Source organism: Aquarana catesbeiana, linkage group LG02 (genome assembly GCF_042186555.1).
Source record: "Aquarana catesbeiana isolate 2022-GZ linkage group LG02, ASM4218655v1, whole genome shotgun sequence".
NCBI classification, from domain to species: Eukaryota; Metazoa; Chordata; class Amphibia; order Anura; family Ranidae; genus Aquarana; species Aquarana catesbeiana.
Window position 1 is genome coordinate 247,271,236 of NC_133325.1, and position 288,358 is coordinate 247,559,593.

Here is a 288,358-nt window from a genome sequence, read left to right on the forward strand (position 1 = left end):
AAAAAATAATGCTGAAGAAAAAGAGGACAGTTAGTCAATCTGAGACTGCACACAAGCAATCACAGTCCTTAAACAGCAACCTCTGGTTTATCTTCTCAGCTGAGCTTCTACAAGCAAGTTTCAGTGAACAGTTCTGTACTTGGAGCTTTAGATGAAAGGCACCCACCTCTCGAGTCAAGCTTCCACAGGCAGGTTTCCTCTAGCAAGTTTCCTTAAGTCCGGCTTTCTTCAGGTGCTCTGTCATAATACCTGCTGAGGCCTAGGAGTAGTAACATCTCTGGAACATACACACGCATGTTCCCTCTCACAGGGAAAGGGCCCAGAGGGAAGAGAGAGACTCATCAGATCCTCCCAATATTTATTTTCTACACAGCCACACCTTCTGGGACAGCCTCCCAGGGATTGGCTAAAGTCAGATAATTATTTAATATTGCTCTTTTCAGAAGAATCAGCACTAACTATCCCTAAGCCAGAGACATGTTATGTTGTTCACTGTGCGTGGAGATGTGAATGTATGTATTAAAGGACACAGTGGGTAGTGGAGGGTGTTCTTTGCTCATCATCTGAGACACTGTAGCTTCATCCCTTTCTCTCAATAAATTTTGGATAAAAAGAAAAAAAAAGATCCACAGGGTCCACCTTTTTACATTTTTAACCATAGCAGACTGCAATACCACACCTTCACCACCTTGCTCTGATGGCGCTTCATTAAACGCATGAACGCTTTGATACCTGTCATTGCCAGACCGCATGAACCCATTTCCACCATGAGTGATTTCAAACATTTCAGTTTTAACATTTAACATCCTGTTATCACCATGTTCAGGTACCCTCTTATCCCTCAGAGCGACACCATAGCTGCCCCAGGCAACCTCCGGCTCCAAAACGTAGAGCTCCCTGGGGGTTTCTAGGGATACCTTTGTGGCCTTCGTCACAGCTGCTAGGGGAGATAGCACATCTTTAACCACATTGTCACATTCAAGTTTACCACTTGCCTCCCCACTGGACAGGGCACTGCAGCGAGGCAAGTCCTTTTCCACACAGACAGTGGATCTCCCATTTGGGGTCACTTCCACACCAGTGTGCACAGTCACATACTCAATCTCTTCTATGCATTTACCAGCACCAGTCTTACCCATCACTGTAACAGGGGTTGCCGTGTTCACTTGAGTACGTGGTCTGTCCACTTTCACTGGCCATCTCTCCCTGGTGGCCATGGGATGAAACTGCAGCGGCCACTTCTGACTCCTTAGCACCCCCTGCAGGTACAACAGGTACTTCCTCACTGTTGCCAGAGGTGACTGAAAACATGGTTGCACAAAAATCTGGGCTTGCAGACAAAGACTTCTGCCCAGTAGCCATATCTCTAGGCATGTTCCATAAACTGGAATTACTAATGCTAATGCTGCGTACACACGATCGGAAATCAGCAAAAGTCCGATGTAAGCTTTTGGTCAGAAATTCCGACCGTGTGTATGCTCCATGGGACTTTTGCTGGCGGAATTTCCGCCAGCAAAAGATTAAGAGCAAGTTCTCTATTTTTCCATCTGAAAAAGTTCCTATCGGAAATTCTGTTCATCTGTATGCAATTCCGACTTGCAAAAAAACACGCATGCTCAGAATCAAGTACGAGACGGAAGCGCTCGGTTTGGGAAAACTAGCGTTTGTAATGGAGATAGCACATTCGTCACGCTGTAAATTTTTGGATCTTTTAATGCAGCGCATTCTTTTGTTCTTTATAATGCTAGAAGAATGAAGTTGTTTTGCTGCTGATAGTCACACAGAGTTCTGACAAACTTATTTTTTATTATTTCTTGTGATCTTCTTAATAATATTTTTAGTTTTTAAAGCCAGATCTCCATAATGCTTAGAATTATTTTTATAGTGATTCTTTTTCCTTTTTATCTATTTAAATCAAGATCTTCTTTTTTTGATTATTTTAAAATTATTTTCTAGTGATCTCCATAATTTTTTTTTTGTGTGTGTCAAGTTACCACAACAACATTATTATCTTGTATTTTTTAACCTCAAGGAGGTTGGTGTCCCTTGTTAATTTGACATTGTATTTTTGAAATGTACCTGCCTACTCACAAACAAACTGTCCTTTTTTAATAAAAACACATAGGCAAGTATTTGCTGAAAACAAAATTACCATTTATTCTGGGTCATAACAAAAGAAAGAGGGAAGGCAACACTGGAGAAACTGCAGAAATTTGCGAAGATTTTGGACCCCAGGGCAGACATCAACTATTTGAAAAAGAAAATTGGTAGCCTGAGGAGTCCATACAATAGGGAGCACAATCTGGTCCTGGACTCTGAGAGATCAGGAACAGCAGCAGATCACATATATGTCCCTAGGCTGTGGTACTACCACAGCCTGTGTCTTCTGTCAGACCAGACTGAACCCAGGTCATCACTCTCTTGTCTTACTTGCATGCTTCTTTACATGCTGTGGCTTTGTTCGTCGAGTTGTGGCAGGAGGTGGAGGAGGAGGAGGAGGATTGACGAACTCAGAAAGGTGTGTATTTTCTGTCAGTTGGCCACTCAACCCCTTATTTAGGGCATGTAAAATGATGTTCTCACAGATGAGGCATTGGCCCTCCTCCATTTCCTGCATTTTCACTGCTACTATGCAGGCATAGCCCTCTTGAATGCTGGGGGGGTCTCTCAGGGTCGCATGAGCATCCCGAGTGAGGGCAAGTGCTGCCTCATCCACGTTCCTCCCCTTCCTGGGCCTTTTGGGTGGAAGGTGGAGGGGAGGGACCTGGGATTGGATCAGTCCACTGGGCCCATCCACCTCCTGGCTGCCACTTCCCCCTGCCACCTCCTGGCTGCCACATTCCAGACCCTCATCCTGGCTGAGGCTTTCCTGTGTATAAAAAAGGGACATAGTTTTAGTTTTTGCTTCATCAATCACACACAATTTTCAGCTCATAAATGTTGCAAATTGAATGTTAATAAATAGAAAAGACTATCATTCTGACCCCAGCATTTTTCATTCTTGTCCCAATCATTTTTGGCCACTACTGTCTATTGATATGTAAAACACTTTTTGTTCAATCATTAATTTCTTATCAATAACAATGTCTAGTTAACATCATTAATTTTAGGACAAGAAATATGTAGAAAAATACTAGACCTGCCTCAAGCTGGGCTCCTCCACTTCTTCCTGGATGGAAGGCCCAGGTTGGTCCTCGGAAGCCTCAGCTGGGGGGGAAGGAAGTGTGAAAAATGATGACCTCACTTCAGTCTGGTCTTCCAGAAAACGCATTTTGTTGTAGTATCACAGACTGGGTACATACACATCCTCTGCTGCTGCTCCTGACCTCTGGGATGCCAGGACCTTATTACGCTCCTTCTTGTATGTGCTCCTCAAGCTACCAATTTTCCTGTCCAAAAAATTGCTGTCTGCGTTGGGGACCTCCGTCTTCACAAATTCCAACAGTTTCTCTAGCGCTGCCTTCCTAGCTGGTCTGTTATGATATAAATTATGTTTGACTTGCCACAAACTGGGCAGCTCCCTGTACCTATCGATAAACTGGCTCATAAACTCAGGCTTTTTGAACGGATTCATTATTTCTGCAAGACAAAAAAAAAGAGAAAAATACTAATGTCCGGCTAAACTCTCATAATCTTATCACAATATAGGCCTCAATCTAGAAGCAGTATAGGCCACTGATGCCCCAAGTAAAAATGTTACCTTCGTTCTCATGATCGGCACTTCCTCCACTCACAGATCTTATGCCTGACGCACGCGCGTTACACTTTATATACACTGCGCATGCGTGAAACTTCACCCAAGTCACCCGCCCCTGACGTTCTTTCTAGAATATTCCCCACCCCTTCTTTTTCAGCTCAGTGGGAGAGGGCATGGCGGAGACACAGCAGGTGCGTAATTTCAGTAATGACGAGGAAAGGTCCCAAAACGGCCCGATCCCGGAGGAGATATAAGACCTCAAATGTGTCCTTTGTAGAGATGGCGGAGATGGTGGACATCTTAAAGAGGGCCGACTATGATGGGAAGTATGGACCGTACACCAACCCTAATGTGAGAAAGGCCAAGATCATGTCTATAGTTGTGAGAAGTCTGCACAGGAATTTTCGGGTATGATGATCCAAGGAGCAATTGAGGAAACGCTGGTCAGACCTGAAATTGAGGGAACATGAACAGTACAGAAGGATCAAGAAACTGCTTCTAAAAAGTAAGTAGTTGTCTTGTGTCTTGTGCTATCTGCTATCATGGGATATCAATGTACGCGTTTTGTGGGTGCAACCCCTTCCTCGCAACTCAAGTAGGTGAGAGGAAGGGGTTTCACCCCCAAAACACATCCTTTGATCCCCCATGATGGGAGCTAGCACATGTTGACATTAGACATGGGATCAGGAGGGAAATCTCCATTTTGAATCGTAATTTTTGTGCATCTTCAAAATTTGGCTTTTACAGGGGTGACATCACCCCATCTGATGAAGGCAAGATCAGCACAGTTTTGACATACTCATGTCTGATATTGCCTTCACTTTTTGTACGTTGAACTTTGTAAGTTCCAGAGTTGTGTATGTTATGGTTTGAAACATGCCTGTTAAAGCAAAATATAAAACTAAAAATGTCAAACTTAATTAAACAAAGAAGTATTTTTGGTGGAAAAATGTTTGACAACACACATGTGAATATGCACGGAGTAAAGGTTTTTATACTCAACAATGTGTGGCTTCTTCTTTCAATGCTCAATACCAGTTTTTGTATTAAGTTGGTGTTTACAGTGACAATGGGGGTTATTTAATAAAGCAAAATCCACTTGCGACTACAAGTGCACTAGGAGAACCTAGGAGACAGCTAAAAGAAACACAAGCAGTGAATCAAATTCAATATAATTTCAGATCAAAATAATTTTTAATTTTAGAAAAGAATCAAAAATTTGCTGGCATAGCAATGGCCCCCCTACCCGTAAAATAGTACAGATACTTTTGCCGCACATAACGGGCGCTTTGGGGGGGCAAGCCAGGATGGCCAGCTTCCAGGCCACACTGAGGCCACATAATTTGGAGCATTTCTCCTTAAATAATTGTGTAGAATACAGCATGCTAGCACTATGTGATGCAGTTTATACTCTGCCATGCTGATTACCATAAGGAATACGTGGAACTGGCTGGCCATTATACCAAATGCATTCTCCACCACTCTTCTGGCTCTGGCCAGCCGGTAATTAAAAACCCTCTTCTCCTGGGTGAGGGTCCTCTTGGGAATTGGCCTCATCAGATGTTCACCCAGATCAAATGCTTCATCTGCGACAAACACAAATAGAAGTCCTTCCACGTTCTCTTCAGCAGGTAGCAATCCCAAGCCACCACTCTGGAGACGTCAGTAGAACTCGGTCTGGGCAAAGACTCCACCATCCGACATCCGGCCATTCTTCCCCACGTCTACATATAAAAACTCATATGTTGCCGACACCACCGCCATCAACATGATACTATGAAACCCCTTATAGTTAAAATAGTATGACCCCGCGTGGGGTGGTGGGGCAATGTGGACATGTTTCCCATCAATTGCCCCTCCGCAGTTGGGAAAGTCCCACCGCTCGGCAAACTGGGAGGCCACAGTCTGCCATTCCTGTGGCATTGAAGGAGTCAAACCAGAAAAACTAAAATTAGCACTTCTGCACATAACATTTAAAGACAAAAAGATAAGGTACACTTATCAGATTCCACACCCCCTCTGATGGCCCATTGTAAACATTTTAGGGGGGGATGAGTTTGTGACCCCCCAAAAAAAGATTATGGCACTCTGCCTGAATTTAAGGACAACAATAACATTTGTACACATTTTAGGGGGTGTTTAGGGTAAAACACTACTATGGAGCTGACAAAATACATTGTTAAGTGACTAGGCTAGGTGTGTATGGGCCCTGGATAGCATGCTGGGGAGGTTAGTGAAGGCAAATATGCATGAAGGACAAAAAAGGATCATTAAAAGCTTACAACATGCATGAGGACAAAGGGAACATTCACAGCATATTACAATCATGGTAATTAGGAAATGATGAAAAAAATACAATACATTAGCAAACATTAAATACAATAGAATGCGATGTTAAAGGAGAAAACTTACCCTAATAAAGTCTTTCGGCAGGACCTGTATGATGGCAGAACAGGTCTCTGGGATAATGATCCCCAGAGCCTGGAGGGAGATTGTTGAGGACTTGAGGTTCTGCAGACTTCTCCCTGTCGCCAAATGTTGCAATGAGCCTCTGCTCGGGAGTGATGGCTTGCCGCATGCAGGTGTCCTGCTTCATAATATAAGGGGACAGCAAAGCCAACAGATGGTGAAAAACGGGGTCCGTAATCAGGAGAAAATTCTTGAAATCATCAGGATTATTATCCTGGATCTCCCGCAACAAAGGCATATAACAGAATTGGTCACACTGGAGCAACCAATTCTTCATCCATGAACTCCTTCCCACCCTGTTCATGGACTGGGCTTGGGTCAAAGCAAGAACCCCAACACCAAGCCCCCACACAGCACAAACTCTACGACGAGTACGTAACCGCAACATGTCTTCAAAACGGTCGGCTGGTCAGAATGAACTAACAGAAAGCACTGAAAAACAGAAAGGCCTGAGAAGAGCAAGCTGAAAATAAGAAATGAGCGGACAAGAACACACTGAAAAACAAATATGTACTATAATAATACGCACTGAAATCCAGATGCAAACTGACTACACGCACTTAAGAACAGATACAAACATATATATAAATCAAAAAATGAATAAATGTGTACTCAACAATGAATAAAACAAAAAAAAGATGGCACGGGTGACAGGGGACACCATGATATCAAAATAATAAACAGTAGGCACATATAACAGTATACCAAGTGTATGTGCTATAACATCAAATGAACTTAAACAGATAATAACACAATGTATAGTCCATCAGTAATAAATGTCATGGTGTATCTTCTGGAAGTATAAACAGTAAGTGGTTCTTGTGAACATAAATGGTAATTTTTCAGTGTTCAAATGTTCAAACACCGTGCTTCCATCACCCAGGGAGGGGGATAGGTACTCTCACCATGAGATGTGGACACATTTGGCAGCGGCGGTGAGTCATAAAGGCATGGATTTAAACCCAGATCACAGGCCATGATCTCCTGAAGTTGGGAAGATGGGGACACACACCAGCAATTATGTAGTGAACCAGCGATACCAGAAACAGGAATCACATTCCCCAGTTTTATACAATATCGATAAAAGTCTCATCCATCGAATGTGAATGTTCACTAAAGAAAAAGGAAGGCTTCCACATGGCATAGATCAAACAATGTATGGATTTAATGAAAAAAAGTACAAACATCACTCAAGATGTGTGCAATAAATGTGATCCCAAAGTTTAAAATAAAATAGGTGCAGTGTGTGGAGCTTAACAGGCAAATACCCGACATGTTTCGTCCTACAGGACTTCAGCTGGGGTGTAAGCCTGCTCTCTCACACTGTGCTATATATTTAAACGAACATACAAATTAATGTAACCATAATTGGACAGGGCTTGATTGAAATCCATCATGGTCAATGACGTGCACTTCACCCCTCAAATCACTCACCAATCATGAGTGTATTGCATTGGGGTCACGTGGTCGACATCATAGGATCACGTGATGAGCGTTGTTACCTTGGCGATGTTGTGGCAAACATACAAGCCTGGCCATCGTTATGGTCACAGGATCTCTAACAAGCCAAACCCACATGAACCTACTGTTCACTGCATCACACAATGACAAAGTCCCGCCCATCAACGTCCGGAACATAGGACATTGGGAGGAACATATCAATATTGCGATCCCCAGTGCCCACCTCACTAGTGCAGCAAGTATATGGCATCTGAAAAGCTACCTGTTCCGCAACTGGTCTTTCACCACAAGATCCAGAACATGTAGCCCTGCATCTCATCCAGTATTAAACAGTTACACAGTAGGGATGAGCCGAACACCCCCTTGTTCGGTTCGCACCAGAACATGCGAACAGGAAAAAAGTTTGTTCGAACACGTGAAAACCATTAAAGTCTATGGGACAGGAACATGAATAATCAAAAGTGCTAATTTTAAAGGCTTATATGCAAGTTATTGTCATAAAAAGTGTTTGGGGACCTGGGTCCTGCCCCAGGGGTCATGGAATAATGCAAAAAAAAGTTTTAAAAACGGCCGTTTTTTCGGGAGCAGTGATTTTAATAATGCTTAAAGTGAAACAATAAAAGTGAAATATTCCTTTAAATTTCATACCTGGGGGGTGTCTATAGTATGCCTGTAAAGGGGCGCATGTTTTCCGTGTTTAGAACAGTCTGACAGCAAAATGACATTTCAAAGGAAAAAAAGTCATTTAAAACTACTCGCAGCTATTAATGCATTGCCGGTCCGACAATACACATAGAAGTTCATTGATAAAAACGGCATGGGAATTCCCCACAGGGGAACCCGATCCAAAATTTAAAAAAAAAAATGACGTGGGGGTCCCCCTAAATTCCATACCAGGCCCTTCAGGTCTGGTATGGATTTTAAGGGGAACCCCGCGCCAAAATACAAAAAAAAAACGGCGTGGGGTCCCCCCAAAAATCCATACCAGATCCTTATCTGAGCACGCAACCTGGCAGGCCGCAGGAAAAGAGGGGGGGACGAGAGAGCGCCCCCCTCCTGAACCGTACCAGGCCACATGCCCTCAACATGGGAGGGTGCTTTGGGGTAGCCCCCCAAAACACCTTGTCCCCATGTTGATGAGGACAAGGGCCTCATTCCCACAACCCTGGCCGGTGGTTGTGGGGGTCTGCGGGCGGGGGGCTTATCGGAATCTGGAAGCCCCCTTTAACAATGGGACCCCCAGATCCCGGCCCTCCCCCCTGTGTGAAATGGTAAGGGTTTTGTACCCCTACCATTTCACTAAAAAACTGTCAAAAATGTTAAAAATGACAAGAGACAGTTTTTGACAATTCCTTTATTTAAATGCTTCTTCTTTCTTCTATCTTCCTTGATGAAGAAGAGAAGAAGATGAAGAAGAGAAGAAGACGAAGAGAAGAGCGGAAGTATGGTCCTGGGTGTTTGAACATTTGAACACTGCAACATTACCATTTATGTTCACAAGATCCACATAGTGTTTATACTTCCAAAGTTCTCTTCCAGCAGATACACCCTGACATATACCATAGTTTGTAGATGATATAACATGATATAACATGATATAAGATGATATAACATTTGCAGAAACCAATCAATATTCGCTTATTGGGATTTTTGTTACCAAAACACGTAGCATAATACATATTGGCCTAAATTTATGAAGAAATGCAATATTTTTAATTTTTTTATTGGATATGTTTTAGAGCAGAAAGTAAAAAATATATATTTTTTTTAATTGTCTGTCCTTTTTTGATTATAGCACAAAAAATAAAAAAAACACAGTGGTGATCAAATACCACCAAAAGAAAGCTCTATTTGTGTGGAAAAAAATTAATTATTATTATTAATATTATTATTACTATTATACAGGATTTATATAGTACCAACATTTACGCAGTGCTTTACAATATAAAAGGAGACAATACAGTTACAATACAATAAAATACAAGAGGATTAAGAGGGCCCTGCTCAAAAGAGCTTACAATCTAATAGGGTGGGACAGGTGGTACAAAAGGTTGTAACTGTGGAGAATGAGCTGATGGAAGTGGTAGGAGATTAGTTGGAGACGTGAAAGGCTTACCTGAAGAGATGAGTTTTCAGGGATCGCTTGAAGGTAGCAAGAGTAGGGGATAGCCGGACCAGTGGAGGTAGTGAGTTCCAGAGGATGGGAGAGGCTCCGGAGAAATCCTGGAGACGAGCATGGGAGGAGGAGACGAGAGAGCTTCAGAGTAGGGGGTCTTGAGAAGAGCGGAGAGGACGATTTGGGTGATATTTGGAGACAAGATTGGTGATGTAGCTCAGGGCAGAGTTGTGAATGGCTTTGTATGTTGTGGTTAGTATTTTGAATTTAATTCGCTGGGTGATTGGGAGCCAGTGTAGGGATTGGAGGAGAGGGTTGGCAGACACTGAGCGGTTGGTAAGGTGGATAAGTTTGGCAGCAGCATTCATGATAGACTGAAGAGGGAATAACCTATGGAGAGGCAGGCCAATGAGAAGGGAGTTGCAATAGTCAAGGCGAGAGATAACAAGGGAATGAATGAGGAGCTTGGTGGTTTCATTTGTTAAAAAGGGGTGAATTTTAGAGATGTTATGGAGGTGAATTCTACAAACTTTTGACAAAGATTGGACTCGGGGCTGAAATGACAAGTGAGAGTCTAGGATTATACCTAGTACCCTGGCGTGAGGGGAGGGACTGATAGTTGCACTGTTGATTTTGATGGAAAAGTTATGGAGGGGGGCATGGGCAGGGGGAATATTAATAGCTCAGTTTTAGAGAGATTTAGTTTAACCACTTACCAACCGGCCCATAGCCGAATGACGGCTGTAGGGCGGTTGGATAACTCTGGGAGGACGTACTATGACGTCCTCCCAGAATTCCCCTCTCGCGCGCCCCCTGGGGCGCGCACCCGAACACATCCATGACCGCCGGGTCCAGAGGACCCGGCGCATCACGGATCCCAGTAAATGGCCGCTGATCGCGGCCGTTTACCATGTGATCGCGCCGTCAAATGACGGCGCGATCACATGTAAACAGACCGGCGTCATCTGATGATGCCGGTTCCTCTCCTCCCCTCCTGTGTACCGATCGGTACACTGTGAGCGGAGGGGGGGATGGATGGATGTCTGCAGCGCTGTGGGCTGGATGTGTAGTGCCCACAGCGCTGCACAGAGACATCCATCCATCCATGCTCAGCCATCCCTCACTACTATGCAATGCTGTGCAGTACTCTGCAATACCCCCACAATACTCTGCAATGCTGTGCAATACTCTGCAATACCCCCACATTACTCTGCAATGCTGTGCAATACTCTGCAATGCTGTGCAATACTCTGCAATGCTGTGCAATACTCTGCAATACCCCCACAATACTCTGCAATGCTGTGCAATACTCTGCAATGCCCCCACAATACTCTGCAATGCTGTGCAATACTCTGCAATGCCCCCACAATACTCTGCAATGCTGTGCAATACTCTGCAATACCCCCACAATACTCTGCAATGCTGTGCAATACTCTGCAATGCTGTGCAATACTCTGCAATGCCCCCACAATACTCTGCAATGCTGTGCAATACTCTGCAATGCCCCCACAATACTCTGCAATGCTGTGCAATACTCTGCAATGCCCCCACAATACTCTGCAATGCTGTGCAATACTCTGCAATGTCCCCACAATACTCTGCAATGCTATGCAATACTCTGCAATGCCCCCACAATACTCTGCACTGCCCCCACAATACTCTGCAATGCTGTGCAATACTCTGCAATGCCCCCACAATACTCTGCAATGCCCCCGCCATACTCTGCCATGCCCCTGCCATACTCTGCCATACTCCGCAATACCCCGCCATACTCCGCCATACCCCACCATACTCCGCCATACCCCGCTATACCCCGCCATACTCTGCAATGCCCTGCCATACCCCGCCATACTCCGCAATACCCCGCCATACTCCGCAATACCCCGCCATACCCTGCCATGCTGAGCCATGCTCAGCTGTACTCGCCCTCTGTATGTGACCAGGCTGTGGAAGTCTCACACATGTGGTATCGCCGTACTCAGGAGCAGGAGAATCTATTTTGGGGTGTCATTTTTGGTATGTACATGTTATGTGGTAGAAATATTGTATAAATGGACAACTTTGTGTTAAAAAAAAAAAAAAAAGCGTTTTAACCACTTCCCGCCCGCCAGCCGTCATACAACGTCCTTGACTTTGTGCGGAGATATCTGAATGATGGTTGCAGCTACAGACATCATTCAGATATCAGCTTTTTCAGCCGGCGATTCCCTACACCATGAGAATGATCATAACAGCTGTTTCACTGTTTGATCGTTCTTACGGGAGGCGAGAGGGGATGTCCCCCCCCTCCCGCGCTTCTACCGCTACGATCGAAGCCAGGATCGTTTTTTTTTTTTTTTAATTTCAGGCTTCCCAGCCTAGAGGTGAGATGTGGGGTCTTATTGACCCCATATCTCACTGTAAAGAGGACCTGTCATGCCATATTCCTATTACAAGGATGTTTATATTCCTTGTAATAGGAATAAAAGTGGTCAAAATTTTTTTTTTTTTGGAAAAAAGAATCAAACTAAAATAAATAAAGTAAAATGAACAATAAAAAAAAAAAAAAATTTTTTAAAGCACCCCTGTCCCTGTGTGCTCGCATGCAGAAGCGAACGCATACGTAAGTCCCGCCCACATATGAAAACGGTGTTCAAACCACACATGTGAGGTATCGCTGTGATCGGTAGAGCAAGAGCAATAATTTTGGCCCTAGACCTCCTCTGTAACTCAAAACATGTAACCAGTGAAAAATTTTAAAGCGTCGCCTATGGGGATTTTTGAGTAGCAAAGTTTGGCGCCATTCCACAAGCGCGTGCAATTTTGAAAGGTGACATGTTGGGTATCTATTTACTCGGCATAACTTCATCTTTCACATTATTCAAAAACATTAGGCTAACTTTACTGTTTTGGTTTTTGTAAAGCACAAAACAGTTTTTTTTCCAAAAAAAAGCGTTAAAAATTTGCTGCGCAAATACCGTGCGAGATAAAAAGTTGCAACGACCGCCATTGTATTCTCTAGGGTCTTTGCTAAAAAAACATATATAATGTTTTGGGGTTCTATGTAATTTTCTAGCTAATAAATGATGATTTTTACATGTAGGAGAGAAATGTCAGAATTGGCCTGGGTGCTCCAGAATGCCTGAAGGTGCTCCCCTGCATGTTGGGCCTCTGTATGTGGCCACGCTGTGTAAAAGTCTCACACATGTGGTATCGCCGTACTCGGGAGTAATAGCAGAATGTGTTTTGGGGTGTAATTTGTGGTATGCATATGCGGTGTGTGAGAAATAACCTGCTAATATGACAATTTTGTGGGAAAAAAAAAAAGTAAAAAAAAAAACCTTGATTTTGCAAAGAATTGTGGGAAAAAATGACAACTTCAAAAAACTCACTATGCATCTTTCTAAATACCTTGGAATGTCTTCTTTCCAAAAAGGGGTCATTTGGGGGGTATTTGTACTTTTCTGGAATGTTAGGGTCTCAAGAAATTAGATAGGCCGTCAGTACTTCAGGTGTGATCAATTTTCAGATATTCGCACCATAGCTTTTGGACTCTATAACTTTCACAAAGACCAAATAATATCCACCGATTTGGGTTAATTTTACCAAAGATATGTAGCGGTATAAATTTTGGCCAAAATATATGAAGAAAAATTACTAATTTGCAAAATATTATAACAGAAATGAAGAAAAATTTATTTTTTTACAGATTTTTCGGTCTTTTTTCTTTTACGGCGCAGAAAATAAAGAACCCAGCGGTGATTAAATACCACCAAAAGAAAGCTCCATTTGTGTGAAAAAAAGGACAAAAATTTCATATAGATACAGTGTTCCATGACTGAGTAATTGTCATTCAAAATGTGAGAGCACCAAAAGCTGAAAATTGGTCTGGTTAGGAAGGGGGTTTAAGTGCCCAGTTGTCAAGTGGTTAAGGAAGTGGTGCGACATCCAGGCTGATATGTCAGTTAGTAAGTTAATAATGAGAGAGGAGACTGAAGGAGTGAGGTGAGGAGTAGACAAATAGATGTGGGTGTCATCGGCGTATAAGTGGTATTGTAAGCCGTGGGTTATCAAGTGACCAAGGGAGGAGGTGTAGATAGAGAAGAGAAGGGGTCCAAGAACAGAGCCTTGGGGGACCCCCACAGAAAGGGACAATGGAGAGGAGGAGACAGAGCTGTAGGTGACACTGAAGGAGCGCTGTGATAGATAGGCAGAGAACCAGGATACAGCAGAATCTCGGAGGCCAAGGGAATGTACTTTATTGAGAAGGAGCCGGTGGTCAACAGTATCAAAGGCCGCAGAGAGGTCAAGTAGTAGGAGTATGGAGTATTGGCTGTTGGTTTTAGCAGTTAGAAAATCGATATTGAGACTTGGTAAGGCAATTTCCCGTGGAGTGCTGAGAGCGAAAGCTATACTTTAATGGGTTAAGAAGGTTATTTTCACTGAGGTAGGAGCTAAGACGGTTGTACACTAAGCGTTCTAGAATTGTAGAGGTAAATGGGAGCAATGAGATGGGTCTTAAGTTGTTCAGGTTGGTGGGATGCAGTGAGGGCCAATGGCTCCTGCTGCTAACAATCTGCCCTGTGAGGTGGGCGAGAGCAGAGAGAGTCGCTGCTCTTATACACAGCACTGGATAGGGAATGTGCTCAGGTATGTATAAGGGGAGGCTGGGGGGAGATTCTGTAACATTGCATGACATTGTATGGTAATGTCCTATTCATTGCTTTGGTTTCTTGCAAATTACCTCTATAGTTGCTAAGCATCTAATTTTTTTTAACTTTCTGCAAAATGGAAGGGAGACCCATTCTTGGATTAGACTAATATATTACCAGGACATTCATGAATAATCCTGTCTTATGGGTATGTTCTCCAATGTTAATACAATGGATGGTAAGATTCTGGTGTATTGCACTTTCCAGATATTCCATTGCCAAGATGTACAAATTTGAGGACAGTGGGCAACCCTGCATCGTTTCATTTTTGATAACAAATGGATTCAACAAGTGTCTATTCACTCTAGCCATAGGGATTGTAAATAATGCCTTTATTTTATCCACATATGTTGTAGGGAAGCCTACATGCAATAATACAGCATGTAAAAAGCACCAATTTACTCTGTAGTTTTTTCTATGTCTACCAATATTAAACACAAAGGAGTTGAATGTATTTTAGCACAATGAATTAAAGATATAGTCCTCTTGGTGTTATCCTTAGCACCTCTACCAGAGGAACTAATCCTACTTCCAAATTCTTATCTCTGTTATTTTTCATTCAGTGCACGCATTTTCGTATCCTGTCAATCAATATGCGGTCAATTAAACATTGAGGAAATTCTGTTTAATAGGCAGACTGAGTCATTTTCAGATACAAGTGACAACTAGAGCAACCAATAATATATGCAGCATAGGGCAGATGTCTTCTTTATACTTTTTAAAAGTATTACATTTCTGTACAGAAGTGTTTCACAACTGTTTTTATTTTCTGTACTTTGGCCTTACTATATTGTATTTAAATACTGAAGCGGTAAAATATTTATATAACTGTTGGCAAAGTTCTCAATTCGGTTTCTGCCTCAGGCTTCTGAATATTTATGCTTCCCCTGCAAGTACTTTTTACCAATTTTTGCCATTCAAGCATAAGTGCAAGAAGTTTAACTTGAATATATTTTAGCTTTTTATTATTTATTTCTTTAGTTAGTTGAAATATTATTCTTCCCAAAGTTACATAAAATGATAAAGCAAATGCAAAATTAGAAACCCAACAAGAATAGAAAGCTGTAATTATAGTATGTTTTGCTTTATTGCACATCCTTGGCCTAAGTGCCAAAGTAGCACTTGCATGAAAAGAGAGAGACAATTTTGGAGAACTGTTAAAAGAGAACTGATCATGAAGTGTAAAGTTTCTTAATATATTAATGTAAGCTGTTTTCATAAAGGAAATGGCCCTGGTTTTCTAAAGAAATGCTCTTTATATTGCAAATCTATGTTAATTTTAAGCAACAAAGTGGGTGGTACTTTTAACAGAAATGTCCCCTAAGTCAGACTGGGATGTGATATTTGCACAGGTTAACTGGCCTTTGAAATAACTACACCACTTTACAAAATAAATTTATTGGGAATACTATTCTTTTTTAGCAATATCATGTGGTAGGTTACTCCTCAGTTTAATCATACTTAGCATAAAGAACAATTATATGCAATTAAATGCCTCTCACAAATCTGGTGTCACTTTAAGAGATTCAAAAGTGACTCAAATAAGCTGGTAGGTTGGTTATAAGCAATTCAACAGAAATAAAAAAGCAACTCAAAAGTCAAAGCAGCACACATCATTTGTTTTGACATGTGCATGAATCCTTTTATGGCAGAATATTATACTTTCATTATATGTTTTATCTATCTACACCTCAAAAAGTTATTTTCTTGCTTCCACCTTTCACTTGCCCTCCAATGTTGCAGCTTAGCTAAACTATTCCTAAACCCTTCCTAGGTATTGTTTTCTCTGACCTTAATCCATTTATTACAAATGCTCTAACCATAGCCTAATGCAAAACCTTAAATATATTAACATAAAATCTCATCTATGCTTTAACTGTTAATATTTCTATTTGATTCAAATCCTTGGGTATTGTGCTTCTAGCCTGATGAATTTTAAGAAGTCTGGTGGTGACCTCACCACCACCACTTAACTGGGGGTGACCTAACCAGACTAACAAACTTAAGACCCATCTCTTTGCTCCCATTTATGTTAAAAGCTGCTATCTCACTGATAAAAAAACATTATTGAACCCTTGCAGTCTGGCTTTCACTCACAGTACAGAAACTGCCCTTCTAAAACTCACAAACAACTTATTAACTACTGAAATCAATACTCTTACTATGACATCTCTCAGCTACCTTTGACAGAGTTAACCACCGGCTTCTCCTCAAAAAACTTCACTCCTTTAACCTCTAAGACTCTGCTCTTTCCTGATTCTCCTGATACCCATCTAAGTACTCTTTCACCATCACCTATAGCTCTACTATCTTCTCTTCTTTTGTTCTTTCCACAAGGTTTCTCCAAGGCTCTGTCCTCAAACTCTTCTATTCTTTTTCTACAACTCTTCTATTGGTCGTTGGTAACCTTGCAGGGCTTCCAATACTATCTCTATGTTGATGACACCCCAATTAATCCCTATTAATCCCTCTACTCCTCAGCTCACCGCTTCAGTCTCCCTGTTCAACACTAATCTACTAACTGACATATCAATACGGATGTCAAATCACTTCCTAAAACTCAGTCTTTCAAAAACTGAGCTCATTCCCAGACTTTTTGTCAGGAACTATGAATCAGAGAGGGACAGAAAATGCAGTAAAAATCACACCATTTAATATAGTGATAAAAACGGTACAAATAGTAATCGTAGTCAAAACATGTAACAATAAAAACAGTGCAGCACTAAATAAATAAATAAAATGTCCATAAGCGGGAACATGAGCATCAATATAGATATATAGTGCTCAGTGCCCTGTTTGTAAGTGTTATTCTCTATGTATCTCTTTCAGTTTATGTTACACTTATGAAATCGGACATCTTGTGCCAACTGTTTGGAGTCCATTGGAGTACAGTGAGAGGGATCTGTCTATCTGTCTCTTTTAATAAGGAGAAATGGAATACATTAGAGATACGCATATTAGAAGGAAGGTCTAAAGCGTAAGCCACTGGGTTAATCCTGCGGAGAATACGGAAAGGCCCAATAAACCGAGGTGCCAATTTCAGTGAGGGAACACGGAGTCAGAGTTTTGCGAGATGACAGCCAAACCCTCTCCCCAACTTGGTAGGAAGGCACAGGTAGGTGTCTGCAGTCAGCATGGAGACTACCTATCATTGACATGTTGCAAGGACTCTTGGACCTGTATGCAAGTGGAACAAAGACCAGGAAGATGCTCCTCTAATGCAGGAATGCTCTGAGGAACAAATGAGTCAGGCAACATGGATGGAAGGAAACCATAATTTGCCATAAACAGGGACAATTGGGAAGCGAGATTAACGGCACTATTGTGAGCAAACTGAGTCAGAAATATAGCAATGTAGAAACTGCTCAAAGGACTGGTTGGTTCGTTCTGCATCCCTATTAGAATGCGGATGATAAGCAGAAGAGAAGGAAAGCTGAATTCCCAACTGTGCACAAAAGGCTCACCAAAACCTGGATACAAACTGGCTACCTCTGTCCGAGATGATAACCTTGGGTAGCCCATGTAATTGAAAGATCTCCAGAGCAAAAATGGATGCCATTTTCAAGAACCGGTCAACCACAAGGATAACTGTGGTTGCCCTTGGAGTTGGGTAACTCCACAATAAAATCCATAGACAGGTGGGTCCAAGGCCTCTCTCTATATTGGGTATGGGTTGTATGAGGCCCACTGAAAGGTGTTGTGATGTTTTACACAAAGCACACATGGAACAGGCAGCTACAAGGGAGGCTAAATCAGCACAGAGACTAGGTCACCAGAATTGTTGGGAAATAGCCCAAATGAGTTGTTTCTTACCAGGGTGGCCAGCAGCCTTGGGAGAATGGTAAGTCTGGAGCACAGTCGGTCACAAGGTTTCTCAGGAGGAGAAAAAATCTGAGCAGCAAGAATTATGTCACCCAAAGGTGACGTGAGACTGGTACTAACCATAGCCAGAATATGATCGGGAGGTATCACAGGAACAGGAACCGACTCAATCTTGGAAGCGGAGGAAAACTTTTGTGAAAAAGCCTCAGCCCTTACATTCTTAGTACTGGGTAAGAATGACACTATATAATTGAAGCTTGACAAGAAAAGAGCCCATCGCACACTTCTGGGAGAAAGAGGCGTTTAGCCTCAGACAAGAATGTGAGATTCTTATGGTCAGTCAGAATGAGAACTGGCACAGTGGTACCTTTGAGGAGATGCCCCCTCTGTCCCCAATCTCGGAATTGTACTCCGCAGGTTACAATTTCTTGTAAAAGTAGCCATAAGGATGCCTAGTGCTCTCAGAGGTAGGACGTTGAGACAGAAGGGTGCCAACTCCAGTCTCAGATGCATGAACCTCAAGGATAAAGGGTAATGTAGGATCAGGATGTGCCAACACAGGAGCAGAAACAAAGGCAGCCTTGAGACTCTCAAAGGCATTAATGGAATCCAGGGACCAATTCTGAGAGTTACAGTCCTTTCTGGTCATATCAATCAAGGGTTTGACCAGAGACGAGAAGTTACAAATAAACTTCCGATAATAATTGGCAAAGCCAAGAAAACGTTGCAGTGGTCGTAAACCCATGGGTCAGGGCCACTGTAGGACTACAGAAAGTTTCTCTGGGTCCATTGAAAAACCAGCAGTAGAAATTACATAACCCAGGAATGTAACCTGTTCACGATGGAACTCTCACTTCTCCAATTTACAATACAGGTTATATTCTCTCAGCCTCTGAAGCACACGACAGACATCTGTGTGGTGGCTCTCTAGGGCAGTGGTCATCAACCCTATCCTCGGGACCAACTAACAGGCCAGGTTTTATGTATTAAACAGAATAAGTGCAGCGCTAAAAAGTTAGTGAATCAAATGTACGATTGGTGAATGAAACCAAATTTAATAAGATATTGATCTACATAGAAATAGAAACTGGTGAAGTGTAAGTAAAGGTCCAAAAACCACTATGGAATGCAAAATGTCCAATAACACTATATTAAGCTCCACGGACTGCAATCAAGAACTGGAGTCAGTACATAAAAGGAGTCTTCTCAGACATGATGTTAGCTAGAGACTGGAAAGCACATCAATCATGGATAGCACGACAAAACATCTAGAGTAAGATACTCTTACCAGAGTAAGTGGGACGTATCAGCCATATAGCTGTGCGTCTATCGGAGCTTGTGGAGGTAACCTCCCGTGCACTCTATCCAAGGGTTCTCCCTTCAATCGCGATCTCCAATCTGCCAAGTTGTCATTTGAATCACAGTCACCAATAGCCAAACGGACGGCGGTGGAAGTGGACAGCCCTCTTGCACGCTCTCAGGTTCCAGGCAGGTTCAAAGGGACCAGTCAAGAATAAAAACATGGAGGAAAAAGAAAAGAAAAGGGGCTCCACATGGCGCAGGTCAAAAAATAAAGGGATTTATTGGATAAAAAACCTTACAGAGTAAAAGTGATCACAAGATAAAAATTGGAGGCAATGTGGAAAGCTGAACTCCCTACGCGTTTCGACTAAAAAGCCTTCAACTGGGGCATGAAACAGCCTCTCCACATTGCCTATATATATAGACTGTAGACACCATTGCAAATTCATTGGATCCACCCCCATCATGGCGGGACCGGAAGTGCAAGATTGAATAATAAAAACAACATAAACTGGCTACTTATGAAGTTGGTATGGTCTCAATCCCATATAAGTAAACATACTGCATTAGGTTATAAGTATATAATGATTTTAGGGTAAAACCAGAGTGTGGACATTGATAAAAGATCCCAAAAATCAAAGTACCAGGTTGGCTTGCGTTCCAAGCCTCATAATGACTGGAGGAACCTGCGTTCCAAAAGCCTCAAGCATGTGACCGGAAAGGGGAACAACAGCCAGCGCACACTGCTGTGACAGATAGACCACTCCCCCTCCTGTCAGTGGGATGTTGATCTGTAGATCATAGCACGCATTGTAATGGCACCGGCGTGGCGCGCATTGTCATGGTAATGCTAAACAACAGGGCGCGGACCGCTATGGCAGCAATGAAAAACCAAATGCCACAGCAGTGCCGCCATATTGAAACTGTAATTTCTTGCCTCTGAAACATAACCCCGAACGGAAAAATCCAGTGGGTGGTATTTCACAGGATGGGCATAGCATAATGGTCAGATGTAAGGGAGGGGGGAGAAGGTTAACCCTTCCACTATATCATCGAGTAAATATAAACTCAATCAGCAGTGCATCTGAACCAATCTCATCCCTGCAGTTCTGACATAATACTGCAAATTCAGGCCCCAAGAGGTGATGACCGGAAAATGCCCCATTATCGAACTGACCAAGGGGGGGAGCCCTAAGATCTTAGAATAAGTAAATGAGGTATCAAATATGTCTGGTATCAATAAACCAGGGAGGAAATATAGAACTCAACCCCAAGCAGAGTCTACTACACAAAGGGACGAGCTTGTAAAAAAAAAAAAATAATAATAAATGGGGGGCACTATACTCCCCACATACAGAAAAGAAGCATAAATAACGATGAACAAAAAATGGTAATAAAAACCCCAATAACACTCATAGCTAAAGACTAAAAAATAGCCGTAACCCAAGAACCGGAGCATAATAAACAGGGACAGAAAAGGTAAGGGATGTGTCATGGCTCCGGAACTCAAGTGTCTCTCACGCACGGTTGATAAAACTATTAATGTCCCATTCAACATTCATACCGTGCGGAATGTGACACCTGAGCTCATAGATCCAGTACGTTTCGAGCCGCGACACACCCCTAACACGAGACTCACCCCTCCAGTGGGGGACAAATTTATCAATGATAATAAAGGAGATGCCTGTAGGGTCCCTATTATGGCTTTCCAAATAATGGCGGGGAACACTGTGCTTAATACAGCCTTTCTTAATTTTAGCGATGTGTTCATTGACCCTAATCGAGAAAGTCCTAGTGGTGCATCCGACGTACTATTTACCACATGGACATGTGATAAGGTAAACAATATGTCGAGTGGCGCATGTAGTAAAATGTTTCATGTTATACTCTCTAGATGTTACCGTAGAATGGAAACTCATAGTTTTGCGTCTCCAACTTATATTGTGTAGACACACATTACACTTTCTACACGGGAAAAATCCCTTACAGTCTTAAAAAAAGGAAATGGACCGGGGGGGATCAATAAGATTGGGGGCAATCTCCCCCTGAACTGAACGCACACCCCGGAAGATAATACCAGCCCGATCGGGTAGAACGGGGCCTAGAATACGGTCATTTTTCAAAACCTTCCAGTGCCTATCAATAATCCTTTTGACTTCTCTATGTTGGGTAGAGAATGCAGTGAAAAATGACCATTTATGGGGGTTATCACCCTGTGCTTTGGGACGGTCAATCAAAATTGAATTCCTATCAACATCCCCGACTTCCTTAATGGTATTATCAAGGTCAGATGGTCTGTATCCCTTATCCAGAAATCTTTTTCTAAGGGTTTGGCACTGTGACTGAAAATCCTCAGTATTGCTACAATTTTGTCGCAAACTGAGGAACTGTCCCTTAGGGACAGATTTCAGCCACTGCTGATGGTGACAGCTGTCCACCGGGATGTACCCGTTGCGATCTGTGGGCTTAAAAAACGTTTTAAGTACCAGTTGTCTATTAACTATAGACACTTTAAGGTCAAGGAAATGTATGGTCTCAGGGCTGGCCTCAAAACATAAAGAGATGTTTCTATCGTTAGTGTTTAGATGATCCATATACTTTTCAAGTGACCCAAGGTCACCCTTCCATAGGAGGAGGATGTTGTCTATATACCTAGCCCACAGAACCAACTGTGGTGGTTTGTAGGCATAGACGACATCCTCCTCCCATAGGGCCATGAAAAGGTTGGCCAAACTCGGGGCATATTTGGCCCCCATGGCCACACCCCTAGTCTGGGAGTAATAGGTTCCCTGAAACCAGAAATAGTTATGTTCCGTAGCAAACCTAAGGAGTTCCATAACATAATTTCTGTGAATAGGAGGAAGACCAGAGTCCCTAGAAAGGAACAGATTGACAGCCGCCAGACCCTGGTCCAGTGGAATGGACGTATATAATGCGGAAACATCCACAGTAGCTAGAAGTAGGCCGTCCTGGTATTCAACTTGTTCTAAAAGGTTAATCGCAGCCCTAGTGTCCTTTAGATAGGAAGGCATTTGCTTGACCAGGGGATGGAGATAGAAATCGATATACCTTCCAATTCGTGAAGTAACTGAATCTATCCCACTTACGATGGGACAACCAGGGGGATTGGTGGGATTCTTATGCACTTTCAGAAGGTAATAGATGACCGGTATTTGGGGTGCTGCTGGTACCAGGAAATCTCTCTCGTTTTGAATGAGTATGTTAAGTGAGAAACCCTCATCTATAAGGGCCGTGAGTGCTCGTTTATAATCCTTCGTGGGATCTTTAGGGAGGATGTTATAGGTAGTATGGTCATCTAATAGACGTTTCATTTCGGCAATATAGTCGGCCTTATCCAAGACCACTATACCGCCTCCCTTATCGGCCGGGCTGATGACTAAATTGTTCCTATCACAGAGAGAGTTAATGCCTGCCCTAATGGCTGGATCTTGGTGTATGTGTTTGTCAGGGATTTTTCCAAATCGTGTAACACCAACTCTTTAAAGGCATTGACAGAATGGGACGTGTTATTTGGGGGGTTAAAAAGTGATGGGTTACAGAGACCCGAGTGTCTGATATCGCTCGGTCCCCTAATCCTAGAATTAGTTACAGGTTGGGACAGAAAATGTCTTTGTATATTTAACTTGCGGATGTATTTGTGTACATCCACAAATGTGGAGAATTTATTTAGCTTTTTGGGGGGGACAAATTTAAGTTCCTTATCTAGGACATATTTTTCATGATTGGAAAGACTGACCTTACTTAAATATTATATACCGGCACCTAGTGTGACCTTTTTCTCTTTCCTCTATTGTAATCGCCACCCTCCTCTACATCCTCTCTTGGTCTTGGGCTTCGAGGGGGGTGGTTGTACCCTGGTTTGTGAAAACCCGGAGTTTGGGAAGGGCCAGAGTGGTTGGGCTGGTAGGCCACTCTGTTATATATTATTCGCCATTCCCACTGTCATTATAATAGGTGTAATCATAATGTGTATCTCGAGATTGTCCATCTCGGAGGGTGGCAAAATGGTTACTCACATGGACAGGGGTACCATAACCGTAACCATCAATAGGATGGTCAGTTCTGGTATTATATTTTGGGTCGTACTGACCTTGATGGGAGCCTCTGCCTCTATGCCCTCCGTTAACCCCACCTCTACCATTGAATTGTTTACCCCTCTGACCGGAGGGGTGCCTACCGCGGTAGGACACTGAGGTATAACCCCCGGGACCAGAGGGGTGTCGCCCATGACTCAAGTCTCTGGGAGGCTGATATATCTGTGGTACAGGTCTGAGGGCAAGGGGATTGGGCCCTGGTTCAGTTGGTCTATTGAACCTATGGGGGGATCATAGGTTAACCTTCTATCGGGATAGCGAGCGGTTGGTTCGACATTATCAGCGGGAATGCTAGTAGACCCAGAGTCAACTCCCTGCGCTATCTTTTTCTGCCATCCAAAAACCAGACCGTTTTTGTAGTCAGAAACATCCCGGTTGTACTTTTTTTGTTTTTTGTTCAGTTGGTCCTTCTCCTCTTTCTCCAGGAAAATTCTATGGTTAGTGGAGTGGGAGGTATATTCGGGCAATCCATTGGATGGGAGGAGCTTATCCTTGAGGTCTCTAATTTCCAAATCTAGTGCAGCAAGTCTACTGCGCTTCCTCTCTACCAAAAAGCCAATCAACTTGATACCAGCTTCGTTAAAATAGTGAAACCATGGTTCTAAATCTGAATCTCCCTGTTGGGGAAACACATCCCACCGTAAACCTCTCGGAAACATTTTTTCTTTAGTGTACTGCTCTAGGAAGGCGATGTCCCACTGCAAATGGAGTTCAGTGGTCATTAAATTTTTAAGCCTTAAGAACAGTCCACTCATTTCTGTGTCAGTGTTATTGAGTACAAAGACACCCTCCGTATTAATAGACCTATTGGTCCTATATTCAAACACATCCATATTGGACTAATGTGGAAAATATGGATCGCTGCAACCGCTAAGTGGTCAAAAATTAAATGTGATGTAAAAAACAAGTTGCGCTTACCCCAAAAATAAATGTGAACAGGTAGTAAATAGCTGCTAGCACACAAACAACCAAGTCTCGTTAAGTATAAACAGAATAAGTGCAGCGCTAAAAAGTGAGTGAATCAAATGTACGATTGGTGAATGAAACCAAATATAATAAGATATTGATCTACATAGAAATAGAAACTGGTGAAATGTAAGTAAAGGTCCAAAAACCACTATGGAATGCAAAATGTCCAATAACACTATATTAAGCTCCACGGACTGCAATCAAGAACTGGAGTCAGTACATAAAAGGAGTCTTCTCAGACAGCTGGGGTACATGAACCCATGATGTTAGCTGGAGACTGGAAAGCACATCAATCATGGACAGCACGACAAAACATCTAGAGTAAGATACTCTTACCAGAGTAAGTGGGACGTATCAGCCATATAGCTGTGCGTCTATCGGAGCTTGTGGAGGTAACCTCCCGTGCACTCTCTCCAAGGGTTCTCCCTTCAATCGCGATCTCCAATTGGCCAAGTTGTCATTTGAGTCGCAGTCACCGATAGCCAAACGGTCGGTGGTGGAAGTGGACAGCCCTCTCGCATGCTCTCAGGTTCCAGGCAGGTTCAAAGGGACCAGTCAAGAATAAAAACATGGAGGAAAAAGAAAAGAAAAGGGGCTCCACATGGCGCAGGTCAAAAAATAAAGGGATTTATTGGATAAAAAACCTTACAGAGTAAAAGTGATCACAAGATAAAAATTGGAGGCAATGTGGAAAGCTGAACGCCCTTCAACTAAAAAGCCCTCAACTGGGGCATGAAACAGCCTCTCCACATTGCCCATATATATAGACTGTAGACACCATTGCAAATTCATTGGATCCACCCCCATCATGGCGGGACCAGAAGTGCAAGATTGAATAATAAAAACAACATAAACTGGCTACTTATGAAGTTGGTATGGTCTCAATCCCATATAAGTAAACATACTGCATTAGATTATAAGTATATAACGATTTTAGGGTAAAACCAGAGTGTGGACATTGATAAAAGATCCCAAAAATCAAAGTACCGGGTCGGCTTGCGTTCCAAGCCTCATAATGACTGGAGGAACCTGCGTTCCAAAAGCCTCAAGCATGTGACCGGAAAGGGGAACAACAGCCGGCGCACACTGCGCCGCTGATGTTTCCCACGGTCATCGATGGGGGCGTGTGATCCTGGTCACAGAGGGGAGTGGGGAGGAGATACACGCCGACAGCCAATGTGCCGCCGGCAACTCCTCCACTCCCTCCTATGGGGCGTGCACTTCAAGTCTCAGAGAGAAAGGAGGCAGACAGCCGCTCCAAAGCCAGCCTCGTCAGCGGTCCCGGACAAACAGGCCAATCGCTGGCAGGCTCGACAGATAGACCACTCCCCCTCCTGTCAGTGGGATGTTGATCTGTAGATCGCAGCACGCATTGTAATGGCACCGGCGCGGTGCGCATTGTCATGGTAAGGCTAAACAACACGGCGCGGACCGCTATGGCAGCAATGAAAAACCAAATGCCACAGCAGTGCCGCCGTATTGAAACTGTAATTTCTTGCCTCTGAAACATAACCCCGAACGGAAAAATCCAGTGGGTGGTATTTCACAGGATGGGCATAGCATAATGGTCAGATGTAAGGGAGGGGGGAGAAGGTTAACCCTTCCACTATTTCATCGAGTAAATATAAACTCAATCAGCAGTGCATCTGAACCAATCTCATCCCTGCAGTTCTGACATAATACTGCAAATTCAGGCCCCAAGAGGTGATGACCGGAAAATGCCCCATTATCGAACTGACCAAGGGGGGGAGCCCTAAGATCTTAGAATAAGTAAATGAGGTATCAAATATGTCTGGTATCAATAAACCAGGGAGGAAATATAGAACTCAACCCCAAGCAGAGTCTACTACACAAAGGGACAAGCTCGTAAAAAAAAAAAAATAATAATAATAAATGGGGGCACTATACTCCCCACATACAGAAAAGAAGCATAAATAACGATGAACACAAAAATGGAAATAAAAACCCCAATAACACTCATAGCTAAAGACTAAAAAATAGCCGTAACCCAAGAACCGGAGCATAATAAACAGGGACAGAAAAGGTAAGGGATGTGTCACGGCTCCGGAACTCAAGTGTCTCTCACGCACGGTTGATAAAACTATTAATGTCCCATTCGACATTCATACCGTGCAGAATGTGACACCTGAGCTCATAGATCCAGTACGTTTCGAGCCGCGACACACCCCTAACACGAGACTCACCCCTCCAGTGGGGGACAAATTTATCAATGATAATAAAGGAGGTGCCTGTAGGGTCCCTATTATGGCTTTAATTTAATTTTAGCGATGTGTTCATTGACCCTAATCGAGAAAGTCCTAGTGGTGCGTCCGATGTACTGTTTACCACATGGACATGTGATAAGGTAAACAATATGTCGGGTGGCGCATGTAGTAAAATGTTTCATGTTATACTCTCTAGATGTTACCGTAGAATGGAAAGTCATTGTTTTGCGTCTCCCACTTATATTGTGTAGACACACATTACACTTTCTACATGGGAAAAATCCCTTACAGTCTTGAAAAAAGGAAATGGACCGGGGGGATCAATAACATTGGGGGCAATCTCCCCCTGAACTGAACGCACACCCCGGAAGATAATACCAGCCCGATCGGGTAGAATGGGGCCTAGAATACGGTCATTTTTCAAAACCTTCCAGTGCCTATCAATAATCCTTTGGACTTCTCTATGTTGGGTAGAGAATGCAGTGAAAAATGACCATTTATGGGGGTTATCACCCTGTGCTTTGGGACGGTCAATCAAAAGTGAATTCCTATCAACATCCCCGACTTCCTTAATGGTATTATCAAGGTCAGATGGTCTGTATCCCTTATCCAGAAATCTTTTTCTAAGGGTTTGGCACTGTGACTGAAAATCCTCAGTATTGCTACAATTTCGTCGCAACCTGAGGAACTTTCCCTTGGGGACAGATTTCAGCCACTGCTGATGGTGACAGCTGTCCACCGGGATGTACCCGTTGCGGTCTGTGGGCTTAAAAAACGTTTTAAGTACCAGTTGTCTATTAACTATAGACACTTTAAGGTCAAGGAAATGTATGGTCTCAGGGCTGGCCTCAAAATATAAAGAGATGTTTCTATCGTTAGTGTTTAGATGATCCATATACTTTTCAAATGACCCAAGGTCACCCTTCCATAGGAGGAGGACAGTTCCTCAGGTTGCGACGAAATTGTAGCAATACTGAGGATTTTCAGTCACAGTGCCAAACCCTTAGAAAAAAAATTTCTGGATAAGGGATACAGACCATCTGACCTTGATAATACCATTAAGGAAGTCGGGGATGTTGAGTTCTATATTTCCTCCCTGGTTTATTGATACCAGACATATTAGGATCTTAGGGCTCCCCCCCTTGGTCAGTTCGATAATGGGGCATTTTCCGGTCATCACCTCTTGGGGCCTGAATTTGCAGTATTATGTCAGAACTGCAGGGATGAGATTGGTTCAGATGCACTGCTGATTGAGTTTATATTTACTCGATGATATAGTGGAAGGGTTAACCTTCTCCCCCCTCCCTTACATCTGACTATTATGCTATGCCCATCCTGTGAAATACCACCCACTGGATTTTTCCGTTCGGGGTTATGTTTCAGAGGCAAGAAATGACAGTTTCAATACGGCGGCACTGCTGTGGCTTTTGGTTTTTCATTGCTGCCATAGCGGTCCGCGCCGTGTTGTTTAGCGTTACCATGACAATGCGCACCGCGCCGGTGCCATTACAATGCGTGCTGCGATCTACAGATCAACATCCCATTGACAGGAGGGGGAGTGGTCTATCTGTCGAGCCTGCCAGTGATTGGCCTGTTTGTCTGGGACCGCTGACGAGGCTGGCTTTGGAGCGGCTGTCTGCCTCCTTTCTCTCTGAGACTTGAAGGGCACGCCCTGTAGGAGGGAGTGGAGGAGTTGCCGGGGCGCATTGGCTGTTGGCGTGTATCTCCTCCTCACTCCCCTCTGTGACCAGGATCACACGCCCCCATCGATGACCGTGGGAAACATCAGCGGCGCAGTGTGCGCCGGCTGTTGTTCCCCTTTCCGGTCACATGCTTGAGGCTTTTGGAACGTAGGTTCCTCCAGTCATTATGAGGCTTGGAACGCAAGCCGACCCGGAACTTTGATTTTTGGGATCTTTTATCAATGTCCACACTCTGGTTTTACCCTATAATCGTTATATACTTATAACCTAATGCAGTATGTTTACTTATATGGGATTGAGACCATACCAAATTCATAAGTAGCCAGTTTATGTTGTTTTTATTATTCAATTTTGCACTTCCGGTCCCGCCATGATGGGGGTGGATCCAATGAATTTGCAATGGTGTCTACAGTCTATATATATAGGCAATGTGGAGAGGCTGTTTCATGCCCCAGTTGAAGGCTTTTTAGTCGAAACGCGTAGGGAGTTCAGCTTTCCACATTGCCTCCAATTTTTATCTTGTGATCACTTTTACTCTGTAAGGTTTTTTATCCAATAAATCCCTTTATTTTTTGACCTGCGCCATGTGGAGCCCCTTTTCTTTTCTTTTTCCTCCATGTTTTTATTCTTGACTGGTCCCTTTGAACCTGCCTGGAACCTGAGAGCGTGCGAGAGGGCTGTCCACTTCCAACGCCGACCGTTTGGCTATCGGTGACTGCGACTCAAATGACAACTTGGCCGATTGGAGATCGCGATTGAAGGGAGAACCCTTGGAGAGAGTGCACGGGAGGTTACCTCCACAAGCTCCGATAGACGCACAGCTATATGGCTGATACGTCCCACTTACTCTGGTAAGAGTATCTTACTCTAGATGTTTTGTCGTGCTGTCCATGATTGATGTGCTTTCCAGTCTCCAGCTAACATCATGGGTTCATGTACCCCAGCTGTCTGAGAAGACTCCTTTTATGTACTGACTCCAGTTCTTGATTGCAGTCCGTGGAGCTTAATATAGTGTTATTGGACATTTTGCATTCCATAGTGGTTTTTGGACCTTTACTTACACTTCACCAGTTTCTATTTCTATGTAGATCAATATCTTATTATATTTGGTTTCATTCACCAATCGTACATTTGATTCACTCACTTTTTAGTGCTGCACTTATTCTGTTTATACTTAACGAGACTTGGTTTGTTTGAGTGCTAGCAGCTATTTACTACCTGTTAACATTTATTTTTGGGGTCAGCGCAACTTGTTTTTTACATGACAGGTTTTATGTATTACCTTGGGGAGATGCAGACTAGAATACTGCAATCATTGAGCAGAAAATAATATCACCTGTGATGTATTTCAGTTATCTTGCAAACCTGGCCTGTTAGTGGGCCCTGAGGACAGGGTTGATGACCACTGTTCTAGGAAATTGGAAAATATGAGGATATCATTGAGATATACCACCACACATAGCTGCAACAAATCTCTGAGGACATCGTTGATAAATTCCTGAAAAACTGCCGGAAGCGCTGCAAAAGCCAAACAAGATTGTATGTCCCTCTCAAATCAAGCTTCGTGAAAACTGTTGCTCCCTTGAGGTGGTCAAATAACTCCGTAATCAATGGAACTGGATAAGTATTCTTAATTGTGAAATGACTGAGACCCCTATAATCAATACAAGATCTCAGTTCACCACTCCTCTTCTTCACAAAGAAGAAACCAACACCAGCAGGAGACGAGGATTTATTAATAAATTCTCAAGAAAGTGTGTCTGCAACATACTCCTCCATGGCTTTGTCCTCCAAGACAGACAAAGGGTAAACCCGACTACGAGGGGATATGGCACCAGGTTGAAGGCCAATTGTGCAATCATATACGACTGGTGTGGAGGAAAACTACCGGCTTGACCTTTGTCAAAGACTAAAATCACGGTACTCCATCGGCAGGGAGGAGAGTGAAGAGGTGCACAAGACTTTAGCCACTTTCTGAAAACATGTCTTACTGCATTGAGGTGACCAGGAAAGAACCTCAGCACAAAGCCAGTCAAAAGAGGGGTTGTGCCTCTGTAACCAAGGATAACCGATAACTGCCGGAAAAAGAGGAGAGAAAATGACTTGCAATTGGATTGTCTCATGGTGAAGAGCCCTTACGGCCATGATCAACACGGAGCAGTCTCATGAGTAGGTCATAGAGGTATCCCCTCAATAGCCTCAATAGTAAGTGGAGTGGTACGAAGCTGCAGCGGAATTGAGTGCTTAGACACAAAGGCACCATCTATGAACATGCTTGCAGCTCCGGAGTCGTTTAGAGCCTGTATTTCCATGGACGACTCAGACCAAGAAAGGGTACCCAAAACCAGGGGCTTATCCTTCTGGATAACTGGGGATGTAACAACGCCACCTAAGGTCTGTCCCCTACTTGACCTTAGGTGCAAGCGTCTCCCTGGATGGGTAAGACAAGACTTCAGAAAGTAACCTGCCTGGTCACAATAAAGGCACAATCTCTCCCTCCTCCTAAAGGCCCTCTTATCCGCAGAGAGACATGTGAAGCCCAACTGCATGGGTTCTACCTCACTGGCAGACTCGGCACCAGGAGGTATGGGAGGTGAGGGAGGCAAGGGTGGGACTACAAAGCTCGGAGCCAAACATACAGGAGGCTTCCGCAAGAGCTCCTTAAAGGAAGGTCTCTCTCGGAGTCTGGAGTCAATGAGAATGGCAAACGTGATCTTCTCCAGCTCAGTGGGTATGTCTCAGGCTGCCATCTCATCTTTGATATTATCCGAGAGACCATGAGAAAAAAGCAGCCATGAGGGCCTCATTTTTCTAAGCAACCTCTGCTGTCAGAGTACGGAATTCAATGGCGTAATCAGCACCAGTTCTCATACTTTGTTTTATAGACATGAGGCTCTTGGCAGCAGAAGTGGAGCATGTGGGCATGTCAAATACCCTTTAAAGAAAGCCACAAACTCTGGGTAACTCAGGACAACAGTTTTTTGCATCTACCATAGAGGTTTTGTCCAGGCCAAGGCTCTCTCAGAAAGTAAAGATAGCACAAAGCCTACTTTGCTTCTGTCCATGGGAAATGCCTGGGGCAGCATCTCAAAGTATATCTCAATCTGGTTGAGAAACCCTCTGCATTGAACTGGATTGCCCCGAATCACTGGGGAAGTGGAGCGGAACCAGACATACCTCTTATAGAGGTAATACTTGAGGTGGGTACCTGTACAGAGACCGGAGCAGCAGCAGGGACAGCCTGCAACACAGGTTGTACCAGAGCAGCCACAGAGGGAGGGTCCAGGTGAGCAGTGCAAATAAGAAGCGTTCGTAATGCTATGGCAAACTGATCCATGCTCATCCAACCTGGAAAAAAATATTACCAGCAAGTGGATTGCCTGCATCTTCTGAATTCATGGCCTTCGTATACTGTCAGGAACCATGAATCAGACGGAGACAGAAAATGCAGTTAAAATCACACCATTTAATATAGTGGTGAAAATGGCACACATTGTAAACATAGTCAAAACATAGCCAGGGTTCGGTAACCAAACTGGGTAGTCAGAACAAGCCATGAAATCAGGGAGCCAGAGATCAGCATAGTCAGAGCAGCAGACTGGATCAGGAACCAGAAGGGATGTCAGCCAGGCAAGAGACAGCAGAGAGTCTCTAGATATGTTGACCAAGGCAAAGGCACAGGAGATCTAGTGCAGGTAGCCTAAATAGTCAGCAGGTCTTCTTCTTAACAAGCAGGATATGATCGCCAGGTGAGTCACTGTGGAATGATGAGTACTGGCAATTAACAGACAGCTGAGCAGCCTGAGCTCTGAAAAGGTAGAGCTGAGCCAAGCCCTGACACTTTTCTATTGAAATTAATAGCACAAATATCCTTACCTCCCCTCATACCAGTGTGCTAGGTGTACTCCTGGATTCCAATCTCTCCTTTTAGCCCTTATCTAATGACTGTTCAAATATTGCTGCCTATACCTCTGTATTTCCAAAATATGTCCCTTCTTGATAAATAACAGCACCAAGCTACTAAATTATTCACCTGTTTTTTTTTTTTTTTGCCTTCACTACTGCAACTCCTCATTGGCCTACTTCTACACAGGCTTAACCCTCCCCCTTAGTCTTTCAGAAATGTCTTTGCTAGACTTATCCACTTTATCAACCACTCAGTGTCCCCACCCCCCATTTTTCCTGCACTGGCTTCAGATCACCCAACAACAGAATATAGCAACTTTACAAGAAGACCTAGTTAGAATAAAGGGGTGAGCAACTATATGGCAGATGAGATGTAATATTGAAAAATGTAAAGTAATGCCCTCGGTAGGGATGAGCTTCGTGTTCGAGTCGAACCCATGTTCGACTCGAACATCGGCTGTTCGATCGTTCGCCGAATTGCGAACGTTATGGGCCGTTCGCGCTAAATTCGTGTGGCGCGTCACGGCCCATAATTCACTGCGGCATCGCAGTGCATTGCTGGCTGATGATTGGCCAAGCATGCACTATGACCCGCATGCTTGGCCAATCACAGCGCTGTCAGTAGAGAGAGCTGTAATTGGCCAAAGCCAGGGTGGCTTTGGCCAATTACGGCTCAGGGCATTTAGTACACACCCCACACTATATAAGGCCGCCTGCACGGCGGCCCTGTGTAGTGTGTGTTCCGGTGTGCTGAGAGATAGAGAGAGAGAGAGACAGTGTCATTTGATTTGAGTTAGATAGATTAGGCAGAACAGTCAGTCAGTTAGCTGCACTTACAGTGTATTGTGTATATATATGCATCCCAGGTGTTGCATATATATATATACACTGTATTCAGTTTAGCTAGATCCGTTCCTGTTATCTTCTATCTAGACTATTTACATTTAATGCAGTGCGTCCTGCTCACAGTGTTCAGCTAGATCCGTTCCTGTTATCTTCTAGACTATTTACATTTAGTGCAGTGCGTCCTGCTCACAGTGTTCAGCTAGATCCGTTCCTGCTATTTACATTTAGTGCAGTGCGTCCTGCTCACAGTGTTCAGCTAGATCCGTTCCTGTTAAATTCCTACTGACCGGCAGGCTTGTCTGGTTACAGTATATAAAGCTACCTGAAGAAAATTACAGGTGTTCTATTTGATCCTATTAGTACCACGGTCAGGCAGCTAGACTATTTACATTTAGTACAGTGTGTCCTGCTCACAGTGTTCAGCTAGATCCGTTCCTGTTATCTTCCTACTGACAGGCAGGCTTGTCTGGTTACAGTATATAAAGCTACCTGAAGAAAATTACAGGTGTTCTATTTGATCCTATTAGTACCACGGTCAGGCAGCTAGACTATTTACATTTAGTACAGTGCGTCCTGCTCACAGTGTACAGCTAGATCCGTTCCTGTTATCTTCCTACTGACAGGCAGGCTTGTCTGGTTACAGTATATAAAGCTACCTGAAGAAAATTACAGGTGTTCTATTTGATCCTATTAGTACCACGGTCAGGCAGCTAGACTATTTACATTTAGTACAGTGCGTCCTGCTCACAGTGTTCAGCTAGATCCGTTCCTGTTATCTTCCTACTGACAGGCAGGCTTGTCTGGTTACAGTATATAAAGCTACTTGAAGAAAATTACAGGTGTTCTATCCCAGCTTAGTGCAGCTACAGGCCATTAGTATGTCTGGAAGGCCAAGAAGGAGAGGCAGACAGTCACAAGCCAATAAGAGAGGGCAAGCAGGCTCTGTGTCTAGTGCTGGTCGTGGAGACGGTGCATCCTCATCAGCACGTGGCCATGGGACACGCTTGGCCTTTTTTTCGGCAGCTGGCCATGTTGAGCCGCAACATGCGGAAGACTTGGTCGAGTGGATGACCAAGCCGTCCTCATCCTCCTCATCCTCTCTCACCCATGCCCAGGGTGCTTTGTCTGGCAAAGCAGCGGCCTCTTCCCTCAGCTCAATGTCATCAGTGACTCCTTCCCTAGCTCCACCATGTCCTCATGAGGATTCCCTCGAACTGTTTGACCACAGTGTTGGGTACATGCTCCAGGAGGATGCCCAGCGTTTGGAAGGCTCTGATGACGATACTGAGCTCGATGAAGGCAGTAACATGAGCGCGGACAGAGGGGGTGCCCAAGAAGGACAGCAATCTGGCAGTCATGCTCCCCCTGCTGCAGCATACTGCCAGGTTTGCTCCAGTGATGAGGAGGGAGGGGATGATGAGGTCACTGACTCAACGTGGGTGCCTGATAGGAGAGAGGAGGAGGAGGAGGAGGAGGAGGAGGAGGAGGAGGAGGAGGAGGCGGCAGCACATCACCAACGAGGCAGGATGCCCTCCAGGGGCCAGCCTAAGGGCAGCACATTGACTGCATCACACCCCAAAGCTCCACATGTGCAGGGCGCTGCAGTCTCTGCGCGTTATTCAAAAAGTTCTTTGGTGTGGGCCTTTTTTGAGACGAGTGTATCAGATCGCACCGCTGCTATTTGCAACATATGTCTCAAGCGTATCTCGCGTGGCCAAAATATCTCCCGCTTGGGTACCACATGCTTGACCAGACATATGTTGACCTGCCATGCAGTTCGTTGGCAAGCGTATCTAAAAGACCCACACCAAAGAACAAAGAGGATCTCTCCTTGCTCCTCATCAGCTGAGATTTCCAACCCCACTAGACCTTCAGTCCTCTCTGAGACCTGCAGTGAGAGGAATGAAGGTGTAGAATTAGGTGTGTCACAGCCAAGTACTTGTGGGCAATCTGCTTTTGGTACACCGACGTCAGATTGTACCAGGCAAATTTCCCTGCCCCAGCTGCTGCACCGCCGAAAGAAGTTTGCTCCCAGCCATCCACATGCCCAGCGGTTGAATGCTAGCTTGGCAAAATTGCTAGCACTTCAACTGCTGCCTTTTCAGTTGGTAGACTCTGCCCCCTTCCGTGAGTTTGTGGAATGTGCGGTTCCTCAGTGGCAGGTACCCAAACGCCACTTTTTCTCACGGAAGGCGATTCCGGCTCTCTACCGGCATGTGGAAGGCAATGTCCATGCCTCGCTGGACAGGGCGGTCAGCGGTAAGGTGCATATTACCGCTGACTCATGGTCCAGCAGGCATGGACAGGGACGTTACCTAAGTTTCACGGCGCATTGGGTGACTCTGCTGGCAGCTGGGAAGGATGCAGGACAAGGTGCAGTAGTGTTGGAGGTTGTTCCGCCACCACGCCTCCAAAATGCTGATTGTGACACACCTCTCTCCTCCACCCCCTCCTCTTCTTCTTCCTCCATGGCCTCTTCCTCGGAACCAGCGGTGCTCCGTAGGCGTTCAAGGGGCTACGCAAGTACGCAGGCCAAAAGATGCCATGCGGTGCTTGAGCTGGTGTGCTTGGGGGACAGGAGCCACACTGGGGCAGAGGTTCTGTCAGCTCTGCAGGGGCAGGTTCAGAGGTGGTTGACGCCACGCCAACTTAAGGCAGGAATGGTGGTTTGCGACAATGGCACCAACCTCCTCTCTGCCCTCCGACAGGGACAAATGACCCATGTGCCCTGTTTGGCTCACGTCCTTAACTTGGTGGTGCAGCGGTTCTTGGGCAGGTACCCGGGCTTACAGGATGTCCTGAGGCAGGCCAGGAAAGTCTGTGTGCATTTCCGCCGGTCATATAATGCCAGTGCTCGGCTGACGGACCTCCAAAAGGAGTTTAACCTGCCCAAGAACCGCCTAATCTGTGACATGCCCACCAGGTGGAACTCAACGTTGGCCATGCTGCAGCGGCTGCACACGCAGCAGAGGGCCATCAATGAGTACCTGTGCGACTATGGCACCAGGACAGGGTCAGGGGAGCTTGGTTTTTTTTCCCCACGCCAGTGGGCCATGATCAGGGATGCATGCACTGTCCTGTCACCATTCGAGGAGGCCACGAGGATGGTGAGCAGTGACAGTGCATGCATCAGTGACACTGTCCCCCTTGTCCACCTGTTGGAGCACACGCTGCGTGGAATAATGGACAGGGCACTTGAGGCAGAACAGAGGCAGGAAGAGGAGGACTTCCTTAGCTCTCAAGGCCCCCTTTATCCAGACAGTGTTCCTGCGTGCCCGCCGATCACACAGGAAGAGGACGAGGAGGAAGAGGAGGAGGAGGAAGATTGTGTCAGTATGGAGGTGGAGCCTGGCACTCAGCATCAGCAGCAGTCTTTAAGGGATCAGTCCCAAGAAACACATGGACTTGTACGTGGCTGGGAGGAGGTGGCTGCGGACCATGTCGTTCTTAGTGACCCAGAGGACTCCGGACCGAATGCCTCAGCAAACCTACGCTGCATGGCCTCCCTGATCCTGCAAAGCCTGCGTAAGGATCCTCGTATTCGTGGTATCAAGGAGAAGGACCAATACTGGCTGGCAACCCTCCTTGATCCACGTTACAAGGGTAAGGTTGCGGACCTTATCTTGCCATCGCAGAGGGAGCAGAGGATGAAACATCTTCGGGAGGCCTTGCAGAAAGGTCTGTGCAACGCGTTCCCAGAGACTGGGAGGTTACAAACTCCTGTTTCTGGACAACGTGTTGCTGAGGCTTCGGTCAGTCAAAGAAGGAGCGGTGGAGAAGGTGGCCGTCTGACCGATGCGTTCAGACAATTTTTTGGTCCGCAGCCCCAAGGTATGATCGGTTCCAGCAACCATCGCCAGCGTCTGTTTTACATGGTGCAGGAATACCTAGGGGCAAGATCAGACTTGGACACCTTTCCCACCGAAAATCCTCTGGGTTACTGGGTCTTGAGGATGGATCACTGGCCAGAGCTTGCACAGTATGCAATTGAGCTACTGGCCTGTCCTGCATCCAGCGTTCTTTCGGAACGCACATTCAGTGCTGCTGGAGGCGTGGTAACCGATCACAGGGTGCGTCTGTCCACCGACTCGGTCGATCGGCTGACCTTCATAAAAATGAATGAGTCTTGGATCACCACCAGCTACCAAGCACCTGATGCTGATGTAACCGAATAATTTTTTTTGAAATCTCAGATCCCTTCAAAGACTGCCTATGCTGATGCTGAGTGACTATCCCTGAGTAATTATCCTCTTCCTCCTCAATCATCACGCTGATAGCTTGTAAGAACATTTTTGGTTCTGGGCGCCACCACCAGTGCCTAAGGCCCAATTTTTCAGCCCCTGTCTAACAGGGGCGTGTAATTACAATTTTTGATGCAATACTTTGCAGCAGGGCTCGTTCCTGCGTTCCAACTAGAGTGTCTGTGAGGGGTTGCAGTGTTGTGGCACCAGCACCAGTGCCTAAGGCCCAATTTTTCTGCCCCTGTCTAACAGGGGCGTGTAATTACAATTTTTGAAGCAATAATTTGCAGCAGGGCTCGTTCCTGCGTTCCAACTAGAGTGTCTGTGAGGGGTTGCAGTGTTGTGGCACCAGCACCAGTGCCTAAGGCCTAATTTTTCAGCTGCTGTTCAACAGGGGCATGTAATTACAATTCTTGATCTAATATTTCACAGCAGGGCCCTGTGAGGGCTTACAGTGTTGTGGCCACAGCAACACCTAAGGCCCAAATTTCTGCTGAGTATATAGGGCAGGACCCTACTTTCAAACATCTAACTTACAAACGACTCCTACTTGCAAACGGAAGGAGACAACAGGAAGTGAGATGAAATCTACCCCTAGGAAGGGAAATTCTCTCCTGTAAGAGTTAATATGGGAAAACAAGTTCTCCTTTCCACTGATGCTTTCCAATCCTTGTTCCACAAAAAAACCCAAATTTTCAAAAAACATTTTTCATTGGGACAAAAAAGTGAGGTGAAATCTTCTGAAGAGGAGGAAAGACAGCAAAACAAATGTCACAGGGGTGATAACCCTTCCCTATGTTTTCCAAAAAGCTTAGAAAAGATTTTTTGGCTGGAGCTAAACACGTTAAAAATGTTCAAAATTACAAACAGATTCTACTTAACAACAAACCTACAGTCCCTGTCTTGTTTGCACCGCCTGTATACTGCTGTTCAGAGTATATAGGGCCTGGTGGCCCCACACCTTTCCTTATTTTAATTTGGGTGCGGGGTTCCCCTTAATATCCATACAAGACCCAAAGGGACTGGTAATGGACTGGGGGGTACCCATGCCGTTTGTCTCACTGATTTTCATCCATATTGCCATGACCCGACATGACATTAAACCCGCAAGCAGTTTTAAATGAGATTTTTTCCTTTAAAAATGACATTTGGTGCAGGGACTGTTCTAAACATGGGAAACACGCGTCACTTTACAGGCATACTATAGACACCCCCCAGGTACGATATTTAAAGGAATATTTCACTTTTTTTTTTTTACTTTAAGCATCATTAAAATCACTGCTCCCGAAAAAACGGCCGTTTTTAAAAGTTTTTTTTGCATTGATACATGTCCCCTGGGGTAGGACCCGGGTCCCCAAACCCTTTTTAGGACAATACCATGCAAATTAGCCTTTAAAATGAGCACTTTTGATTTCGAACGTTCGAGTCCCATAGACGTCAATGGGGTTCTAACGTTCGTGCGAACTTTCGGTCCGTTCGCGGGTTCTGGTGCGAACCGAACCGGGGGGTGTTCGGCTCATCCCTAGCCCTCGGGGCTAAAAACATGAATGCAAGTTACTTACTAGGGGAGAAGAACATCTGTGGAAATCGAGGAAGGAAATGGTTTTGGGGGTCCTAGTAGATGACAGACTCAGCAATAGCATGTAATGCTGCAGCAAGCAAAGCTAGTGGACTCTTATCATGCATTAAAAAAGACATTTGCTCAAGACATAAAACTTTCATTCTACCACGTTACAAAATTCTGGTTTCTATCACATCTTGAGTATGCTGTCCAGTTTTTATGGCCAATCCTTAGGGAGAAGGTTTTAACAAGGGGGCCCTTTCTCACTGGAGAATAGACACTTAAGAGGGGATATGATTGCAATATGCAAATCTTTGAATGGTGACTCTAGCATTGGGAGGAAACTATTTAACAAAAGGCCTTTAAGAAAGACATGTGACCATACAGTAAGATTTGGACAAGAAGTGCTTAATCCCAAACTGCCTAATGGGTTCTTTACTGTAAGAATGGTGAGGATGTTAAACTCTCTTCCACAGTTGGTGGTGTCAGGGGGGGTGTCGATAAATGTAAAAACTTTTAGATGTGTTTCTTAGCTAGCGTAATGTACAGGGATATGGAAAATAGTAGTCACTCACACACTCTCAGGCTGAACTGGATGGACCGGTGTCTTTATTCATCCTTACCAACCATGTAAATATATAACTATGAATAAAATACAAAATAACGACAAAATACACAGTCATCAACAACTCTGCCCCCAGCTACATCATCTTAAAATATCAACAAAACTGTCCACTTCACTCTTCCTGAGACCTCCTGCTTTTTAACTCCTTCGTCACCTTTTCCCAAGCTTGCATCCAGGACTTCTCCTGAGCCTTTCCCATCTTGTGTAATTGGCTACTCCAAACTGTAAAGCCATCTTCCACTCTGTCTTCCAATAGGTGATCCCTCCAGCTGGATCTTGCTTTCTCGAACAACCCATCCCCTCACAGCTACTAACTTTTGTATCTTCCCCTTTTTGTAACTTCCCTTTTCCTTTCCTAAACAAGCAGGCATCCCTTAACCCCCTTGTCTTAATTTGTTTTTAAAGTATAAGTCTCTATTTTGTATAAATCCTCTATTAAAATAATAATTTTACAGAACTTTGTGCCATCAGCAAAATGGCAGCAATACTAGCACTTCCATTACTGGATCAGTAAAAAAAGATTTAAATGCATTTTGTTTAACACTGATACTTGAATTACACCAATGCTGATTTTATTCATTTGAATATGTTCCATGCACATATTTTCTTCTTCATTCTTGCATCCTTAACCACCTCCCACCCGCCGTATAGTCAAATGATGGAGAGTAGGATCCCCGGTCTCAGTACTCTTGCACGCCCGCGATCCCAATCTTGGTAAAGAGCCGATGATGCGTAAATACGGAAGTGCTGGTAATCGTCTCTCCTCGCTTCACACTGACAGTGTGTGAGAGGAGAGCCGTTCAGTGGCATCTCCTCGCAGGGGACACCTGTACAGGTAATCAAAGCACTAATCATTAGTGCCCTGATTATCAGTGCAGTCCCAACAGTGCCTAGCAGTGATGCCAGTTAGTAACCATCTGTGATGCCAATCTGTGCCCATCAGTGATACAAATTTGTGCCCAACAGTGATGACAATCTGTGCCAAACAGTGATGTCAGTCAGTGCTGCCTTTCAGTGCCCATCAGTCCCCACATTAATTCCCTATTATACCTTCCCTAATGTATACACAACAGAAATAACTCTAATGCCCCGTACACACGGTCGGATTTTCCGATGGATAATGTCCGATCGGAGCGTGTTGTCGGAAATTCCGACCGTGTGTGGGCGCCATCGGACATTTTCCATCGGATTTTCCGACACACAAAGTTGGACAGCAGGAGATAAAATTTTCCGACAACAAAATCCGATCGCGTCAATTCCGACCGTGTGTGGCCTGTTCCGACGCACAAAGTGCCACGCATGCTCAGAAGAAATTCCAACACGGGACAGCTCGTTCTGGTAAACTTAGCGTTCGCAATGGATACAGTACTTTCGTCATGCTGCAATGTTAAAAATGGTTTAATACAGCGCACTCTCTTCTTCTTTATAATGTGACAAGAATTAAGTCGTTTTGCTGCTCGTATTCACACACACTTCTCACAAACTTTTATTTGTGTTGTTTTAGTGGGATTCCCTGAATATATTGTTATTAGTTGTCACATCTGACAGTTTTATATTTTTTATTTTTTTTTTTATTTTGGATTTTAAGCTTTTTTTTTTATTTAATGTTTGGATTTTTTCCAAGGCTGATCTTTGTTAAATGTTATTTTTATTTTTACTCCAGAATATTTTTGGGTGTGTTTTGTGTGTCAAGTTACCCCAACACCATTGATATCTTTTATTATTTAATCTCAAGGAGATTGTTTGTTGTTGGTGTCCCTTGTTCATTTCACATTGTATATTTGAAATGTACCTGAATCCTCACAAACAAACTGTCATTTTTGAAGTAAAACACATAGGAGAGTATAATTCAAAACAAAAATCCTTTATTAAGGGATCAGAACCAAACATAGAGGAAGGCAACACTGGATCAACATGAGAAATTAGCGAAGCCTGGGACCCCCACGGCAGACATCAATTCTTCAACATCAAAATTGGTGGCCTGAGGAGTCCATATGTAAGGGAGGTCAGTCTGGTCCGGGATTCACAGAGACTTGGATAGCAGCAGATGACATCTGTGTCCGCAGGCTGTGGTACCACAAGAGGCTGCATTTTTTGGCCCACCAGACTGGATCCAGGGTCCTCACTGTCTGGTCTTCCTTTCACACTTCCTTCTGGGCTGTGGCTGTGCAGTTGGAGATGTGGCAGGAGGAGGAGTAGGACCTGGAGGAGGAGTAGGACCTGCAGGAGGAGGAGGAGGACCATCCCAAAGCTGTGTGTGAGGTGTAATTTGGCCCCTCATACCTTTCGCCAGAGCCTCAGATATGAGGGCCTCACACATGGCTTTTTGGCCCTCCTCCATCCTCTGCATTTTATATGCAATAAAGGCAGCAATGTTCTCCTGCCTGGTGTGTGGTGCTCCCAGGACCTCTGTAGCCCTCCAAAAGAATCTGATAGCCGCCTCCTCTAGGGCACTCCTCCTACTGCCACTTTCTGTTTCCAGGGGGGGTGGAGGGACCTTGATATCAGCCAGCCGGCTCGGCCCGGCCACCTCCTGGCTGAGACTTCCCTGTGTATGAAAAAGGGACATAGTTGTAATGTTTTGCATCATCAATCACAATCCTTAATTAGTACTCCCAACTAACATATAGTTCACATCATTGATTGGACAAGCAGAAATATTTAGAGGAATGCTATACCTGGCTCAATCTGGGCTCCTCCACATGTGGCCTGGAAGGCCCAGGTTGGGCGTCAGAAGCCTCAGCCGGGGGGGAAGGAAGCGTGGAAGGAAGACTGGAGAGGGATGGCCTGGGTTCAGTCTGGCCTGCCAGAAAATGCAGCCTGTCGTAGTACAACATCCTGGGGACATAGATGTCACCTGCTGCTCCGGATCTCTGCGAATTCAGGACTTTATTGCGCTCCCTCAGATATGTGCTCCTCAGGCCACCAATGAAAATCTTTAAATAAGTGATGTCTGCCGTGGGGATCACCTGCTTCACAATTTCACACAATTGCTCCAGTGCTGCCTTCCTCTTTGCTTGGTTCTTGTAATGGGGGTGGGTAATCTCCCACAGACAGGGCAGCTCCCTTAGCATCTCTATGAAGACTGAAATGAAGTCCTTATCTTTCAGTACCATATCCATGTTCACTGCAAGACACAACACAAGACAAAGCCTAATGTCACACAAAACTCTCCTAATCTTGTTACAATATAGGCCTCAATCTAGAAGCAGTATAGGCACAAGTTTGTCTCTTACCTTCGTTCTTACGATCGCCGCGTCCAATGCTCCTTCCTCCGCTCACAGATCAAACGTAATACGCACGCGTGTTACGCTTTATATACACTGCGCATGCGTGTAACTCCGCCCGCCCCTGACGTTCTTTCTAGTGTATTCCCCGCCCCTTTTCGTTCGGCGCAGTGGGGGAAGAGCATGATGGCGGACATACAGCAGGTGCGGGCTAATTGTAGCAACGAGGAGGAGGAAAGCCCGGATCCAGGCACGTCCCGATCCAGAAGGAGACATTTTAAGGCCACAAATATGTCGTTTGGGGAGATGTTGGAGATGGTCGACATCATGAGGAAGTCCGACTATGACGGAAAATATGGGCCTTACCCCAACCCGAACATCCGAAAGGCCAAGATCATGGCGAAAGTGGTCAGGAGTCTAGAGCGGAATTTCGGGGTACGAAGGTCTAAAGATCAGCTCAGGAAGTGGTGGTCGGACCTCAAGTTGAGAGAGCCAGAGCAGTACCGAAAGATCCGGAGAGTGCTGCAAAAAAGTAAGTAGTTGTGCTGTGTTCCTATTCTTTCTGTCTTTATTACGTTCGTTCTGCTCCACATGCTTTTATTAGTTGTAACGTTTCAAAAGGTCAACTTTAATGTTCATGGGCACATTATTCGTTCGTATCAAACATTTTTGTTTCGGCCTCTAGAACACCATTGTTTAGGCCATATGCATTTTCACACATTTTTGGGGGCCTACTTGGATGCCAAATATTTGTTTGTGTAGATGGGTTTGTTACTAGAATGAAATGCAAACTAGATTGTGTGTAAGGAGAGGACACTGAGCAGCTGTTTTCACATCTGGACACTGGAGCACTAGTGTGGGACACAAGAACACCATTTTTATTAGGGGGGGCCACACAGGTGCTCCAGTGTATACTATAGGGGGGTCTCCATCTGTGAAGCTTGTACCAAACAGGTAAAGTATTGCAGCTTGACAAAGGGCAATAAAAAATATACATCTTGGAACTCTGCTAAAATAGACAATTGTACCCCACTTCCGAGCAATGTTTCCTATTTCTAGTTCTGCCATCAAATATCTGTGTGCTAAGTATACCATTTTTGTTTTACATAGGGGAGAAAAGACTCGGACACCCCTCATCCCAGGAGACCAGAGACCCCCCCCCCTGGAAGAAGGGGAAATACCAACACAAGAAGAAGAGCAGGAGGAAGAAGAAGACGTGGTGGAGATTGGCACCACAACAGGTGAGTGTCTGCGACCACAGGCTCAGGTAAAAGAGATGGATGGTGGCAAATTTTTGAGACCTTTTTTTTGTTCTTTATCTCTTTTTAGGTGATCGTTATCCAGAAGGCTTTACAATTGAAAGTGCCCAGATACTGATCGGGGAGATCATGGGGTGTAATCTCCAATTGCAAAACATCCAGCAACAAATCAGTGATGTTATTAAAAAAAATAATAACATCATTGATGTTTTGGGGCGAATTTAAACCCCACAAAATCACCTGTTTTATCGTACCAAAATTTTTTAAATGTTTAGAAAAGCCAAATTTGGAGGATGCACACAGTGTGCCAACATGTGCTATCTGCCATCACGGGATATCAATGGACGCGTTTTGGGGGTGCAACCCCTTCCTCAATTATAAAGTAGCGTTGAGGAAGGGCTTGCTCCCCCAAAACACGTCCCTTGATCCCCCCTGATGGCAGATAGCACATGTTGACATTCGTAAATTGGTGTGCATCTTCCAAATTTGGCTTTTCCAGGGGTGATTCCCCCCATCTGAACGCTATATCAAACACAGTTCATAAATACTCATGTCTGATATAGCCTTCAGGTTTTACCATATGTGAACTTTGTAAGTTCAAGTTTTTTGGCTTTCTTGTTGGTTTTACACAGGCCTGTTTTATCTGAAATGGATATTTTGATTTTTCATAATGCTACTGCAAACATTGTTATACAACAAACATGTTGGTTTGTTTTAAAAACCTTTGGGAAATGCACATGTGATTGTGCAGGTATAAAAAAGTGCCTTACTCAAGAATGTGTGGATTATTGTCTCAACACTACAACACTTTTGGGGTGATGTAATTGCTGTTTTATGCAAAAATGGGGGTTATTTCCTAAGGGCAAATCCTCTTTGCACTACAAGTGCAGGTTCAGTGCAGTTGCAAGTGCACTTGTAGTGAAATGTGTTTTTGCATTTAGGAAGTACCAGCCAACACTGTTTTTTATAAGGTTACCCAATCACGACATTTTCTGCGCTCAACACATTTCTGTCAGGGTCAGCTAAAACAAACACAAGCAGTAAATGTCCACAAAGAATTTCTTTTGGTTGTTTTTTATTTGAAAAAGGTGTCACAGATTGTCTGGCATATTGATAGCCCCCCTACCCGCAAAGAACTCCAGGTAGCGTAACCGGACATCACGGGCATTCAGGGAGGGCAAGCCAGGACGGCCACTTTCAAGTGCCGTCAGTGTTGATGGATTAGGGATTCCAGCTTCAGGCCCAACTGAGCCAGCATAGTTGGCTGAATGTTTTCTTAAAAAATTATGGAGAACACAGCAGGCAAGTATTATATGGTTCAATTTATACTCCGCCATATGGATGGGTGTCAGAAATAATCGGAACCGGCTGGCTAGGATTCCAAATGTGTTCTCCACCACTCTTCGGGCTCTGGCCAGCCGGTAATTAAAAACCCTATGTTCCGGGGTGAGGGTCCTCATCGGGAATGGCCGCATCAGGTGGTCCCCCAGCGCAAATGCTTCATCAGCAACAAACACAAATGGGAGACCTTCAACATTGTCCTCTGGAGGTGGCAAGTCCAAGCTGCCATTCTGGAGACGCCTGTAGAACTCCGTCTGGGCGATCACTCCACCATCGGACATCCGGCCATTCTTCCCCACGTCCACATACAAGAACTTGTATTTAGCCGACACCACCGCCAACATCACTATACTATTAAACCCCTTGTAATTATAATAATACGACCCCGAGTTGGGTGGTGGGACGATGTGGACGTGTTTCCCATCAATTGCCCCTCCGCAGTTAGGAAAGTCCCACCGCTGGGCAAAGTGGGAGGCCACAGTCTGCCATTCCTGTGGCGTTGAAGGAAACTGTTGAGGAAAAAAAAATAAACATTACTATTTTTTCACAGAAACATGGCAAGCAGATTAGACACAAACATTATGGGGCAACCTGCAGATAGCATTTACTAAGGGGAATTTAACAAGGCCAAAGTATAAGGTACACCTATCATACTCCCCCCCCTCTCATGGGCCATTTCTAACATTATAGGGGGGGGGGAACTCTTGGACAGGTAACCCTCTTCACTTCATTGAGAGATGAATGCCTAAATACAGGGTATTACTTGGAACAGCCCCTCCTTAGTTACACTATTGGCAGACCACTGGACAGGTAAGAAGTGTCATAATACAAAGATATAAATACACACTGTACACATTTGAGGACATTTGAACATTCTGCTATTACCTATCAGGATAATAATAGGATACAAAAACTTTAAACAGTACCATTGGAAAGTATACAGGCAGGCCCTTGCACTACATGCTTTGGGGAATTCATCCATAAATCTGACCAGTAAAGAGATGGGTATAGTGTGTATGGGTTTGGCAAAGTCAGCAGATAGATGATTGAGGATAGAGAATTGGGATCAGCTGACTTAGCAGTTGGGGGGGAGGGTTACCAAAAATTTGGGGACACCACAAAAAAAAGCCTCTGGCACTCTGCCTGAATTTAAATCAAAAATAACATTTCCAAACATTTTAGGGGGTGTTTGGGGTAAAGCACTACTATGGAGCTGATAAAATACATTGTTAAGTGACTACATGAGGTGAATATAGGGCCAGGAAAGACCATGCTGGGGAGGTTAGTGAAGGGCAAATATGTATGAAGGACATAAAATAATAATTACCTAAAAATCCAGCATGCATGAGAACAAAGGGGACATTCACAGCATATTACAATCATGGTAATTAGGGAATGAGGGAAGAAATACAATATATTATCAAACATTCAATACAATAAAATGTGATATAAAAGGATAAAAATCTTACCTTCATATACTCCTTCTGCAGGACCTGTATGATGGCAGAACAGGTCTCTGGGATAATGATCCCCAGAGCCTGGGGGGAGAGGCCTGTTGAGAACTTCAAGTCCTGCAGGCTTCTCCCTGTGGCCAAATACCGCAAGGTAGCGACCAACCTCTGCTCCGGAGTGATGGCTTGCCTCATGCAGGTATCCTGCCTGCTAATATAGGGGGTCAGTGAAGCCAACAAACGGTGAAACACGGGGTCCGTCATCCTGAGAAAGTTCCTGAAATCATCAGGATTATTCTCACGGATCTCACGGAGCAAAGGCATATGACAGAACTGGTCACGCTGAAGCAACCAATTCTTGGTCCATGAACTCCTCCCCACCCTGTTCATGGACTGGACTTGTGTCAAGGTCAGGACCCCAACACCAAGCCCCCGCACAGCACGAACTCTACGAGGAGTACGCATACGAAACATGGCTAGAAAACGGTCGGCTGCTCAGAACGAAGTAACAGAACGCACTGAAGAACAGCAAGGCCTGTGAAGAGCGACCTGAAAAACAGCAACGAGCAGGCAAGATCACACAGAAAACTCCGATACGAACTGACTGCACGCACTGAAGAGCAGATACAAACCCACAAGCACAAACTGAACGGCAGAAAACGATCTGAAAGCCACGAGTCTGAAAAAGCGCGAATCGTCTCTCACCAAACTTTTACTAACACAAGATTAGCAAAAGGAGCACAAAGGGTGCCACGCTTGGTTCTGAACCGGCCTTTTCTAGTCTCGTCGTACGTAGTGTACGTCACCGCGTTCTTGACGATCGGAAATTCCGACAACTTTGTGCGACCGTGTGTAGGCAAAACAAGTTTGAGCCAACATCCGTCGGAAAAAATCCTAGGATTTTGTTGTCGGAATGTCCAAACAAAGTCCGACCGTGTGTACGGGGCATTACTCAAAGTGTCACTAAACCCACATAATAAAAAACTATCAATAAATGCTTTATTACATGCTGTTCATACTCACTCAGTCACTATGAAATTCTTTTTCTGTATTCTGCAAAAAACCTGGTTGATTTTGCTGTTCTCTATTTCCCCTTCTGTTCAAGTCCCCAATTCAGCTAGGGATTTTGCAGAGCAGTGTTGGCAGCTCTGCACATGCTCAGTTTTAAGTAAGTTTCTATGCTGAGCATTTCTTCCCTATCACATCTGAGCAGCCCATATGTGGGTGTATACACAGTGGTATATGACAGCCCACTCCCTCCCTTCTCCTCCATGCTCACTAAAGAGCTAAACACAATGGGGGCAGGATATTACATGTAGATTGATGGAGGCTTCACCTCTCTCTTATTCTATGACACAGGCTAGAGGGGAGTGACACAACCCGGTCCATTATTGGCAGAAATCTGTCCACATCATGTTATTGGCAAAAATAATAAAGATTTTATTTCAAATGTATACAGTGGATATAAAAATTCTACACACCCCTGTTAAAATGTCAGGTTTCTGTGAGGTAAAAAATGAGACAAAGATAAATCATTTCAGAACTTTTTCCATCTTTAATGTGATCTATAAACTACAACTCAGTTGAACAACAAACTGAAATCTTTAATGTGGAGGGAAGTAAAAATAAAAATAAAAATAATATGGTTGCATAAGTGTGCGCACCCTTAAATTAATACTTTGTTGAAGCACCTTTTGATTTTATTACAGCACTCAGTCTTTTTGGGTATGAGTATCAGCATTGCAGATCTTGACTTGGCAATATTTGCCCTCTCTTCTTTGCAAAAACACTCCAAATCTGTCAGATTGCGAAGGCATCTCCTGTGCACAGCCCTCTTAAGACCACCCCACAGATTTTCAATCGGATTCAGGTCTGGGCTCTGGCTGGGCCATTCCGAAACTTTAATATTCTTCTGGTAAAGCCATTTCTTTGTTGATTTGGATGTATGCTTTGGGTCATTGTCATGCTTAAAGATGAAGTACCTTTTTATGTTCACCTTTCTAGTAGAAACCTGAAGGTTTTGTGCCAATATTGACTGGTATTTGGAACTGTTCATAATTCCCCCTACCTTGACTAAGGCCTCTTTCCAGCTGAAGAAAAACAGCCCCAAAGCATGATGCTGCCACCACCATGCTTCACTGTGGGTATGGTGTACTTTTGGTGATGTGCAGTGTTGTTTTGGAACTATGGCCAAAAAGTTCAACCTTGGTTTCATCAGACCATAACACATTTTTTCCACGTGCTTTTGGGAGACTTCAGATGTGTTTTTGCAAAATTTAGCTGGGCTTGGATATTTTCCTTGGTAAGGAAAGGCTTTCGTCTTGCCACTCTACCCCATAGCCCAAACATGAAGAATACGGGATATTGTTGTCACATGTACCACACAGCCAGTACTTGCCAGATCCTGCAGCTGTAGGTCTCTTGGCAGCCTCCCTGACCAGTTTTCTTCTCGTCTTTTCATCAATTTTGGAGAGACGTCCCGTTCTTGTTAATGTCACTGTTGTGCCATATTTTCTCCACTTGATGATGACTGTCTTCCAACTGTGTTCCATGGTATATCTAATGCCTTGGAAATTCTTTTGTACTCTTCTACTGACTGATACCTTTTAACAGTGAGATCCCTCTGATGCTTTGGAAGCTCTCTGTGGACCATGGCTTTTGCTGTAGGATGCAACTAATAAAATGTCAGGAAAGACCTACTAGAACAGTTGAACTTTATTTGGGCTTAATCAGAGGCAATTTAAATGATGGCAGGTGTGTACTGACTCCTATTTAACATGAGTTTGAATTTGTTTGCTTAATTCTGAACACAGCTTCATCCCCAATTAAGAGAGGGGGTGTACACTTATGCAACCACAAAATTTTAGTTTTTTATTTTTACTCCCCCCCCATAAGCATTCAGTTTGTTTTTCAACTGAGTTGTACAGTTTATAGGTCACATAAAAGGTGGAAAAAGTTCTGAAATGATTTATCTTTGTCTCATTTTTTTACATCACAAAAACCTGACATTTTAACAAGGGTGTGTAGACTTTTTATATCCACTGTATTTGTATAACAATTTAAGACAGTTTCTTGATATTCATTTTTATTTTTACTCTGCATTCCAAAGACTGTTTTTTTATTTTGAACATGTGACCAGCAGCAGAGGACTAGAAGTGCCTCCTGCTTATGTTTCCCTGCAGACAAGCTAGGAAAGAGCTGGGTCATGTGACAGCTGTATATCAATTAGCAAAATGTACTTTGATTTTTTTATTATTATTAAAATAATCACAGTGCCATCATCCATATACAGAAATAGAAATGACAATGTAAATTAAACAGTGAGTGTTTTGTATCACTTTAAGGTGTATCTATACCTAAAACTTTGTTTGTTAATTTTGGATACAATATTGAAAGAATAGAACTCCTGATTTTACTTCTATCGGGGGTAACAATGGAGAGACTTTCTCTCATTTTCTGTTCTGGGGACAACATTTTATCAGACAGGAACTGAGGAAAAAAAATACAGCAAATAGCTCACAGTGGTTTTAGCCTTCCCCTACTTAACTTTAAAAAACAAAAAACAAAAAACAAACATTTGCTTATTTAATTGTTGCTGTTAGAAATAGATTTCTCCTCAATTCCTGTCCTAGGGACAATTTTTTTAACCAGTCAGCAAGTGAAGACCTTTCTCCAATGGGGGTAAAACCTGAAAGAAACTCTAATCATCCCTCACTCAATCCAAAACAAAAAAAAATGTTTTGAGTATTTATTCACTTTAACCGCCTCCGGACCGCCCACTACATATATATTGTGGCAAGGTGGCCCAGCTGTGAGAAATCACATACCTGTACATGATTTTGTACACGAGGTCTGGGGTCCAGCAGCCACGATGGGCGCTGGCCACCCGCGATTGTCCAGTGGAAAGACAGAACGACAGTCTGCCTGTGTAAATAAGGCAAACCGCCACTCTGTGAGGGAGGAAAATGGAGGTATTGGGGGTTATTTACAAAAGGCAAATCCACTTTGCACTACAAGTGCACTCCAAGTGCACTTGGAAGTGCACTTGGAAGTGCAGTCGCTCTAAATCTGAGGGGTAGATCTAAAATGAGGGGAAGCGCTGCTGATTTTATCATCCAATCATGTGCAAGCTAAAATGCTGTTTTTTTATTCTCCTTGCATGTCCCCCTCGCATCTACAGCGACTGCACTTCCAAGTGCACTGCAAGTGCACTTTTAAGTGCACTTGCAGTGCACTTGTAGTGCAAAGTGTATTTTGCTTTAGTAAATAACCCCCATTGTGTTTCTACTAAGCAGAAACACAAGTCTCTGTCTTCCTCCAGTCACAGCATTTCCCACACAGTTAGAAAGCACTGCTTAGGAGCACATGTAACCCTTTGATGGTCCCTGATGTTAACCCCTTCCCTGCCAGTGTCAGTTATACAGGGACAGTGCATTTTTTTTACCACTGATCACCGTATTGGTGTCACTGGTCCCCAAAAAGTGTCACTTAATGTCAGATTTGTCTGCAATGTCGCAGTCCCGCTAAAAATCACTGATCGCCACCATTACTAGTAACAACAATAAAAAAAATTAAAGTCCAAAAAAAATCCCATAGTTTGTAGACGCTATAACTTTTGCACACACCAATCAATATACGCTTACTGGGATTTTTTTACCAAAAATATGTAACAGAATACATATTGGCCTAAATTGATAAAGAAATTCAATTTTTTACATTGTTTTATTGGGTATGTTTTATACCAGAAAGTAAAAAATATTGTTTTTTTTGTTTTTTTTAAATTGTCTGTCTTTTTTTGTTTGTAGCGCAAAAAATAAAAACTGCAGAGGTGATAAAATACCACTAAGAGAAAGCCCTATTCATGGGAAAAAAATTATGTAACAGAATACATATTGGCCTAAATTGATAAAGAAATTCAATTTTTTACATTGTTTTATTGGGTATGTTTATACCAGAAAGTAAAAAATATTGTTTTTTTTTTTTTTTTTTTTAATTGTCTGTCTTTTTTTTGTTTATAGCGCAAAAAATAAAAACTGCAGAGGTGATAAAATACCACTAAGAGAAAGCCCTATTCATGGGGAAAAAAAGGACATCAATTTTATTTGGGTACAGCGCTGCATGACTGCGCAATTGTCAGTTGAAACAACGCAGTGCCGTATAGCAAAAAAATGGCCTGCTCAGAAAGGGGCTGAATTGCTTAAGGCTTATTATTTTAGTTTCACAGTTCAATTTTTCAAATAATTTAAATGTAAATAGGATGCAGAGACTTATTAAATACTGAACTTAATTTATTTGCACTGAGATGAATACCATCTGGACCATGTGATTTATCTAGCTTCAGTTTGCTTTGGCATAACTGCCCTTCTTGCCTATTGAGAAGTGACCCTTGCCTAGGAAAAACTTCTGTTACTGCATAAGGAAACTCTCTTTGCTGAAAGCACATTTTAAAACCCCTACAACCCTGCAGCCTCTTTAATTTGTGATTTATAGCTTCTTCCACAGGTCAGAGCATACCTGAGAACTGCTTCCAGCCCCAGTCATTATGGTAAATGCAACACTACCTGAATGCGCCTGGTCTTGATGTTGCCTTTTCCCACAACACGCATACATATTATTTTGCTGTCAGGTTATGAACAGGGGCTGAACAACTCACATAAAAGCTATTCTTGCTAAATAGGGTTTACAATGTTGTGTGATGAATAAACAGCATCTTTATGGTGAGAGATACAATCTCTGTCATAGAGAACACTCGATCTGAAATGCCTGGACTTCTAAAAAAAAACATCAGTTACAGCTCATAACTTTAATTTTCATTAATGCACATTGATGAAAACTAAAATAAGCTCAGCAACACAGGTGCCACGATACAACCAAAGAGAGAATAGCTTTGGATAATATTTTTGCTAATCGTCATAACCATTTTTAATCATCAGTCTTGATTTGGCCAGAGAAACGTTAACTCAGACATCCTAATAGTGTGGTAAGTTAATTCAGAACATGGAAAGGAGTTGAGCCTAACAATGTTGAGGAAAGACTAAATATGCTTTTAGGCTTCACTGCATGCAGGTTGCATTTTGCCCCTGCATCTGCCCTGAGGCACTCACAGGCATTGTGTGTTTGGATTCCTGCACCGGCTCATGTACGCATCTAAAAGTCCGTGCAGTTGCTGCATCTGCATATATTTCTATAGGCTGCCTGCCTGCATCTGGGGCTTGGTGGAGGAGCAATAACAGACATATCCTGCATGCAGAATGGGTGTCCACGCCCATCTGAATGAAGTTTTATAGTGGGAGGGTTTTTAGACCCTGTATGCTCCTCCTCACACTGAACACCAGCCAATGTGTCTACATCTCAAGTTATCACAGAGGTGTAAATATCTCATTTAGCTCAAAACTGGAAATACATACTGTTTCATAACTCTGCTCCTATGCAGGAAACCACTTCAAAACCACATGTAAACGTGCAGTGGCGAAATTACGAGCCTTGTGGTTTTATGATAAGATATGGGGAATATTTAAATATATACCTTTTTTATGGTACCTCTGGTTCTGTTTTGCATAGAGTGCCATAGTGTAAACTCTGCATATAACAGAACAACAGCTAGAACCATTACTCTCTCATTCAGGTCCATAACCCATAGCGAGAAACAGTAATGATGTTTTGATTGTAAGCCCCAGTTCACACAGGGGCGGCACGACTTGCAGGTCGCCTCACAGAGGCGACTTGCACACGACTTCCACGGCGACTTGCAAAACGACTTCACGTGGCCCCCAAAGTTGTACAGGAACCTTTTTCTAAGTCGGAGAGACTTGCGTCGCTCCTATTAGAACGGTTCCGTAGTACAGAACGGGAGGCGACTTGTCAGGCGGCTAGGTCGCCTGACAAGTCGCCCCTGTGTGAACCGGGGCTTACTACAGAAATGATACATGAGCTAATGAGTTAATAGGCAGCAGTCAGTCCTCTGAATGGGTGGTAATTCCCCTTTGGTCTATATGGTAAAAAGAGGTCTGCCATCAACTCTTGGTCACACCTAAGGGGTCCAATGTGGGGATGTACCCCTGTTTTTCATCCAACCCTGGAAGCAGGAGAAGTCATTTTTCTGTAGGCTTATGCCCTTTATTTTTAATTCTGTTTGCTTGTATGTATGTCCCACTTTTTTACATTTATTTGTAACTTTCTGTAACTTTTTCTAAGCACTGCTATCCAAGGGATATGAAATCCAAATAATAGGCTGTTTTTTTATTTCTCTAAAGAATGCACAAATCTGAAGAAACTACTGTGTGAATGTTGTGTGTTTAGCTATATTGTATTGTCAGTGTTGTTTATAAACTATGTTGGTAATTATTGCTAATCTGTGTGAGATTGCATAATATGGCTGTGCTCTCATGTTCCCTGTATTTGCAGCAGTTGGTTGACAGCGGATGGCATGGCCATTCACATTTCATGCAGATTACCTGTGCTGAAAATACTGTATATGTCATAGCTATAGAAAAATCCCATTGCCAGACAGGGAGTTGTGTATGTGATGTGTGTGTGTGTGTGTGTCTGCTGTAGTGTAGTGTGTGTGTGTGTGTGTATGGGCAATGGGATAGGAGACTGCACAGGATTCCTTTTCACAGGTAAGTATGGAGAATTCCAGAAGCATGTGAGTATCACATAACTACCGCACAAGTATTCGAGTGCACTAAATTGTATATAAGTCAGTGTCAGAATAAAATCTGTGGAGGCCCTTAGACAGTTGAAACATTGGGCCCTCCTCACAGGTTTCTGGAGGTTTCCAGTGCATATGCTCTAGTGGCATAAGATTGAACTAAGTAGTGTGCACATCGACCGCTAGATGGAGATGATCATCACTACTGTACATTACATGCATGTAAGTTGCATTAAAACTTTTTACAAACTGACAGCTGAAAAAAGTTGAGCTTTTACGAGACACTCTGTAATGTGAATCTGTTATGTACTTTAAGTTGTTATTGGGTACATTACATTAAAGTGGTAGTAAACTTCACTTTTTATCTTCTACCTACAGGTAAGCATATAATATGGCTTACCCGTAGGTACAGTGAATACCTCCTAAATGTGCACCGTTTAGGAGATATTTAGATGTGTAGCAGCCAGTGATGTCTCCGGCGCATTCGCACTGCACTCTCAATGGACGGCATGCTGTTGAGAGAGCTGTGCATACTAGCACAATATGACATGAGTCTGCAGGGGGACCGGTTTCTCTCTTTTTTTTATCACACTACTGCTTTAAAATGATTGTAAACTGTCCCCCATAAGTTTAGCTCATCACTACAAACTATTAACATCTGTATATGTAAATGTAATCTTACTGGCTCCATTTGCCTGTAATCTGTCTTGATGTTTCTGGTGACATCACTGGCGCATGCACAGATTTAACTCGATTCACGGCACGCTCTCCGTGCTGTCAGTCCATAATGATGTGTGCCGTGTCCTTCATGTCCGCTCACGGCACAGTGCTGAGATCCCGTGATATTGGTCACATTCATCATTTCCTGATACACCCCCATGTGACCTTACACATCACAGGGGGTGTAAACATTGGGATATCATGACGTTCTATCAAAATAACGAAACACTGCAGTGGGACATGCTTGTCATGGTGATCCCGAAACTAGAGTGAGGCTTCGGTAAGAATCCCAATGTGCATATGCGAGATTACAGATCATACTAGCAGGCAGGGCAGAAGTAAATTGCTAGACGGACTCGGAAGACAACAGTTAAAATGGTGCTGCCTTTGCCCAGGAAGGATAATTTTTAAAACAGTTGCAAAACAGTAAGAGACACATGATTGGGGGTTATTATTAACGTGGAATGTGTTAGATTACATTGCCATACTAGCTTATTTAAAAAAAGCTTCATAAGGATAGAGTTTACTTCCTTGCTAGTGGGAAGAGTGTTTGTGATATTTGAAGTCTGTATGCTAGTCTGATAAAGTGCAAAATGTACAGACCCAAGACTTCAGGAGCACAGTTTCATGCAAACCTCTTATACAGTGGGGACGGAAAGTATTCAGACGCCCTTTTTTTTACCTTTCACAGAAATTTTTCACTCTTTTGCCCTGTACACACGATCGGACATTGATCGGACATTCCGACAACAAAATCCTAGGATTTTTTCCGACGGATGTTGGCTCAAACTTGTCTTGCATACACACGGTCACACAAAGTTGTCGGAAAATCGGATCGTTCCGAACGCGGTGACGTAAAACACGTACGTCGGGACTATAAACGAGGCAGTAGCCGATAGCTTTTGTCTTTTAATTTATTCTGAGCATGCGTGGCACTTTGTGCGTCGGATTTGTGTACACACGATCGGAAATTCCGACAACGGATTTTGTTGTCGGAAAATTTTATAGCCTGCTCTCAAACTTTGTGTGTCGGAAATTCCGATGGAAAATGTGTGATGGAGCGTACACATGGTCGGAATTTCCAACAACAAGGTCCTATCACACATTTTCCATCGGAAAATCCGACCGTGTGTACAGGGCATTTGTTATATTGCAGCCATTTGCTAAAATAATTTAAGTTCATTTTTTTTCCTCATTAATGTACAAACAGCACCCCGTATTGACAGAAAAACACAGAATTGTTGACATTTTTGCAGATTCATTAAAAAAAAAACCCTGAAATATCACATGGTCCTAAGTATTCAGACCCTTTGCTGTGATACTCATATTTAACTCAAGTGCTGTCCATTTCTTCTGATCATCCTTGAGATGGTTCTACACCTTCATTTGAGTCCAGCTGTGTTTGATTATACTGATTGGACTTGATTAGGAAAGCCACATACCTGTCTATATAAGACCTTACAGCTCACAGTGCATGTCAGAGCAAATGAGAATCATGAGGTTAAAGGAACTGCCTGAAGAGCTCAGAGACAGAATTGTGGCAAGGCACAGATCTGGCACATGTTACAAAAAAATTTCTGCTGCACTTAAGGTTCCTAAGAGCACAGTGGCCTCCATAATCCTTAAATGGAAGATGTTTGGGATGACCAGAACCCTTCCTAGAGCTGGCTGTCCGGCCAAACTGAGCTATCGGGGGAGAAGATCCTTGGTGAGAGAGGTAAAGAAGAACCCAAAGATCACTGTGGCTGAGCTCCAGAGATGCAGTCGGGAGATGGGAGAAAGTTGTAGAAAGTCAACCATCACTTCAGCCCTCCACCAGCCGGGGCTTTATGGCAGAGTGGCCCGACGGAATCCTCTCCTCAGTACAAAACACATGAAAGCCTGCATGGAGTTTGCTAAAAAACACCTGAAGGACTCCAAGATGGTGAGAAATAAGATTCTTTGGTCTGATGAGACCAAGATAGAACTTTTTGCCTTAATTCTAAGCGCTATGTGTGGAGAAAACCAGGCACTGCTCATAACCTGTCCAATACAGTCCCAACAGTGAAGCATGGTGGTGGCAGCATCATGCTGTGGGGGTGTTTTTCAGCTGCAGGACAGGACGACTGGTTGCAATTGAGAGAAAGATGAATGCGGCCAAGTACAGGGATAACCCAAATGAGCATCTCTGGAGAGACCTAAAATTGGCTGTCCACCAACGTTTACCATCCAAACTGACAGAACTGGAGAGGAATTGCAAGGAGGAATGGCAGAGGATCCCCAAATCCAGGTGTGAAAAACTTGTTGCATCTTTCCCAAAAAGACTCATGGCTGTATTAGATCAAAAGGGTGCTTCTACGAAATACTGAGCTAAGGGTCTGAATACTTAGGACCATGTGATATTTAAGGGTTTTTTTTTAATAAATCTGCAAAAATGTCAACAATTCAGTGTTTTTCTGTCAATATGGGGTGCTGTGTGTACATTAATGAGGAAAAAAAATGAACTTAAACGATTTTAGCAAATGGCTGCAATATAACAAAGAGTGAACAATTTAAGGGGGTCTGAATATTTTCTGCCCCCACTGTATATGGGTGGTGACCAGGGCCGCTGATAGGCCAGTACAACTGGCCCTGTTGTACCGGGCCCGACCAGATAAGTAATTTAATGAAAATAAAAAAAATCCTTCAGCCATGATGATGACCGATCAGAGTCCCTTAATGTCAGGGTGCTTGCTTGGGGGGGGTGAGGGGCTTCAAGATCTACTACTACTGCAGCAGCAGCTATACATTATGGCATTGGTGGCGTGGGTGGCACATTACGGCATTAGCGGCACTGTCTGCAGGTAGCACATGCGTTATGGCCCATAACGCATGTGCTTCCTGCAGAGACAATGCCACCCATGCCGCCAATGCTGTAATGTGCTGCAGACAGTGCCACCCATGACACTAATGCCATAACGCATATGCTGCCTGCATAGACAGTGCCACCCATGCCGCCAATGGCATTATGCCATTGGCGGCATGGGTGGCAGTGTCTGCAGCACATTATGGCATTGGTGGCATGGCATGGGTGGCACTGTCTGCAGTACATTATGGCATTGGTGGCCCGGGTAGCTCTGTCTCTGCAGTACATTATGGCATTGGCATGTCCCGCTGTCAAGTCGCTGATCGCCACCATTACTACTAGTTGCTATAACTTTTGCGCAAACCAATCAATAAACGCTTTTTGGGATTTTTTTTTTACAAAAAATATGTTGCAGAATACATATGGACCTAAACTATTGAAGAAATTTGATTTGTTAAATTTTTTTGGATACGTTTTATTGCAGAAAGTAAAAAATATAGTTTTCTTTTCAAAATTGTTTTTATTTTTTTTTGTTTAGAAACGCAAAAAGTAAAAACCGCAGAGGTGACCAAATACCACCAAAAGAAAGCTCTATTTGTGGGGGAAAAAATACATACATTTTATTTGAGTACAGAGTCGCACAACCAAGCAATTGTCAGTTAAAATAACGTAGTGCCGTATCGCAAAAAATGGCCTGGTCATGAAGGGGGGTAAATCTTCCAGAGGGCAAGTGGCCTTCCTGTGTTGCTATTTGTTATCAAAGTTTATTTCACATGGGGTGGAATCTGCTTGTTCAACAGGGGATCTGTCCGCTGATCCGCCACTGAGCTGAGTGGGCAGATGACAGGTCTGTGTCCACTCAGCTTATGCAGAGCGGACACGAACACAGCCTGCTCTGCTCTAAGGTAAGCTGGTGTAAACAAACCGGCTATCCGTTTACAACCGATTGCTCTCCAATCCACTAGATGGAGGGGAACAGATCCCTTTCCGTTTTTTTTTTGTGGATCAGATTGAGTGTAGGTGGGTGTAAATGAACACAAGTCTGTTTAGATCTATCCCTCTATAGTAGCGAATGAAGGATCAAATCAGGTCTGCCTGAAAAATAGACAGGCGGAGATGATCAGACCAGTCGCATGACCCCACCCCCAACCTTTTCCCTTTAACGGCAGTACATTTACCGCGGCAGGGTGCCACGCACGTGCAGGCTGGATCATATGTACGTCATCCATCCTGTTCTGGGTTAGGGACGCACATGCATGCGCCTGCTGCTAACCCACTCTGTCACTGGCTAGTGTATGAGGCCTGAGTTCCCACCACCACTGTTTTAAAATGGGGTAGGGATAGCACTGGCAGCAATTTATTCCAGAGCCACCCCAGTGCCATTTCAAAATAGCTAGCTTAGCCTTAGCACTTCCTTTGTGTCCCCATTTGGATTTAGTGCTAGAATCACCGGCTTTCTGTGAAATCCAGGATCTAACACTAAGCCCAGAAGCTGAAAAAATATTTTCCTGTGCCTCAAATTGTGCTACACAGCATTCCATGGGAGTGCCTGTAGCAGACCACTGTGTGTCCCAGCTTCTGTAGCCTCCTGGGATTTGTGAAGGTTTTACATGAATAAATAAAAGCTCATTAAAAGCTGATCATTGTAAGCACCCTCTCAGTGGTAAATGGTTTGTCATCTCTGTAAACGAATACGTCTGCATCAGAGCTTGTTCTTTTGAAAAACAAAAGACTTACTAGCTAGATCACCATATGAAAATAAAGGAAAGAGGCTTAAAAGAAAATTAATGCAGATACCACATCTAAGAATTGGTAAGCTGCAATATAATAAAGGTTTGTTTTTGGGTTTAATACTGTTTTAAATATATTTGCTGATTTATAGGAAATTAAATGGTTTACTTTACTTACAAAGAATGCATCATTGCACTATAGCAATATTACACCTTGTTCATACTAGTGGCTTGGGGGAGGCGGTAAAACCACATTGTTAAACCAAAATTTATAATGCCCTCTAACCCCTCCCCCTTTAGATGCAGAAGCAGTGGCCAGCGTCTATATTTGTAACAGCCATGGCAGGAATTATACCTTGTTTTGCGTCTAATGAGCACAATCACTGGCAGAACACTGCCAATTCAATTGAATTTGAATGCTGTTCAACCATCCTGCAGTGCACTCGGTTGCGGCAAGGTATAGTGGTGGGGGGTGAGGGGGCACTATGCGTGCCACATTACTATTCTACCCAAAGGTGTCCTAGGTCTGTTACAATCCTATATAGTGTATATTAATAAAACAATTTTCTGTGCGCCGCTAAAGTGTTTGGGTTTGGCTTGAAGAAAAAGTGGCAACCCTAGTGGTGTGACATTTGAGGATTAAAATTTCAAATTTCTGTGAATTGCCCCAGAAAAGCAATCTGAATAAGGATCTATTTTTGAAGGAACTGCTGCTGGTGTGAACAAGCCCATAGAGTGTTGTCACAAGTTAAAGTGACACTAAACTCTAGTTCTATTCAAGTATGTATTCTTAACTTAGAGTCCCGTCTTCCTCTTACAGCAAAAGTGGATAGGAGAGCTTCGGGAGCTCGCAGAGGACATTACAAGGAGGCAGAAAACCACAGTAAGAAAAAATTTCAGGAAAAATAGATTACAGGTCCATTAAGATAAGTAGTGGATATGTATGCTTTTGATTTTGAATGACCGCAAGTGTTTTTGAGTTGATAGTATCTTAAGACACTGGGCGCCATTCTTGAAACAATATCTACCGTTTTAAGAGCAGTGGTAAAATAGTGAAATATTAGATACACTGAGAGTGTTTTAGCTGAGGAAAGTGTGTCCTCATGCACCCAGTCTGCTGCAAGTATAGAAGATACCTCCTCCATTGCATATCCCTTTGAAATTTTGAGCGATTTAGAAACTTCATGCAGCTCCTCTTTTGCCTCAAGTTCTACAGGTCCTGATCCTATGCATTTGTGTGAAGTAGATTGGAAAGATCCAGCACTGTGGCCAGAAAATCTTCAAGACAAAGAAAGCGAGCATATTGTGCTGAGCAGCCCAAAAAAATGGCATGTCGTATGACTTTGGACAGCGATAGACGTTCATTTACGGAGTATCTTTTATATGCAAAATGGACGTAAGAAGATTTTAAGAGACTGGCTTTGTTGGAGTGATTCCAAACATGTTTTATACTGCATCACGTGCAGAGCATTTTCTTCAAATTATTACCACAGGAAGGATGGAAGTATACTATGTAGGAGAGAAGGCTTTGACCCTTCCAAAAACACATGGCATCGACTTTATACACGATTGCCAGAGCATGAACATTCTGCTCAACTCCGAAAGCACTACTTAAGTTGGCGAACTTTACAGAGGTCCATAGGCGGACAAGATGTGGACTTTGAGATGCAAAGAAATTTGGCAAGAGAAGCAGAAAAGTTGCAATGGAAACCTCATTAGAATGGGATTTTTAAGGCAACAAACAAAGAGAAAAAATTTTTTTTAAAAAGTTGAATAAGTTTTATTTATACAAAGATTGTTAAAAGGTGATTAAACATATGAAAATATACATTTACAAATAATACAAAATGATACACTACAGAAGTGGCAAAGAATTATAATAAAGTGTACAGCAGGGTCTCTGGAAAATGGAATATAGCAAATAAATCAAAGGATGTCATAAATGGCTGGATATGTGAAAAATTATATCACATATCCAGTATTGAAGCAGAGACTTTTTTTAGAGGAGGAATATCCTCAAAAGGAAAACAAAAGCCCCCGACACAGGAAAATCCATTGAATGCCAGAGGATGGCGTCAAGTAGACGTCTCAACTGGCAATGGAAAAAACAGGGGCCCCCAAACATTAAGTTCGGGCCCCCCCTGTGCCGGGTGCACGATATGACCACAGATCCGAGTGGGGGCAATTGGAGGACCATCCGAGAAACAGTCTAATCACGAAAACCGAAGCAAAAAAATATATACATATACATAGATAAGTCGATAAACAAAATATGAAAAGTATATCATGGATGGGACTGGGGGAACAAAACTCCCCCACAGATGATGACCATAATTATATATATATATAATTTCAGATTTCACATTCCCCTTCCCCTAAGCATTTCCCTTTTGCTTGGGACATTTGGCGTCTCTCATTGGATCTCAATATCTGAGGGCTCTTTTGCACGATATAAGATCGTTTTCTGGCTGGATGGGGGTTCTTGGAGTATCATACTGAGATTTCGCTGGGTCAATCATGATTACTGTAAGCCTTTTTACACATATTTTTTGCCGGTTGTTCAAAAATAGATATGTATGTATATTTATGCTACTCTTGTGCCTTTCAGATATTGGCAAAAATTTATCCCTGAAGAAGAAATTTAATCATTTTGAAACGCGTTGGATCATATAATTCTTTGCCACTTCTGTAGTGTATCATTTTGTATTATTTGTAAATGTATATTTTCATATGTTTAATCACCTTTTAACAATCTTTGTATAAATAAAACTTATTCAACTTTTTTAAAAAAATTTTTTCTCTTTGTTTGTTGCCTTAAAAATCCCATTCTAATGAGGTTTCCATTGCATATTGTTTAGGGATGATGGCAACTTTGTCACACTAATTGCGGAGAAGTCTATATCTATTCGAGAAGCAGAAAAGTTTACAGCTCTGTTAGAAAAACTTCTTCATGTTACCTTATTTTTGCCCTCACGGAATCTGGCTTTTAGAGGATGTTCTCAAAGAATTGGAGACATTCAAAATGGTAATTTCCTTGGAACTCTTGAATTTGTCGCCAAATATGATAGTGTACTTAGGGCGCACTTGGAATAAGTGAAACAAAGCCAGGAAAAAGGAAAGCGTCTACCTGCACATTATCTGTCATCAGCCACACAAAACTAATTATTTGGTGTGTGTGGAAGACGTGTTTTGAATGTCATGCTTTCTGAAAGGCAACAATCAATTTATTTCTCAGTGATTTGTGATACAACACCAGATATATCGCATATGGAACAGAATGTTATTATTCTGCGATACGTGCACAGAGTGAAAAGAAAATGAGGCATTCAAGAAAGGTTCCTGGAATTCTTTGATTTCTTTAATAAGACTGGTAAAGAAATTGCTGAAATGATGCTATCAAGATTGTGTGAACATGGCATTGATGTCAAAGACTGTAGAGGTCAAGGATATGATAACAGAGCCAACATGTCAGGAAAAATTAAAGGTGTAAGATCCAGAATCCAACAAAAGTATCCAGCAGCCTTGTTTAGTCCATGTGCAGCACACTCATTAAATCTGGTTGGTATACATGCAGCTTCAAGTTTTCCTGAAATGAAGACCTTCTTTGAGAGTGTAAATAGGCTGTATGTTCTATTCAGCAGCAGTCCTGAGAGATGGAGCTCTTTGTTAGATGACGTTTGTGGTTCTTTACATGGCCTTAGTGACACCAGATGGAGTTCCAGGATTGAAGCAGTAAGGCCAATTGCACAAAAGCTTCCAAGTATTCTGAAAGCTTTGGAAAGACTGCTGGAAAGTAAAAAAAATGACAAGTGCTGCACACTCTGAAGCAGAAGGGCTGCTAGATTATTTCTCCTCTTTCCGTGCAATTGGTCCGGCTACATTCTGGGTCAAGGTCCTGCAAAGTTTTGAGGAACGGAATAAAATCCTTCAGTCAAGGTCTGTATCTATTGACATAGGTACAGCCAACATCAGGGCTTTGTCTGAAGAAATGAAGATTCTACAGAATAAGTGGCCAGCTCTACTCTCGGAGTCTAAAGTTGTTGCTGATTCCATGGAGGTTCCCAAGGAGCTACTGAATGCTCACCAGCTTCGTAAAAAGAAGGCTGATAAAAATGTTAAAGATCTGGATGTCGAAAATTTTTTCAAAGTCAATATGTTCTTCCCTGCAATAGATGTCATAATTTCAGACCTGGATCAAAGATTTAAATCAATGGAAGAAGTCTGCAAGCTCTTTGCTCCCATCTTGAATCTGAGGACTCTTTCAGAAGAAGAACTGTAAACTTGATTTCCACATACTGTGATGACTTTACTGAATCCCTACTAACAGAGCTACAACACCTGCAGAAAATCTATGCAGAAACATTTGCCAATCAGCTGGGTCCCTTGGAATTATTAAATTCAATTTATGAGCTGCAGCTTGAAGGGATTTTTGGAGAGGTTTGTATTTCCCTTAGAATTTTTGCTACCCTTCCACTCTCAGTTGCAGAAGGAGAGAGAGCATTCAGCAAGTTAGCCTTGATAAAAAAACTATCTGCATTCAACAATGAGTGAGCAGCGTCTGAACAGTCTGGCTCTTCTGTCCATTGAGCATGAACTTGCAAGACAGCTGAACTTTCGAGATCTTATAAATGAGTTTGCTGAAGCAAAGGTACAAAGAATGTCTGCTACAAATCTGTAACATCTTTGGCAAAGTGGGAAATGACTAGTGAAACTGGTCATCGTTTCTTTTTGACCCTGCTGCAATCTATTTCAGAGAGGGTTTTTTCTGTGTCTAGACAGTGTTAACATTATGTCATTTGGATACTTCCTTATAACATTCACATTGTTTTTGGGAAAAGCCATAAATATGTGTACATATGCAGGCTGTGAACTTGTACATTTTATGGCCACATGAGAGGCCGACATTACCACCTTTGCATGGAAGTGATTGGTCAAACTTTCTTTCAGTTTTAACATGTGGATGTTCAATTTTTTGCTGATGCAGCTTTTGGCTTCAAGAGTATTGCAGCAGCACTCTGAACTTGGGTCGTTTGACTCCTGTTGTTTTTGGGCCTGTTGGCGCACTTATGTTTACCCAGTTGTTGCCTACTTTGGAAAACACCTGAAAACTATCTACAGTAAACTATCTTTAACGAGACCTGGCTTGTTGTTTTTTTCCACCTTTATCATTTGTTTACTCTCCCTAATTTTTTCAAAATACCAGTTCATTTATTCATTACTGGTTTTTATTACATATAGATATTAAAGAGGTCTGTTCTCATCTGAAAACAGTATTTCTTTTGGATAATCAAACTTATAACTGGCTGGAGAAAAATAAATATCACTTGTAGACAAACCTGCACTTTGTTTCAAGGCAGGGTCTGGGGAGGGGCTAGAGGTGGGGCCAGGGGTGGGGCTGAAGGAGAGACTAGGGGCGGGACCAGGGGTGGAGCTGAAGGAGGCCCCATCAGGTAGGCTGTATGGGGCCCCATGAATTCTATCAGCGGCCCTGGTGGTGACAGCTATGTTATGTTGTTTCTTATGGGTGTTACCTGTGCCTAGATTTGGGGAACTTGGGGTTCTTGCAATATTTTTTCAGTTTGCTGGTTTATTTCCAAGGATACTCAATGGACAGTGATACTTTGCATGTTGATCAGCCTCCCTTGTCTCTGTACCTTTTGTACTTCTGTTCATTAGAAAACGTATCAGGATTTTCCCCGGGGTCACTGTTAGGTTTTCATTGATAATAATACAATCCCTAGATCTTTAGTTATATAGTGGATGACCTCCAAAGTCTAATAGAGGTTTACATTTAGCATTGATCACACTTTCTAAATTTAACCCTGTTTTAATGGCTGTTGGTGTCCCTTTAAATGGGCTTTAATGCCGGGAGGTGGAGCGGCTTCTTAATCACATGATTGGTTCTCACAGTATTCACATGATCAGGAATCCAGTGGCTCCAAACCAGAAGCTGCAAGCAACAGCTCAGTCAGTGTGCTGGGAGCTCACAGTGAATGCACTCTCAGCACACAACTTTAGACCCTCGTGCACTGAACTGGCGTTAAAGCCCATTTTTTCCTGTTGCTGCATATATGCATTAAGCTATTGGTAAGAGATTAACTTTACACTATCTCTACTGTCAAGAGGCCCACTTAAAGGATAACCCCTAATTTATGGAACTTAACATTACATTGGTAGAGTTATTTGTATCTTGCAATTAAGCCGTGAGGGTGGATTCCCCATTTGTGGCAAGAGAGTAATAATCATCTGATACATGTTTAACCCTTCCCCACTCCATCTAAATCCATCAAAAGATGGCTGCAGTTGTAATTTAATAATTCATCATAACAAATAATATGGTGTTAATGTTCTGCTAGTATTATATGCATTTTCCTTGTATGATGATAACTGCTGGAGAGGTAGCATTAGGGATTCTCAACTGTTTATTTATCTTAAAAATCTTCACAGCAGGGAAACCCTGTCCTCTACTATTGCTGAACTTCCTGTGCTGAGGGAGTTAATAGCGTCATGGCTCCTGGCTTAGCTGCACTAAAGATGATCCAATGGGGGTATGCCTGCTCTTTACTCCTAAATTGAAAAAATATACTGCTTGTAACAATCTGTGAATGGGGGAGAGTCTGAACAGTCACAAGATATTCTCCCCCATTCACAGACCGTGTCATAGGCAGTGTAATCAGATTGACATATATTTTAACTAATCACATCAACCATATGAGGTATGTAAAAGATCATATATCCCAGTAATGTACCTTTGGTAACTGTAAAAAATTGAGTAAAAAATTGAGTTAGTTTGCAGTATATGTTTTAGGAGTGGTTAACACATCAAAATAAATAATATATATTTTAATGGAATTACAATACTTTGACATGTAGCTAAATTCAATGGCTGTTTTTTCAGCAAACATAGGTACAAATATCATGGTTTAAAATATTTTACATCTGTTAATCCTAGAAAAATGTAAAAAGTACCTTTAAAAAGCAGAAGTTGACACTCAACTCTTGTGCTGCTTTCCTTTTCATCAATGTAATTTAATTAAATATTTTTTTAGTTTGAAAGCTATGCTATTCTTCATATCACCTATAAAATATATATCAAAAATTGGCTTTTTATTGAAATTCAATAGTCAGTTATTTAGGTGTGCTTGTTAGAAAGTCAAACAATCTTAATCCAATATACAGTGCCTTGCAAAAGTATTCACCCCCCTGGCATTTTTCGTGTTTTGTTGCCTCACAACCTGGAATTAACATGGATTGTTTGAGGCTTTGCATCATTTAATTTACAGAACATGCCCACAACTTTGAAGATTTTTTTTTATTTATTGTGAAGCAAACAACAAATAGGACAAAATAACAGAAAATGTCAATGTGCATAACTATTCACCCCCCTAAAGTCAATACTTTGTAGAGCCATCTTTTAGGCTATCACAGCTCCAAGTTGCTTTGGATAAGTCTCTATGGGCTTGCCACATCTTACAACTGGGATTTTTGCCCATTCCTCCTTGCAAAACTGCTCCAGCTCCTTCAAGTTGGAAGGTTTGCACTTGTGAACAGCAATCTTTAAGTCTGAACACAGATTTTCTATTGGATTGAGATCTGGGCTTTGACTAGGCCATTCCAACACATTTACATGTTTCCCGTTAAACCACTCAAGTGTTGCCTTAGCAGTGTGTTTGGGGTCATTGTCCTGCTGGAAGGTGAACCTCCATCCTATCCTCAAATCACACACAGAGTGGTAGAGGTTTTGCTCAAGAATATCCCTGTATTTAGCACCATCCATCTTTCCCTCAACTCTGACCAGTTTCCCAGTCCTGACTGCTAAAAAACATCCCCACAGCATGATGCTGCCACCACCATGTTTCACTGTGGGGATGGTGTTCTTTGGGTGATGTGATGTGTTGGATTTGCGCCAGACATAGCCTTTTCTTTGATGGGCAAAAAGTTCAATTATAGTCTCATCAGACCAGAGCACTTTCCTCCATACATTTTGAGAGTCTCCCACATGCCTTTTCGCAAACTCAAAATGTGCCATTTTGTTTTTTGCTGAAAGTAATGTCTTTCTTTTGGCCACTCTGCCATAAAGCCCAACTCTATGGAGCGTATGGCTTATTGTCATCCTATGTACAGATACACCAGTCTCTGCTGTGGAACTCTGCAGCTCCTCCAGGGTTACCTTAGGTCTCTGTGCTGCCTCTCTGATTAATGCCCTGCTTGCCCGGTCCATGAGTTTTGGTGTGCGGCCGTCTCTTGGCAGGTTTGCTGTTGTGCCATTTTCTTTCCATTTGATTATGATAGATTTGATCGTGCTCCTAGGGATAATCAAATTATCAGTTTTTTTATTTCTGAAAAATAGTTTTATGTATATATTTTTCTAATTTTACTTCACCGACTTAGACTATTGTGTTCTGATCCATCACATATAAGTCAGATTAAAAAACATTAAACTAAAGACTGTAATGTAACAAAAAAGGTAAAAAGCCAAGGGGGATGAATACTTTTGCAAGGCACTGTAAAAAAGAAAGTCTAGCCTTCATTTTGATTGTACTATCAGGGCATTGATATGAATTTTAGTATCCTTTCATCCTAAACCAGAAGAGTTTTAAGGTGTTTCCCAATCCAAAATCTGTTTTTAAAACAGGAAAGAGTTTTTTATTGCTGATTTTGCCCATATTCACTCTCTTAGTGAACACTTCCACCATTCAGAAAGTGATTAGAAATCCAAAATGTTACAGCCATCTCCCAAAACAGGAGGTGATGGAAAATATTTTCACTGAGGCAAATCGTCTAGTGGCAACTGTTAAGAAGTAGTTACCCTCACTTTGGAGACTTTTCTACTTACTTCTCGATTTGTCTCCACTCTCCAGGACAGGAAAAAAAAGTATCTGGGAAAAACACTCAACAGCGCTAAACATTTGCTACTTTTATGCTCTATACATATTTACATCTAGTTTAAATCAGTTTACTTGTGAACAGTTGGTTTTAAAGGTATCTTGTTGCATCCTTTTAAAAGTAAAACTAAATGAAAATGTATAGGGTCGGTATACTATTTCTAAACATGTATGATTTTGCAGTTTACATTTTTGAATGCAATCATTCATTTCCTATAAAAAGGGACTAGTAATCTATTCAACTCTTTCTTTCAAGCTAAGATTTTATTTGGGATATATTTGGACTACTTTGCACATATTGTTAGAGGGAAAATTGCTTTTGTTGGAAATTAGTACTTGGCAGTATATGATGACTAGTAATTGGCCTGTAATGTTCCCATTGAGTTGTGTGCAGGAACACAAGGTCATTTAAGAACTTGAAAAAATTGGAATTGCTGTGTTTATGGTCCCTTTGCGACACCATATTTCTGTTTTGTAATGATTGTCATTATGTAGAGAGTGTGCATTTCTGAAGGTATTCTAATTTTGGGAGGTGACCACTGTGAATTTGGAGACATCTTGGATGTTAAGATAATAAGACCACTGTTGTCAGAAGGATGGCTAGATGTGTAAAACATAATAAACAGCCTATGATGTCTAAACAACAGAACCTATTATAAAATGCTTCTTTGTATCCTGTTTATGCGCAATAATATTTCTCTTTTTGGGAAGTGATTGGTTCTTGTAAAAAGGCTGTTTCAGACCTATCTATGTGAATTGCAGTGGGGGTGGGAGCAGTCTGCAGTGGGTACTGTCACTTGCCCCTGCGGCCACTGCTATAATTTTGGCACCTTTGCCATGATACCCAGCTGGCACTCCTGATATCATTTCCTGACAACAGCAGAAGCAGCACAACAGCTGGGTGGGAGAGAAAGATCAATGTTTCTCAGCTGGCAGTGCACCTGTAATTGCTGCTTCACATACTGGACACAGGTTAGGAGAACTGCTCACATGTGCTGCCTATTGTCCACCCACCTAAGGATGACTTTCACTACCACAGACATTATTTCCATCCTCACTGCTCATTTAGTATCATCAAAACCTTACAGCATGTGTTCTAAATGGTCATTTTGTTTGTAGTGCTACATTAAAAGTGGTTGAGGCTGAGTTCAGTGTCTTGGATGCAGAAGAACATTCACCTTTGCAATTAAACCTTTAACTTTATTTTTTACCAACATGATTATATAAAACATTTAGACAAATGTAATCTTCTGTGCCTCAAATTTTGTTCTTTCCATTATTAGCAATCATTTAATTAAATAATTACTACTGAATATAATTATTATGTATAGAGGAGCGTGTGTGTGTTAAAAAATAATCTACCTCAAGTGTCAACTATGCTATGCCTGCCACTGATTGATAGTGTCCTTAATGCAATTTGAGCCCAAGATCCACAGCTGCAGCTTAGCTATTATGCTGCTCAGTAATCAGAAGTGGGATATTCAAATGATGTATAGGAGTTGCATAGAGAGGCATATTTGGCATTGAACATATTGGTTCTAGTGGTGATGTGAAGCATACAGTAGGGTTCCTCTGCACCACTGCTGACATGTACAGTAGCAGGTATGTTGTAGGTCTTTCAAGCATATAGATGGCCAGAGGCAAAGGTCATAGAATGAGTTGCCGACATCCCCATATAATCATGGAAACAAAAATACCCCCAGATAGATGAGACTTTGAAGGCAACTTAAAAAGTAAACTGGACTTCCGGTTCCGGCGCCGCATGGAGTAGCTGCACCCTTTATCAGCTCCCGCTCTGAGGACGCCCAAACCAGCCTACAAAACCGGCCCAGAAGCCAGAAACCCCCCTCAACCACCTCGGGCACCTGTACCCGCTCTATGGACCGATTCGTGGAGGTCCGCGGCTCCCGCTCCAACACGGCCCTGACGGCGCCGCCGGCCCTGCCGCAAATCGAGGCCCCGGCTTCGGCCTGCACGGAAGTCTACACAGGCGCGCAGCAGCAGCATCAGCACACGGCGGAGATGGAAGTAAGTGGAAGCACAGCTCCACACATATCCCTACAGGCATCCCCTGCCCAGCCACATTCTCAGGCCTCCTCTCCTCAAGTACCCTCACCACAAGCCTTCTCCATGCCAGCTACATCCCCACAGCTCGCCGGGGACCACAAAACTGAACGCATTGCACAGGCAGTGGCAGCACTTCTGTCCCCCATGATATCTGCCTCGGTAGAAAAGGCTGTTAATGCGGGGATGAAACAGATAAAGGCCCAGCTAGGAGAACACAACACTAGGCTAAACGAGCTAGAACATCGCCAATCAAGCATAGAGGAAGAGTTGTATCAAGCTCAAGCCACGGAACAAGCACAAGACAAAACCAACCAATACATTATCCAAAAACTCGACGATTTGGAGAATAGGTCCAGAAGGAGCAACCTGCGATTCGTGGGGATTCCCGAATCTCTCCAAGCATCTGCCCTAATGGACTTTTGCTCCCAACGCATACCTGAGGCGCTAGGCCTAACAGGCCCTTGCACGGTGGAACGCGCTCACAGGATGGGGTCATATAGTGAAGAACGCAAGAACCCCCGGCCCATCATAGCCAAATATCTGAACTACTCTGACAAGGCTCTAATTCTTCAAAAATTCCGACAATCCCGCTCGCTTCAAATCGACGGGGTGAGGGTCCTGATTTTTGCTGACTACTCCATCGAAGTCTCAAAAAAGCGCAAGGCCTTCCAACAGATATGCTCTGAACTCTTTAAACAACAGATCAAATTTACTCTGGCATTCCCGGCTATCCTACGCCTCAAGACACCCAACGGGGACCAGCTATCTTTCCAGGAACCCTCAGAAGCAGAAGCCTACATGCGGTCTTTGCTCCCCAACGCCCAACAACACACCCCGTCGAAAGGCACTTCAATCAACCGCTCCCTGGATCAACGCAGCCCGCGCAAAGACTCCCCCAAGCGATTCAGACCCTCGGTTCCGGACCAGCATCGCTACACCCACCGCTGAACAGAAACCAGAAACCTACCTTCACCTGGTTTCCACCATCTTCTTTTTTGGACAGTAAATTTTCTGTCCCCCCACAGGTTCCACATATCCTCTGTTCCTCACCAACACGTAATGTATAATGTCTCTTATACATATGTTTGTTCTTCCATTTTAAATGTTTTTCTCCTTTTAGGATTCATCCTAGCAAGTTACAATTTTTAAGTGTTTTTCTCTACATCCTCCTGGCTTCACTGTGTGCGGACAACCACTCCCCTCTCCCCCTCCCCCACGTATGCGACCCCTTGGTGTCCACATAAACATCTGTCTCACGGCCAAGGGCTCTCTGGGGCTTTATCATTACCGTCCCGAAATGGGAGTTGACCCTCACAGTGACTCCATGCGGAAAAAAGCGAAGTTTCCATGTTCATTTGTTTTATTGGTGATACTCTCCCCTATGTTGACTCTCCTACAGATTAACCCCTCTCCCCATCTCCCCTCTCTCCCACACGGCCCTAGCCAACTCAAATCCACCTCCTTTTTTCTATCCCTCCCATACAACAACATCAAGCCCCTGGACACAACTGGCACTCTATCATACCTACCTCACAATAGTAAACCATACTTAACAGCACATACCCCCTTTCGACCCCCCTGATATGAAAATAACTTCATGGAATGTAAAGGGTCTAAGATCCCCCCAAAAGAGAATGAAAATCCTAAGGCATCTCAAACGTCTCAAAACTGATATAGCACTAATACAAGAATCCCACCTACCAGCTTCAGATTTTCATCGCATGCAGAAACTATGGGTAGGCACTGTGCTAGGCTCAGAGGCAGCAGGACGCAAAGCTGGCGTTCTCCTGCTCATACACAAGAACCTCCCGTGCACAGTCCTGTCTGTGAAAAACGACGCTCAGGGGCGTCTGATCACGGTCCACATCAAAATAGGCTCCAAAGAACTACTCATAACTAATGTATATGCACCCAATAACCCAGGCAGACAATTTTACACTGAATTATCCAGTTGGATACTAAATAACCCACATCTCCCTCATCTAATCGGAGGAGACTTCAATGACATCATCCATCAGTTAGACGACAGATCTTCACAAAAACGTCCAAAACAGGGCACTAACCCACCACCCCCTTCCCTCCTGGCCAGCACCATGGAATCCACACATCTCCAAGATCTTTGGCGCCTTTCCCACCCAACAGACAGGGAGTTCACTTTCTACTCCAACCCTCACAAAACATTCACCAGGATAGACTACCTCTTTGGCTCTGACAACATTCTCCCCTACCTCCAGAACTCCACCATCCACGACATAACTATCTCAGACCATGCCCCTATTGAGGTGACACTGGACAATCTAGACCTACCCCCACACCCCAACTTATGGCGGTTCCCATCTTATCTACACAACAACACTGACTTCCAAAACTACATCTCTGACGCATGGGCTGAATATTCCTCCAATAACGCCCCACACATACACAACCCCAACCTATTCTGGGACGCTGGTAAAGCTTTCTTAAGGGGCCGTATCATATCGTATGCAACCTCTTTTAAACGTAACACCCTAACTAAATACAAAGAGGCCAGCTCACGCTTACACCAAGCACAACGAGAAATGTACATTAATGACTCCCCAACAACACGCTCTGAATGGCAGACAGCGAAGAGGGAATTTGACACTTGGGTAAACACCTTAGAAAACACCAAGAAGGCCCATTTAGATGCCACATTCCATAAATTTGGAAACAAAGCAGGAAAACTCCTATCTAGATTATGCAAAGGTCCATATCGCCCCACTCACATCACGTCCCTACGTGACAAATCAGGCGCCCTACACGCCACTCCACTTTCGATTAACAAAGTCATGCAAAAATTCTACTCCACTCTCTATGCCCCAGACCCCATAGACAAACCTACTGCGCACGCTTTTCTAGATAAAATAACCTTACCCAAACTATCCCCAACACAATTAGAAACCTTAAACGCACCTATCACCATCCCTGAAATATCGACAACCATTCGCAACTTAACCCTGTCCAAAGCCCCAGGCCCAGATGGATTCACCAGCGAATTCTTCAAAACCCTACAACCCCTACTAGAACCTACTCTCCTCCAAGTATATCAACATATATGGGCAGGGGGTGCATACCTACATTCGGGGAACCAAGCCATCATAAAACTACTGGCAAAAAAGGGTAAAGACCCCCTAGAACCGGGTTCATACAGACCCATATCACTTCTTAACCTAGATGTGAAAATCCTCTCAAAAATCGTTGCCACTAGACTAGCAGATATTATGCCCTCCCTTATCCACCCCGCCCAGTCAGGTTTTATTAAAGGACGTACGGCCACCCTTAACATCCGCAAAGTCATGCTGGCCCTAGAACATGCAATGCATTACCCGAACACCGATCATGCCATTATCACGCTAGACGCGGAAAAAGCTTTCGATAACGTCAGTTTCGATTGGTTATCCATGACAATGACGGCAATAGGATTCACTGGCCCCTTCAAACATCTAATTACTGCCATGTACACAGCTCCGACAGCAAGGTTAGTGGCAGCAGGCCTGCTATCAGAAGAAATTCACCTCCATAAGGGCACTCGCCAGGGCTGCCCCCTATCGCCACTCCTCTTCAATATAGCACTAGAACCACTCTCCAGATATCTAACGACAGTAGCCCCACTACATGGCTTAAAGATAGGCCCACATAACCTACACACCTCACTTTTTGCAGATGACGTCCTTATATTTTCAGCCAACCCTACATCAGATATGCTAACCATAAAAAACGTATTCGATGAATTTCGCTTATGCTCGGGCCTCCGTATCAATTACAGCAAAAGCGAAATTCTTCCCATCGGCACTCACTCCACACCAAAATGGACCCAGCAATCAATCTTCCCTGTTGCTAAATCTCACATCACCTACTTAGGAATAAAAATAGGAAAACTCCCTTCTTCACTATACCACCTCAATTACCCTCCTTTATTGTCAAAAATAACTCAGGAACTAAATACCTGGATGGATCTGCCCCTTTCGCTTTTGGGAAGATGTCATTTAGTGAAAATGGTCAGTTTTGCAAGATTACTCTACCCAATGCAAACCATCCCATTACTCCTCCACCATAAAGATGTGACCTCCCTAAACAACGCTATATCTAAATTTCTATGGCAGAACAAAAGACCACGCATTGCTCTTAAAAAATTTTATCTTCCCAGACGCGAAGGGGGCATTAGTCTCCCTCATGTTAGAATGTATAACCTTGCATGTTTGCTAAGAACAAGTCTAGACTGGATAACCCAGTCCTCTCGTTACTCAAACTTCTCTCTGGAATCTGCCATGGCCCATCCCTACTCACTAGTAGCCCTCCTACACTGCAGATGGAAGTCGGTCCCCCATCCCCACCAACATAATCTCCTATTAAGAGATACAGCAATAGCCTGGAGAGAAACACGAAAGATCCTCAAGCTATCCCCTTTTGTGTCAATACACCTCCCGATCCAAGGAAATCCAGCATTCCCGCCGAGTTTAGAACATAAATCTTTCAAAACATGGGAACAAAAAGGTTTAACGAAATTCTCCCTCCTCTGCAACACCCAGACGGGTCAACCATTACCCTTTGCGGATATCGCTGAATCCTTCACTCTACCCTCCACACATATCTTCCACTATGGGCAATGTATCAGCTTCCTAAAGGAGGCGTGCAATCACAACGAAAAAAGGTTCCAACCAAACGTCACGGATCCAATGATAACGAGCAATGCTTACAAAATCTCAGACATATACAAACCACTCCTCAACAAGTCCTCTCCACCTCTCTCTTCATCCTCAATCAAAAACTGGAACAAAGACTTCCCCGATCCAAACCTAGTAGAAAAAATCATCCAAGGGCTCAACGCTGTACAAAAGCTAACACCCAATGAAATATGGAGAGAAACACAACTGAAAATAGCCCACAGAGCATACATGCCTTTTTCAACCTCGAAAACTGACAAAAACAAAGCTCTTTGCCCACATTGCAACCATCAGAAACCATCCCTAGCTCATCGTTTCTGGCACTGCTCCTACATTTCCGCCTTCTGGGACCAAGTTCTTGCCTACATATTTGAAGTGACCCTAATCAAACTACCCAAGGATCCTTTGCTTCTTATCTTCGGCCACTGGGACCCAATTTTACTACCCTGGTCCAAAACCGCCACCACCAGGGACGGCTCCCCAAAAAACCCGAAAGAAATCACATCACATAAAGGGTGGTCCTTGACTTGCCTATTAATCGCAAGGAGAACCATTTTGAAAAACTGGATTACACCAATAAGCCCCAATATCTCTCAAGTCAAACGGGACCTCATGCATCTTCTATACAAGGACCGCCTAAACACGGACTTCAAGCACAAAAAATCTTCAGAACATTTCTACTTCAAATGGCTCGCCTTCATGCGATCATCTCTCTCACAAGCGGAAATAGCAAACATCTCCTCGTCCTCCTTTTCCTACTACGATCCCTCCCATCCGCTGCCATCTCAAGACCACAACCGATGCCACACTCCTATCCCTGGCACCAACCGACCCTTTGCCAATGCAAATGTAAATGGGATTACTGGATAATTCTGCATGGCTTTACAACTTACCATAACAACTCTCTTACTCTTTCCAGGGCTCCCCCCCCCCCACACTCAACCAACCAACCCACCCCCCCTCCCCCCCCCCCCCCCCCCCCCAGTTTTCGTATTTTCTTTATTATTTTTCAAGTTCAATTATAATATGTACTCAGGGTTTTCAAACAGATCCATCCAGGTATCCAGGTACCCACTAACTGTTATCATTTATTGAAATGCTATGTACAGGTACACACGCTCCAAGCAGCCACCTTACATGGGTATATATACCGGAAACCCTCCCACGTCTTAAAAAATTTAATTTACAATTAAGTAACCCTTTTATTTTGTTACTTCCGTATATGTCACAATTACATACTGTACACTATACTGTATATTTTTTTTGTATTCTCTGAAAATTCAAATAAAAACTTTTTGAAAAAAAAAAAAAAAAAAAAAAAAAGTAAACTGTGTATATTAAAGTAGCAATATTTTATTTACAACATACAGTGATACCTGGGTTCACAAACTTAATTTGTGAAATGACTCTGGTCACGAACCAAATTGGTTGCATTTGGTGGCAAATTTTCCCATAGGGTTCAATGTAAATCAGGTTAATCCATTCTGAACTTTTTGTTTTTGAACCACAAAAATATGATACAAAGAACAGTACAGTACATTATGAAGAGAGAGAGAACACTAACCTTGCTTTAGACTTTCTTACCATCTTCTTCTTACCACCATGCTTGCTCTGAAGAGTTTTGTCACCTTCATTACTGCTCCACACTTTCTTCTTACCACCATGCTTGCTCTGAATTTTCTTTTGAGCCATACTGGATGTCCAGTACAGTACATGATAAAAAGCACATAAAAAAGCTTTACAGCAAGTGTGCACAGGGTTGCACAGTACAGTACTGTACAGTATGTGCTAAAAAGCACACCAAAAAGCTTATCAGCACTGTAAGTGTCTTCACAGTATACTTTCAGTGTCTCCCTGTGACTGCGATCTCACCTACAGAAAGTCATGACCATGTGTCAGAGCAGGGAAGATGGCCACAAAGCAGAGTTTGCGTACCAAAGCAAATTTTGTAAACTCTTCTGTTCGTGAACTGAGTTGTTCGTGAACAGAAGCGTTTGTGAACTGAGATATCACTGTAGTTAAAAAATACACAAGTAAAAAATGTACAAAATGCTGTATGTGTAAACATGTTCAACATACAGTATTCTATGTTGTATAGCAATATTTGCATCACCGTCCTCCTATCTAGCGGGCATGCGTGCGCCACCGGCGGTGTGTGCGAGTGTCCGCTGCGCGCTGTGGGAGTGTGCCTGCGGGTGCCTGCAGTGGCCTACGATCTTGGCATGGAGAGGCAGAACGGGGAGATGCCTATGTAAACAAGGCATTTCCCTGTTCTGCCTAGCAACATGACAGGGATCTACTGCTCCCAGTGATCTGGAGTAGTGATCTCTGTCATGTTATAGTGAGCCCATTCCCCCTACAGTTAGAACATGCTGAGGGAACACAGTTAACCCCTTGATAGCCCCCTTGTGTTCAACCCCTTCCCTGCCAGTGACATTTACACAGTAATTAGTGCATTTTTATAGCACTGATCGCTGTATAAATGCCAATGGTCCCAAAATACTGTCAAAACTGACTGATCTGTCTGCCGCAATGTTGCAGTCATGATAAAAATGCAGATCGCCGCCATTATTAATAAAAAAAAATAATAAAAATGCCATAAATCTATTCCCTATTTTGTAGACACGATAATTTTGCGCAAACCAATCAATATACACTTATCTCAATTTTTTTAACCAAAAATATGTAGAAGAATACATATTGGCCTAAACTGTGGAAGAATTGTGTATTTTTATATATTTTTTGGCAATATTTATGTTGTAATTATGGTGAAGAAATGACCATCTCTCATAAGTTTAAGATGGGGATGTATAGTTGCAAAGTGGTTAGGCCTTAACACAGTGGTGAATTAAAGATCACCATTACTTCATACATTTCCCAATTTTAAATGGATCAACCATCCCAGTTTACATAGCCAAACGAATTTACGAAGCAGAAACCAAAAGAAATGTACATGTCTTTGGGGGATTGATAAAGAGACACAACCCTGCAATAAAAGATTACTCGTATACCTGAATGAAAGACTAAGCAAACGTCATTGTTTTCCAAGGTGTGACGAGACACTATCAAACAATGTCTTACAAGAAAATTGTAGAGGATTTTTACCCAGCTGGACACTTCTAAGAATTGTAAATGAGACAAGAATTAATAAGTATCGGGCTTGTCTACTTAAAATCCTAAACTATGTAGGAATCCAAATACATCACCTATATCTATGGACATTCTATAATGAATATCATAATGTGCCTAATATGCCTAAAAGGAATCATTACATTTTGGTTATACGTTTAGGGCAAATGTTTATTGAAAATCATACCATCTATGCTATCTAAATATTCATTGAGTCTGTACAAAGTTCATTTCAAACATTTCTGAGAGACAGAATTATGTCTACTCAGTGATATTTTAAAATACATATGATTATAAGTCATTCAAATGATATATTATATTCCAGGTCATAGATACAATTATGAATTTAGTGTCTACTGACCCAATGATTATTCTGTCATAAGGTAAAAATATAATATTTTGATGTACAAATTAGAAGTAAGAATTGTTTTAAGATACCAATCATTGTTATGGAAGACATATAAATCGTGACTACATCTTCATAAAAATACACATATAGCGTGTGTTGTTCCAAGTTAAATAAGTATTCATAGAATATACAGGAATTATACATTTATCCATATAGATAATCATTTTATGTGATATTGATTAATCAAAATTATGCTGAGTGTATTGTATATTGTACCAGTTACCAGGGTCCCTGAATAATATACATATATTCATCAGCACCAATAGACCAACCGATACACATTATTAAAATAGAACATATTATTTAACAGATAGTTCAGAACACATTTTTCTGCCCTCAGACATACCTCGTGGTTGAGGGTGGTATTACTTGAATTCAGAAAAGGTTAATCATTAGATTTCTCCAACCAATGGAAAAGAAGTCATACCTTTTAGGCTGAGCTTATTATAATTTTTATGATCCCATTGTCAGACATGGTATTTGGGAGCCAGATAGATGCCATGGAAGGACACTCAATCACCCACTCCATCAGAAATGCACACACACACTCCACTCATCAAATCATACCTCTCCGTTCATGAAGATTCCTGGACACCTTATGCTTTGAAACTCGGAGGTCACAAGAAATAATTTCTCTTTAAGAGTAGCCATTTTGAAAGCCACAGCAGCCATTCTAAAAACTCTGGTAACCAGCAATTCAGTAGCCATTTTTGGAACAGGTAATTATGTTGTGTTGGTTTTTACCTTATATTCATTTGTGTTCTCTTGTAACATATAACTGTATTATACAGTTGATAATTATTCTCTCCAATCAGTAACCGCTTTGTAGATTTTTCTCTAAAGATTCAATTTTCAATATTTTTCATTTGCATAGTCTCCATTTTATTGACATAACAAATGTCTAATTTTATTTCACGTTGTCAGCCCCTTACTTACCTGCAGTATTATACATCATTATTATTATTATTATACAGGATTTATATAGCGCCGACAGTTTACGCAGCACTTTACAACATTAGGACAGACAGTACAAGTACAATACAATTCAATACAGGAGGAACCAGAAGGCCCTGCTCATAAGAGCTTACAATCTAGGAGGGAGGGCCAAGTTATACAAAAGGGTAATAGCTGTGGGGGATGAGCTAATAGAGAAAATAGTGCAGTTGTTAGATGGAGGCAGGATAGGCTTCTCTGAAGAGGAAAGTTTTCAGGGATCGCCTAAAAGTGGAAAAATTTGGAGACAGTCTGACAGATTGGGGTAGGGAATTCCAGAGGATGGGCAAGGCTTGGGAGAAGTCCTGGAGGCGGATATGGGAGGAGGTGATGAGGGAGCTAGAGAGCAGGAGGTCTTGGGAGGAACGGAGATGGTGATTAGGTTGGTATTTTGAGACTAGACTAGTGATGTAGCTGGGGGCCGAGTTGTGGATGGCTTTGTAACTTATTGTTAGTATTTTGAATTTAATTTGTTGGGTGAGTGGTAGCCAATGTAAGGAATGGCAGAGAGGGGTAGCAGACACTGAGCGGTTTGTAAGGTGGATGAGTCTGGCAGCAGCATTCATGATGGATTGAAGGGGGATAGTCTATTTAAAGGTAAGCCAATGAGGAGGGAGTTGCAGTAAAGGTGAGAGATAACCAGGGAGTGAATCAGAAGCTTTGTGGTTTCATTGGTTAGAAAGGGACGTAGTTTAGAGATGTTGCGGAGGTTGAGGCGGCAAGCTTTGGAAAGTGATTGGATGTGGGGCCGAAAGGAGAGTTCAGAATCCAGTATAACACCTAGCACCCTGACATGTGGGGACGGGTGGATGGTTCTGCCATTGCTCTTGACAGAGAAGTCAGGGGAAGAGGCACGTGGGGGAGGAAATATTATAAGCTCGGTTTTGGACAAGTTGAGTTTGAGGAAGTGGTGTGACATCCATACAGATACGTCGGTTAGTAAGTTAGTGATGCGTGAGGAGACTGATGGAGTGAGTTGAGGGGTGGATAGATATATTTGTGTGTCGTCAGCATAGAAATTATATTGAAAGCCGTGAGAGGCTATCAGCTGACCCAGAGAAGAGGTGTAGATTGAAAATAAAAGAGGTCCAAGAACAGAACCTTGGGGGACCATGACAGAGAAAGGAAGAGGAGAGGAGGAAGTAGAATTGTAAGTGACACTGAAGGTGCGTTGGGATAGGTAGGATGAGAGCACAGTCATGGAGACCGAGGGAGTAAAGTTTTTTGAGGAGGAAGGGGTGGTCAACCTTGTCAAAGGCAGCTGAAAGATCCAGAAGTAGGAGTACAGAATAGTGTCCGTTGGTTTTTGCAGTTAGTAGGTCATTTGTGAGTTTTAAAAGAGCACTTTCTGTGGAGTGTTGAGGGCAAAATCCAGATTGAAGGGGATCAAGAAGGTTGTTTTTAATGAGGTGGTCACTCAGTTAGTTGTAAACCAGGTTTTCAAGGAGTTTAGAGGAAAAGGGGAGCCAGGAGATAAGGGCGTAGGTTGTTAACATTGGTAGGGTCCAAGGACGGCTTTTTAAGTATGGGGGTGACCAGTGCATATTTTAGAGCATTGGGGAAGATGCCAGAGCTGAGGGAGAGATTGAAGATGTTGGTTAGAGAGTGTAGGATGGGGTCAGAGGGCGACCGTAGCATTTGAGAGGGAATAGGGTCCAGGGGACAGGTGGATAGGTGGGCGATAGAAAGGAGTTTAGCAACTTCGTCTGTAGTAGCAGATTTGAATAGGGGGAGTGTCAGTTGTACCTATTGACATGGGGTCTTAGCTGGGGGAGATACCCGTAGAGTGGAGATTTCATCATGGATTGTATCAATCTTGTTTTTGAAGTGATTAGCGATCTCCTGGACAGTGAGTAAGTCAGTGAGTGGAGGCGGTGGAGGACAAAGTAGAGAGTTGAAGGTAGAGAAGAGTTTACAGGGACTGGATGAGAAGGTGTTAATAAGAGTTGTAAAATAGGTTTGCTTGGCAGTGTGGAGGAAAGAATAGTATTTTTGGAGTGCAGATTTGTATTGGTTGAAGTCTTTGAGAGACTTAGTCTTATGCCACAGACGCTCAAGAGCGCGACTACGTTTTTTGAGAATTCTAGTGTCATCTGTTTGCCAGGGTTGTAGGGGTCGAGGCCTGATCTGTGTATAGTGAGGGGAGTGAGCTTGTCCAGGGTGGAGGACAGGGATTTATTGTAGATGGACGTGGCTTGGTTGGGGCAAGACAGGGGAGAGATTTTGTCATAGAGGTGGTCAGTAGCAGAATAGAGGAGAGAGCAGTTGAAGTTGCGAAAGTTTCTACGGGTGATGGTTAGGCGATTGGAGGGAAAGGTGGTGGAAGACTGGGGGAGAGAGAAACTAATAAGGTGATGGTCAGAGAGAGGAAAAGGATTGTTTGAGAAGTTGCATGGAGTGCATAGGTAGGAGAATACAAGGTCAAGGGTGTTGCCATCAGAGTGAGTAGGAGCCTGTACCCATTGCTTCAGGTCAAATGAAGAGGTTAGACTAAGAAGTTTAGAAGTAGCAGGAGTGTTTGTATTAGCAGGGATGTTGAAATCACCGAGAAGGATTGTGGGAATTTCTGAAGAGAGAAACTAGGGCAGCCAGGCAGAAAACTCATCAAGGAAAGTCGATAATGGTCCAGGGGGCCGGTAGATCACAGCAATTCTTAGGGAAGTAGGAGAGAATAGACGTATACAGTGGGCTTCGAATGATGAGAGGGAAAAAGAGTACCATGCAATCCGGTTGGGGCAAATGCTTGTTTTACCGTGCGAGATGACACCAACCCTAATGATGCCACTGTACATAGTGACTGACAGTCACCGCTCTCTGTTCAGAGTGGACTCGAGAACTGAGCAATCAGTAGTCTTTGATCTCTCAGTTATCAAGTGTAGAGGTGTGGTGGACAGCTGAAGCTTGGATTAATGCTGCAGCTATCTAGGTGAGTATGGATGTTTGTCGGGTTTTGTCGGGTTTTTTTTACGCACCTCTCTTTCAATGTACATACATATTAGTTGTTTAGAGCATTAGTTCCACATAATTTAGGAATTGTTTTGTGAAAGAAAAAAGAAAGGAATTGTCAAAGTGACAAGTCCTCAAGGAAGTTTTGTTTTTTTGACAGCTTTCTAATTCTATTGACTATTCCATGAAAAGATGTTGTTTATGCTGCTTAAAAATAATAAAAGCTTCTCTAATATAAAATATTGTGTGTCTTTGTGTGGTGCAACTAGTTCTGAAGGGCAAGTGGTACTGGCAGGCAAACAGATGGTATCAGATGGTTTGGGCCCACATGTTCACAGCCCTCAAGACATTAGAATATCAACCCATATGGTGGTGTGCTGAGCTGGTAATGTTCCCATGGCTGGCCTGTACATCTTCAACATTTCTGCTGTAATTGTTTAATCATGATTAAGATAAAATACAAAAAAAAACAAAAAACATTTAATTGTATATTGTAACTGTACTGTCGGCCTCATATTGTAAAGCACTATGCAAACTGTTGGCGCTATATAAATCCTGTATAATAATAACAATAATAATAATAATAATAATATGGCAGGTTACATACAAGCAGGTTTACTTGTGGGAGAAGGCATATCTCCACAAGACTAGATTCATAGTTACCCATCAATTTTTAATCACTACCACATTTCTGTAGCAAAGTTATTGACATTAAATTATTAGATATAAAAGGCTGCAATATATTAACTGGGAAATCTTACAAAGTAAAGTCCTACTGGAAAATTGTTTACAAATTGTTTTAAATTGTTGTAAAGGCCTATAAACCAATAATGGTAAATTGTTTTTTTAATCCTTTACTGAAGCATGCTCTAGTCAAAACTGACAATAAGGCCCCTTTCACACAGGCGCCTCCATGTAGCTGATTCTACATGCTCAGCGGGTGATTGCTCTGTGATCCGTGCTGAGCAGGTGGATGATAGGTCCGTGTCTGCTCCACTGTGCAGAGCGGACACAGTCCCACTCTCCTCTATGGGAAATCAAATGGAAACGGACTGCATGTCCATTTCCATCCAATTCACGGGATGGATGGATAATAGGACCACCATTTGTCTGTTTTTTTGCAGGCAGGATCGAATCAGAAGGGAGAGGTCAGCGGACATACGCCACTCCATAGGGGAGACTGAAGGGGCCGATCAGATCCGCCTGAAAAACTGATAGGAGGACCTGATCAGACAGCCCGTGTGAAAGGACCCTTAAAGTCTAAACCCAAGAAAAAAAATTAATTTATTATAGCTTACCAGTCCTTAGATGTGGTGGCTGCATTCATTTTCTTTTTTAGGATTTTATCCCTTTATTTTCACCTTGGGATCCTGCCAGGAGCACACTATTAGATTTTCTGAAGATTGTTGTCTTTAGATTTACCAAAACCATGTAGTGCAAGGGCCTGCCTGATTGCATACAAATTGAAACTCTTAAGGTTTGACCTCATATTATATATTTTTGGTAAATCTGAAGACAAAAATCTGCAGAATATCGAACAGTATGTATGGGGTCTATGAGTGGCAATGGCTACACTCAATACTTCACTGTATTTCTGGTGGAGCAGTTTAGCCACGCTAAAGCCTCGTACACACGGTACGATTGTCGGACGACCGAGCTTCTGATTTTTGTCAAAAGGGCGTGTGCCAGGATCTTGTCTTGCATACTAATGTTCCGCAAATTGTCGTCCGACAATACAAGACTATAAAGAGGAAGTTCACTTCTCGAGCGCCACCCTTTGGGCTCCTTCTGCTAATTTTGTGTTAGTAGATGTTGAGTGTTGATTGGCGCCTTTCTTTTCACGCTTTTCAGTTCGTTTCTGAGTGGCCGTTCGTCAACCAGTCATGTTGTGTATTCGGGAGGAGAGAACATGCAATTATTGAACTAGGAGTTATTGCTTTGACCCAAGTCCAGTCCAGGAACAGGAGGAGGAGGAGTTCTTGGACCAAAAGTTGGTTGCTTAATCGTGACCAATTACGTCATATGCCATTGCTGCGGGAGTTCCAGGAGAATAATCCGTATGATTTTAGGAATTATCTTCGTATGACAGACCCCTGCTTTCACCAACTCTTGGCATTGGTGACCCCCTATATTAAGAAGCAGGACACATGTATGAGGCTTTCCATCACTCTAGAGCAAAGGCTCATAGCCACCTTGTGGTACTTGGCGATGGAGAGAAGTCTCCAGGACCTCAAGTTTACTACTGGGATCTCCCCCCAGGCTCTGGGAGTCATTATTCCAGAGACCTGCTCAACCATCATTCAAGTCCTGCAGAAGGACTATATTAGGGCAAGTTTTTACCTTTAAAATCACATTCTATGTATTTATGTTTTCTAATGTATTTTTTAATTTGTTGATTATATAATTATCAATATTGTAATATGCTGTGAATGTCCTCTTTGTCCTCATGTATGCTGTAAGCTTTTCCTGTTCCTTTTTTGACCTAAATATCATATAACCTCCCCAGCATGTTATCCTGGGCCCATACACACCTAGCCTGGTAACTTAAGAATGTTTTTTGTCGGCTACATTTTGGGGCTTACCCTAAACAACCCCTAAAATGTGTACAAATGTTATTGTGTCCTCAAATTCGGGCAGAGTGCAAGAGGCAATTTTTTTTTGGCCCAAACTCATTTGGAACCCACCAAAATGCTAAGTCAACAGATCCAAATACTCTATCTGCTGACTTGGAAAAACCCATACACACTATCCCTCTTTTGTGTTCAAATTTCTGTATAAATTCCCCAAACCATGTAGTGAAAGGGCCTGCCTGATAATCTACAAATTGAAAAGTCTTAAGTTTTGGCCCCTATTATATTGATTGGTTATATCATAATGGCAAAACGTGCTGCAATTTGGACAGTGTGTATCCAGCTTTTTAGATTATGACACTTCTTACCTGTCCACTGGGCTGCCAATAGTGTAAGTAAGGAGGGGCTGGCCAAAGTATCACTTGTTATTTATGCAAACAGCTCTCATGAAAGTGGAGAGGGTTACCTGTCCAAAACATCCACCCATTACCCCCCCCAAAAGTTGTCTAATGGGCCACCAGAGGGGGGAGGAATCAGATAAGTTGACCTTCCACATTTGTCTTTAAATACTCACTTAAGTGTATCCTTATGTTGGATAAGCATGTTTGTGTCGAATCTGATTGCCATGTTATGTGCAGAAGTAGTAATTTCTTTTTTCTTTTTTTAATCCACAGTTTCCTTCCAACCCAGAGCAATGGCAGAACATTGCAGCCCAGTTCCATCAGCAGTGGGATTTTTCCCAGTTCCATCAGCAGTGGGATTTTCCCAGCTGTGGTGGTGCTATTGATGGCAAGCATGTCTGGATTGTACCACAAGCCAGCTCTGGCTCCTATTATTTTAACAAGGGCTTTTGCAGCATAGTCATTGTCACGTACCTGGTAAGTAGAGCCCGGAATGCAGGGAACGGCCTCTCGTATACCTCCGACTCGGGAACCCCTGGTAGTGATGACAGGGGCTCGAGAGTGCGAAGGGGCACAAGTGCCTGACTTGAAGGCTGGAGCAGGGAGCTGAATCAGGTAGTCAGCTGGAAGGTGTCCTATAGTCCGGCAGCAGGATGTAGGCAGCAGGGAGGTGACCTGTAGTCCAGCAGCGGGATGTAGACAACAGGGAGATGTCTTGTAGTCCAGCAGCAGGATGTAGACAGCAGGGAGGTGTCTTGTAGTCCAGCAGCAGGATGAAGACAGCAGGGAGGTATCTTGTAGTCCAGCATCAGGATGTAGACAGCAGGGTACAGGCAAGCCGGGTCAGACACTGGCGGGCAGAGCAGGTACAGAAGGTAAATCCAGGAGAGTAGTCAAGTCCAAAAGCCAAGATCAGGGCGGGCAGAAAACAGAGTAGTCAAAGTCCAAAAGCCTGGATCAGGGCAGGCAGCAAATGGAGTAGTCAGGAACAGTCCAACAGGTATCAGGTAGCAAATGCAAAGTAGCAGGGCAGTAGGGGTCTTCAGGAATGCTGTAGACCGGACAGCAAGGCAGCAGTGGAACAGTCCCCTTTAAATAGCCTCCTTTGGCGCCAAGTGCTGTTACAGGGGGCGCGCGCCGCTATTGGCGCTATTGCGCATGCGCGTACGCCCGTGCGCGCGCGAGCGCCGGATGTCGCTTTTATGCACAGGCATTCTTTTAAACTTTAGTTTGCTGGGGTATTTATTGCCCCCCTCCAATGGGCAGCCTCCAGATGCCCAACTGGGCCATTTTACTAGGATGAGCTCTCTTAAAGGCTAGAATTAATCTTTTGGCATGGATGTTAGCTTCTGGCTCCCAGGAGTTATCCTCAGGACCGTACCCTTTCCATTTGACCAGATATTGAATCTGGTTGCGTCTTCTCCAGCAATTTATGATTGATTCCACTTCAAATTCCTCCTCACCGTCAATGAGTACAGGTTCAGGAGGACCAGTGTTTCGGTGAAGGAAAGGATCCGGAACTGAAGGTTTAAGAAGGGCCACATGAAAGACTGGATGAATATGAAACGACTCCGGTAATTTTAATTCGTAAGCCACATCGTTGATCTTCCTTATCACTGGGAAGGGACCCACAAACTTAGGGCCCAATTTCTTGGAAGGGCATGCCAACTTCAGATTCAGGGTAGACAGCCAGACAAGATCCCCTATCTTCAGATTAAGATCCCCTCTCCTCTTCTTATCAAAAGTCGTCTTGTTCCGTTCCTGAGTGTTCGACATGGTCTCTTGAAGTAGCCTGTTGTTAGTACTGAAAAAACTCAAAGTTTCCTGGACAGCTGGCACCGAACACTCCGGGATATTGTTGGACAAAAACAAAGGATGGAAACCATAGTTTGCAAAAAATGGAGACTGATTAATTGCAGAGTGAAAAGAGTTATTGTAGGCAAATTCAGCCAGAGGTAATAGAGGAACCCAGTCATCTTGGGAAAAACAGGAATAGCACCGTAAGTATTGCTCCAGGGTCTGGTTAGTTCGTTCAGTCTGACCATTAGTCTGAGGATGGTAAGCAGAAGAGAAGGAGAGGTCAATTTCCAGGGATCGACATAGAGCTCTCCAGAACTTGGAAGTAAATTGTACCCCTCGATCGGACACAATGTTTGCTGGTATGCCATGGAGCCTTACAATTTCTTTAATAAAGACTCTCGCAGTCTCTGAAGCAGACGGGGTACCTTTCATGGGTAAGAAGTGGCTCATTTTGGAAAGTCTGTCAACCACTACGAAAATAGTGGGGTAGCCCTCAGATGGTGGTAATTCAACGATAAAATCCATGGAGATCATCCTCCATGGTCTGTCTGGAACAGGAAGAGGTCTTAGCAACCCCCATGTCCCGGCCTTGTTGCCCTTATTTTGGATGCAGGTAGTGCATGATTCCACGTAGAGTTTACAATCCTCCCCTAGCTGAGGCCACCAAAATGTGCGTTGGAGCAGTTCGGAGGTCTTGCGTATTCTGAAGTGGCCAGCTAATTTGTGATCGTGGCAAGATTTGAGAACAGCAACCTGTGTTTGTTGGGGTACAAAGATTTTATCCTTGTACCATAGTAGTTCATCTCTGGACTGTAGAGTGACATCTGCTGGAAGGGGAGTTGCTGAAGATGCCTGTCTAATTTGGGACAGCAAATCTTCTTGAAGCATAAGAAAGTTCTCAGGAGCAAGGATGGTATCTGGGGAAGACGGAGCTTCAGGTTCACTGAACATTCTGGACAGAGCATCAGGTTTGGTATTCTTTGATCCTGGTCTGTAAGTGATGTGGAAAGTGAACCTGGAGAAGAAAAGTGCCCATCTGGCCTGGCGTGGTTTCAACCTTTTGGCGACCTTCAGGTTCTCCAGGTTCTTGTGGTCAGTGTACACCAGAATAGGATGAGCCGCCCCCTCCAGGAGGTAGCGCCATTCCTCAAGTGCGGCTTTTATTGCTAGTAGCTCCCTGTCCCCAACATCGTAATTTCTTTCGGGTTCAGTTAACTTGCGGGAGAAGAATGCCACTGGGTGCAATAAGGCCTTGGGGCCCTGTCTCTGTGAGCGTACTGCTCCCACCGCTATCTCGGAAGCATCTACTTCCAATATGTAGGGTAAGGCTGGATTGGGGTGCTTCAGGACAGAGGCCAACACGAATTGATCTTTCAGGGAAGTGAAAGCAGCTTGAGCCTCAGGAGACCATTGGAACCGGGTGCCTTGACGAGTCTTGTGATGGGAGCGATGATGGAAGAGAATCCCTTGATGAATCTACGGTAAAAATTTGCAAATCCCACAAAGCACTGTACCCCCTTTTTGTCTGTCGGAGCTGGCCATTCCAAGATGGCAGAGACCTTCTGCGGATCCATCTTGATACCATCTATGGAAATAATCAGACCCAGAAACTGAATGCTTTGGCGTTCAAATTCACACTTTTCGGGTTTGGCGTACAGGCCATGTTGGCGGAGCCGAGTTAGAACTTTCTTGACATGCTCTTAGTGAATAGACAGGGAAGAGGAAAAGATCAGGATATCGTCCAGATATACTATGACGAACAGATCAAGATAGTCTCTGAAAATGTCATTCACGAAGTGCTGGAACGTGGAGGGAGCATTGCATAACCCAAAAGGCATTACCAGGTATTCAAAGTGTCCGAAGTGGGTGCGGAAAGCAGTCTTCCATTCATCCCCGCTTCAGATCCGGACTAAGTTGTATGCTCCCCGAAGGTCAAGTTTGGTGAATATGGCTGCACTTCCCAGCCTCTGGAATAGTTCGGCTACCAAGGGTAAGGGGTACCGATTTTTGATTGTAATATTATTAAGGTCCCGGTAGTCTACGCAAGGGCGTAGGGAATGGTCTTTTTTCTCCACGAAGAAGATTCCTGCTCCAGCTGGTGAAGTGGAAGGCCGTATAAACCCCTTCTCTAGATTCTCATCAATGTATTTTTTAAGCGTACCAAGCTCCAGCTCGGTTAAGGGAAAGATTCGCCCAAAGGGGACCTCTGCCCCGGGAAGAAGTTCGATTGGGCAGTCATAGGGTCTGTGTGGGGGAAGTGTTTCTGCCCCTTTGCGACTGAACACATCCAGGAAGTCATGGTACGCTTCTGGAACATTTTGGCAGTTTTCAACATCGGTTTCAAGACAAAGCAGGGGAGATGGAACGGTAGTAAAACCTTGTAGGCAATGTTGATGGCAGTAGGGAGAGAGAAAGCTGATGTTTCCAGTAGACCAGTCAATCTGTGGGTTGTGAGCTTTGAGCCAGGGCATGCCCAGTATGATGGGAAACAGGGTGACTCAATGATGTCAAGGCGGAGTACTTCTCGGTGGTTGTCAGAAATGATGGTGTCTAGAGGAACTGTCTCTTGTGTTACGGGCCCAGATTTAATAGCCGATCCGTCTGCAAATGTACAGACAGTCCCTGTGCTCTGGGTTGTAGAGGAATCTGGAATTTGTGAGCAAAGGATAAGTCCATAAATCCGCTGCAGGCTCCGGAATCAATTATAGCGGTTACCCGGATGTTCCCTCCTGGAAGCTGCAGAGAGATGGGGACAGCCAGGTGAGTGGTACTGTTAAATATAGCAGATAAGGAAGTTGAAGAGAGAGTAGAATGCTTACAGGTCTTTGCCGGACAAGTCTTTACGTAATGTCCAGATTCCCCGCAATACAGGCAGAGGTTGTTGGCCCACCGGCGCTGTCTTTCTTCAGGGGTAAGAGAAGGACGAATCAGGCCGAGTTGCATCGGTTCAGAGGTGTCAGTAGAGGAGTGTGCAGGAGGTTTAGGTACACGTGGTAGCATCCACACTGGGCGAGAGGGACCAGTTGCGCGTTCAGCCCTGCGTTCTCTTAAACGTCTGTCAATTTGAATTGACAGGTTGATAAGGTCTTCAAGTGTGGCAGGAACGCCAACCCGGGCTAATTCATCTTTTAATGGTTCAGAAAGTCCCATGCGAAACTGGTAGCATAGGGCGGCGTCGTTCCAGTTTGTGTTGGAACTCCAACGTCTGAATTCAGATGCATAGTCCTCCGCTGCCCTACGGCCCTGCTGAAGTGAGAACAGTGCTGCTTCGGCGGTGGCTGCCTGTTGTGGATCTTCATATAGGAGTGCCATGGCTTGGAAGAAGGTTCCCAAGTGATAGAGGCAATTGTTCTTCTGCTCCAGAAGACGATGGGCCCATGCCTGGGGTTCGCCTAGTAGGAGGGAGATGACAAACCCTACTTTGGTGGTTTCTAAGAAAAAGTCCTGGGTTGTAATGCAAAAAAGAGTTTGCAGGCATTACGGAATGCACTAAATTTATTGCGGTCCCCGGAAAACCTTTCTGGTGTAGGTACTTTGGGTTCAGGCGGCAGCATGACCACGGAGGGAGCAGCAGATGGACCCGGAGCTGGATTAGAGAGAACTTGGACACGCTGTTCTAGTTGCTTATAACCGCTTTGTAAGTCTTTGACAGCTTGTGTAAGTCCAGCCAGATGACGGCATAGGTCCTCCATGGGTGACGTCCCCTGTGCGGGCTCGGACATGGCTGTCCGGTACTGTCACGTACCTGGTAAGTAGAGCCTGGAATGCAGGGAACGGCCTCTCGTATACCTCCGACTCGGGAACCCCTGGTAGTGATGACAGGGGCTCGTGAGTGCGAAGGGGCACAAGTGCCTGACTGGAAGGCTGGAGCAGGGAGCTGAATCAGGTAGTCAGCTGGAAGGTGTCCTATAGTCCGGCAGCAGGATGTAGGCAGCAGGGAGGTGACCTGTAGTCCAGCAGCGGGATGTAGACAGCAGGGAGGTGTCTTGTAGTACAGCAGCAGGATGAAGACAGCAGGGAGGTGTCTTGTAGTCCAGCAGCAGGATGTAGACAGCAGGGAGGTGTCTTGTAGTCCAGCAGCAGGATGAAGACCGCAGGGAGGTATCTTGTAGTCCAGCAGCAGGATGTAGACAGCAGGGTACAGGCAAGCCGGGTCAGACACTGGCGGGCAGAGCAGGTACAGAAGGTAAATCCAGAACAGTAGTCACGTCCAAAAGCTGAGATCAGGGTGGGCAGAAAACAGAGTAGTCAAAGTCCAAAAGCCGGGATCAGGGCAGGCAGCAAACGGAGTAGTCAGGAACAGTCCAACAGGTATCAGGTAGCAAATGCAAAGTAACAGGGCAGTAGGGGTCTTCAGGAACGCTGTAGACTGGACAGCAAGGCAGCAGTGGAACAGTCCCCTTTAAATAGCCTCCTTTGGCGCCAAGTGCTGTTACAGGGGGCGCGTGTGCGCACTCGCGTGCGCCGCTATTGGCGCTATTGTGCATGCGCGTATGCCCGTGTGCGCTATTGGCGCTATTGCATGCGCGCGAGCGCCAGATGGTGCTTTTATGCACAGGCATTCTTTTAAACTTTAGTTTCCTGGGGTATTTGCAAGAGGGCTTTCCCTGACAGTCAGGCTAGCTGTAGTGTCTGCCAACTGTGAGTTCTTGTATTTAGATGTTTGGAAGAACGGCCGCAATTATGATGGAGGAGTTCTAAAAGCAGCTCCAGAATGGCACCTGAAACTTGCCACGTGCTGAGGATTATGTTGAGGGCCTCAATTTTGTTTTCATGGCAGATAATACCTTTGCTCTGGGGGAACATCTGATGAAGCCGTTTTCTATGAGGAACCTCACTCCAGAGCAGAGAATCTTCAATTACAGGCTCTCTCATGCCAGAAGGGTGATCGAAAACGCCTTTGGCATTTTTTCGAGTAGTTTCGGGCTGTTTTTGACTCCAATCAACCTGGCACTCTACAAGATAAACCATGTGGTCCTGTGCTGCTGTATTCTACATTTTTAAGGAGGAATGCTATCAGCTACCTAGCCTCATTGCCCAGTGATGTGGACCCTGCAGTGGCAGGCCCAGCTGAAGAGGCTGCAGCTTGTCTGTCTGTGGGCATGCTGACGGCTATTGAAAATGCCCGTGCCGGATTGCCCTCCCAAATTGCCCGAGATTTACGTCAGAAATACCTTGAATATTTTGTGGGTAGGGGGCAGTGGCTTGGCAACTAATTGCAGCTGATCATGTCTAATCTTTTTTTGAGATCATAAACTCATCTTTCATTTGAACTATTGTTGTCTATGTTTCTTATATGTCTAATATGTTCCCAAATGGGCTTTATTTTGGACACTTGCTCCAATAGTGCAAATGTACCTTAATTGCTACCTGAGGTGACAATATCTTCTTCAGTTAACTATTATGGTGTGCTGTGAGTCTGCTACACACACACACACACACACACACCGTTTTTGTTCTTAATGGATCTAATGCATGAAGTTCAAAAACATTATGCCTTTGCAACTCCTTTAATTTTTTTTCAGGACTAAAAATTGTCCACATTTAAGAGCACATTGTCACTGTAACTACAACAACTTACGAAATACACTGGTATTGAGAATAAAATAATAAGCCACACATTATTTAGTAAAAAACATTTTACTCAAAGCACATTCACATGTGCGTTTTAAGGTTTTAAAACAAACCAATATCTTGGTGTATAACATGTATGTTTTGCACTTTTTCTTTTTTGTGGCTAAATAAGGATGTTCTAAACCATTAGATACGCATACAAAACTCAGTAACTTACAAAGTTCAAGTTTGGTAAAGTGAAGGGCAACCGAGACATTAGCATCCCAAGACTGTGTGGATATTGCCTTCCTCAGGTGGGGTGATCTCACCCCTCTAAAAGCCAACATTTGAAGCCACGTACATGTAGAGGCCTACCAATTGAATGTCCCCTATGATCCCAAGCCTAAAATGTGTGTAGTTACAAACATCTATTTTTCTAAAGCCCCAAAACACAATGTGTCAACATGTGCTATCTCCCATTATGGGGTATCAATAGACGCATTGCGCAAGTGCAAGCCCTTCCTCAAAGTTACTTTAGTTATGATAAATTCACTTCGCCAGAATTTCTCCCCCATTTCATTGACATGTATCGGGAGCTGCCCTGTCTCTGGAGGGTGAAGAGTAGAGACTACTCAAATAAAATACTAAGGAAGGCAGCTTTGGAGAAACTGTTAGAGTTGTGCAAACCTGTGTATCCCAGGGCAGGCACCAACTACATCAGCCAAAAGATAGCCAACGTTCGTAGTACATTTAAAAGGGAGCTGAACAAGGTCCTGGACTCTATATGTCCCCAGGCTGTGGTATTATGACAGCCTGCTTTTTTTGACAGACCATACTGAACCCAGGCCATCGCTGTCTATGCTCCCTTCTACATCTGCTGAGGCCACAGCTCCTGAGGTCTCCTGAGGTCCGCACAGGTCTTGAGGTCCGCACAGGATGAAGATGTGGAGGAGCCCAGCTTGACCCAGGTATATCATTGTCAAACATATTTATATCCAAAAATACAATGATGATAACTAGACGTTGTTGGGAAAATATTTCTGCCTAGTGGTTTCTATATCAATAGACAGTAGGGACCAAAAATGATTTGAGCAAGAATGAAAAATGCTGGAGTCAGAATGATAGTCTTTTCTATTTCTCCACATTCAAATTGCAACAGTGAGGAGATCAAAATTGTGTGTGATTGATGACAAAACCAATAAAAAGACTCTAATTATGTCCCATTTTCATACACAGGAAAGTGTCGGTCTGGAGGAGCCAGCGGCCAGCAGCCAGACAGAGTCCCAGATCCCTCCCCTATGCCCTTCTGCTAAAAGGACCAGGAAGAGCAGGAATCTGGGAGGAGGCCACAGCTGCCTTCCTCAGCCAGGCCACTACTGCCATCCGGACAGACCCAGATGAGTGCAAGGGATTTGGCGTGGTGATGACCAACAGGTTAAGGGGGATGGCCGGTGACCAGAGGAGAAGGTGCGAGGATCTCATCCTGCAGCTCCTCAACAGGGGGGCGACAGGCGATATCTATGCTACCACCAACCTGTGTGATTTTGTGGGCCCACATGCAACACCTCCACAGCCAACCCACCCACCACAACAGCATGGCGGTCAGTAGCAATACCAGCCACAAGAACCCCAACAACCCCGCTGGTCTAGGGATTATCACCTCTTCTCCCTTACTAATTTCTATTATTTTGTGTTTTTTGGAATAATGTTTTTTTTTGTTATAAATGGAATGCACTTTTTTTTTGTTAAGTTCTTTGTATTTAGATGGCAGATAGCATCTCTAATTTAATTTGTGTTATTTTTTTTCTCCACAATAAAAAAATTGTGTAGAATAATACTTGGCTATGTGTTTTACTTCAAATGACAGTATGGGAATAGGCAGTTACATTAAAAAAAAATACAATGTAAAATTAACAAGGGACACCATCTTAAAAACTACAGGATAATGATGTTGTGGTAACTTGCCCAAAAAAATCAAACAACCAGCATAATAATAATAATAATCTTGGTATAAGTAGAAAACAAATGCCTTTTAAAATACGTTTGGCATAACTCCATCAGTATCACTGGCAAAGCAGCTTCATTATTATCCCATTAAAGAAGAAGAGAATGTGCGCTGCATTTCAACATTTCATAATTTGCCGCGTCACGAATGTTAATTCTCGATTACGAACGCTAATTTACAAGACCGACCCCTTCCAGCTCGTTCCTTGGTTGCGATCATGCGCTTTTGTACTTTCGACCTTTGTGTGACAGATTTGTGTACTGGCCATCCGAAAATCAGATGTGGAGCCGTCCTTCACCAAAAATTTACTAGCATGTCATCCAACATTTGCTGTCCGAAAAATGGAAAACAATTGTCGAAAGGAGCGCACTAACAGTAAGAATTTCGGACAACAGCCTGTCAAACGACAATCCCCTTCCAAATTTCGCATCGTGTGTACGAGGCTTTAGGCAACAGCATTGTCAGCCTGTGGAAAATGTTAGATGAAGTAGTGCATTTACCCATATGAATGGATGCCAATTATTGTACCATTGTCAGGTGAAATAGTTTGTCTCAACTCTAGCTGCCGTTTCTTTTTCTGGATAGCTTGGCCTGCTAAAGGAAGTTTAAAAATAACAGTTCTATGGTCAGGATCATCTTGTAATACTTCTATGATTCCGGGGAAAGATGGGAAGGCACACAGATATACAGAAAGTGTTGTGCTAATACTAGTGGTAGACTGCATTACATACTTTTTTTTATTTTGCCTATAGTTCCACTTAAAGCATTGAAGGGGACTTTGGGCTCCTGTCATTTTTTTCAAGTATAACTGTACTGCAACAGGTTACCACAATGATTTCCTCATTCATGCAAAATTTAAAGTGTCATCAAACCCAGACTATAAAAAATTTGTATTACTTACTGAATAATATAGTGTTCATACTCACAAAGCCACTAAAGCATTTGTTTTGTGTAGAGTGAAATATACCTGGTTGATCCTGCCTTCAGCTTTCCCTCCCTTCTTCTCTATGTCCCCATTGCAGGCTGAGATTGTGTAGACCAGCTGGTATCCTCTACAGATCATGCTTCAATTTTAGTTCCCTTCTAAGCTTTTAATTTCCTCCTTTATCTTATCTGTGCAGCCCACGGGACTATAGAGTAACATACAGTATATGGATGTATTTCTAGTGATCTCCATAATATTTTTTTATTTTTTTGTGTTTTTTTTCTAGTGATCTCCAGAATACTTTTTTTTTTTTCGTTTTGTGTTACCACAACACCATCATTATCTTGTATTTTTTAACCTCAACGATACAACTATGTTGGTGTCCCTTGTTAATTTGACATTGTATTTTTGAAAAGTACCTGCCTACTCACAAACAAACTGTCCTTTTTGAAGTAAAACACATAGCCAAGTATTTGTCAAAACCAAAAAAATTATAATTTACTAGGAGATACAAGGTCCTAACAAAATAAAGAGGAAGGCAACGGTGGAGAAACAGTTGGAATTGGTGAAGCCTTTGTACCACAGGGCAGACATCAATTATTTGACTGTCAAAATTGGTAACCTAAAGAGTCCATTTAATAGGGAGCACGATACGGTCCAGGACTCCGAGAGATTGGGAGCAGCAGCAGATGACAAATATGTCCCAAGGCTGTGGTCTTAAACAGCCTGCATTTTTTGCCAGATCACACCAAACCCAGGCCATCACTCTCAACACTTCCTTCCAGACTTCCTTCCATGCTGCTGTGGTGGGTTGGGTGGCTGTGGTGTTGGTGGAGGTGGTAGAGGAGCATGGTCCAACTCACGGAGGTGTGTTTGATGTGTGAGTTCACCCCTCGTCCCCTTGTTTAGGGCCTGCAGTATTATTTCCTCGCATATAGTGCGTCGGGCCTCCTCCATGTGTTCTAATTTACTGGCAGTGATGCATCCAAACACCCCGTGGCCACCAGGGGTTGTGGTAATTGCCACAGTAGCATGTTTTAGGAAAGCAGCCGCGGACTCCTCCAGGTTCCTTGCCTTCCTGTTCCTTTTGTTTGGAGGGCACAGGGGAGGAACCTGTGATTTGGTCAGGCTGCTTGCCATGGCCTCCTCCTGGCTGAGACTTTCCTGTGTATGAAAATGGTACATATATAAAAGAAAAAGAGAGGGGCAAGTGGGACTTTAAATGAAGCATGTCAATTGAAGGTATAATAATAATGAATACATGTGAATAGGTAAAATGATTGGATTTAATTTATAGTCAAGTCCATGATTTTGATGCATACAGTACCAATAAAGTAGTATAGATACAGACATAGTCGCATGAATTGATATATAAGCATATTTAGCAGTAACAATCATTAAAGACTCAGTAGTGTAAAACAAATCAATGGACATACATATATGCAATTCATAACAGAAATACATGAATTAAAATCGCCAATCAAAATCACAAAATCGCATGAAATGAGAAAACTCGATAAAAAATTGATAAATATCAGGGATATGATTTGGGCTTGATAGGGCATCCTTAGTTTGCGGACCCGACGCGTTTCTTGGCTTCTTGCCAGTCATCAGGGGTGGGATGCATAATTTAACTGAGAAAAACAAAGGAATATCATAAATATTGATACATGTGGAACCTCCAGCTAATAGAGAAAATCGTATCAGAAATGTCCATTGTCTACTTTGAATAGAGAAGCTACTTACAAAATAGCCCAAAAGTCAAGGAGAGTCGCCAGCAATGGGATCTGTTAGGGTGTGAGATATAACCGTCTCAACCGGGGTTGAGGCAGGGCACCGACCATCCTCCCAAAGTGATTGGAGGGTGGGCCAGGAGAAACCACAGCCAACTGATTCCTGAGCCCTCAATATACTGGTCAATGAGTTGTAAATGGGAAAATCTGCAGAAAATTGAAGAAAATGGAATGTGTCAAAAAAAGTAAATCTAGAGTAGAACGTGTTGGATGAATAGAATGACTGAAAAAAATATATGTACTAGGTACATCTGAAAGAGTAAATGTGTGAAAAATGAGATGATAAAGGGGAATAGAAATAAAATAGATGCATAAAAATGCACATGAAAAGAGATAGAAAAAGAAATCCCTAGGAAATGTGTGAAAATAGAAAGTGTCATGCGCCAGGTAAATGGGTGAGAGGATGGGAATGTGTATACTGTAAGCAGAAAAAAAGATATATAAAAAAAAAAAATAAATAAAAATATATATTAATTACCCATGTATTGAATAGTGGCTGCTTAACAGAGCGGTCCCTTCCTAGCGAAGCACAGTGAGGGAGTGAACCGTCAGTCTGTCGGTCCCAGCTGATATACTCTGGCCCTGGGCGGGTCCCTGCCAGTGTCATGCATGACGTCATTGGCAGCTGAGAGACGAGAGAGCAATCACAGCTGAGAGTAACTCAGTGGATGTCTACTCATCACAGCTGTAGGCGTCAGATGGAGAAAAAAAAAAAAAAAATGCATGGCGCCGATGCGTTGAGATCGGGCCCCAGCCGCCCCGAAATAAATGAGGGGAGGTGGGGAGGGAGCTGAGCGCATCGCAACCCCGGACATAGAGACTGAAAAATATCAAAACACCCCAGCCCATATGCTGGATTTAAATCAATAAGTGGATTCCAGGGAATAAAACCCTGGAATTAGTACAAAATAGTTCTCAATAAACTCAAGGAAACACATGTAAAAATATATTATATAGTCACGGACTGTTACTATGTTGGAAAATTGGTAACGGAGTTGGGATAAAAATACAAAAAGATATTTGAACTAAGGATGAACAAAAATTAATGATGGTGCGACTTGGTCACCGAGGGAGCGGGTGTCTTCCACCCAAATATAAATATAAACAAAAGAAAGTGACCAGTCGCATAACTAAATATCAATGGCATGCTTCCATCCCGGGTTCATATATAAAAGAAAAAGAGAGGGGCAAGTGGGACTTTAAATGAAGCATGTCAATTGAAGGTATAATAATAATGAATACATGTGAGTAGGTAAAATGATTGGATTTAATTTATAGTCAAGTCCATGATTTTGATGCATACAGTACCAATAAAGTAGTATAGATACAGACATAGTCGCATGAATTGATATATAAGCATATTTAGCAGTAACAATCATTAAAGACTCAGTAGTGTAAAACAAATCAATGGACATACATATATGCAATTCATAACAGAAATACATGAATTAAAATCGCCAATCAAAATCACAAAATCACAAAAAAATTTTCTTTTGTTTTCTTTTGTTTATATGAAAATGGTACATAGTTTTAGGTTTTTGGTCATCAATCACACACAATTTTAAGATCATGACTGTTGCAAATTGAATGTTAACAAATAGAAAAGACTACCATTCTGACCCCAGCATTTTTCATTCTTGCCCCAAACATTTTTGGCCACTACTGTCTATTGATTAACCACTTTGTTAAATCAGACATTTGTGATCAATAACATCTAGTTAACATCATTCAATTTCTGACAAGAAATATCTTCAACAATGCTATACCAGGGTCAAGCTGGGCTCCTCCACATCTTCTTCCTGGGTGGAAGGCCCAGGTTGGACCTCAGGAGCCTCAGCTGATGTGGAAGGAAGTGTCGATAGCGATGGCCTGGGTTCCATCTGGTCGGACAGTACTACAGCCTGGGGACATATACGTCATCCGCTGCTGCTCCGGATCTCTGGGAATCCTGGACCTTCTTGCGCTCCCTATTATATGTGCTCCTCAGGCTACCAATTTTGGCCTTCAAATAGGTGATTTCTGCCATGGGATACACAGGCTTTACTAATTCCAACAGTTTCTCCAGCGCTGCCTTCCTCTTTAGCTTGTTAGAATAGTCATTACATTGTATTTGCCAGAGACATGGCAGCTCCCTGTATTTGTCAATAAAGTTGGGCAGGAAATCAGGGGCTGTGAATTTGTCAACCATTTTATCTGCAAGACACAACACAAGACAAACCCTAATGTCAGCCTAAACTCTCCTAATGTTGTCCCAAAATAGGCCTCAATCTATAAGCAGTATAGCCCACTAACCACTGATGCGCCAAGTTACAATTGTACCTTCGTTTGAATGATCGGTGCAAACGATCCTCCATCATCCACTCACAGATCGTACGTATGTCGCCCATGTGTTATGCTTTATATACACTGTGCATGCGTGAAACTCCCCCCCTGTCCTTCTTTCTAGTGTATCCCCCCTCTTCTCTTTCGGGGCAGTGGGAGAACACATGGCGGAGACACAGCAGATGTGTGCTGAGAGCAGCAACGAGGAAAGCCCTGAGTAAGGCAGTTCCAGATCCAGGAGGAGATATAAGGCCTCAAATATGTCCTTTGAAGAGATAGTGGAGATGGTGGACATCTTGAAGAGGACAGGCTATGATGGGAAGCATGGACCATACAGAAACCCTAATGTGAGAAAGGCCAAGATCATGGCTAAAGTCAGAAGTCTGCACAGGACTTTTGGGGTACAACGATCCAAGGAGCAATTGAGGAAATGCTGGTCAGACCTGAAATTGAGGGAGCAAGATCAGTATAAAAAGATCAGGAAAGTGCTGCAAAAAAGTAAGTATTTGTTGTGTATTCCTATTATTATTAGTTCTTTCGTGCTGGTCCATGTGCTTTTCTTTACTGTTGTACAGTTTAAAATGCCAAGTTTGAGGTTCGTGAACACAGGAATCGTTCATATTAAACATCGTTCGTTCGGCCACTAATACAACGTTTTTGGCAGATGCAGGTTAACTACATTTGTTCATGCCTATTTTGATTAAAATACGTTTATTACATTGTTGTCTAGATGTGTTAGAAACTTTAATGAAGAGACAACTTGTTTCAGTGTAAGGAGAGGACACTCAGCAGGTGTTTACACATCTGGACGCAGGAGCACTAGTGTGGGACACCATAACAACCTTGTTATGGTGTCCCACACAGGTGCTCCAGTGGATACTAGGGGTCTCTCCATGTATGAAACTTGCACAAAACAGGTAAGTATTCCACCTTTAGAAAGTGAAAAAATCATGTCTTCAGCTTGGAACTCTGCCAAAACAGACAATTGGATGACACTTTCAACTATTAATATTACTATTTTCTAGCCTAACATATGTGTCTGCTAAGTATACCTTTTTTGTACTCACATAGGGGAGAAAAGAATAGGGACATCTGAGGACATCAGTAACCCCACACCTAATGAACAAAGGGAACTCACCACACAACATGAGGATGTGGATGCAGAGGTTCAGGAAGTGCTGGGTGAAGTGGTTGAAATGGTGTGGACAACAGGTCAGTGTCTTGGACCACAGCTTCAGGTAATAGATGGATGCCTGCATATTTATAATACATGGTGTGTTTTTTTATTTTTAGATGATGTGGATGTTGTGGAAGAAGAAACTCACTTAAGCAGTGCAAGTACACAAATACTCACCAGTGAGATCATGGTGTGCAATCGTGATTTGGAAAAAATGAAGCATTTTTGTGCCATGTTTGTGTCTAATCTGCTTGCAATGTTATGTGCAAAAATACAATTTTTTTTTCTTGTTTGACTCCACAGTTTCCTTCCAAACCACAGGAATGGCAGACTGTTGGTATCCAATTCCACCACCAGTGGGACTTTCCCAATTGTGGTGGTGCAATCAATGCGAAGCATGTCCGGATTGTCCCACCACCAAACTCGGGGTCATACTAATTCAACTATAAGGGGTTCAGTAGTATCCTGATGTTGGCTGTGGTGACGGTCAATTATGAATTCCTATACCTGGACATAGGGAAGAACGGCCGTATGTCTGATGGAGGAGTGGTCGCCCAGACGGAGTTTTACTAGTGTCTCCAAAATGGCACCTTGGGATTATGTTGCCTCAAGTTCGTGTTTGTGGTGGATGAGGTCTTTGCTCTGGGGGAACATCTGATGAGACTGTTCCCCATAAGGACCCTGAACCCAGAGCAGAGAGATTTTAATTACTGACTGGCCCGTGCCAGAAGAGTGGTTGAGAATGCCTTTGGCATAATGGCCAGCTGGTTCTGGCTTTTCCTTACGGCCATCAACATGGCCGAATACAAACTGAATCACATTGTCTTGAGCTGCTGCATTCTGCACATCTACCTTCGGAAGAATGCAGCCAACTATCTGGCCTCAGTTGTGACTGAGGCCAACTTTTCACCTGAACAAACAACAATGACAGCGCTTGAAAGTGGCTGTCCTGGCTTGCCCCCCCAAAGCGCCCGCAAAGTATGGCAAAACTATGTTGAGTACTTTGTGGGTAGGGGGGCAATTGATTTACAAGCAAATATTGAAGCTGTCCAATACTTTTTTTAAAAAAAACTAAACTCATATTTCATTTGAATTACTGTTTGTGTTTCTTATCTGCCTCCTTCTCAAATGGCCTTTTAATTTTGGCCATTTTCTTCAATAGTGCAAACGTAACTTATTTGGTACATGAGGTGACAATCTCTTCTTTAACTAACCATTATGTTGTGCTGTAAGTCTACTACACACATACAATGTTATTGTTGGTAATGTATGCAATGCATTAATTATAAAAATAATCATCCTTTTCAACTAACTCCATGAATTAATTGCTTTCAGTCCCTTAAATGGCCTGATTTTAGCAAATTTTACAGCACAGTGGGGGTTATTTACTAAAGGCAACTCCACTTTGCACTACAAGTGCACTGGCAATGCACTTGAAAGTGCACTGGCAGTGCAAAGTGGATTTACCTTTAGTAAATAACCCCCATTGTCACTGTAACTACACCAACTTAAAAAATAAACTGATATTGCGCATTGAAATAGGAAGCCACACATTGTTTTGTGGGTGCAACTCCTTCCTCCAAACTAAAGTAGGTGAGAGGAAGGGGTTGCACCCCTGAAACACATCAATTGATCCCCCATGATGAGATCTAGCACATGTTGACACACTGGGGCTTATTTCAAAGTAGAAAAACCTCTTTGCACTACAAGGGCAATGCAAGTGCACTTGAAAGTGCACTTGTAGGGCAAAGTGGATTGTCCTTTCAGAAATAAGCCCCAGTGTGTCAACATGTGTTAGATCCCATCATAGGGGATCAATGGACGTGTTTGGGGGTGCAACCCCTTGCTCTCACCTACTTTAGTTTGGAGGAAGGGGTTGCACCCACAAAACGCGTACATTGATATCCTATGATGGCAGATAGCACATGTTGACACACTGTGTGTTTTGTGGCTTTAGCAAAATAGATGTAGGGAAAATACACACATTTTAGGCATGGGATCATGAGGGAAATCCAAATTTTGAGTCCCAATTTGTGTGCATCTTCAAAATTTGATGAAGGCAAAATCAACACAGTTTTGACCTACTAATGTCTAATATGGCTTTCACTTTAGCAAAGTTGAACTTTGTAAGTTCCTGAGTTGGGGATGTGTATGTTATGTTTTTAAACATGCCTGTTTAGCCCCAAAAAAAGGCAAATTTATGTCAAACATACATGTTATACACCAAGATTTTGGTTTGTTCCAAAACCGTTTATAACGGACATGTAAATGTGCTTGGAGTAAAATTTTTATACTCAACAATGTGTGGCTTCCTATTTCAATGCTCAATATCAGTTTATTTTTTAAGTTGGTGTAGTTACAGTGACAATGGGGGTTATTTACTAAAGGCAAATCCACTGAAACTACAAGTGCACTGCCAGTTGTAGTGCAAAGTTGAGTTGCCTTTAGTAAATAACCCCCACTGTGCTGTAAAATTTGCCAAAATCAGGCCATTTTAGGGACTCAAAGCAATTAATTCATGGAGTTAGTTGAAAAGGATGATTATTTTTATCATTAATGCATTACATACATTACCAACAATAACATTGTGTGTGTGTGTAGCAGACTTACAACACAACATAATGGTTAGCTGAAGAAGAGATTGTCACCCATGTAGCAAATAAGTTATGTTTGCACTATTGAAGAAAATGGCCAAAATTAAAAGGCCATTTGAGAACCTAGGAGGCAGATAAGAAACACAAACAGTAATTCAAATGAAATATGAGTTTAGTTTAAAAAAAAAAAATATTTGACAGCTTCAAGATTTGCTTGTAAATCAATTGCCCCCCTACCCACGAAGTACTCAACACAGTTTTGCCGTACTTTGCGGGCGCTTTCAAGCGCCGTCGTTGTTTGTTCAGGTGAAAAGTCGGCCTCAGTCGCAACTGAGGTCAAATAGTTAGCTGCATTCTTCCGAAGGTAATTGTGCAGAATGCAACAGCTCAAGACAATGTGATTCAGTTTGTATTCGGCCATGTTGATGGCCGTAAGGAAAAGCTGGAACCAGCTGGCCATTATGCCAAAGGCATTCTCAACCACTCTGGCATGGGCCAGCCGGTAATAAAAAACCCTCTGCTCTGGGGTCAGGGTCCTTATGGGGAACAGACTCATCAGATGTTCCACCAGAGCAAAGACCTCATCCGCCACAAACACAAACTTGAGGCCCGCAACATTATCCTCTGGAGGTGGCAATCCCAAGGTGCCATTTTGGAGATGCCGGTAAAACTCTGTCTGGGCGATCACTCCTCCCTCAGACATATGGCCGATCTACCCTATGTCCAGGTATAGGAATTTATAATTGGCTGTCACCACAGCCAACATCACGATACTACTGAACCCCTTATAGTTTGTCAGGAAAGAGGCAAGTACCAGTCTCGCCAATATCGCTGCCTTCCTTCGCACATGCGCGGTAGAGCGGCACTCCGGCGCATCCCTGGGCACAATACAGCAAAATGGCTAACGCACGTGCGCAATCCGGCTAAAAGGCTAATGTTTGTGTGCAATTCAGCGAAACGGCTAATGCGCGTGCGCGATTCAGCGGGACGGCTAATGCGCGTACGCAATAGCACGCACAACGTGAGCCCCCCACTGGCCTATAAAAGCCACTCTGTGCCATGACCAGATTGCTGGTTTGTCTTTCAGCTCCCCGTGTGTTTCCTGCTTGTATCCTGATTCTTGATTACCTGTTGTGACCCAGATTGACCTTGACCTGCTCTGATCTCTACCTGCATCTGACCCTCAGCTTGCCTCTCAGACTTCTCCACTTGCTTACTGTGTTTGACCCTTGGCCTGTCTACAGATATTGCTTCCTGTCTCCAGTGATTGACCCTCAGCCTGCTCCTGGACTTTGCTATTGTCTTCAGTGCTCGACCCCTGGCTTGCTCACAGACTTTGCTTCCAATTACCTGTGTTTGACCCTTGGCCTGTTTACGGACTCTACTATAAATCTTCAGTACTAGTCATCAGCCTGCTGACAGACCTGCTAACAGTCCTTTGCACTAGACTGTTTTTGCCTATCTAGAGACTCTTACTAGTCAACGGTGTTTGACTCCCGGCCTGTTGTTGGATCAGCTGTTCATCCTCCTTCCTTGAGCTTCAGCATCTTCCAGTCCTGCACAGCTATCTCACTACTGGTGACCTTCACGCACGACCTGCCCAGCCTGCTGGTGACTCGTGCCTCTTTGTGCCCTTCACCCCCTGTACCATCTCCAGGAGTGGAGCGCGCTTAGTCACAAGAGGTTACCACTCTCAGCATCTCGGCCTCGTTGAGCACCCTTATCTGACATAGTTGAAGTAGTATGACCCCGAGTTGAGTGGTGGGACGATCCAGAAGTGCTTCCCATTAATTGCACCACCACAATTGGAAAAGTCCCACTGGTGGTGGAATTGGAAACCAACAGTCTGCCATTCCTGTGGTTTGGAAGGAAACTGTGGAGTCAAACAAGAAAAAAAAATAGTATTTTTGCACATAACATTGCAAGCAGATTAGACACAAACATGGCCAAACATCTTGGCCAACATAAGTATAACAACATTATTGAAATTAGTATTTAAAAACAAAAGTATAGGTCAACTTATTAGATTCCTCACCCCCTCTGGTGGCCCATTGGAAAAATTTTATGGTGGGGGGTAGATGTTTTGGACAAGTAACCCTCTCCACTTCATTGAGAGCATTGGCAGCCCACTGGACAGGTAAGAAGTTTCATAATACAAAAATATGAATACACACTGTCCAAATTGAAGCACGTTTTTACATTCTACAATTACCTATCAAGATAATAGGAGAACAAAACTTTAAACAATACCATTTGAAAGTATTCAGGCAGGCTCTTGCACTACATGCTTTGGTGAATTCATCCATAAATATGAACACAAAAGAGGTAGGTATAGTGTGTATGGGTTTGGCAAAGTCAGCAGATACAGTATTGGTATCAGTTGACTTAGCAGTTGGGGGTGAGGGAAGGTTCAAAATGAGTTTGGGCCCCCCCAAAAAAAGCCTCTTGCACTCTGCCTGAATTTAAGGACAACAATAACATTTGGACACATTTTGGGGGGTGTTTGGGGTAAGCACTAGGGATGAGCCGAACACCCCCCTGTTCGGTTCGCACCAGAACATGCGAACAGGAAAAAAGTTTGTTCGAACATGTGAACACCGTTAAAGTCTATGGGACACGAACATGAATAATCAAAAGTGCTAATTTTCAAGGCTTATATGCAAGTTATTGTCATAAAAAGTGTTTGGGGACCTGGGTCCTGCCCCAGGGGACATGGATCAATGCAAAAAAAAGTTTTAAAAACGGCCGTTTTTTCAGGAGCAGTGATTTTAATAATGCTTAAAGTCAAACAATAAAAGTGTAATATCCCTTTAAATTTCGTACCTGGGGGGTGTCTATAGTGTGCCTGTAAAGGGGCGCATGTTTCCTGTGTTTAGAACAGTCTGACAGCAAAATGACATTTTGAAGGAAAAAACTCATTTAAAACTACCCGCGGCTATTGCATTGCCGACAATACACATAGAAGTTCATTGATAAAAACGGCATGGGAATTCCCCAAAGGGGAACCCCGAACCAAAATTAAAAAAAAAAAATGACGTGGGGTTCCCCCTAAATTCCATACCAGACCCTTCAGGTCTGGTATGGATTTTAAGGGGAACCCCGCGCCAAAAAAAAAAAAAAAAAACGGCGTGGGGTCCCCCCAAAAATCCATACCAGACCCTTATCCGAGCACGCAACCTGGCAGGCCGCAGGAAAAGAGGGGGGGACGAGAGTGCGGCCCCCCTCCCTCCTGAACCGTACCAAGCCACATGCCCTCAACATTGGGAGGGTGCTTTGGGGTAGCCCCCCAAAACACCTTGTCCCCATGTTGATGAGGACAAGGGCCTCATCCCCACAACCCTGGCCGGTGGTTGTGGGGGTCTGCGGGCGGGGGGCTTATCGGAATCTGGAAGCCCCCTTTAACAAGGTGACCCCCAGATCCCGGCCCCCCCCCTGTGTGAAATGGTAAGGGGGTACATAAGTACCCCTACCATTTCACGAAAAAAGTGTCAAAAATGTTAAAAATGACAAGAGACAGTTTTTGACAATTCCTTTATTTAAATGCTTCTTCTTTCTTCTATCTTCCTTCATCTTCTGGTTCTTCTGGCTCTTCTGGTTCTTCTGGTTCTTCCTCCGGCGTTCTCGTCCAGCATCTCCTCCGCGGCGTCTTCTGTCTTCTTCTCCTCGGGCCGCTCCGCACCCATGGCATGGGGGGGAGGCTCCCGCTCTTCTCTTCTTCTCTTCTTCTTTTCTTCTTTTCTTCTTTTCTTCTCTTCTTCTCTTCTTCTTCATTTTCTTCTCCGGGCCGCTCCGCAATCCATGCTGGCATGGAGGGAGGCTCCCGCTGTGTGACGGCGCTCCTCGTCTGACAGTTCTTAAATAACGGGGGGGGGCGGGGCCACCCGGTGACCCCGCCCCCCTCTGACGCACGGTGACTTGACGGGACTTCCCTGTGACGTCACGGGGAATGCCACAGGGAAGTCCCGTCAAGTCACCGTGCGTCAGAGGGGGGCGGGGTCACTGGGTGGCCCAGCCCCCCCGTTATTTAAGAACTGTCAGACGAGGAGCACCATCACACAGCGGGAGCCTCCCTCCATGCCAGCATGGATTGCGGAGCGGCCCGGAGAAGAAAATGAAGAAGAAGAGAAGAAGAGAAGAAAAGAAGAAAAGAAGAAAAGAAGAAGAGAAGAAGAGAAGAGCGGGAGCCTCCCCCCCATGCCATGGGTGCGGAGCGGCCCGAGGAGAAGAAGACAGAAGACGCCGCGGAGGAGATGCTGGACGAGAACGCCGGAGGAAGAACCAGAAGAACCAGAAGAGCCAGAAGAACCAGAAGATGAAGGAAGATAGAAGAAAGAAGAAGCATTTAAATAAAGGAATTGTCAAAAACTGTCTCTTGTCATTTTTAACATTTTTGACACTTTTTTCGTGCAATGGTAGGGGTAGTACCCCCTTACCATTTCACACAGGGGGGGGGCCGGGATCTGGGGGTCACCTTGTTAAAGGGGGCTTCCAGATTCCGATAAGCCCCCCGCCCGCAGACCCCCACAACCACCGGCCAGGGTTGTGGGGATGAGGCCCTTGTCCTCATCAACATGGGGACAAGGTGTTTTGGGGGGCTACCCCAAAGCACCCTCCCAATGTTGAGGGCATGTGGCCTGGTACGGTTCAGGAGGGAGGGGGGGCCGCACTCTCGTCCCCCCCTCTTTTCCTGCGGCCTGCCAGGTTGCGTGCTCGGATAAGGGTCTGGTATGGATTTTTGGGGGGACCCCACGCCGTTTTTTTTTTTTTTTTTGGCGCGGGGTTCCCCTTAAAATCCATACCAGACCTGGAGGGTCTGGTATGGAATTTAGGGGGAACCCCACGTCATTTTTTTTTTTAAATTTTGGCCGGGGTTCCCCTTAATATCCATACCAGACCTGAAGGGCCTGGTATGGAATTTAGGGGGACCCCCACGTCATTTTTTTTTTTTAATTTTGGTTCGGGGTTCCCCTTTGGGGAATTCCCATGCCGTTTTTATCAATGAACTTCTATGTGTATTGTCGGCAATGCAATAGCCGCGGGTAGTTTTAAATGAGTTTTTTCCTTCAAAATGTCATTTTGCTGTCAGACTGTTCTAAACACAGGAAACATGCGCCCCTTTACAGGCACACTATAGACACCCCCCAGGTACGAAATTTAAAGGGATATTACACTTTTATTGATTGACTTTAAGTATTATTAAAATCACTGCTCCTGAAAAAACGGCCGTTTTTAAAACTTTTTTTTGCATTGATCCATGTCCCCTGGGGCAGGACCCAGGTCCCCAAACACTTTTTATGACAATAACTTGCATATTAGCCTTTAAAATTAGCACTTTTGATTTCTCCCATAGACTTTTAAAGGGTGTTCCGCGGCATTCGAATTTGCCGCGAACACCCCAAATTGTTCGCTGTTCGGTGAACTTGCGAACAGCCAATGTTCGAGTCGAACATGAGTTCGACTCGAACTCGAAGCTCATCCCTAGTAAGCACTACATTGGAGCTGACAAAATACATTGTTAAGTGACTAGGCTAGGTGTGTATGGGCCCAGGATAGCATGCTGGGGAGGTTAGTGAAGGCAAATATGCATGAAGGACAAAAAAGGAGCATTAAAAGCTTACAGCATGCATGAGGACAAAGAGGACATTCACAGCATATTACAATCATGGTATTTAAGGAATTATGAAATGAATGCAATACATTAGCAAACATTAAATACATAGAATGTGATGTTAAAGGATAAAACTTACCCTAATATAGTCCTTCTGCAGGACTTGAATTATGGCAGAACAGGTCTCTGGAATAATGATTCCCAGAGCCTGGGGGAAGATCCCAGTCGTGAACTTGATGTCCTGGAGACTTTTCCCCGTCGCCAAGTACCGCAAGGTGGCGACGAGCCTTTGTTCGGGATAGATGGCTTGCCGCATGCAGGTGTCCTGCTTCATAATATAAGGGGACAGCAAAGCCAATAGACGGTGAAAGACGGGGTCCGTCATCCGGAGATAATTCCTGAAATCATCAGGATTCCTGGAGCTCCCGCAACAAAGGCATATGACAGAATTGGTCACGATTAAGCAACCAATTCTTAGTCCAAGAACTCCTCCTCTCCCTGTTCATGGACTGGACTTGGGTCAAAGCAATAACTCCAACACCAAGCCCAACAATAGCACGAACTCTCCGAGTATGTAACCGCAACATGGCTAATAAACGAACGACTGCTCAGAACGAACTGACAGAACAAACTGAAAATCAGAAAGGACTTGACAAGAATGCACTGGAAGACAGAAACAAACTGACAAGCACGCACTGCAGAAGAGATTCGAACCAACAAACACAACCTGAAAAGCAGAAACAAACTGAAATGCACGAGGCTGAAAAGCGCGAATCGTCAATCACCAAACTTCTACTAACACGAGATAAACACGAGATTAGCAGAATGAGCCCAAAGGGTGGCGCACTGGTTATTGAACTTCCTTTTTATCGGCTCATCATATGTCTTGTACGTCACCACGTTCGTAATTGTTGGCCAACATTTGTGTGACCGTGTGTATGCAAGACAAGTTGCAGCCAACACCCTTCGAACAAAAATTCACGGTTTTGTTGTTGGAAAGTCCGATTGTATGTACGAGGAATTACACTCACAAAAAAGCATAATTTTAATATAAAACAGCATTAAATATATCATACTGTATGTATTGAACGCAGATGGCATTTGAATAAAGTAAAAGATAGTGTCAATCATGTTAATTCTCATCTATACAGGCCAGTTGAAAACCTTTTCTGAACACTGGAAATTTGACAGCTGGAAACCGACAGTGAAAAACTTTCATTTTACAACTTTTACATACCGAGTTTATGCAAGTTTTGCAGCGGTTATGAGCATTTGAGGTTAAAAGCATTTTTTTCAGCCCTGGAAGGTTCACCCCCCTTTCTGACCAGGCCATTTTTTGCAATACGACAAACAATATTTTTTTTTACTTTCTGCTATAAAACATGTCCAATAAAAACATTTTAAAAAAATCAAATTTCTTCATCAGTTTAGGTCATTTTGTATTCTGCTACATGTTTTTGGTGAAAAAATCCCAATAAGCGTATATTGATTGGTTTGCACAAAAGTTATAGCGTCTACAAACTATGGGATATTTTTATGGAATTTTTATTTATTTGTTTTTTTGTTTTTTTACTAGTATTGGCGGCAATCGGTGATTTTTATCGGGACTGCAACATTGCGGCAGACAGATCGGACACATAACTGACACTTTTGGCACTTTTTGGGGACAATTGACACTAATACAGTGATCAGTGCTAAAAAAAAATGCACTGGGCGGCACCTAAGATGGACGCTTAGTCCGGAAGCTCTATCCCACCTCAGCAGCACAGGCCTCTCTAACGGCACTACCGCCAGTGATCACTGCCTGGATTGACCCCCCAGGAGCTGCGGTAGCGCCGGGGACACCCCCGATGTACTCGGGAGCAGTGAGGAGGAATCTAACGCGAGCATTTGAGGCCGCTCTGTCTTAGACCGAGACAGCCAAAATGGCGGCCACACCTCACAGCACTGTACCAGCCTTCCTCTCCAGTGTACAGCCCGCGGCCTCCCCGTACATGCTGCAGCAAGGAACAACAGCAGGTAACCCTCCACTGAACCCAGCATCACCAGCATCATCTGAATCCTTCATAGAGCAATCCCTGACAGACCTGGACTTCTCCCCCATGGGCGCCGGCCCCTCCCAGTCCCACCAGCTACTACAGCCTGGGGACTCGGGCCTACTGCAGCCTGTTAATGTGGCAGACCTATTTGTCAAGTTTGCAGACCTTCTGGATAGGGGACTGCACAACACAGTTAACAAGATTACGAGTGACATTAAAGCTGACCTCCAGAGCATAGGAAATCATAGAAACTAATCTAGAATCCATCATTTCCAGAACAAACCAAAACACTGCTTGTATACAGATACTGCAGGAACAACTGGAGACTGCCAATGCTAAAATCGAGGACCTTGAGAACAGGAAAAGGAGGTACAATTTCAGAGTCAGGGGGCTCCCAGAGTCCTATAAAGATATCCCTGAAACCATAAGATCTCTCATCAAAGACTTGCTTCCCGACACGCCTCAGGACAGACTGGAGCTGGATCGGGCTTCCAGAGCTCTCAGGCCCCCTAGGGCGGATGGTCTCCCCTGTGATATCATGGTGAAACCACATTTCTATTCTGTCAAGGAGGAGGTGATGAGGAAATCAAGAGTCATGTCCAAAATTGTGTTTCAGGGCCATCAACTGCAAATCTTCGCAGACCTATCCCCATCTACTATTCAAAAGAGGAGAGCCTTAAAACCGCTTCTTCAGATCCTAATGGAACCCAGTCTGGGAATCTGCCAGATCAAAGAAGTCCAAGGAAACCGTCCCTCCCTGAACCTGATGGGATGAACTTCATTTTTTTTCTATCCTTTTTTCTTTTATTCCTCCCGGCTGCTCATTGGGTGGACGGGAATGCCCCACCGGTGCCTTGCAAGACGAGCACCCATTAGGAGTGCCCTCATGCCTCCGCTGAGGCGGTCTAGTAGGGCACATACCCGGGGAGGACACTTTTTCTTTATTATATATTTTCATTTTTTTTGTTTCTCGTTTATATTTTTTTTTAATGCTTGTATTTTTGTATCCCCTATGTGGAGGGGCTAGCCACAGCCCCTGAATAACCCTCAGGACACGTCAATCCTTTAGGTTCCAGGTTATCACGTTTATGCCTAATAGGTTTTTGTCTTTATTGATTGTTCACTGCTGACTGCTGCATATTCACCTCCAAGCTTGCCTTAGCCTCAGAACTTGTTATGGTAGAGGTGACCTTGTAAATGCTGGGCCCCAGTGCCTCCTTTTTGTTTTTCACAATCCATTGCATGAGGCCTCTCTGCTGGGGTGGTGTTCATGCACCCCTCCCTGTCTAGTAGAAAAGGTACCTTACCCTTCTCTGGACAGGTCCAATCCTTGTTTTTTTTACAGGGATCTCAGTGTGACTCACACCGACTGATGAAGGACTCTGTCCCCTCCACCTTATGGAAGACTCTCTTGTCCTCCGACTTTCCTTTCTGCCCTTTTTTCCTCCCTCTTCAACAAGGTTTTAATTATTCTTTTATTGCAGAGGTCGACTGGGGGGCTCCCCGCAAAACCTACTGGCGCTCTCAGAGGTCTTCAGCAGGTGCGTGGAATGCCTTGGGCCCTGTGGACTCCTATTGGTAAGTGCTACTAGTCGTCTAGAATGGCTCCCTCCTCTGCTCAATGGCTAACGACCCTCCAGTAATGATACCCCTCAAGTTAGTATCTCATAATGCCCAAGGTCTGAACTCCCCAACTAAAAGGCGCAAAGTCTTCCAATACCTTTATGCCCAAAAGGTGGACGTAGTCCTCCTTCAGGAAACACACTTCCCTAAATGCTTCAACCCATCCTTTATTCACTCCAAATTCCCTTCTTTCTCATTAGCCAATGCTGATGACAAAAATAAAGGAGTGGGCATCTTCTTCTCCAAACGGTGTAAATTCACCCTCAAATCTGAACTCAAAGACCCAGAGGGTAGATATATCCTCTTAGTGGGGGAATTGGATGACAAACTATACTCAATCATATCATACTATGCCCCCAACAAAGGCCAACTAACCTTATTTCAACACGTGCTGAAAACCCTTACCCCATTGTTGGAGGGCACAGTGATTTTTGGGGGAGACTTCAACACAGCCTTTGACCAGGGGTTGGACAAGTCACACCCCCTTGACAAACGCCTCACTAGACCCACCAAACAGAGCCTGTGCATAGCCAAACTGATCTTCCAACACGGACTGGTGGACATTTGGAGAGAAGTGAATCCCACTCTGTGAGACTTCACACATTTCTCTATCCCCCACAAATTGCTCACAAAAATAGATCATATTCTCATTATCTCTGCCTCCATTTCACTGATGAAGAGGGCCTACATCAAAGATGTGGTCTGGTCGGATCACTCCATGGTTGTTTTGACCCTTCAGCACCCCGCAGGCCACAAACCCTGTAGGAGCTGGAGACTTAATGAGTCCATTCTTAGTGATCAGATCAGAGCAACAGAAATCGAAAATAATATCCGAAATTATTTCCATACAAATGACACGCCGGACACTAGCCCCTCATGCCTCTGGGTGGCTCACAAAGCCATTATTAGCGGTCATCTGATACAAATAGCCTCCCAGATTAACAAGACTCATAGAGCAGACTTAGAAAAGCTGGAGCAGGAGTTTATAACCTTATCTAAAAAACATAAGACCAACCCAAGAGCTGTTCCTACCACTAAGCTGGATGCAGCCGGTATGGCTTTAAACCTATCCCTAACTACTAAGGCGGAGAAATGGCTTCGCTGGAATAGCTCCAGGTTTTATTGTCAGGTTGATAAAATCGGATCTATGCTCGCAGGCAGGCTCTCACCAAAATTTAAAACTCCGACACTCCCCAAAATTAAAATTCATGGTGGCACTCTCTCTCAGAACCCCCAACGTATCATGGGGGAATTCCAAAATTACTACAAATCCCTGTACAGCGGGGATAACAGCCCCTCTCAAAATGCGGTAGACCGTTTCCTAGATAACATTCAGATCCCCATATTGGAAGGTAAACACCGCCTGAAACTGGATGCCCCTATCTCCGCAGAGGAAGTGTGCGCGGTCATAAAAAATGTGAAACCACATTCAGCACCTGGCCTGGACGGCTTCTCTGTGCCCTACTACAAATCATTTGCCACCACACTCGCTCCCTATATGGCTCGCTTCTCTAATGCTATGAGACAGGGGTGCCAATTAGACACCAAAGTCGGCAACTATAGGCCGATATCTCTTATTAATAATGACTTAAAGATTCTGACTAAAATCCTTGCAGACCGCCTAGCTTCCTTCATTAGCCTATACATCAGCAAAGACCAAGTGGGCTTTATCCCAGGGAGACATTGCCCAGATCAGACCCGCCACGCAATCGACATAATATCCCTTCTCAATTCTAATTGGGACAAGGGTGCGCCCAGGCAGGGCTGTCTGCTTTCCCTGGACCTCCAAAAAACATTTGATACCGTTCAATGGTCATACATCGTTTCCACTTTAAAACGATGTGGCTTTGGGGGAACCATTCCTCAACATTATGCATGCCCTTTATTTCTCCCCCTCGGCTCAGGTGCGTCTGCGGGAATTTTACTTGGAATCTTTCTTCATATCCAGAGGCACCAGACAGGGATGCCCACTCTCCCCGTTAATTTTTGCCATAGCAATTGAATCTTTGGAAATAGCCATCAGAAACAACCCGAACATCCAAGGCATTCAATGAGGCTCCCGACTTCACAAATGCACATTATTTGCGGATGACATTTTACTGTTTGTCTCTTCTGCACTAACCTCCCTTCCCAATATATGTCATCTCCTAGACGAATTTGGAGTGGCCTCGGGCCTTAGGATCAACTACAACAAATCCCAAGCACTTAACATCAACATTCCAGATTCTCTTCTAGCCAGGCTTAGGGAGAGCTTTCGGTTCACCTGGAATGGCTCAGCAATTACCTATTTGGGGATCAAACTAACTTCCATTGTTGAACTCCTCCACCAAGCAAACTACTACTACTACAAACTACTACTAAACTACTCCCCCCGCATCTTATACTATTTTAGAGCCCTCCCAATCCCTGTTGACAAAACTCGCCTAAAACATTTTCAAGCCAAAACCATCAAATTCATATGGGGCAAGGGGGGCCACAGATTTTCAAAAGCTATCCTATTTAGATCTAGAGGGGAAGGGGGATTGGGCCTTCCCAACCTACTCTGGTACTTCCAAGCAGCCCAACTGGCACAGCGATCAGTGGTGTATTCACGGTGGGAACAACCCGACTGGATACACATCTAGAGGCAGGCGGTCCCCCTTCAAACACTGGACTATCTACTCTGGAGCCCTAAGAAACTGAGACCTTCAATCCTATCCCCAATACTGTCACACTCATTCGCTCTTTGGGACAGCCTGAAAACATCCAACTGACCTCCCCCACAGAACCGTTAAAACACCTATTCCAAAAATTCCTCCCGGGCCTTGACATAAAAGCCTTCAAGTGGTAGCTTGACAAAAGGCTATACAGAGTAGGACACTTCCTTAGACCTCACGGCCCACTCTCTAAAGCATTTTGCGTCAGTAGCTTAGATATGCCTACGTCCAAATTCTTTAGATTCACCCAGATCTCGGATTTCTTACACAAACATTGCAAAACACTTCCGAACGGACCTCAAATAACTGCGTATGAACAATGGTGTGGTGGTGAGCAGGGGGGGAATCTCAGTAATCTACAAGGCACTGTCATCTGCGGGGTCCAAGGTGAAAAAACACGAGGGTTTACAATCCCTTTAGCTCTGCCTACACCATATTAATGCACACAAGCTGTTTTCTATTAGTAATGTGACTGGCACAGCACCAATCAGGGCTGGTCAGACACAGACTCACACTGTAGAGAGCATACAATACATTGGCAGAATAATAGAGAGCCCCTCCCAAGATTTTTACCTGCAAATGCCAAAGAGCTGGGTAATATTGTGTGACCACACAACAGTGTTAATAAGCTGGGTTGCGTTGGTGAGATGTGACTTCAGTCCATCATCAGCAACGACTAGGGTGGAACAGGAGTAGTTGTTGGGGTGGCTCCAGGCTCCTGCTGGAAAAACAAAGTAAGTTTAAAACGGGACAGCGCATCAGCTGCGATTTTGCATTTGCCTGGAATATGTCTACAGAAGATATTAAACTGGTGACAGAGTGACAGCTGTGCGAGCCTGTGTAGGAAGGACATGATGAGGAGTAACTTGAATCTATCTTTATTGATGATGTCGGCCATGGCCTGATTGTCCATGGTGAAGTGTACCGTCTGTCCTGTCCAAGTGTGGTCCCAGACCTGGGCAGCTGCCACAATGGGATACAGCTCGAAGAGTGATGAAGAATGGGTGAAAGCAGAAATTTAAGAGAATTTCTGGGGGCCAAGGTTTGGCAAACCAGTGACGGCTGAAAAATGACCGCGAAGCACGTGGAGGCTGTGGCATCAGTGACCACCCATGGTGGCTCACCTGACACTGCCGGGATGAACATTGAAATGCCGTTCCAGCTGGTGAACTTGTCCCGCATAGCTAAGTTTGCTACTGCTGCTTGGTCTAGTTTGAGAACTTGGTCTGGATCTTGCACTGGTGTAAGAAAGACTAAAAGCTGTGATATAAAGGACTGTCCTTGAGGAATAATCCTCATCGCAAAGTTCAGCATCCCTAGTAAGGATTGCAACTGCCTCATGGTGCACCCTTGTGACTGGGTAAAGGCATGGATAACTGTCCTGGTACGGGCTAGTTTGTCGGGGGGGCAGGCTATGGCACGTGTGTCCAGAGTGACACCTAGGAAGGTGATAGAGTGTGCCGGGCCTTCCACTCTATGCTCAGCCATGGGCATGTTGAGATTGCTAAACACAACTCTCAACCTGTCCAGATCCACCAGTGGTGTGTCCGGTTGTTCGGTGAGCAGGAAGTCAACAAGGTGGTGGATAACCATCTGACGGTGGGCCTGGTGTGACTTTACCCGAAATGAACTGTCTCACCTCTGTCTGCGACTGACCCTGGTGAAGATGCGAACTGTACTTTCTTCCCCCCCCCATTTTTTTTTTTTTTTTTATCTGGGGAGATAAAGTCCAACCTGGTCACGGATGGAAACCTGAACTAGCTCAGGGAGAAAGACAGAGAAAAGATGAGTGGCCTGCATGCCACTGAAATGAGATGAATTGGACAACTGGGTGCCGCTGCGTGTTTGTTCGGCTAATGCCACGTACACACGAGCAGACTTTACGGCAGACTTGGTTCGGCGTACTGGATTTCGTCGGACAATTCAATCGTGTGTGGGCTCCAGCGGACTTTGTTTGCTCAAAAGTTGGAGGGACTTAGATTTGAAACATGTTTTAAATCTATCCGACGAACTCTTCTTTCTAGCGGACAAACCGATCGTCTGTGTGCTAGTCCGACGAACTCAAACTGACGCATGCTCTGAAGTAATTACAAGACGGAAGCGTTCGGTATGGTAAAACTAGCCTTCGTATTGAAGCTAGCACATTCCTCTTCTGTGATCTTTTAAGACAGCGCTTTTTTTTAATTTATAATGCGAGAGGAACAAAATTGTTTTTCTGCTTTATATTCACACAGAGTTCTCACAAACTACTTTCTTCATGATTTATCCTCATGCCATGACTAATATGATATTTTTAAAAAGCCAGATCTCCATAAATAAAGTATTAAATTATATTTTGGACTCATATTTTTTTTTTTTATTGATTTCAACACTTATCTATTTTACAATGTGTGCTAAATTATACAAACATTTTTTTTGGTTTATTTTATTTTTGTATTTTCAAGTTACCACAATAACCTTAATATTTTGTGTTATTTTAATGAACCTTAATGAGGTTGGTGTCCCTTGTTAATTAGACATAGGGGGGTTTATTTTCCAAAGGCAAATTCATTTTTCACTACAAGTGCAAATTCTACTTGGAATTGCACAGAAAGAGGCATTTTGAAGTGCCTTCGCTGTGGATCCGAGGGGCACATGCAAGGAACCCCCCCCCCAAAAAAAAAACCTTTTTCTTGCACATGATTGTATGATAAAATCAGCAGAGCTTCCCCTCATTTCAGCTCTTCCCTCAGATTTACAGCGACTGCACTTCCAACAAGTGCACTTGCTGTACAATTTCTAAAGTGAACTTTTCACTAGTACTTTTCACTTGATTTTAGAAATGATTTAGCCTTTTGGCAAAAACACACATAGGGGTTGATTTACTAAAGGGAAAAAGACTGTGCACTTTGCAAAGTGCAGTTGCCCTCTGCAAGAGCAGTTGCTCCAGAGCTTAGTAAATGAGCAGAAGTTCTGCTGACTTCCATCATCCAATCATGTGCAAGCAAAAATGTTGTTTTTTTAATTTTCCTTGCACAGGATTGTGTACTCTTTGCAAAGTCAAGCCTTACCTCATTTCCTAAGCTCTGGAGCAATTGTACTTGCAGAGGGCAACTGCCCTCTGCAAAGTGCACAGTCTGTTTGCTTTTATTAAATCAACCCCATAGTCTTTTTGACCTGTACCTGCCTACTCCCAAACAAAATGTCATTTTGGAATCAAAACACATAGTCAATAATGTAAGGTAACCAAAAAATCCATTTATTTTTGTTAAAAAAAAATAGGAAGGCAACACTGGAGACACTTTTAGAATCTGTGAAGCCTTTCGTCCCCCAGGACACACATCAAGTTTTAGGACAAGAAAATTGATATCTTGCGACTAGGGAGCACAGGGAGCACAGTCAGACCAGACAGAGGCCAGGCAAACACTTTCTACTCTTCCGTGGAGCCTTCTCTGCATGCTTCTCTGCAGCCTTCCCTCCACGCTTCTCTGCAGCCTTCCTCGGAGGCTGGGCCTCTGGTGGTGTACTTGGGGCAGGAGGAGGAGGAGGAGGAGGAGGAGTGGCTTCATCGGCCAGATACGTGGTAGCAGTAAGCTCCCCTCTCAAGCCCTTCTGATAGGCCTGAAAAATCAAACCCTCACAGAGGAGGCATTGCCCCTTTTCCAATTCCAGCAATCTGGTGGCCATATATGTCCCATACGCCTCCTCTGCATTGGGTGGTGTACTAGAGGGCTAGGGATTCCTCCTCAGTTTGGGTCATTCTCCTGGGCCTTTTGGTGAGAATGCGGAGGGGAGGCACCTGACACTCCGTGTGGCTTCTACTCGGCCCAGCCACAGCCTCCTCCTCTCTCCCACTGGGCAAGGCCTCCTCCTCTCTCCCAGTGGTCAAGACCTCCTCCTGGCTGAGGTCATCCTGTGTCAAAAAAAGGTACATAGTCGTAATTTTGTGTTACGCAATCACACACAATTTTCAGCTCACGACTTGCAAATATAATTCTCCACAAATAGTAAAGGCTATCTATTTGACACCACCATTATTTCAGGTGATCAACAATATCTGAAGTACATAGGCGTGCCCACAGGGTGTGCCTGGGCACACCCTAATCGCCTTGTGTGGTGCATATTCCCCCCTGTTTAGACCACTGATATTTCATCCTCCAAAAAAATGTTACAAAAGAAAATTATTTTTTGGCAAAGAAAATAAACAAAATTACACTGTCCACTGCCCTACTGACACCATCAGTACATATACACATGCATATGTATTTGAGGCTGCGCACACCTATGCAGAAGTATATTTTTGGCCACTACTGTCTAGTGATATGTCTACATATTAATATTTGTGATGAAGTCATTTTTTATTAAGCACTTCAAAATTTAACACGTTAACATCATTAATAATATTTACATAATCACAAATTCCACAAAAAAGGATACCTGGCTGAAGCTGAGTGTATCCACTTCATCAGGGATGAAAAGGCCCAGTTCTTCCTGGGACTCCTCAGCTGGGGTGGAGGTGGATGGAAGGCTGGAGGTAAGAGTGGGGGGAAGGCTGGAGGGAAGGGTGGGGGGAAGGGTCGAAAGTGATTGCCTAGCTTCTGTCTGGTCATCCAGGAATTGCATTTTGTGGTAGTACCACAACTTGGGTACATAAACTTGGTCGGCTGCTGCACCGGATCTGAGCGACTCCTGGATTTTATTGTGTTCCTGCTTGTACATGTTTCGCAAGATACCAATTTTCTTGTCCACAAACTTGAGGTCTGCCTGGGGGAATCGAGTCTTCACAAATTCTAAAAGTGTGCCCAGTGTTGCCTTCCTTACATCTCTATTGTAATATAGTGGGTGTTTGACCTCCCACAGGTTTTTCTTTTCCTGATATAGGTCAATAAATCGCAACAAAAAATCTGCCTCTTTAAAACGATTCATTGTTGCTGAAAGACAAGACACAAGATCAAAACTGTAATGTCAGTCAGAACTCCCAGGATTATTTTGTGAAGAATCTAGGGGACACATATACACACACACACCCCCACGTTTAAACTTACCTTCGTTTCTGACGCTTGCTACTTCCGCACGGACATACGTAGGCTATCGTAATAGCTTTATATACACTGCGCATGTGTCATGCTCTGCCTGTGTCGCCCGCCCCTGACGTTCTTTAGTATGATTTGTCCTCGCCCCTTCACTCTTCATTGCGCAGTGGGAGTAGATAGAGAAAGATGGCGGAGAGAATCAGTGGAAGTAGCGAGAAGGAAAGCCCGGAGCCACAACCATCCACATCCCGGAGGAGATATAAGGCCACCAACATGGATTTTCAAGAGATGGTGGAGATGGTGTCCATATTGAGAAGGGAGGACTACGATGGCAAAAAAGGACTGTACACATGACCGAATATGCGTAAGGACAAAATAATGTCCTCAGTTGTCACCGCTCTAGAAGCTAAATTTGGCACAAAACGGTCTAAAGAACAATTGAGGAAGTGGTGGTCTGACATCAAAAGTCGGGAGCCAGAATAATATTTGCGAATAAAGAAGCTGCTTAAAAAAAGTAAGTACTTGTTGTGTTTTCCTATTTAGATACTTAACTTGCATGCTCATCCATATTTTTTTCATTTATACAGCATCGTTCGTAAAGACCATTCTTTGTAAAAGACATATGATACAAAAGAAAATTATTTTTTTTTTTTTCGCCAAATACGATGGTACAGGGTTGGACATATACATTTATGTCTTGTTAATTTTTCGTATTCCAATAATTTGTGGATGTGGTGTAGATGTGTTGGAAAATATAATGCTTCTTCAAAAATGATTCAGTGTAATGTAAGGACAGGACACAGCAGCTGCTTCCACATCTGGACTCACGAGCACTAGTGTCCTATGTGACCATAAAGAAATTTTAGAGGGGTAATACACATAGGAGATCATTGAGGTATCTGCATCTGTGAAACTTGCATGAAAATGTGTATTGTTTAGAATTGTTGTTCAGAGGGAATGTTCATCCTGTCTTCTAATTTTTTGAGGACAAAAAAAAGGCAATTGTCCATAACTCCTAACCAACGTTTCAGATTATTTTTAAAAATATAAAATAACACTGTGTTTTAACTATACCTTTTGTTGACTTATCATAGGGGAGAAAAGACTCAGACAACAGTCCAAGGATCCCAGGACCCCCCAAGTCACCAGCCTGAGGCTGAAGATAGCCCCAGCCCAAGACCACGCCCACCCGACGAGCTGGAGGAAGGAGAGGTGGAGGAAGTGTGTGACCTTTCAACCCCACCAAGTGAGTGACTGACACCCCAGTGTAAGGTAATGTATTTAGGCGTGCATATTTTAACACTTGTTTTTTTCACACATTTTAGGTGAGCTTCTGGTTGTGGAAGGCCAAGTGGCAGAGCCATTCGCCACAGACAGTGCCCAAAGACTGATTGGCCAGATAATGCTGTGGAATGGCCAAATTGATAAAATGCGTGAACAAATTCACAGCATGCAACTTCGCCTGGACTCCATGCAACAGGAAATGAAGAACATGATTGATGTTTTGGGCAGAATATAATAACGTTTTGCCTAAAAACATCAATCATGTTCTTCATTTCCTTGTGAAGTTTCTTTCTTCTTGAAATTTTGGTTACAAGTTTGTTCATTACCAAGAAATTTTTATGATACACACGGTGTGTCATCATGTGCTATCTTCCATCATGGGATATCAATGTACTTGTTTTGTGTTTGCAACCCCTTCATCCTCAAAATTATTGAGTGGTGAGAGGAACAAAGGGTTGGCACACACAAAACACGTACATTGCTCACCCATGATGGGAGATAGCACATGTTGACTTGACCCTTTTATAATGCTCAATTTTGAGCATATTCAAAATTTTCTATTTACAAGGGTGACATCACCAGCACCGTTCTTCAAATGTTGAACTTTGTAAGTTCTTTGATTTTTTTGTATGTTTTTCAAAACACTGTTGTGAATTTTAAGATTTTAAACAAGGTGTATTTTTGTTTAAATATGCCTTTTAATAAAGTTTTCTCTTTGGAAAAAAAAAAAAAAAAAAAAGTTTTCTAAAAAATAAATGATTTTTGTTAAAAAAAAAAAAATAACCAAAAATAAAAAAAAACAAAAAAATGTTTCCAAAAATGCACCTTTCAATGTGCACACAGTAAAATGTTTTTACTACTACAATGTGTGTGGCTGATTATTTCTCAATCATATGTCTGTAAATTTGTGTGTGGTTACAGTGACAAAGGGCCTTATTAACTAAAGGTAAATGCACTTGCCACTACTACAAGTGCACTAGGAGACAGACCAAACTAAATGCAAACAAGAATAAAAACAAGATATTTTTTCCAAAATTTTTTTTTTTTATTTTGTAAAATTAAAGCTCTTCTTGAATAGCAATGGCCCCCGACCATTAAAATAATTCACATCGCTCACGCACTTGACGTGCAGTTCGGGGGGCCAAGCCAATACGGCCAATTTGCAGGCCTGTCATTGTTGGATCTTGTACAAGTCCGGCCCAGGCCCAACAGAGGTTAGATATGTAGCAGAATGTCTACGTAAAAAGTTATGTAGTATGCAGCAAGCAAGTATGACATGATTAATTTTATAGTCCGCCAGATTTATGGCTGAAAGGAACAAACGGAACAGGCTGGCCAGAATCCCAAAGGCATTCTCCACAACTCTTCTTGCTCTGGCCAGCCGGTAATTAAATACCCTCCTCTCAGGGGTGAGTGTTCTTTGGGGGAACGGCCTCATCAAGTGATCACCGAGAGCAAACGCTTCATCAGCGATAAAAACTGAGGGGAGTCCATCCACATTCTGGTCATCAGGTGGCAATCCCAGGCCACCAGTCTGGAGATGCTGGCACAGCTCCGTCAGACATCCAGCCGTTCATCCCCACATCCACAAACAGAAAGTCCAAATGTGCCGAGACCACCGCCATCAAAACTACACTATGGAACCCCTTGTAGTTATAGAAATAAGACCCCAAATGCAGTGGTGGCACAATGCGGACATGCTTCCCCTCAATCGCCCCGACACGGTTGAGAAAGTCCCAACGGTCAGCGAACTGGGAGGCCACAGTCTGCCATTCCTGTTTACTGGAAGGAAACTGTGGAGTGAAAAAACAAAAAAAAAATTAATATAAGGAATTTAAAACATAACTTGGATATCAGATTACACAAAAACATTAGTGAACAACAGCAGTCAAACATTATTAATATGTGTGTTTGTTATTTAAATAAAAAAAAAACATAAGACCCACTTATAAGATTAATCACCCCCTCTGATGGCCCATTGATCAATTTTAATGTGGGGGGAGGGGTTCTAATTAGGTTAAGAAACACACCTGACATTTTAAAACATTTGAGGGGTGGGGGAGGGGTTCTAATTAGGGTGAAAAACACACCTGACGTTTTTAAACATTTGAGGGGTGGGGGAGGGGTTCTAATTAGGTTAAGAAACACACCTGACATTTTTAAACATTTGAGGGGTGGGGGAGGGGGTTCTAATTAGGGTGAAAAACACACCTGACATTTTAAAACATTTGAGGGGTGGGGGAGGGTCAAACAGTACAATGGAGCTGACAATATACATTGTTCAAGGGACTATAGGCTAGAGATATAAATGGACCCAGGATTGCATGGTGGGGAGGTTATTGAATGTAAATATGCATGTAGGGCAATAAATGATTAATGTCCAAAAACAGGCATGCATGAAGCTAAACAGGACATTCACAGCATATTCAAAGCATGGTAATTAGGTAAGGAGTGCATTTAGACTATACATTAGCAAACATTTAATACATATCATGTAATGTTAAAGGATAAAACTTACCTTCATATAGTCCTTCTGCAGGACCTGAATGATGGCAGAACAGGTCTCTGGGATTATGATCCCCAGAGCCTGGGAGGAGATGCCTGTCGAGAACTTCAAGTCCTGAAGACTTCTCCCAGTCGCCAAGTAACATAACGTGGCAACTAGCCTCTGCTCTGCTCTGCACTGATGGCTTGCCTCATGCAGGTATCCTGCCTGCTGATATAGGGGGTCAGCATAGCCAGCAGACGCTCAAAAACGGGGTCCGTCATCCGGAGATAATTCCTGAAATCCTCAGGATTATTCTCACGGAGCTCATGGATCAAAAGCATATGTGAGAATTGGTCACACTGGCGCAACCAATTCTTCATCCATGAACTCCTCCTCGCCCTGTTCATGGACTGGACTCGGGTCAAAGTATTAACCCCAACACCAAGTCTCCACGCAGCACGAACTCGAGAACGAGTACATCCATGCGACATGGCTTCAAAACGGTCGGCTGGTCAAACAAACAAACTTATAACAAATGCACTGAAGAACAGCAAGGCCTATGAAGAACGACCTGAAAATCAGGAACGAGCGGACCAGAACGGCCTGCAAGGCAGGTTACGAACTGACCAACACGCACTGAAAAGCAGATACAAACCTCACAAGCACAAACTGAACCACAGAAAATGATCGAAATAAGATGAAGTGTGAAAAGCGCGAATCGTCTCTAACAAAACTTCTACTAACACGAGATAAACACGAGATTAGCAGAAGGAGCCCAAAGGGTCCCGTAGTGGGGCTTCAACTTCCTTTTTATAGTTCCATCGTACGTGCTGTACGTCACCGCGTTCAAACCAGCGGACTTTTGCAGTGATCGTGTGTGTCAAAGTCTGTCCCTTTTTAAGTCCGCCACAAGGAGCCGTCAAAGTCTGGCGAAAAGTCTGCCGAGCAAAGTCTGCCGTAAAGTCCGCTCGTGTGTATGCGGCATAATTGTTTTCCACTGAGGTGTGTTTGCAAGTTAGTTTGTATGCGGGTTTGCAAGTAGGCGCATGCCGCAAAGTGTTTTATACTACTGGAGATGATATTGTGTGGTCTCAAGGGTGTCAGTGAGTGTCAGGTTGCTGGGACAATATTGCGTGGTTGCAGGGGTCTAAGTCTGGTTTGCTGAGATGATATTGCGTGGTCGCAAGGGTCTCAGTCTGGTTTGCTGATACGATATTGCGTGATTGCAAGGGAATATAGCTTGCCTAGGGGCGGTCGGAGTGGAGAGGGAGGAAAGGATACCAGAGCCAAGGCAAATGAGGATGCATACCTCCACAGATCCCTGAATCAGGAGACCAAAGGTAGCGCCCAAGAGGTTGATCTGTAACAGTGAACAGAAGGTAGGACATCAAAGGGCAGCAATCAATAGGGCTAGTCCTGGGGGCGCATCAGGCATCATAACTGAGCGCTATCAAAGTAAGGACATGGAGACTGTAAAAAGTATCCAGGGTGCAGGAGCAAGGAGGTATTACCTGATACTTGTACGGGCTCTATGGCGATGGATCCTCACCAGTGTCCACCCTCACAGCGAGCAGACATCAGCTGGAGGGTGGAGGGATTTGAAATAGTCTGAGTGATTGGAACGTCCCCCCGGGACGGCGGCGTGCAGACGGTGCCTCCAGAAAGCACCAGGGGCATGTGGTAGATGACGCACTGCTACCAGAGGCTGCAGTGACGTCAAGCCCTGGAGTGCCTTGTGTGACAGGGAAAGCCTAGTGAGTCAAGCTGCATCGCCGCACGTCGTCCTCCCGCGGAGCACTAGACACGGAACGTACAGTCCCCGGAGGGGACGGCAGTATCCTGTCGGCAAAGGGAGGCCACCCATGCCAAATGGCATTGGGTGGCCCCCGTGCGCCGAGTGTGGGACCCCAACCACCAAGGACTCAATGCGCAGCTGCATGAACATCCCGCCAAGCATGGGGACACACACAAACTGATCAAATGGTGCACTGATCTGAGGGACATCACTGTTGAGAGGGGGAACAGCATTTCTAGTAAATCTTAACCATGTATCCATGTTTACCATGTACCATAATACACTGAGAACTGAAATAATGACAACAACAATAATAATAATAATATACATCATAATCATGCAGTTAACATTACTTTTTAGTGCATATCTACGCCCGAAGGAACAGTATGTATATCTATTCTAAACGATACATTAGGTTAGAATAGAATTGGTATCATAATGGACATAATTTGCATTGTTAACAGTACATTGAGTTGAAGTAAAATATATCTCATAATCAAGAGATTACCAATAGTAAGGTTATTTTTACAGAACCCAAACAAGCATATGAGATTACTGAGGATATAGTCCATAGAGAACACAATAAGTGACAATTTTTTATATAATGACCTAAAATTGTCTAATATGCACATAGTTAACATTTATCAGTCGGCATATATAAGTTTAGATTTAAAAGGAAGAGAGAAAGACGTAATGATGGAAAAGATATTGAGATGTTCAATGATAATAATATGACTAGAGACCAGAGGAGCTTGGTCCATACAGTATTTATAGATCAGAGGGTTCTGAGATATCAGGTTGGTTCTGGTGGTTCCCATTCTGACCCTCCAGAGGAGAAATCCTCGAGAAATGGCCTATAGGAAATTGACCCATTTAAACCTGGTGGTGAGGTGGCGTTTAGATGGAAAATCCACCTCTGCTCTCGTTGGAGCAGGGTTTTGTTCCAATCACCACCTCGCATCCCAGGATGGACACGATCCAGGATCACAAAAGAGACCTTAGGACAGATACCATCATGGACATTTGTGACGTGTCGTCCCAGGGGGAGGCTGGGATTACACGTCCGCATGGATGCAGAATTCTTGGGCGGTTTTGCCAACATAAAAGCAGGCGCACTCACATAAAAGAAGATAAAAACCACACCGGGCGTACTGCAATTTGCAAAATGTCTAGGTGAGTATTTTTCACCATTAGGCAGTAGTAAGTTTTTCGAGGTGTTCATAAAACAACAGTAACCACAACCCCCACATGTAAAGGAGCCAAAAAGTTTACAAGGATCCTTGCGGCCCCCTTCTTTAAACTCACTAGCCACCAATTGGTCCCAGAGTGATTTTGCCCTTCTGAAGGTAAACGGGGGCACATTTGGGACAAACGGGCCTACATTCGGGTCCATTGTTAGGACATGCCAATATTTGTTTACAATTGCTTTGATTTTTTTATGCTGATTAGAGAATCCTGTGATGATTGATATTGGATTCTCTTTTTGAGTTTTCGATGATGGATTATACAGTAAGTCTTGCCGGGTCTTTTTACATGCCCTGTTGTATGCTTTTTTCAAGCATGACTTAGAATAACCTCGATTTTGAAGTCTCATCCTTAGTGCATCAGCTTCTTTCTTGAATGTAATGCTATCCGAACAGTTCCTTCTGATCCTTAAGTATTGGCTGTAGGGGATGGAATTTGTGAGTGCCCGAGGGTGAAAACTACTTGCATGTAGGATTGAGTTACCCGCTGTCGGCTTTCTATAGAGACTACTACTTAGAAAGCCGTTCACATCTTTATGTATGGTCACATCAAGGAAGGTGATACTCGAGGTGTCATGGGTCATGGTAAACTTAAGGTTAAACTCGTTATGGTTGAGTTCCACCAGGAATTTGTCTAGTAGCTCGATGGATGTGTCCCATATCAGGAACACATAGTCAATATAGCGCATCCACAGCACTATATGCTCCATAAAGGGGGCAAGATTGTCGTCTTGATTCAACGCCAGCTCCCACTCCCCCAGGTATAGATTGGCATACGATGGGGCGCATGAAGTCCCCATCGCAACACCCTGCACCTGGAGGTAGTGGGAGCCATTAAAGACAAAGTGATTATGATGAAGAATTTATTCTAGTGCTCCCAGGACAAAGTCCTTAGTGGGTTGATTGACTGCATTATCCCATGACAAGATGTGTCGAATACAAAGGAGCCCTTTATCGTGTGGGATACTGCTATATAGTGCTTCCACATCGATTGCTACTAGAGATGATGATGGAGCTATGCACATGCCATCGATGTTTTGAAGTAATTTCAGGGTGTCTTGTATGAAGCTAGGAAGTTCAGCCACATACGGATGGAGATATCCATCTACGTATTCACTCAATTTTTCAGAAATTGAACCGTTGCCCGATATGATTGGTCTACCGGACGGTTTTTGTAGGCTCTTGTGTAATTTAGGTAGGCAATAAAAAGTTGGTATGCGTGGGTTCTTCGTTCTTATATATTCCCATCGATTTTCGAAGTATATTCGAAGCCATGGCCTTATCTACTAGGTCGTAGAATTTTTGGTTAAACTTTGTGATTTTACTCTGATATCTTCTGGTACCACGTTTTGTTGTTAAGGATTTTGTTGCACATGTCAACATAAAAGGCATTGTCCATGATCACTTTATTTCCACCTTTATCGGATGGTTTAATGGTAATGGATGTATTGCTAGATAGTGATTTTAGTGCATCTCTTTCTATTTTGGATAAGTTATCCTGATCGGAGTATGAGGTCTTGATCTTACATATTGCACTATACGTCAATTTGATGAAAGCTAAAACATTTGCATTGGTGCTTAGTGGTGGAAATTTATTAGACTTCTTTTTCAATAAGGGCCTCGGGGTTGCAATAGGTTCAGTTTGGTCGTGTCATCCAAGAAGTTGTTCAAGGTTAATTTTATCAATCAGATCTGGGGGGTCGTTTTCTTCGAGAAGGTCTATGAGATCATCCAGGGCTTTCAATTCCTTGGGTTCGAATTCCAGTTTTGTGGGTTTTTCTTTTGAGTACAGTTGTTTTAAGATAAGTTTCCTGGCAAACAGCTGTAGGTTTTTAAGGACCTCAAATTTATCTAGGTTTTGGTTCGGGCAGAAACTCAGTCCACGTGCGAGAACCTGAATTTGAATAGGGTCAAGGGTATAGGAAGATAAATTGATTACATTCAAGTCATTCTGGGTAGGGTCTGAGGATGGCTTGTGATGATTTTCTGCCCTAGCCTGAATTCATTGTGCTTCTGTTTTATCGGTCTGTTTGACTAGGCAGTTATAGGTTGATTTACTGTTGCTGGATTGCGTCACAGGGGTCGCTATGTCTGTATCGATATTAAAGAGTGAAGGAATCCCACTGCTGACTGCCGAATTCCCCGAGGTTGTCCGATTGGAGGTAGAGGGCATAAAAGGCCCAGTGGCCTCCGTAATATGTTTTTTGGCATTTCGTTTTTCATTCGAGTTTGTCCCACTCGAGTCTCTTTTCACTTTCTTTGATTTTCTTGGACCTCGAAAGCTCTTGGTTGAGGCTGATGAAACGGAAGAGGCATCCGAGAAACTGGGATCTCCATTCCGTGTATTTGACCTAAAGTTTGATCTGGCCTTCATTCGTGAGTTTTTCCAGGTATACGCTTTCTGTTCATGGAAGGCCCTCAGATCTCTTTGAAATTTGTTCTCTTTCTTTATAAGAATGCCTCTGTTAAAATGCTCCAGGTGTTGATTAAGTTCATTGTCATATTGCATATAGAGTTCATGTTGTTTGAATGCTGTTAGTTGGGTGTAAATAATTTCAATATCTTTATCCAAGTCTCTGTTAATTCTCTGATATTCTTCCATCAGGAGAGACATCATTCCGTTTGAACAAGATATCTGGTTTTTCTCCCATTCCCTTTTAAAGGCGGGTCCCACATTCTCCAAAGTGGGGAATATTTGGACTCGCAGTCCCAATGGGCTGATCTTATGTTTGATATAATTTTCGAATGACCTTATATGCCAATGATTGGCAGACTTTTTCTCCAATAATCTTCTTAGGTTGGAGAAAATAGATAGTAATTCGGTCTCCTTCTGTTCCTTTGAGGCAAAGTCTCTATAGTGACCTGACATGGCAGTGTCCCAATTTGCACCTGCATATTTAGTCATATTGCATTAAGTGGTCTAAATAGTGAAGTATGAAGGTACAATTTTTTATAATTCAATATACATACAAAGAAGTGAAAGAAAGGCACTAAATGAGGAATGGATATCTTCTATCCGTAGCTATTTCAAATACCTCCACCCTCCAGCTGATGTCTGCTCGCTGTGAGGGTGGACACTGGTGAGGATCCATTGTCATAGAGCCCGTACAAGTATCAGGTAATACCTCCTTGCTCCTGCACCCTGGATACTTTTTACAGTCTCCATGTCCTTACTTTGATAGCGCTCAGTTATGATGCCTGATGCGCCCCCAGGACTAGCCCTATTGATTGCTGCCCTTTGATGTCCTACTTTCTGTTCACAGTTAAAGATCAACCTCTTGGGCGCTACCTTTGGTCTCCTGATTCAGGGATCTGTGGAGGTATGCATCCTCATTTGCCTTGGCTCTGGTATCCTTTCCTCCCTCTCCACTCCGACCGCCCCTAGGCAAGCTATATTCCTCTACATTTACATTGGCATTAAACGTATTATTCAAACTGTTTGGATGCGCATGCATGCATGTGTGCATGCATGTGTGCGTGCCTGTATGCGCATGGATGCACGCACGCTCATCCTCCCCTGATATGTATTACAGAGGGGATGTTTCTATGGTGGGTAGACCACTCCACTAAGCTGTTTTTTCAACTGTGCAGATGCACACATGTGCATCTGTTAGACATGCACGTATGCATGTTTGTGTGCATGCACCTATTTGGATGTACACGCACCTTCCTTCATGTATATGCAAACTTTTTACAGCGGGTGGTCTCATGTGAGTGTGTGGGGGGGGAATTTACAACTCTAGCAATCCATTTAATACCTGTCCTTTCTCTGTCTCTCTCCCCTTTTTTTTTCCCGGGGGAAGTTCCCGGCTAGCCCCGCCCCTCCGAACATAGGCATGTAGTGATTGGTCTATTTCCAATCACTCAGGCTATTTCAAATCCCTCCACCCTCCAGCTGCTGTCTGCTTGCTGTGAGGGTGGACACTGGTGAGGATCCATCGCCATAGAGCCCGTACAAGTATCAGGTAATACCTCCTTGCTCCTGCACCCTGGATACTCTTTACAGTCTCCATGTTCTTACTTTGATAGCGCTCAGTTATGATGCCTGATGCGCCCCCAGGACTAGCCCTATTGATTGCTGCCCTTTGATGTCCTACCTTCTGTTACAGATTAACCTCTTGGGCGCCACCTTTGGTCTCCTGATTCAAGGATCTGTGGAGGTATAGATCCTCATTTGCCTTGGCTCTGGTATCTTTTCCTCCTTCTCCACTCCGACCACCCCTAGGCAAGTTATATTCCTTTACATTTACATTTATATTGGCATTAAACAAATTATTCAAGCTGTTCGGATGCACATGCATGCACATATGCATGTGTGCATGCATGTGTGCGTGCCTGTATGCGCATGGATGCACGCATGCTCATCTTCCCCTGATATGTATTACAGAGGGGATGTATCTATGGTGGGTAGACCACTCCACTAAGCTGTTTTCTCAACTGTGTAGATGCACACATGTGCATCTGTTAGACATGCACGTATGCATGTTTGTGTGCATGCACCTATTGGGATGTACGCGCACCTTCCTTCATGTATATGCAAACTTTTTACAGTGGGTGGTCTCATGTGAGTGTGTGGGGGGAGTTTACAACTCTAGAAATCCATTTAATACCTGTCCTTTTTCTGTCCCTCTCCCTTTTTTTTTTTTTTTCAGTAAGGGATACATTTCGGAGGGCCAGGCTGGTTTGTCCTTTGTGTGGGACTCTGCCCATGTTTCCCCTCGTGCCACCATTGGACCCATCTATTTGCGCTGGTGCATTTACTCACCCCGTCGGGCTTTGGGCCCCACAGGCTGACAGCTGCAACATTTAAACTGCTTTTAAACGTCAAAATCTGGACAGAAAATCCACTCTAGTACTTCACAGTTCATACGGTCAGTGTCTAAACACACTAAAACACAAAGTACGATGTGATCACACACATACCAATTAGTTTGTGTTTAATTAATATTATGTATCTAATATGTGTGTATTTTGTTTAAATTGCAGACGGTTATAGGTTCTGCGATACACTCGCATACACCCCTGATGAAGAAATAGCATTTTCGAAACGCGTTGGGTCTTTTCTGTTGTGCTCACCTCCAACATAACAGATCTTTGCGATTTTCTAGCTGTCCTTTTTTTTTTTTTTTTGTAATGTTATTATATGATTAGTCCTGTCCAGTATTCATTCATGATATTTTGTGATATGTATAGTGTATATATGTGCTCATTTTATAAACCTATGTTACTTAATAAAAATTTATATACTTTTTACACTACTCTCATACCTCATTGCACTATTTATCCCTTTCCAAATATCCCACCTAGAGGAAATTTTATTTTTTCAATGTCTTGTCTGGTTGCAAGGGTCTTAATGCTTGTCAGGTTGCTGGGGCAAGACTGCGTGGTCACAAAGGTCTTGATGAGTGGTTGCTCGAGACAGTATTCATACCACCCAACTTTTTGAGATGGGAATGAGGGACATCTATGTAGGCATAGGACACACCCCCTGCCACGCCCCCTTAAAGGAGAATTATTTTTAATAAAAGATTAGTTAAACCCACAAGTGCTTTTTTTTTTTTACCACTACCATTCCTTTATATTGGCTTTTGAAATTCACAAAATGCAGGAATTTAGAAATTGGGTGAAAGGTTTAGCACTGGGGAACACTTTTTGAAAGATAAATAGTGCATTTTATATAGAACTATATAGATCAGACCAAAATGAGGGACAAATGATGAGGAAAGAGGGACAGAGGGACTTTGTTCCAAATCAGGGACAGTCCCTCGAAATCAGGGACAGTTGGGAGCTATGGGTATTGCGTGGTTGCAAGGGTCTCGATAAGTGTGAGGCTGCTGAGACGGTCTTGCGTTTGCAATGGTCTCAACAAGGGTGTCAAGCTGCTGAGATGATTTTGCGTGGTTGCAAGGGTTTCAACAGGTGTCAGGTTGCTGGGCTGAGATTGCGTGGTGACAAATGGGGTTTTATTTATTTAATTTTTAATTTATTTATTTATATTTTATTATATGTATTTATTTTTCTTAATCGTACATCACGGACACAGAGCCATAGTAATTACTATGTGGGTTATAGGCCACCTTCAGGTGATGGACACTGGCACACCCTAAGACCCCTTTCACACTGGGGCGCTTTGCAGGCGCTACAGCCCTAAAAATTGTGCCTGCAAAGCTCCCTGAAACAGCCGCTGCAGTCTCTCCAATGTGAAAGCCTTGAGGGCTTTCACACTGAAGCGGTGCGCTGGCAGGATGCTTAAAAAAGTCCTGCTAGCAGCATCTTTGGAGCGGTGAAGGTGCTCCTGCCCATTGAAATCAATGGGGCAGCGCGGCTGCCGGCATAGTGTTGCTGAAGCGGCGCTTTGTGGGCAGTTTTAACCCTTTTTCTGTCGCTAGCGGGCGTTAAAACTAGTGGCCGAATACCGCCACTAAAATGACGGTAAATTGCTGTTTTACCATAGATGCCGCCCCAGTGTGAAAGAGGCCTCAGACAGGAAGTCCACTCCCTATATAACCCCTCCCACTACCGGGAGTACCTCCATTTTTTCACCAGTGTCTAAGGTGTTGGTCACGAGTAAAGATGTGCTGTGCTGAGCTCCACTGGAGCAATCCTTACTGATGCTAGCTATGCAGCCTGATACATTTAAAGTGTCTTTTAAGGTGAATTGAATGGTATCCGAGCCTCGTGGCGGTAGAAACGAGGTTTAGCCTGTAACACTTCTCTTTCTAGACAGCTGGACCCCAGGATCCAGTGCTTTTGTTTTTTTCAGCCATAAGTTTTTTCTGGCGGGGTGCTATTACGGGTCCAGGAGTGCAGATCAGAGTGCAGATGCCCCAGTTCCTGAAGGTTTTTTAAACAGAGCCCACCGTGGGGGGTGAAGATTGGGTCTGTTGGTTTTACCGCAGAAATCCCTGCGGCGGGAAAGGTGAGTGGACATTTCTAAGGAATTTTAAAGTTTCTTATGAATTGACTCCTTTAAAAAGTAAATATTGTCACCACTGGGGGCTGTATAGAGCACATACCTGGTCATGTTTTCTCAGATCATGCTGTGTCAGCAGAAGGTGCAGCTTCCTCCGGCTAGCAGTCACAGGACTCCAGTAATATGTTGGAGGGGGGATTTTTCTCTAAAAACACCCCCCACCTAGACAAAAGCTCTCCCCCTCTCTCTGAGTAGAGGGAGAAGCCAGAACGATCGGCGGATGCCGATCCGCTCTCCACCGCTTCTGTATGGTGGTTTGTCACCACCCTCCTCCTCGCCGCCCTCCCCCCACACACAAGCCGATCCCGTCAGATCGGAGGCCCGCGCTCACGCCGGAAAATGCTCTTTTTTTTAAAAGAGGTGGGGGGGGGCACAGTGGGAGTGGGCATGGCTTAGCATGGAGTTGGAGCAGCAACGTCCAGCGCAGGGATACTTTTAAAAGGCTCCATTTTTTGCTGTCTGCAGCTGTCGGAGAGAGACAAAAGCTAAAAAAGGGGCATGTAAGTGGTGACACAGGCATTCCTTTAGCACATTTACTGAAGCATCAGGCTGAGCATTAATAGCAGCGACAGTTGCTGGACTATTTGCTCAAGCAGTGAATGTGATTTCTTCTGGTAGTACCTCTGCATTTGTGCATCGGGCTATGGTCAGAAGGGGAGGTAGAAACACCCCAAAAAGGGCTCAAAAGGGACTCCTTCAAGCTCTAAACAGCATAAACTCATCTCTACAATAGCATCCTCCCGTGAGAGGGGGTGGCCGGTCAGAGCGAGCCATCAGGGCTATCAAATATTGCAATTGTTTTCAATACTGCAGCCCCTGTCTATATTACTGGAGAGGGTTGGCTAGCGGCTTTAATCGCATCCCAGAATGGAATAAAATGCAACAGGTCCGTTTCCATTACCCAGGACCCTCAAACTGAGGATCTGGGGGTGGGAGAAGATGAATTTCTCTCAGTGGACCGTGGAGAGGCTGATGACTCCTCTTCTGAGATCAGCTTCATAATCTGAAAGATTGATGGTGCATTTTTGCTACTCTTCATTGAGTCAGTTGATATGCCTGCTTTTTGTTTGGGTTCACTAAAGCCTCCCCAAGCTGTGCATGCCTTTCCTGTCCATTCATTGCTGAAAAGGCTTATGTATTCTGAGTGGGAACACCCAGATAAGCATTTTTTTCCTCCTATAACACTTTATCCTATGGAGGAAAAATTCACTAAGAAGTGGGAGATACCAGCAATTGCTGCGCTGTATCCTCTGTGAATGAAAGTTTGACTTGTCCGGTAGACAATGCTCATATGCTTAGGGATCCAATAGATAAGAAGTTGGAATTCCTATTATAAAAAAAAAAAAAAAAAAGACTTTTTCTCTGATGACTCAACCTGCGCTAGCAGCAATTGGTGTATGTTAATCATTGAGAGACCAGTTTAAACAGGTGCTCAACGTTATTCCTGATCAGCAGGCCAGGATTTGGCTGAGTTACCAGCGGCATTATGTTTAGCAATAGACGTCATGAGATTCTATTCTTTAAGAGTTGCACCTTACGCTTGGGCTGGTGCATAGGCATAGAATCTTGTGGTTGAAAGATTGATCAGCTGAAGCGTCATGCAAAGCTCCTGGCTAGTTTTCCTTTTCGGTAAACAGCTGTTTGGGGATGATTTGGATAAATACATCCAAAAAATTTCTAGTGAAAAAAGTACCCTTTTGCTAGTTAGGAAGAAGAGTAATCGTATTTCATTTAAACAAGCTCCTTCTCCAGTGTCAGGAGCATCTGCCTCCAAGCAGTCACGATGGCCTCCACTGTCAAGTTCAAGAGGGGAATTAGAGCCCCCTTATGAGGGGGCACCCCCGCTCGCTCGAAGTGGGGGGAAGACTGCAGTTCTCATGGGTCTGGTAGGAAGAGTGTCGGGAGCCTGATCTCAGAGGCTAAGCAGGGTCGGGCCTGGTCAGTACCTGGATGGGGGACCACCTGGGAATACCAGGTGCCGTAGGCTGCAGATTGGTGACTTTCTCAATAACTCTAGGGTACATGCTTGAGTTCCGAAAGTCCCCGTTTTCTCAGATTCCAGAGGAAAAGAAGTCTCTCTTTCAAGCATCGGACCATCTTTTGTCTCAAACAATTGATCTTAGTGGTTCTCATACAAGAGCTGGGATTAGGTTTTATTGAAACCTTTTCACGGTAGCAAAACCAAGTTGGTATGTCATACCTATTCTAGATCTCAAAGATCTAAACCGGTTTCTGAATATCTGCTCTTTTTGCATGGAGTCAATATGATCAGTGGTCTCCATCCTACAAGGTGGAGAACTTCTGGCATCAATAGACATCAGGGATGCATACCCCCATGTACCTATATTTCCCGTTCACCAGAAATATCTATGCTTTGAGGTAGAAAATCTTTGTTTTCAGTTTGTAGCTCTGCCTTTGGTCTAGCTACTGCACCTTGAGTATTTAAAAAGGTCCTGGCCCCTCCTGTAGCCGGATTAAGGGCCAAAGGTGTAATGATTATAGCTTACCTAGATAATCTGCTCTTGATAGACCAGTCAGTAGCCCACTTAGACCAAAGTATGATCCACAGTCAACTACCTGGAATACCTATGTTGTGTTCTCAACCTAGAGAAATCCTCCTTAAAAAAAAAACTATCAAGGAGATTAGAATACCTGTGTCTAATTATTGATACAGAAAAGTGTATTCTTGACCCAGGCAAAGATCAGGGCAATAAAGGAACTGATTCAGGTGGAGGAACTTTCCTGTCATCACGCTCCTCAGGGTGACAATATTGCATGTCTCACATCACTTGGATGACTGGTGTATTCCTCCTTTGAAAGACTTTCCAATCAATGAACTTTTTTATTCTATGGACTTTGTTTGCTCCATCCAGCTTTGAATCTGACCTCTCATGTTCAGTTTTTTAGTTTTATTTTATGAGATTCATGTTGATTTTTTTATTATTATATTTTAATTTCAATTTTAACTTTTTCTTCACTGTTTATTCATTATATATGGGTGCTCAAGCTGCAATTATCTAAGTGATTCACTTTTGCACTCACCTACTAGTGGCAGCGCAGCCTTTTTTGTATACAGTGTTTAATAAGTGGATGTTTCTCACATTTATGGTTGCAGCAGCACAAATCAACTTTTTTCACATTATACACATTTATCTTCATTGATCAGATTTTGGGATAGCGCAGTATTTTTTCCTTTTTGAATTTATGCTGAGATGATTTGCATGGTTGCAAGGGTCCCAGCAGGTTACCAAAGATATGCAGCAGAATACATTCTGGACTAAATGTATGACGGGATTTTTTTTAATTGGATATGTTTTATGAAATTATAAAATATCATTTTTTAAACATTTTTTTAAGTTTCATTTACAATGCAAAAAATAAAAAAAAGGGTGATGATCAAATAGCAACCAAAAGAATGCTCTATTTGTGTGAAAAAATAACAACATTTTCATTTGCGTACAGTAATGCATGACCACCCAATTGCCAATTAAAATAGCACAGTAACGAATAGCAAAAAATGCCCTGGTCATGAATGAGGTAAAAATGTCCGGAGCTTAGGTAGGTAATCCATTACATCTTTAAAAATCCTGGCCACTTTGTCTACTCTTGACAGGGGCAAAGCAAAAACATCATTGTGAATGTGTCTGATTCTAAGAAAAAAAAAAGCCATGCATCTGAGCACTCCATCATGGAGATAATTGAAAAACATGTTTAAAATATTTTTTTGCTGTAGGGTATACACTCCAGTGATTGCATGTACACATGCTAAACGGCGGTGTACCTAGAATAAAATTGTGATTTTCTTTAATGTCTGTCTAGCTGAAGTTAGCGATTTTAAATGCACATCTCATGCAGGAACAAAACTGCCTGAAATACACAATGATAGTATTAAAGGCAACTGTTAAAGCTCAACTCCAAGCAGATATAAAAATGTGATGAATGCAGCTCTGTACTCATTATTACATCATTAAATGTATCCCACTTTATGACCAGGCCTTTTTTTGGAACTTTCTGCTTACAAGTTTAAATTAGTATTTTTTTGCTAGAAAATTACTTAGAACTCTCAAACATTATATATATAAATTTTTTTTAGCAGAGACCCTAGAGCATACCATGGCGATCATTGCAATATTTTATGTCACACCATATTTCTGCAACGGTCTTACAAGCACATAAAAAAAAAAAAAAATACACTTTTTTTAATAAAAAAAACAAACCAAACAGTAAAGTTAGCCCAATTATTTTGTATAATGTGAAAGATGATGTTACACTGAGTAAATAGATACTTAACATGTTATGCTTTAAAATTGCTCACACCCGTGGAATGGCGACAAACTACGGTACTTAAAAATCTCCATAGGCGATGCTTTACAATTTTTTACAGGTTCCCTGCTTAGAGTTACAGAGGAGGTCTAGTGCTAGAATTATCGCTCTTGCTCTCGCTCTCACTCTAATGATCGCAGAGATATCTCACATGTGTGGTTTAAACACCATTTTCATATATCTTCTGTGTGCGAGCTCAGAGGGATGGGGCAATTTAAATATTTTTTTATATTTATTTTACTTTTTATTTTTATACTGTCCCTTTATTTATTTTTGATCACTTGTATTCCAAATACAAGGAATGTAAACATCACTTGTATTAGAAATAAGCATGACAGGTCCTTTTTATGGAGCGATCTGGGGTCAAAAATACCTCACATCTCACATTTACACTTAAAAGCATTAACAAAAAAAAAACCAAAAAAAAAAGTAATTTTAAAGCAATTTTACCTTTTAAGAGATGAAAAATCTCATCTGACGTCAGGCCATCTTGCTGTGACTGGGCTTCCTGCCCAGCCACTGAAAGGATCATATCGGCTCTGGGCTAACCGACAGGGACGGTAAGCCCATAGATGACCAGGAAGCGGTGGTAGGGGGGCACCTCTCCCGCCACCTAGAAAAGTTATCCAATGGCAAACCACTGCTGGGACTGCTTTTATTAGATGCAAAATTGCACAAGAAAATAACTAGTTGCTGCCATAACAGTGGTATTTAACGTCAAAGTAATGACGTAAATGTACTGTGGGCGTTCTTGAAGTGGTTAAATGCAAGCTAGTCCCTGAATGCAACTTAAAATCAGGCTGTTGCAGTCTATGTATACAGAGTCCAGACTGGGAAAAGAAGAAGCAGCCTTAGGCTGGGTTCACATATGTGTGGTTCCCAGCATGGGATCCGGTGTGTTACTGTTCACCAGTTCAGGTGCAAATCAAGTCCGAATTTTTGCCAGAATTTGCACCTGAACCAGAACCAAACACACACAGGACCTTTTTAGAATGCGGACAGGGGCTGGCCAGGACCTGTGTGAACCGGCTCAATTGAGAGCCAGTCACACTCACATGTCATGCATATTGAAGGGGGGGACCCTTCGCACATATGTGAACCCAGCCTAAGTTACCAATCTAATGTGCGGCAGTGTTCATGTGCTAACAGTATGTCATTTGCTGTCCAGTCAAAGGCTGACGGAGGTACAGGACTTGTATGTGTTACTGATCTGCACCAGATAAAAAAAAAACAAAGTCTCCTGCCATGATAGACAGTGGCAGAGCTGTGTAAATCTGATAACTGGACAGAAATACAAATCCTTTTGCAGGTAAAACTGCTTGCATATATATTTTCCATCTGTGTGTGTTGCTCTGTGTCTGAATGTGAAAAAAAAAAAACTAAAAAGACAAAAAAATTACCCACTGTTTTAGGATTATCATAGCACATATGCACAGATATGCCCACTTTGACATCAGTAAAGGCACATATGTGATTTCATATGTTACTTCTTGGAATGAAAAGTCCAAATACCTGTACATATGCTGCTTTTTGCCTTCAACAGAACAGTGTTTCTTTAACCACTAGCTGACCAGCCGCCGCAGTTATACTGCGGCAGGTTGGCTTGGCAAATCGCCGTAGTTGTACGTCGCTCCTTTAAGACGTCACAATAGGCGTGATGACCGCCGGGCACCCATGATCACTCGTGACAGAGCGAGAACTGGGAACTGTGTGTGTAAACACACAAATCCCGGTTCTCTCAGGGGAGAGTAGACAGATTGTGTGTTCATACTAAGTATGAACGCCGATCTTTCTCCTCCCCTAGTCAGTCCCAATCCCCCCCTACAGTTAGAACACACTGAGGGAACATAGTTAACCCCTTGATCTCCCCCTAATGTTAACCCCTTCCCTGTCAGTGTCATTTATACAGTAATCAATGGCTATTTTTAGCTCTGATCACTGTATAACTGTCAATGGTCCCAAAATAGTGTAAAAAATGTCCGATCTGTCCGCCACAATGTCACAGTCCTGATAAAAATCACAGATCGCCACCATTACTAGTAAAAAAATAATAATCATAAAAATTACATAAATCTTTCCCCTGTTTTGTAGACGCTATAACTTTTGCGTTAACCAATCAATATACGCTTATTGCCATTTTTTTACCAAAAATATGTAGAAGAATATATATCGGCCTAGTGCCGTATCACAAAAAATGGCCTGGTCAGGTAGGGGGCAAATCCTTCTGGGGCTGAAGTGGTTAACCTCTTCAGCCCCAGAAGAATTTACTCCCTTCCTGACCGGGTCATTTTTTGCAATACGGCACTGCATCACTTTAACTGACAATTGCGACACTGTACCCAAACAAAATTTATGTCCTTTTTTTCCCACAAATAAAGCTTTCTTTTGGTGGTATTTGATGCGCTATAAACAAAAAAAGACTGACAACTTTGAAAGAAACACAATATTTTTTACTTTTTGCTATAGTAAATATCCCGACATTATTTTAAAAAAAAAAATAAAAAATTCTTCCTCAGTTTAGGCTGATATATATTCTTCTACATATTTTTGGTTAAAAAAAAAAAAAAAAATTGCAGTAAGTGTATATTGATTGGTTTGCGCAAAAGTTATAGCGTCTACAAAAAAGGTGATAGATTTATGGCATTTTTATTATTTTTTTTTTTTTTTAATAGTAATGGCGGCGATCTGCATTTTTTATCGGGACTGCTACATTGTGACAGACAGATCGGACACTTTTGACACTTTTTTGGGACCATTGACATTTATAGAGTGATCATAGCTAAAATAGCCACTGATTACTGTATAAATGTCACTGGCAGGGAAGGGATTAACACTAGGGGGCGATCAAGGGGTTAAATGTGTTCCCTCAGTATGTTCAAACTGTAGGGGGGATGGGACTGCTTGGGGGAGGAGACCAGTCGTGGTTCCTATATACTAGGAACACACGATCTGTCTCCTCTCCCCTGCCAGAATGGAGATGTGTATGTTTACACACACACACACATCCCCATTCTGGCTCTGTCAGGAGCGATCGCGGGTGCATGGCGGACATCGCGGCCGCCGGGCACATGCACCTGCTCCTCAGTGACCCCTATACCCCTTAAAGCGCCTGCCGAACAGATACGGCGATTCACGCAGGGGAGCCATTCTGCCACCATCAAACAACGGCAGGTGGTCAGAAGAGGTTAACCTGCTACAGGCGGTCCCCGGGTTACAAACATCCGATTTACAAATTACTCCTACTTACAAACGGAGAGGGGGAGCAGGAAGTGAGAGGAAATCTCCCCCTAGGAAGGGAAATTCACTCCAGTAATGCCGCGTACACACAACTGTTTTTTTGTTGAAATGAACTCTGCCTACACACGATCACACCAAAGTGCGATCATTTAGAACGTACGACGGGACTAGAAAAAAGGAAGTTCAATAGCCAGTAGCCAATAGCTGCCCTTGCGTTGTTTTTAGTCCGTCGAAATAGCATACAGACGAACGGTTTTCCCGATAGGAACTGATTCCATCAGAAAGATTTAAAACATGTTCTATTTCTAGGTCCGTCAGAATTTTCAAAAGAAAAAGTCAGATGAAGCCCACACACGATCGGAATGTCCGATGGAATGATTCCGTTGGACCTTTTCTGCCAGAAAGTCCGGTCCTGTGTAACATAAGAGTTATTATGGGTAAAAGGTGTCTAAACTAAAGCTCCATCACCATTCCTTGTTTCCACAACAACCCAAATTTTTTTAAATCCAATTGTCATTGGGACAGAAAGCGAAATGAAATCTTCTGAACAGGGGCACAGACAGCAAAGCAAATGTTACAGGGGTGTTAACCTTTACCTATGCTATCCAAAAAAAAAAATATTTTTTTGGCTGGAACTACACTTAAAATATACCTGTTCCGACTTAGATACAAATTCAACTTAAGAACAAACCTACAGAACCTATGTTGTTTGTAACCCAGGGACTGCCTGTACTTTGCTTGATACACTCACATTGCATAGCTCAGTGGACTGTCATGGTGCTTGTCATGTTAGTTTTACCTATTTATTTTATATATTCAGGTAAAATGTACACTACAATCTGGGACTGCACTACATGCACTGAACATCAGTGTACAGTTTTCTATGTACAGGGATCCATTTGCTAAGCTCACATACATCCACACACTCATGCAATCCTGCAATAAAACCATACCAAAACAGTTTCTTTCCTGTTCTTGCTCATTAAACTTTAGTATATCAGTCCCAGTGTTTTAAATGTCCCTTTCCCAAGAAGTGCTTTAGTATGCATGTTGCAGCTCAAAAAGTCATGAGGAAAATACATCAGCTAGTTATCAGTGTTTATGTATAAAGCTCACGAAAATGTATATCTTTTAATCTATCTACTCATCCACCCATTGCTTATGATTTGGTCTGGTCATCCAACCATAACAAAATCTTAAACATAAAATAGACATAGGTCATATTATGCTTTTTCTGTAGCTCATGGATGACATGTTTACCTGATTTCAGAAAAGGCCATTCCATGCTTTTTTGCCAGCTGTGGCAAGTAGCATTATGATCTTGTTTTTATTAACACTATATGCTTTCTGAATATTATCTACTGCCTATAAATAGGAAAACGTGTAAACTGTCACTTAGGTAAGTCATTCCAAATGATAATGTTTTTGATTTAGTTGCCAAACATGTTGATTATCTATCATTCATACAAATCAGATTACATATGCATCAAGATAAGACTCTGGATCCCACTAGGGAATAGTCTGCAACATTAGATATAAAGTAACATTAATAAGCCACTAGATGGCAATAACAATCTGTCAGAGATTTGCCCTCCACTTCACATTGCAAAAACACTCCTAAGTTCCATTTTTTCAGTAGAAACAAATATTCTTTCATACTGTATCTTACTGATTTGTATCAGGGAGAAAGGAAGGACAAAGCAGTGCAGCAATAATTCTTCCATCAGGAACACACTTGACAATGCAGGCAGACTTGAACATTTCTGGATTCACAATGATGAATCAAAATAGGAAAGTAAAAAAAAAAATTACTGTTATGACTGGAAATTAAAGTGTATATTTATTCTCTGCTTACATATTATATTGTTATCCACTGAAGACATTGAGTGGAAAAAATGCCATGGCAACACAATGAGAGAGATGCCAGCTCTAAAGTATATCTAAAACCAAGAACAAAAATATAATATACTACAGCTTAACAGTTCTTAGACATGGTGGCTGCATTCATTTTTTTTCCCCAAATAAGTAAATTTTCTGTAAGTATAGATGATTACTTGTATATCTTGCCAATGGGCTTGTGTCCTTGTAACTACCTATGACCTGAACTGAAATCTTCAACAATGTTATCAGCCTTCCTAGCTCTCTTTGAACTTCTACTCCTCTGTGTAATGGAGATAAGGAGGGGTAGGTTTTTTAATCCAAATCCATAGTTGCCAACAGTCCCAACTTGCCTGGGACATTCACGGAATTCTAACCAATGTCCCGATCTGACCATGTCTCGGCAAAATCCCAGAAAGTATGCCTTGTCCCGGGCAGGGGCGGACTGGGCCGGGGGGGGTCTGATTCCCCATAATAATGCCACATCGCTTTGCTGTCACCTGGTGCGGCGTGAGCATGGTGGGCAAATGTGTCATTCAGAGCCATCCATATAGTAAGCTGGGTGGGCTGGGTGATGGAGGGATAGGAAGGGTTGTCATTGGAAACTTTAGCCAGCTACTGGCTGAGGAGGTAGCAGGAGGTGGACTGCACTGCTTCCCAGCCAATGGGTGTGCTGTTCCTGCCCTGTTACTGCCCGTGTTTTGACAGGGAGCTGCCTTGGGAAGAAGCTAGCTGCGTTACTGATTGAGATGAACAAGAACAAAGAACAAAGTTTATTATGTTTATTATGGCTGAACTGTAGTAGAATCTCTCTCTGTCTGCAAAAAACAAGGTGCACTTATAAGAACGAGAACCCAGCTCGCTCTTTTTCTCTCTCCTTATTTCTTTCTTTCCTTCCTTCTTTCTCCCTCCCTCCCTCCCTCCTTCTTCCCTTCTTTCCTTCTCTCTCCCTCCCTACCTTCCTCCCTCTTTCTTTCCTTCTCTCTCCCTCCACTCCAACCATCCCTCTTTCTTTCCTTCTCTCTTTCCTTCTTTCTCCCTCCATCCATCTTTCTTTCCTTCCTTCTCTCTCCCTCCCTCCCTCCCTCCATCCCCCCATCCCTCTTTCTTTTCTTCCCTTCTCTTCTCCTTCCTCCCTCCCTTCCTTCCTCTTTCTTTCCTTCTCTCTCCCTCCCTCCCCCATCCCTCTTTCTCGCCTTCTTTCTTTCATTCTCCCCCCTCCATCCCACTTTCTTTTTCTCTCTTTATTTTTCTCTCCCTCTTTCTCTCTCTCTTTTTTCTCTCTCCCTCCATCCCTTTTTCATCTCAGACTCTATTTGACCACACCCATTTAAGTCACCCCCAGGATTTAGCATAGTTTAAACCATGCCCACCCCCCCACATTTTCCCTCCTACCAGACCACACCTACAAATAAATGCCCCACCCCTAATTAAAATAGTCTGCCCACACATAAAAAAGTGTCCTTAAATTTTTTTTGAGAATGTTGGCAACTATGCAAATCAAGGAAACCAGCTTAAGGAGACAACACTGCTCATCCATAGATACAATACAGTAGGTGAGTGTTGTCACCCTAGAGCAGGAAATGTGTTACTGGCACGATCACCAGGTATAAAAAAAAAGCTTTCTGGTCTGAGGTTAGGTGAACTGACTGGGTTGTTGGGTATTAGCGTAAATGTAGTATATTAATTGAGGGCTCTAATTCATTTTGTATAGTGGTAGGTAGGCATTTAAGGGGGAGTTGATTCCCTTCATCCTTAATTATTTTTTAAGGATAGTGATACATGCATTTTATTATTGTTTTTTATTATTGATTTTTTTATTGTATTGGTTTTTATGTTTTGTATTTTATCTAGTTATTGTGTAGGTGTCTCAGGGGCACACATTCATTGCCATCACTGTCCTATTCAGTATTTATCAGCTGGATTGGCAATTTGATAATAAGTAAGCCATTTCATGGGAATCACAGCTGTGTCAATTTGTATGTTGGCTATGCATAGATTTAGAACACAGGAAAATGTACTGGTTTGAACTACAAAAAAATAGAGGCTGATTCAAGATAAATAGATAGGGGGATCTCTGTTGGACGGGATGGATCCTAAGAAAGACAAGTAACCCTGTGTCGACACACGTAGGGGAGGGGCTAGGATGGTGAAGGCATTCGGGCTCTAAAGAAGTTGTAGGAGCTGATCGAGAATTTTGGATGGGCTGTTCTTTTTTTACATAGTAACAGCCTATTGTTTGCTATAGTGTGATGTGCTGGAAGCACCTATACCATGTGATTACCCTGCACGTTTTAATAAATCATTTGCAAGTTTTAAAACAATTCAAGCACTATTGGAGTCTTTTTCTCTGCATATACTCTGTTGCTGAGATACTGAGGAGGAGGCTACGGGAGAAGTTTAGGAGCCAGATGATTAGGATTATCTCACTGAGTGCTGGGGTGGCTCACAGGTATTTTTGGCCCTACTTAATGGGGGGGGGGGGTTGCACTCCTAAAAGGTGAGCCTATAGCTATCGGGTGGGGGGCACGAGTGAGGTGATCTGGCGGTGGTTGCCGTGTTTATTGTTTCCACAATTGTGATTGAAGCATTCATCAATCAATCACTCACTTGGGGGATTTTGTTCTGCACTTTTATTGCATGATATTGATGTATGCTCTTTTCATGTGTTAATGGTTTTCAATGAATGATTTTTATCGGATGCATTTTAGGTATACGACTTAGTGCAGCACTTTGTAAGAAAATTAAAATCGAACTATAGGCAAAGCTTTTTTTTTTTTGGATAGAGTAAGAGAGGTTATAACCCTTGTGTGTAATTAGCACTCTAAATAACTGCAGCTCAGTTTTATGCCATTTACTGCATATTATTGCCACTATTCAATGGGCACTGCAGAATGTTTTGGACACCTCCTATCCTATGTTCCACACATGGACAAGTTTCATACTTTCTATTTATATTTACTGTTTACCCTAATCAAAATCTTTTCACCTAAATAGATTCTGATCATCATTTATACATTATTTTTTACTTATGTTAATGGTCAGTTTAACTCTTATTTTACTGAGAAATCTATATGCAAACTTAATCACTAACCATATCAGTTAATGTAGTTGATTTTCCATATGTTTATATCTGCAGAAAATTTAATAAATTGCAACCTACTACTCTTTGGTGGCTGCATTCATTTTCTTTTTCAAATTTTTTTTTTCTTTATTTTAAGTGATCCTGTCAATAAAAGTGGACATGTACTGTTGGAAATTGAACTGATCACCCAATATACTAAAACATTTGTTGAAGGAGCTGAGCCAAAAACTGTTGGCTGAATAGCACCTGCAGCCAATCAGCCTGGTATTCTGACAGCTGGCTTTAGCAGCTGTCAGAATACAATAAGGTTCACACTGCTGCGATGCGAGAACCTGTGCGAATCCAGTGCGGGTTCCTGCATCGCAGACAACTCGCAGGCAGTTCACACTGCCCTATGCTAACCACTGCGGGTGTCAATACAAAGTTAATGATACCCCCAGATCAGTTCACATATTGCAGTGTGAACTGTCAATTTGGACAGGAATCGGATCGCATGGGAGGTGAATGCCCATGCAATCCGATTCTGGTGTGGACCAAAAAAAAGGGTCCTGCAAGACTTTGGTCCGAATGCGATGCAAATTCAGCCATACAATTTGTATGGCTGAATTTACATTGCACAGACATCGCATGTGATTTGCACAACAGTGCAGTGCAAATCACATGTGATGTCGCACAGCGCACCAATATGAACCCAGCCTAAGGCTACTTTCTCACTGATCACTGATTTTGCCATGTTTGCGGTGCGATTTTTAATCTTTTCGCTACCGGAGCCGTTTTTGCATTTTTTGCACACGTTTAAAAAAAAGTTTTAGCCCTAAAGATGATATAAAACCCTCACACATTATATAGTTTATGAAAGCAGACAGCCTAGACAATTAAATTGTGGTAGTTTCAATTTTTTATCTCACATGTTATTACCGCAAAGGTCTAGGAAACGCAAAATTTTAGTAAAAAAATTTTTTAAGGCAAACAAATGCAATAAATTACCCAAATTTTTGGTAAGATATAAAAGATGAGGTTTCACAGAGTAAACAGATACCCAACATGCCAAACCTTAAATTTATGTACGCTCGTGAAATGGCATCAAACTTCAGTACCCTATATTTTCTATAGGCAACGCTTCAAAAGATAGGTATCAGTTTAGTGTTACGGAGGAGGTCTTGTGCTAGAATTTTTGCTCTCACTCAAGCTACAAAAGGATTTCCTCTAATGGGACTTTGGGTGGCAGTGACTCCTCAGTAATCAAATAGTGTTGAAAAAATATATTACAATTTATTAGAAAAGTTAAAAAGCAGATTGGAGAAACATGTCAATAAAATCACATTGGATGCATATACATATACAGATATAGAAGCAGAATCGTATGACATATGGAAGACCACTGACTCTGTTGGATGTTGTGTACACGCGTTTCAAGTTTACAACATTAGTCCTCTTCTTCAGGGACAAGTGGTTCTAGAGAAAGCGTTTTATGTCTATAATTGACAAAAAAGCAAAAAATGAATGAACATTCATCCTGCATAAATTATACAGTAAAAGAAAAATAATATATTCAAACAACTCTATATATCTATATCTATATCTAGACAATGTGGTTTACGTGGAATATCATTAGTAATGCATCCTTAATTAAAAACCATGGAAAAAGTCACTGCATGAACCAATGAAACGAGTCCAGAAAAGTGGGGGTGCACGGCAAGCCCGACCAGAGACACCCACAAAGGGCACTCTGCCTCAACCCCACAGGAAACCACACCACAGCAGGGATTGATACAACCAGTGTCTCGGCAAGGAGAAGTATTGCTAATTACTAGAGGTAAATAAGGACAAGGCATGAATGTATGCACTAGATTATATAATCAGTGGTTATTCGACCAATGGTACAAACCTTTTATTGCTGAAAAAATTATACCAATAAAGGCAGAGTCACCAGAGTAATGCCATGTGATATGTGATGCTCAAAAGGACAACCAAGACATGCTGTTGGCCTGGGGCAGGGGAAGGGAGAAAAGAGAGAAAACAATGGGGTCAAAAAATTAGTAAAATGGCCCAAGGGCACCTTGTCTAGCAAAATTACGGCAATCCATGAAATATAGAGGGCATCTAGTTCAATAAACTTGCAAGTCATGCCTGATGGGAAAAAAAAAAAAAATCCTATAATTTACCTGCAATACATCTTGGCATCTGGTCCAAACAATGCTGATACACAGCGTGCGATTGAGCTCTAGGGTACCCTCCCTTATATGGATGCACCTGCAATCAGGTAAAACCAATCCCACTGTAGTGCTGGGAGGGGCTGAGGTGGGGGAGTACCCATCCCCTCATGGACAGCCAGGTTGTGGTGGCATCCAGCATCCACAGACGCCGTGAAAACAGCATTGTGACATCATCCAACAAGGAGGAAAGGGCCGTATATGATGTCACAGTGACGGGAGCCTGTGTCGGCAGCCCGTGGTGCATAAAGGCGCCATAGCAACCGAGTGTAACTCGGTGGCATCCAATCATTAAAGCCTGTGCACCAAGTGAGTAACCATGGAGGGACCCACCACACACTGCCCCCAGCAGACACTGAGATCATGGCAGGCAGCAAACAGTTTCCAGAAAAAAGAGAAAGGAAAACACTGAGCCACTGACAAAAAATAAACAAAATTTATCTTAGTTTTATACACATTATTTACAGACAAGGAGATTATATTATATTCATGATGGAGTACAAATTATAAATTACATTGTTGATCCTTGTATGAACCATAATTGTATTTAAAAAAAGAGATAATAAGAGTAGACACTGCTGAAGAGGGGATCTGCGAGGAAAAGGGAAAAGGGGAAGTGAGTATTAATGAACTGAATTGGCATTGTCAGGTTCCCATTCGGGTCCTCTTGATGTGAACCCCTTCTAAAAAGACAGACTCATTGAGCCCAGGAGGTTTGGTCGTATTTAAGCGAAAAATCCACCTTTGTTCATGCTGCAGGAGTATTTTATTCCAATCCCCTCCCCGCATGCCAGGGTGTGTGCGATCCAGAATTACAAAAGATATTTTTGGGAAATTCCCATCATGGGTTGCAGTCACGTGTCTTCCTAAAGGAAGACATGAATTACACCTTTTCATGGAGGCAATGTGACGATATGCTTGCTGCCAAAATTCTAGCATTGTTTTGCCCACATAAAACCATGCACAGTCACACATCATCAGGTAGACCACCCCAAATGTTCGACAATTTGCATAATGCTTGGGTTTGTATCTTTCCCCATTGGGTAGCCTGATGTTTTTAGAGGTATTCATAAACTGACAATAGCCGCACCCTCCACATCTGAAGGTCCCAGGCATTTGCAGTGATCCCTCAACCCCCCCTGAATTCACTTGAGACCAATTGGTCTTTGATCCATTTAAGAGTGTAAGCAGGGGCATCAGGTACAAAGGGACCGATTGTGGGGTCCATTGTCAAAACATGCCAGTACTTCGACAATCTTCCTTACTGATTTATGTTGATTTGAAAATTTTGTAATGATGCGGATTGGATAGCTCTCACTCCAGCGTGTGCAGCAACATGTGTATCGCAAACATTTTCACAGACAGATGCCCCCGACGCATGTATTTACTTTCGTATGTGCATATATGTGGAGGTGGGGGGCCTCCAAAAATTTTGGGGGGGAGGATTTGACGTGCTTGGGTATAACTTTTTTTCTATTTAACTTTTTTTATCACATAGGGGACAAAAAGTCCCCTATGTGATGTTTTTTAGGTGACAGGTTATCTTTAAATGAGATAAGCAGGGTCTAAAATACCATAGTGCGTGCATTTTTGACACGTTTTTGCCGCATTTTTAACACATTTTCCATTGCTTTCAATGGGAAAGTGCATTTTTGTTGCGTTTTAGTTTTTAGCTTTCCCAAACATGTTCCAAAAATGCTGAAATTTTTTCCCCACAACGGAAACACACCACCCCAGTATGATTTTAAAGGAAAGCATTTTTCTTGAGCTTTTCAGGCATTTTTTATAATGCAAAAGCGCTTGAAAAACTCCTCAGTGTGAAAGCAGCCTAACCCAGCAGAAGGTATTCCTCCATCCATGTAGTTTGTAGATGGAGGAATCTGTTAGATTAAGCTTAACACTCATCCTGTCCTGGGGTTATGATGCTCACTCACTGTATATTTGTGAAGGAGCAGCATTGTCTACGTAGGTTACTTGCTCCAAAATTGGATTTTGGATTATAGAATACCTCCTCATTGTATCAACTCATTAACATAGGGGTTGAGGTGTTTTAGAGGTCACGGTGAGAATTTAGACAAGGATAATAAAAATGTTTGAGGTTTCAATGCAGCATTGTCAGCTCACTATGAGGTTTAGGAAGCTCACTGGATTTCTGTTAGGATCTGGTATTTTTTTGGCATGTATTAACATATAAAAATACAAATTTAAAAAAATGTAATTGCTAAGGTATACATGTGCTTTATGTCAAATTGCATTCCAGTTTGTCTTACATCTACCTTAATGCTGAACTCTAGATAGATATAAAAGACACAAATTAATGCAGAACAAAGGTACTCTGGATTGAAGGTAAATATTTCAGCTACTGGGCTATTCATTTTCATCTTTAAATTGTTTGTTGCTAGAGTTTAGCTTAATGCTGGGTCGGTGACGTCACAAGGGGGTAGTGCCACAGGGATCTGGGATCCCCCTTGTTAGAGGGTGCTTCCAGATTCCAATAAGTCCCCTGCTTGTAGACTCCCACAACCATCGCCCAGGTTTGTTGGGAAGAGGCCCCCCTGCCCCAAAGCACCCCCCATGTTAAGAGGAAATGTGGCCTGGTATGGTTCAGAAGGGGGGGCACTCACTCGTCCCCCCCCCCTTTCCTGTCCTGCCAGGCTGCATGCTCAAATAAGGCTCTGGTATTGATATTGGGGTGGGGGATCCCATTCCATTTTTTTTTTATTTGGCCAAAGGGCCTAGTATGGACTGGGGATCGGACCCCCACGCCATATATTTTTACTTTTTTCTATTGCCGGGAATCTTTTTTTTTTCCCCATTTAGCTGTCAGCAGGAAAGCCTGTTGACAGCTGATGGCTCATTCATTGTTAAAGATGCAGCAGCCAGCTTCCCGACCCTCTCCTTAACCGCCTGCTGACCAGCTCATGCCGATAGACGGTAGAATGGCACAACTCCCTGTTCTGTCAGGGGAGAGGAGACATATCTAACTAAGTAGTAACAATGATATGTCTTATCCCCATACAGAACACATCTAAGGAACACACATTTAACCCCTTGATCACCCCCTAGTGTTAACCTCTTACCTACCAGTGACATATAAACAGTAATCCGTGCATATTTACAGCACTGATCACTGTATAAATGTCATCGGTCCTAAAAATGTGTCAAAAATGTCTGATCTGTCTGTCACAATGTTGCAGTACCACTAAAAAATGCAGATAACCACCATTACTAGTAAAAAAATTAATAAAAATGCCATAAATCTTTCCCATAGTTTGTAGACGCTATAACTTTTGCACAAACCAATCAACATACGCTTATTGCGATTTTTTTACCAAAAATATGTAGAAGAATATATATTGGTCTAAACTGATGAAGAAATGTGTTTTTTGGGGATATTTCTTATAGCAAAAAGTCAAAAATATTGTTTTTTATTTTTTTCAAAATTTTAGCTCTTTTTTGTTTATAGTGCAAAAAATAAAAACCGCAGAGGTTATCAAATACCACCAAAAGAAAGCTCTATTTGTGTGAAAAAAAGGATGCACATTTTGTTTGGGTACAGCATTGCATGACCACACAATTGTCAGTTAAAGTGACGCAGTGCCAAATTGTAAAAAGTGCTCCGGTCAGGAAGGGGGTAAAATCTTCCAGGGCTGAAGTAGTTAACAACCAGCTAGTCACTCTTCATAAAGCTTTGCCCAACATGGGCTTTGAATGCACTGTGCATCGCACAAATTAGCACTACTAATTTACAGAATATATTGTATATTGCAATGTTATACTAATGGAGTGATGACCGTTAAGAGGTAAATTGCTCTGTAGAATGACATTTAATCTGCCTGTTTGGTTTAGCCTCTAGAGAACTTACGTTTATTCATTCATTCCTTTGGTTCAGATACAAAGAGGAAATGGAAGTGGCCTACTGTAGAATATACTACCTTCATAAACAGCCCTGATGGTACAGGGCCATTTACAAAACTCTTAAACTGCAGTTGATTTACTAAAGGAGTGGAGGCTGTTCAACCTATTAAATAGGGTGAACTTGTTCTCTTTTGAATACCCATTTGTGTGAAAGAGAAAAAAAAATGGAATTTAGATTGCACATGATTGGAGTGAATACATCTTTCCCTTGCAAAGCTAACTCAAACTTTCACTTTGCAAAGGGAACAGTCTCTAGTGCTTTAGTAATGCAACCCATTTTGTGCCTGCTGTATTATTTTAAATGAAAACAGAGAACGCCATTTTTATCCACTCCATCTGAAAGTGCCAGTTGGCTCTAATTTTGATGCAATGGTTTCATTATGTCTTATCTTAGTTACTGATTCAGAACAAGCATGCAGATTAGAGTACTTTTTAATGCATACTTGTTCATGTGATTGTGAAAGTGTTGAAATGAGACAGAGCCAGAAAATGAGTTGTTTTTTTTTTTTCAGGAATGATAGCCTATGTATTTTTTTCAGGTTTCCTTTGACTATTATGAATGTAAAAGGATGTAATCATTTTGTGTTTAAATTATGAAATGTAACTTCTTGATTGCAAAAATGTAGATTATACTTTTTTGTTCTAAGTCATATTTGAAACTCATAATTTGTGAAAAATCTAATTGATAATTAAACGCCAAAAATAAAGTGATTGCGATAAAAGAGTTGTATACAAGTTAGGAAATGGTCTTTTTAACGTGGTAGGGACTTACAAGGGGTGGGAAATTAGCAATTATGAAATAAAGCCCTGGTATCCATTAGAACTGCCTTGATTGTCTCAAAGATGAACATAAATAATTTACACAAAGTTTTTATATAGAAATTAAGATTCTTCAAGCAAGTCAAATGAATATTTTATTTACTGTTAATGTCTTGTTACTCAATAAGCTTGACAGAAATGTGCTCATGATTCACTCATTAAAGTAATGTGAAACAAGTGAACCAACAATATTTCTATGAGACCTCAATATACGAATCATCACTAACTGCTTGCAGAGATGGTAATTACCTGTCCAGTGCTGAAACCAACTGTGGTAGATCGGTGCTTATTGTGCTTTGTGTTAATAAAACTTATGTTTTACAATTTCTACACTTCTGCATTTTTCCATTAGAAACTATGCTGTTTAATAATTTCATCACAGACATTTACAAATCCTTCTATTAATAATTGTACTATATCTTAATATTTTATAAGACACATTCTTCACTTTTTCTATGTTACATAATACATATACTGTATGTTAGGTATTTAATTGACTGCCTGTTTCATATTGTAATGCATTGAACTGTCATAGATATGGAAGAGGTTCAGGTTCTTCACTACCATAGGTTCAAAATTCAGAGTCCCGGTAAGTAATGTGAACATTTGCCAGGCTGAATTCCTTATAACCTTAATAACCACTTGGTATAGGTCAGTTGGCTTAGATGGGCCAATGTGAAGGCTTTTGGATAAGCCAGTCCCTTTCCCATAAAATTGTGAGGTGATAGCAGTCATATTGACAATCTTGGGAATTCATGAAGGGTGTCTTAGACACCCTTTAGAATTCTGCTGGGGCACAGCACTGAAAGTGATAGTGCTTGTGCCAGATTCATGTGACTGTCAGAGACAGTCACATAAATCTGTTGGTGCCCGCAATCCCACCCTCCCTCCCTGGCCACTGCTCCTATCACACTGATAAGGCACATGGCTTATGGGTTTTGTACTAGGGGTGGGTGGAGCCTGATTGGGAACTGAAGACTAGTTCCCCATCTTGTGAGCTTTATTTTTGATTGAAAACACATATCAGTGGGCGGATTGATAACTGCTATTCAGTCAACTAGCACCATTCGAATATACCTACAAAGAGATAAGTAATTTTATTAAATATGGACATTGCCATATGGCAGTATTTTTGTAAGAATATGTCACTGCCATAGTGACAGGCCACTAAACTGATGGTAGAAAAAACTGAATTTGCCACACGTGTCAGTGATGTTACCAACACTGACACAAATACTTGCTGAATTAACACAGGTAGTTCTTGAAGTAATCATGAGAAAAGATGGTCTGCAACTCCTTGCTCTTTAACCCCTTGCCAACCAGCGTGATGATGTACGTTGGCACAATGGCACGGCTGGGCAAATGGGCGTACAGGTATGTTCCCTTTAAATCGCGGCACTGTGGGCGCGAGCGCGACCACTGTGTACTCCATGACTGTGCCCGCAGGTACCGCAGACTCGATGTCCACTGTGGGCCCGCGATCATGTCATAGAGGAGCAGAATGGGGAGATGCCTTTGTAAACAAGGCATTTCCCTGTTCTGCCTAGCAACATGACAGGGATCTACTGCTCCCAGTGATCAGGAGTAATGATCACTGTCATGTTCTAGTGAGACAATCCCCCCACAGTTAGAATCACTCCCTAGGAAACACTTAACCCCTTGATCGCCCCGTAGTGTTTAACCCCTTCCCTGCCAGTGTCATTTATTCAGTAATCAGTGCATTTTTATAGCACTGATCGCTGTATAAATGACAATGGTCCCAAAATAGTGTCAAAAGTGTCCGATGTGTTTGCCATAATGTTGCAGTCATGATAAAAATAGCAGATCACCGCCATTACTAATAAAAAAAAAATAATAAAAATGGAATAAATCTATCCCCTATTTTGTAGACGCTATAACTTTTGCGCAAACCAATATACGCTTATTTTTACCAAAAATATGTAGAAGAATACATATCAGCCTAAACTGAGAAAGAAATTCTTTTTTTATATATTTTTTGGGGATATTTATTATAGCAAAAAGTAAAAAATATTGCTTTTTTTCATTCTTTTTTTGTTTATAGCGCAAAAAAAACCCCCTAAAAAACGCAGGAGGTGAACAAATACCACCAAAAGAAAGCGCTATTTGTGGGAAAAAAAAAAGGACGTCAATATTGTTTGGGTGCAACATCGCACGACCGCGCAATTGTCAAAATGACACAGTGCCGAATCGCAAAAAGTGCTCTGGTCTGGAAGTGGGTAAATCCTTCCAAGGCTGAACTGGTTATATTCTTCAAAATGTATTGATTCTCCATAAAAGACACAGTAACAGACAGCAGATGTAAGTTCTTAAGGTAACTGCCACCAGAAAATTGTTGTTAGGACCATTCTAAACTTCCCTGAATATGCTATATTTGTAATAGTTAAAGCATAGAAAATGCAACTCACAAACTTCATAGGGGGAGCTTAGTGTAGGGCTTGTAAGTACTGGCAGGTCTTCTAAAGGTAGATGTAAACCCTTACTGGATGTTGTAGAATTGGAGGTTAGGGAAGGATTTTATCTTCTACTGGGTACTTAAACCCCCCTCCTGCCCAGACCAATTTTCAGCTTTCAGTGCTGACGCACTTTGAATGACAATTGCGCGGTCATACAACACTGTACCCAAATGAAATTTATCATTTTTTTCCCCACAAATAGAGCTTTCTTTTGGTGGTATTTAATCACAGCTGGGATTTTTATTTTTTGCTAAACAAAAAAAAAGATGGAAAATTTTGAAAAAAAAAAAAAAAAAACTCATGTATAATAGTTTCTTATAAAATTTTGCAAACAGGTAATTTTTCTTCTTCATTGATATGCACTGATAGCCACAGTTAAAGCAGCACTGATGGGCACAGATAAGGCGGCATGGATGGCCACTGATAAGATGGCACTGATGGGCCCTGATGGGTACCACTGATGGGCACTGATAGGTGACACTGATGTGCAGCACTGTTGTTGAGGCACTGATTGTGGGCACTAATAGGTGGCACTGTGGGCACTGATGGGTGGCGCTGGTGGGCACTGGTAGGCGGCACTGTTGCCAGGTGGCACTGTCAGGGGGCACAGGTGGGCACTGAGGATCTGGCTGCAGCTCGCCGTGATCTGGACTGATGTCCCTCTCACAGCTGCCGGTGATCAGCTTTTTTTTTTCTCCTCACGCTTTCAGCGCGAGGAGAAAAAATAGCCAATTACCGGCTCTGTTGACATCACATGATCAGCTGTCATTGGCTGACAGCCGATCACGTGGTAAGGGGTCGGAATCGACCCCTTACTCCTATCTGTGATCCAGTGAGTCTTGTAGACTCGCAGTGGGCGCTCGGGCACGGTAGGACGTCAATAGATGTACTCCCAGCAAAGCAGGCCCGCACTGTAGCTGTCATTTGGCTATAGCGCGGATCTATGTCATAGCTTACGTTCGACTTGAACATCGGGCTCATCCCTAGTGGGGATGCTTTTCTTCAGCAGGGACAGGGAAGCTGGTCAGAGTTGAAGGGAAGATGGATAGAGCCAAATACAGGGCAATCTTAGAAGAAAACCTGCTAGAGTCTGCAAAAGACTTGAGACTGGGGCAGAGGTTCACCTTCCAGCAGGACAACGACCCTAGACATACAGCCAGAGCTACAATGGAATGGTTTAGAATGGCCCAGTAAAAGGCCAAACCTGAATCCAATTGAGAATCTGTGGCAAGACTTGAAAATTGATGTCCACACACGCTCTCCATCCAATCTGACAGAACTTGAGCTATTTTGCAAAGAAGAATGGGCAAAAATGTCACTCTAGATGTGCAAAGCTGGTAGAGACATCCCCCAAAATACTTGCAGCTGTAACTGCAGTTAAAGGTGGTTCTACAAAGTATTAATTCAGGGGGGCTGAATAAAAATACATGCCACACTTTTCAGATATTTATTTGTAAAAGATTTTGAAAAAAAAAAAAAAAAAAATATATATATATATATATATATATATATATATATATATAATTTATTTAAAAATGTGTTGAAATAACAGATAAAACCATTAAGAGCAAAAGCTCATATATATATATATATATATATATATATATATATATATATATATATATATATATATATATATATATATATATATATATATATATATATATATATATATATATATATATATATATATATATATATATATATATATATGCCATGGCCATGCTATGTTAGCTTGCACTGTTCTGTCAAGAGGTCGACAAGTTTCGCAATCTGCTTCCTCAGGACTGTTATATCTTAACAGAAAACAGTAGGCCTATCCAAAAGAAACACAACAAAATTAATTCAATCCAAACATACAAGGTGAACAGCATTGCCTGTATAACATAAGAGAGAAGAGATGGAAATCAGCACTTACATGCCCTCCAGCTTAGACCGAGTAATGGCACGCCATGCACAATGCAGATGCAGCTCATGATTGATATGATACCATCAACAATTAATTGATAATCTCTAAATCTTCCTAGCGGCAAAAACTGAAGGTTAGCTATCTCCTATATATCTTCTATTTTTAGCTTGGTCAGCTCTAACTATAGATTGATGAGGTTAGTTGTCTTTAACGCTGTATATACTACATCCAAGTGGCTGATGGGGTTGTACAGTGCATTTGGCGAGTATCTCCCCCCTCACCCATTCATAAAACGTCTTGTATTCAATTCACAGAATATAAGACATTTTGTGATTGTACATGTGACATTCCTGTTGTTTATCCACCCTTCCTCACCTTAAAGTAATTTTTAATTTATATAGTATAAAAAAAAAAAAACAGAATTATGTTACCTGCAGTGCTAAATATGATAACGTACAAAGTGAAAAAAAAAATCTTCCCAAAACCCCTTGCTTTTGCAATAAAGTGCAGTAGAATTTAAAGTGGAAGTAACCATTATAAATTCAACATTCACCTTCCTGTACAAACAGATGTAAACAATTTAATAGCACAGTGCGTCATCTATATTCTTTAGGATCCAAATCAATAGTTCAAAACAATAGAAAAAAAAAAAATATTAATATATAATGTTGATCACAGAGTGCGTATATATTTATACTGTATAGTGATTGCAGACAACTTTCTGAAAATGGTGCAAACAAGCTATAAAGATTAAAATGATGCAGTACTACTCGGTATCCTTTCACAATAAAAATAAATAATATACAATCTGTATGTATGGTGATATTATATTTATAATGCAATTATCTTCAATTATAATGACAAATTTCATACACAGATGAAGATAAGTAACTCCACAAACCCAGTGCTGTAAAGGTGACCAGATAAGTGGTATTAAGTGATATTATGAACAATGCAAATATTATGTAGATATCTGTAACCACAGTCCCAAGACTGGGGCAAATGTGTAATATATATATATATATATATATATATATATATATATATATATATATATATACATACATACATACATATACGCACACGGTATCTCACAAAAGTGAGATCACCCCTCACATTTTTATAAATATTTTATTCTATCTTTTCATGTGACAACACTGTAGAAATGACACTTTGCTACAATGTAAAGTAGTGAGTGTACAGCTTGTATAACAGTGTAAATTTGCTGTCTAGGGATGAGCTTCGAGCTTCATGTTCGACTCGAACATCGGCTGTTCGCCAGTTCTCTGAACAGCGAACAATTTGGGTTGTTCGCGGCAAATTCGAATGCCGTGGAACACCCTTTAAAAGTCTATGGGAGAAATCAAAAGTGCTAATTTTAAAGGCTTATATGCAAGTTATTGTCATAAAAAGTGTTTGGGGACCCGGGTCCTGCCCCAGGGGACATGGATCAATGCAAAAAAAAAGTTTTAAAAACGGCCGTTTTTTCAGGAGCAGTGATTTTAATAAAGTCAAACAATAAAAGTGTAATATCCCTTTAAATTTCATAGCTGGGGGGTGTCTATAGTATGCCTGTAAAGGGGCGCATGTTTCCCGTGTTTAGAACAGTCTGACAGCAAAATGACATTTCGAAGGAAAAAACCCATTTAAACCTACTCGCGGCTATTGCATTGCCGACAATACACATAGAAGTTCATTGATAAAAACAGCATGGGAATTCCCCACAGGGGAACCCCGAACCAGAATTAAAAAAAAAATGATGTGGGAGTCCCCCTAAATTTCATACCAGGCCCTTCAGGTCTGGTATGGATTTTAAGGGGAACCCCGTGCCATAAAAAAAAAAAAAAAAAAAAAAAAACGGCGTGGGGTCCCCCCAAAAATCCATACCAGACACTTATCCGAGCACGCAACCTGGCAGGCCGCAGGAAAAGAGGGGGGGAGGAGAGTGCGGCCCCCCCTGAACCGTACCAGGCCATATGCCCTCAACATTGGGAGGGTGCTTTGGGGTAGCCCCCCAAAACACCTTGTCCCCATGTTGATGAGGACAAGGGCCTCATCCCCACAACCCTGGCCGGTGGTTGTGGGGGTCTGCGGGCGGGGGGCTTATCGGAATCTGGAAGCCCCCTTTAACAAGGGGACCCCCAGATCCCGCCCCCCCCTGTGTGAAATGGTAAGGGGGTACTTACCCCTACCATTTCACTAAAAAACTGTCAAAAATGTTAAAAATGACAAGAGACAGTTTTTGACAATTCCTTTATTTAAATGCTTCTTCTTTCTTCTATCTTCCTTCATCTTCTTCTTCTTCTGGTTCTTCTGGTTCTTCCTCCGGCGTTCTCGTCCAGCATCTCCTCCACGGCGTCTTCTATCTTTTTCTCCTCGGGCCGCTCCGCACCCATGGCATGGGGGGAGGCTCCCGCTCTTCTCTTCATCTTCTTCTTCATCTTCTTCTCTTCTTCCTTCTTCTCTTCTTCTCTTCTTCATTTTCTTCTCCTGGCCGCTCTGCATCCATGCTGGCATGGAGGGAGGCTCCCGCTGTGTGACGGCGTCTCCTCGTCTGACGGTTCTTAAATAACGGGGGGCGGGGCCACCCGTTGACCCCGCCCCCCTCTGACGCACGGGACATGACGGGACTTCCCTGTGGCATTCCCCGTGACATCACAGGGAAGTCCCATCAAGTCACCGTGCATCAGAGGGGGGCGGGGTCACTGGGTGGCCCCGCCCCCCGTTATTTAAGAACCGTCAGACGAGGAGACGCCGTCACACAGCGGGAGCCTCCCTCCATGCCAGCATGGGTGCGGAGCGGCCCGGAGAAGAAAATGAAGAAGAGAAGAAGAGAAGAAGATGAAGAAGAAGATGAAGAGAAGAGCGGGAGCCTCCCCCCATGCCATGGGTGCGGAGCGGCCCGAGGAGAAGAAGATAGAAGACGCCACGGAGGAGATGCTGGTATGGAATTTAGGGGGACTCCCACGTCATTTTTTTTTTTTTATTTTGGTTCAGGGTTCCCCTGTGGGGAATTCCCATGCCATTTTTATCAATGAACTTCTATGTGTATTGTCAGCAATGCAATAGCCGCGAGTAGGTTTAAATGGGTTTTTTCCTTCGAAATGTCATTTTGCTGTCAGACTGTTCTAAACACGGGAAACATGCGCCCCTTTACAGGCATACTATAGACACCAAATTTAAAGGGATATTACACTTTTATTGTTTGACTTTAAGCATTATTAAAATCACTGCTCCTGAAAAAACGGCCGTTTTTAAACCTTTTTTTTGCATTGATCCATGTCCCCTGGGGCAGGACCCAGGTCCCCAAACACTTTTTATGACAATAACTTGCATATAAGCCTTTAAAATTAGCACTTTTGTTTATTCATGTTCGTGTCCCATAGACTTTAACGGTGATCGCGTGTTTGAACAAACTTTTTTCCTGTTCGCATTTTCTGGTGCGAACCGAACAGGGGGGTGTTCGGCTCATCCCTATTGCTGTCCCCTCAAAATAACTCAACACAGCCATTAACCACTTAAGGACCGATCCTTTTTTTGAGATTGTTGTTTACAACTGTTTTTCTTGCTAGAAATTACTTAGAACCCCCAAACATTATACATTTTTTTCTAACACCCTAGAGAATAAAATGGCGGTCATTGCAATACTTTGTCACACCGTATTTGCGCAACGGTCTTACAAGTGCACTTTTTTGGAAAAAATACACTTTTTTGAATTAAAAAATAAGACAACAGTAAAGTAAGTCCTATTTTTTTTTATATTGTGAAAAATAATGTTACACCGAGTAAATTGATACCCAACATGTCATGCTTCAAAATTGCGCCCGCTCGTGGAATGGCGACAAACTTTTACCCTTAAGAATCTCCATAGGCGACGTAAAAAATTCTACATGTTGCATGTTTTAAGTTACAGAGGAGGTTTAGGGCTAGAATTGGAATTGCTCTCACTCTACCGATTGCGGCAATACCTCACATGTGTGGTTTAAACACCGTTTTCATATGCGAGCTCACGTATGCGCTCGCTTCTATACGCGAGCTCGGCGGGACAGGGCACGTTTACATTTTTTTTATTTTCTTATTTATTTTAAACTTTTATTTTTACACTTTTTAAAAAAAAATGTGTCATTTTTATTCCTATTACAAGGAATGTAAACATCCCTTGTAATAGAAAAAACGCATGACAGGACCTCCTAAATATGAGATCTGGGGTTAAAAAATACCTCAAATCTTATATTTACACTTAAATGCAATAAAAAAAAAAATAGTCATTTAAAAAAATAATTAAAAAAAAATGGCCCTTGGGGGCGTGGCCTGACGCAGCATGGAGTAGGACGTGCATACCCTGAGCTCCGTCCATTACTCCTGTTGGAATTAATCCTGCACTCTTACTATTCCACCATCCGCTGGGCTAACTCTCCTGGGACCTCTACTATCCCCTGTGCTGACCCCCAAGGCGACCGGATCAGCGGCAGCCCGAACGGAGCAGTGATCCTCTACACGGCGGCCGGATTCAGGCAAGTCCTCGGCTTCGGCCTACTCCATGAGGTCCACGGCCATCTTGGTCCTCCTGTGCACCCGGCCTATATCAGGGTAGTTACACCCTTCTGCTGCCTGGCTTTTCTTGGGAAACCTTTTTGGGGACCTAGAACACATCCCTCCCCACCCATACAGACTCCCCTGAAATGCAATACCCCAGACAGAGCGGCGGCCGCATTTAGGCAAGCCCGTGGCTTCGGCCTACACACAGAGGTCTGTGGCCATCTTTATCCACCCAAACACCCAGCCTGTGCTGCATTTCCACCCTGCTGCCTTTTTGATTTATTTTGGAAATTCCTTTTGGGGACCTTTCACACTCCCCACCGCACCTTCAGACTACCAGCACCCCAAATGGAGCAGCAGTCTGTCACGCATTTGCCTCATCTGGGAAGATTTTTCCTCCGGACATCTTGGTGGTTCTGAGGCCAAAGCCAGCACTGTCTCCTGTCCCGCAGGCTACTAGCTATACCAACACAAGATTGGGTACTCACTGAGTGACACCCCAGACCTCCACAGCATGTCACCAACCAAATCACAGAAGGCAGCGGTGGCAAAACTCGAGCAGTACCGCCGACAAGACAAAGAGGACATGGAGGAAGATGGAGCCTCTGAGAAAGCAAGGGGGAGACTGAACGGCGAGTGATACTGACAGACTACTTGAAGCAATCACTTTCTGCAGAACTTCCCTCACAGCACAAATTGAGGAGGTCAAGATGGATATTTCCCTCATTAGGCAAGACTTTCAAAAGCTCAGGGACAGGGTGAAGGAAGCTGAGACCAGGCTGAGCACGGTGGAGGATGCCATTGCACCCTTACAAACATCCTCAGACCGCATGCAACAACAAATACACCAACTCCTCACCAAACAAGATGATATGGAGAATAGGCTGAGAAGATGTAATTTACGCCTGATAGGCCTGCCAGAGGGGACTGAAGGCAAGGACACTACCACTTTCTTGGAACAACTCCTAATCAATGCCTATGGGAGAGAAGCCTTTTCTCCTATGTTTGCGGTGGAGCGAGCACACCGCATGCCAGCCAGACCCCCCTGCAGGGAGCCCCCCCTCACACATTCATAGCTAAACTCCTCAATTACAAAGATCGAGATGCAGCCCTGAGGATGGCGAGGGAGAAAGGCAACATCCCAGTAGGGAATCTTAAAGTAGCTATTTTCCCAGATTTTTCAGCGGAGGTACAACGCCGTCGCCAGAGCTTTGCAGAGGCCAAGCGCAGGCTAAGGAACTTACATTACAAATATTCCATGCTCTTTCCTGCCCGCCTCAGAATAGAACATGATGGTCGTGCAGTCTTCTTTGAGGATCCTGGAGAAGTGATTTCCTGGTTGGAATGCCGTGCTATCCCTGAAAGAGCTGTTTGATCAAGTCCCAGATATATAAAAGGTATAACTATTATGCCCAAACTCATTTACAGCGCAATTTGTCTTCAGAGTCGCATGGCTGCATTGTCCCTTGCAGTCGCATGGAACCTTGTTTGACACCACCCATTTCTTGACGTGAACCGTCTCTTAACACACACGAAAAACCTTTTTGAATGCGACATGGAACCATTTATGAACCAGCGCGAGTACAAAGTACAAATCCTGGACATTTACAGTATAAGAGTCCACTTACTCTTCGGGGCTCCGGAGGGGCAGAAGTCCTACCAGCCACATGCATCGTGCAGCGAGACTTTACCCCACACACCACTGGGAGGCAGTACCATGATTACTGGAGTCTTATCTGGAACATGTTAGATGCATTCAATAGGAAACAAGGGGATCGGAAAACCATGCCATACCTTGTACAACTGATATAGATGATATCCCTTGTTCTACTCAGACCCCAGGGACTCAGGCAGATGTTCTGCATTTTCCATATAACCTGGAAGATGGAATGTTTCCCAGTTGGACACAAGTTAAGGAAATATGCCCGCGCCAGTTTGGGACAGAGCAGGGCAGGGAGGGCGGGTGGGAGTTCATTTGTTTATAGTTTTGTTAAACTTGATTGTGCATACTAACCACAGAAAACAGGTAACATTCTTTTTTTTTTGTTTAATAATTTTTTATTAAAGAAGAACAAAGCAAAAATATACAAACATTTCAAAATAGAATCATTCTCACATATACAGTATAGCAATTTCCAGTACGCACATAGTACAGTGGTACGGTATAAGGCAATATTACAATAAGTGTCTCTGGAGGTCTGTTAACCAACATAGTGATATACGCTTAGTTATTGGACTCCTATTATGTGAGCAGTTGAATCAAAACTCAGTTTGAAAAAACACATTGCTTTGGTTTAGAAGGGTAAAGAATAGAAAAGAACCCTAAATAATGAATAGGGAAATTGAAATAATAAAGAAAAGAATAAAGGAGAAAGAAGGAAAAACAAGGAAAAAAGGAAAGAAAAAGAGGATAATGAGAATAGAGGAGGGGAGAGGGGTTGCTGGCATGCACTTCGATAAATTTAAAAAGAGTGTAGTGTCAAGGACATTCAATAAATGACTACTTTAAAGTGATAAATTTAAGAGGTTTGCGATATGAGGTCCTTATAGGAGGAGGTGGACTGAAATTTTATCCAAGGGTCCCATGTTAGAGAATGTTTCTGGGAAGTACCTCTAATATCGTGAGTGATGCTCTCCATAAGGTGTATGTTATCTACCATTTGTAGCCAAACCTTTATAGAGGGGGTTGTTTGTTGGCCCCATAAAGTGGGAATTAAGGCTTTGGCGGCGTTTAGTAAGTGAGGAATAATTGAACGTTTATATAAATGTGCGGGGGTTTTCGTAGCATGAAAAAGGATAGTCCATGGGTCATTAGGTATACTGACATCCGAGATCTGTACAATTAGATCGCGAATGGCATCCCAATATGGTCTAATGAATGGGCAAAACCACCACACGTGTGCATGTGTAGCCTTGTTCCCACAGTTCCTCCAGCACAATGGGGAACTGGCGGGGAACATTTGATGCAGTCTAACTGGGGTGTAATGCCACCTAGTAAGTAATTTATAAACAGGTAACATTCTGAATGCTATGCTCATGTGAGTGTTTATATATGTCGTGTGATACAATATTGATGCATCCATGTCTGAATATTAGGAACCTATGTGCCTCATGCATAAAGAACAAATTGCTTAACATAACTGTTTCATTAGATCTCAATAGGTTCTATTCATGGCATCTCTAAAATTTCTTACGTGGAATGTGAGGGGCATGCGCGAGAAATTTAAGCGTGCAGCAGTCTTCACATTCCTCAAGAAACAGCATGCTGATGTAATAGCCTTGGTGGAGACGCATGTTGAGGGGAGCATCCAGATGGCACTTCGCCGGCCATGGGTTGGGTGGGCGAATCATTCTACCCACACATCCCATTCCAGGGGAGTCTCAGTCTCTATAGCTAAATCGGTACATTTTGAGTTATGTGAACTATCCACCGACCCACAGGGACGATACGTATTTATCCTAGCTAAATTATATGGAGAACCCCTACTCACATTGGCCTTTTATGTACCACCCCCATTTAACATCACCATAATTAAAGAGGGACTGTCATTCATGGCCCACCACCCTACTATATCTGCAGTTTGGCTAGGCGACTTTAATATCACACTAAATCCGACTTTGGACAGGCTACAACTTACTCCGCCTACCCTAAATACTCCCAACAAAACTAGGTTCTCTAAGCTCATTTCCACCTTCCATTTAACAGATATGTGGCGCCACAGGTTCCCACAAACTAAATTGTACTCGTGCTTCTCATCTTCTCATAACTCCATGTCCCGCATAGACTTCATACTCATTTCCCACAGATTGTCACCATGACTATCAGAGGCTGCATTCTGCCCCAGAATACTTTTGTCCCTACTGGATTACATTAAGCATCCCTATAGCCAAACCACCACGTTCCTGGCGTTTGAACCCATTTTGGCTCTCTTTTCTACTGGAGGATGATGAGCTCACGGATAAGTGGAGACTGTACTTTGTGGAGAATGACAAGTCAGCATCGCCCTCCGCAGTATGGAACTCCTTTAAGCTATTTGCTCGCTCCACCTTAATTATTGCTATCAATAAAATCAAGACAAATTCCTCCAGTGCCCTCAGTAAGGACCTCTGCTGAAAGAGACTTTGCCAACACCCCGACCCCCCTGAATGCGAACCTGCTTAAACTACAAACTAGAGTAGTTACCCAGCTACAATATCAGAAAGCAAGACAAAAACTTTTTTTCTCCAAACAAAAAATGTTTGAATATGGGGAAAAAGCAGGCAAGTTATTGGCATACTTGGTGCACAGTGAAGATAGGCCCCCGGTGGTTATCACACTACATGGCCCTGGAGGACAACAACTAACAGACCCACTCAGGGTGACCTCTATGTTTAGAGATTTCTTTGCCGACCTGTACAAAACGACAGCTCCCACTGAGACACAATCAATGTCCCTCTTTCTTGAGAAGGTGACTTTCCCACAGCTGACAAAAGAACAGATAGACCCACTAGAGGCACCTCTCACCACAGACGAAATTACAATTGCTATTGCCAGTTTTGCCAGGTCTAAATCCCCAGGATCAGATGGACTCCCAATTGAGTTTTATTCCCAATTCAGCAAAATACTAACACCTAAACTGCTAGCTTTATACAATCATCTCTTTGAGACTGGGACTTTACCCCCATCCATGACAGAGGCAACAATAGTCCTCATCCCCAAACCAGGAAAGGACCTGGGATACCCAGAATCCTATTGCCCAATATCCCTTCTACAGGTTGACATTAAAATATTGGCCAAAGTACTATCCATTAGGCTTAATCAGGTCATCTTATCACTAATACATACAGACCAGGCAGGTTTTATGCCTGGTCGCAACACCTCGTTTAATCTCCGGAAATTATATATAAATATACAGGCTACACATGAGGAGGTTGGTTCACGAGTTGTGGTGACTTTGGACACAGCAAAAGCCTTTAATTCGGTGGAGTGGAGGTATCTCTGGAGATGCTTGGAGGGCTATAGCTTCGGTCCAAAATTTATCAAGTGGGTTCAATTGCTATACCAGGCATACAGGGCCAGGGTGGTGGCTAAAGGGTGGTCGTTTCAGATGTTTGACCTCAGTAGAGGCACGAGACAGGGCTGCCTCTTATCCCCACTATTGTATGCCCTTGCGGCAGAACCCCTTGCGATATCCATCTGAGCGAACCCGGAGATTAAAGGGCTAAGACTGGGCTCTTTAATTGAAAAAAATCAGTATTTATGCAGACGACACGCTGCTATATTTAGCAGATTCGGGCCCATCCTTACATACCGCACTCCACACGATCGAACAATTCGGAATATTTTCAGGACTGAAAATCAATTGGGATAAGTCCCAAATTCTACCAATTGATAGCTTCCCACCCCCAGAATCCCAAGCCAGACTACCGCTTCAGAGAGATGCTGTTATTAATTATCTAGGGATCCATATATCCAGATCCCCTGCAGATTATGTATCCCTCAATATGACCCTCTCCTTTCCATGGTTAAAAATAAAGTATGGGTTTGGTCCAGACTCCCACTTGGGACCTGGGGTCACATAAATTTAATTAAAATGATCTTACTCCCTAAAATACTGTATGTTCTCTGGCATACTCCAGTTTACTTACCCCTGAAACATTTCAAATCTTTAGAGTCCCTTCTCAAGCCATTTGTGTGGGGCACCAACAGACACAAACTGTCATGGCAATCTCTCAAGAACCCGACTGACCTTGGTGGCACAGCTCTCCCTGACTTTAACCTATATTACATTGCATCACAACTGTCGCAGCTCTTCCACTTAGATAAAACGGACAGCGAGAGATTTCTCACGCTTCTATGTCCAAAATGGGCACAACACACCAAGGACTCAATATATGCAATAGCATCGGGCTCGGGGGGATGGAACTAGGGGAAAATAGACAAACCATGCTATATCACTACAGGAAAATATGGGACTTAGCCACCTCCAAACTTGAAATCCCACAATTCAATGATTACATGCCGGTATGGCACAACAAGAATCTTCCTGAATTCAACTAAATTCATGACACAAACTTATGGTCCATGCAGGGAATATTTTACCTGCATCACTTACTAAAAGACGGGCATCCTAAAACTTTGGATTCACTTACAGAAGAATTTACAATTCAGAATCAAATGTTCTTTAGATTTTTACAAATCCGTCATGCGGCACAATCGCAATTTCCTGATTCCCTCCCAAACCCTACACCTAATGTCCTTATGGCAGTAATTAAGAACACGGACCCCCACAAACTGATTTCAGCTTTCTATAACATGCTCTCAACCCCCATCGCTACTAAAATAGCATATGATCTCAAACCAAGATGGGAAAGAGAAGTGGGACCAACAGAGGATGAGGAGTGGGGGGGAGGCACTGGAGTCTTGTAAGGCTGTGTCCCCCAAACTATCAGACTGTCTGTCGCAGCTTTACATTCTTCATAGGGCATACCTCGCACCCCTTAGAGTAGCAAGATACAAACGCATACAATCTACCACATGGCTGATGTGTGGGAAAGAGACAGGCACTTTTTTCCACTTGATCTGGACTTGTCCTAAGATTCAAGGCTTGTGGGAACAAATTGTGACATTTCTACACGATACAATGGGCTCACCTCTAGCTCTAGACCCAAAACAATGCCTCCTGGGTATAATTCCAGACACAATTGACGAATATACAAAAACATTTCTCCATGAGACACTCTTTGCAGCAAGAAAGATCATAGCTAAAAAATGGATGAGACAAATGCCTCCCAAAATAGTAGAATGGAAAATAGAAATGAATAATACCTTATCGTATAAGAAATGCATATATATTAATAGAGGTTGCCCTGCCAAGTACAACAAGATATGGGATCGTTGACTTCAAGAGTCTAATACCTGTGTATAATGAAACCAAATTAGTATGGAATGATTACCTGGGTGCGCGCCTCGATGTGTAGTTTCTATGTGTTAAATGTGCACATATAGAATATTCTCACATGACAAGAACAATGTACCAATTATCCTATGTACAGACTGTATAACAATCAATGTACTAGTTACCAAGTTTATATGTTAAAGCAAACATAACATGTATGCACCAGTTGATTAATAAAACCTTTGTTCAATGAAAAAAAAAAAAAAATGGCCCTTAAAGTGCTGTAGGCGAAAGTGACGTTTTGATGTACCCCTTTGACGTCGCTTCCACCCTGCATTGTTATGGAGATGGGTGGGGGCCATCTTCCCCTCATTCATCTCCATGCCCAGCCAGGGTGAAGATCTGATTTCCTCCGCCACTGCTGATGGATCCGGTAAGCAGCGGAGGGCACCGGAGCACGGTGGGAGGGGGGCCCTCTCCCGCCGCTAATAAAAGTGATCTTGCAGCGAATTCACTACAGGGACCACTCGTATCAGAAACCGGACTGTCTGAACACGAGGATACTGGGGTTATGGCAGCTAGCTGCTGCCATAACAATGATATCTCCATCAAAGTAAGGATGTATATCGGAATGCGGCAGTCCAGAAGAGGTTAATGTCTAAACCGCTGGCAACAAAAGTGAGTTCACCCCTCAGTGAAAATGTCCAAATTGGGCCCAATTAGCCATTTTACTTCCCCGGTGTCATGTGACTTGTTAGTGTTACAAGGTCTCAGTTGTGAATGGGGAGCAGGTGTGAAATTTGGTGTTGTCACTCTCACTCTCTCATACTGGTCACTGGAAGTTCAACATGGCACCTCATGGCAAATAACTATGCCTACATAAAATGGCCTAGGCTATAAAAGATTGCCAAGACCCTAAAACTGAGCTGCAGCACAGTGGCCAAGACCATACAGGGGTATAACAGGATAGGTTTCACTCAGAACAGGCCTCGCCATGGTCGACCAAAGAAGTTGAGTGCACGTGCTCAGCATCATATCCAGAGGTTGTCTTTGGGAAATAGACATATGAGTGCTGCCAGCATTGCTGCAGAGGTTGAAGGGGTGGGGGGGTCAGCCTGTCAGTGCTCAGACCATACGCCGCACACTGCATCAAATTGGTCTACGTGGCTGTCACCCAAGAAGGGAGCCTCTTTGAAAGATGATGCACATGAAAGCCCGCAAACAGTTTGCTGAAGACAAGCAAACTAAGGACATGGATTACTGGAACCATGTCCTGTGGTCTGATGAGACCAAGATAAACTTATTTGGTTCACATGGTGTCAAGCGTGTGTGATGGCAACCAGGTGAGGAGTACAAAGACAAGTGTGTCTTTCCTATATGTCAAGCATGGTGTGTCAAGTATGGTGGTGGGAGTGTCATGGTCGAGGCTGCATGAGTTCTTCCGGCACTGGGGAGCTACAGTTCATTGAGGGAACCACGAATGCCAACATGTACTGTGACATACTGAAGCAGAGCATGATCCCCTCCCTTCAGACCCTGGGCTGCAGGGCAGTATTCCAACATGATAACGACCCCAAACACACCTTTGAGATGACCAGTGCCTTGCTAAAGAAACTGAGGATAAAGGTGGTGGACTGGCCAAACATGTCTCCAGAAGTAAACCCTTTTGAGCATCTGTGGGGCATCCTCAAACGGAAGGTGGAGGAGCGCAAGGTCTCTAACCTACGCCAGCTCCGTGATGTAGTCATAGAGGAGTGGAAGAGGACTCCAGTGGCAACCTGTGAAGTTCTGGTGAACTCCATGCCCAAGAGGGTTAAGGCAGTGCTGGGAAATAATGGTGGCCACACAAAATATTGACATCAATTTGGACATTTACCATTTACATCCTCACAAAAATGTGAGGGGTGCACTCACTTTTGTGAGATACTATAAAATATTTATATATATAGATATATAGATAGATATATAGATAGATAGATAGATAGATAGATAGATAGATAGATAGATAGATAGATAGATAGATAGATAGATAGATAGATAGATAGATAGATAGATAGATATATATATATATATATACACACATATACATACACACACACACACACACACAGGTAAAATGAGTCCACAAAATGCTGTAGAAATAATCTTATAAGTGCTTTATATAAAACATACTAAATTCTGACAATATTATGCAAATTTGTGTAACAATCCCAGTTCTGCAAGGCGATCCAATAGCTGCAATTGATGTCATCACTCAAAGAATAAAAAATCATGCATAACAATTTGAGCCCACTGATGACAAAACCATTAGTGCTCCACCTCAGTGCAAAGTGCCTGCTCACCTTCACATTAGACCCATACTTTCATATAGGTCTAACAGCGCTTATTCTTTTCTCACAAGGTCAGTCTCTTTCCCTCTGGGCAATCTTGTATTTCCTAGGTTCTTGCCTCTTTAAAAGGTTTCCCTTGTGTCATTGCAGATCTTTAAGAGGTATAAACAAAACTCCCAATAGTATCATATCATTTAACTAAGATAGAATTGCACTCACATTAAAAAAAATTAAAAATGTAAAAATAAAATAATAATAATATATATATATATATATATATATATATATATATATATATATATATATATATATATATATATATATATATATATATATATATATATATATATCACAGTTAACAAAGATTGTCACTGATCACGTGACTTCCTCAGGGATTGAGCTGGGTGATTGTCAACCAGGGTTAAATACCACCATATTGTTTACAGATCCCCATGGATACTGGCTGCAATGCAGAATAAAAAGGCCGATATTACATTTGCTGCAATTAACATTAACTACGGCTACTATTTACAAAGGCGCTGTCAATGGTAACATGCTAATAACATCAAATACCCTCAGGAAAGGATGATCACAATTAACATTTATAATGGTGCTATCTGTGGTTACATAATAGCATCAAATTCATTGTTTTATTATCATAAGATCGGACACCATCCAATACAATATTTTATTCCAAATAAATATTGAAATATTAAAATAAAAGGAATTAAATACTGAAAAAAAATACAGTTTGTTAGTCTCACTCCACATCGCTCCACAGTGCAATCACCACACTAATCTCAATAAATGCATACCCAATACAGTGGAGCGCTCTTTTATTAAAAAATACCAAATGTTGACAACAGTGCTCATAAATTATACAGTCATCATATATCATGTGCAGTAAATAAATGAAAGAACAAAACAAAACATGGAAACAGTCCCATATATTGTACAATTTGGTTGTGAATGTTCAGAACAAAACAGCCAACACAGTTCATATGCCTTCAATAAAAGTAAATCTTAAACGGTATCAGAAATCTTCCACCATGGACTACCAAAGACTATCAAACATGTGCCCAATTGGGGGTCTCCTCACCTCATGTGGTACATTCTTAATCAAGGTGGCCAGTAGTGCTTTTAATCAGCACTAGGGATGAGCTTCGTGTTCGAGTCGAACCCATGTTCGACTCGAACATCGGCTGTTCGCCCGTTCGCCGAATTGCGAACGATATGGGCCGTTCGCGCTAAATTCGTGTGGCGCGTCACGGCCCATAATTCACTGCGGCATCGCAGTGCATTGCTGGCTGATGATTGGCCAAGCATGCACTATGACCCGCATGCTTGGCCAATCACAGCGCCGTCAGTAGAGAGAGCTGTAATTGGCCAAAGCCAGGGTGGCTTTGGCCAATTATGGCTCAGGGGATTTAGTACACACCCCACACTATATAAGGCCGCCTGCACGGCGGCCCTGTGTAGTGTGTGTTCCGGTGTGCTGAGAGATAGAGAGAGAGAGAGACACACAGTGTCATTTGATTTGAGTTAGATAGATTAGGCAGAACAGTCAGTCAGTTAGCTGCACTTACAGTGTATTGTGTATATATATGCATCCCAGGTGTTGCATATATATATATACACTGTATTCAGTTTAGCTAGATCCGTTCCTGTTATCTTCTATCTAGACTATTTACATTTAATGCAGTGCGTCCTGCTCACAGTGTTCAGCTAGATCCGTTCCTGCTATTTACATTTAGTGCAGTACGTCCTGCTCACAGTGTTCAGCTAGATCCGTTCCTGTTATCTTCTAGACTATTTACATTTAGTGCAGTGCGTCCTGCTCACAGTGTTCAGCTAGATCCGTTCCTGCTATTTACATTTAGTGCAGTGCGTCCTGCTCACAGTGTTCAGCTAGATCCGTTCCTGCTATTTACATTTAGTGCAGTGCGTCCTGCTCACAGTGTTCAGCTAGATCCGTTCCTGCTATTTACATTTAGTGCAGTGCGTCCTGCTCACAGTGTTCAGCTAGATCCGTTCCTGTTATTTACATTTAGTGCAGTGCGTCCTGCTCACAGTGTTCAGCTAGATCCGTTCCTGCTATTTACATTTAGTGCAGTGCGTCCTGCTCACAGTGTTCAGCTAGATCCGTTCCTGCTATTTACATTTAGTGCAGTGCGTCCTGCTCACAGTGTTCAGCTAGATCCGTTCCTGCTATTTACATTTAGTGCAGTGCGTCCTGCTCACAGTGTTCAGCTAGATCCGTTCCTGTTATCTTCTAGACTATTTACATTTAGTGCAGTGCGTCCTGCTCACAGTGTTCAGCTAGATCCGTTCCTGCTATTTACATTTAGTGCAGTGCGTCCTGCTCACAGTGTTCAGCTAGAGCCGTTCCTGCTATTTACATTTAGTGCAGTGCGTCCTGCTCACAGTGTTCAGCTAGATCCGTTCCTGTTATCTTCTAGACTATTTACATTTAGTGCAGTGCGTCCTGCTCACAGTGTTCAGCTAGATCCGTTCCTGCTATTTACATTTAGTGCAGTGCGTCCTGCTCACAGTGTTCAGCTAGATCCGTTCCTGTTATCTTCTAGACTATTTACATTTAGTGCAGTGCGTCCTGCTCACAGTGTTCAGCTAGATCCGTTCCTGTTATCTTCTAGACTATTTACATTTAGTGCAGTGCGTCCTGCTCACAGTGTTCAGCTAGATCCGTTCCTGTTATCTTCTAGACTATTTACATTTAGTGCAGTGCGTCCTGCTCACAGTGTTCAGCTAGATCCGTTCCTGTTATCTTCTAGACTATTTACATTTAGTGCAGTGCATCCTGCTCACAGTGTTCAGCTAGATCCGTTCCTGTTAAATTCCTACTGACAGGCAGGCTTGTCTGGTTACAGTATATAAAGCTACCTGAAGAAAATTACAGGTGTTCTATTTGATCCTATTAGTACCACGGTCAGGCAGCTAGACTATTTACATTTAGTACAGTGCGTCCTGCTCACAGTGTACAGCTAGATCCGTTCCTGTTATCTTCCTACTGACAGGCAGGCTTGTCTGGTTACAGTATATAAAGCTACCTGAAGAAAATTACAGGTGTTCTATTTGATCCTATTAGTACCACGGTCAGGCAGCTAGACTATTTACATTTAGTACAGTGCGTCCTGCTCACAGTGTTCAGCTAGATCCGTTCCTGTTATCTTCCTACTGACAGGCAGGCTTGTCTGGTTACAGTATATAAAGCTACTTGAAGAAAATTACAGGTGTTCTATCCCAGCTTAGTGCAGCTACAGGCCATTAGTATGTCTGGAAGGCCAAAAAGGAGAGGCAGACAGTCACAAGCCAATAAGAGAGGGCAAGCAGGCTCTGTGTCTAGTGCTGGTCGTGGAGACGGTGCATCCTCATCAGCACGTGGCCATGGGACACGCTTGGCCTTTTTTTCGGCAGCTGGCCGTGTTGAGCCGCAACATGTGGAAGACTTGGTCGAGTGGATGACCAAGCCGTCCTCATCCTCCTCATCCTCTCTCACCCATGCCCAGGGTGCTTTGTCTGGCAAAGCAGCGGTCTCTTCCCTCAGCTCAATGTCATCAGTGACTCCTTCCCTAGCTCCACCATGTCCTCATGAGGATTCCCTCGAACTGTTTGACCACAGTGTTGGGTACATGCTCCAGGAGGATGCCCAGCGTTTGGAAGGCTCTGATGACGATACTGAGCTCGATGAAGGCAGTAACATGAGCACGGACAGAGGGGGTGCCCAAGAAGGACAGCAATCTGGCAGTCATGCTCCCCCTGCTGCAGCATACTGCCAGGCTTGCTCCAGTGATGAGGAGGGAGGGGATGATGAGGTCACTGACTCAACGTGGGTGCCTGATAGGAGAGAGGAGGAGGAGGAGGAGGAGGAGGAGGAGGAGGAGGCGGCGGCACATCACCAACGAGGCAGGATGCCCTCCAGGGGCCAGCCTAAGGGCAGCACATTGACTGCATCACACCCCAAAGCTCCACATGTGCAGGGCGCTGCAGTCTCTGCGCGTTATTCAAAAAGTTCTTTGGTGTGGGCCTTTTTTGAGACGAGTGCATCAGATCGCACCGCTGCTATTTGCAACATATGTCTCAAGCGTATCTCACGTGGCCAAAACATCTCCCGCTTGGGTACCACATGCTTGACCAGACATATGTTGACCTGCCATGCAGTTCGTTGGCAAGCGTATCTAAAAGACCCACACCAAAGAACAAAGAGGATCTCTCCTTGCTCCTCATCAGCTGAGATTTCCAACCCCACTAGACCTTCAGTCCTCTCTGAGACCTGCAGTGAGAGGAATGAAGGTGTAGAATTAGGTGTGTCACAGCCAAGTACTTGTGGGCAATCTGCTTTTGGTACACCGACGTCAGATTGTACCAGGCAAATTTCCCTGCCCCAGCTGCTGCACCGCCGAAAGAAGTTTGCTCCCAGCCATCCACATGCCCAGCGGTTGAATGCTAGCTTGGCAAAATTGCTAGCACTTCAACTGCTGCCTTTTCAGTTGGTAGACTCTGCCCCCTTCCGTGAGTTTGTGGAATGTGCGGTTCCTCAGTGGCAGGTACCCAAACGCCACTTTTTCTCACGGAAGGCGATTCCGGCTCTCTACTGGCATGTGGAAGGCAATGTCCATGCCTCGCTGGACAGGGCGGTCAGCGGTAAGGTGCATATTACCGCTGACTCATGGTCCAGCAGGCATGGACAGGGACGTTACCTAAGTTTCACGGCGCATTGGGTGACTCTGCTGGCAGCTGGGAAGGATGCAGGACAAGGTGCAGTAGTGTTGGAGGTTGTTCCGCCACCACGCCTCCAAAATGCTGATTGTGACACACCTCTCTCCTCCACCCCCTCCTCTTCTTCTTCCTCCATGGCCTCTTCCTCGGAACCAGCGGTGCTCCGTAGGCGTTCAAGGGGCTACGCAAGTACGCAGGCCAAAAGATGCCATGCGGTGCTTGAGCTGGTGTGCTTGGGGGACAGGAGCCACACTGGGGCAGAGGTTCTGTCAGCTCTGCAGGGGCAGGTTCAGAGGTGGTTGACGCCACGCCAACTTAAGGCAGGAATGGTGGTTTGCGACAATGGCACCAACCTCCTCTCTGCCCTCCGACAGGGACAAATGACCCATGTGCCCTGTTTGGCTCACGTCCTTAACTTGGTGGTGCAGCGGTTCTTGGGCAGGTACCCGGGCTTACAGGATGTCCTGAGGCAGGCCAGGAAAGTCTGTGTGCATTTCCGCCGGTCATATAATGCCAGTGCTCGGCTGACGGACCTCCAAAAGGAGTTTAACCTGCCCAAGAACTGCCTAATCTGTGACATGCCCACCAGGTGGAACTCAACGTTGGCCATGCTGCAGCGGCTGCACATGCAGCAGAGGGCCATCAATGAGTACCTGTGCGACTATGGCACCAGGACAGGGTCAGGGGAGCTTGGTTTTTTTCCCCATGCCAGTGGGCCATGATCAGGGATGCATGCACTGTCCTGTCACCATTCGAGGAGGCCACGAGGATGGTGAGCAGTGACAGTGCATGCATCAGTGACACTGTCCCCCTTGTCCACCTGTTGGAGCACACGCTGCGTGGAATAATGGACAGGGCACTTGAGGCAGAACAGAGGCAGGAAGAGGAGGACTTCCTTAGCTCTCAAGGCCCCCTTTATCCAGACAGTGTTCCTGCGTGCCCGCCGATCACACAGGAAGAGGACGAGGAGGAAGAGGAGGAGGAGGAAGATTGTGTCAGTATGGAGGTGGAGCCTGGCACTCAGCATCAGCAGCAGTCTTTAAGGGATCAGTCCCAAGAAACACATGGACTTGTACGTGGCTGGGAGGAGGTGGCTGCGGACCATGTCGTTCTTAGTGACCCAGAGGACTCCGGACCGAATGCCTCAGCAAACCTACGCTGCATGGCCTCCCTGATCCTGCAAAGCCTGCGTAAGGATCCTCGTATTCGTGGTATCAAGGAGAAGGACCAATACTGGCTGGCAACCCTCCTTGATCCACGTTACAAGGGTAAGGTTGCGGACCTTATCTTGCCATCGCAGAGGGAGCAGAGGATGAAACATCTTCGGGAGGCCTTGCAGAAAGGTCTGTGCAACGCGTTCCCAGAGACTGGGAGGTTACAAACTCCTGTTTCTGGACAACGTGTTGCTGAGGCTTCGGTCAGTCAAAGAAGGAGCGGTGGAGAAGGTGGCCGTCTGACCGATGCGTTCAGACAATTTTTTGGTCCGCAGCCCCAAGGTATGATCGGTTCCAGCAACCATCGCCAGCGTCTGTTTTACATGGTGCAGGAATACCTAGGGGCAAGATCAGACTTGGACACCTTTCCCACCGAAAATCCTCTGGGTTACTGGGTCTTGAGGATGGATCACTGGCCAGAGCTTGCACAGTATGCAATTGAGCTACTGGCCTGTCCTGCATCCAGCGTTCTTTCGGAACGCACATTCAGTGCTGCTGGAGGCGTGGTAACCGATCACAGGGTGCGTCTGTCCACCGACTCGGTCGATCGGCTGACCTTCATAAAAATGAATGAGTCTTGGATCACCACCAGCTACCAAGCACCTGATGCTGATGTAACCGAATAATTTTTTTTGAAATCTCAGATCCCTTCAAAGACTGCCTATGCTGATGCTGAGTGACTATCCCTGAGTAAATATCTTCTTCCTCCTCAATCATCACGCTGATAGCTTGTAAGAACATTTTTGGTTCTGGGCGCCACCACCAGTGCCTAAGGCACAATTTTTCTGCCCCTGTCTAACAGGGGCGTGTAATTACAATTTTTGATGTAATACTTTGCAGCAGGGCTCGTTCCTGCATTCCAACTAGAGTGTCTGTGAGGGGTTGCAGTGTTGTGGCACCAGCACCAGTGCCTAAGGCCCAATTTTTCTGCCCCTGTCTAACAGGGGCGTGTAATTACAATTTTTGATGCAATACTTTGCAGCAGGGCTCGTTCCTGCGTTCCAACTAGAGTGTCTGTGAGGGGTTGCAGTGTTGTGGCACCAGCACCAGTGCCTAAGGCCCAATTTTTCTGCCCCTGTCTAACAGGGGCGTGTAATTACAATTTTTGATGCAATACTTTGCAGCAGGGCTCGTTCCTGCATTCCAACTAGAGTGTCTGTGAGGGGTTGCAGTGTTGTGGCACCAGCACCAGTGCCTAAGGCCCAATTTTTCTGCCCCTGTCTAACAGGGGCGTGTAATTACAATTTTTGATGCAATACTTTGCAGCAGGGCTCGTTCCTGCGTTCCAACTAGAGTGTCTGTGAGGGGTTGCAGTGTTGTGGCACCAGCACCAGTGCCTAAGGCCCAATTTTTCTGCCCCTGTCTAACAGGGGCGTGTAATTACAATTTTTGATGCAATACTTTGCAGCAGGGCTCGTTCCTGCGTTCCAACTAGAGTGTCTGTGAGGGGTTGCAGTGTTGTGGCACCAGCACCAGTGCCTAAGGCCCAATTTTTCTGCCCCTGTCTAACAGGGGCGTGTAATTACAATTTTTGAAGCAATACTTTGCAGCAGGGCTCGTTCCTGCGTTCCAACTAGAGTGTCTGTGAGGGGTTGCAGTGTTGTGGCACCAGCACCAGTGCCTAAGGCCTAATTTTTCAGCTCCTGTTCAACAGGGGCATGTAATTACAATTCTTGATCTAATATTTCACAGCAGGGCCCTGTGAGGGCTTACAGTGTTGTGGCCACAGCAACACCTAAGGCCCAAATTTCTGCTGAGTATATAGGGCAGGACCCTACTTTCAAACATCTAACTTACAAACGACTCCTACTTGCAAACGGAAGGAGACAACAGGAAGTGAGATGAAATCTACCCCTAGGAAGGGAAATTCTCTCCTGTAAGAGTTAATATGGGAAAACAATTTCTCCTTTCCACTGATGCTTTCCAATCCTTGTTCCACAAAAAAACCCAAATTTTCAAAAACATTTTTCATTGGGACAAAAAAGTGAGGTGAAATCTTCTGAAGAGGAGGAAAGACAGCAAAACAAATGTCACAGGGGTGATAACCCTTCCCTATGTTTTCCAAAAAGCTTAGAAAAGATTTTTTGGCTGGAGCTAAACACGTTAAAAATGTTCAAAATTACAAACAGATTCTACTTAACAACAAACCTACAGTCCCTGTCTTGTTTGCACCGCCTGTATACTGCTGTTCAGAGTATATAGGGCCTGGTGGCCCCACACCTTTCCTTATTTTAATTTGGGTGCGGGGTTCCCCTTAATATCCATACAAGACCCAAAGGGCCTGGTAATGGACTGGGGGGTACCCATGCCGTTTGTCTCACTGATTTTCATCCATATTGCCATGACCCGACATGACATTAAACCCACAAGCAGTTTTAAATGAGATTTTTTCCTTTAAAAATGACATTTGGTGCAGGGACTGTTCTAAACATGGTAAACACGCGTCACTTTACAGGCATACTATAGACACCCCCCAGGTACGATATTTAAAGGAATATTTCACTTTTTTTTTTTTTTACTTTAAGCATCATTAAAATCACTGCTCCCGAAAAAACGGCCGTTTTTAAAAGTTTTTTTTGCATTGATACATGTCCCCTGGGGTAGGACCCGGGTCCCCAAACCCTTTTTAGGACAATACCATGCAAATTAGCCTTTAAAATGAGCACTTTTGATTTCGAACGTTCGAGTCCCATAGACGTCAATGGGGTTCTAACGTTCGTGCGAACTTTCGGTCCGTTCGCGGGTTCTGGTGCGAACCGAACCGGGGGGTGTTCGGCTCATCCCTAATCAGCACAGCAGCACTCAGGTCACATCTATATATTGACATATATTCACATATGTACATTCATCATATACATATTTCCACACCCACCTATTTTCTATCTCACACCCACCTAACAACTGTCCACAAGCCACCCCCATCAAATCATTCCCCGCATCTATTACCTATTGTACCACCACCCCCTACCTTTAGAATGTAAGCTCTATGAGCAGGGCCCTCCTGTCCCTATTGTATTGAACTGTACTGTAATTGTGCTGTCCCCCCTCTACATTGTAAAACGCCTGGGGATGGGCCGAACACCCCCCTGTTCGGTTCGCATCCAGAACATGTGAACAGGCTAAAAATTTGTTTGAACACGCGAACACCGTTAAAGTCTATGGGACATGAACATGACAAATCAAAAGTGCTAATTTTAAAGGTTAATACGCAAGTTACTGTCATAAAAAGTGTTTGGGGACCTGGGTCCTGCCCCAGGGGACATGGATCAATGCAAAAAAACGTTTTTCGGGAGGGAGCAGTGATTTTAATAATGCTTAAAGTGAAACAAATGTGTGGGGGTCCCCCAAAATTCCATTACCAGACCCGTCAGGTCTGGTATGGATTTTAAGGGGAACTCTGCGCCAAAATTAAAAAAAAAAAAAAAAAAAAGGCGTGGGGTTCCCCCCAAACATCCACACCAGACCCTTATCCGAGCACGCAACCTGGCAGGCCGCAGGAAAAGAGGGGGGACGAGAGAGTGCCCACCCCCTCCTGAACTGTACCAGGCCACATGCCCTCAACATGGGGAGGATGTCCCCATGTTGATAGGGACAAGGGCCTCATCCCCACAACCCTTGCCCGGTGGATGTGGGGGGTCTGTGGGCTTATCGGAAGCACCCTTTAACAAAAAGGACACCCAGATCCCAGACCCCCCATGTGAATTGGTAAGGGGTACATTGTACCCCTACCATTTCACAAAAAGAAAGTTTTAAAATGTTAAAAAAAAAAAAACAGGAGACGGCTTGGGAAAAGTTCTTTATTAAGAATAAAAAAAATAAAAAAAGAGATTCCAGCAATGTAATCCAATAAATCCATGCTCCTACTTCAGCGATGTAATCCAATTCTCAATCTCCAGCGATGGATGATCTTAAGTGACTCCAGCGAGGAACACGCACAACATGCAACGCAGGATTCCCATTGCATCAGAGGGGGACGGGGTCACCCGTACACGTCACTGGGAAACCCCAGCATTTCCCCTTGTCAGAGGGGGATGGGGTCACATGAAGGGTGGCCCCGCCCTCAGCTACATAAGAGCTGTCAAGCTAGTGCTGCGTCATTGGTTGGGTGCCTCTGGTGGAGGCAGGATCCTGTGCGTGTTCCTCGCTGGAGATCATCCATCGCTGGAGATCGAGAATTGGACAATGTACCCCTTACCAATTCACATGGGGGGCCAGGATCTGGGTGTCTTTGTTAAAGGGGGCTTCCAGATTCCGATAAGCCCCCCGCCCACAGACCCCCACAACCACCGGGCAAGGGTTGTGGGGATGAGGCCCTTTTCCCATCAACATGGGGACATCCTCCTCATGTTGAGGGCATATGTCCTGGTATGGTTCAGGGGGGGTGCTCCCTCGCCCCCCCTCTTTTCCTGCGGCTTGCCAGGTTGCATGCTCTGATAAGGGTCTGGTGTGGATGTTTGGGGGGAACCCCACAACTTTTTTTTTTTTTTTTTTTTAATTTTGGCACGGAGTTCCTCTTAAAATCCATACCAGACCCTTCAGGTCTGGTATGGATTTTTGGGGGGGAAACCCACGCCATTTTTTAAAAAATTTTGGAGCAGAGTTTCCCTTAATATCCATACCAGACCTGAAGGGCCTGGTAATTGAATTTGAGGACCCCGACACATTTTTTTCTTTATTTTTCAATGACTTTTTGTGTATTGTTGGGACCGACAATTCATTAATAGCCGGCATTAGCGCTAGTACTTTTAAATGACTTTTTTTTCCCCTTTAGAAATGTCATTTTGCTCTCGGACTGTTATAAACACGGGAAACATGCGCTACTTTACAGGCATACTATAGGCACCCCACAGGTACGAAATTTAAAGGATATTTCACTTTTATTGTTTCACTTTAAGCATTATTAAAATCACTGCATTGATACATGTCCCCTGGGGCAGGACCCTGGTCCCCAAATACTTTTTATGACAATAACTTGCATATTAACCTTTAAAATTAGCACTTTAAATTTCTCCCATAGACTTTTAAAGGGTGTTCCGTGGCTTCTCGAATTTGCCGCGAACACCCCAAATTGTTCGCTGTTCGGCGAACAGCCAATGTTCGATTCGAACTCTTGTTAGACTCAAACAGATAGCCCATCCCTATAAAGAGCTGCATAAACTGTTGGCGCTATATAAATTGTGTATAATAATAAATAATATTTCCAAAATGACTACTTATGAGTGTCCCATGTATGGCTGAAGGTCCATTGAGTAAAACTGCTACTTTCATTGAGCCACCACAGTATTGTAAACGCTGAACATCTGGTTCTGAGATTTGTGTATCAGTTGTAATACACTGATCATAACAGGTCACTTGTACACTTCCATTTAGAAAAAATCCTTGTATATTCTTTGTATTGAAAACACATCTTTTTGTGTTTGGAGGAGTAGTGGAAGGACATCACAATCTTCTCTTTTCCAATCACAGAAAGCCTTGTATGTCTGGCATTTATTGTGCAGGCTGAATTAAAGTAACAGTTTTACTAAAAAAGGGAAGCAGCCGAATGTAGGACAGGAATAAAAAGAGATCATTTACTTTTACACAGAAAATGGCTTAAAATAGCTTTTTCTACCCAGAGTTCAGCTTTAAAACATGTTGAAGTCCCAACAAAACCACCAATAGCCATTCTTAAATGTAGACTTCAATACTACAGTATCTATTCCCAAAAAAAAAAAAAAAATATTCTAATGAATATGTTCCCAGATTTAATTTTTTCCAATTCTGATTGGACCATCAACATTTGTTACGGTGGAAATCAACATTACAGAATCAGTTATTTCCAGAAAAAAACACCACAGTTATTGCAGTTAGTACATTCCCAGTGTTAATTAAAGCTAAACTTTGGAAAAGCCATTGCCTTCATTCAGCTGAGAGTTGTAGTTGTGACTGTAGTACACTAATATTAGCAGGTCACTCATTGTAATGTACACCACCTCAATTCAGGAAAAAAAGCCTTGTTTACATTTCTCTGATTCAAAGCTTTCTCTGATGGGGGGGGGGGGGGGGGTTGATATCACAATCTCCCCTTCTCCAGTCACAGAAAGCTTTGTATGTCTGGCACGTACTATAGGTTGGGGTTGAATGAAAGTAACAGTTTTGGCAAGTGTTCAAGCCCCAATTCAAACAGGACCACATATTAACAGGATCCATAATAGCCAAAAAAACCCAATTCATTATATTTTACATTAATATTTATACTGATTATACAAATATTCTAGTGAGTACATGTGCAGCCTTTTTTAAAACCTTACATAGTTAAAAACATAAAAAAGCATCCCTCCCTAAAAACTGGGATATAGCAGACAAACAGCACACACATAGAACGGTACTGTAAATCTGCTAGGAAAAAAATACTCTGGGAGAATTTAATAAAGTATTTCAACAGCCTAATTCTAAAGCACCTACTGAGTGGGTGAAGCCTGCTAAGGAACTCTGAGATACTAGTTTCCCATCAGGTCTGTCTTGTCTGTGTCTGGCAGTCAAAGGCAGTGGACAAGTTCCATACCTGCTATTGGTCTGAAAAAGTTATGGAATTTGCCCACTGCCAATCACAGTCAAGATTGACTTGATGGGGAACTAGTCTCTTAGAGGTCCCTGTCATGCTCCTTTCACCCTACAGCAAAACTCCTTGGCCATGTGCCTGTCTGTATGAAAGACTTATTGATAAGGAATGGAGCTACACTGAGGTAGGAGTGCAAGACATTTGTTGAACCTCAGTGCCAGCTTCTGATAACATATGTCACAAACACTGATGATTGTGGTGCGTAGAACTGACAAAATTATAAAGAGTGTCTATGACACTCTTTACGAATTCCACTGACTGTCCCAATGTAAATATGAACAATTTCTGCAATAACCCCCAGCATATATCTGTTCCTGATAAAACTCTAAAAAGCTCTCCTTAATCTACTGTAACACTGCCATAGAAACATTTTTTTTACAGAAGGCCTTCAATTCCATATCATGGCCTTATATATTTGAGATTCTTGAAAGGTGGGGTTTCGGTTAAAAATTTTTGGGGATTATTCACACGTTATACTCTAATCCTAGCGCACAATTTTGCCCGTTAGGTCACTATTCGAATGCTTTTAGCATTCAAAAAAAACTAGACAGGGCTGCCCTTTATCCCCCCCTAATATTTGCAATAGTTATTGAAACCCTGGCCATTGCCATCAGATCGCATCCTGATATCAGAGGGGTAAGGTGTTGCCCAGATGAACATAAATGTGCGCTATTTGCAAATGATATGCTTTTATTCATCACATCACCAATAATATCAACCCCAAATGTAATTCAAATGTAATTAAGCTACTTCACAATTTTGGTGCTATTTCAGGCCTTAAAGTTAATGTAGCCAAATCAGTGGCATTAAATGTATCGGTCCCCCCCAGACTAGTTGATCAGCTTAAACAATATTTCCTGTTCCCTTGGACAAATGATTCCATGCCTTATTTAGGAATAAAATTAACGGACTATATAGGCAATATGTATAAAGCCAATTACCCCCCCCCCCCCCATGTTCTGAAAAGCACAAGATGACTTAAAAGCTTGGTTGAAATTTTGGTCTGTGCTGGCTTGGTAGGATTAACGCTGTCAAGATGCCATTGCTTCCACAACTATTGTATCTATTCCGTTCCCTCCCTATACCAATCAAGAAAAGATCTCTCTGAACTACAGTCTAAAATCATAAGTTTGTATGGGGGAAAAAAGGGCATCGTTGCTCCAAGGAGGTCCTGTTCAGCCTGAAAAACCAGGGAGGACTGGGTCTGCCCAATCTATGGTAGTACTATCAAGCCGCACAATTAGCTCGATTTTCTATGGCCTATTCTAGAGGATCCAAACCTGATTGGATCTCTCTGGAAAGACAAGCAGTTCCAAATCACAGGATAGATTTTCTTCTTTGTAAACCTCCTAAGCAAAGACCCACTATCCTATCTCCCACTCTCTCTCTCACTCCCTAGCACTATGTGATGTGCTGCATAAACATTGTCACTTACCTCTAGTATAAGGCCCCTGTCACACTTACTCCACAATCCAGAGTTCCCCCCTGGATTGAACAGTCAGGCATTCCGTTGGTGGCTGAATAAAGGGCTCTTCAGAATAGGCATTTCTTTAGCTCGACGGGACCAATATCTCTGGGATACTTCATTAGTAAATTTGATATGCCCCACACTGAAAGGTATAGACTCCATCAGATCTCACATTTCTTACATAAGATCTGGTCAGACAAGAAGGAACCCCCTAAATCCTCACCATATGAGCAATGGTGCTCAGGTATATTGGATCAGAGGGGAGGTATCTCCCTTATATATTCCTCTCTGGCAGACAAGGCAGAAACCCCTCCATATGCTCGGTCCTGGGAATCGGACTTAGAAAATCACTTAGAACCAGAACAATGATTTCAGTGTTTTAGACACTCCTTTAAGGGCATCATTAATTCTCTAATCAAAGCAAACATTAAAGTAGTCATCAGATGGTATTATGTTCCTGCCAGACTGGCCAAGCTCTACCCAGACATGTCTCCTCTATGTTACAGAGGGTGCAATCATGAGGGGGAAATGCTCCACATATGGTGGGTATGCCCACGGAGCTTTTGGAATAAACTCTTCCAAATAGTCCGGAAAGTATCAGGGGTCTCGGTTCCGCAGGATCCCGTTTACCCTCTCCTAAATCACAGGGTTAAGTATACCCCTAAACATACACAGTCCCTGATTCTGTTCATGTTTCTGGGAGCCAAAATCACAATAGCGGGAGCATGGAAGAAATCTACAGTCTCGATCTCAGCAACCAAACAGAAAATATTGTGGATCATGTCCCAGGAACAAATAGTATCTAAATTACAGGGAACAGTCCCATGTTTCGAGAAGGTTTGGGAACCCTGGGCACTTTATGTTCAGGTCCCCCTCTTTCCGGGACATATACACCTTTAAATGGAGACCCCAGAAAGTTCAGCCCTCTTCCTCATTCCTCTCCATCTCTTTCCCTGCCTCTTTTCTGACTCTTCTCCCTATCTTCTCAACAAGATAGCTTATGTGACATTAGCAGTTAATTCCTGAAATTGCACACTGCAAGATACAAAATGTTCAATAAAGATTTGTGCACTTTTCCTTTCAGTACCTCTTTGATTGACACTGACTAAAAACGTTGAATCTATGACTTAGCCTTGAAACTTCTTAAGGCAATGTTCTGAAGCCATGGAAACTAAGGCCATGGTGCTTTCTCCCATGGCTCTGTGAGAGGGAAGCAGGGGTGCAACGTTCTGGATCATGGTGATACCCAGTGAGATCCTCATTTCCGCAGTGTGAACCCATAGGGGCGGTTTGGGGTCCTCACCTTGGGTGAACTGGAGTCAGACTTAAAATATGGCTCATGTTTGAAAATGTCCTAGATAATTTTTACATGTTACTTTAGAGATATTTTTGTAGATGATAACCACATTACTTAAGTGAGATAAAAATTACCAGCTCTCTTTAAACCATAAAGACAAACCGGCTAACGTTAATATATATCTCGTCATATGTTTTGAAATGGGCCTTGCAGGTCACATTTATGTCTATATTTCTTTATTTTTGTGAAATTAATAAAAATATTGAAAATAAAAAAACATGTCTTGTCAGATCATTTGCATAAGTTTCCTAAGTTTTTTTTTTTTTATTTAAAGCCATTTATAAAAAATACTGGGATAACAAGGACAGACTTTAAGAAGACAGACAAACAGTTACATCCCTACTTCCAACTGCCATTATCTATTGTGATTATATAATGTTCCCAAGGGTCAGTTGATGAGGATGAAAATAAAATGCACAAAAAAGAAGATACATTTTTACAATACCTTCAGCTGGGTGAGATTTGAAGCGAACTGGAGGTGTTTACAGAAGTAGAAACACTGATTAGTTACACACTAGATTTGGAGCACTGAAAGATTTTATTTTATGAACCAAATGAAAGTTGGGAAAAAAAAAAGGAAGAGGTTTCTAGGAGATGTCAGCAGGTGTTTTCTTGTACTTTATATGCAATTTGTATATTCACACATTTGAGGTTATACTGTATATTTGCACATTAAGGTACAAATGACACATTTGTAGTGCTGCCAATTCAGGGATATACTGTATATAAACATTGAATACCTACATTTTGAACATTTAAAATAATAATCCATAAAAGTTGTAAAATATATTTCAAGAATCTAAAGCATTATTACATACTAGAATAGTACCACTAATTGGTATATACACACACACACACAATCATGCAGAATGCACTAATATTAGTGGAATGGTGGCAATGCAACATGTGTTTTAGAAACCAGTCTGCTCTATCAGGCAATTTTGAAAAATATCTACAATGGCATACATAAATGAATGTTAATAACAAACTTCTAATTTGTTTATACAGAAACAAACATGGATAAAAACATTGTCAATAAATACATTTGTCTTCAAATCATATATAAATGGTACCGTGTGCAGGTAATTTAGATCACTTGGGAGACTGCAGGGAAGATAAAAAGCTTTGAACTCCATGACCAAACATTGTCAAAAATGTAAATATGGATATATAAAATGTAATGTCATACATCACAAGGTCAAACCAATGCTCATACATTCCTGTATAATGAACGTTGTGTCCACTTTTAAATTTCTTCGAAAGAAGTTTCTTTTTTTTTAAAGAAACATTTAATCCTTCATATACTGTAAGCTAAGGTGGAGAGATCTTTCTCTTACTTTTTAGCATTAGGTAAATTACTTTGCTCATCAGTGATGAAAAAAAAAACTATTATTTACATACATATATATTTATTTATTAGTTGAACAACAAACCAAAATCTTTTAGGTGGAGGGAAGTAAAAATAATAAATAAAATATTATGGTTGCATAAGTGTGCGCAAAAAGGCATACCCGTATGTCCCTTCATAATCCCAGGCGTGTGCACCCGCGGGTCCCCTTGATCGCCCCCTAGTGTTTAACCCCTTCCCGCCTGTGACATTTACACAGTAATCAAGTGGGATTGCTGCACAAAAAAAAAAAAAAGTGTTTTAATGAAGAAGTTTAAAACATCCGAAAATTCAGGCAGTCATGGTAACAGTTTTGGGCTAATATAGATCACGCCCTTCTTCAAAACCTCATGCCTATAAAATTACCACATACATGGAAAAAATATATCTAGAGCTCATCAGCAATCTATTAAACAATCAAACAATCTGGAATAAATTGATAGATCATTGTGTGAAACATTTAGTGAATACATAATATAATACAATCTTGGAATGAAAGATCAACAGGTATGACAATATTCCCACACTTCACAGATTATATCAATCGGGAATGCTATACAGAAAAACAAAAATAGAAAATAAAAATATATAAAAATATATAAATTGATAAAAGTAAAAAAATAAAACTATAGATTTAATATATACACAAAAACAATAATTAATTAAATTAAATAAAAAAACCCCAAACTTATATACAATGGGGACGGAAAGTATTCAGACCCCCTTAAATTTTTCACTCTGTTATATTGCAGCCATTTGCTAAAATCATTTGTTTTCCCCATTAATGTACACACAGCAACCCCGTATTGACAGAAAAACACAGAATTGTTCACAATTGTTCACGATTTTTAGGTCTCTCCAGAGATGCTTAATTGGGTTTAAGTCAGGGCTCTGGCTGGGCCATTCAAGAACAGTCACGGAGTTGTTGTGAAGCCACTTCTTTGCTATTTTAGCTGTGTGCTTAGGGTCATTGTCTTGTTGGAAGGTAAACCTTCGGCCCAGTCTGAGGTCCTGAGCACTCTGGAGAAGGTCTTTGTCCAGGATATCCCTGTACTTGGCCGCATTCATCTTTCCCAAGATTTAAACCAGTCGTCCTGTCCCTGCAGCTGAAAAACACCCCCACAGCATGATGCTGCCACCACCATGCTTCACTGTTGGGACTGTATTGGACAGGTGATGAGCAGTGCCTGTTTTTCTCCACACCTACTGCTTAGAATTAAGGCCAAAAAGTTATATCTTGGTCTCATCAGACCAGAGAATCTTATTTCTCACCATCTTGGAGTCCTTCAGGTGTTTTTTAGCAAACTCCATGCAGGCTCTCATGTATCTTGCACTGAGGAGAGGTTTCTGTCGGGACACTCTGCCATAAAACCCTGACTGGTGGAGGGCTGCAGTGATGTTGACTTTCTACAACTTTCTCCCATCTCCTGACTGCATCTCTGGAGCTCAGCCACAGTGATCTTTGGGTTCTTCTTTACCTCTCTCACCAAGGCTCTTCTCCCCCGATAGCTCAGTTTGGCTGGACGGCCAGCTCTAGGAAGGGTTCTGGTTATCCCAAATGTCTTCCATTTAAGGATTATGGAGGCCACTGTGCTCTTAGGAACCTTAAGTGCAGCAGAAATTTTTTTGTAACCTTGGCCAGATCTGTGCCTTGCCACAATTCTGTCTGAGCTCTTCAGGCAGTTCCTTTGGCCTCATGATTCTCATTTGCTCTGACATGAACTGTCAGCTGTAAGGTCTTATATAGACAGGTGTGTGGCTTTCCTAATCAAGTCCAATCAGTATAATCAAACACAGCTGGACTCAAATAAAGGTGTAGAACTATCTCAAGGATGAGCAGAAGAAATGGACAGCACCTGAGTTAAATATATGAGTGTCACAGCAAAGGGTCTGAATACTTAGGACCATGTAATATTTCAGTTTTTCTTTTTTAATAAATCTGCAAAAATGTCAACAATTCTGTGTTTTTCTGTCAATATGGGGTGCTGTGTGTACATTAATGAGGAAAAAAAATGAACTTAAATCATTTAGCAAATGGCTGCAATATAACAAAGAGTGAAAAGTTTAAGGGGGTCTGAATACTTTCCGTCCCCACTGTATATAAGTTTGGGGTTTTTTTAATTTAATTTAATTTAATTAATTATTGTTTTTATGTATATATTAAATCTATATTTTTATTTTTTTTACTTTTATCAATGTATATATTTTTATACATTTTTATTTTCTATATTTGTTTTTCTGTATAGGATAAGGGGGCCTGAATACTTTCCGTCCCCACTGTACATGAAAAAAATAGTTTATTTATATATTTTCTATATAGTGAGCATGCCCATGTGATTCATATCAAAACATAAAAAGTATACCATTTTAGAGAAATAAATACAAATCAAAACCTGAATTTAACCCTTTAGGTTGAAGGGTATCAAGCCGATGTATCCAATTAACTTCTTTTTCTCAACTCCAATTCCCTATTACCCCCACCGTCTATTTTTTGACACCCCATCAAAGGCCATAAATCTAAGTTGCAAAACTGTGTGGCCTTTTTTTATAAAGTGTCTAGGTAGTGGTAATTTGTCCAACTTATCCCTAATGAAGTATTTGTGTCTCGCGATACAATCTTTTATTTTCTGTGTGGTCTCCCCAAATAGAGAAGGCCGCATAGACATTTGATGATGCATATGACATAGGAGGATTGGCAGGTATAATAGTCTTTTATTGATATTTCATAACCTTTTTGGATATGTGAAAAACTTTCCCCCTGATCAACAGCTCTGTGCCTAAGTTCCGTGATCCTCTCTGTGTTCCGTATCTCTGAAGTTTTGACCTGTTATGACCCGGCTTGCCTTTTGGACCTCCCTGACTGCTGCCTGAACCCGACCCCGGCTTGTTTGACCCCGCTTCTGCCTGCTCCTTTTGAACCTCTGTTGCCAGCCGTTGCCAACCTCTGCCTGTGTGTGACCAGCCTAGTAAGCTCCTGCGCAGCATCAGTTTCAGCGTTCCTGAGTTCTACCTGCTGCTTGAAAGACCACCTTTCTCCAGGATCCATATACCAGGCCCTCATACCACTCCGTACTCGCAGGCTTCCTGTCTGCTCTATCAGGGGCCCCGAGTCAGATACGTAAGGGAGCCTACCCTCTGCCCATGCGGACTCACCTGTCTGGTAAGTGAGGGACCTGACAGTATCAGGCAGCCATGACTAAGTCCGGGCAGGGGGCCTCCCCATGGATGAACTTTGCAGGCACCTAGCGGGCCTCATCCAAGTGGTTAAAAGCCTACAGGAAGGCTATACAAGACTGGAGGGACAGGTCCAGGCCCTCTCAGCATCTCCTCAGGGAGCAGCACCTGCTAACCCTTCCGCAGCACCCTCTGTAGTAATGCTCCCACCGGAGCCCAGGGTGCCTACACCTGAAAAGTTCTCTGGAGAACTTTACTTTGCCTTGCAACCCCGTACATTTTCTTTGGAAGCCACTAAGGTGGGGTTCGTTATATCACTTCTGACTGGCGAGCCCCAGACCTGGGCCCACCGTCTGCTGAAACAAAAATCCAGATCTCTGGATTCCTTGGATGACCTCTTCATAGCAATGTCTCAGCTATACGAGGACCCCCAACTAACGGCCACGGCAGAAGCCGCCTTGCACTCTCTACAACAAGGCCGCAGAGCGGCCGAAGACTACGCTGTAGAGTTTAGACGTTGGAGCTCTGATACAGAGTGGAATGACGCGGCCTTGCGTCACCAATACCGGCTGGGGTTGTCCGACCCCCTTAAAGATGAATTGGCACGCCACGTGTGGGGATACCTCAGACGCTGGATGAGCTCATAAACCTGTCAATTCAGATTGACCGCCGTCTTAGAGAGAGACGTACTGAGAGGTCCGTTGGCCACCCACGTTCCACTTGGATGTTGCCCGGGGTTCCTAGTGCCCCGAACCAAGCTTCTCCTGTCTCATCTGTTCTGGCCCAGGAATCTCCAGAACCCATGCAGCTAGGACTGCTCCGTCCCTCTTTGACCCCAGAGGAGAAGACGCGCAGACGCGCACTCAATCTGTGCCTGTATTGTGGAGAATCTGGACACTTTGTAAGGGCATGCCCCAACAAGAGACGTAAGTGCCTGCTGTCCTCTTCTTTGTGTGCACCTGTCTCACCCAGATCCGGTAACCATTTAACACTTTCTGTTATATTACAGCTACCTGGAAGGAACATCCCAGTACTGGTCATTATTGATTCGGGAGCATGCAGCGGTTTCATTGACCGAACCTTTGTTGAAAACCATAACATTCCTATCCAACCCAAGGCCCAGGGACTGGCAGTATTCTTAGCGGACGGCTCCACCCTCAGCTCCGGACCAGTTACCCAGGAGACTGTTCCTTTACTGGCCACTATTGGCCCGGAACATCAGGAACTTTTACGCCTGGATGTCATCTCCTCTCCTCTCTTTCCAATCATCTTAGGAATGCCTTGGCTAAAGGCTCACAATCCCAGTATCGACTGGTCCACAGGCAAGATCCAGTTTTTGTCTGATTATTGCAAACAACACTGCTTGTTGGGAACCCCCATGACACCATCTCAGTACCTTTGCTTAGATTCGGAAGCCAAGTCATTCAACCTTCAGCCTCTTCTGTAGGCAGCATTGGCCGTATGAAGTTAGACGCCACTATGTCAACTTCCCACTCTTTATTCTGGTTCCGCTTGAACCACTCATTCACGGTCTCATACACCACTGACCCCTTTTGACTGGCCCTCCTAGGTGGAGACATCTTCTCAGGCCACGCTGAGCTCACTTCCTCTTTAACTTGATTTAACATGAATGTCTTGTGTTTTGACTGCCTCATCCTTGCAGTCACATGCACAGCAGCTTGTTACACAGTTCACAGCAGTAATAAAAAAAAATTCTCACAGGTGCACTACCTGCACACAATTCTCATTGCCTGGCTGCATTTCCATACACAGCCACTGACAGTTCTTCGACAAACTCACTGCTGGCGCAGAGACCCAGATTTTACCGTCTCTATGCCCGCATTCGAACACCACTTGTGACATTGGGGGGTCTAGCTCAGTGAAAGATGCATTTTAAGTGAGTTCACAGCCAACAGGGACTAAGGTTTAAGGGCGTGGTAGCCCACTTTTATTGAAAGTAACAAAAAGATGAAAGTTCACACACAAGTTTTGTTTCCCACACAGGGGTTCTTCTCTCAAAAACAACTGAAAAATGCCAATCCACCTGGCTCTTAAGGCTTGCTCAGCCTTGGGCACAGTTCCTTGCTGCACAGACCCACTTCTGGCCTCTAGGAAGGGGCTCTACTGACACTCCAGGCTTCCACACTCCTCCAAGACTCACGGTCCCCTCTGGTTCCCAAGACTCTCTCTTCCAGTTGTCTCAGCTGTGGTCTCCCCGACTCTCTCAGCTGGCCTAACTCTCTTAGTCCACTGACCTGGAACCTCTCCCACATGGAGTACCATCTCAAGGATGTTGCCTGGGTTCTTAAATGGTAGCACCCCTCCTTTCTGTCTGCAGCAACTGCTCCAACACCAACTCCTTTTTCACACACACTGAACTATGCTCAGCTCTGCCTTATAACTGGTGTGTGCACCTGGACACACACACAACCGGCAGAGCTTCTGGAAAACCTGAACACCTGACTGAAGACTCCATCCCTCCCAATGCTCTTTGAAGTCTTCAAGTTTCCAGCCCCAATCCAGACATAGAAAATCTAGAGAAAACGTAAAGCACAGTTTTCTCTGCTCACCGATCTTATGCTGGAACTTCTCAAATTGCTTCTTTGAAAGTCCTGTGTGCAGTTTACACACATTTTCACTAAGACAGGGGCTCTCACTCTAACTATATATATATATATATATATATATATATATATATATATATATATATATATATTCCTTTTTTTTATATTTTAGTAACAGTGGATGATTTGTCTATCCCTTCTAGCAGTGCTTTTTCAATGTTTTATATAATAGTGTTGCTTTCATGGTGTGCAAATCTATATATGATCTTTACCATCATACATTTTGTAATTTATACTCTTTAGTTTTGGCCCTTTGTAGCACAAGCAAGATATTTTGCAAAGATTTGTATAATTTGTATCACCGCACTCAATATAATTTCATTCTTGATTTTTAATGTTATAAATCATTAGAGTATAGTAAGCTTGTTTTAAGGTATAGTTTTTAGTTTAAGAAAGTTACTAATTAAAAGTTTTTATTACTTGTTATCATATATACATCATATATCCAGTTAACATAATGCAATAGTGTGGCACTAGATTGGAAAAATATACCAAGACACAAGAACTGTTTAAGGACTGTGTAGATGTACAAAACTGCAGAAAAATATTGAGATACATGTTAATGCTTTAGGATTGTGGATGGACAGATAAGCTTAGCAGATGGATAGATGGATTTATGGAAATTGCAGATGCTAATGTAGAGAATATACTCATAATGATCCAAATGACCTCCACACTAAAAGATAACGGCTCCTGTCCTGGTGACAAAGCATGAGGTAAGTAACCTTTTTCTGAAAGAAGTATAACCATACTAGCTGTATTACACCTAGTGTTATGTTCACATGATACAATATTTTTTTTTAAATGAACAATTGAACTTGGTTTGCACTTACATAATACTTTTTTTAGAGCATTTGCAAGTGTAAGATATTTCCTCACATAAGTGGCACCACATTGCTTTTTGGATGCTCTTTATATGCTTTTTAGATGCTATATGTTGGCTTCTTCCTTTTTGGTGTATGTGCCTATCATGGGCATGCACAGGGGGTGTGCCAGGTGTGCCTGGGCACACCCTAATAACTCTGTACAGTGCCGATTCCCCCTTCTGCCTGGGCTTCCCCCCGTGTTGCATGCCCCCCACCATGGTGCTGCTGGCTTCCCTCCTCTCCTCTACCCCACAGCTGCTGTAGGGGATGTTTCAGGATGGAGAAGATGGCTAATTAATATCTCATTAACCAACCCCTTCCTTTTCTAAATGAACACTGTGAACATACTCACTGTGTTCAATCATAACTGTGTTTACTATGCTTCAATTTGTGAATGAACAGGAAGCCGCTCAGCACATTCATGTGTGTTTGAGCTTTGGGGTGCACACCCTAATGCAATAGGCTGTGCACATCTATGGTGCTTATTTATAGTCTTCACCACGGTACGTTTATCCATTTGTTTGTAGAGATGGGATGAACACCTCCCGGTTTAGTTCGCACCAGAACACCTCGAACAGGCAAAAAGTTCTAGTGAACATGCGAATCCCAATAATGTCTATGGGACACGAACATGAAAAATCCTCATTTTCAGCTGTTATAGCTGCTAAGTGTGGGCAAACTCAATATTGAACCTACGAACTGCCTGGGATACCATTAAAGTGTATGTGGGTGTAAAGGCAGGTGTTCCAATACTTTTGAAAATATAGTGTATATATGTATGTGAGTAACACCCCCCCCCCCCCACATTTTTGTAAATATTTTATTATATCTTTTCATGTGACAACACTGAAGAAAAGACACTTTGCTACAATGTAAAGTAGTGAGTATACAGCTTGTATATAAGTGTAAATTTGCTGTCCCCTCAATTACTCAACACACAGCCATTAATGTCTAAACCACTGGCAACAAAAGTGAGTACACCCCTAAGTGAAAATGTCCAAATTGGGCCCAAAGTGTCAATATTTTGTGTGACCACCATTATTTTCCAGCACTGCCTTAACCCTCTTGGGCATGGAGTTCACCAGAGCTTCACAGGTTGCCACTGGAGTCCTCTTCCACTCCTCCATGACTACATCACGGAGCTGGTGGATGTTAGAGACCTTGCACTCCTCCACCTTCTGTTTGAGGATGCCCCACAGATGCTCAATAGGGTTTAGGCCTGGAGACATGCTTGGCCAGTCCATCACCTTTACCCTCAGCTTCTTTAGCAAGGCATATATATATATAGCACATCAAGAAATTTTTCATGCAAACGTGTAAAGCTTCTGATTTCAGGTTCACATAAGTGTGGTTACAACTGTATTGTGAGGGGGCACACTCCCCATATGCATATGAAATATTAACATAAATGATTTATTTTCTATTGTTGGGCTGTCATTAGGATTCATTTTGTTTTTTATTAGTATTTTTGTTTTTACTTTACGTGTACTTTCAATTGCTCTTTAGCTTAACCTTGTGCACTTTGTCTTTGTAAAAACACTTCTGAATTTCACATTTCAAACAAATAAATAACGTTTAGAAATACCATGATTATGTAATTATACATATAATTTTTGTCTTGTCAGATTGACATTGATATGGGTGGGAAACTACATGGAAAATAAGCTTTAGTGTGGAGAAATATAAAGTAATACACTTGGGGGCTAAAAACATAAACACAAACTACTCACTAGGGGGAGAACCTCTGGGGGAATCAAGAATGGAGAAAGATCTGGGGGTCCTAGTATAAGACAGACTGATCAATAGCATGCAATGTCAAGCTGCAGCTACCAAAGCCGGCAGAATTTTAGCATGCATAAAAAAGGGGATATACTCCAGAGATAAAACTATAATAATGCCACTTTATAAAACTCTGGTTAGGCCAAATCTGAAGTATTCCATCCAGTTCTGGTCACCAGTCCTCAGAAGGGATGTGCTGGAGCTGGAGAGAGTACAAAGAAGGGCAACTAAATTAATAAGGGGCCTGGAGGACCTCAATTATGAGGAATGACTAGAAGAACTACATTTATCCTTTGGGAGAAGAGACGCTTGAGAGGGGACATGATAGCGATTTACAAATACCTCAATGGTGATCCCAGTGTAGGAAAAAAACTATTCGGTCTCAGGGAGTGTAAGAGGACATGAGGCCACACAATGAGATTGAAGGAGAAGCGGTTTAACCAAAAGCTATGCAGGGGGTTTTTCACTGTTAGGGCAACAAGGATATGGAATTCTCTTCCACAACTGGTAATGTCAGTGGGGAGTATTGATATTTTTAAAAGACTCTTGGACATGCATCTTAAAGAACACAACATACAGGGATATGGGAAATGATATTGACACTGACACACGTACACCTACACAGGTTGAACTGGATGGACTATTGTCTTTATTCAACCTTACCAACTATGTAACTATGTAACTATGGATGACATGGGCGTGTCCTTCAATATTTTAGTGACTATCAAAAAAAAATCACTTTTTAATGTGCTATGACATTTTTACAGGTATTACAGTGCCTTGAAAAAGTATTCATTCCCCTTGAAATTTTCCACATTTTGTCATGTTACAACCAAAAACTTAAGTGTATTTTATTGGAATTTTATGTGATAGACCAACACAAAGTGGCACATAATTGTGCAGTGGAAGGAAAATGATAAATGGTTTTCAAAATTTTTTACAAATAAATAACTGAAAAGTGTGGTGTGCATTTGTATTCAGGCCCTCTGAGTCAATACTTTGTAGAACCACCTTTCACTGCAATTTTAGCTGCAAACATTTTTGTGGTTTCTTTACCAGCTTTGGACATCTGGAGAGTGAAATTTTTGCCCATTCTTCCTTGCAAAATAGCTCAAGCTCTATCGGATTGGATGGGGAATGTCTGTGAACAGCAATTTTCAAGTCTTGCCACAGATTCTCAATTGGATTCAGGTCTGGACTTTGACTGGGCCATTCTAACACATGAATCTGCTTTGATCTCAACCATTACATTGTAGCTCTGGCTGTATGTCTAGGGTCATTGTTCTGCTGGAAGGCGAACCTCTGCCCCAGTCTCAAGTCTTTTGCAGATTGTAACAGGTTTTCTTCTAAGATTGCCCTGTATTTGGCTCCATTCATCTTCCCATCAACTCTGACCAGCTTCCCTGTCCCTGCTGAATAAAATCATCCCCGCAAAATAATGCTGCCACCACCATGTTTCATGGTGGGAATAGTGTGTTTAGGGTGATATGCAGTGTTAGTTTTCCACCACACATAGCGTTTTGCTTTAGACCAAAAAGTTAAATTTTGGTCCCATCTGACCAGAGCACCTTCTTCCACATGTTTGCTGTGTCTCCCACATGGCTTCTCGCAAACTACAAATGGGACTTCTTATGGCCTTCTTTCAACAATGTCTTTCTTCTTGCTACTCTTCCATAAAGGCCAGATTTGTGGAGTGCATGACGAATAGTTGTCCTGTGGACAAATTCTCCCACCTGAGCTGTGGATCTCTGCAGCAACTTCAGAGTTACATTGGGCCCCTTGGCTCCTTCTCTGATTAATGTGCTCCTTGCCTGGCTTGTCAGTTTAGGTGGATGTTCATGTCTTGGTAGATTTGCCGTTGTGCCATACTCTTTCCTTTTTGTAATAACGGATTGAACAGTGCTCTGTGAGATGTTCAAAGCTTTAGATATTTTTTTATAACCCAACCCTGCTTTAAACTTCTCCACAACTTTATCCCTGACCTGTCTGGTGTGTTCCTTGGCCTTCACGATGCTGTTTGCTCACTAAGGTTCTCTAACAACCTCTGAGGACTTCACAGAACAGCTGTATTTATACTGAGATTCTATTTACTAATTAGATGACTTCTGAAGGCAATTTGTTTCCACTAGGTTTTAGGTAGGGGTATCAGAGTAAAGGGGGCTGAATACAAATGCATGCCACACTTTTCAGTTATTTATTTGTAAAAAAAAGTTTGAAAACCATTTAGCATTTTCCTTCCACTTCACAATTATGTGCCACGTTGTGTTGGTCTATCACATAAAATCCCAATAAAATATATTTACATTTTTGGTTGTAACATGACAAAATGTGAAAAATGTCAAGGGGTATGAATACTTTTTCAAGGCACTGTATTTATTTACTAAATAATAAATTTGGATTTGATTACTTTGACATCATAATAAAGTCATCCAAATCAGGAAATACTAAAAAGAGGGGATACATTAGGGAAGGACTAGAAGCACTGCCATGTATACATTTCTGTCTTTGTTCCTGCAGGGAAGGATTTCCCTAGGAGATCATCATACACCTGAGATCTGCAATTAGCGGACCTCCAGCTGTTGCAAAACTACAAGTCCCATCATGCCTCTGCATCTGGGTGTCATGCTTGTGGCTGTCAGAGTCTTGCCTCATGGGATTTGTAGTTCTGTAACAGTTGGAGGTCCGCTAATTGCATATCCCTGTCATACACAGACAGCAATAGAAATCTAAAGTCAACAATCCATGCCGCATTGTCTCCTAACAACAAGTGTAGTGCGTTCTCAGGCAATGGAGCCATCAAATATCTATATTTGTTATGTTCATATATAGAAATTCAGGGTGTATTCATACTTGAATTATCTGTTGTGGTGCATTACCACATGCATACAAATAATTTAACAAAAAAATCTTTTTTTTTCAAAGCTCCTCATCAACATACATGTGGTAATAAATGTGTTCCACCACCCACAGAACATGATAAAAAAAAATATACCGATAACATGTGCCACTACTTACTATATAAACCAGGGATCTTCAAACTACGGCCCTCCAGCTGTTGCGGAACTTCACATCCCATGAGGCATTGTAAAACTCTGACATTCACAGACATGACTAGGCATGATGGGAATTGTAGTTCCTAAACAACTAACAACAACTTCAAACTATGGAGGACCATAGTTTGAAGACCCCTGATATAAACTATATACAAAAAGATAAAAAATCATCAGTAGCATACTAATAATATTCCACAGTAGCGCAATTTTTTGCGTTACTGTGGAATATTATTAGTATGCTACTGATGATTTTTTAGCTTTTTGTATATAGTTTATATAGTAAGTAGCGGCACATTTGTTATCAGTATATTTTTTTCTCATTTTATGTGGGTGGTGGAACACATTTATTACCACATGTATGTTGAGGAGCTTTGAGGCATGCATTTTATTAATATTAAATTCATTATGAATGAGCTGCCAACACATCACAACGGACTGTGGCAATACTCATTAATAAATGTATGAATGCACATGTTACTAAAGTGCAAAGTGGGAAAAAGATTTCAGTACAATTTCTTCTTGCACATGGTATGTATGATTTCACTTGCAATAGCAACACAACCCCTGGCAGAAAGGTAAGACTAGTTAACCAAGGTCTCCATTTATGAACATTAAGGCTACTGCATCTTTGGGGAGTATAACACGTTGTGAGTGAATGTACTGGGTCATCTCATCGTGGCTTATGTGAATCAGTTCTTCCATATCTGTAATTGATTTAGTAGAACCAGTATCTCCCATTGGGTGTGGTGGGTGATTTCCAGATTCTAGGACTCACTAATTTTGCCTTGTTAAGTTCTTGGAAGAATAATCAAGAAATGTAATTGAATTATTTTGCACTGTTTTGTACAGACAAATCTGCACATTTTATGCTCTGTGAATTAATTATAAGTTCAGGAGTAATTCATCTGTAACTGACTCTCTCCAAAGAGCCAGCTGAAGCATTTTGCTTTTATTAGCAGAAATGAATGTTGGTTCATACTTGCTGCAGGGCTAGTTCACAAATGCTATAGCAGTATGCTTTTAGTTTATTTTAAAATTGTGTATAGCACATCAAAAAAGGGACCAATGCTTTTTATTGTGCATTGTACTTCCAGTACATCAAAAGTTCATAAAATGCAGCTATTTTTAACTTTCTTTCAATACTTAGGTATTAATGAGCTCTTTAAGTGACCATATTATGTGGTGCTATTTTGGCCCTTGCCCTGAGTGTTTTTGAACCTAACCAACACTCTTGGTATTGGCAGAGACATCAAAATATAAACTGTGTTTTCATTTTCATATTTTTTTTTGTGGTATCTACCAAACAGTGATGATTAAATAGGGTAGCATTGCTGAATAAGGCTTATATGCGATAGGAATTGCAGCAAGTAATTACAAAATATTCTATAGTTAAAGAAATATGTTATTATTCTGAAGTGTATATCTGACCCTACTGATTCTACAATAATATTATGGTTATAAGTAGAGATGGGCTGAACACCCCCCCGGTTCGGTTCACGCCAGAACTCTCGAACATTGCAAACCCCATTGAAGTCTACAGGACCCAAACCATAAAAATAATATTCACCATAAAAAGGGTATGGGGGACCAAGTATTGCCTTGGAGGCCATGTACCTATGCAAAAAAAAAACTTTTGAAAAAGATAATTTTTAAAGGAGCAGTGTTTTTAATGATGCTTAAAGTGGAACAATAAAATAGAAAAATTAATTTAAATATAGTGCCTGGGGGTCCCCTTAGTCTGCCTGTAAAGGGGTGCATCTGTACTGTGGACAGAACCTACTGCAGCAAAACTGACATTTATAAAGAAAAAAAAGACATTTAACTACATGCTGACCGGGCCATAGCCGAAAGATGGCTACAGCGCAGTCGGCTTATTCTGGGTGGGCGTCCATGGACGTCCTCACAGAATTGCGCTCCCGTGCACCCCCTGGGACGTGCACCTGGGAACATCCGTAAGACCCAGCGCATCACGGTAAATTGCCGCTGATAGAAGCCGTTTACCACGTGTTCGCTCCATCAAATAACAGAGAATCACTTGTAAACAAACCGGCGTCATGTCATGATGCCGACTCCTCCCTCCCCTCTCTGCACCGATTGGTACAGTGTGAGAGGAGAGAGGGAGAGATAGTAGTGCCCACAGCGCTGCTCAGTGCCCATTCTATGGCAATACTCTGCAATACTATGGCAATACTCTGCAATACTCTTCAAAAAATAGGGAATGGCGCTGTTTGTGAGCAATTAATTTGCCTATATATGAGTAATAAATGTGTATAACCAACAAGAGCTATTCCTTCCTATTATAGGAGGATATAAAGTGACAGGTGCTAAAAGTAAATATGTGCAAAAAATGCAAAAAATGCAACAACAAATATGCATCCATAAACGAATAGAAAATACACAATCAATGAGTATATTACTCCCCAAGTGTTATAAGTGCTCATCAATCATCATTGACAAAATTGTGCAGTGCATGTATGAACATATTATTAATATCCCATAAAAATCAGAACTAAGTGTCCATAGAAAGTGACATAGTGCTCCATCCAATTAGTGAAAATCTTCTTTAAAATTAAAAAATGAATAAGAAGTGCTGGCATAGGTGACAGTGTTCCCCTTATGTGTTTGCACTCACCAGAACGCCCAACCCCTGCAGGGGTACAAGCGTGAAGTGTTAATCCCAGTCCCTGGGTTGCGGTAATCCTCCCGTTCCTGGCTTCAAAATACAAAACCGTCCACGGGCGGAGAAGAGGACTCCACTCTCTCCTCTCGCAACGTAGTTCCCAACCAGGCATCCACATATGTATATTTATAAAAAGGACGAAAAAATTTTCCACATAGTGTAACTCCGTCTTAACTTCTTTTATTATTGATAAAACGAATCCAAGGAATGAAAGTTAAAAAAGGGGAGAGGCAGCTCACAGACTTACAGCTCTCCAAACATCGCGGGGAAGCAACGCTTCCTAAAGCAGAGCTTGCGTTCCACCGATCACACGTCTGAAACCACAGTTTCCAGATATGACGTATTGCGCATCAAGTTAGTCCCACCTTACGTGTTTCCTCACATGGACGTCATCTGAGGCGCTGCCATCTTGATACACCATACGCCTTATATCTCGGGTGTAGTTGTCACTGCGGCCAATCACCTGCTGTATGTCATTAACAAGCAGTAAGCATATCAAATTGGAATCTCCCATATATGCCACCAGAGAAATCCAATCTTTATAGTGATACTCAGCTCAACTCCTACAGTTAGAAGGAGAAATACCCACATTTTGGTCTAATTTAAACCCTCCTTAGGCGCCCTCTGGTGTTATGGAAAACAGCTGAATAAGCTGAAAATTGGTCTGGTTAGAAAAGGACCTGGGAAATGTGTGATTGGATGCATTTCATTGAATGAAAAGTGGTGTTTGGTGCACCTTAAATTGAGGCAGTGGCAGAACTACCACAGTCGCAACAGTTGCGCTTACGACTGGGCCCTGGAGTTTTGCCCATGTGGGGGGACCCAAAAGCCCATAATATGGCTTCAGGGTTGCTGGCTGCAGCTATGAGCAGAAAGTATATATTTACACTCTCTGTCACACTGCCCAGGCCCCACACTGACAGCCCACCCCCCTTCTCACACGGACATCGGACAGGAGAGGAAAGAGATACAGAGAGCAGGATCTTCTCCTCCTACCCCCCTCGTGTCTGTCCCTCTGACCCCGACCACATTCCAATCCCCGGAAGCTCCTCCGTGCTTCGCAAACAGAAACTCCAGCAGCCTGCAGGTAGATAGTGGAGGAAAGGCCAGCTTGTACTATGGATGCTGCAATCCTCCACAGAGGATCCACAGCTCTCCAGGTCATCCAATCGCCTTGCTTCCTAATGAAACTTCTCAGTGATTGAAAAGAAAGCAGCACGCACGTGGGTCAGTCATTGATGGGACTGAAGAGAGTGTGTTGTCACCTTCAGAGCACCACAGCAGCCCACTGGGGTTTCCCTGGTGTGGTGCACTACAAGACCCTGCATGCTTTGCCAGCCTATGTTAATGTAAAGCACAGGGTAGTAGGCCTTGTTTGCTGACCACTCCAGGGCCCAAGCCTCCATTTATGGTAAGGGAAGTGTCCCCCTCCCTCCTCTCTTATCCCGCCAGCCTCTGAGCACACTAATGTAAGGGAGAGATCTGTGTACTGTAATGTAAAGGGGGACTCTGATGTAAGTGAGGGCTTTGGTGAGCAGAGACCCCTTTACATTAGGATCTCTCTGCTGATCCCCGCTGAGCAGGCAGATGACAGGTTCATGCCTGCTCCACTTGTGCAGAGTGGACACAGAAACAGACTGCTATTCTCTATGGACCAGTCTGACTGTAATCTAAATGGATGAGAATGGATCTCCATCCATCTGTTTTCATTGGAGCGGATGCAGGCAGGTGTAAATGGACACATGTCTGTTTACATCTGCCTCCCTTATACAGAACAATGGGTGGTCCGATCGGTTCAAATGTATAAAAGACGCCAGGAAGGAATCCTACAGCAGGACCATAATCAAGGGCCCTATGATGGGAGAAAAGGACCCCAGGATCATTGGAAAGGGCCCCGGGACAGGGGTCCCTTCATGGTTCTTTGCACAGGGCCCTGAAGGTTCTAGTTACATCTCTGCCCTTGAGGCCTGGCTAGTAGCTCAGGACTTGAAATGTTGAGCCCTATATATATATATATATATATATATATATATATATATATATATATATATATACATATATATATATATATATACAGTGTATAATATTTTATTCTATCTTTTCATGTGACAACACTGAAAAAAATGACACTTTCCTTCATTGTAAAGTAGTGAGTGTACAGCTTGTATAACAGTGTAAATTTGCCGTCCCCTCAAAATAACTCAACACACAGCCAATAACGTCTAAACCACTGGTAACAAAAGTGAAAATGTCCAAATTGGGCCCAATTAGCCATTTCCCCTCCCCCGTGTCATGTGACTCGTTAGTGTTACAAGGTCTCACTTGTGAATGGGGAGCAGGTGTGTTACATTTGGTGTTATTGCTCTCACTCATGCTGCTCACTGGAAGTTCAACATGGCACCTCATGGCAAAGAACTCTCTGAGGATCCGAAAAAAAGAATTGTTGCTCTACATAAAGATGTTCTAGGCTGTAAGAAGATTGCAAGACCCTGAAACTGAGCTGCAGCACGGTGGCCAAGACCATACAGCGGTTTAATAGGACAGGTTTCACTCAGAACAGGCCTTGCCATGGTCGACCAAAGAAGTTGCGTGCACGTGCTCAGGGCCATACCCAAAGGTTGCCTTTGGGAAACAATGCTGCCACCATTGCTGCAGAGGTTGAAGGGGTGGATGGCCAGCCTGTCAGTGCTCAGACCATACGAGGCACACTGCATCAAATTGGTCTGCATGGCTGTCATCCCAGAAGAAAGCCTCTTCTAGAGATGATGCACAAGGAAGCCCGCAGTTTGCTTAAGACAAGCAGACTAAGGACATAGATTACTGGTACCATGTCCTGTGGTCTGATGAGAACAAGATAAACTTATTTGGTTCAGATTCTGTCAAGTGTGTGTGTCAGCAACCAGGTGAGGAGTACGAAAACAAGTGTGTCTTGCCTACAGTCAAGCATGGTTGTGGGAGTGTTTTTTTTTTTTTTTCTCATTCATTCACTTTTTTTTATCTCTTCATCCATTCACAATTTTTTTTTTTCTCATCCATTCACTTTTTTTATCTCTTCATCCATTCACAATTTATTTATTTATTTTTTTTCTCATCCATTCACTTTTTTTATCTCTTCATCCATTCACAACCTTTTTTTTTTTTTTTTTTTTTTTTTTGGAGCATAGTGATATGTTTAGATATTATACATTATAATGATTTAGTCGCATCATTGTGATACCGAGTGCTCTTCACGTTCATGGATGGGCCTCCATTTATTATGGTGTGACTTTAATACATATATATATATTTTTTCCATACATGTGTTTTTTGAATGTGGTTTTATTTACGGAGATGAACGTTGTTTCTTTTCCGTACATTTCCATATATACTTACAATTTTTTCCATCACATCTTGCCTCTTGGTGAGATTCAGTGATTTTCTCCTTTCTGCTCTGTCAGTTTTACGTTCCAAATTAGCATCTGTAAGACATATTAATTGTCTAGTAATACTGGGCTTCTTCCTCCAGATGGCGTGAGAGATTGGCTCTGCTGGGAGGGGCTGAAGTTTTGTTTAGTTTCAGTCCTATGTGTCACCTTGGCAACATCCATTCACTGAGGAGCACCAGGTAGAGGCTTGGGTTTTCCCTCCCCTGAGAGTTGAGGTGAAAACGAGGCTTGGTGTGCACAGTTATACTATATAGGGGATGGCTTAACACGCAGCCCGTGCCCCTTTGAAGACGTCTACTAATGACGAAACATGTAGGGCGTGGCTACGTTGTAAGCCGTCACGATTGCCCCATGTTATGCACGGGTTATTACGATTTTTATATGCCGGCTTGTTTTTAATTGTATTTTCACCTCACGGATCGTGCACTCTCCGTTGCGGTCTGTACTTTTATTTAATAAATTCCGAAACTTTTTACACTATTGGAGCTCCGCTCTTTTGTTTTTTCCTTTGCCACACTGGGAGCAAGAGAGCTTTCCTTCCCCCCTCTCCAGGCGTTTCACTTGGACCAGCCCGGATCGGAGACAACATTCCTAACAGCTGCTGGGGAGATCTTCTCATTACACGGTCCCTGCAGAGGGCAAAAATCTGCATGCCTGATAGACCCTGCCAAGGAGGGGGTCCAACACGGAGGGTAAGAGTCCACCTTTATCACTTTCTCACTTATTGGAGTCACCGCCAGTGGATTTGCACCATCCTGCACATCTCTCTCCTTTGTCAATCCACTCATAGGGGGATTAGTTGCTGCTGAGCTGTATAGTGGATGGAAGCTTTTTTTCACTGATGAACTTTTTATATTTGAACCCATGGACTGAGTTTGTTTGATTTTCAGATTTTCACGCTATTAATATCATTGTATTTCACATGTACACATTTTTTGTTTCTTCTTTTTATTTGAGTTTTTATGTTTTGCACTTATATATTTTTACCACTCATGGAGTCATTTACTTGCTCTCAGTAGATTGTGGTTTTTACTACTACCCACATGTATTCACATCTATGTGTGTATTTTCATATAATTAGCGCACTTTATTTATTTTTTATTTTTCATGGTATACACAGATATTGGTGTATTTTGTGTGCAGCTTTTACCTTTGACCTTTTTTGCTCTGCAGCGCAGTTTTTCTTTTTATTTTTGAACCTTTCCATACCCAAAGGTTGCCTTTGGGAAACAATGCTGCCACCATTGCTGCAGAGGTTGAAGGGGTGGATGGCCAGCCTGTCAGTGCTCAGACCATACGAGGCACACTGCATCAAATTGGTCTGCATGGCTGTCGTCCCAGAAGAAAGCCTCTTCTAGAGATGATGCACAAGGAAGCCCGCAGTTTGCTTAAGACAAGCAGACTAAGGACATAGATTACTGGTACCATGTCCTGTGGTCTGATGAGAACAAGATAAACTTATTTGGTTCAGATTCTGTCAAGTGTGTGTGTCGGCAACCAGGTGAGGAGTACGAAAACAAGTGTGTCTTGCCTACAGTCAAGCATGGTTGTGGGAGTGTTATGGTCTGGGGCTGCATGAGTGCTGCTGGCACTGCGGAGCTACAGTTCATTGGGGGAACCATGAATGCCAACATGTACTGTGACATACTGAAGCAGAGCATGACCTCCTCCTTTTGGTGACTGGACTGCAGGGCAGTATTCCAACATGATAACGACCCCAAACACACCTCCAGGATGACCACTGCCTTGCTAAAGAAGCTGAGGGTAAAGGTGATGGACTGGCCAAGCATGTCTCCAGACCTAAAGCCTATTGAGCATCTGTGGGGCCTCCTCAAAAGGAAGGTAGAGGAGCGCAAGGTCTCTAACATCCATCAGCTCCGTGATGTCATCATGGAGGAGTGGAAGAAGACTCCAGTGGCAAACTGTGAAGCTCTGGTGAACTCCATGCCCAAGAGGGTTAAGACAGTGCTAGAAACTAATGATGGCCACACAAAATATTGACACTTTGGGCCCAATTTGAACATTTTTACTTAGGGGTGTACTGACTTTTGTTGCCAGAGGTTTAGACATTAATGACTGTGTGTTGAGCTATTTTGAGGCGACAGAAAATTTACACTGTTATACAAGCTGTACACTCACTACTTTACATTGTACCAAAGTGTCATTTCTTCAGGGTTGTCACATGAAAAGAAATAATAAAACATTTTAAAAAATGTGAGGGGTGTACTCACTTTTGTGAGATACTGTATATATACATGTATACATACACACAGATACATACATACATACATACACACACACACTAGTTTGTAGATGGTATAACTTTCACATAAAACCAATTAATGTACACTTATTGGGATTGTTTTTACTGAAGACATGTAGCAGAACACATTTTGGCCTAAATTTAGATTTAATTTTGATTTAATTGCAAATGTTTTATAACAGAATTAATTTATATTGCAAAAAATAACAAAAAAATCCAGTAGTGATCAAATTCCCCCCAAAGAAAGTTTAGTTTGTGTAAAAAAAAAAATGATAACATTTTTTTTGTGTACAGTGTTGCATGGGCGGGTAATTGGCAGTTAAAGCAGTGCAGTTCTTAATAGCAAAAAATGCCCTGGTCATGATAAAACCTTCTGGGCCTTAAGTGGATAATAAAGCTTACCTGTAGGTACAAGGTCTATCTCCTAAACGTGAACCATTTAGGAGATATTCGCTAATTCTGCACCAAGTGACGTCACTGGCACATGCGCACTGCACTCCGAAAGGATGGCATGCCATTCCTTTAGAGCTCTGTGCCACAGCCCTAGCTCCCGTACACATGCACAGGAGTGACATTATCACATCTCAGACATTCAAAACGGCCGGAGCCCATAAACCGGAAGGAAAACCAAGTGCACCGCTGGAGGGCTTTGTTTTAAAGTGGTTGTAAAGCCACAAGGTTTTTTTTTTTTCGCCATATTGGAATCGATTTTCAGAAACGCTGCCCATTCATTGCAATGGGCAGGGGCGTTTTGGGAGCGCTGTATACAGCGCTCCCAACCCTCCCCAAAGATGCTGCTTGAAAGACTTTTCCTAATTTCCCACAAGCACACCGCCAGGGTGTGAAATCACCTATTGCAGAGAATGGGAGGCATTTTTTTAGGCACTTTACAGGCGCTATTTCTAGCACTAAAACACCTAAAAACTGCCTCAGTGTGAAAGGGGTCTTACAATAGTGAAGAAACATGAACTCAAACTCATACATTTGATTCACTCACACAGTTTGTGCAGAGCATGCATAGGACAGGCCTCACATAGCTTGATTTAAATCTTGGTATTTTGGAGTGCAGCAGCAGTGCTGAAAGCTTGCTTCAATGTCAGCATGATTTCATCCACCTAATGGGCAACCAAATACACACAATGAATAGAATGCAGGAAAATAAATCTATTATAGTATGTATATCCAAATTGTTTTATAGTTTAAAAGAGAGTAATGCCCTGTACACACAATAGGATTTTCCATGGTTTTTTTCCGACGCATGTTGGCTCAAACTTGTCTTGCATACACACAGTCACACAAATCTTGTTGGAAATTTCAAACGTCAAGAACGCGGTGACGTACAACACGTACGACGAGCTGAGAAAAATTAAGTGCGGCTCTTCTGCATGATTCCGAGCAAGCGTGGAACTTTGTTGCTTAGGAATTGTGTACACACGATCGGAATTTACGACAACAAATTTTGTTGTCGGAAAATTTTAGAACCAGCTCTCAAATTTTGTGTGATGGAAATTCCGATGGAAAATGTCCAATGGAGCCTACACACGGTCGGAATTTCCTATAAAAAGCTCCTATAGAACATTTTCCATCAGAAAATCCTATCGTGTGTACGGGGCATGCAAGAGACAGAAGGGCTAAAACCCCTGTAAGAATGTTATTTGATGCCTGCCCCACTGGGGAAATTTCCCTCCTGGAGATGCAACAGGAAGTCAGAGAAAAATTACCCAATGTGAGGGGAATTCCCCTCAGGAAGATTTTCTCTTACCTCTTATCCAAAAGACAACTCTAAAAATATACAGGTAAATTTCCATTACTTTCTTTTTTTCTTTTTTTTTAGTGACAATGGTCTATCACTATGTGATCAGTACAAGGGTAGATGGTTGCAGTTGCGGAACTACCAGGGTCGCAGCAGTCTCACTTGCGACTGTTCCCTGACGTTCTTCCGCTGTGGGGGGGCCCCAGGACTCTACATCTCCCCCTGCATCTCTGGCTGTCAGTTTAGTATGCAGTGAGGGGGAGTCTGCAGCTCTATGGTGCCCACGGGACGTGGTATCTCCCTGGGGCTAATAGTTCTCTTCCCAAGTGTGTACAGTGGATAGGAGAGGGGCCTCTGACCCAGGTATGTTTTAGCAAGAGTGTACAAGCAGAGCGACTCACTTGTACACTGAAGAAGCCGATACTAGCCCGGGTCAGGGGCTCCTCCCCTCTCCACTGTATACATTCTGGAAGACAACTACTAGCCCCGGGGAAATTTCAAGGCCCGCGGGCACCATAGAGCTGCTGATCGCCCCACCCCACCTCTCCCTACTGCATACTAAACTGCAACATTAGTAATCTGAGGTGCAGGGGGAGATGCTGACCACAGACTGTCATTAACATTCGGGTGAGTGACCATGGGTACAGAGCATAGATGTGTTAGACCCCTTTCACACTGGTAGGCTGATGGTGTCCGTCTGTCCATTTTTTTTTGGCAGACCCGATCAGACCATCCATAGCACTCTATGGTGCGGTGAATGTCAGTGGACATGTGTCCGCTGACACCCGTCACCATCCAATCCGTCCCCTAAAAACAAACAGATGGGAGATCCATTCCCTATACATCTGGTGGATTGAATTGGATGACAGTCAGATGGAAATGGACAGGTGGCCCGTTTCCATCCAAAAGCCCCATAGAGAGCAGCATGCTGTGTCCATGTCCACTTTGCATGAGGACAGGTCTGTCCTGTGTGAAAAGGGCCCCAGGGGTGTGCGGGGTGCTAAGTTCACTTGCTGTGGTGTACAATGGTGTGCTGGAGGGATACAGAGGTGCAGATGTGTATGTGGGGGGGTGGGTACAGAGGTATGGGGTGTAGAAATGTGCAGCAGAGTGCATAGATGTCCTGAGGAATGCAGAAGTGTATGTATGTGTGTGGGGGGGGTGAGGAGGTGTGCTGGGGGTTATAATGGCTTGCTGGGCTTATGGCGGCATACTGGGGGATAAAGAGGAGGTGCAGAGCTGTGTGGGGGTGCAGAGGTGTGCTGGGGGAGGGGTGGTACGGAGGATGCTGGGAGCTGCAGAGGTGTGTGTAGAAGGTGCAGCAATGTGCAAAAGGGGTACAGAATTGTGCTAGGGGTTCAGAAGTGTGCTCGGGGTACAAGGGTTATTTTGGAGGTACAGAGATGTGCAGGGGGTATAGAGGCATGCTGAGGTGTATGGAGGCATTGTGGGGGGTGTAGAGATGTGCAAAGCTATATGGCATTAGATGGTTCTTGTAGCCGCTCCTTTCTTGCACGGGGGCCCTGAAGGTTCTAGTTACACCTCTGAATTGAGGACTGATGCTGACAGAAATGTAAAAAGTATAAGAAAATAAACAAAAAAGGGGGAACATCAGTGCTGCAGTCAAAAAAACTGCGGCTGACAATTTAAAAAAAAGGGGACAGGCAGAGGACAAAAAAGACACCCCCCCCCCCCCCCAGAAAAAATAAAATAAAATACGCAGCAACCAAAAAAAACAAAAAAGGGTATACAGCACTGTATTCAGCACTAAATGTTATGTAATGCTGTGTTAAACACTGCACTACACTAAAACACTACACTGACACTGCACTATACTTACACACTACACTATGCTAACACACAATACTGACACACTACACTATACTCACACACTATACTCACATTTCACTATACTCACACACTATATTCACACTATACTCACATTTCAATATACTCACACACTATATTCACAGTATACTCACATTAAACTAACATTACACTAACACTCTACACTCAGAATCACAATAAGTGAACACACTAGCTCACTAGTAGCAAACTGACCTCTGCTCTATCTATCTCCACTCCAAACCACTGCAAAAGCTTCCCGTGGGAAGGAACCTTTTAAAGTGTGGGGTGGGACAATAAACATTGAGCCGTAATTGGACAAAGTCATAATCACTTGGCTTCATCCAATTAGGGCCCTAGAATGCACTGTGGAGCGCACAGTGCATTGTGGGGTGCTCGATGGGCAGACATCCCACCAAGCTCCCCGCAAGTTGGGGTATTCGCCGAATGGGCGAACAGGAGATGTTTAGGCCAGACTTTTGCTTCACCCGAACCATTTGACCCAACTCTAGTGATAAGCAATTACTGGCAATAATGTCTTACCATAGTGCCTACATGATAGAGCCCTCTAGACTTGCTGCCCATGGGCAGACTGCTGGTGACTGCTGCTTGTCTTGAGATAGAAGAGATCATACAGCACCTCCATAAATGCAGTCATCATGTCCAAACGTCCTTGAGTTCACTTAGTAAAAAAATTATAAAGACTAATGCCACGTACACACGATCGGACTTTACAGCATACTTGGTCCGGCGTACTGGATTTCGTCGGACAATTTGATCGTGTGTGGGCTCCAGCGGACTTTGTTTTCTCAAAAGTTTGACAGACTTAGATTTGAAACATGTTTCAAATCTGTCCGACGGACTCGAGTCCGGTCGAAAAGTACGCTCGTCTGTATGCTAGTCCGACGGACAAAAACCGACGCTAGGGCTATCTATTGGCTACTGGCTTTGAACTTCCTTGTTTTAGTCCAGTCGTACGTCATCACGTATGAATCCGTCGGTCTTTGGTTGATTGTGTGTAGGCAAGTCCGTTCATTCGGAAAGTTCATCGGAAAGTCCGTCGAAAAGTACGCCGGACAAAGTCTGCCGTAAAGTCCGATCGTGTGTACGTGGCATTATTCATATTGCTAAGGTATCGCATTTCCTAGCAAAATTAGTAAAAATCAGTTCACACCAAATCTTGTGGGAACACAGAAATATGTGGCCCTGTATGACACAAGGCTAGTTTTCACAGGTGGTCAAAAACATTCTGGTACTTGCAAGTAATGCAGTGGCTGCTAGTGTTGGGCGAACAGTTTGAACCAAGTAAAAGTTTGGCCCAAACATCGCCTGTTTGCTCATTCAGGGAACACCCAAATTTGCTGGTAGCTTGGCGGGATGTTCACCTGCCAAGTGCCCCACAATGCACTACGTGCTTCACATTCTGGTCAGGTGAAAGGCTTCACTAATAAGCACTGTCAGAGCCCTGATTGGACAAAGTGAGGATTACTTTCTTTCAGCTCTGCAGGGGCAGGCCCAGAGGTGGTTCATGCCACAGAGCCTTGAGCCAGGAATGGTGATGTGCGATAATGGCACTAACCTTCTGTCCGCCCCTTAGACAAGGAAAGTTGACACGGTATGCCTGGCACATGTCCTCAATTTGGTGGTGCAGTGTTTCTAAAACAGGTACCCAAGTTTGCAAGATCTTCTAAAGCAGGCCAGAAGAGTCTGTAGCCATTTTAGGCGGTCATACACAGCCAGTGTTCAGCTGGCTGAAATTCAGCAGGAATTCCAGCTGCCTGTAAACCACCCAATGTGTGATATGCCCACCAAGTGGAACTCAACCTTGGCAATGCTGCAGCAGCTGCACAGGCAGTAGAGAGCCGTCCATGCGTGTCTGTGTGAGTAAGGCACAAGTACAGGCTCAGGGCACCTCAGCATTTTTTCCCCATGCCAATGGCTGCTGATAAAGGATGCATGCACTGTACTGTCACCATTTGAGGATGCGACAAGGATGGTAAGCCGTGACAATGCATGCATCAGTGACACAATCTCTCTTGTGTACCTGCTGGAGCATACTCTGCATGACATTACGGACAGTGAACTTGAAGCAGAGCCACGGGAGGAAGAGGAGGACTTCCTTTTCTCTCAAGGCTTTATGCAGACAGCATTCTTGCGATGCCACAGAACACACAAGAGGAGAGGGAGGAGGAGGAGGATTCTACCAGTTTTGGTGGCATTGAAGCAGAGGAAGACATACATCAAACCTTGAGAGATGGTTTTCAGTCCTCAGAAACCTTGGGAGTAGTACATGGCTGGGAGGAGGCAGTTCCAGATATTGTAATCCTCAATGACTCCAAGGACTCTGCTTCTCATGCCTCCGCAAACTTGCAGTGCATGGGCTCCCTTATTCCTCAAAGCCTGCAAAAAACAGAGAATTTGGAAACTCATCCTGCCCTCACAGAGGGATCACAGGATGAAATATCTTTAGGACACCTTGAAGAGGAGTTTATGTAATGCCTTTTCAGACTCTGGTAGCTTACAGTTTCATGCAAAAGCTAGTTTTGAGGCTTTTGTTGGTCAAAGGAGGAGCGGTAGAAAAGGGGGCCGCCTTAGTGATGCATTTCAACATATTTTTAGTCCTCGACGCCCAGGGCTGTCAACTTCAATAACCCATTGGCAGCATCTGCATCAAATTATGGAAGAATATCTAGGGGTGAAAACAGACATGGGGAGCTTTCCAGTAGACGATCCACTGGGTTTCTGGGTCATGAGAATAGACCACTGGCTAGAACTTGCCCAGCATGCAATTGAGATGCTGGGCTGCCATGCATCCAGCATGCTTTCCAAACAGGCATTCAGTGCTGCCGGAGGTTTAGTGACAGATAAAAGAGTGCGTCTGTCCACAGACTCCATTGACCGGCTGACATGTCTGAAAATGAATCAACCCTGGATTAGCAGCAGCTATCAAGCCCCTGATGCTGATGTTACTGATTAAGTGTTATTGGGATCTCAAATCTCTGCAAGACTGTCTACACTGCCTAGCTTTGTGGGTTTTGATTTTATCTTGAAGTATTTTTTTGCAAAAGATTGCCGCTCCAATCTCTCAAATCCGTATCAAGACACCCGCCCTAATGGAACTCACAGGTGCTGGCTCTGCACAAGCTTGTGGAAAGAGAAAAATATCCTGGATGGCCGCACACCATAGAAGACATCTTTATTGATATGAAGAAATAAAATCCAAATGCAGTCACCTCATGTACAGGGAGGAACAGGAAAGATAGCTAACATGTTTCAAGCCCCATCATGGCGCTTATTCATAGCTGAATGATTAAAGTTTGATCATGGGTATATATAGGGACTTCAGGTTTTGATAGCCAATCCAGAGATGGTCTCAAATAAAGACCTGCCCACATAATCAAACTCTAGACCGACACCCAAGAGATAGGAGACACCTGGGATGTGAAGTTGAATTTTAAATCAAAATTTGAAGACAAGATAACATGACAATGTAATAATGCCTATAAAGGTCCACCAAACTAAAAAAGTTTACTAAGTGAACCAATGCGCATATATATATGTACATACATGCGCTAGACACATGATTATTTTTACTATTCGCATTATTCAACTTCTCCCATTGTGTACATCCATAACCTTGGGATGAAGACCATGATAAATACTAAAACAATATTAAACAATAGCAAAGTAGAAAGTAACAACACTAATTTTCAAATCATAAATGCTAAATAATCTCAAAGGAAAACTTGTGTATAAATGATGATAAACAAAATTCGTAAAAATGTAAAACATGCTGAAACCATACAAAATCGCAAAATAACATATACAAGAAATTGATGTGAAAATACCAATAATCCTATTCCCAGCACTATCAATAATGCCTTGGTAACTGCATATGTATACATATATACACATCATCCTGAAATATATAAACCTAATTACATTTGAAAATTGTGTAAATAAAACCTTGATTTTCGTTTAAAAATGATTATGTATAAATCATTATTCCCACATAAATCCATGCACTCAAGAAGAACGCAAGCCCCATTCAACGATGTCTGGAATCCATTCATATTGGATACATAAACAAAAAATATATCTCAAATTTGCAACAAACGGCCAAGAAAAAAAAGAGAAGAAAAAGACAAAAAGTCATCATCCAATGGGGAAGCATTTAAATGGTGCATGGAAAAGGTGGGAAAATAGAGAGGGACCCTAAAGGAGTTACGTTAACATCTTTTTAATAGACTAGCTATATGTGCTAAATAACGTAAACTTTAGACGGTGATCCAAAATTTATAGAGATCTATAAATATTACCTGGATGGCTATGCAAGGAACAGTAAACAAAGAGCAATGATCTCGTTGTACCTGTAACTGCTATGGGAAAGGTGGTCACGCTACTGATTTTCTCAGTTGAATCTCAAAGAACCCTAGAAAATCAACAGATATTGTGTGGATAGATGTGTAGGAGACATAGTCTCTCTATACTTGGTGCAATAACATGATTAAGATGATAATTTTGTTACAAAAGCTGTGCAGTGCTGAATTTCATAAAATAAAGAAAATAGTTACCAAATATCTGCCGGTGTTGTCTAACGATCATATCTATTCTCAAATTTTAAATAAAGGCATACGTACGGTATCAAGGAAAGCACCTTCTTTAGGTGGACTTTTGTCCCCTAGCCTTTACATTAGCAAAAAACAAACTGCTCATTGGCTGCAGTTTAAGGGAACATACAGATGCGGTGGTCGGTCTTGCACATATTGTCCCTTCATAAAAGGGGGTGACACTGTCACATCTACTTCAACAGGCAAATCATATAAAATACAGTCCTTCATCAATTGCAACACGGGTTACATAGTTTATGTCATCACATGTACCATTTGCTCTATTCAATATGTTGGCAGGACCATTCGCAGACTGAGGGATCGTCTTTACGATCACCTCTATGACATAGAGAAGGAACATACCACTAACATTGCTCGCCATTGGGTTGATATTCATTTCAAGGATACTTCCAGCCTGACCATTCAAGGCATTGAAAAAATTGTTAAACCTCCTAGAGGTGTGGACAAATTTGGCATATTATGCAAACAAGAGGTTCGGTGGATTTTTAATCTAAATACTAGACGTCCCACCGGCCTCAATTTTGAATGGGACGTGTCCCACTTTTATCAATAGATATGCACCGTGTTATCCCCATGTGTTTACCCAATTGAATCCAAATAACATATTGATTGATTTAGGTCACATTGACTCCCACAATATCTCACATACATGTGTGTCTATCGTGATACCTTACCCTAAATTTATTTTGTGATTTTTTTGCGATTTTATATATATTCGGTGATCCATTGCTGTTTGTGATCTACTTAGAGCCTGGAAGTTTAAATTATAGCTTTTGTAACAAAATTATCATCTTAATCATGTTATTGCACCAAGTATAGAGAGACTATGTCTCCTACACATCTATCCACACAATATCTGTTGATTTTCTAGGGTTCTTTGAGATTCAACTGAGAAAATCAGTAGCGTGACCACCTTTCCCATAGCAGTTACAGGTACAACGAGATCATTGCTCTTTGTTTACTGTTCCTTGCATAGCCATCCAGGTAATATTTATAGATCTCTATACATTTTGGACCACCATCTGAAGTTTACGTTATTTAGCACATATAGCTAGTCTATTAAAAAGATGTTAACTTAACTCCTTTAGGGTCCCTCTCTATTTTCCCACCTTTTCCATACACCATTTAAATGCTTCTCCATTGGATGATGATTTTTTGTCTTTTTCTTCTCTTTTTTTTCTTGGCCGTTTGTTGCAAATTTGAGATATATTTTTTGTTTATGTATCCAATATGAATGGATTCCAGACATCGTTGAATGGGGTTTGCGTTCTTCTTGAGTGCATGGATTTATGTGGGAATAATGATTTATACATAATCATTTTTAAATGAAAATCAAGGTTTTATTTACACAATTTTCAAATGTAATTAGGTTTATATATTTCAGGATGATGTGTATATATGTATACATATGCAGTTACCAAGACATTATTGATAGTGCTGGGAATAGGATTATTGGTATTTTCACATGAATTTCTTGTATATGTTATTTTGCGATTTTGCGATTTTGTATGTTTTCAGCATGTTTTACATTTTTACGAATTTTGTTTATCATCATTTATACACAAGTTTTCTTTTGAGATTATTTAGCATTTATGATTTGAAAATTAGTGTTGTTACTTTGTACTGTACTATTGTTTAATATTGTTTTAGTATTTATCATGGTCTTCATCCCAAGGTTATGGATGTACACAATGGGAGAAGTTGAATAATGCGAATAGTAAAAATAATCATGTGTCTAGCGCATGTATATACATATATATATATGCGCATTGGTTCACTTAGTAAACTTTTTTAGTTTGGTGGACCTTTATAGGCATTATTACATTGTCATGTTATCTTGTCTTCAAATTTTGATTTAAAATTCAACTTCACATCCCAGGTGTCTCCTATCTCTTGGGTGTCGGTCTAGAGTTTGATTATGTGGGCAGGTCTCTATTTGAGACCATCTCTGGATTGGCTATCAAAACCTGAAGTCCCTATATATACCCATGATCAAACTTTAATCATTCAGCTATGAATAAGCACCATGATGGGGCGTGAAACATGTTAGCTATCTTTCCTGTTCCTCCCTGTACATGAGGTGACTGCATTTGGATTTTATTTCTTCATATCAATAAAGATGTCTTCTATGGTGTGTGGCCGGCCAGGATATTTTTCTCTTTCCAGAAGTATTTTTTTGGTATAGGTTTCATGGGCACAATTAACAAACACCAATTTTTCAGGGGCGTCAAATCAATTTTTTACAGTAAGGCTAATCCTTGCTTTCATCAAGAGTACCTCATTAGGGTTATGCTCTTAAGGCACCACCAACACCCAAAGACCATTTTTTTCACAACAGTTTGACAGGGGCATCAAATTTAAATGTTTTACAGCAAGCCCAATTCTTGCTATGATCAAGAGTACCTCTAGAAGATTACGGGTGAAGGCACCACCAACACTCAAAGACCAATTTTTCCACACCTGTTACTTCTATCTAAAGTGTGTGAAGGAGACACCAGATTTTATCTAAAAAAAATAGTTAATCTTGGCCTGAGTGTACTATAATGTGGCTTCTTTACCTAAGGCTTGCACACTGTGGTGCAAAAAATTGTTATTTCCATCCAAAGTCTGCTAAAGAGACACCGGAATTTATCCAAAAATTCTCTAATCTTGTTTTGAATGCACTAAATTGTTCCCTTATCATACAGACTGGCTTCCAAAGCCATTGTTTACTAAATAAAGAAAGCTTGCAGGGAAAATCAATTTAAATGTCATTTTTTTTTCTTTATAAATGTCAGTTTTGCTGCAGCAGGTTCTATACACGGCACAGATGTGCCACTTTACAGGCAGACTAAGGGGACCCCCAGGCACTATATTTAAAGGAATTTTTTATTTTTTATTGTTTCACTTTAAGCATCATTAAAATCACTGCTCTTTAAAAAAAAATGTTACTTTAATGCATGTCCTTCTGGGTAGTACCTGCCCCCCCCCATACCCTTTTTATGGCCAATAACTTGCATATAAGCCTTCAAAATGGGGACTTTTGATTTTTTCTGTTTGGGTCCTATAGACTTCAATGGGGTTCGTCGTTCGGTTTTCGAACTCTTGATATGTTCGAGAGTTCTGGCACAAACTGAACCGAGGGGTGTTCGGCCCATCTCTAGTGGCTGCATAAGAATCGAGACACATATAGCTTTTCTAGGGGTAAATACTTATTGAAGCACGCATCTCTGCATGATAAGGCACTGACTATTTTCGTGTGTGTAAAAAAAACAAAAAAACACAATGAGTATTTTAGCTCATATTTATAGGTGAAGTTCATATAGGCTTTGATGACAAAATTGTGTAATTCTTAACTCCCTGTGGAACCTCCAGATCCATGCTACTTAGCTCCCTGTGAAACTACCAACCTACTAGAAATCTGCTCTACCCAACTGCCTTTAGACCTACCAAAGATCTATACTGTTCAGTTGCCTGAAGGAGCTATCTAACTGCCTGGGGCAGAAATTCAAGATGCTTGACCACCTGTGAAACTGATAAAGATTCAAGTTGCCCAGCTACCACTGAATTTAGTAAACAACTCCACCATCATACTGCAAAACCCGGTATCATTAATATCTGTTTTATACCTCCTACATTTCAATTTCTTGGTGATCAATGTGTTCCAGCTGCTACATCAACAGTGATTTGGAGAGTCAGGCTTTTTTCCTAATAGAGGGAAAGATAATTTGGTGATTCACCTTTGGGGCTTGTGTACACAAGTATTAATTACCTACATTTGGGACACACATCAAACAAAGGTCAGAAGATTTCCATTCACCTCAGAAATACAGTGCAGGGGACAGTTCTGAAGCTGTGTTTGACTTGCTTTGCATTTCTCTGTATGCACTATGTCCTATTGAAGATGCCTTGGGGGCAAAGCAGGTCAAATGCAGCATATTGCATTCAAAAGCATTGATATGAGTTGCACTGGATTTGAATGTGAAAATCTGTGTTTAGCTGAAAGACCCAACATCCATATACACAAGCACTTATCATGACTGTTATTTTGGTTTCTTGATGGCCTTGCACTGTATGGTTGTATGGTATACATTACATTAAAAATATTGCAATTGCTGGCCCCTGCTGATCAGGGATATCATTACACTGCCTACACCTGAACCCAATCCACAGAGTATTTTGACCAGCCAACCCTATCAACAAATACTTCAGCATTGTGTTGTGTACTGTTGCTAGTATATGTATCCTGGTATTGTTTTTGTCTCTTGGCTTTTTATGTTCTGTTGTTGGTTCTCTTATTTCTGCTGCTGACCTGGCATTTGGTACTTTGGCGAAATGGGCATTACTTTAATTCTTATTTGGTTTGTTGTCTTATGCCACAGTCCTTGACATTTTCTGTTGATTCTTGACAATTTTTTTTACTTATTAACCTCACTTCATGTGTAACTCACTCTCACGCTTTTTTTAGTTTTGAAGTGGGGAAAATGTACATTTTATTACTTTTCATTTATATATGTGACTTGAGTGGGGAGATAACCATTCAAAATGGAAACATGTTGTCTCTGAGAGTGGGAGGCACAGACAGCAATACAACTTTTTTTTTTTTTTTTTATTCCATGAACTTATAAAACTGTTTTTGTTTTGTTTTTTGTATGCCCCTATTAGAAAAATTTACCTTGTCCCCAATAACAACACAAAAACATAACAGTGTCCAAAAAAGTAAAAAAATAAAAATAAAAATAAAACAACAATATATAAAACAAAATAAAACCGTTTTGTCTGGTCTTGGGCTTTATCTCACAGTTTAGGACTCCCTTGCTTGCTTAAATTAGTAACCTCTGCCCTGTATCTGAACATTTCCTCCCTGTGAGTCATGACACTCCTAAATATTATTAATATTATATTAATAATATTATTAATATACTCTATCCTGCATTGACATATTCTGAAGTCCTTTATTTATATTGTGCCATTATATTCTGAGAAATGACAAACTGAAAACAAATGAATAGCAGTAGTTAAATAACCTTCCAAGCACAAATGAATGTTGTTTTCTTTTAATCAAAAATAGACTTTGTTGATGTCACTCTTCAAGTTGCTATATATAGCTATAATTGTGCTGAAAGTAAAATGCTGCATAGAATGTACAGTATTACCATGATTTTATGGCATCATTATATATTTTTGCAGCAATAAACTAAGTTAATGCTACTATTACTGCTTCCAGATGGGAGAAAGGTCACACAGATACAGTGCTCCTGCTGCATGTATCACTCTGCCTCCCTTTGCAAAGATGTTTTTCTTTTTCTAAAGGAGCTTTCTCATGTCTGAATAAGCTGCACACAGAATGCTTTGATTAAACATAATAACAAAGAGAAATGTTTATGTTGAAGAGCAGTTTATCTAACATCCAGGTGATTTTGTACTGAAATAACGCTATAATTAAAACATGAATGTGGTTTTCTTTTTTTCTTGAGGGCAAATGCAAATATAATTCCAAGTAACCTTATGCAAGAACAACAAGGCAACATTTTTTAGTCTGTTTGTTAAAGAATATGCACAATGTACAGATAATAGAAAGAATAAGCATACTTTCAGATAAATGACATTATTCTAGTGGCCCTTATAGACTACTTTGAGTATATCTCTCAAGGATGGAGATGGTCCAATACGATCCTATAATGATTGTCCTTGTCAGATTCAGGTAAATTTGCATCTGGAGCATGAGAGAGTGGAAAGCTTTTTTTTCAGAGTGGCTAGGCAGGCAGGATAAGAGTACCTTATGTGAAAGTATATTTGTCATTAAAAACACTTAAAAAATAATTAGATCTCCACAGGAAAAAAATGGCAGTTGGTTTTAAGAAACCTATTCTAACAGACACATGTAGATGCCCTCTCTGTCCTTCTGGCTTATACCTGGCTCTATCTGTCTTCAAAGTTTCCGAGTCACTGTGCTGCCTCAGAAAACTGTGTCCTCCTGTTTTGTTGTAGTTATACCAGCCCTAGCTCTTAGCCCTTAGTTAGACACTCCTTTCCTCTCAGTACTTTAGAGCTAGTTTATGTCACATCTATGTAGATGTTTTAGAACATTTTTATCATATAAAAAAGGCCAGAAAATAGCATTATGTTGAGATAAAAAATTCACAATGTATTCTACATCTGAGCCTTTTTGGCGAGTTACTCTTCCTGTGGATCTTGTAAGTTAGCAAGGTGCCACAGGCACTGTATCATTTTTTGCACAAAGCAACATTTGAAACAAGACAATCATTGACCTCAAAACATAACTCTAGATATACAATATTTTTCTGAGTCAATTACTCATTTATACAAATAGGTTAATTAACTAAAACTGGATAGTGCAATATCTGGTGCAGCTGTGCATGGTAGCCAATCAGCTTCTAACTTCAGCTTGTTCATTTAAGCTTTGACAAAAGAACCTTAAAGCTGATTGGTTTTGATGCAGAGATGCACCAGATTTTCCAGTTTTTATAAATCAACCCCAAAGTAACTAATCTGTTTAATCACCCTTACAAGTTTGCTAATTTTGTAACAGTCATTATTTTAAACATTTTACAATAGTGTGTCAAGTTATGTTAGGTACCCCATAATTGTGCTCGGTTCCAAATTAAGAAAAAAATATTTGTCAAATGATACTTTGTGTAGTTGACCTAACTACTTGTTCAGATTGAAATAATAAAAAAATAAAAAACAAACAAAAAAAAAAAAAATTTGCTGAAACTTTAAAGAAAGTGTAGCATTAGATAAACCTGTCAGATGACTTTGCTGATCTCCTGAAAAAAAAAAAAAAATCTAGGTGATTTGATTGAATGTTGATACTCTGGGTTGCTGAGAATGCTTAGATTCCCCTAGACAGTTATTTATAAATTAATGCAAAGATGTGTAGAAGAAAAAGAAAAAACTAAAAAAACAAAATAGTCCTGGCTTTTGGTGCTCAACATTGATCCTCCCCAATAGAGAGAGAGAGACAGACAGACAGACAGACAGGCAGACAGACAGACAGAGAGATTTACATTGCGGCAGCATTTGTAATGCCCCGTACACACGGTCGGACTTTGTTCGGACATTCCGACAACAAAATCCTAGAATTTTTTCCGACGGATGTTGGCTCAAACTTGTCTTGCATACACACGGTCACACAAAGTTGTCGGAAAATCCGATCGTTCTGAACGCGGTGACATAAAACACGTACGTCGGGACTATAAACGGGGCAGTGGCCAATAGCTTTCATCTCTTTATTTATTCTGAGCATGCGTGGCACTTTGTCCGTCGGATTTGTGTACACACGATCGGAATTTCCGACAACGGATTTTGTTGTCGGAAAATTTTATAGCCTGCTCTCAAACTTTGTGTGTCGGAAAATCCGATGGAAAATGTCCGATGGAGCCCACACATGGTCGGAATTTCCGACAACACGCTCCGATCGGACATTTTCCATCGGAAAATCTGACCGTGTGTACGGGGCATAAGTCTTTGCATCAGTATTGGAAATATCCTCAATGTGTGATGAAAATATAATAACTATTTAGCAACATTTTTAGCATATTGCTCTTTTTCAAGCCAACAAACAAATCAGAAAAATAGAAACTGCTGTACTATAATCTCCTATATTATTGTAAAATAAAACATAAACATTAACCAAAAATAGTGAGAAATAGTGAGAAAAAGTTCTTTAAAAACCCTTGTGATCCTCCAATATAAAATGTGCTTCCATTATAAAATGTGTCCTAAAAGCTGGAGAACACCCTCATGTCACGTACCCGAGACTGAAATGACAAGGTCAACCTCTCTTGTATCTCCAGCCCAGGCCCCACTGGAAGTGAAACAGAGGGCACCAAGGGACAGATGGAACATGAGAGCCTGCAGATATAGATTGAGGGACTTGCAGCAGGAGATGAGGTTCCAAGGAAACAGGAGAACCATCAGGTCAGGAGCAGTAGCCGTGCACAGTAGTCAAGCCAAGGTTAAGGAAGCACTCCATTTGCACTGCAGGGCCGGGACACGTGGCTGGCCAGAGCTCTCAGCAGGTTTTCAGCAGGAACACTCAGCAGGGTGCAGCTGCAACAGCAGACAGCTAGGCAGACACGCAAATGGGTCAGGAAGCCAGGATCAGAGACATAAGTGTGGTCACAGGATTAGCCAGGGTCATCAACAGGTGGGCAGCGAGGTACCAAATCAAGAGCAAAGCTGAAGTCAGGAAGAACCCGAGTCAAGAACAAGCCAAGTCAGGAACTAGCAACAAGACAAAAGCACGATCCGAGATCAGGTCGGGAGTAACCTGGTTCAGCAACCAAGGGACCACAATGGAAGTACACAGGACACAGGGAAAAGCTGAAGACCAGTCAGCATTTGAGAACAGGCAGAAGCATCCTTAAATAGTCGGTCTGGCACCAACATGTACTGTGTGCTTGTCCGTGTGTGCATTTCCGTGTGCATTCCTGCATGCATGCACATTCCTGATTGCCTTTCTGCAGAGATTCATGTACACATGTGCATTTCTATTAGCCAGCTGTCTCACAGGAATTCCCTGACACCTCAGCTTAGTTATATCCATTCTATTACGGAAAGGATATAGCACTTAATTAGTTTGCAAGTTATACAACCAAAGGTAACAGGAGAATTAAGGCAACATTGCCCAATTAGGTGCTATATCCTTTCACTAATCTAAAGGACATAACTATGGTGAGAGTTTTCTCCAGTTGGTTGGGACATTTTGGTTGAAGTATTACGTGGATTGAATAATATTGTTTATTTTATTGACCTTTTTTCACAAATTATTTTGCACTGTTTTAATTAGGTGATTTGAACAGTAACAGTCCTAACAACCACGACTTATGCCCACCTGACTCATTCAGCTTTCAACTGGGAATTACAGACTGACAGATCAATGTAGACAAAGGGGTACAGACAGTGTAAAAAATAGTGTAGTATAGATTTTCAGGGGGAATATAACAAAAAAACGTAAAAAAAAGCCCTAAAAAAGGCATAGGGACCCACCCCAAATTCTATACTAGACCATTTAGATCATCCCTCCAGGATTTTAAGGGGGAGCCCAAGCAAAAAATTAAATGAAAAAGCATGAGGTCCCCCAAACCACACCAGACTGTGATGTCAGCATGTAGCCTGGCAAGCCAGGAAAGGAGGTGAGGGAAGGCTCTCCTGCAACATACCTGCCCTCAACTTGGCCTGGCAAAGCACCTTGTCCCTATGTTGATGAGGACAAGGTCTTGATGGTTGTGGGGGTCTTTTTGGGGGACAATATTTGGCACCCAGATATCTCTCCAAATATGTATATGAGTACAAAATTGAAACTTGAAAAGTAAATAAACACACTAACACAGACAATTGCTTATTTACAAAAAATGGCCCACAATGTAAATCCATTACCATTCACTTCATCTAGCGATGCATAGCCTTATCAATTACAATGAACAATACCCTCTGACCTGCCAAAGAAAGAATCACTGCTGGTTACTATGTTACTAGGGTACTATATATGCCTTACTCATTCATGTATGGGGTAGCCTTATTTTTAAAGGGTGCCTCCATATTCTGATAAGACCTCCACCCAATAATCCCCACAACCACTGGGCCAGGGTTGTGGGGAAGAGGCCTTTGTCCTCATTAACATGGGGAAAGTTGCTTTGCAAGGGTGTTCCACCTGACAAAGTATATTCCACATATTGAGGGCATGTGGGCTGGTATGATTCAGGAAAGAGACAAATGCTCAGGGTCTGGTGGGTCTGGTGGATTTTGGGATTTTGCTTTTTTGTGTGGGGTTGCCCATAGCATTCATATCAGACCTTTGTGAAGTATAAAGGTTGGACATGTATTTTTTAGGGGGAACCCCATGCAATATTCTTTTTCATTTGCATAAGAAAACCCCTCAATAACATCCATCACAGCCGGGGGGGCGTGGCCAACTGCCGAGCAAGATGGACGTGTAGTGACACAGCTCCTGCACCGACCGGATTATAAATCGACATCCCAGCTATTCTGGTATACTCCAGCAACTGCTCAGAGCATCAGAACATTGGATTCCTCCCTTACATCATCCGAGATGAACCGCAAACGGAAAGAATACCGTCAGCCTAAGAAGCTGACAGATTACTACACACAGCCGAAAATCCAAGATGGCGCCCGCGGCCCTGAATGCAGGAATTCGGCGGCCTACACAGATCTTCCTGATGAGGATGAACTGCAAATAACCCCACATCCTCACTCACCTGATGCCTCACAATTATCCCCTGCTTCATCGGCCGGTAACAGCCCTGCAAAAGCGCGGATGCGCTTGGATGAAGAATCTGCAACATCTGAGGTGAGCCCTGAGTCTGACACAGCCCCAGCTCATCCATCCCCCATAGCAGCCTTCCCTACCACAAACCAGCCTGTACTAGATACAACAATGAAGGAGATGCTCATATCCCTTTAGACCTCCCTTCACAATGATATTTCCAATATGTTCTCCAGATTCTCCTCACAAATGAATCATATGGGACAGAAAATACACATAGTAGAGAAGCAGATGGGAGACATGACCGAAACGGTCAATGATCTAGTAGACGCCCATGATCATACACGAGACGAACAGCAATGGATGAGGGCCAAAATGGCGGACCTCGAGGACAGGTCCCGCCGTAACAATGTAAAGATCAGAGGGGTCCCTGAATCTATACTACCGCATGATTTAAACGCATATGCGAGAAAATTAATCTCCACACTCCTGCCTGATCTCACCCCCATGGAAACCATAATCGATCGCATCCATCGCCTCCCTAAACCCCCACATCTCCCAGCCGAAGTCCCATGTGATACCCTGATGAGAATTCACTTTTTTCACGCTAAAGACCAACTTCTGTTCAAATCCAGACACCTGGAACAGCTACCTGCCCCGTATACTAATCTACAACTATACGCTGACCTCTCACAGCACACCCGCCAGTTACGGAGACAACTGAATACTATTACCAAACCACTCAATAATCACAAGATCCCCTATCAATGGGGCTTCCCTACCAAGATCATAGTCACCAAGAATGGGACCAAACATAACATCTCCACAGTGGAGGAAGGCCTCAAATTACTCCACATATGGGGAATTATTCCGGACCCACCTAACTCAGCTCAACTAAACCGCAGAGGAAACTCTCCGCATTCCAATGATAACCGTCACTCCGGTAAGCACTAACCTATACCTGAATAGTGGGATCGCCCATGACCCACTTTACCACATCTCCGGTCGGATGCCTTGCTCGTTGCAACTTGCTCCACGAACTTACACCCCACAACAACACAGCAGTACCAGTTTTAATTAACTGCTGTCAGTTCTTACGTTTTGTTTACCCTTTTTTTTTCCTAACTCACTTTATTTTCTCCTCACCCTAAAGTTTCCTCTAACCAACATCTCTTCTCTCCTGAGAGCGCACGGAAGAAAAAAAAAAAAAGGACACGAATACCACGACCTCCAGATCTTTCTACATAAAAGAACCCAACTACTAATTGTGAGTAAAACTTACCATATATTCTACCCTACACCACCCACCAAGATGCCCAAATTCCTCTCGCTAAATGCCAAAGGACTAAACCATCCGGTTAAAAGAGCTTCCTTATGGAAGACAGCCCAAAAATCTTCCTGTGACATCATATGTGTACAAGAAACACACTTTAAAAAATCTGCAATGCCACATTGCAATAACAAATCCTTCCCCAATATCTACCATGCTCCAGGCCCCACTAAGAAAAACGGAGTTCTAATTGCATTCAAACACACAATCAACTTTACGCTCCATAACAGCTTAGTTGATGATGATGGCGGATATCTGGCCCTAGATTGTACCTTGGACAATGCTAGATACACTATTGTAACAGTGTATGCGCCCAACACTAATCAAATTAGATTCCTCTCTAAGTTGATGCCCAAAATCACCAAATTTCGCCAAGGAAACCTCATAATCTGCAGTGATTTCAACATAGTTCCGGACAATACCCTAGATGCCTCTTCTCGTAAAACTAGAATTACTTCACCTATGGGACAGTTCCTACGAAACAATGACCTATATGATGTATGGAGATGCCACCACCCCACTGAGAGAGACTACTCCTTCTTTTCCCATCGACACAACTCGTACACCAGAATCGACTACTTCCTAGTCGACAAGTGGACCCTGCCAAAAATTTCTGAATCATCTTTAGATACGATAACGTGGTCTGACCACGCACCAGTGTCTATAACCCTTGAGTCATTACCTACTTCCTCACGTACGAAGCTATGGAGAGCCAACGCTTCAATTATTCAATCACCCGAACACTCAGCTACTATCCGTAAACACCTAGAAGAATTCTTTGAGCTGAATCAAGGATCAACATCAAGCAACACTATTTTATGGAACGCTCATAAAGCGGTCATCCGAGGGATTCTTATTCAAATAGGGGCTAGAGAGAAGAGGAGGAGATCACAGCGTCTTAACACCATCACCTCCCAAATTAAAACAGCAGAGACCCAAAACCAAATCAGCCCTGATCCTGCCCTTAGGGAAAAACTTGTACTTCTTAGACAAGAATTAAGAAACTTACTACTAGAAACATATGAAAAAACCCAGAAAAGATTTAAGGCTAACCACTACTCCACTGGGAATAAGGCAGGGAAAGCCATGGCAGTCAGAATCAAAGGTCATCATATTAAAAGCAAGATATCTCACCTCTACCATCCCTCCACGGGACAAAAAGTGATAGACCCCCAAGCCATAGCAGAAGCTTTTAGCCATTATTACGAAACACTCTATAATCTAAAAAATGACTCCACTATTAGTCAACCTTGCTCAAAAGATATAGAAAACTTCTTGACGGAAATTAATCTCCCCAAAGTATCCTCAGAGCAACTAACAATACTTAATGCTCCATTCTCCCCAATAGAAGTGTTAGAAACCATCACAGCCCTACCATCCAACAAATCCCCAGGACCAGACGGTCTCACTGGAGAGTATTATAAAGAATTCCGTACAATTCTAGCCCCTTTTTTGGCCCAAATGTGTAACGACGCTGCCTCCTCCTCTTCTCTCCCACAAGAAATGTTAAATGCCTTAATCATTACATTGCCGAAGCCAGGCAAGGACCCTACCTCACCGCAAAACTTTAGACCCATATCGCTACTAAACATTGGCACAAAAATTTATGCAAAACTCATAGCAAACAGGTTAGTAAATATTATGCCCTCACTAATCCACCCTGACCAATCCGGGTTCACAAAAGGTAGGCAATCGTTTGATGCAACCCGTAGAATCATTAATATAATCCACCATGCGGAATCTGAGCGAACGCCTTCTCTGCTTCTATCACTGGATGCAGAGAAGGCGTTTGATAGAGTCAATTGGATCTATCTCCAAGCTACACTCCTTAAATTCGGCCTCCAAGGTCCCATTCTTTCCGCTATAATGGCCTTATACTCAAAACCTTCAGCCCAGGTTTATACCTCTGAGATGCTATCTAAACCATTTCCAATTTCTAATGGCACTCGTCAGGGCTGCCCCTTATCACCCATAATCTTCAACTTAATGATGGAACCACTGGCTGAACATATTAGAATAAACAAATCCATCACAGGATTCAAAATTGGTAAATTAGAACACAAGATCAACCTGTTTGCTGACGACGTCATCATAATGGTAACCAACCCTATATCCTCCCTGGCTTCGATACAATCTGTACTACAAAAATTTAGTACCATTTCTTACTATAAGGTAAATGAAAATAATATATATTCTGGACCTAGGTCTAGATGCCATAACCAGCAACCTTCTACGAAACTTCTATACATATCCATGGGCAGATACAGGTATATCATATCTAGGAATCACACTCACCAAATGCACCAGAAACCTCTTTACCAACAACTACACTGAAATGAAACAGATGCTTATTAAAGAAACCTCCAAACTTTCAAAATTTGAATTTTCTTGGACTGGTAGGCTTGCAGCCTTTAAAATGCTCATACTCCCTAGATTGCTCTACACATTCCGCACTCTTCCTATTCCACTTACCAACACATACATCAAATCTCTACAATCAATTTTACACCATTACATTTGGCAAAGTAAGAAGCCTAGATGTAGTCATCTCAAAACTACTAAACATAAACTGGCGGGTGGCCTGGGATACGTAGATATTAAAGATTATTATCTAGCTACCGTTCTATCTCAAATGAAGGAATGGGTAAGCACGCACACTACTACATTATGGGGAAACATTGAAAACAACATGACTCCAGGGCCCAACCTTAAATACTGGTTATTCAGCACCACAACCAAACGCCCAAATCTTCGATTATATTCACCAACCATACAAGCTTCGGTTAGGGCTTGGACAATACTACACTCCGCAAAATGGTCCCAATTACCAACCAAAAGCATTCCAATACCTATCCAAACCCTGCAATTACTGTCACCTGATTTGACTATTCCCAAATGGATAACAGACCAAAATCCTCTTACCACAGACCTCAGGGCTAAGATAGTACATAAACCCTTTACCCAATTACAATCACAATACCAAGCACCCCCCACAGACTTCTTTAATTGTACCAGAATTCAACAATGCCTATCGGCTCACCCACGATTAGAAGGAGAAATACCACTCAAAATGTGGAACTACTACTTCTCCAATAACACACCTACCAAAGGCACCTCACTAATATACTCTATCCTGCAGGAAAAAACAGTATTCCTAAAATCTAAACCATACACAGACTGGGAAAAAGAATTGCATCTACAGTGCTCAGAACAACAATGGCAAAAGGCAATTCAATCCACATATAAATCCACTAGCTGCACCTCTCTATGGGAATTAATGCATAAGATACACCTACGATGGTACCTAACGCCACAGAGAATGGCCAAATTTCATCTACAATCCTCATCCAAATGTTGGAGAGAATGTGACCACATAGGTACCTTATCTCACATTCTATGGTCATGTCCAGTATTAAAAACCCTCTGGCAAGAGGTGGAATACATTATACAAGACATCTGTCACCTTCCCATCAAACTCACACCACAACTGGCCATACTGAACTTGAACACTGAACTATTGCCACCACCTTTTAGACTTGTAATCACACACATACTTCTAGCCACTAGGTTACTCATAACTAGAAGATGGAAAACAAACTTATCCCCAACATTAACAGAAGTCATAACACTAGTTCACTCCCACTTCGCTTACGAATTAATTATTTCAAAGGGAAAACCCTCGTATGGAAAAATTCACAAACTATGGTACCCCTGGTCAAATTGGTACGCACAAAAACTTACCTGATAATTTTCTGATACTACTTACACATACTCGACCCACATTGTTCTCTTCACTCAATATATGACAATGCTCTCTACCATCATCCACTACTCTTCCTGCCCCCTCCCCTCACCCATCCCCCCTTTTCTTCTTTCTATTATTTATCCCCAACTACCTTACTTACTACTCTCTCTACTACACGTTACATACATTTCCTTACGAGTACGAATAGCTCTCATAATTATACTCAAGTTCGATAAGTACTCTAGACAAGATACGTTCCAACACATTCCTACACTTGAAGTTATAAAACCTACACTTCTGAATTAATACCATCCTTTCGTACGAATAGTTAATGATATTCTAAGTTGTTAAATGATTACTGTTTAAAATGTCTTTACACCATGGGAATGAAGGTACCACAACCACCCATGCTACAGCATGAACCCATAAGGGGTACATGGGGTTAATAATTCACACACTTTATCTTACCTTCAACAACTGTTATAGTTCTATTATTCTCACCACAATTGACGAATGAATATTGATATGTAATTCTCTCAACTGTATGTAATCAGAATGTGATTTTTGACAATGTCTGTTCACTCTTTCATTTAAATCTTCAATAAAAATTATTGAAACATCCATCACAGCACAATAAATGTATATACAAGGGGTCCCCGGGTTACAAACAAGATAGGGACTGTAGGTTTGTTCTTAAGTTGAATCTGTTTGTAAGTCGGAACATGTAAATTTTTTAAGTGTAGCTCCAGCCAAAAAATCTATTTTTAAGTTTTGTAGATAGCATAGGGAAGGGTTATCACCCCTGTAACATTTGTTTTGCTGTCTGTGCCCCTGTTCAGAAGATTTCACCTCACTTTCTGTCCCAATGACAATTGGATTTTGAAAATTTGGGGTTAATAGGGAAATAAGGATAGGTGATAAAGCATCAGTGGAGACACCTTTTACCCATATTAACTCTTACAGGAGTGAATTTCCCTTCCTAGTGGTAGATTTCCTCTCACTTCCTGTTTGTAAGTAGGAGTCGTTTGTAAGTCGGATATTTGTAAGTGGGGGACCCCCTGTATATAGAAAAATGGACATTTAATTTGATGTATATATTTTGGGGGGTATTATTGTGTGATGGTTCATTTTCTGTCCTAGTGAGATAAGTTTCAGTTTACTAATGCGCAGCACTGTCTCAGTGTAATATATGTTTAATGGTATGTGATTATATAGTGTGGAAATCAGTAGAAATAGTTAAAACATAAAAAAGAATATATATCTTTTTGAGCACAGCACTGATTGGGCTGAGGTTTTTTTGTTACATACAACATCCATACCAGACCCTCATCTAGGACAAGGGTATAGAAGGGAATCCCCGGCCACTTTGTTTACAAACAAAAGGAAGAGGATGAGAGCGGTCATTACCCGCAATTTAAACAGAATTTTTCTTCTTTCTAAATGTCAGTTTTGCTCAGTTTAGCTGTATTAGGTTGTATATATAGATGTACCACTTCTCAGGCTGGGCACCCCCAGATCTGTTATTTAAAGGGATTTGGCATTTTAATGTTTCACTTTAAGCATGCAAATGAATTTTTTTGAAATGTTCCTTCCCTAGGGCAGTATCCAGTTCCCCATGCCATTTTTTTGACAATCCTATGTCTATTAGCCTAGAAAATGGCCATCACTAATTTCTAAGATTCATCTCCCATTGACTTTAATGGGGTTTGGATTCGGCACCCAAACTTTTATTAAGTTTGGGAACTTCTCCTTATTCTGAACTCAGGTATTAGGCTCATAGCTAGTAACATAGTTCAGGTACTAACTCTATTGAATTTGGAGTAAAAATGTATTTCAGTCTGTAAATGTACAATTTCATATTCTTCTTACATTTTGGCCAGACAATGTGTGTTACACAGACCTATTTTAGCCATAATGAACAGGTAGGTTTTTTGTCTTTGTGTTATTGCTTTCTGTGTCAACTCCCTGCTCACAGTTGCCAGCATTGAAAAACATTTTTTAGGGACACTTTTTTGGATGTAGGCGGAGTCTTATTATAATTAGGGGGCGGGGCATGCTTTTGTAGGCGTGGTACAGGGGAAAATAAAAATGAGGTGCGCGAAGCGTGCCGCAGCGAAAAGTGGGTGTGGTTTGCGCACAATAGTGGGCGTGTCGCAAGTGGGCGTGGCTCAAAGGGTGTGTGGTTAGAGTCTGAGATGAATGAGGGATGGAGAGGGAAAGGGGGGGAGAGGGATGGAGAGACAGCAGGCCCAGATCCTACACAACAATGGAAATATGTGTATTCCAGAAAGTTTAACAACCAGCAGATAAAGATATTCCAAACACCTGAAGTTAGCACTTCAATCATCCCGCCACCATGGTTGTTATGGTGTCAGGATGATTGAAGTGCATTATTTCTATTATTACATTGTAATATAAAATGAAATCATTCAACTCACCATAATGCTGAATCAGTGGTATCCCTGAGCTTGTCACCTGCCACGTCGCCTGCCACCAGCTGTCCGTCCTTGCATCAGGTGCCCCCAGAAGAGTCCGTCCTTGCATCAGGTGTCCCAGCAGAGTCTGTCCTTGCATCAGATGTCCCCAGCGGAGCCCCCCTTACATCAGATGTCCCCAGTGGAGCCCCCCTTACATCAGATGTCCCCAGCGGAGCCCCCCTTACATCAGATGTTCCAGCGGAGCCCCCCTTACATCAGATGTCCCCAGTGGTGCCCCCTTACATCAGATGTCCCCAGCAGAGCCCCCCTTAAATCAGGTGTTCCAGCGGAGCCCCACCTTACATCAGATGTCCCCAGCGGTGCCCCCCTTACATCAGGTGTCCCCAGCGGAGCCCCCCTTACACCAGGGGAGCTCCCTTACATCAGGTGTCACCAGCGGAGCCCCCCCTTACATCAGATGTCCCCAGTGGAGCCCCCCTTACATCAGGTGTCACCAGCGGGGCTCCCCTTGCATCAGGTGTCACCAGCGGAACCCCCTTACATCAGGTGTCACCAGCAGAGCCCCCCTTACATCAGATGTTCCAGCGGAGCCCCCCTTACATCAGATGTCCCCAGCGGTGCCCCCTTACATCAGATGTCCCCAGCAGAGCCCCCTTACATCAGATGTTCCAGCGGAGCCCCCCTTACATCAGATGTCCCCAGTGGTGCCCCCCTTACATAAGATGTCCCCAGTGGAGCCCCCTTACACCAGGGGAGCCCCCCTTGCATCAGGTGTCACCAGCGGAGCCCCCCTTACATCAGATGTCCCCAGCGGAGCCCCCCTTACATCAGGTGTCACCAGCGGAGCCCCCCTTACATCAGGTGTCACCAGCGGAACCCCCCTTACATCAGGTGTCACCAGCGGACCCCCCTTACATCAGGTGTCCCAAGCGGAGCCCCCCTTACATCAGATGTTCCCAGCGGAGCCCCCCTTACATCAGATGTCCCCAGCGGAGTCCCCCTTACATCAGATGTCCTCAGCGGAGCCCCCCTTACATCAGTTGTCCCCAGCGGTGCCCCCCTTACATCAGGTGTCCCCAGCAGTGCCCCCCCTTACATCAGGTGTCCCCAGCGGTGCCCCCCCTTACCTCAGGTGTCCTAGTAGGAGGGGGTATACAAAATAATGTCTCCCTCCCCTTTCCATAACAGACCATCAGAGGGGCGGGGGGTAGGCGGGGTGAGGCGGAGCGGGGCACAGGGTGGGCGGTGATGCAGGAACTTCGTCTAGCCACCCAGCCATTCCTGGTCTTCTTAAAAATGGCGGCCGCTGACCTCTAGCGGACCTCTAGCGGCATCAGCGAAAATTCGTGAAAAAACTGATTTCTCTGGACATTTCCCGGGAAAAGAGTCCAAATCCCAGGAATGTTCCGGGAAATCCGGGACAGTTGGTAAGTATGCTGGACTAATGTAGTCATGCTTATTTCCCGTCTAAGGCTGGACATACATTATACAATTTTCTTATTCACTTTCTGTTAGATTTAACTTCAACTATGTAGTGCAAGGGCCTGCCTGATTGCATACAAATTAAAGTGTTTAGGTTTGACCTCATATTGTATGGTTTTGGTAAATCTAAACAAAAATTGTACAAGCAAATTGTATAATGTATGGCTTATAAGGAGGCTGCAGCTAGAGAGGTAACAAATGTTGTTGTGTTATAATGTTAAAACATCAAGGAAAAATCTTACCAATGAAGTCAAGATAGAAATACATATCTAACAGAAGTTTTAACTTTTTTTTTGCACTATATAAAACCAAAAATGTGTTGCAGCCCCTTGGTATGCATGCTGCACTGTGCCAAAATGCAACATATTTTATTTTAATTCACCAACTAGCTGCATTAATGGTAACTAAAACCATAGGGCACAAGACAAACTGCCCAACACTGCTTGTGTAAATGATCCCTTAGGCTTCAGTTTTGGGGCTTGAAATGCACATGAACACAGCTCTGTATACCATTGGACTGTGGCTACTAAGAGACTAGAAGGCCAACCCAGGGTACTTAGTCCATATGCCCCAAACCTCCATAGTTTCCAAAGACAAAAAGGGGTTGATTTACTAAAGGCAAACAGGCTTTGCACCTTGCAGAGTGCAGTTGCTCCAGAGCTTAGTAAATGACACATGCAAGGAAAATGAGAAAAAAATGTTTTTTGCTTGCACATGATTGGATGATGGAAGTCAGCAGAGCTCTCCGTCATTTACTAAGCTCTGGAGCAACTGCTCTTGCAGAGTGCAACTACACTTTGCAAAGTGCACAGTCTATTTGCTTTTAGTAAATCAACCCAAAAGTTTGGCCACCTTTCACTGCTATGCAGATGTTCTTTCTCTTTGTCTTTCATTCTGTTCAGATGCCAAACAAAACTACACAGTGTATTGCAAATGAAAAAACCTATAATAAGTATGCCTTTCATCTGAACAATGATGTATTAATAACTGTGGCATTGATCTGGATATCACTGTTGTATCTCCTGTGGCACTGATCTGATGAAGTATAATTACTTTATCTGCTATGGGCTTGTTATAGGCATTGTTCTTCATCTACTAATGCATTGATCTCAGCATTATTGATTATACTATAGCCTTGATGTACACATCATTTTAAAGTAAAACTTTAAGAAAAGACACACTTTGGTAATAAATAAGCCAGAAGAAAACCCTGCTTTCCTGTGTTTGGTGGTGCAGCATGTAACAGAAAAGCAAACAATAAATATCAGTTTTTGACCTACTAGAACTCAAGACCCAGTATGCAACATAAAAACTCCAGAATAAATTATAGATCAAGATAGTACACTGCTAGCATGTCCAATAATATTGCACCTAATGTTAAATGAGTCTTGCTAATGTTGTATCAATAATGTGCCAAAAAATGCTATTGTAAAAATTGTGCAAAGAAGTTCCTTCCAACTTGAGAATCTATGCTTCATGATATTATTTTGGAACTTATGATATACATATAAAATATGGTATTGCTAAGGACACCACATGGCGTGGCTAGAAATTATATTTTTTTTAAATACACTTACTGACAATTATTTGTATTTTACTGTAGACATAAAACAGAAAGTGACTATGGAGAAAGTTACATAGTTAGTCAGGTTGAAAAAAGACACAAGTCGATCTAGTTCAACCATAAAAATAAAAAAATAAAAAAATAAAAAAATAATATCATACTATCCCATATACCCAATCCTATACCCACAGTTGATCCAGAAGGCAAAAAACCCCAGCAAAGCATGATCCAATTTGCTACAGCAGGGGGAAAAATTCCTTCTTGACCCCCAAGAAGCAATCAGATTTTCCTGGAATCAACTTTACCTATAAATGTTGGTACCCAGTTATATTGTGTGCATTTAGGAAAGAATACAGGGCTTTCCTAAAGAAATCTACTGAGCTGTCCAGAACCATCTCTGGAGGGAGTCTATTCCACATTTTCACAGCTCTTACTGTGAACAAACCTTTCAGTAAAGTGAAAAACTCAACACCAAGTTCACTATATGGACACCTTATATATTTATACATGGTGATCATATCCCCCCTTAATCTCCTCTTCTCAAGAGTGAATAAATTCAGTTAATCTAATCTTATATATTTATACATGGTGATCATATCTCCCCTTAATCTCCTCTTCTCAAGAGTGAATAAATTCAGTTAATCTAATCTTTCCTCAGTTGAGCTCCTCCATGCCTCTTATCAGTTTGGTTGCCCTTCTCTGCAGTTTCTCCAGTTCCCCCGATATCCTTTTTGAGAACTGGTGCCCAAAACCGAACTGCATATTGCAGATGAGGTCTTACTAATGATTTGTACAGGGGCAAAAATTATATCTTTCTAAACCTGGAGTCCATACCTCTCTTAATACAAGAAAGGACTTTGCTCGCTTTGGAAACTGCAGCTTGGCATTGCATGTTATTATTGAGATTACGATCTACTAAAACTCCCAGATCCTTCTCCACTACAGATTTCCCCAGTTGTACTGCCCCTAGTATGTATGATGCATGCATATTGTTAGCCTCCAAGTGCATAACTTTACATTTCTCAACATTAGACCTCATCTGCCACATAGCTGCCCAATTAGACAATGCATTGAGGTCGGCTTGTAAATTGGACATCTTGTAAGGACGTTATTCCACTGCATAGTTTGGTGTCAACTGCAAAGACTGAAATAGTACTTTTAATCCCAGACCTTACATCATTTATAAAGATATTAAAAAGTAAGGGCCCCGGCACTGAACCTTGGGGTACTCCACTGATAACCTTAGACCATACTGAGTAAGAATCATTAACCACTACTCTCTGAATTCTGTCTTTTAGCCAGTTTTCTATCCATTTACAAACTGATATTTCCTTGTCAAAAGAATTTTATTGAGTACATAAATTATGTATAATTGACATTGAATAAAGAACATACCTTCAATTTGAAGAAGCTCGTTAATATTTATATAATATTTAATTCATTTATATTAAAATAGAACAAGACAGTATATTACAAAAGAAAATAAAGAGAAGAGAGAAAAGAACTTTAGAGTCTTTGTCCATTTAGAGTTAAGAGAATAAAAAAAAAAATTGTAAGTTCTATAACAACATTTGCCTTGTTTTATTTCTAGACAACAATAGAGATTATTATTTAGATATAAATTAGAGCTTCAAAATTATAAAATAGTATAGTATAAGAAAAAGAAAGGAAAGGAAGTATAGTAGGAAAAATGGAAGAGAAAGAAAGATTAAGAGAAAGAGTCCGCGAGGTCAGGCCGAAAGCCACCACCACAACTAGAGCTGAAGTAATTTAAAGCCTATGTCTTATTGTCACAGTCACCATAGCAGTAGTACCTTATTGTCAAGGGTTGGCATGGCATATGTAATCCAAGGCTGCCATATTGCCTCAAATCCGGGGATCGTGTCCAATTCTATAGCTATCATCTTGGCATGGGTCATATAGTAATTCATCTTAGCTTTGCTTCATCTATATTTAATGTTAGAGATCTCCAAGATTTTGCTAAAGTCTGTTTAGCTGCTGTGAAGAGTTGCACCAACAATTTGAATTGGGTATGCGTTATGACTTCAGGTTTTAAGTTGAGAAGGGCCATTGCTGGATCGAAAGGAATGGTTTTCCCAAACAATTTTGTTGCGCTGTTAAATATTCCCTTCCAAAATGTTTGAGCTAATGGATACGACCACCAGATGTGAAGATGTGTGATTAGGTCTAAACATCCTCGAAAACATTGCGCCAAATAATTTTGTACATATTTTGCTACTCTAGTCGGTACCAGGTACCATCTAGTTAAAACTTTATAATTAGCCTCAATCGCCAATATGTTAGGGGAGGCTGTTTTAATTGTTGACCATATTTGTTTCCAATCTGAAATATCTAATGTACGCTCCAGGTCTTCCTCCCATTTCCGAACATAGGATATTTTGTCATTACTGGAATGGACCAGCAAATGAGAGTTATATGGTAGATATTGTGCCTCTAACATGAGGGTCTTTCTTACAAATTTCTTCAAAACTAGTCAGATGTGTTAATGGGGATGTGTTAATCGCTAGGGGGGTGAAGAAATTTTTAATTTGGAGGTATCTAAATATTTCTGATTGCGGTAAACCATATCTTTCACAGAGGGTTGAAAAAGGGATAAATGATGAGGTATGTACAAATTTATACATACATAGTACGTCCCGAGATACCCATTCTTTAAAGGAATTAGGGAATATCCATGCTGGATAGAAGGCAGGATTTTTATAGAGCTACAACATCGGGTTATGTGAAGATTGTAAATAATTATTCTTTTTGAATCTCCCAAATGGATATAAAGTGCTTAGTAATGGGATTCTTTAGGTCTTTGCGATCTTTTGGTGAGATCCATAGTATGTTAGATATTGGAATAGGATCACATTCTGTGGCTTCAATAGATACCCATAACGGGGTTTCATTATACGCATGATATTTAGCCAGACTTGCTATATGCGCAGCCCTATAGTAATAAGCAAAATTAGGGCAACCTAGGCCTCCGTTTAGCTTTGGGAGATGTACATTGTCACGGAACGTCCCTCACTCCGCTTGAGTGCTTCCGTCATATACCACTTCCTCCCAGTCTGTATACAGATATCAGATATTCCAACCTCTCTGAGCACAAAACAAGGCGACACTTGCTTGTTGCTAACATGAAATCACTTTATTCAGAACCAGAATACAGTCTTATATACAGGAGAAAATATTACTCTAACAATACAACTGTAACCTAATTAACCTAATTAACATGAGCTAATTAACTAATCCTTTATACAGCCTAGGTGACTGAGACATGACCTATTGCCCAGACTGAGCTAATTATCACAGGACATTTCTCACAATAGCAGCAGCTCCAATAGGAGTCGTCCCGTCTCCTACATTGTATAGAGGACAATGTCATCAGCTCATTCAATTAACATAAACACAGGTAGTTGGAGTTGATGACACCAGCATCTCCTCACAGGATGTGTCCCAACAGAATGAATCAGTCTTATCAGCAGGGGGCTGCTGGAGGAATCCCCCCTCCCTCTTCAGGGACACAAATCCACAGCAAGGAGTCCCCAACAGAATCAAACAACATACAATATATACATATATACACGACTGAGTCCGATTAGTACAGTTCAGACCGGACCTCCAATTCACCCCACAAAGAGCACCGTTCCATTGAAAATCCAGGGCCCATAATCAAAAGGCAAGAGGCTCGCAACCAGTCCTCTCCAACAGCCTCTGTCCCGGCTAGGTCTGTCACATTTCTCCCCTTTCGGCAGGAGACTAACACAGGAGGAGACCCCAGACGGGTTGACTCCGAAGTTAGTCAGTAGTTCCAGTCCTCTACTGCCTGTACCCACACAGTACCCCAAACAAATTGTTCCAAACAGAGTATTACTCACCCAGCCAACCTCTGCCTCTCTCAGAGAACATATCTGCCGCTGGGGAGAGGCCTGGACTGGCCCTTCTCCCTGGAGTCCTTTCTGCCGCTGGAGAGAAGACAGGGGGACTGGGCTCACTCAGTCATGCTGTTGGGGATCTGGACCGACTGCCCAGCATCCCTGGAGTATACAGGTGGAGACTGAAGTCCCATCCACCTTCACAGGAAATCCATCTCCTGTTAGTTGAGGGCAGAGTCCAGCAGTACTTGGCCCTGTTGCCAGCCCTTCTGCTGGAAACCCCACACCATCTGCTCCGGCTAACTGTTGGGGAGGGAGGCCGACTGCCCCACCTCCCTGGAACTCTGTAGTTGTTGCCGGTGATGGCCAGAGGTTGGTAGCACTCTGCCCGGTTGCCGGTGCTTTAACTGGGGAAGTTCCCTGTAACTCCACAGATACTGCTGTTGGTGCTGGGCAGAGCACAGTGAAGTTTGGCCCCAATAGCAGCTCTTCTGCTGGAGGCTCATCAGGTTGTTCTTCCTCAGCAGAAAAGTCTATTAAATCCCCTACCTCTATAACTGGTGTCTGTGGATAGAGGTTCACCATCTCCTGTCCGTGGAACTCAGAAGATGCCATCAGTGCTGAGCAGAGCGCAATGAAGTTTGGCCCTAATCCCAACTCTTCTGCTGGGGGCTCACCCGATGGTTCTTCCTCAGCAGAAAAGTCTATCAAATCCCCTGTCTCTGCAACTAGTGTCTGGGGATGGAGGTTCACCATCTCCTGTCCATGGAATCCAGAAGATGCTATCAGTGCTGGGCAGAGGTTAGCAGAGCTCTGCCCTGTTGTCAGCACTTCAAGTTTGGGGATGGCAATCTCCAGATTTTCCACTGCAGATTCTCTGGCATGCTGCTGGACAGGCACATTCCTCCATCCAAGATCATCCCATGCAGAAACAGGATCATTAAGGTCAGTCAGCACTTGCTGCATCCGCCATAAGACCTCCGCCTCCCTAGCTGTGGGGGCAGGTTGGCAAAGCACACTATTGCTCTGCCACATTGCCGACTCTTCAGCCAGGATTTCAGGGTTGTCAGCTGGCATTTCCTGATAGTCCCAGGCAAAGGGAGCCCAGCCCTGGCACTCAGCAATGTCTAGCAGCCGTCTGTATGCGATCTCCAGCTCCCATTCTTGAACGGCCAGAAACTCCAAATCTTCCTGTGCCCAGTGCACTTCCGGAATGTTCAGTAGCCCTTCTCTGAAATCCATGATTTTGTCCAACCGCCACTCCAAATCACTCCCAAAGTTAGAGTCCCCTGTCAGCTTCACTTACAACAGTCCCAAGCCACCGTAGCTTAAGCCTTCCGTTGGGCTGTCATCCGCTATCCAGGGACATGCTTGGGATACATGCCACCGGAGGGCTCTGTAGCTCTCATCCAGCTTTATCTCTGCCCAGACCAGCCTGCTTAATTCAGCTGTCTGCTTCTTGTGTGGTTTTTCTCCCAAAAACCGTACCCACAGTCCGTACTGCGACCAGTACCTTTCCTCGATGGAGGGGAGAACTTTTCCCTGGTGTCGCTGCTCACGGGCTAGCGCTTCCTTCCAGAGTTTTCAGTGAATAGAATCACACCATCCCAGCAGGACCTGCTCTGATACTGGTCCTCTGTGCTGTATCTGCATCTCTCGCAACCTCCTTCTGAATTCCTCATCCATGGCGGCTGGTATCTGTACCTCTCCTCTCCTGCTATCTGGACCTTGGATGCAGATGGAAGTTTGGATGTCCCAGACTGCAGGAAGCTTTCCCGCTGCTTGCCACCAATGTCACGGAACATCCCTCACTCCGCTTGAGTGCTTCCGTCATATACCACTTCCTCCCAGTCTGTATACAGATATCAGATATTCCAACCTCTCTGAGCACAAAACAAGGCGACACTTGCTTGTTGCTAACATGAACTCACTTTATTCAGAACCAGAATACAGTCTTATATACAGGAGAAAATATTACTCTAACAATACAACTGTAACCTAATTAACCTAATTAACATGAGCTAATTAACTAATCCTTTATACAGCCTAGGTGACTGAGACATGACCTATTGCCCAGACTGAGTTAATTATCACAGGATATTTCTCACAATAGCAGCAGCTCTAATAGGAGTCGTCCCGTCTCCTACATTGTATAGAGGACAATGTCATCAGCTCATTCAATTAACATAAACACAGGTAGTTGGAGTTGATAACACCAGCATCTCCTCACAGGATGTGTCCCAACAGAATGAATCAGTCTTATCAGCAGGGAGCTGCTGGAGGAATCCCCCCTCCCTCTTCAGGGACACAAATCCACAGCAAGGAGTCCCCAACAGAATCAAACAACATACAATATATACATATATACACGACTGAGTCCGTTTAGTACAGTTCAGACCGGACCTCCAATTCACCCCACAAAGAACACCGTTCCATTGAAAATCCAGGGCCCATAATCAAAAGGCAAGAGGCTCGCACCCAGTCCTCTCCAACAGCCTCTGTCCCGGCTAGGTCTGTCACATACATATATAGTGTGTGTAACTGTATACGTGGTTTGGAGGAACCCCATATATATGATGATGTTTTCCTTTGTATTATTCTAAGGTGATAAGCTGGAATTGGAATTGGTAATACTCTGAATAAATACAGTAGTTTCGGTAATATCGTCATTTTAACAGAGTTGATTCTTCCAAACCACGATAATGGAAGATGAGACCATGATTTCATTAAGTTTGGTAACTGTTTTAAAATTGGAGGGTAATTAACTGAGAATAGATCTGCTAATGATGCTGTAAGATGTATTCCTAAGTATGGGATCGATCTGTTCGACCATGTGAAAGGGAAGCTAATTTTGGCAGAATTCAGTTCAATGTTAGAAAGAAATATATTTAATGCTAAACATTTTCTAGGGTTTATGTATAAGCCTGAAATATCAGCAAATTTATTGAGAATTGGGATTAGGTTTGGCCTGACACTTGTGGGGATGAAAGAAACAGGAGGATATCATCCGCAAATAGACAGAGTTTATGTTGATATCCTCCTATTTCTATTCCTGTTATAGTGGGGTCAGATCTAATTGCAAGCGCAAGTGGTTCTATTAGAAGGGCGAATAACAAGGGGGAGAGAGAGGACAGCCTTGTCTTGTGCCTCTCTCAATGTTGAAGAAGTCAGATTTATAATCTGCGTATTTGACATATGCTTTAGGTTTATTGTATAGAGTCATAATCCAATTTATAAAATTCGGACCAAATCCCCATTTCTGCAAAGTATAGTTCAAGTAAGGCCATTCAATGGAATCGAAAGCTTTCTTTATATCAAGTGAAAGAAAGCAAACAGGAATGTGACGTTTTTTAGCTATGTGTGCCAAAAGGGTCGCTCTACGTACATTGTCACCTGCCTGTCGGGAGGGCATAAAACCTACTTGGTCACGATGTACGAGAGTACCAATGATCCTATTGAGGCGGGCTGCTAGAATTTTTGCCAGCACTTTAATGTCCATGTTCAACATAGATATGGGGCGGTAATTTGAATACTTAGGGTATCATCTGATTGTGGTTTAGGAATCATGCAGATGATAGCCAATAATGATTCTTGTCTAAAGGATTTATTATTTAATAGGTCATTAAACACTTCAGCAAGCATGGGTGAGATGCTATCCGTAAAAGTTCGATAATAAAGAGCTGTGAATCCGTCTGGTCCCGGCCTTTTGTTTATTTTAATGTATTAATAGCCGATGCTACATCTTCACTAGTAATGGGTTTTTCTATTGACAATTTTTGGGATTCAGTCATTTTGGGTTGGGTGATACATGAAAAGAAGGAGTCAGCTGCATCAATGTTAATTTTATTTGTCTCCGTATATAGGGTTTTCAAATGAGAGCTAAATTTCTGTACAATTTTAAGAGGATTACTGGTGAATACATTGTCTGCCATTTTGAGTCTAATAGGTTTAAAAGACTTATTGATAGATTTTAATGCCCTTGACATGAGAGTAGTTGGTTTGTTGAAATTTTTATAAAACATATGTTTAGTTTTTCTGAGAGATTTGTCAGCAGTTTCAGTTAGGAATAGGTCATACTCTAGGCGAGCTTTCTCTAAGCGAATTTTCCCTTTTTGGTTAGGATTGTTTTGAAAAGCTACAAACGACGCATTAAATTCTGTTTCTAATTTTCGAGCCATCTTTACTTGATCACGTTTGAGTATCCCTGATTGTTGCTGAAGTATTCCTCTCAGAACAGGTTTATGTGCCTCCTAAAGTGTAAGTGAGGACATATCAGCACTTATGTTATGTTCTATATAGTCGTTTAGAGCCTGTTGAATTGTTAAACAGTGGAAGGGGTGTTTAAGTAGCACGTCTGGGAGATACCATGAAGGGTCATGCCCCTTGGGTATAGTAGAAGCCACCGAGGTATAGACTGCATTATGATCTGACCAAGGTATGGGAATGATTTTAGATAGAATTACTTTAGGAACCAACCCTACAGTTATAAATATGTGGTCCATACGACTAAAAGTTTGATGTGGATTAGAAAAATATATATAGTTTCTTTTTGTTGGGTTAGATTCTCTCCAAGAGTCAATCAAGTTATGTCTAGAAAGAAGTTCAGATAAAGACCTTGTATCCCGTGTTCGTGGTGGAGTATATGAGGTTTTGTCCATGAATGTAGGAAGAACCTGGTTGGAGTCTCCGCATATAAAAATTGATCCCATTTTGTGGGTTCTAATGATATTGAATAGGTGCAATAAAAAGGGTACAGGTCGATAATTTGGTGCGTAGTATGAGACCACAGTTACAGCTGTGTCCATAATGTATCCTGTTAGAATTAAGTAGCGACCCTCTGGGTCTTTGATTTCTGAATGTAAATTGAATGGAGTGGTACGGTGAAATGCAATGAGAGTACCACGTTTTTTAGTGAGCACCGAAGCTGTGTAAACTTGGGGATATGATGTACTAAAAAATTTGGGAGTTGAAGTCGGGGTAAAATGAGTCTCTTGAAGACACACAATGTGTGTTTTTTTAGACTGGAATGACTGGAAGGCTTTTACACGTTTCTCAAGCACATTGAGACCCTGGACATTTAGAGATAAAATATTTAAAGGAGCCATGGTAACTGAAACAAGAAGCTATGCTTACCAGTTGTCTGGGTGCAGCGACTATTCGGCCTAACCTGCACGGACTTGAAACAAAGTGATAGGTATCCAGATCCAGAGTGGATTAACTTAAAGAGGAAGTAAGAAACAATAAAGATTATAAAGCATTTGAGTATAGTACAAATGTAAGGAGATTCGAAAAGTACCCGAGTTGGGGTCAAAAACTTCCCAACAGGGGATATGAGGACTTCGTCTGATCCCCATATATTGCTATGGGAATCCGAGGAAGGCATGGTGAGGCACATGTGAATTCCGTGCATGGGGAATCCGTCTTAAAAAGAAAAAAAAAATGTATCACAAAGATATAAAGATTTTAAATTATAAAATTATAAAATTATGAGCCCAAATTTCGTTAATTTGGTAAGGTCGGTTGTAGTTTTGAAGGGTATATATCTATAGTAAATATAGAGTGAAGGGGGAAAAAAAAAGGAATAGGAAAAAAGGAATACCGGAAAATAGGGAACGTACTTGGATGTCCATCCAACAGGAAAAGATAAGAAACCTATTCTTTCCTTTTGGGGTGACTATGGAAATATAAACTGAACTGTGGAGTTAAAACTATCAAAAAAAACTCAAAAAAATTAGAATAAACATCAGTTGAAGGAAGATTTTCCATCATTGGTGGCTGTTTTACATTTTTAGTTTGGGAAACAAAAAAAAGAAAGAGAAAAAATATTAATAAAAAAAATGTGTGTATATATATATATATATGTATATATATATATATATATATATATATATATATATATGAATTTAATCAGTCCACCATGTATTAGGGACTATTTAGGTGTGCAGAAAGTGAAGAAATTATCGTATCACTTACTCAACCATATTTCTAAAAAATACCAAAAAAAAAAAAATAAAAAAAAAAAATAAGGAACATAAATTCAAAGTAAACATTATGTTAATTGATTATAAACCTATACCAATAAGGTATGATTTAGTAGATTAGATAATCTAGATCTTATTTTAAGTTCAGCTGCTCACTAGTGAGCTAGAGGAAGTATTAGTTTTTAGTTTAGGGAGAGTATTCAGTAATTCAGTTACAATACTGTTCTCCCACTAGATGATGTCGTAGCCGAATCGGATATATTATGTAAGGATAGATTCTCAGTCCATGGCGTCATCTTGTTCTTGTTGTGAGGATGCGAATCGTCCTCTTTTGTGTGTCCGATGATTGCCATTTTTTGTCTCAGAAGAAGATGATGGTGTTTTCCGAATGGAGGAAGCAGAAGCTGATTTTCTACGTGAAGTGGAGGCTGTAGGTGTTCCATCAAACAAATTGAGATCTTGAAGTACTTGTTGGACTTCTTCAGGTGTTTTACATGCGAATCTGGTTCCATGGTGGGTGAATTTTAGGGACAATGGGAATCCCCATGATTGTTGATTGCAGATCTGTGATTGATGCTGGTATGCCTCTGAAGTGCAGGTTCGATCTCCTGGCGCGATTCTCATAGTCTTCCAGTCTGTTCTGTAAAGTGATATTTTCCTCTTTGAGGACATCTATTTCAGAGAAGATATCCTGTGTAGAATTTTCTATGTTATCAACTTTCAGCTCCAGTGCTTCAGTACGTCTCCCCAGTTCTCTAATCTCCCTAGTAAGATTACTAGTAATTTGCTCTGATGTTTGCTGTAATGCTTTATGAAGCATTTTTTCAAATTGCTTCAAGATATTAGAAGGAATAGCAGAGTTTTGTTGTGAGGAATTTAACATATTTGTATCAGGTTCAGAATCAGAGTCCCCTGAGGAGATAGCTTTTGGCTGCTTTGGTTTGACTTTCTTGTCTGAGGTAAAATTACCTGAGGAGACCGGCGCCTTTTTTACAGTATGCCTTGCCTGGGTGCCACTATTAGGGCTAAGTTTGGTTTTATTCCGGGCACCTCCCAGCACCATTATGTTTAAATAATGTCCCCCTCACCTCTAGGGTGGATAATAATACGGTTTTTACCGTTTCTGTGTCCGTGGGCTGCCTTTATTATGCGTTTTTTTCCCCTCACGGAGCGGAGCTCTAGCCCGGCATGTCCGTCGCGCTAGCCTCCGCGCATGCGCATCTACAAACTGATATTTCCAAGCCTGTAGACTTTACCTTACACATTAGCCGTGTGTGGGGAACTGTGTCAAACGCTTTTGCTAAATCCAAGAATACCATGTCCACAGCCACCCCTCTATCCAAGGTTTTACTTACCTCTTCATAAAAAGAAATCAGATTTGTTTGACAACTTTTGTCTTTCATGAATCCATGCTGTCTGTTGCTTAAAATATTTTTTTCCAGCAAGAACCCATCTATGTGGTCTTTTATTTATGATTTATTAACAGGAACAAATTGCTAGCTCAGAAAGCCTGGGGGTGACTTTCAGCAAATACATGTAAAGTTGTCAGAGGCCTTTCAAGAAAACAAGTTACATGCTGGGTCGTGTGTATTTGTTTACTAAAGTCTGATCAAATGCTAGAACTTTTAAACTACACAGCCTGTCACAGGGGACAGGTTATGATGCTAAAGTTGAACTCCAAGAAAAGAGCAAAATACACAGATGAAATATATATAAAGTAGCAGTTTTACCTGCCAAGGGGTATGTATTTCTGTCCATCCAGTTTTGAGATTTATGAAGCTTTGCCATGCATGTATGACTTGCAGGACAGAGTGCCTGATTTTTGTCTTCTGAGGTTTAGTTACACCTACACGTCTTGTACCACCCCCATCCTGTGACTGGACAGTAAAAGAAACAGCAGTCTGTTGAGCTAATTTCTCTGTCACTCTTCTCTCTGTCACTCTGCTATCTGGCCCTATCAGAATGTCCCTTGTTAGCATTTGAGTACTGTAACCCAATTGATTGTCTTCTTAAATTGTTTTTTCTCCCCCCAGGCTGAGCCTTGACATATTGCAAGGGGCTGATCCTGTCAAATGTTTTGTATGTTTTGTATATCTATCTAGAGTTCAGCTTCAATGATGCACTTTAACCACTTCAATAGCAGACACTTTTACCCCCTTTCTGCCCAGGCCAATGTTCAGCTTTCAGCACTGTCACAATTTGAATGAGAATTGCATGGTCATGCAACATTGTACACATGTAAAATTTCTATAATTTCTTTCCCACAAATAGAGCTCTTTTGATGGTATTTAATCACAACTGGGGTTTTTATCCTTTGCGCAATAAATGAAAAGGCTTAACATTTTGAAAAAAAAAAACATTTTTTTTCTTTTCTGTTATAAAATTTAGCAAAGAAATAATCTTTCTTAATAAATTTAGGACAAAATGTATTCTGCTACATTTAGTTGATGAAAATAACCTAAATCAGTGTACAATATTTATCCTGTAGGAAAGTTATAGAGTCCACAAACTATGGTATATACAGTATATGTATTGACAGCCTATCTCTTTTCTTGAGGCCTCAAAATGCCAGAACAGTACAAATATCCCCCAAATGACCCCATTGGAATTTAGATAGTCCAAGGTGTTTAGTAAGAGGCATGGCATGTTTAATTTTGGCAAGTTGTAATTTTTTGTCACAATTTTGGGGAAAATTAAGAAATTAAAAAAAAAATTATTTTTTTATTTTTTACATATTGCCTCCAGTGCAGTAAAGCATCATAATATAACTGGTGTGACAGGAGTAGGGCCACTGACTCAGGGCCGATCCCAGGAGGGTGCTCGGGGTGCAGTGCACCCGGGCGCCAGAGAGGTGGGGGCACTGAAGCACCAGAGTGCTCCCTTCCCGCCTCCTCCTCCTCCTCTTGTTTGTGTCCAGAGGCGGCTCTCTCCACCAGTGTTCTGACTAGAAAGGCGCCGCTGTGTTTCCTGCTCAAGCCCCTCCCCCTCCCTCCTTCTGTCAGAGAAGGAGAGCAGCCGGAAATGAGATCGGAGGTGGAGCGGCTGGTCTCTGTGTGGAGAGAGACCAGCCGCACAGTGACATCGCTGGGGGGGCCGGCTGGCCGTGCCTAACACGTTCTCCTCCTCCTCTCTGTGTCTCTCACTCCTGCCTGCTGTGAACTGTTCTCCACCCTGCCCTCTCCTCTCCAGTTGCCGCTCGGGTGTTTTTATGTACCCTAATGGAGGGGGGTCTGTCCTGGGGGTCTGTAGTAATGGAGGGGGGAGTCTGTCCTGGGGGGTCTGTACTAATGGAGGGGGGTCTATACTAATGGAGGGGGGAGTCTGCCCTGGGGGGTCTGTACTAATGGAGGGGGGGTCTGTCCTGGTGGGTCTGTACTAATGGAGGGGGGTCTGTACTAATGTGGGGGTCTGTACTAATGGGGGGTCTGTCCTGGGGGGTCTGTACTAATGGAGGGGGGTCTGTCCTGGGGGGTCTGTACTAATGGAGGGGGGTCTGTATTAATGGAGGTGGGTTCTGTCCTGGGGGGCTGTACTAATGGAGGGGGGGCTGTACTAATGGAGGGGGTCTGTCCTGGGGGTCTGTACTAATGGAGGGGGTGTCTGTACTAATGGGGGGTCTGTACTAATGGAGGGGGTCTGTACTAATGGAGGGGGGTCTGTACTAATGGGGGTCTGTATTAATGGGGGGTCTGTCCTGGGAGGGGGTCTGTACTAATGGAGGGGGGTCTGTACTAATGGAGGGGGGTCTGTATTAATGGAGCGGGGTTCTGTCCTGGGGGTCTGTACTAATGGAGGGGGGGTCTGTACTAATGGAGGGGGTGTCTGTACCAATGGGGGTCTGTACTAATGGAGGGGGGTCTGTCCTGAGGGGTCTGTACTAATGGAGGGGGGTCTGTACTAATGGAGGGAGGGGTCTGTCCTGGGGGTCTGTACTAATGGAGGGGGGTCTGTCCTGGGGGGTTCTGTACTAATGGAGGGGGGTCTGTCCTGGGGGGTCTGTACTAATGGAGGGGGGGTTCTGTCCTGGGGGGTCTGTACTAATGGAGGGGGGTCTGTACTAATGGAGGGGGGTCTGTCCTGGGGTTCTGTACTAATGGAGGGGGTGTCTGTACCAATGGGTGGGTCTGTACTAATGGAGGGGGGTCTTTCCTGAGGGGTCTGTACTAATGGAGGGGGGTCTGTACTAATGGAGGAGGGTCTGTACTAATAGAGGGAGGGGTCTGTCCTGGGGGGTCTGTACTAACGGAGGGGGTCTGTCCTGGGGGGTTCTGCACTAATGGAGGGGGGTCTGTCCTGGGGGGTCTGTACTAATGGAGGGGGGTTCTATCCTGGGGGTCTGTACTAATGGAGGGGGGTCTGTACTAATGGAGGGGGTCTGTCCTGGGGGTCTGTACTAATGGAGGGGGTGTCTGTACTAATGGGGGGTTTGTACTAATGGAGGGGGGTCTGTCCTGGGTGGTCTGTACTAATGGAGGGGGGTCTGTCCTGGGGGGTCTGTACTAATGGAGGGGGGTCTGCACTAATGTAGGGGGGTCTGAACTAATGGAGGGGGGCTGTACTAATGTGGGGGCTGTACTAATGGGGGTCTGTCCTGGGGAGGTCTGTACTAATGGAGGGAGGTTTGTCCTGGGGGTCTGTACTAATGGAGGGAGGGTCTGTCCTGGGGGTCTGTACTAATGGAGGGGGGTCTATACTAATGGAGGGGGTGGTCTGTCCTGGGGGGTCTGTACTAATGGAGGGGGGGGTCTGTCCTGGGGGGTCTATACTAATGGAGGGGGGTTTGTACTAATGGTGAGTCTGTCCTGGGAGGTCTGTACTAATGGAAGTGGGGGTCTGTACTAATGGGGGGGGGTCTGTCCCGGGGGGTCTATACTAATGGGGGTCTGCACTAATGGAGGGGGGGTCTGTCCTGGGGGGCTGTACTAATGGGGGGGTCTGTCCTGGGGGGGTCTGTACTAATGGAGGGAGGTTTGTCCTGGGGGTCTGTACTAATGGAGGGGGAGGTCTGTCCTGGGGGGTCTGTACTAATGGAGGGGGGTCTGTACTAATGGAGGGGGGTTTGTCCTGGGGGGTCTGTACTAATGGGGGGTCTGTCCTGGGGGGTCTCTACTAATGGAGGGGGGTCTGTCCTGGGGGGTCTGTACTAATGGAGGGGGGTCTTACTAATGGAGGGTGGTTTGTCCTGGGGGGTCTGTACTAATGGAGGGGGAGGTCTGTCCTGGGGGTCTGTACTAATGGAGGGGGGTGGTTTGTACTGGGGGTCTGTACTAATGGAAGGGGGTCTGTCCTGGGGGGTCTGTACTAATGGAGGGGGGTTTTCCTGGGGGGTCTGTACTAATGGAGGGGGGTGGTTTGTCCTGGGGGGGTCTATACTGATGGAGGGGGTCTGTACTGAGGGATGGGTTTATACTTAGTGCGGGTTCTGCACTGACGAAGGGGGGTCTATACTTGGTGGAGGGGGGTCTGTACTGAGGGGCAACTATAGTTGGTGGAAGGGGGGGTGACCCCAACCCTAGTGACGCCATTGCAGCTGCGGGCTCTTCTTTCCTCCCTCCCTCTCCCTCTCCTCCTCGCCCGTGCTGCTGTACTAGTGAGCGGCGCTTGCCAGCACTGCTGCCCACTATGTTTCTTCCCCCGCCTTCATATCAGCCAGGGAAGAAATAGAATAGAAAAAGGAGCAGAGACCATCTCCTGTAGTATGTCTGCAGTAACTGACCATCTCCTGTCATATGTCTGCAGTCTCTGACCATCTCCTGTAGTATGTCTGCAGTCTCTGACCATCTCCTGTCATATGTCTGCAGTCTCTGACCATCTCCTGTAGTATGTCTGCAGTCTCTGACTGTCTCCTGTAGTGTGTCTGCAGACTCTGACCATCTCCTGTATTATATCTGCAGTCTCTGACCATCTCCTGTACTTTTATTGCGGTCTCTGACCATCTCTAGTGTCCTAACTACAGTCTCTGACCATCTCTTGTATCATGTCTGCAGTCTCTGACCATCTTCTGTCACATGTCTGCAGTCTCTGATCATCTCCTGTAGTATGTCTGCAGTCTCTGACTGTCTCCTGTGGTATGTCTGCAGTCTCTGACCATCTCCTGTATTATATCTGCAGTCTCTGACCATCTCCTGTACTATGATTGAAGTCTCTGACCGTGTCTTGTATCATGTTTGCAGTCTCTGACCGTCTCCTGTAGTATGTCTGCAGTCTCTGACCAGAGAAGAGGATTTTGGGACAGATAATTCAGAGGACTGGCAGCCCCACTGTAACATGGAAACTGCAGCCCACACAGCATGCTCAGCTGACTGGGAGAGAGAGACAGACAGGAGCCTGGGAAAGCTTTCAGGGAAGTACACCCAGGACTCCAGAGGGAGAGGACAGTGCTGAGAGAACACCATCAGAGAGAGAACCCCGCTGCCCTGTGTCACCAGAGGGAAAGCCACACAGCCTAGCACCATCCCTGGTGGAGAAAGGAATGGAGTCATTGCAGGAATACAGATCTGGGTGCTACCCAGCAGAGTCGCCACAGGCAATTCAGCGTGAACTGACTCCTGATCAGAGGAACCATTGCTGCATCGCTGGGTCAGGTGAGAGGGCCGATCGGCCATTATCTACTAACGTCCATAGGAACTGCAGTCTCTGACCATCTCTTGTACTATGTCTGCAGTCTCTGACCATCTCCTCTACTATGTCTGCAGTCTCTGACCATCTCCTGTACTATGTCTGCAGTCTCTGACCGTCTCCTGTACTATGTCTGCAGTCTCTGACTGTCTCCTGTACTATGTCTGCAGTCTCTGATCATCTCCTGTATGATGTCTGCAGTCTCTGACCGTCTCCTGTAGTATGCCTGCAGTCTCTGACCATCTCCTGTACTATGATTGAAGTCTCTGACCGTGTCTTGTATCATGTCTGCAGTCTCTGACCGTCTCCTGTAGTATGTCTGCAGTCTCTGACCATCTCCTGTATTATGTCTGCAGTCTCTGACCATCTCCTGTACTATGATTGCAGTCTCTGACTGTCTCTTGTATCATAACTACAGTCTCTGACCATCTCTTGTATCATGTCTGCAGTCTCTGACCATCTCCTGTACTATGTTTGCAGCCTCTGACCATCTCCTGTACTATGTCTGCAGTCTCTGACCATCTCCTATCATATGTCTGCAGTCTCTGACCATCTCCTGTAGTATGTCTGCAGTCTCTGACCATCTCCTGTAGTATGTCTGCAGTCTCTGACCATCTCCTGTCATATGTCTGCAGTCTCTGACCATCTCCTGTAGTATGTCTGCAGTCTCTGACCATCTCCTCTACTATGTCTGCAGTCTCTGACCATCTCCTGTACTATGTCTGCAGTCTCTGACCGTCTCCTGTACTATGTCTGCAGTCTCTGACTGTCTCCTGTACTATGTCTGCAGTCTCTGATCATCTCCTGTATGATGTCTGCAGTCTCTGACCGTCTCCTGTAGTATGCCTGCAGTCTCTGACCATCTCCTGTACTATGATTGAAGTCTCTGACCGTGTCTTGTATCATGTCTGCAGTCTCTGACCGTCTCCTGTAGTATGTCTGCAGTCTCTGACCATCTCCTGTATTATGTCTGCAGTCTCTGACCATCTCCTGTACTATGATTGCAGTCTCTGATTGTCTCTTGTATCATAACTACAGTCTCTGACCATCTCTTGTATCATGTCTGCAGTCTCTGACCATCTCCTGTACTATGTTTGCAGCCTCTGACCATCTCCTGTACTATGTCTGCAGTCTCTGACCATCTCCTATCATATGTCTGCAGTCTCTGACCATCTCCTGTAGTATGTCTGCAGTCTCTGACCATCTCCTGTAGTATGTCTGCAGTCTCTGACCATCTCCTGTCATATGTCTGCAGTCTCTGACCATCTCCTGTAGTATGTCTGCAGTCTCTGACTGTCTCCTGTAGTGTGTCTGCAGACTCTGACTGTCTCCTGTACTATGTCTGCAGTCTCTGATCATCTCCTGTACAATGTCTGAAGTCTCTGACCGTCTCCTGTAGTATGCCTGCAGTCTCTGACCATCTCCTGTACTATGATTGCAGTCTCTGACCATGTCTTGTATCATGTCTGCAGTCTCTGATCATCTCCTGTACTATGTCTGCAGTATCTGACCATCTCCTGTACTATGTCTGCAGTCTGACTGTCTCCTGTAGTATGTCTGCAGTCTCTGACTGTTTCCTGTAGCATGTCTGCAGTCTCTGACTGTCTCCTTTAGTATTTCTGCAGTCTCTAACCATCTCCTGTATTATGTCTGCAGTCTCTGACCATCTCCTGTACTATGTTTGCAGTCTCTGACCATTTCCTGTACTGTGTCTGCAGTCTCTGACCATCTCCTATCATATGTCTGCAGTCTCTGACCATCTCCTGTAGTATGTCTGCAGTCTCTTACCATCCCCTGTCATATGTCTGCAGTCTCTGACCATCTCCTGTAGTATGTCTGCAGTCTCTGACTGTCTCCTGTAGTGTGTCTGCAGACTCTGACCATCTCCTGTATTATATCTGCAGTCTCTGACCATCTCCTGTACTATGATTGCGGTCTCTGACCGTCTCTAGTGTCCTAACTACAGTCTCTGACCATCTCTTGTATCATGTCTGCAGTCTCTGACCATCTCCTGTACTATGTCTGCAGTCTCTGACCATCTCATGTCATATGTCTGCAGTCTCTGATCATCTACTGTAGTATGTCTGCAGTCTCTGACTGTCTCCTGTAGTATGCCTGCAGTCTCTGACCTTCTCCTGTATTATATCTTCAGTCTCTGACCATCTCCTGTACTATGTCTGCAGTCCCTGACCATCTCCTGTATTATGTCTGCAGTCTCTGACCATCTCCTGTACTATGTCTGCAGTCTCTGACCATCTCCAGTCATATATCTGCAGTCTCTGACCATCTCCTGTAGTATGTCTGCAGTCTCTGTCTGTCTCTTGTAGTATGTCTGCAGTCTCTGACCATCTCCTGTATTATTTCTGCAGTCTCTGACCATCTCCTGTATTATGTCTGCAGTCTCTTACCATCTCCTGTACTATGACTGCAGTCTCTGATCATCTCCTGTACTATGTCTGCAGTCTCTGACCATTTCCTGTACTATATCTGCAGTCTCTGACCATCTCCCGTACTTTGTCTGCAGTCTCTGAGCATCTCATGTCATATGTCTGCAGTCTCTGGCCATCTCCTGTAGTCTGTCTGCAGTCTCTTACCATCTCCTGTATTTTATCTGCAGTCTCTGACCATCCCCTGTACTATGATTGCAGTCTCTGACTGTCTCTTGTATCATAGCTACCGTCTCTGACCATCTCTTGTATCATGTCTGCAGTCTTTGACCATCTCTTGTATTATGTCTGCAGTCTGACCATCTCCTGTACTATGTCTGCAGTCTCTGACTATCTCTTGTATCATAACTACGGTCTCTGACCATCTCTTGTATCATGTCTGCAGTCTCTGATCGTCTCCTGTACTATGTCTGCAGTCTCTGACTGTCTCCTGTACTATGTCTGCAGTCTCTGATCATCTCCTGTACAATGTCTGAAGTCTCTAACCGTCTCCTGTAGTATGCCTGCAGTCTCTGACCATCTCCTGTACTATGATTGCAGTCTCTGACCATGTCTTGTATCATGTCTGCAGTCTCTGATCATCTCCTGTACTATGTCTGCAGTATCTGACCATCTCCTGTACTATGTCTGCAGTCTGACTGTCTCCTGTAGTATGTCTGCAGTCTCTGACTGTTTCCTGTAGCATGTCTGCAGTCTCTGACTGTCTCCTTTAGTATGTCTGCAGTCTCTAACCATCTCCTGTATTATGTCTGCAGTCTCTGACCATCTCCTGTACTATGATTGCAGTCTCTGACCGCTCTTGTATCATAACTACAGTCTCTGACCATCTCTTGTATCATGTCTGCAGTCTCTGACCATCTCCTGTACTATGTTTGCAGTCTCTGACCATTTCCTGTACTGTGTCTGCAGTCTCTGACCATTTCCTGTACTGTGCCTGCAGTCTCTGACCATCTCCTATCATATGTCTGCAGTCTCTGACCATCTCCTGTAGTATGTCTGCAGTCTCTTACCATCCCCTGTCATATGTCTGCAGTCTCTGACCATCTCCTGTAGTATGTCTGCAGTCTCTGACTGTCTCCTGTAGTGTGTCTGCAGACTCTGACCATCTCCTGTATTATATCTGCAGTCTCTGACCATCTCCTGTACTATGATTGCGGTCTCTGACCGTCTCTAGTGTCCTAACTACAGTCTCTGACCATCTCTTGTATCATGTCTGCAGTCTCTGACCATCTCCTGTACTATGTCTGCAGTCTCTGACCATCTCATGTCATATGTCTGCAGTCTCTGATCATCTACTGTAGTATGTCTGCAGTCTCTGACTGTCTCCTGTAGTATGCCTGCAGTCTCTGACCTTCTCCTGTATTATATCTTCAGTCTCTGACCATCTCCTGTACTATGTCTGCAGTCCCTGACCATCTCCTGTATTATGTCTGCAGTCTCTGACCATCTCCTGTACTATGTCTGCAGTCTCTGACCATCTCCAGTCATATATCTGCAGTCTCTGACCATCTCCTGTAGTATGTCTGCAGTCTCTGTCTGTCTCTTGTAGTATGTCTGCAGTCTCTGACCATCTCCTGTATTATTTCTGCAGTCTCTGACCATCTCCTGTATTATGTCTGCAGTCTCTTACCATCTCCTGTACTATGTCTGCAGTCTCTGATCATCTCCTGTACTATGTCTGCAGTCTCTGACCATTTCCTGTACTATATCTGCAGTCTCTGACCATCTCCCGTACTTTGTCTGCAGTCTCTGAGCATCTCATGTCATATGTCTTCAGTCTCTGGCCATCTCCTGTAGTCTGTTTGCAGGCTCTTACCATCTCCTGTATTTTATCTGCAGTCTCTGACCATCCCCTGTACTATGATTGCAGTCTCTGACTGTCTCTTGTATCATAGCTACCGTCTCTGACCATCTCTTGTATCATGTCTGCAGTCTTTGACCATCTCTTGTGTTATGTCTGCAGTCTGACCATTTCCTGTACTATGTCTGCAGTCTCTGACTATCTCTTGTATCATAACTACGGTCTCTGACCATCTCTTGTATCATGTCTGCAGTCTCTGATCGTCTCCTGTACTATGTCTGCAGTCTCTGACTGTCTCCTGTACTATGTCTGCAGTCTCTGATCATCTCCTGTACAATGTCTGCAGTCTCTGACCGTCTCCTGTAGTATGCCTGCAGTCTCTGACCATCTCCTGTACTATGATTGCAGTCTCTGACCGTGTCTTGTATCATGTCTGCAGTCTCTGATCATCTCCTGTACTATGTCTGCAGTATCTGACCATCTCCAGTACTATGTCTGCAGCCTGACTGTCTCCTGTAGTATGTCTGCAGTCTCTGACTGTTTCCTGTAGCATGTCTGCAGTCTCTGACTGTCTCCTGTAGTATGTCTGCAGTCTCTGACCATCTTCTGTATTATGTCTGCAGTCTCTGACCATCTCCTGTACTATGATTGCAGTCTCTGACCGCTCTTGTATCATAACTGCAGTCTCTGACCATCTCTTGTATCATGTCTGCAGTCTCTGACCATCTCCTGTACTATGTTTGCAGTCTCTGACCATTTCCTGTACTGTGTCTGCAGTCTCTGACCATCTCCTATCATATGTCTGCAGTCTCTGACCATCTCCTGTAGTATGTCTGCAGTCTCTTACCATCTTCTGTCATATGTCTGCAGTCTCTGATCATCTCCTGTACGATTTCTGCAGTCTCTGACCGTCTCCTGTAGTATGCCCGCAGTCTCTGACCATCTCCTGTACTATGATTGCAGTCTCTGACCGTGTCTTGTATCATGTCTGCAGTCTCTGACCCTTCTCCTGTAGTATATCTGCAATCTCTGATCATCTCCTGTACTATGTCTGCAGTCTCTGACCATCTCCTGTACTATGTCTGCAGTCTGACTGTCTCCTGTAGTATGTCTGCAGTCTCTGACTGTTTCCTGTAGTATGTCTGCAGTCTCTGACCATCTCCTGTATTATGTCTGCAGTCTCTGACCATCTCCTGTACTATGATTGCAGTCTCTGACCGTCTCTTGTATCATCACTACAGTCTCTGACCATCTCTTGTATCATGTCTGCAGTCTCTGGCCATCTCCTGTACTATGTTTGCAGTCTCTGACCATTTCCTGTACTGTGTCTGCAGTCTCTGACCATCTCCTATCATATGTCTGCAGTCTCTGACCATCTTCTGTAGTATGTCTGTAGTCTCTGACCATCTCCTGCCATATGTCTGCAGTCTCTGACCATCTCCTGTAGCATGTCTGCAGTCTCTGACTGTCTCTTGTAGTGTGTCTGCAGACTCTGACCATCTCCTGTATTATATCTGCAGTCTCTGACCATCTCCTGTACTATGATTGCAGTCTTTGACCGTCTCTAGTGTCCTAACTACAGTCTCTGACCATCTCCTGTATCATGTCTGCAGTCTCTGACCATCTCCTGTACTATGTCTGCAGTCTGACTGTCTCCTGTAGTATGTCTGCAGTCTCTGACTGTTTCTTGTAACATGTCTGCAATCTCTGACTGTCTCCTGTAGTATGTCTGCAGTCTCTGACCATCTCCTGTATTATGTCCGCAGTCTCTGACCCTCTCCTGTACTATGATTGCAGTCTCTGACAGTCTCTTGTATCATAACTACAGTCTCTGACCATCTCTTGTATCATGTCTGCAGTCTCTGACCATCTCCTGTACTATGTTTGCAGTCTCTGACCATTTCCTGTACTGTGTCTGCAGTCTCTGACCATCTCCTATCATATGTCTGCAGTCTCTGACCATCTCCTGTAGTATGTCTGCAGTCTCTTACCATCTCCTGTCATATGTCTGCAGTCTCTGACCATCTCCTGTATTATTTCTGCAGTCTCTGACCATCTCCTGTATTATGTCTGCAGTCTCTTACCATCTCCTGTACTATGTCTGCAGTCTCTGATCATCTCCTGTACTATGTCTGCAGTCTCTGACCATTTCCTGTACTATATCTGCAGTCTCTGACCCTCTCCCGTACTTTGTCTGCAGTCTCTGAGCATCTCATGTCATATGTCTTCAGTCTCTGGCCATCTCCTGTAGTCTGTTTGCAGTCTCTTACCATCTCCTGTATTTTATCTGCAGTCTCTGACCATCCCCTGTACTATGATTGCAGTCTCTGACTGTCTCTTGTATCATAGCTACCGTCTCTGACCATCTCTTGTATCATGTCTGCAGTCTTTGACCATCTCTTGTGTTATGTCTGCAGTCTGACCATTTCCTGTACTATGTCTGCAGTCTCTGACTATCTCTTGTATCATAACTACGGTCTCTGACCATCTCTTGTATCATGTCTGCAGTCTCTGATCGTCTCCTGTACTATGTCTGCAGTCTCTGACTGTCTCCTGTACTATGTCTGCAGTCTCTGATCATCTCCTGTACAATGTCTGCAGTCTCTGACCGTCTCCTGTAGTATGCCTGCAGTCTCTGACCATCTCCTGTACTATGATTGCAGTCTCTGACCGTGTCTTGTATCATGTCTGCAGTCTCTGATCATCTCCTGTACTATGTCTGCAGTATCTGACCATCTCCAGTACTATGTCTGCAGCCTGACTGTCTCCTGTAGTATGTCTGCAGTCTCTGACTGTTTCCTGTAGCATGTCTGCAGTCTCTGACTGTCTCCTGTAGTATGTCTGCAGTCTCTGACCATCTTCTGTATTATGTCTGCAGTCTCTGACCATCTCCTGTACTATGATTGCAGTCTCTGACCGCTCTTGTATCATAACTGCAGTCTCTGACCATCTCTTGTATCATGTCTGCAGTCTCTGACCATCTCCTGTACTATGTTTGCAGTCTCTGACCATTTCCTGTACTGTGTCTGCAGTCTCTGACCATCTCCTATCATATGTCTGCAGTCTCTGACCATCTCCTGTAGTATGTCTGCAGTCTCTTACCATCTTCTGTCATATGTCTGCAGTCTCTGATCATCTCCTGTACGATTTCTGCAGTCTCTGACCGTCTCCTGTAGTATGCCCGCAGTCTCTGACCATCTCCTGTACTATGATTGCAGTCTCTGACCGTGTCTTGTATCATGTCTGCAGTCTCTGACCCTTCTCCTGTAGTATATCTGCAATCTCTGATCATCTCCTGTACTATGTCTGCAGTCTCTGACCATCTCCTGTACTATGTCTGCAGTCTGACTGTCTCCTGTAGTATGTCTGCAGTCTCTGACTGTTTCCTGTAGTATGTCTGCAGTCTCTGACCATCTCCTGTATTATGTCTGCAGTCTCTGACCATCTCCTGTACTATGATTGCAGTCTCTGACCGTCTCTTGTATCATCACTACAGTCTCTGACCATCTCTTGTATCATGTCTGCAGTCTCTGGCCATCTCCTGTACTATGTTTGCAGTCTCTGACCATTTCCTGTACTGTGTCTGCAGTCTCTGACCATCTCCTATCATATGTCTGCAGTCTCTGACCATCTTCTGTAGTATGTCTGTAGTCTCTGACCATCTCCTGCCATATGTCTGCAGTCTCTGACCATCTCCTGTAGCATGTCTGCAGTCTCTGACTGTCTCTTGTAGTGTGTCTGCAGACTCTGACCATCTCCTGTATTATATCTGCAGTCTCTGACCATCTCCTGTACTATGATTGCAGTCTTTGACCGTCTCTAGTGTCCTAACTACAGTCTCTGACCATCTCTTGTATCATGTCTGCAGTCTCTGACCATCTCCTGTACTATGTCTGCAGTCTGACTGTCTCCTGTAGTATGTCTGCAGTCTCTGACTGTTTCTTGTAGCATGTCTGCAATCTCTGACTGTCTCCTGTAGTATGTCTGCAGTCTCTGACCATCTCCTGTATTATGTCCGCAGTCTCTGACCCTCTCCTGTACTATGATTGCAGTCTCTGACAGTCTCTTGTATCATAACTACAGTCTCTGACCATCTCTTGTATCATGTCTGCAGTCTCTGACCATCTCCTGTACTATGTTTGCAGTCTCTGACCATTTCCTGTACTGTGTCTGCAGTCTCTGACCATCTCCTATCATATGTCTGCAGTCTCTGACCATCTCCTGTAGTATGTCTGCAGTCTCTTACCATCTCCTGTCATATGTCTGCAGTCTCTGACCATCTCCTGTAGTATGTCTGCAGTCTCTGACTGTCTCCTGTAGTGTGTCTGCAGACTCTGACCATCTCCTGTATTATATCTGCAGTCTCTGACCATCTCCTGTACTATGATTGCGGTCTCTGACCGTCTCTAGTGTCCTAACTACAGTCTCTGACCATCTCTTGTATCATGTCTGCAGTCTCTGACCATCTCCTGTACTATGTCTGCAGTCTCTGACCATCTCCTTTCATATGTCTGCAGTCTCTGATCATCTCCTGTAGTATGTCTGCAGTCTCTGACTGTCTCCTGTAGTATGCCTGCAGTCTCTGACCATCTCCTGTATTATATCTTCAGTCTCTGACCATCTCCTGTACTATGTCTGCAGTCCCTGACCATCTCCTGTACTATGTCTGCAGTCTCTGACCATCTCCTGTACTATGTCTGCAGTCTCTGACCATCTCCTTCCATATGTCTGCAGTCTCTGACCATCTCCTGTAGTATGTCTGCAGTCTCTGACTGTCTCCTGTAGTATGTCTGCAGTCTCTGACCATCTCCTGTATTATATCTGCAATCTCTGACCATCTCCTGTATTATGTCTGCAGTCTCTGACCATCTCCTGTACTATATCTGCAGTCTCTGACCATCTCTCGTACTTTGTCTGCAGTCTCTGAGCATCTCCTGTCATATGTCTGCAGTCTCTGGCCATCTCCTGTAGTCTGTTTGCAGTCTCTTACCATCTCCTGTATTTTATCTGCAGTCTCTGACCATCCCCTGTACTATGATTGCAGTCTCTGACTGTCTCTTGTATCAAAGCTACCATCTTTGACCATCTCTTGTATCATGTCTGCAGTCTTTGACCATCTCTTGTATTATGTCTGCAGTCTTACCATCTCCTGTACTATGTCTGCAGTCTCTGACTGTCTCTTGTATCATAACTACAGTCTCTGACCATCTCTTGTGTCATGTCTGCAGTCTCTGACCGTCTCCTGTACTATGTCTGCAGTCTCTGACTGTCTCCTGTACTATGTCTGCAGTCTCTGATCATCTCCTGTACGATGTCTGCAGTCTCTGACCGTCTCCTGTAGTATGCCTGCAGTCTCTGACCATCTCCTGTACTATGATTGCAGTCTCTGACCGTGTCTTGTATCATGTCTGCAGTCTCTGACCGTCTCCTGTAGTATATCTGCAGTCTCTGATCATCTCCTGTACTATGTCTGCAGTCTCTGACCATCTCCTGTACTATGTCTGCAGTCTGACTGTCTCCTGTAGTATGTCTGCAGTCTCTGACTGTTTCCTGTAGCATGTCTGCAGTCTCTGACTGTCTCCTGTAGTATGTCTGCAGTCTCTGACCATCTCCTGTATTATGTCTGCAGTCTCTGACCATCTCCTGTACAATGATTGCAGTCTCTGACCGTCTCTTGTATCATAACTACAGTCTCTGACCATCTCTTGTATCATGTCTGCAGTCTCTGACCATCTCCTGTACTATGTTTGCAGTCTCTAACCATTTCCTGTACTGTGTCTGCAGTCTCTGACCATCTCCTATCATATGTCTGCAGTCTCTGACCATCTCCTGTAGTATGTCTGCAGTCTCTTACCATCTGCTGTCATATGTCTGCAGTCTCTAATCATCTCCTGTACGATGTCTGCAGTCTCTGACCGTCTCCTGTAGTATGCCTGCAGTCTCTGACCATCTCCTGTACTAGATTGCAGTCTCTGACCGTGTCTTGTATCATGTTTACAGTCTCTGACCATCTCCTGTAGTATGTCTGCAGTCTCTGATCATCTCCTGTACTATGTCTGCAGTCTCTGACTGTCTCTTGTAGTGTGTCTGCAGACTCTGACCATCTCCTGTATTATATCTGCAGTCTCTGACCATCTCCTGTACTATGATTGCAGTCTTTGACCGTCCCTAGTGTCCTAACTACAGTCTCTGACCATCTCTTGTATCATGTCTGCAGTCTCTGACCATCTCCTGTACTATGTCTGCAGTCTGACTGTCTCCTGTAGTATGTCTGCAGTCTCTGACTGTTTCTTGTAGCATGTCTGCAATCTCTGACTGTCTCCTGTAGTATGTCTGCAGTCTCTGACCATCTCCTGTATTATGTCCGCAGTCTCTGACCCTCTCCTGTACTATGATTGCAGTCTCTGACAGTCTCTTGTATCATAACTACAGTCTCTGACCATCTCTTGTGTCATGTCTGCAGTCTCTGACCATCTCCTGTACTATGTTTGCAGTCTCTGACCATTTCCTGTACTGTGTCTGCAGTCTCTGACCATCTCCTATCATATGTCTGCAGTCTCTGACCATCTCCTGTAGTATGTCTGCAGTCTCTTACCATCTCCTGTCATATGTCTGCAGTATCTGACCATCTCCTGTAGTATGTCTGCAGTCTCTGACTGTCTCCTGTAGTGTGTCTGCAGACTCTGACCATCTCCTGTATTATATCTGCAGTCTCTGACCATCTCCTGTACTATGATTGCGGTCTCTGACCGTCTCTAGTGTCCTAACTACAGTCTCTGACCATCTCTTGTATCATGTCTGCAGTCTCTGTCCATCTCCTGTACTATGTCTGCAGTCTCTGACCATCTCCTTTCATATGTCTGCAGTCTCTGATCATCTCCTGTAGTATGTCTGCAGTCTCTGACTGTCTCCTGTAGTATGCCTGCAGTCTCTGACCATCTCCTGTATTATATCTTCAGTCTCTGACCATCTCCTGTACTATGTCTGCAGTCCCTGACCATCTCCTGTACTATGTCTGCAGTCTCTGACCATCTCCTGTACTATGTCTGCAGTCTCTGACCATCTCCTTCCATATGTCTGCAGTCTCTGACCATCTCCTGTAGTATGTCTGCAGTCTCTGACTGTCTCCTGTAGTATGTCTGCAGTCTCTGACCATCTCCTGTATTATATCTGCAATCTCTGACCATCTCCTGTATTATGTCTGCAGTCTCTGACCATCTCCTGTACTATATCTGCAGTCTCTGACCATCTCTCGTACTTTGTCTGCAGTCTCTGAGCATCTCCTGTCATATGTCTGCAGTCTCTGGCCATCTCCTGTAGTCTGTTTGCAGTCTCTTACCATCTCCTGTATTTTATCTGCAGTCTCTGACCATCCCCTGTACTATGATTGCAGTCTCTGACTGTCTCTTGTATCAAAGCTACCATCTTTGACCATCTCTTGTATCATGTCTGCAGTCTTTGACCATCTCTTGTATTATGTCTGCAGTCTTACCATCTCCTGTACTATGTCTGCAGTCTCTGACTGTCTCTTGTATCATAACTACAGTCTCTGACCATCTCTTGTGTCATGTCTGCAGTCTCTGACCGTCTCCTGTACTATGTCTGCAGTCTCTGACTGTCTCCTGTACTATGTCTGCAGTCTCTGATCATCTCCTGTACGATGTCTGCAGTCTCTGACCGTCTCCTGTAGTATGCCTGCAGTCTCTGACCATCTCCTGTACTATGATTGCAGTCTCTGACCGTGTCTTGTATCATGTCTGCAGTCTCTGACCGTCTCCTGTAGTATATCTGCAGTCTCTGATCATCTCCTGTACTATGTCTGCAGTCTCTGACCATCTCCTGTACTATGTCTGCAGTCTGACTGTCTCCTGTAGTATGTCTGCAGTCTCTGACTGTTTCCTGTAGCATGTCTGCAGTCTCTGACTGTCTCCTGTAGTATGTCTGCAGTCTCTGACCATCTCCTGTATTATGTCTGCAGTCTCTGACCATCTCCTGTACAATGATTGCAGTCTCTGACCGTCTCTTGTATCATAACTACAGTCTCTGACCATCTCTTGTATCATGTCTGCAGTCTCTGACCATCTCCTGTACTATGTTTGCAGTCTCTAACCATTTCCTGTACTGTGTCTGCAGTCTCTGACCATCTCCTATCATATGTCTGCAGTCTCTTACCATCTCCTGTAGTATGTCTGCAGTCTCTTACCATCTGCTGTCATATGTCTGCAGTCTCTGATCATCTCCTGTACGATGTCTGCAGTCTCTGACCGTCTCCTGTAGTATGCCTGCAGTCTCTGACCATCTCCTGTACTAGATTGCAGTCTCTGACCGTGTCTTGTATCATGTTTACAGTCTCTGACCGTCTCCTGTAGTATGTCTGCAGTCTCTGATCATCTCCTGTACTATGTCTGCAGTCTCTGACCATCTCCTGTACTATGTCTGCAGTCTGACTGTCTCCTGTAGTATGTCTGCAGTCTCTGACCATCTCCTGTAGTATGTCTGCAGTCTCTGACTGTCTCCTGTAGTGTGTTTGCAGACTCTGACCATCTCCTGTATTATATCTGCAGTCTCTGACCATCTCCTGTACTATGATTGCGGTCTCTGACCGTCTTGAGTGTCCTAACTACAGTCTCTGACCATCTCTTGTATCATGTCTGCAGTCTCTGACCATCTCCTGTACTATGTCTGCAGTCTCTGACCATCTCCTGTCATATGTCTGCAGTCTCTGATCATCTCCTGTAGTATGTCTGCAGTCTCTCACTGTCTCCTGTAGTATGCCTGCAGTCTCTGACCATCTCCTGTATTATATCTTCAGTCTACTGACCATCTCCTGTACTATGTCTGTAGTCCCTGACCATCTCCTGTACTATGTCTGCAGTCTCTGACCATCTCCTGTACTATGTCTGCAGTCTCTGACCATCTCCTGTCATATGTCTGCAGTCTCTGACCATCTCCTGTAGTATGTCTGCAGTCTCTGACTGTCTCCTGTAGTGTGTCTGCAGTCTCTGACCATCTCCTGTATTATATCTGCAGTCTCTGACCACCTCCTGTATTATGTCTGCAGTCTCTGACCATCTCCTGTACTATGTCTGCAGTCTCTGATCATCTCCTGTACTATGTCTGCAGTCTCTGACCATCTCCTGTACTATATATGCAGTCTCTGACCATCTCCTGTACTTTGTCTGCAGTCTCTGAGCATCTCCTGTCATATGTCTGTGGTCTCTGGCCATCTCCTGTAGTCTGTCTGCAGTCTCTTACCATCTCCTGTATTTTATCTGCAGTCTCTGACCATCCCCTGTACTATGATTGCAGTTTCTGACAGTCTCTGACTGTAGTATGTCTGCAGTCTCTGACCATCTCCTGTATTATATCTGCAGTCTCTGACCATTTCCTGTACTACGTCTGCAGTCTCTGATCATCTCCTGTATTATGTCTGCAATCTCTGACCATCTCCTGTACTATGTCTGCAGTCTCTGACCATCTCCCATACTTTGTCTGCAGTCTCTGAGCATCTCCTTCCATATGTCTGCAGTCTCTGACCATCTCCTGTAGTATGTCTGCAGTCTCTGACTGTCTCCTGTAGTATGTCTGCAGTCTCTGACCATCTCCTGTATTATATCTGCAATCTCTGACCATCTCCTGTATTATGTCTGCAGTCTCTGACCATCTCCTGTACTATATCTGCAGTCTCTGACCATCTCTCGTACTTTGTCTGCAGTCTCTGAGCATCTCCTGTCATATGTCTGCAGTCTCTGGCCATCTCCTGTAGTCTGTTTGCAGTCTCTTACCATCTCCTGTATTTTATCTGCAGTCTCTGACCATCCCCTGTACTATGATTGCAGTCTCTGACTGTCTCTTGTATCAAAGCTACCATCTTTGACCATCTCTTGTATCATGTCTGCAGTCTTTGACCATCTCTTGTATTATGTCTGCAGTCTTACCATCTCCTGTACTATGTCTGCAGTCTCTGACTGTCTCTTGTATCATAACTACAGTCTCTGACCATCTCTTGTGTCATGTCTGCAGTCTCTGACCGTCTCCTGTACTATGTCTGCAGTCTCTGACTGTCTCCTGTACTATGTCTGCAGTCTCTGATCATCTCCTGTACGATGTCTGCAGTCTCTGACCGTCTCCTGTAGTATGCCTGCAGTCTCTGACCATCTCCTGTACTATGATTGCAGTCTCTGACCGTGTCTTGTATCATGTCTGCAGTCTCTGACCGTCTCCTGTAGTATATCTGCAGTCTCTGATCATCTCCTGTACTATGTCTGCAGTCTCTGACCATCTCCTGTACTATGTCTGCAGTCTGACTGTCTCCTGTAGTATGTCTGCAGTCTCTGACTGTTTCCTGTAGCATGTCTGCAGTCTCTGACTGTCTCCTGTAGTATGTCTGCAGTCTCTGACCATCTCCTGTATTATGTCTGCAGTCTCTGACCATCTCCTGTACAATGATTGCAGTCTCTGACCGTCTCTTGTATCATAACTACAGTCTCTGACCATCTCTTGTATCATGTCTGCAGTCTCTGACCATCTCCTGTACTATGTTTGCAGTCTCTAACCATTTCCTGTACTGTGTCTGCAGTCTCTGACCATCTCCTATCATATGTCTGCAGTCTCTTACCATCTCCTGTAGTATGTCTGCAGTCTCTTACCATCTGCTGTCATATGTCTGCAGTCTCTGATCATCTCCTGTACGATGTCTGCAGTCTCTGACCGTCTCCTGTAGTATGCCTGCAGTCTCTGACCATCTCCTGTACTAGATTGCAGTCTCTGACCGTGTCTTGTATCATGTTTACAGTCTCTGACCGTCTCCTGTAGTATGTCTGCAGTCTCTGATCATCTCCTGTACTATGTCTGCAGTCTCTGACCATCTCCTGTACTATGTCTGCAGTCTGACTGTCTCCTGTAGTATGTCTGCAGTCTCTGACCATCTCCTGTAGTATGTCTGCAGTCTCTGACTGTCTCCTGTAGTGTGTTTGCAGACTCTGACCATCTCCTGTATTATATCTGCAGTCTCTGACCATCTCCTGTACTATGATTGCGGTCTCTGACCGTCTTGAGTGTCCTAACTACAGTCTCTGACCATCTCTTGTATCATGTCTGCAGTCTCTGACCATCTCCTGTACTATGTCTGCAGTCTCTGACCATCTCCTGTCATATGTCTGCAGTCTCTGATCATCTCCTGTAGTATGTCTGCAGTCTCTCACTGTCTCCTGTAGTATGCCTGCAGTCTCTGACCATCTCCTGTATTATATCTTCAGTCTACTGACCATCTCCTGTACTATGTCTGTAGTCCCTGACCATCTCCTGTACTATGTCTGCAGTCTCTGACCATCTCCTGTACTATGTCTGCAGTCTCTGACCATCTCCTGTCATATGTCTGCAGTCTCTGACCATCTCCTGTAGTATGTCTGCAGTCTCTGACTGTCTCCTGTAGTGTGTCTGCAGTCTCTGACCATCTCCTGTATTATATCTGCAGTCTCTGACCACCTCCTGTATTATGTCTGCAGTCTCTGACCATCTCCTGTACTATGTCTGCAGTCTCTGATCATCTCCTGTACTATGTCTGCAGTCTCTGACCATCTCCTGTACTATATATGCAGTCTCTGACCATCTCCTGTACTTTGTCTGCAGTCTCTGAGCATCTCCTGTCATATGTCTGTGGTCTCTGGCCATCTCCTGTAGTCTGTCTGCAGTCTCTTACCATCTCCTGTATTTTATCTGCAGTCTCTGACCATCCCCTGTACTATGATTGCAGTTTCTGACAGTCTCTGACTGTAGTATGTCTGCAGTCTCTGACCATCTCCTGTATTATATCTGCAGTCTCTGACCATTTCCTGTACTACGTCTGCAGTCTCTGATCATCTCCTGTATTATGTCTGCAATCTCTGACCATCTCCTGTACTATGTCTGCAGTCTCTGACCATCTCCCATACTTTGTCTGCAGTCTCTGAGCATCTCCTGTCATATGTCTGCAGTCTCTGACCATCTCCTGTAGTCTGTTTGCAGTCTCTTACCATCTCCTGTATTATATCTGCAGTCTCTGACCATCCCCTGTACTATGATTGCAGTCTCTGACTGGCTCTTGTATGATAACTACAGTCTCTGACCATCTCTTGTATCATGTCTGCAGTCTTTGACCATCTCTTGTATTATGTCTGCAGTCTGACCATCTCCTGTACTATGTCTGCATTCTCTGACCATCTCTTGTATCATAACTACAGTCTCTGACTATCTCTTGTATCATGTCTGCAGTCTCTGACCGTCTCCTGTACTATGTCTGGGGGATCTTTCTAACAGACTCTCTAACAGAAGCCCTCTCTTTGTGCATCAGAGAGACTCCCCTCCAGCTCTCATTAGTGTACGCTCTTCCTGTATTTTCTTTATTGTTAAGAGATCATGGGAGGATCCCAGGGTAACAAAGACTTCTTAGGGGAGCATCTCTGTGTTTGAGTCGTTGCCATAGAAACATTTGTAAAGAGGAGGAGTTGGTAAGATGACCACACCCATGTGGGGGCGCCAGAAATATTTCTGCACCCAGGCTTCTGTGACCCTAGTGCACTGACTGGTGACAGTATTTTATAAAAAAAAAAATATGTAAAAATTTTTTTTATTTTTTTTTTAATTTAAAAAAATATATATATTTGCCTCTTTTATTATGCAAATAATTTTTATTGAATTTTATATCAAGAGAGAAGAAACAGAAGTAATACTGACAATAGTGTACAAAATGCCCAGTCTCATAACAAATTCACAGGCAACAAGCAAAAGTGATCTCAAAACAGGTACAGTAAGACAAGTATAGTGGTACTATTCAGATTTTACAAATTGTACATAGCACAATATGAAGATGAACAGGAGAAAATCTAAACCTTTTGCAACCGAGATTTATACGACAACCAGGGATCCCAACGCTGATAAAGTTTGAGTTGGCTCCCATCTCTGTACGCCATTAAACATTCATAGTAGAAAATGACATGGATGTGACATTTAACTTCAGTGATGTTAGGGAGAACAGAGGATTTCCACTTTTTAAGGACCATTAGGTGGGCCAATGCTAAAATGTTGACAACTATAGGTCTTAGTTGTGGTGGGTAGTTGTCTACAATTATAGAGAGAATTGCTTGTTCTACATTTGTTTTTACCCAGGCACCTGAAACTTCTGCAAGTCTAAACACTGAATTCCAATAGCTCCAGATGAGTAGACAGGACCAAAGCATTTGGAACAAAGTTCCCACCATGCCACAGCCTCTCCAGCAGATATTGTCTCCTCCCCTGAGAAACTTAGCTGTGTAGTAGGGAGTGAGGTACCTCCTGGGGTGGATCACTCGATCCATCTCCCAGTGGTTCACACATTTTAAAAAGGCATAGTTATATAGAATGACACTCTGCCACTGCTTCTCTGAATACGATGTCTGCAAATCAGTTTCCCATTTTACCAAAGGGGGGCTTTTCATAAACCGTTCTTTTGAGTTAAGTTCAAGATAGAACAGGGAGATACCCTTATCCTTTTTGGAGCTTGAATTCCACAAGGGCCACACTGATTTAGGAATAGTCAATATGTATGAAATCTAAGAGACTAATCTTACATATATCAGAGATTCCCTGGGGACATGAAATCTTGCCATTTAAAATTAAATTGTCCATGGTGTGAATCCCCTGGGACACCCAATGTTTGAGGGACAAGTTTGGTATTAGGATTTTGAGTTTGGTTTGGTATTAGGATGGAAATCTGGGGGGGGGGGTGGGATATTTTGTTGTTCCGAATATAAAATGACAGTGCTGTCACTGTTGCCTCAATAAGTGGGTCTGTGCACGGTGGTTTACAGTGTGATTAGTCAAGGCTGCAATAAGTAGAGCCCTGAGACTACCAAGTGGGACAGCTTCCTAATAGGCGCTGAATACGTCAGCAATTTCTTTGGGATTTGTAAGTTTAACACCTGGTGATGGATGCTGGAGATGAGCTATCTTTTGTTTATAAACATTTTCTTTTATTTGGCAAGCTAGTAGCCTACCTGCCTTATTGCCATTGCAATAATGATTAGACTTCAGCAACCTGAGATGCCTATCATGTGAAATAAAAAACAATCTCAGTTCCTGCCTAGCCTTAAAGAGCTTGGAACTAGTGATAGTAGAGGCCTGCTGTTTATTAAGTTTCTCCAAGTTTTGTATGGTATTTAACAGATCATTAAGCTTCTGTGTCCTAGACTTTTTTGCCACTGAACTCATTCTTAGAAGAATGCCCCTTATGTAAACTTTATGGGAATTCCACAAAGCAAAGGGATCTGACACCGAATGTTCATTTAGGGCAAATACTTCCTGGATGTGGTTGCACACATTCTCTATGTTTTCTGGAGTCGACATTAAATTGACATTTTTGTGCCAACGGTTGGCCCTGGTTTCAACAACATCACCCTTTACAGTAATAGAAATAGCTGCATGATATGATGTAATATCATAGATTTTGGAGTCACAGACATTCTGTGCAATAAATTTGTCTACTAAGAATAAATCAATAAGTTAATATGTCAAGTGGACTGAAAAAAAGAAAGAGTAGTCTCTCTGAGGCATGTTAGCAGCACCAAACATTGAAGAGATTCGAGGATTGTATGAAGCTTTGGTGGGGCTATTAAGTCCCTTGACATTGAAGAAGATAATTTTGAGCTGCATATTAACGGTGCAAGGCACTGAGTGATGTAGAATGGTTCTGTCCAAGTGTGTGCTTTTGCGTAATGCAAAGGAGGTACCACTGAAGACGAAGTTGAGAAGGCAAATAAATCAGGCCACTTTGTCAGAGAAGAACAGGAAAAAAAAATAAAAACCAAAAACTCTTGAACTGCGCTTCTATTTAGTAGAAGTCCGGATGCAGAAATAACAGGTAAAAAAGGCGATCCACAATGAATCTGTGCAGATAAACATCCGCTAATTCAGGGGTGCAAGCAAAAATCAGGTAACAAACAGGAACCAGTAGTAGCACTCAATGGCCACCAGAGCAAAAAAAAGTAGGCTGTAAGAAAGCAGGTAGTCAGTGGCCATCCCGTTTCCTCTTCTTGCCAGATGGAGGGTTGGGAAGGAGGTGGTGGTATGTCCGCTTCCAACAGAGAGTCGTTATCCAGGATCCACCATTTTTTCAGGAGTGTGAGACCTTCTTCCATCATAGTGACTGGAATTGTCTTACCATCTTACTTGATAAGTAGCTTTGCTGGATAATTCCACTGGTATGGTGTTTAATGGTTGCTAAGCAGTTTCGTGGTGGCTAATAGTCTGCATGGTGTAGTGAGAGAGGTCAATGAAAAGTGTCCAATCTCTGTATCTCTGGGGAGACGTTTGTTGTTCCTAGTTAAAGACTTACATTTTTCTTTAATGTTGTAGAAATGTAACCTGACTATGGTGTCCCTGTTGAGATGCTCTGGATCATGCTTAGGCTTAGGGAGCCTATGGATGCAATCTATGATCAATTCTTCTGGTGGGGAATCTGGTAGTGCCTCTCTGAGAATGTTAAAGAAGTATGCCTGGAGCTCCTGTGGTTTAACCGACTCTGGAATTCTGCAAACTTTGACATTGTTCCTGCGTGAACGATCTTCTAAATCCGCTAATTTAGATTGGATCCAAGAAATGCTATCTTCACATTCGTTATGCGAATCTACCAGATCATTAAAAGTGGATGCAAATTCCCCTATTTTGTTTTTCGATTTACGACACCCTTTCACTGACTTCCCGGACTTCTGATTTAAATTGCTGTGCCAAGGAAAGTATATCAGTATGTATGGTACTTCTTAAGGACATATCCTTAAGGGTTGTGTCTAAAACTGGCTGGTTGGTGGTAGGGAAGGCCAAGATAGATTTGTGTAATTCCCATATGTCATCCAAGGAGAATTCCGAGGCACTCATCTCCCCTGTATTGGTCCTGGTAGGAGACAGCTTCTGCCTGTATTTTGCAGGGCTAGAAGTGCTGGAGGAATCTGTGGAAAAAGGCTGCTGAGCTGAGGCTTTATTGTGGAGCCTCTGCTCTGCTGCTGAACTTTACTTTTCTCCCTGGGATGACCATGCTGTGGACCAGTGAAGCGGCTGCCACCATCTTGGCAGCAGGAGCGGAACGGTGCAGAGAAGAATCCTGCCATGTGACCTGTCCAATTCCCCTCTTTCCTTTTACAGGACATGTCAGGTGGGTAGCCTGGAGGTCTAGGGCAAAACACCACAGTCCAATGCTTCTGGGCACTGTGGTGAGCTCTGGTGTTCCGCCGATGTGCAGTTCCTATGGCTTAAGCAGCCATCTTCTCTGCTTTCTGGCCACGCTCCCTTTCCCCCCCTTTTTTTAACATACTGTGACCAGAGCAATACAGTGTTACCATAATAACATATTCTGAGGAGGTGAACAGAATTTCTTTTTCTTTTTTTTTTTTTTTTACACAGTGATTGCTTATAGCAGTGAATTTCACTGCTATAAGAAAACAGTTTTACTGAATGAAATAGATTCATTGCTGTGATTAGCTGTGGTTGGCCACAGCTAATCACATGGTACAGATAGGCTGTGATTACACTGTCGGTACCATGTGATCACTGTGACCAATTACAGCTAACAACACAACTGTACACAATAAATGGCATGAATCAAAGCCATTCATTATTTACAATTGTCATGTGATATGCTGTGATTGGTCAAATCAATCACATGGTACCGGCAACAGGCCAGTATACTGATCAGTAATCCGCTGTGTTCAGTGGACACAGCGGGTGCAGCTCGTTCCCATTTTCTCGTTTGAGTAAAGGACTACTTTTGGGTCTCTTTCCCCCCCTCTCCCTCTTTGGAGATTGTGACTAAGCACCCACATGATGTGTGTTCTGAGAAGGATGTCATATGATATCCACCCAGAACAATAAGGCTAGGAATGCATACAGAGAGTTCAGAATACCTGCTGGTGAATTCAAATTTTCTTCCAGGCATACCTGTAATGTTCCAGTCTAAGCCACTTTCTTAAGTTTAAATACTTTGTATGGCCAGTGCTACATGTTGAAGTTCACACATAGACACACAATATTATTTAATTGGTGGATTTATTATGTCGTCAAAAAGCAAGCCATATTAAATCTGAACCAAATAATAGTCTCAATATGATATAACTGATGCTCCCCCAATAGCTGATTTACTGTATCATGCTGATCTTTATGTCGAATTAAAAAAAAAAGCACACAGTAACTGTGTAGAGAGTGTAGACTTAAAATTGTATTTCCACTTTTGCAATCAAATTTGGAAAAACCTCACTTTATGTTTGTTTTATATGTTGCTATTTTCATTGTACACCTAAAAATAAAAATTAAAGACATTTTTCTTACCTTTTTAGATGTTTCTGAGGAGAAAGTGTTACAGTTGAGTGCAAGCATTTCTTAGCTAGCACTGCATGATCTGTCCTACTAACTGGGCTGGGGACTGTCTGAGTCGAGTTCTCATTGACATACAATGGAGAAACCCAAGTCCTAAACCCTTAACTTTTTGTTAAGACATAATAATCCTTATGTTGCATAGAAACATACACTGAATGACTTTTGCAGTCAAATTTGAGAAACCACCACTATGGGTATATGTTTACTTTGTGTTGCTATTCTCAAAGCATGCCTAAAAAAAATAAAATCTTTTTTCACATTTTCTTATGTATATCTGGAGAGAAAGTGTTATGGCTAACTGCAAAAATATCATCTAGCATGACCTATCCCAATAGCCGGGCTGGGGACCTAGGGACTGACTGAGCCCAGCTCCTAAACCTTAAAAATTTTGTTAAGATAGACTGTGTTCAAATCAAGTACAGCTGATGAGATATCTGCCTTTAAACAAAGTTAATTATGATAAACAAATCTTCCTAGCCCTCAAAAACGAAAAGAGCCAAGTAGAGTTTTTCCTTACTGGCTGAGTTCCAAAAAAGAGAATCTAGAAAAAGGTAATCTGCAATTTTTAAATAATTTGCCATGCCATGGGAACATTTACCAAATATAAAGTAGGCATTATCTCAATTTGGGTGCGAGGGCTCATCAGAGAACATGCAAGGCATGGTTTTAATTTTTTGAAAAATTATAAAGTAATGTACATATTTATTACACAATTTAACAATGTAACCATATAACTCTGTGGAATTATAAATCAGAGAAGGCACAAAAGATTATCGCTATATCATTAGTGCAATTTTTTTTATCTATTATCATGATGACCATATATAATTTTTCTATGCCACATTATAGGGCTTATTACCTATGGACCTCAAAACATCTGAATTTCAATATACTATTAATAATCAATTCCCTAAATGATTTTAATCTGCCTGTATTCCTGTTGCAGAAAAAGTCTGTCCTTGTGACTTGTCTCTGTGGACTTGATTCAGAGTAAAAAAGGAAACCTTGCTAAATTTCCCATAATATTTAAATGTCAATTGATTTGCTACATGAGATATAAAATTGCATGAACCAATGTCATATAGATGATTAGAAATCTTTTTTAGATTTAGCAATGTAAAACATGTTGCATTCACACAAAATGGGCAGATTACCCTTGGGGTGTCATAATTATCTAAGTCTCTTCTTTTTATCATGTGTTCAAAATGTTATGACCAACAAAACTTACCCCTTTAACATTGGAAGGTGCTTTTATAGTTACAGCACTTTTCTATCATACGCACTAGTAACAGCCTATCCTGCAGCAATTTAGGTATTTTTGTATAATATTGATAGTTGATCTGGAATTTTGTTTTACATTTTCTAAATTTTACTCAATTTTTTTTCAAATTTCATTCTATTGCTAATTATCAGTAGTGATTCTTGAGTCTGCTCTAAAAAAATTTTCTCCTTATCTCCTTCCTTTGCTTCCTTATATACCCTACATAAAATCCTTTGTTACCATGATTCTTTAATCTAATTCTTAGCTATCTTGCCTCACATTCAAAATATTTATTCTTGGTACAGTTCCTCTGGATGTAAAGGTATTGACTATATGGGAAATTTTTAAGAAGGCGTTTAGGATGACAACTACTTGCTTCTGATCTTCTAAATCTAAAAATGGCAATACCTTATTACTAATGCTTAGTGTGAACTTGTGGTTATAGTTATTATATTTCAATACCAAAGCATACTGTTTTAAATGTAGTTGAGTCCTAGTCCAAAGGATGAATATATCATCCATGTAACTGTGCCTTAGAACAAATATCCTTTTCCCTTTTCCCAGGTAAAGGTTCTCAAAGAATGGAGCACACATTGTGCCCATTATAAAATCCTACACCTGAAAGTGCTACTAAAAAGTCATTATGTTCACATTCTGAAATATCTAACTCATGAAGGAATTCCTCCCAATCTTTAACCAGTTCCTGCCCAGCCTATAGCAGTGTCAGGGCTGGGCTCAGCGCTTTCTTCTCAGAGCTGTCCGCTCAGCTGTCTGCTAATTGCCAGATCCTATCTCTCCACAGTTACTCAGCTGTTGATGATATCCTGCTCGTCAGTCCTGCCTACTTAAAGCTGTTCAGCCCAGTGGATCTCTGCCTTCGCCTTGGTCAACATCACAGAAACTATCTCCTGCGATCCTGTTCAAGACTTGCTTTGCTGACATCCCTTCTGACTCCAGATCCTGCTTGCTGTTCCACTACATTGATCCCTGACTTCTGGCTTGGCTGACTATCTGTTCCAGTTACTGAATTTTGGCTATGTTTGACTACATTTGTTCTTTTTACTTTTATTATTAAACAAGTGTGATTTAACTGTACTTCTGACTTGGCCTGATTTCATGGTTTCTGACAGTAGTCAAAGGCCATGAATTCAGAAGACGCAGTCAATCCACTTGTTGGTAATATTTTTTCAAGATTGGATGAATTTGAACACCGCATGGATCAGTTTGACATGGCGTTACAAGCGCTCCTGAGTCGCACGGCTCACCTGAAATCTCCCACTGTGGCTGCCTCGGTACAAACTATGTTGCAGGCCCACCCTGCTGCTGCTCCAGTCTCTGTGCAGGCACTCGCCTTGAGTATTACCTCTATAAGAGGTATGTCTGGTTCTGCTCTGCTTCCCCAGCGATTTGGGGGCAATCCAATCCAATGCAGAGGGTTTCTCAACCAGGTTGAGATATACTTTGAGATGCTGCCCCCAGGCGTTTCCCACGGACAGAAGCAAAGTAGGTTTCGTGATAGTTTTGCTTTCTAAGAGAGCCTTGGCCTGGGCAAACCCTCTATGGGAGATGCAAAAACCAGTTGTCTTGAGCTACCCTGAGTTTGTGGCTATGTTTAAAAGGGTATTTGACGTTCCCACATGCTCCGCTTCTGCTGCTAAATGCTTCATGTCCATTGAACAGAGTATGAGAACTGTTGCCGACTACGCCATTGAATTCTGTACTCTGGCAGCAGATTTTGCAATGAGGCCCTCGTGGCTGCTTTTTCTCATGGTCTCTAAGATACCATCAAGGATGAGATATCAGCTCGAGATATACCCACTGAGCTGGAGAAGTTGATCACGTTTTCCATCCTCATTGACTCCAGACTCAGAGAAAGACTCTCTTTTAAGGAGGTCTTGTGGAAGCCTCCTGTACATTTGTCTCCAAGCTTTGCAGTCCTACCCATGTCTCCCTCACCTCCCATGCCTCCTGGTTCCGAGTCGGTCAGTGAAGGTGAACCCATGCACTTAAGTTTTACGCGTCTCTCTGTGGATGAGAGAACCTTTAGGAGGAGGGAGAGATTGTGCCTTTATTGTGACCAGGCAGGTCACTTTTTGAAATCTTGTCCTACCCATCCAGGGAATGCCCAAACCTTCAGGTCCTGAGAGACCTGAGGTGGCATTGTTTTGTCCCCAGTTATCCAGGAGGATAAGCCCCTGGTTTCAGTCACCCTTTCTTGGGCTGAGTCGTCTGTCGAGATACAGGCTCTAATCGACTCTGGGGCTGCAGGACTGTTCATTGATGCTGCCTTATCAAAGTATTCTATTCCACTGCAGCTGCATGACACTCCACTTGCCATTGAGGCTCTTGATGGGAGACCTCTACAGCCTGCCCATGTGACTCATGAGATGGTTCCATTGTCCATGGCCATAGGGGCTCTTCACCATGAGATAATCCAATTTCAAGTTATTTCCTCACCTAAGTTTCTGCTGGTTATTGGTTATCCTTGGTTACAGAAGCACAACCCCTCTTTTGATTGGTTCCCTGCTGAGGTTCTCTCCTTGTCACCACAATGCAGTGGGACATGCTTCCAGAAGGTAGCAAAGATCCTGTGCACCTCTTCACTCTCCTCCCTGCCGGAGGAGTACCGCGATTTTAGCGATGTCTTTGATAAAGGTCAAGCCAGTAGTTTGCCTCCACACTGGCCATATGATTGCGCAATTGACCTTCAACCTGGTGCCATAACGCCTCGTGGCCAGGTTTACCTTTTATCGGTCTTGGAGGATAAGGCCATGGAGGAGTATATTGCAAACTCACTTTCTCAAGGTTTCATCCGCAAATACTAATTTCCTGCTGGTGCTGGTTTCTTCTTTGTGAAGAAGAAGAGTGGTGAACTAAGACCCTGCATTGATTATAGGGATCTCAATCATTTCACGATTAAGAATGCCTATCCGATTCCATTGATTATGGAGTTATTTGACCACCTCAAGGGAGCAATGGTTTTCACAAAGCTTGATTTGAGAGGGGCATACAATCTCATGAAGATTAAGGAGGGCGACGAGTGGAAAACTGCGTTTAATACCAGAACAGGTCATTATGAGTACCTCGTAATGCCTTTTGGCCTTTGTAACGCCCCGGCAGTTTTCCAGGAATTTATTAACAATATCCTCCGAGATTTGTTGCAGTTATGTGTGGTGGTTTATCTCGATGATATCCTCATATTTTCGTGTGCTTCAGGAACTAAGAGAGAACAATTGCTATTGTAAACTGGAGAAGTGCGAGTTCCATCGTGAACAGGTTAAATTCCTGGGTTATGTCATTTCCACTGCTGGTTTTTCGATGGACCCAGAGAAACTTTCACCAGTTCTACAGTGGCCCGACCCATGGGTTTACGTTTGCCAACTATTATCGGAAGTTTATTTGTAACTTCTCGTCTCTGGTCAAGCCCCTGACTAATATGAACAGAAAGGATGGTAACCCACTGAGTTGATCTCCGGACTCCATTAAGGCCTTTGAGAGTCTCAAGGCTGCCTTTGTATCTGCTCCTGTGTTGGCACATCCTGATCCTACGTTACCTTTTATCTTTGAGGTTGATGCTTCTGAGACTGGTGTTGGCGCCCTTCTGTCTCAACGTCCTACCTCTTAGAGTGCTATGCATCCTTGTGGCTACTTTTCCATTGTCACCTGCGGAGTGCAATTACGAGATTGGTGACAGAGAGCAGCTGGCGATCATTTTAGCCCTGAAAGAATGGAGACATCTCCTCGAAGGTACCACTGTGCCAGTTCTCATTTTTACTGACCATAAGAAGCTCACATTCACAGTGCTCTTGCGTAAGAGATCCAAGATGGCCGCTTGAGCCCGGACCTCCACTCCTCACCAGACCTGATTAAAACCCTATTACCTAACATCCGCCAACAGCGTCTAGAACTGGAAAGAGATCACAGAGCCCTGGGACCCCCCTCCAGGAAGGATGACTCTCCTAGAGACATAATAGTCAAACCACACCACTATGCAGTAAAAGAAGCTGTCATGAAACAAGCACGCTCTTTACCCCAGGTGACCTGTCAGGGCCACGCAATCCAGATCTTTGCTGATCTTGCACCCTCAACCATCCAACGTAGGCACACCTTGAAGCCCTTATTGTCTGCCTTGGCCCAGAAGGACATCAAATACAAGTGGGCATTCCCGTTTGCAGTAAAATTCTCATATAAAAACCAAAACCATGCCTTTTCCAATTTTGCAACAGGAGAAAAACTACTACTAAGCCTGAAAATCATTTCCTAGGAAGCAGATATGTATACGTCTTCTTCCTCCTCCTTCCTGATCCACTAGGAAACCTCCACCCGCCCGCCCCTTGATCCCCCTTTGGTCAAAGACGAAAGCAAGAAGATCGGGGGACAACGGCCCTACCTGAGCGTTCACCTCAAATAGTCCTGGATTTACTCAGCTGTCTAACATATTGTTGGATCTTCTGACATTTGACTCAGGTCACTCGACTGTTACGGGGTCCTGATCCCTCTCTCCACTTTCGTGGTTCACAGCCACTTTAACTATGCAATTCAGTTTAACACCCCCCTTTTTTATTTTTTATTTTATCCAGGTTTATCTATGGATGCACTCATTACACAAGACTGTGAGGTTTGAATCTCTCTGCTAAATCAAAAATCTGGGTCCTACAATATCCAACCCCCCCCTCTTTTTTCCTTCCCCCATTTTACCCCCCTTCACTCACTCCCCCTCCCTCCCCTTCACTACTTCCCCCTCCCTCAATGGAATATTCACCTTTTTAGCTCATCATTGCACCTACCCTTCTTATCTAATAATCAATACTCTGAGTAGTGAGAAATTCCCCCTGTGGGGAATTTGAAGGGTCAAGTAATTTGCCGCTAAAGTGATTTTTTTAGCTCTTTACCTTCAAATTAGAGCATGCTCCCAGTTTACTCTGTTTTATTTCAGTGTTCCTTCCTAATTACTCTACTTTTATTAAAGCTATATAGTAGTTTTTTTTTTTTATTTGGCACCCTGGTCTGGGGTGGTACCCATGTGCCTCCGCCTATTCCTTGAAACCCGTTAGGCCTTCAAGGCATAGGAGGTCCGAGATTTTTTTTTGGATACGATGGCTCCCGGGGATCCCTCCTCCCCCCCGGGACCTGTCAACTCCTTAGGGAGAAGACCTCCTCTTCTTTCCTCTTTCTTCCTCTATCTTTCTCTTCATGATATGTCTATCATGCAACAGCTAACAAGTTTATCTCTGGCAGATAGTCTCGGCTCCTGGCTTCTAAAAAATAAATACTCTCTACTGCTCAAGGGGGAAACTCCAGGTTTATTTGAACACAAAAGAAGACTTCCCCACAGTAAGTGATGGTGAATGCATCTACACCCCTCCCTTCTGCTCCTATGGCTAGCTCCACACTAAATATCATTAAGGTCACCTCTCACAATGTACAAGGCTTAAACTCTGCTCTGAAACGCAGGAAAATTTTTGACTCATATAAATCCCTCACTCTAAACGTCATAATGATGCAGGAGACACACTTCCTAGTTCGGTACAGTTCTAAGTTCCTACATGGTCACTTCCCTAAATTTTATCTCACAAACGCAAAAAATAAAACCAAAGGATTGGCCATCGTTTTCTCAAAAATGTGCAAATTTAACTGGACCTCAGAGTTTAAAGACACTGAGGGCAGGTTCATTTTAGTCAAGGGCACGTTGGAAGGACAAATGTACTCCCTAGTGTCGTACTACGCTCTTAACAAACGACAAGCAGAGTTTTTTGGTCACCTATTTAATACTCTTAACCCCATGTTAGAGGGAACAGTCATCTTTGGGGGTGACTCCAATGTCGCCTTTGATCAAGGAATAGATAAATCCAAGTCACCCGGGCAACAGTTAACATGCCCCCTCAAAGCCAGCCACAAAATAGCTAAATTGATACATGCACAGGGACTAAATGATGTCTGGAGAGAACTGAATCCCTCCACAGGAGACTTCACGCACTACTCCGCCCCTCACCACACATATGCCAGAATCAATCACATCCTAATACACACACACGCGATCCCTTCAGTTACTCAATCCCGAATCAGAGACACGATTTTGTGGGATCATGCGATAGTAAGCATGACCATATGTCTAACAGCCCCAAAATCGGGGCAGAAACCTTGGAGACTAAATGAATCCCTTCTATGGGACCCAGTCAGAGTCACCATGCTTGAGAAGTCATTGCTGGAGTATTTTAAATTTAACAGTACGGATGATACATCGGTGGAAACCGTGTGGGCAGCCCACAAGGCTTTCATTAGAGGGTAAATAATCCGAATGCCCAAATAAAACTGGAAAGAACGGCTGATATAGAGAAACTGGAAAGAGAATACACGTCATTACGAGCCCAACATAAAAAAACCCATTCAAATGATAAAATAGCCCAACTAGACAAAATCAATCTGGAACTTAACCTAGCTCTTACAGCACAAGCCGAAAGAAACATACGGTGGAATAAAAACAAATTCTATACACAGAAAGACAAGATTGGCTCTATGTTGGCAGCCAAATTATCCCCCAGAATATGACTGAATATGATGCCCAGATCAGAATTCACCGCTAACCCTGTGAAAATCCTGGATGCCTTTCAGGTCTTGTACACAAAACTATACAAGGCTCCCCCCTCAAAAAACATAGAGGCTATTAAAACATTCCTTGACACCTTACTCATACCCTACCGATCACAAAAATTCACTGGAAGCCCCTTTTATGGAAGAGGAGGTTCTAGGGGTTATCAGGGAACTTAAAAGCGGATCCGCTCTGGGTCCTGACGGTCTATCCAACCCATACTATAAGACATTGTATACAAAAAATACGCTGCGCTAAGGTGAAAATGTCAATCTGGAGATCATTAATGCATATGAGGTATACTGAAATTACCGCATAAGCAGCTTATCCAGCCACAGCAAGGCACAAAGGATATATGTATAAAAAAAAAAAAAAAATGTTTAAAGTGATTATAAGGTGCAATGTGTAAATAATATACTAGATGTATACCATTAGAATAAGAGTAGCGATGGTTAAACTACTAACTGTATATATAATGAATGAAAAATTATTTATATAATCTGAAATATACCATGTAAAAAATATATAAATAATATCACAGTAAAAAGTGCAAAAAATACAACAAAGTGCCAAGTGCCACACAATGAGTTTGAATATCAAATCCAAGATGTGATACGTGGTTATTAAAGTTCAATTTATGAAAGAAATGCACATAAAGTCCATAAAAACAGTTCATAAAAAATCCAACGTGCTTGCATTAATCTTAGTGCTTAGTGCTCAGAATTCCATGCTCAAGTGCCATCCAGTGACCCCCCGGGGACAGCTGCTCACCTCAGAGCGTGCGACTCAGCTGTGAAACTGAATCTAAACACGCTTATGAGCCATCCCACGGCTCAGTGATGGAATCCAGATCCAGGGATAAGCTGAACACTCGTTGGGGAGGGGCCAGGACGGAGCACGGAGCCTTTCACTCCACTGAGATGCGATGCACAGCTTATCCCTCCTGACAGGCAAACTTTGAGGCAAACTTTGGAGACTGTTATCAGATTGGTGCACTCACGCACCTTGCAAATGTGAGTACCCTAATGTGGGGAGCTTTTATTCCAATAAACATTTATAAATGATATCACACAGTTTTTCTTTTCCTTTATTCCTAACTGTGGAGCTGCTGCTGAAAACTGTGTATCTGGATTCCATCACTGAGCCGTGGGATGGCTCATAAGCATGTTTAGATTCAGTCTCACAGCTGAGTCGCACGCTCTAAGGTGAGCGGCTGTCCCCGGAGGGTCACTGGATGGCACTTGAGCATGGAATTCTGAGCACTAAGCACTAAGATTAATGCACGCACGTTGGATTTTTTATGAACTGTTTTTATAGACTTTATGTGCATTTGTTTCATAAATTGAACTTTAATAACCACGTATCACATCTTGGATTTGATATTCAAACTCATTGTGTGGCACTTGGCACTTTGTTGTATTTTTTGCACTTTTTACTGTGATATTATTCATATATTTTTTACATGGTATATTTCAGATTATATAAATAATTTTTCATTCATTATATATACAGTTAGTAGTTTATTCATCGCTACTCTTATTCTAATGGTATACATCTAGTATATTATTTACACATTGCACCTTATAATCACTTTAAACATTTTTTTTTTTTTATACATATTGTAACGAGCCCCTTGCTCGCTCGGTTCCACTCTCCCGACACTCCTCTGCAGCTATAGAATCAGACTGCAGATCGCAACATCTGATGGTTCGGTCATCCGATGCTCCGGGATTAGAACTACAGCTATGTGCCGTTCTAATCCAGTTGTGTAGCTCAGAACAAACACCAGGCAGGCTGTATGTAAGTTCAACCAGGAATCTCTTTTTTTGCAATAGGTCTGTCACACATATATCCTTTGTGCCTTGCTGTGGCTGGATAAGCCGCTTATGCGGTATTTTCAGTATACCTCATATGCATTAATGATCTCCAGATTGACATTTTCACCTTAACGCAGCGTATCTTTTGTACACATTGTATTGCACGGCATATGAAACGTGTTCTGCGCGGGCAGCTAGGTGATGTCCACATTTGAGGCAATATACCATTGTGGCTAGCAAAATCCCCTTTTATTTACCATACTATAAGACCTTTGCTAACATCTTAGCGCCGCAACTAGCTAAATTTAACGGCAAGACCCGAGGTGATCCACTAGACATACAACTCAATACCACATTCATAGCAGTGATTTCCAAGCCGGATAAAAATCCAGAGGAAGTTAGCAACTACCACCCGATATCTCTGAATTGTGATCTTATGCAGCGTACACATGGTCGGACTTTTCGACTGGACTTGTCCGACGGACACCGACGAACCAAATCCGGCGGACAATCCGATCGCGTGTGGGCTTCACCGGACCTTCAGCTGACTTTTCCAGTCACAAATCTGATGGACTTTAGATTTGGAACATGCTTCAAATCTTTACGTTGTAATTCCGCCGGACCCAGAAATCTGCTCATCTGTATGCTAGTCCGACGGACAAAAACCGATGCTAGGGCAGTTATTGGCTACTGGCTATCAACTTCCTTATTTTAGTCCGGTGTACGTCATCACGTATGAATCCATCAGAATTTGGTGTGATCATGTGTAAGCAAGTCCGTTCGTTAAAAAGTCAGTCGGAAGTCCGTCAAAAGTCCATTGAAAGGTCTGTTGAACAAGTCCGGTTGAAAAGTCCGCCCGTGTGTACACGGCCTTAAAATACTGTCCAAAATCCTAGCCAACCGCTTTTCATCCTTCATCAACAATTACATCCACAAAGACCAAGTAGAGTTCATTCCTGGTAGACAAGGACCAGACCAAATTAGGAGGGCAATTGACATAATCTCTATTCTCCAGTCGAACTGGGAAGGGGGCCCCAAACAGGCAGGCATGTTACTCTCTTTAGACCTAAAAAAAGCCTTAGAATCTGTATCCTGGCCATACATCTTTACTCTACTGGAGTGATGGAGCTTTGGTGACAGATTCACGGGTTTAATTAGAGCTCTCTACTCTCGACCTCAGGCAAGTATATACCTCCAGGGATACTATTTGAACCCTATTCATATCGCAAAAAGCACTAGGCAAAAATGCCCACTCTCCCCACTAATCTTTGCCCTAGCAATTGAAACCCTTGCTATCGCAATTCGGTAAAACCCAAATATAAAAGGAGTAACGTGCGGCTCCCAAACTCACAAGTGCGGGCTTTATGCAGACGGCATCTTATTATTCATCACTTCCCCCATCACATCCTTTCCAAATTTATGCCAGACCCTAGAAGAATTCTCCAATATATCAGGTCTTCAAGTGAACTATTCCAAGTCCCTTGCTATGAATGTGTCACTCCAACCGAACACGGTGTCCCTTTTTCAAAAATCTTTCCACTTTGAATGGAACGAAACGTCCATTAAATACCTGGGAATTAACTTAACACCTAAGATGGATTCCCTCTATAATAGCAATTATCCCTCTATGTTTCTGAAACTAGAATAAGAGCTCAAGGCCTGGTCCAAACACAACCTATCCTGGATAGGAAGGATAAACTCTATAAAGATGACTTTACTCCCCAAACTCCTATACCTGTTTCGCTCTCAAAAGGGGCCACATTAAAGCCTTTCAGAGCAGGATCCTGAAATTCATATCAGGCAAGGGAGGTTATAGAATACCACAAAGCTCTCAGTATTGTCATAGGAAAAAGGGGGGCGTAGGTTTTCCAAAATTATTCCAATACTATTTTGCAGCTAGACTAGCACAGATCTCAATAATATATTTCAGATATGAAAAACCGGATTGGGTCCAAATTGAAAGGCAAGCAGAACCCCACCACACTATAGACTTTTTAATGTGGTGCCCCCTTAAAATCCACCCACCGATAATGGCACTGACCCTATCTAACTCCTTAGCCCTATGGTATTTTTTTCAAAATCATTTTTATTAAATTTTTTCATATATAAGGAAGGAAAATATTGTTGTAGAACACAAAACATGTGTACATGTATACATCTAGAAGTAAACAGTGGGGTACAGTCTATTAGTCCAAGCAAGGTAGAACTCAGAGGAGAAACCAAGGAAGGAAGTACATTACTTACTGACACTTGGGATTTCAACCAAAACTTCCAGGCGTTGACAAATTTAGCAAGAGTGTTTAGTTTTAAGGCAGAAGTGTTTTCATAATCTTTGATCAAGTTTATTTGGTGTTTAATATCAGAAACAT